The 233,530-nt window shown below is 47.5% G+C and overlaps 2 protein-coding genes, 1 long non-coding RNA gene and 1 pseudogene across 17 annotated transcripts; 1 reads left to right on the plus strand and 3 right to left on the minus strand.

Moving 5' to 3' along the window:
* Positions 1 to 20,544: 20,544 nt before the first annotated feature.
* SPTB (spectrin beta, erythrocytic) lies at positions 20,545 to 134,965 on the plus strand. Of its 3 annotated transcripts, none has more exons than XR_012507492.1 (36): positions 20,545 to 20,757; positions 72,533 to 72,731; positions 88,378 to 88,529; positions 89,830 to 90,003; positions 91,014 to 91,105; positions 91,512 to 91,592; positions 91,946 to 92,061; positions 92,492 to 92,604; positions 93,418 to 93,605; positions 95,242 to 95,359; positions 95,985 to 96,143; positions 97,166 to 97,468; positions 98,170 to 98,320; positions 98,910 to 99,780; positions 100,853 to 100,990; positions 102,431 to 103,187; positions 103,648 to 103,850; positions 103,943 to 104,033; positions 105,249 to 105,395; positions 106,631 to 106,894; positions 107,278 to 107,484; positions 107,904 to 107,993; positions 111,335 to 111,613; positions 112,053 to 112,183; positions 113,134 to 113,338; positions 113,606 to 113,980; positions 115,356 to 115,600; positions 116,868 to 117,006; positions 117,459 to 117,543; positions 118,356 to 118,555; positions 118,858 to 118,910; positions 119,433 to 119,511; positions 128,902 to 129,197; positions 131,241 to 131,414; positions 131,574 to 131,747; positions 131,894 to 131,999. XR_012507492.1 is itself a non-coding variant. In XM_074365380.1 (36 exons), the coding sequence occupies exons 2-36, from the start codon at positions 72,584 to 72,586 to the stop codon at positions 132,059 to 132,061; spliced, it is 7,035 nt and encodes a 2,344-aa protein (XP_074221481.1). In that variant the 5' UTR covers positions 20,546 to 20,757; positions 72,533 to 72,583; the 3' UTR covers positions 132,062 to 134,965. The 3 variants fall into 3 exon arrangements, 2 of the variants coding, with proteins under 2 accessions (XP_074221481.1, XP_074221482.1); XM_074365380.1 differs by having other exon boundaries at positions 20,546 to 20,757; positions 131,705 to 131,747; positions 131,894 to 134,965; XM_074365381.1 differs by having other exon boundaries at positions 20,546 to 20,757; positions 128,935 to 129,197; positions 131,705 to 131,747; positions 131,894 to 134,965.
* Positions 134,966 to 136,548: 1,583 nt separating this feature from the next.
* On the minus strand, positions 136,549 to 176,164 carry PLEKHG3 (pleckstrin homology and RhoGEF domain containing G3). Of its 10 annotated transcripts, XM_074365383.1 has the most exons (20): positions 170,407 to 170,425; positions 169,655 to 169,759; positions 150,846 to 151,214; positions 149,684 to 149,781; positions 148,424 to 148,493; positions 148,088 to 148,134; positions 147,829 to 147,979; positions 147,607 to 147,738; positions 147,176 to 147,358; positions 146,875 to 146,967; positions 146,509 to 146,595; positions 146,217 to 146,250; positions 145,780 to 145,872; positions 143,516 to 143,605; positions 143,070 to 143,108; positions 142,597 to 142,613; positions 141,767 to 142,135; positions 141,189 to 141,302; positions 138,340 to 139,723; positions 136,549 to 137,899 (listed from the first exon to the last, which is right to left on the minus strand). In XM_074365383.1, the coding sequence occupies exons 3-20, from the start codon at positions 151,173 to 151,175 to the stop codon at positions 137,169 to 137,171; spliced, it is 4,062 nt and encodes a 1,353-aa protein (XP_074221484.1). In that variant the 5' UTR covers positions 151,176 to 151,214; positions 169,655 to 169,759; positions 170,407 to 170,425; the 3' UTR covers positions 136,549 to 137,168. The 10 variants fall into 10 exon arrangements, with proteins under 10 accessions (XP_074221484.1, XP_074221486.1, XP_074221489.1 ...); XM_074365385.1 differs by lacking the exons at positions 169,655 to 169,759; positions 170,407 to 170,425 and adding an exon at positions 176,142 to 176,164; XM_074365388.1 differs by lacking the exons at positions 169,655 to 169,759; positions 170,407 to 170,425 and adding an exon at positions 175,857 to 176,113.
* A 24,302-nt stretch (positions 176,165 to 200,466) lies between these two features.
* On the minus strand, positions 200,467 to 233,281 carry LOC105074670 (uncharacterized). 4 transcript variants are annotated; one of them, XR_012507495.1, is made up of 4 exons: positions 232,621 to 233,281; positions 230,734 to 232,191; positions 230,409 to 230,461; positions 200,467 to 200,872 (listed from the first exon to the last, which is right to left on the minus strand). It is a non-coding gene; the product is annotated as an uncharacterized LOC105074670 (long non-coding RNA). The 4 variants fall into 4 exon arrangements; XR_012507494.1 differs by lacking the exon at positions 200,467 to 200,872 and adding an exon at positions 216,799 to 222,390; XR_012507493.1 differs by lacking the exon at positions 200,467 to 200,872 and having other exon boundaries at positions 216,799 to 230,461.
* LOC105074745 (nucleolar protein 56-like) lies at positions 213,284 to 216,538 on the minus strand (annotated as a pseudogene).
* Positions 233,282 to 233,530: the final 249 nt, after the last annotated feature.

The raw sequence follows: 233,530 nt of genomic DNA on the forward strand, positions 1-233,530 counted from the left end.
CTGGGTGAGGGCAGGTAGAATAGAGTTTCTGAATTTCATATCTGGCTTCTCTCCCTTCCCATTCCCCCCACCCAGTTCAGTGGCCAAGTTGGACTTTCTTCGTTTCCAGGTTCTCCTAGTTATTCAGATTATAAGCCCCAGCTTTCAAACACATGGTGCTGAAAAACAAGAGAATAGCTATTGTTTCCTTTGATTCTGTTTTCTCCAGCTCTCCTCGCTTTCTTTTCATATACAGATGGTGATTTCCATATGGAATTTTCATGATATATGTCAAAATCTCTGATGTAGTAGCCTCCGGCGAAATAGTCTCTCTCAAATCTTACATGGATTGGGATGAATTTAATAATCAAAATGTAACTGGGTTTTAGATATGCTTTTACTCTATTTCTAACGTGTGCCCCAAGGATATAGTAAGACTCAGAGCAGACTTTTGTTCTCTACTACCTGCATCATCTCTGCGAGGTGAAGGAGTTTGGAATTTTCAGAGAAGCTGAGGGAGTGAGGAGAGGGAAGAGGCTCCTGTTTTGTCGTGAAGAATGGCCAGCAGTGGGAGGGTTGACTTCAAGGAAGTTCAGGCCCCAAATCCATAGAAATCAAGAAGCTTGGGTCATTTGGAAAAGAGTCGTTTTTGACTTGGAATGGAGAAGAGGTACACAGAATACCTTACCTGCAAGGTAAGGTATATTTGGGAAATAACATGGTACACTTGGGAAATAACATGGTGATATAAAGTTAAAATTTTGGATTCTAGTCCTAATTGTGTCTTAATAATGGTAGGACCATAAGCAAATTGCTTATTGACTGGGGTTGTGTTCTCATCTGTAACATAATGTCAATAATGAATATAACTCCCTTACAGGGTTGCTTTATAAAATGACCAATGTTTTAGATACATGAGTACATTCATATGACTCAAGAGTGCTAAGCTAAATTATTCTGGCCATAGCATGAGGTGGTAGGAAGGAAGATAATAAATCAGAAAAGGGGATTGGTAATGACTAACAGCTCGCCCAATGTGAATCTGTGTCTAGCTGAATTGGGTAATATGAGAGTGTGTGCTTCAACTAATTTGTACAAGGTGGTTTGTGTGCACTTGAAAAGACTGAGTGAGCATGTTGTATTGGAGAGGACGCTGTGGTGGAGAATTGTACTAGGTAGGGAAAGCACAGGAGATATAGAAAGAGCAAAAAGGCTCTTCCAGGAAGCAGTCTTAGAAAGACACCTAAAGGCAGAAAGAGGCAGGAGCCTTCTGGGTAGGTGCTACTTTGGGCTCCTACCTAATCCTATTTTAGGTTCCTTATACTTTTTTCTCTTGACAAACTCTTCTTTGAGAATTAATGAGAAAGCATACATGGAGGTCTGGAGAGAATTGAGGCATATTATTAAACAATATATAAGACAGTGCCAAGAACGTAACAGTTATAATAAATCTCATTGTGTCACTTTAAAAGCTCCACAATTCCCTATTGCCTTCAGGATAAGGACCACTGTCCTTACTACAACAGTCAAAGCCTTTTAAAACCTGGCCCCAGTCTGCTTCTCTCACCTCATGTCCTGCTACTGCCACCTCTCCTTTTGCTGTCCTTTCCTTGTCAGCGCTCATTTCCTATCTGTAGTCCCATCAAACTTCTCATGGCCTCACCACACCAAATTCTTCCAAGTCTTCTTTCTGGCTTTTTGTGTGCTGCTCCCTTTGCCCAGAATGGCCTTTTCTCTGTCTATGGAAGTTATATTCAGTCTCTCAGATATGGTTCAAATATCACTTCTTCCATGAAGACCGGGTATTTGTTTCCTGTTCTGAGGAGGAACTTCTTGAGAATGATGCTTGTTTCCCAGCATTTGGCATTATGCCTGACCCCTAGTGGGTTCTCAGTAATGTTTGTTGATTGGTTGCAAAAGCTGAACACACAGTTTCACCCATCCTACCACCTTACCCCAAATTCCATGGCCAAAAGCAGCCACCATCCCACCTGTCTCATTTAGAGTTCACCCCATTCACTTCAGGCTATTTGCTTTCAAAGTTTTTAAAATTTGAGAAGGAAAACAGATTTTTTTTTTTAGGAGAAGGAGTTTTGTTTAAAAAATTGTTTTAAGCCCAATATCCTTTTCAGTTACTCACCAAGAATTTATTGCTAAGTCATGTCTTCATGCTGTGCCCACCAAAAGGAAAATCCTGCCTAAGGAACAGATGACTCAACAAGGAAAACAAAGTGCCCTAATATCATTCAATTTAACACCTCATTGCTCCCTAGGAAATGATCTGTAAACGTAGAGTTCAGTTTGTCACCTCATTCCTGGAAGTTTAGCAACACCTTCCTGACTTCAATTGATTCTATACACTACTTTATCTTTTTCTTTTATAAGTAATTTAGATCCATAGTGGTTTGTTGATCTGGGTTGAAGGGAGACTCTTCTACCAGTGTGGTTTCTTAGTTCTCTCTCACCATTTCAGTTAATATTTGAGATGCCTACATCAAAGATCCTTTTATCACAAAATCTAAAATGGCACTCAAAATGTAAATATACCTGGGAGAAGTAATATTATAACATTAAAGCTCAGGTATTCAACTTTATTCAATTTATATGATGTTTGGAGTACCTATTCCATGCCTGCTTTCAAGTAGCTTACAACCTTCAGGGGAAAGAAAAACCAATTATCACCATATGGTGTAATAATTGCTCTTAGGAATGCTACTGGGACCCAGATAAAGGGCAGACATCTCAGCCTGGGAGAGGTTGGAGAGAGAAGGGACACAGTGTCAGCGATTTTCCAGAAAGTGATATTTCATCAGACTTTAAGAATCAGTGGACATTAAGGGATGTTGGGCAGGGTGTTCTCTAGATGGGGGAACAACATGGACAAAGGTACACAAGTGTGGGAAAACAAGGCTCGTGTATAAAGTAGGTAGCATTCAAGTGAAGGATAAAGTTTTGACCCCTAAGTCAGGGGAGGCTGACTTCATAATTTTCCATAATGCAGCACTGGTGAAAATTTATCTGTAGTGAATTTTTAAATTGTCCAGCCTTCTTCCTAAGATATGTCAGCATCACATTTTCCACCAAATTGTTTGTGTGGAGACACACAGATGTGGATTCATACCAAGCTCTGGCACTTATTAGCTGTGACACATTGAGCAAGAAACTTTACTTTTTTGTGCCTTTTTCCTCATTCGCAAACTGGAAATACACCTACCTCATTGAGTTGCTGAGAGAATTAAGGGAAATAATCTACTTAGCAGAGGGTCTGAAATATGTACTAAGTATTCAATAAATGTTAGCTTCGTTAATGAAAATGAGTCCACAGCATCTAGTGAAGATACAAGAACAAGTGGATGGTAATCAAGGTATGGTAATTAACTGCAGCCGCAGAGAACCCCAGAGGTAGAAGGACTCTCAAGAAGTTATCTAATAGAGAACTTTGCATCTAAGAAGATCAGTGCTTAAATCAATAGTATGTGGCCCTGACTGCTATCAAAGGCCATAAATATATCTGAGGAAAGATGGGGTCAGGGAATAGAACAAAATAGAATCTCAAGCAGAAAGAATGTAATAAAAGATAAAGGGAAATGGAAGCAAAATGATGGGACCAAGAGGATAGGAAATACATTTCAGTGGCACATCTGCCATCAGTTGCCTATTTCTGGCTTCAATTTTCCAAAGCAGATGGTGACTTGATTTGAGATAATGAAATGAAAGGCTTGGGAACTTTAAGAGGTCATATATTCAATACTCCCAGAGAGGTCTAGGTATAAAAATATCCTGAGTAGAAGGAAGAATGGCGTCTCTGGGAATATTTGGAGTCCTCTTTTCCAAGGAGATCTCCTTAAACTCTGGAGAACATTTAGAGACTCCCTAGACAGATTATTGTGTTTATTGAGACGGCTGATGTCAGGAGAGGCTCAGAGACTGCTACTTAATAGAAGAAAAAATGTTAGGCCAAAGGTTTACAGAAATCTCTTTGAGAACCAATTTTAGAGAAGTAATCCAAGGCAAATTTCCTTGTGTTATTCCGTGTGAAAACAAATGAATGCTGCCTGATGGTCACCTACATGGCAGGAGGCATTTTATTAAGACCCAAACCATCAGTAGTTTGAAAAAAATTTTTCCAACACCACACACACACACATACACGCTCCCCATATGATTTTGACTTGATGCTCTTTGGTAACGTTGCTCCCCATTACGTCTTGACTCCAGAGAGATGATTCTGTCCTAATTATTTCTTTCCCATGTGTCTTTTATTTTCCAATTTGCATTCTAGTTTATTTTTGGAGTCTAAGCTGTCATTAATTCCTGCAGTCTTTTTCTGTTCTTAGGCCTTCTTCCTTTTCCTCTTTTGGTGACTGGTAGTTTAGCATGGGCAATGTTAAACTGGGGCCAGATGTTAATTAAGCAAAATAAGTCAAGCAAATCAAAACTTCCAAATATTTGGTTTCGGGTTAGTTAGCCACAGCAGCATTTTCTTAGATGTGGTTTTATTTTGATGTGAGTTACATAAGGCCTCTGGTTGGGGCTGTCAGCTTTCTTTTGTGTGTTGTCATAAAGGAGCACTGGAAAGGGGATCCTGTTGAGATATGGAACAAGGACATCCCTAAGTAACAAGGCAACAAGGCAGAACCCTGTGTCAGAAGCCACGACCCAGCCCTCACCAAAAACTTGAGGGAATTTTTTTGATGTTAGTATCTTTTTCTAGGGACCTAGAGAATTTTGTCTTCCTGCCAGAATAATAATTGGGTAAATTTACTGCTTTTGAAAGTTCACTCCCAGCCCAAGTTTCTCTCCTAAATAACAGTGAAGACATCATGATGCACAACAAACAATTTTTAGTGTATACTATGTGTAAGACACTGGCCAGGCACCAGCTGATAATAATACATGATTTGTACTCAGGGGATTTACTGTCTTGAGGAGATGAGACATGTACACTTAACTACATATATACATTTTAACAAACAAACAAGTAAAACCTGCCAGATAACACATGCTGAGTGCCAAATTAGTAATATACAAGTAACTGATCATATGCCTCAGCTTATCCTGGATAGTCCCAGTTTGTGCCTGTTGTTCCAGAATAATTGTGCCCCATGTTACTCTCAAGCATCACAGATTAGATGGTAAATTTTATGGTCATCCTATGTACAGATCAGTAGTCTGGAAATTAAAGGGAGGGAGTCCTTATCAATGGCTAAGGCAGTTGGTGAGCCATTCATGGAGCTGATAGAACTTAATCTGGGCCTTAAAGGAAGAGTTGGGACAGAGGCAAGAGGAGAACATTCTACAGGAGGGTATCAAGAGCAAAGGTACCAAAGTAGGAAAGACAGCAACGGCACAGCTCCAGGGTACACCATTCACGTAATGTTCTTTGTGAATGGTGCCCTCTGGGTTGTGCCAGAGGTGGCTCTAAGGGTGTATTCTATTTGGGGAGCAATTGGAAGATCACTGTAGCTGGAGAAGAGAATTTGTGTAGAGGAATTGTGTGAGTTAAGAATCAAAGCAAGAAAATAACAGATAGTGGAGGACATTAAATGCCAGGTGAAGAAATTCAAGTTGTATCCTATAGTGGGTTGGAATTTAACTAAACAGTTTTGAACAGTAAATGATACCTAAAGAGAATGGTTTTGGAAGATTAATATTCCCAACTAAAGTGTTCAATGTACTGAAATGAGAAGGAAGAGGAAGGAGAAGAACTCGTTTCAGGAGTATTGGAGATACTCGAGAGAGGTGGGAAGTGTCTACAGTAGCGGCAGGAGAAAGGGCTATGAGGAGACAGCCTTGAGAGAGTATGCAAAGACAGGATGCATAGACTGTTGGTATCTGGCTAACTGTGCAAGGAGAGGGAACAATTGAGAGTGACTCAAGATTTAGAGCTTGAGTACTGAGAAAATGATGGGATTATTGATGAATGTAGGGGTGTTGAGAGAAGTTAGCTTTTGTGGGGGATAGATGAGCTCTCCTCCAGACATGATAAGTTTGAGACATCTACTGGGAAGTGTCCAGCCGGAAGTATTAAACTGGAGCTGAGATAGGTAGTTATGTCTAGAGATAAGGATTAGGAATTCTGGGGACTGCTGAATAGTTGAATGAAAAAGTTTTCTCCTTCAAGATCATGAATAGTTGACAGCCCAAATTATCACCTGGGTCACAGTTATATTTTGTAGAGTAGGATGAAATACAGCTTGCCAAGACAGCAGAAGAGAGATCCCAGAGAGGATGGAAGGAAACAGGACAGTGTGCAATCAAGAGGACCAAAGGAAAAAAAGTTTCAAGCTTGAAAGGCTGATTTACAGAGCCAAATGTTGGTCAAGGAGGAGGTCAAGGAGGACTAAGACTGAGAAAATTCATTGTTTTTGGTGATGAGGATGACATGGTTCTTTGGAGTGAATGATTTTATTGGAGCTGTAGAAATGGGCTCCATGTTGTAAGGGTTAAGGGACGAGAGATGGTGATTCAAGGGACATAATAAATGAAGGCTGATCCTGTGAGAAATTTGGCAGTAAAGGGAGGAAAAAAATATGACGAAAGTTTAAGGATTAGCTGGGATTAAGGAAGGATTTTTAAAAGAATATGATAAGGAATTTGTGTCCTGTGTTAGACGGTAGATAGTACTTCATTCGCTTGGAATAAATTCTGTTTTTAAAATTGCTCCCAGTACCGTTCTTCCTCTGAATTCCAAACAAGAAGCTTATGAGAGCAAGGAAGAAAATACAGATAGGAAAAGAACTGATAAAGGATTCAACAGTTAGTCATCAACAAGTGATTAGAATGGACCTAAGCTTGTCCACATAGCCGGGGCCCCTTTCTGTTTAGGCACAAACTGTATGCATCTATAGCTGGGGCAGACATTCGAGTTCACAAAGGATACCTCTACAATACTAAGGAATTTTTTTTTCTTGACAGTTCTCTAAATCTGCCAATTGACCCCCAGTTAAGAACCTTCAGGGGCCTACAAATTTCACAGCCTGACATCCACCCTGCTTTCCGCTTCCTCGGCCACCATCCAAGCTCAGGCCCCAAGTGCTTCTCCCCTTGACCACTGTAATAGCCTGTCTCCTCTCTCTCCACTCCAGCTATCCTGCCAGATTAATTTCCTAAAGCACAGTTCTGATCCTATCTGTGCCTTGCTTAAAAGCCTTCAACAAATTCCTGTTGTCAACTGAATTAAGTACAGGCTCTTCACCCTGGCTTTTAAAGCCAGCCACAGTATGGCTTTGGTTGACCTTTTTTGTCTTAATTTCCACCATTTCCTTACATTCAAACTGATTTACAGTCATGAAAAAGTAGGAGTCACTTGGTCTTTCTATCTGGAGTGGCCATGTGAAATTTCTGTATGAAAACAGCAGGGGATTCCCACAGAAATGAAGGTGGAAGAAGGTCCGGGGGTCATTTCCCATGTCCTGTTAAATGTGATCTTGCTGTCTGTACCCTTCTCCAAAATATTTTGTTTGCAATTTGTATAGGGCATTTACCAAAGTCTGCATTATTCTAGAGTCATTTGTGTGCTTCTCCTATCTCCACCCTACTAAGGTGAAGGCAGTCTGAGACAAAGACCGTATGTCCTCATCTTTGATCCCCTCCAGAGTCTAGTACTATGTCTTGCACTAGGGGCATTCAATACATTAGAAAAAAATCTGACTATATTGAAAAGAAGTTGTGAACCCTTAAATAATTCTGCTTAGCCCACCACCTCTCAACATGTCTTTACCTGTTCCTATGAAGGTGCAAATGTTTTTATTTTTCAATATAGCAACTGCATGTCATTTACATGGCTATAATGGCATTAAATGTTGGATTATAAGGAGCTGAGGACAAGAACTTTTTATTATTTAACCTAATGTGTATGTAATGCTCATTTTAAAGATTTGTGTACATAGCTCTTAATAAATGTTTTATGATAGTAATTGTAATAATAAATCCATTTGCAGAAGGTCATTTTATAAACCAAGTATTGTTTTTTAAAAATTAAGGTATAATTGACATATAACAGTATGTTAGTTTCAGGTGTACAACGATTCAATATTTGTATGTCACATATACATATAAACAAATATATATATTTATACATAATGTATTGATATATATTTGTATAACAATATTTGTATATATTACAAAATGATCACTACAGTAAGTCTAGTTAGCATCTGTCATGATATATGGTTATAAAATTTTTTTCTTGTGATGAGAACTTTTAAGATCTACTCTCTTAGCAACTTTCAAATATGCAATACAGTACTATTAACTATAGTCATCATGCTGTACATTACATCCCTGTGACTTCTTTATTTTATAACTGGAAGTTTGTATCTTTTGATCCCCTCCATCCATTTGGCCCACCCCCCACCACTGCCTCTGACAGCCAATCTGTTCTTTGTATCTATGAGCTTGTTTTTTTTGTTGTTGTTGTTTCTTTGTTTTAAGATTCCACATATGAGATCATACAGTATTTTTCTTTCTCTGTCTTACTTCATTTAGCATAATGCCCTCAAGAGCTATCTATATCATCACAAATGGCAAGATTTCATTCTTTTTCATAAAAGGATAATATTCCATTATGTATATATTTATATACCACATTTCTTTATCCACGTATCCACTGATGGACCCTTACATTGTCTCCATACTGTGCTATTGTACATACAGCTATTGTATATGGGAGTGCATATATCTTTTTGAGTTAGTGTTTTCATTTTCTTTGGATAAATAGTCGGTGGTACTAAAAGTGAAATTGCTGGATCACATGGTGGTTCTATTTTTAATGTTTTGAGAAAACTCCATATTCTTTTCCATAGTGGCTACTTTTACATTCCCAATTTACATTCCTACCAACAGTGCATAAGTGTTCTCTTTTCTCTATACCCTCACCAACACTTGTTATTTCTTGTCTTTTTGCTAATAGTCATTTTAATGAGTGTGAGGTGATGTCTCATTGTGGTTTTGATTTACATTTGTCTCATGATTAGTTGAGCATCTTTTCATGTACCTGTTGGCCATCTGTATGTTTAGGGTTCTTAAACTAGTATGGAACTGTATGTAAAGTTATGTATAAAAATATCCATTTTTCTCTGGGGAGAGGTCCATAGCTTCCATCAGATACTCACAAATTTCTGTAACCAAGAAAAGAATAAGAACTAGCCTTATGAATTAATATATCTATGGAAATATTTAAATTTTGTCCCTATTCATTTTTTTGCAAAGGAATTTAAAAAAATATCAGTAGCTGTTGCACAGACAATAGAACCAGCAGAGATAGAACCATTTAGAATAATTCCTGATACTGCTTCCAAACCTCTACTCTGCCCTCACTTATGCTAAGTGTCTTGCCTTTGGCTGGACTGAAGTACTGAAGAATGCAGTCCCAGACATGGTGTATGAGGACCTCACCATCTGTCACATACATCTTTCTCTCCCCTCCTTTTAGTATTAGGGGGTCTCTGCTGTTTTCACAGGGGATTTTTACCCTGATACTCACTGTCAGAATTCCCAAGTGATCCCTTCTCTCTCATGCCTGCATGTCTGGCTGATCCCACAGTTTTGGTAAAAGTTTAAGAGGAATAAAACCTCTTCTAACAGGACTGGTCTCAACACTAGATCATTAGCTTTTCCTGGTGAATTTTAGAAAAAGGGAATGGGAGGTAAACTTTTGGCTTATTATTAAAAACCTGTTTCTTGTTTAATTTTCTGCAAAAGCTCTCTCTCTCCTGCTGATTATTGATGATTTTTCTATATCTTTCTCCTTTCTCCCTTATGCCCTTTGGGATTCACCCCCCACCTCCGTAACTTAATTTAGTTAATGCTCTCATTAGTGCAACTTCTACTTCAGCAGATTTTCCTGGGCTTTCACATCAGTGCATTTCCATATGATAAACTCCATTAACAAGTCTCTGAACATTCAGGAAAAAGGAAGCAGTCATTTAATGCAGTGAGCTCTATCTCATTTGCTCCCATCTTCTGATCCAACTTTCTTGGCTATCTTGGAGCTTCCTCAGCAGATAATTCCATAGGAGAAAATTAGGGCTGAGCTGTGTTATCAAAGCTGATGGCTGAACAGCCTCATTTCCTACTAGGTGCTGTCCATATATATCATCACTCTAACTAAAAAAAAAAATTTTTTTTAGACCCAAGGAAAATGCAATCCCTTAGAATGTTTTTTGTGCCACTTTTCAAGTAGTGATATAGATTTGTCCTGATACACTCATCTTTTTCTTCCAATCTCCAAGCCTTCTCCAGACATGATTAGGGTAATAGTATCATCTGGGCTATGGAATGAAAAAAACTAAGTGAACCACGGAAGACTATTTGATCTGACATTCTAAGCAAGTTTCTCAACCTTTACTGTACAATGGTAGCAACTGGGGAGCTTTAAAAAAATTGACACTTGGGTCTCATCCCCTAAGGTTCTGATTTAACTGGTTGGGGGTGGGGCATAGGCAGAGGGGATCTTTAAAAGCTAATATAGTGTCAGGCAAAGTTGAGGACCAGCCCTCTTAAGTAATTAACAGGGCTAACACAATCAGCTTCAAACAATGAAGCCAAATTAGCTCTATCTTCACGATGTCATAATACTGTCTTAGGACAGTAGAGGGCAGAGTTGACAAATTTATAAAGAGAAGCTGTTTTAGGAAATAGCAATTAGTTGGTAATGTAATCTTTACATAATCTAATGTAATCTAATGTAAACATTGTGCTCTGTGGTCATCTTTTATCATAAAGCTTTCATTTACTGCTAAAGCTAAATTATTTTTGTATGTTGGAATTTACTAGGAACCCCCTTAGTGATGCCTGATCAGTAATAGCATCATTATATAATTTGTACACTTTTGAGAGTGCAAAGGAACACTATTAATGATTCTACCGGGACAACAGGTGTAAACCACGATTGTCTTAGGTAAGCTGAGACAAACGGTTACCCTATGATCACCATGTCTTCTGTGGGATCCAGGAGAAGAGTTAAAATTTGTAACATGGCTTTATTAATTAAAGTAACCAGTAGTTAACTATGTTCTCATGCTGATTATTAAAGTCTTCAGTATTACTTTTATGTAGATCCATGTACCACTGTTTAGGCACCTTGGGCAATTGAAAAGAAACGGAAGATGTGCTTTTAAGTATCAGGCATTATACAATCTGGTTGAGAAGAGGTGATTAATACATGGAGCTGCTCTGGTACATAAAATGCAAGAACTTCCTCCAAAATTCTTTCAGGAAGCAGAACATGATGAATAAAATAATAAACACATTAATAAAAATGCTCTCCTTAATTATATATAGGCTGTCTTTGACTTAAAGCGATTCCACTTAACAGTTTCCTACCGTGGTCCTTACAGATCTCTAGAACTTCCAGCAGGCAAAGATCAGTTGACTTCCTGAACTGCTCTAGGTCCAAACTTTAGAAATCCTCTTCCTTGTGAGCATAGCTCCTCTCAGGTACCTTGTCTAGCTCCTGGACAGTTAAGCTATATAGTTATTGACCCCAAATTGAATCAAGGAATTTAATTCTAGCGTGGAAGGCATTATACAATTGGTGACAAGCAAATAATGTGGAACTAATAATGTAAGTTGGCAACAGACGGATCCCTCAAGTAGAGTGCCTCAGAGGATTAGCTCGCTGGGATTCACAGATCTCTTGTCCCACACTGAGATCCTCCTGCCAGGTGTGGCAGCCATGCCCCCGACTTTTTGAATGACAACTACAGTGTTGACCTGTGTTTAATTTATAATCTCCTCCAAGAATTTTTTTTTTGTTTTTACCGTTTTCAACTTGGGTCAAAACTGTCATTTACCATTTTGTCTTTAGGAAGCTTATTGTACCTCCTTTGCTGACTCAGCTTGTATGAATCCCTATTTGATTTAGTCTACTTTCTAATAATTAGTTCTGAATTTTTTTAAAGTAGAGTGATAAATGGTAATTGTCAAGATTGATTAGGCAACCTTAGGAAACTCAAATAATTAAAGCACGTTAGTACAGAACACAAAGTTATGGGATTAATCCTGTCATAAGATGGTTAGCCTTGAATCGAATCCAATGGCTGGTCTGATGATTGACAAATCTTCCCACTGTGCATGGGGTGGACTGGTGAGGGAGTGGGCATGGGTCAGGCAAACCCACCTCCCAATACTGGTGATGATTGGGATGACTGAGAAGAACAGATGAGCTGAGCTGAATCTGTGTAACAAGAACATTCGTTACCTTCATGGCACGTATGTATTTCAGTATCTGAGTTACTCATGAAAATATCCAGGCATTGTTTTCCTTTTGTTCACTGCTGTTTTGGTCTTGCTCTGGCCCTCTTCTCCATCAAAACTTGCTCACAGGAAAGGATCTAATATTCGCTATTTACCTTTTACTGGATTTTCCCCAAACTGAAAGTAACTTTGTTGTTTATAATGAAAATATTCTATACTTATAAAATACCCAAACATTATAGAAAAATAGAGATGTAAGAATTACTCTCACTCCTACCAACTAGAAATAACTTAAGATTTTTAGGAGTATCCTTCCTTATGTAAAATAACTTTATTTCTTAGTCAAATAGAAATTATTTGATGCCTACTTTAAAAAAAAAACAGTGTGTCTGACATCTTTCCCTATCAATAAATATAAAACCACATCATCACTTAAGTGGCTACATAGAGTGTGTGTGTGTGTGTGTGCGCGCGCGCCATGCTTGATTTAATCAATTCCATTTTGATGAATATTGGAGTAATTCCCAATTTTCTATTTTAATGAACATCTAGTCTGTTCTTATTATAAGCGTAAAATATAGAAAGCTACAGCTGAAAGAGTCCTTAGAAACTAGCTAGTTCAATGCCATCATTTTGCAGAAGGAAAATTGAAGCATAGAGAGGATAATGGGGAGTAGAATCTAGGTTTACATCTACTGATCTTTTCAGTTTACATGACTACCATCTTTAAAAAAATTGATTATTAAAGTGTAGTAAGTGGCACTGACTTTTTCTTGCTCTAGTAGCCAAAAGGCTGTACCTTAAAAGCTAACTCTTCCCAGAACCATTTGCATTTTAATGTTTGTTGTTAGTTATGAAATAAGTTAGCAGATTCATATGTATGTATATTTAAAATCTTTAGGATGATGGCAAGGAATACCTCAAGTACTTGAAATAGTATAGGGCAAATTCCTACTTCAATCTCTGGCAGTATTTGGTAGAGGTGAGGAGTGGGAGTTGAGAAATAGGTTTAGGTAGTGGTTGGGCTCAGTGATAGAATACTGATGCTCACTCACAGCTTCGAAGCCCTTCCAAAAGGGTCTAAAGCTTTCACTCATTTCAGTTTCTGCTATGGAAGGTCCAGAGCTAGATGTGTAATTACCTGTATTTTGATGATTAAGATAATGACAAATTAGAAAAAGCAGCACAGAGCTGTTAGTTGTACACATTCAGCATAACTGGGGGCTAAATTCTTGATCTAATAATCGACTTAAGATGCTAGTCTATAATAATAATATAGGTAATATAGATCACCTACATTAAATAACCTGGGAATCTGTTAATTTAAAAACCATGAGACACTGCTTCCTGGATAAATAACTCTTTTATAAGGAAGGGATTTGGAGTTCTATGTGATTTTTGGAAAACTACTTGAACTCTGAGTTTCTTGGTTTCTTTATCTAGCAATAAGGATAATGATAGCAATTTACTTCAAGAAATTGAATAAAAAGGATTATATGATATTTGGCAAAAAGAAAATGATAAATAATCTTTTAAAAATAGAATTTGCCATAAACAAAGGAAAATGAAGAAAAATGATGTTTTTGATAAGAACCAGTTATTCTACAAAATAAATCATGTCTGAGTTGTATCAGTTTCTTGCAGACCTTAAAGCATTCAGGAAATATTCAAACAGAAGTTGAGCAGCTGCAGAAATATCCCACAGAATAGAAGATGAAATGAATTTGCAGAGGCAATGGAATCTTTTATTGCAATATCTTTCCAAATTTTATTGAAATTTCCTAAAGGTTTTGGTTAATATTATGAAAAATTTTGTAAATTTGGAAACTGCTCACTAAGAAAAGCAATTAACAAGATCATTTATGCTGGCAATAATTATCACATAAACACAAAATTGTTTAATTGGTTGAAGTGTTAGCACTCTGGCTGTCATTCCTTATTAACAGACTCGAGTTTTAAATTATATTTTCTCTCCTTGATTTGAGTTCCTGGCTTGATAACTATTTGTAAAGGAAGAAAACGATGGTTTCAGTTTTAGGCACTCTTGATTATCCATTACAGATTACCCACTTTGTGGAGTACTCAAGATAGAGTGTTAATGTCAGAATAACATCAACTCACTGCTTATAATGCTTTTTGATCCACCTTCCTACGTTCTTAATCCTGTGTGCTCAAGGCTTTGGCATATTGGAGCGTGGGTACTGGAGTGGGGCCACTGCCCAAGGATGAAGTCTGAAAATAGCACTAAGAGGGTGGAGCAAACAGAGACAAAGTCCAGGTAGCTGAACCATTACTGTTGTATTTGCTATACCTTATTGTGAATGAAACATTGGAAGGAGGCAGACCCCTGCCTCCATAGATGAACTTGGTAGTGGGTGAGAACAGAAAAACCTACTAATTGACTCCATTTCTTACCCAGAGGCAGCGTGTTAGGTTTGAATGTGTCAAGGTGGCTGAGAAGCTGGGGAAATTCAGGCACAAATATTGCAAATTCTGTCTCAGGAAATGTGAATTTATTTAAATAACTTAAAACATAAATGGGGGGAGGGTATAGTTCTATGGTAGAGTGTGTGCTTAGCATGCATGAGGTCCTGGGTTCAATCCACAGTTTTTCCATTAAAAATAAAAAGAATAAACCTAATTACCCCTCCAAAAAAGAATTTAAAAATTATAAAATATATCCATAAATAGGAAAGTGATTCTCCTGGGAAAAAAAATCACAAAAATCACAAATATATGTTTTTAAGCCAAGTACGTATGACTTTGAATTACCTACTTCTTTGGCTGACTTCAGAATTACAGCTCTCTTTTAGTTTCCATGATTTGTTTGTTCATTAATTCATTTATTCACTCATTCACTCATCAGGCCTTTATTAAGTACATCTTGTGTGTCAGGAACGTGCTAAGTGCTGGGAAGCTTAAAACTATATCCCAAAAGCTATGGGGAGTCATTGGATGATTTATTGTGATCAGAGTTCTTTTTTAGAAAGTGTACTTTGGCTACTATAGAGAAGAAGAATTGAAGGAGAGTGAAACTGGAGAATGCGAAAGCAGTTAGGAGGCTACAGAAGCAGTTCATGTGAGAAAACATGATGCCTGGGTTATGGGCTGAAATGTGGCCTTCCCCAAAATTCATGTTTAAGCGCTAGCTCCCAGTACTTCAGAAAGTGACCAGATTTCGAGATAAAACCTTTCAAGAGGTAATTAAGGTAAATGAGGTCATATGACCAGCCCTAAACCAATATGACTAATGTGTTCTTATAGGAAGAGGAAATTAAGGCGCGTGCACGCACATACAGCAAAGACCATGTGAAGACAGGGGGAGGAGATGGCCATCTACAAGCCAAAGAGAGAAGCCTCAGAAGAAACAACCCTGCCAACACCTTGATCTCATCTCAGATTCTAGCCTCCAGAATTGTGAGAAAATAAAATTTTGTTGTTTAAGCCACCCAGCCTGTGGTATTTGTTATGGAAGCCTGAGCAAACTCATACAGCCTGAACAAAAACACAAGCACCTTCAGGCACCAGTTTATCAGTGCACCCCAGTATAAGCCTCCCATTACATCTGCACAAGCTCAGATCACTTAGGTAATAGAAAATCTAATCCTGAAAAGGGAGGAAAATCTCAGGCACAGCTATCGAAGGCAAGTTGCTCATTCATTCCCAAGCCTGCTTAGTGCTTCCATGGACTACTGGATGACAGGATGTCAGCCTTGCTCTTCTGCTCCTTCCCATTATCGGTAGAGGGAAATTTGACACTGGTGTCACTTGTTTCTTTAGAGGGTGGTTAGTTTATACATTTGCTGCAGACTTTCAGGTTCCTTCCAGGGACCAGTCTGTTTGAAGCATGGAAAGGGGGAAGTTTGTCCTCAGCACTTCTATAATGTAAATTGGCTTTTCCAATGGGTCCTGCTGCTGCTTTGTCTTTGGAAGTTGTGGTGAGTGTGTTTCCAGATATGGAATGGAAATTTCAGCTTAGTTTTATGAAACACATCTCTTGGTGACAAGGTAAAGATGAAGAGAACTAATGTTTTTTGAGGTCTAGGCAATATTTTGAAGTTTTCTGTTCATTACTATAAGTTGTTGATTTTTCTATTGTTGTTAGCAGGGATTTGAATAAGTGGAACATTAGGTAGGGTCAGGTTGATTTGGTTTGGTATTTCTGTTTTTAAGTAGCTTTCTGATACATGTTCATTTCTAAGTCAAAATAGTTTTAACTGTCAAACAAATAACTTTGGTTCTATGATTCAGGAAAAATAGGTTTTTAGGATTAATTTAATTCAAGGCACAGAAAGTTAGCCTAGTCTATATTTTTGGTTTATGATTTAATTTTGTTCAAGTTCTTGGGTTTTATAAAGAAAATCATGAACTTTAAACTTTACTTAAAATTGTAAACTATTTAAAAATTTTGTCCTGCTTTAAACTGCTTTTACTGAATCTGAAAATTCATATTTTTCTTCAACCCTGAGAAGTTTTATTCTACTTTCTCTTTATTATCATCTCATCTACTCCCTCTTTTCCCTCCTTTTGTAACTTCTATTAGACAGATATTGGACCTTAAGGATCTCACCTCCATGGCTTTCAACCATTCTCACAGACTTTCCATCTCTGTTTTTTGCCCTGTGTTTGGGAAGAATTTCTGCTTCCACTAGTCTGCTCTTCAACTCAGTCAGCTCTGCTTATCAGCTAATGAATTTTAAACTTCAGAAACTACTTGTTAGATTTCTATGTTTTCTCACTGATTACTTTTCATGGATGCAATATCCTTTCAAATCTTGCTGAATAAGATTTAAATTCATTTAAAATTTATCTTCTGTTTCCTTTATTAACTTAGTTTCGTGTGTGTGTGTGTGAGGTAATTAGGTTTCTTTCTTCCCTATTATTTTTTTATTGGAAGTACTGGGAATTGAACCCAGGACTTTGTGCATGCTAAGCACACACTCTACCATTGAGCTATACCCTCCCCCTTGATATTACTTCTTTGTTAGTTGAGTCTGGTGCTTCTCTTTCATGGTATTGGTCCCCCTTGCCTGACAAAATCTTTGGTGATTTTGATGGTCCAATCATCTTTTATTTGAGAACCCATTTAGCTGCCTGTTCTGTTTATCATAGCCTCTCTTCCAGGTCTGTGAAGGACAGGCACAACATGTTATCTGGAGAGAGTGAAAATTTTCTATCACTTCTAGGGGTCAGGAGATACTTGGGCTCTGCTTCTCTGGTCCTAGGATCCCACTAACTTCATCCCATAGGCAAACATCTGATACTTAATGCCAGCAGCAGCAGAGAGGAGGCTCCTCAATGAATTATTCTGTGCTAGGTTCCCCTCCTCCTCTTGTACCTTTTGACTCCTGCCTGGAATTTCCCTAAATGATTCCTCCTCCTGAACCTGTTTTGGTTTCCTCTCATTTTGCTTTTCTTTAGATCAGATCCTGCCTTTTTCTTCTATTCTTCAGGATTCCCTAAAAAGTCTTGGAAAGCTGATCACATTTTTCTTATTTCTCCATGCTGTTAGATTCCTGTTCTCTTTAAGATGGACCTTTTTATGAGATTTGGGATGAACGATAAGGTAAATGCATAGGCTCAATCCCTCATCTTGATCCAATCTCCACCTATTTTCTTTATTGTCTCTACTGATTATCAAATAATACAAGCATAATGTGAAAAATTCAGAGAATATAGAAATAAAGTGAAAGTTCTTTTTGGTGTCAGAATCCTCTAATGTCCTGATTTATTTCCTCTTGGCCTCACCTATTGATTTTTAGCTGGAGCTGGGTGGACAGTTCTGTGAAGGCTTGCCCTCACTTCCTGGCTAAGTAGAAGCCCCAGTTCCTGGCTGACAGCATCTAGTCTCAAATGCACACATACCCTCTGGCCCCAGAATTGCAGATTGCCTGTTAGGAGCTTGCTTGGAAGTGTGGGGTGTCAACATGGATGGGGGGGTCAAGACGGGAGCCCCTTCACCAACCAGGATGAGGACCAATCTTCCATCTTTCTGTTAGATAGTCCCAGGATGCTTTATGTACTCTTCTCAGGAAGTCCCTGCAGAATGAATCCCTGCTGCCCACAACAGTAACTTCACTTATGAAACTTTATATCAGCTTTTCCTTCCTATCTATTTCACTCTCCCCAATCTCTCATTCCCACTCCCTGGGATCTGCCATTCCCCATCCCCCTTCCTCATTTAACAATACCCTTTTCCTCTGTACTTCTAAACTTCCTCTCTCCCTCAGTCTTAATTTATCATTTCACTGTAACTCTATTAGCTGTAAAGCATTTGGGGATGCTGTCAGGATAACAGGCTCTGTAGCAAATGAGGTTGTATTGAATTATTTAGCTTTCAGCTAAAGTGAAGATAACTAAAGCTGCTGAGCTGGTTTGTAAAATCCTGGAGTAATCTGTCCACTGATTTGATGCTTTTATCATATTAATTTTTTTCTCATGGTTGAAATTATAAAATTTAAGGGTACAAAGAAATATATGTGTGGAACTTTTCAGTTCAGTGCCACAAACATAAAGCTAAAGAATTATCTCTTTCATGTTGTATATAATTACGTAGCTAGAGAGCTGCAATTCTAGGGAATCATGAATTTATTTACTAAGCTTATTCACACAAGTCTTTTTTAAAACACAAATACATAATTTATCTCCATTTTTTCTTTCAAAAATAGATCATTTCTACTTGAGATATATCATAGTCTTAGCCTTTGAAGTTGGCCTGTTTGTCTTGAGCTTTTTTTTGCCAGAATTTGGTTCTTAAATAATTTTTAAATAAAAAAGATCTCTTTGTTTCTAAGTCAACTTAAAAAAAATATTCTTAAATGTTATCAGAAAGGGGGCAGGGTGGAACACTGCTAATTAATGGATGACCACAAATATTCTTCTATTATCTTCCTTATATTGCTAGCATATCTTGAGAAAATGAGCTTAATTAGGGCCCAGGCAACAGGGTGGTGGGGTGGAGAGTTCTGTGGCTTTGTAACATCTGTGGAATTTGCCCCACTCAACACATCTCAGTATCTAAATGCCCACTCTCAAGAAGTGTGGCTGCAGTGGGAAGTGAAATATCTTTGCATATGTTCAGTATATAAACTAAGCATGCACATCTGGCACTTAAACACCCTTTTCCTGGTGAATCCTGGAAAACAGCATAATTATACTCCTAAACAAATAACTCAGGAGCAAGATTGTTCCCTTGTTAAGAACACCAGGCATTATCAAAGTTAAAACTCTTTTTCTGTATCTTTGTGCCTTTAATCTCCACTGCCATCTCCAAAACACCTAAAATTACCTGAGCTGATGACTGGTGAGAAATCGTCCCAGCACAGCTGGTGGAGAAAAGAGATGAAAGCTTAAGCAAGGCATACTACCAAACCTTACTGAACAATGAACTTGTATAGCAAGAAAGTCAAGAAAATGGGCAGCCTTGCAAGCTACCCATGTTCTTCTGTGAGTCTCTCCTGAGGTGACTCGAAGGTGTTTTGTCTTTCCTCTTTGGCACCATCGGTTCTAGTGTTTTCTCTGGCCTACAACATCCCACCTCATTCAGGCCCGCTCGCCTGGAAACCAGGGCTGCCCAGAAGGTGCCATTGGGTTGGGTGGCAGTTTGCCTGTTGATTCCAGTCCCTGCAACGTGCGAGCCGTGGGACTGCGGGCTGCGCCTAGCCAATATTGCCGGGTCTGCCTAGACCACACCACGTTCGCAGACGGAAAGAGACACGGAGCCCGCGGGTTGGGGGCAGGGGCCTCGGGCCCAGTGCCCACTCCTCCTCTTCCAGCGTCTGCTCTTACAGCCAGCCAGGAGAAGCCCGCCTCAGAGTGCGCTTTCTAACACACCAGCCCCCGACAACAATCTGTGCCTCCCAAACCCGCCGCAGCGGGGGCGCGCCGCCCGGGCGCCGGCTTCGCCTACCCTGCGGCCTAAGAGTGTCTTTTAATGTATTTTAAAAACCTGACTGTATACAGTGGAGAAGCAGGGCGGGAAAGGGTGGAGGGCTTTTCGTGGCTAGGCTTGCCGCTCCGGGCGCACTAATTAGGCCGGAGCTGCAAAGCCAAATCCTTTCCCCGCCGCAGGGTGCTCGGAGTAGCGCACGGTTAGGGGAAGTGAACGGCGATGGGGTGCTGCGGGAGGCTCGGGCTTCCGACTCCTGCTTCTAGCTCCTCGGTCTCTGGCGGCCCGCCGGGAGGCGGAGGCCGCCCCCGGGAGCCGGGCGCCGCCCCCGGGAGCCGGGCGGAGGCCGGGCAGGTGGCCCAGGACGCGGAGGCTGATTGGCAGGTGAGGGAGTGGGTGGGGAAGGAGGAGGCTGGGCCTGGCGCTGCGGGAGGCTGCGGCCCCGCCTCCCCGGCCCCGCCTCCCCGCCCCCGCCGCGGGACTATCTGGTCCCAGCAGCAGCGATGTCCCCCGGCAGGAATGTCCCTCCTCAGATAATGTTATTTATATCTCTGGGCGGGTCCGAGGCTCGGCAGCACCAGGCGCCCGGCGGCCACTGTGCCAGGAGCCCCGCGCTGCCCTCCTTCCCCTGCGCCGCCGCCGCTGCCGCCCCCGGGCTCGGGGTGGCCGTCGCTACAGCTCCAGCGCAGGTGAGTCCCGGGAGGGCCCGGCGGCCCGGGGAAGCAGGGTGCTAGTGCGGATGCGCGAAGCTGGGGCGCGCGGTGCGAGCGCAGAGGAGGCGCAGGGCCCAGGGGGCGCGTGACGCGCGGGTCCCAGGGGACCGGGTGGGGGCCCAGCCCTGGGTGCCGAGCGTAGAGCCCGCGGGAGGCCCTGGCGGCTGCGGCAGCGATTGCCCCGGGACGCGGGAATCCGCGTGGGCTTCGGAGGCGCTTGGCGAGCTCGGCGCTTGCTTTGGAGAGCCGAATCCTGGAGCGTCGCCCGGGGGCGCTGGAAGGGCGGTGAGGGGGTGCGTGTGCTGGTACCGAGCTGCCTCCTCCAGGACTCCAACACGGGGACGAAGAGGGTTCTGCCTCTAGCCTGTCCGACCTCCGCACTGCCCTCTCTGCCTCCTGCTCCTGGTTTCTCAGTCCTGGGGCCGCTGAGATTACCTTCTGGGGAACTTGTCTGCGCCCTCCCCGGGCAGCCCAGCGCCTAGGCAGGGAGGACAGGACAGCGGAGGGGCCCGGCCCCCGGGCATTGGGAACGACGCGGATAGTGGCCGGTTGCAAACCCAAGGAGGAAAAATCAGGGTGCCCAAAGCCATCCTCCAAGGACCCCCCACCTTTCCTCTCCCAAAGAGTTCCTCTCCTCCAGGCTTCTACGGTCCACTCTCCTCTCACCTGTCTCACCAGTTCCTCTTCAACAACTTGGCCCTGAGAAATAGCAGAAAGTGGGAGAAATAACAGGAGCTTTAAAACAATCCCCAACTCCCACCAACTCGCCCAGACTTCCAAGGGTGGGGAAGTAGTGGTGGGCTTGAGTATCGTTTCCGTGACAACGAGCCCCAGGTAGGGTCTGGATTTACAGCCTGTTAATGTCTAAACCACTGTTGTCAGCGAACAGTTAGAGGTGCCAGGAGTTAATAATAACACGCTTAACTGGCTGAAGGAAAATGAAAAGAAGGCACAGTTTTCTTTTTAATTTTAGATACATCAGTGGGAGAGGAGGGTATATAGTGACAGTATTTTTGTACCCAGTACTCCTGTGAGGAGAGGCTAGGCTGTCACTTCCAGGTAGGAGGCAGCCGTGTAAAATCCACAGCCTTGAGTTAGTCATGATCTATATACTTAAGTTCCTAAGGAAAGTGATTCAGGTGGCTCTTGAATGAGAAGAGTCTGCCAATCAAAAATTTAGGCACCTCTATAGTATCCACTAACCTATTCTTAACTTCACAGATGGTACCAAATTTTATTCCAGAATTCCCTCTTTGACCGTCCTCTGATCCTGCGACCCAGGGCAGGTCATTTCCTATTCCAACGTCAGACTAACTCTTTTGCTAGAAGCCCTGGGTTCCAGAATGTCTTTGGAGACTGTTTTTTTGTAAATGCAAAATAGTTAAGTGTACTGAATGCTCAGTACCCAATACAGCTAGGCTTGTACCTGCCTGGAGGCTGCTGGCTAGTTAGGAAAAGGAATATTAGGCTCACATTAAAGAGCCCACCAGACTTGAAACCAACTGACTCCTTAGAGGTGGGTCATTTGTACAGAACTTTATCACACTCTAAAGTACAGCTGAAAAACATAAGCTCTACATTAAGAAAACGTGGCCTTCAGACTGCCCCCTTAGCTGTTGCTCATAGCTTGATAAGTGGTCCAGTCAGAAAGGTTGGGGATGAGCCAGTCCTGTTAATCCCAAATTCTCGGAAGACTCAGTCCGCTCATGGAATTGAAAGCACCTCAAACCTCCCAGGCATCCAGGATGGGTCTTGTAGCACAGGCATATCAAGTTTTCCTGGGCGGCCTGCCCAGCTGAGAGCCAAGATACTACCTTTTGCGCTGCTGATTGCTTCTTCCAAGTGTTCTGAAGGGGTCTTCTAGCAGAACACCTGTTAGATGATTAGCTTTGGGGTAGGTAAAGTTATGGCAGGAGGCTCACTCCCACTGGGATCCTATATGACAAACAAAAAGTGACTTTTAGGCAAACTAGCTATGAATGAAAGTTTTGAACTAAAGTCAAAATTGGACAGTTCTATCACAGTTCTGGAAACAGGCCATTTTTTGGTAAATAAAAATAATAATAGCTTTCTTTTTTTTCCCTATCTTTTACATACCATTGCCTAGCTAGGTGCCTGGCTGGTGGTGGACACTTAATTAATCTTTGATGAATGAATGAAGGAATGAATAAATGAATGCTTAGAGTTTTCTTTATATTATCCTACTTAATTGCCACAATAACTCTGCAAGGTGGCTCATATTATCAGCATTTTACAAGTGAGAAAACAAATTCAAGGAGATTAAATAATTTGCCTCACGTCACACGTTGATGAGAGGTGGGGCCAGGATTCAAACTCAACGGTTCAGTTCCACCCTCTTTTTATGGTCTGACAGTTGGCAGGGGATATAGAAATACAAGTTGGGAAGATTGGGTTATAGGACTGTCTATTAGCTTCCAATCTTTCAGTCTCAAGTCCTGGGGTTATAATTCTGCAGACATCAGAGAAGCTTTAAAAATAGTACCTGAAGAAGGTATCGGACACTTACTTGCTCAGAGGTATTTAGCCTTGTCCATTATGTCCAGGTCATTGTTTCAAGGACAGAACTGTAATTTTGGCAGTAGTCAAAGCATGGATTTTTTGAAAACAGATTCTGCTTTCAGTCGTGGAAGAGGCCAGGAGGGCTTGATGATGCATGGGGACAGTGTGATCGGATGGAAGAGGACTATGAAAAATTCATGAGACAAATGCTATTGGATTGGGAAGGGACCTTAGAGGTCACTGAGTCTCGCCTTCTATTTGTGTAGCTACTTGCTTAAAGGTGAGACCTACCTGTAATTTACCTGGTTGTTTTGTGCAGCCAAGGTATGTGCCTCCCATGCTTCTTTCATTCTATCCATTTCTTTCCTGTCTTTCTCTCTCAAGGCCAGGGTTGAGTTTATTTCCTAAAGTCCTGCTTAATAGTAAACCACTGACGTTTTCTTTCCTTTGAGGGAGATTGTGAGAGGATATATTTTAGTGTCCAATACTTTAACCGTAGTGAAACCTTAAAAAAAAAAAAAGAAAGAAAGAAAGAAAAAGAAAAGGCAGGTATTGGAGACAGGAAAGAAGACATTGATGAGCATTCAGAGCATTCAACTCTTAACTCTTCCATCATCTTCCCATGCCTGTTAGGTGTACAAGTATATGCATTTTTGTGCAATAGATATCTTTAGACAGTGCAAATATTTTAAGGCAAATAATTATGTGGCATTTCTGGAGCAGTGGAGAAGGAAAAGACTTTAGGGAATTATTGGGACTATCAGATACCTGTTTTATTCTAAACCCAGTCACCAAATTGCTCTTGAAGTGTGTTATTCCAAATTTTAAAATCAAACGCAAAATTATACTCTCTGCCCAACACCTGAAATGATAGGAGGAGGTTTCAAGTGAAATAAGGTACCTTTCTTAATTTTTGAAATAAGCTTGACCTGCAGATTAACATTTATCAATTGACTTGGGAGGCTCAAGAATGAAAATAACTGCGCTGTGTGGGCTGATGAGAAATTTGATTTTGTAATGAGGACTGGCAGGGAAGTTCACGGCCACTGGGTTCTGAAGTCTTGTGGATATTACTAGTTGAAAACTACTGTGGAAAGAAGTATTTTAAGAGTCATTTGTATTGACACAGTTTTTTTACAGAGAGTTCTTTGGTTACTCCTCCACTTTAGATGAGAAATCTGGGGAGGAACAGTAAATGCAGTGGTCTATGTGCCAGAATCATCACGGAGCACCTGGGTTTATCACAGAGAGGGAGTTTTTCCTCCAATAACCCAGGAGGTGAAGGTCACCTGCTTTTAGAGATGGAGATGGTGATGGAAGGAAGGTGCAGGAGGCAGTCAGGAGAATACCCTGTCAGGTCTGGCTCCACTCGGTGAATTGTCACCTCCCCTTGGTAAATATTTAGAAAACGTCATAGCCTGTTTCCCTTTGTCGCTGTGCTTATTTCTTAATTCACAGCCAGGCAATCCTAGTTCTTCCATTTTCAGTCAGCCTTAGCAAAATATCAAACCACCAGGGGATTCCCTCCCTGCCTGACAGCTCACACAGTCTTGAAGGTGGTCATAGACAGAAAATGCCTTCCTTCATGGATTGCTGGCTACCTTATGACATTGCCAGCCTCCTCGGCATCTTTCTCTTCCCTTCTCCTGGTGGCTGGAGATATTACAAAGCCATCGCATTTTCCTACCTCAGCGAGGCCTTTTCAGGCTTTGCCATAATGTTTCATTTCTACATTATACCTGTGCAGACCTGGCCAAGGGTATAATTACAAGGGCAATTAAAATCCAGACATATATCATGTTAGCAGTGGGGGCAAAAGTGGGGCTTCCTTTCTTCCTTTGACTTGAATGCTATAAATTTAGCAACTGAAAAGATACAGAGCTAGAAAAAAAATAGACTTTGTACTAACTGGGCTCAGATCTTCCAGGATATTTATGAAAAGAATAACAGGGCACCTTGACAGCTCAAGAACAGTAATTGCTTTGAATTATAGTCAGTTCAGGAGTTTCCTCCACCATGAAAAGAAGAAACTTGGATCATCCTGAAAATGAATAAATTGAATATCATTTCCATTTTTACCAGACTTAAATAAGGGTGTGTCTCATTTGAGAATTCCTAGCACCTCAAATAAAACAAAGCACACTTCAAAGACTTAAGAGGACTGGAAAGAGTTCCCTAGCCTCATTCTGTCCCTCTGTTCAGTTCCTGCCTGTTTCCAGAAGCCCCATAGGAGTGTTCAATCAGCTTCACCTTCTAGAATATCTCCTCAGGGGTGGAAGAATAAGAAAAGGCCTTTCATAATACTGACCCCAAGCCGTAAGTCATAGAGAGTTAGAGCTGGAGAGGCCTGAGAGAGCCATTTGAGACATATTCAGGAAGAGCAAACATTCACTACCTACTGTATATATTACCCGATTATATGCTGAGGATACAAAAAGGGTTCTGATGGAGACCTGCTAGTCTGGTAGGGGAAGGGACTTGGAAACAAGCAGTGATTCCACAGGGTGCCTGAGATAAAGCCCACAGGAGGAAGCGTCTGATTCCAGGCTGGAGAGTGTCTAGGATTTCCCTAATGGAAGAAGGGTGTGGATGGGGGATGTGGCCCTAGGCACGTAGCGTAGCCTGGCATAGACGTGCAGTAGGACGTGATTCGATTAGGGGACGCGGCGCAGTTCTGTGTGGCTGGAGTATCGGCCACAGTCCAGGAACAGACTGGAGATGTGACCGTAAAGTGGTTTGGTTCAATTTGTGAAGAAGCTTGAATCATTGGAGGTTCAAGTTGAAATCAGTGAATGTTTTGAACAGGGAAGGGACCTGCTCAGATCCTTGTTTAGACAAAGCTCACCAGGGTCAGTGAAGGGAATGTGAACTAGAGATAAGCCAGTGCAAGACGATGATCACGCATGATACATAGTCTGCTTAGTTTTCAGGAAGCCTTTGTAAGTGCATCATCGCATTTTATTCTACGATGACCATGTGAAGAAACAGGGACGGTGTTGTCATTCCTGCTTTACAGTCAAGGAAACAGGATCAGAAACATACAATGATTTGCCCAAGGTTCCTGAATTTGTGGCAGAACTTGATGTTGACCCAGTCGCCTAGTTCCAAGGCTGGGGCTTTGTCCAGATTTCCCCAGTGGAATAATTGAATATTCTGAGCCTTCTGGTTGAGATGGTGATTGCTTTCTTTCTTCAGCAGGACTTTCGCAGTCTAAGTTCATTGATTCTGGAGGAAGCGAGGAGGAAAGTTATTATAGTATTTACTCTTTAGTCGCAAAACCTTAAGAATGGCCCTCCAGTGTGTACACAGGTGATGTCACAAAGTATGAATTAGTGTTGAGCATCCATGTGGATTCCCAGTATGCTGTAGATAAGCAGTGGATATGCCTGTCAGTCGATGCTTTGGCTTTTTCATTCTCTTACCCCAAATATGCTGGGCATTGTTATGCATATGCCTCATTTGGGGCTTCAGAAACCTCTTTTTGTCCAGGTACCTTGATTTGTACTTACCTCAGTCTTCAACAGATATTTTTTGGTCTCTCATTTATTTGCCAGACATATTCTAGGCCCAGGGGATATAGCTGTGAGGATGGCAAAAGAAGTCTGACATCACAGAGCACACATTCTAGCCAAGTGTGACAGGTACTAAACAACAACAGACAACCGATCAAATAGATCATAATTTCAGGTGATGTCAAGAGAAAAAAAAACTGTGAAGGGAAGGAGAGGGAGGTGGTTCTACTAGTTGAGGTGGGGAGGTCAGGAAAGGCCTCTCCGATGAGTTCGTTGGAGCAGAGACCCAAATGAAGCAAGGGAGGAGAATGGGGATGTTTGGGGAAAGAGATCTGAGTTGAGTGGGGAGGCCTGAAGGTGGGGTCACTGCTGTGTCCAGGGAGTGGGCAGGAAGTCAGCATGGCTGGAGTGGAGGGAGCCAGGGGAGAGCTCAGGACATGACACTGGGGAGGAACAGGGTAGATCTCACAGGCTTGGTAGCCAGGCAAGGTCTTTGGGTTTTAGCCACACAATAGGAAGTTGCAGGAAGTTGTGGACAGGGGAGTGACTTGTTCAGATTGGTGTTTTAGGAGATCTTTCTGGTTATCCTGTGGAAGATTTATTGTGGGGGACAAGAGCGGGAGCAGGGAATGGAATGAAAGCTACTGCAAGTGGTCCAGGTTAGAGATAATGGACCAGGGTGACGGTGGGGTGGTGGGTGGTGCGAGGCAGCTGACTTCTGGATAGATCTTTAAGGTAGAGTTGATGGAATTCGGATATCAAAGATGGGAGAAAAAGAGTAGGATGACTCAACTGGTTTTGGTCTGAGCTACTAGAAGAATGAAAAGGCCATTTACTGAGATGGAGATGTGCTTTGTTGGATGTACTGTGGCCTATTATTTTTTTTGTTGTTGTTTTATTGAGGAGTTGATCTGGAGTAGACTCAGGCAGACTTTTCATTAAAATACATCAAGAAGGAGGTGTTTCATTGTGGGTGACTCATCTGTTTGTTTTGAAGTAAAGCCTCAGATGTGCAGTTAGTTCTCTCTGCTTTGTACCGTTGCTTTTAGGTCATTCTCACAACTTCTCTGCTATGTGTGATAGAGATTAAGATACGGCACAAACAAGATTGAGATAACATCTCACTTCGTAATTAGAAATGGTTTGAATTTGCTGGTTAGAGCCCACTTTTTAACACTTACTGGTTGCCATATTAAAAATAATTTTTTAAATTATAAAGTAAATTCACGCACAGGGTTGGGAAGTGTACCCACCCTGTACAAGGGTATACAATGAAAAGTAAAAGTCTTTTTTCCCCTACCTCCAGTCCAATTCCTAAAAAAGTTACCAGTGTCAACAGCTTTGTGTGTATCCTTCAAGAAAAATTCAGTGCATTTATAACCCTAGGGCCTGACACATTTTAAAGTCATAACTTTAACCTAGCAAACGCATATGTTTGGTTTCATTTTTGGTGACTTAGTGGCCTTCAGGTAGAGACTTCAGTGGCCTGGAGTCCAGCTTTCTACCAGTTGAGAGTCTTCCTCTCCAAAGCCATCCCACTTGGGAACACTGTTCATACAGTGCCCCTTCTCAAAAACCACCAATGGTTTCTCTGTGGGTAGAGGTGGAAATCCAAACTCAGAAAGTTACTTTTTAAGAGCTATTGTAAACTGGCTCTGATCTCTTTCTACCCTTATCTCTTACTGCTTCCCATCACAACCCACTACTTGTACCAAGTTCGTCTGCTTCTACTTGCTGAGTCCTGAACATCTCTTCCAGAGTTTCCATCAGTCTTCCTGGAACACTCCAACCCCCAGTAATCTCTTCCTTCTCCAAGTTTGTTAAAGGGCTAGCTACATATACTACTAATTGAACATGATCACGGACTTCTTTCATTGTTATTTAACTTTTCTTGTGTCTATTATTTGCTCAACTGGATAACTCTTAAGGGCAAGAACTGATATATGAATTACATAAAGCCCTGCCTAATGCTTTTGCACATATAATTTCAGTTAGTAATTTTTGAAAGGTGCACTTTGACAAGTCATTCCCTAATGGAGTGATGCTGCTAACAGGGTTATAGTAATTAAAACTTCTCATGAGTGATTTGTATTCCATTACATATATATGCTGCATCTTCTTTATCCATTCATCATAAGTGCCTTGATGTACACTTAGGAGGCTTCCATATCTTGGCAATTATAAATAATGTTGCTGTTAATAGTGGGGTGTATGTATCTTTTTGAATTAACTCTTATTTTGCAGTTGGCTTTATTCCTTTGATAACTATATAAGTTTAACAAGCTAAAACTCAAAACATTCTTAGAAACAATGAACATGTACATATATGTAAATTAAAAATATGTGCAGTATATTGTATATATGTATTTACATGCAATATATTGTATATGTGCAGTCAAATTATAACAATTCTACCTAATAAAACTGAAAAATAAAAAAAAAAGCTTGTCAGATGATGGCTGCCAGCTCCATCTTAGTGGGTTACAAAGGTGTCCATTTCAGGGAATGACAATTGGACGCTGCTCCTTTGGATAAAGAACTTTCTAATGTGCTTGGTCTCACTCTCTCATCCCCTCTTCAGATGGCATTGCCTCTAAATGTTGAAAAGATGTTTTTAATTTGCCCCTAAATGACAAAGAACAGGTATTTAACAAGCATGGAAACCATTTGATTAAAAAAAATATTTTAAATTATGATAGGTATATATAACATAAAAGTTACCACTTTAACTATTTTAAGTGTTTGGTTCAGTGGCATAAGTACATGGACACTGTTGTGTAGCCGTCTTCACCATCCTTGTCCAGAACTTTCATCTTCCAAAACTCAAACTCTATACCTGTTAAACACTAACTTCCTACACACCCCACCCCCTGGTCACCACCGCTTTACTTTCTGTCTCTGTGTATGTGACCACTCTAGATACCTCCTATAAGTGGAATCATACCATATTTGTTCTTTTGTGACTGGCTTATTTCACTTAACATAATCTTTTCAGGGTTCATCCATGTTGTAGCACATGTCAGAATTTCCTTCCTTTTTAAGGCTGAATAATATTCCATTGTATGTATTTTTTTCACATTTTGTTTATCCATTCACCCATTAATGGACACTTGGGTTGCTTCCACTCTCAGCTATTTTGAATAAAGCTGCTATGAATGTGGATACATAAACATCTCTTTGACACCCTGCTTTCATGTCTTTTGGGTGTATACTCAGAAGTATACTTCAGTATATTGCTGGATCATCCTATTTTTAACTTTCTGAGAAACCAAACCATGCAGTTTTAATATTTCTCCCTGATATTTGTTGTTTCCAAAGGGAAGGACAAAATTTATTGACATCCTCACCTTGGAGACCAAGCTGAACTTGAAAATTGTTCATTTGAGAACACTGTCTTGAGGGGATAGTTTGTCATCAAAGTTCTTGAATTTGTCCATACATTAGTTACCTATTTTTAAACTGCAGACTTTTAGAGGACAGGCAGGAGATGTTTAATTTGCTTTGTAGAACATGTAGCTGGAACTCAGGTGGGAAAGGTGTAAATATTACGACATGATGATTATTTCAGCCAAAATATCTCCTTGAGCTGGATGACAAGAGTCTGGATTGCTTCCAGCTCCTTTTCTCTTGCTATTTGCCCTTGGCAAAGAACCTTCTTTTTCTGACATTTTTTTCAGGCGTTGTGTGTGTTTGTGTGCATGTTTAATGGCATCTTAATATTTATTATTATCCTTAAAATTTCTTTGCAGATGTCCTTGTAATGCCTGAGTGTTGCCTCATTCATAGCCTTGCCTGACAGCCCCTATCCTTCACCAGATCCTGGGGTAGCACCCAGTGCTTCCTCTTGCATAGTTTGAGCACTTCCTCATTCCTTTGTTACAGGAAGGATCATCTTGTTTTCTGATTGTCATCTTGCCTTCTGCACCTTTAGACCATGCTTCTTGTGATGGAGAATTGTCTTACTCTTTTTAAAAATTTTTAAATATTCCTAGCATCTAGAGCTGTGCTTGGTACTTGTAGAGGAACTGGCTCAAAATAGTTATTGATTAAAAAATTGAAGAGTAAATTAAAAAATTAAGGAGTAAATACTTTTAAATGAAGCATTATTATAATAATTGCATAGTTATAATAATGAGTTATCACAATAGTGTCAACATTTATTATGTGCCAGGCACTATGCTGAGAGCTTTTACATGTATGTGTTATCTCTATTATTATCCTAATTAGACAGGTGAGAAAAATGAGGCTTAGAGACGTTTAATTACCAAAGATTACAGACCTAGAAGATCAAAGCTAGATTTGACCCCTGGTGTATTTATTCTAGAGTGCTTGCTTGGAATCACTGTACACACCATATTTGTGTGGACATCAATACTCCATGGCTCTTAATTCTAAGAGTTTCGTTTTTTCTTTTATCCTGCATCTTTAATTGTCTGAAATTAGAGAGATAATTAGTTGTATACCTTTATATATTGCTTTGTATTTTCAATGGTTTAAACTAATAGGCTTAAATGTCCTGATTAGCTTTTAATAAATAATGTTCTGAATCCTACTTCCCGCATAGTTATTTGACATCTGAGGATGAAGATGCTAATTAGTACTGCACAATATACCCACTGTTATAATATACACTCTGTATTGCTGTATTAAACTGCTCTGGAAGGGGTCTGATACTGTCAAATGTGATGGCCTCCTTCTAGACCTAAGTCTCCACAATATTTGACTGTTAACCACTTTTGCTTTGAAACCATTCCCTCCCTTGGCTTTCTTTTTCTCCTCTCAGCTTGCTTACCATTTCCTCTTCTTTTTTTTTTTTTTTTAATTGAAGTATAGTTGTGTTGTGTTGTGTTTTGTTGGTTTCTGGTGTATAGCATAGTGATTCACTCATACGTATGTATGTCTTTTTTGTATTCTTTTTCATTATAGGTTATTACCAGATATTGAATATAGTTCCCTGTGCTGTACAGTAGGACCTTGCTGTTTATCTGTTCTTTCTTCTCTTTTGGCTCCTTCCCCTCTACCAGTTTTTAATTGCTGGGCTTGCCGATGCTTCTAAATCCTTATCTCTACCCTCAGTCTCTCCTCTCAGCTCCGGGTCTGCTTTACAGCTGTCTGCTAGCTGTCTTATTTGGTTGTAAGAAGAGGTCTCAAACTCACCGTGTAGCATAGGACATCTCAGCTCCTTGCTTCGCCCCTAAACCTGCTCTTCTGCCTGTTTTCATAGTTAGGTTCATGTTGTCACCATCTTCCCAAGTACAAACCTCAGCAACTTTTTTGGTTTGTCTTCTTTTTACACTTTCACAGCCTGTTGGCTGCCAACTCCTATTCATTTTCCCTCTAAGAATTTCACGTTAGTTCCTTTTATTTCAATTTCCACTGTCCCTATTCTTATCTTATGTTTGAATATTTGGCCTTCAGTCTCTATCTCTCTAACCCATCTCACACCCTGATCTCAGATTATTTTTAAAAACATGAATCTGACTGAGTCATTCAACTGCTTTAAAACCCTTCATGAGTCCCCACTGCCCCAAAATAAAAGTTTAAATAAAGCAGGCAGGGACCTTCACAGCCTGTTGCAACTTCCCTTCCAGACTTCATTCCCTTTCCACTTACCCCACATTGGATGCTTATGACTATTTAAACTTGGGTACGTTTTCATGCCTCCATGACTTTGTTTTCTAGGCCTGGCATGTCCTTCTCCTTCCTCAGCTGTGAGCTCACACATACATCCCTTAAGGCCCCGCTCAAACCTAACCCCTTTGATGCTTTCCCTTTTCCCTAACCCGAGAAGGCACCATGCTCTCCTCTGAGTTCTCGCACTGTCACTTTTCACCTTGTTCCCTGGTTGGTCGTGTATAGCTCTGACTCTCCTCTGGATTATGAGTTCCTTGAAGAAGGGACATTTGTCTGGTACCCATGGGGATGCTGGTGCCTGACTCAGCGACTGGCTCATGTGTGGTGCTCAAGAAATGCTGGTTGAATTGGGTGACGGGGAAAGTTTCAAGAATATTCAACACTGAAAATAATCCCCCCAGTTTTGACCTATAGAAAATTATGAAGAAGAGTTGATGGAAGACAGTCGCTGTTGGTGGGGTTGGGTAAGGAGTTAAGAGGAATGCTCTAGGCCTGAGTGGAGGCTGTCTTCCCACCTCTGTATTCCCCAGTTGCTTTCCATTTATCAGAGGGAAAAGTAACAGCTGATTTTTAACTGACATCATCAGAACATGTCAATTACTAGAAAAATTTAGTTATTCATCAAGATTACAGTCACTCCCACCTCATTTTTCAGTGAATGTTTGACGCTGACCCTCAGAATGCAGCTATGAAAGGCTCTTTGAGTGGGTGTTTCAGGCTGATATACACAAGATCTGTTTTTTAAAGCAAAGAGTTAAGAAAAACATTTCAGAAAAAGACCCCAAAATTCCCGTATAGAGTTTTTTTTTTCTGGGTGCGTTTAACTTGTTTGTTTGTCCTTAAGGCATATCAGAGTAGAAACTAGCTTGCAAAATAGTACAGCGCTTATTACTTGGTTTGCTCTGCCCTCCTTTCTGCCTTATGTGGACAAAAAATGAGTTTCACCAGTGGCTGGACTCCCCAGAACACTGCTTGCTCAGGCCTTTGAGAGTGTTTTGTTTCTTTCAACAAAACTCTCTGTCATGGACACACTCCCACTGCAATCCAACCGCTCTCTTCTTTCACTGCGTTCTGTGCCCAACAGTTGATAGGAGCTGGTTTTTAGCTTCCAAAGGCAGTGAGTGGAGGTGCTAGGCATTTATAAACATGTGGAGGGGTTTTGAGATGAACTGATAAATGGAAGGCATTCAAAACACCTTGCAAAGATGTGCCTGGGACAGAGAGGGGCAGAGGACAACGTTAGGCTTCGTGCAGAGGACCTGCGGGGAGAGAGAGAGGAAGGGACTCAGCCAAGACAACTGAAGGCCCCAGGGAGTCCTAAGGGGCATAATGAGGCCAGTGGTGAGCAGACAACAGTCTGCAAACTTGATCCACAGGTGACAGAGTGAGGTCGACTAATAGCAGCTTCTAGAAGGTCTAGATAGAATGCTGTGGATGCCAGTGGTCACGATCCCGTCTCAAGGATTACTAGACTCCGTAGCCAAGGTTACCAGCAACTTGGCTACAGGTTGGTGGCCTGGCTGCATGCTGTTTGAGTGAACAGTCCTTTTTACTTTATTTTCAGGGGTGGTTTACTTTGTAGTATTTTAGCTGTGCTCTGGTATCGGTTTCGTCATTTAAAATCTAGGCTGCTGCTGGTGAGGGCAGATGAACAGGCTTTTCCTTTCTCTGCAAGGTGGATATGCACATTCTACACCTGCTTTCTGTGACTGCTGGGAAATCTTAATAGCCAGACATTTAACTTAAAATCTGAAGCGGGAAGGTCTCTCACAGTGGAGAGTTATCAGAAGAATGGAGGTGCTTACAGGCAAAGAGAGTGAGATACTGTGGTAGAACCAAAGCAGACTGCTACAGGGTAGGAAGTCTGTACTCTTTGCAAGGCAGGGACCCACGCCCGTGAGGACAAATGAGGTCACTTGCATTCAAAGCTGTGTGAAGTCACTTTGCCCGGGAGACTGGAAAAATACTCAACCCGCAGGTCGTTGGGTGAGCTGGTGGGTATGTAGTAGAGCAGGTAACTCAGTACCATGCCCTCAATGTAGCAACTCCATCCGCAGCCTCGGTTTAGCTGCTCTCACTGCTTCTGACCCAGAAAACGATCAGGAAAATGACTGCAGTGAAACGCATCTTCAAGGTGAAGCTTTTAGTCCAGGTGGGGGAGGGATGTGGAGTTGATCCCAAGGGTTCAATACCTACTTCCTAAATGTGCTGGGAGTGAGCTCTGTTTATGCTCTGACCCAGGAGAAGTCACTTTACATCTTACCCTGTTTCCACAGCAAAGAGTGCCTTCTGCTTGTTTTGCATAAGCCTTCTGCCTCCTCTGCGGAAGAGGCACAGAATGAACTGGGAGCTATAAAACTCCCGGCATCATAATTCTTTGCAAACAGCAGTCTAGTGAGCAACGTATTTGGTTGGCCAGTGATGATCACAGTCTATACTTGGTTACTCTGTCTGTGAAGTGATGAAAATGCTCTCTCATTGAAATGTGAAGGAGGTCAAAATGAAAAAATAGTGTATGTATTTTCCTTTTTAAGAACCTAATGCTTAAAACAGCAAAACAACTCAGATATGTTCTAGGGATAAAAGGAACTCTCACAGTACCTTGCAGACTTCATCTAATAACCTAGAAATCTTCTCTGAAGCTTCAACATCTTCATCTGGTTCAACTCTCCAATTTTACCAATAAAATAGATAAAGAGGAGGGGAGATAACAAAGTTAGTTAGTTGCAGGACTCTACGTGGAACCCAGGTCTCATGATCCATGGCTTAGTCCTACCTCTCTCCGTATCTCTCCCCATCCTTTTCCTCCTCCCCGACAGCATTTTATTTTGCTTTCCTCCTTCCCCTACAGCTTTTAAAAACTGGTTTTAAAAAATTATAACATGAACACACAGCTGTGGTAAAAAATAATTCAAGCAGTACAGAACAGTGGAAGTGGCACTCCTAGACCTACTGCTGGAGGTAACCACTGTTAACAATTTCTCATATACCCCTCTAGAGATTTTCTAGCACATACAGACATATACACATAGATATAGGTATGTGTTTTTATAAGTGTATATATGTGCATCGGTATGTGTAGATAACGTATACACATACATGTAAGTATTGGTATATACGTATGTTTACATATGTATCATATATGCACACACATATATATGTGTGTGTTGTGGTTATTTTTCATACTGTACTGTAATTGCCCTTTTCACTTAATGATTAAAAACTTTGGATGTCTTTCTGTATCAGGAGATTATAAGATTGTCTTCTTTCATTCTTAACAGCTGCACTGTATCTTATACTTCTATTTCTCTCTGGTGACTTTAAGATGCGCAAGCAGCACCATGGAGTATGAGTCTGGAATTCAGAATGCCAGTATAAGAATCTCTATTTTATATGAGCATCCGGGGAGGGGAACATTCTGACAAGCTCAGATGGTTTGAGAAATCTGAGACCTTGCTTCTGTTTCCTGCTGCCGTTTACTAATGGGCCCCAGTTAGATGTCAGGTGCCATGCCTGGGACTTTTAATGCCTTAACTCATTTAATTCTCACAACAGTCTGTTGAGTTAGATATAATTCCCGTTTTACTGATGAGGAGGGTGAGGCTGGTCAAGCCAACTTTGCTTAAGGTCACATAGTCGACTGAGTGCCAGGCAACAGATTTGAACCCAGATCTGCTTGACTCCAAAGCCTTTTTCATTGTCTGAAATCTAGGACACTAGGAAAAATGGTTATGGTGGATTTGAAGCTTAATGTTTTTCATAGCTTCCAAGTTTTGCTGTTTAGACCTAGCTAAGGGTTCACTGCACGTGGCAGCAATGATGTGGAGGACCACATAGCAGTAGGGCAGAGAGAGGATGATGTGGGGAGGAGGGACAAGAGGTGGCTGCACTTCAGGGCACATTATTGTCTGTCACATGCTAGGCTGTGCGGGAAACGCAGAGGTGATTGTCTGAGACACAGCTTCCCGCTATTGAGAGGCTTATGGATTTTCAATGGGACAGACTCATGCGAGACTAAGTATGTCACAAACTGCTCCAGAATCTCTAGGAAGCTAGGAGTGGTTTGGGCCAGGAATCCTGGGAAGGCAGCCTTCACTGAAGAGCAGTCATCTGAAGTGATCTAGAGACAAGTGCAAGTTTTCCACTGACTGAGTAGAGGAGGGGTCATTCCATGGAGCAAGTGGGGGCACATGGGACATAGGAGTCTGGTGTGGCTGCAGCAGAGGATGAGTGGGAGGATGTAGTGACAGAGGGGCCTAAGAGGTAGGATGGGGCTAGATTGTAGCAGCCTTGAACACCATGGAAAGAGCTTTGTAGTTTACATTTCAGGTCCTGGGGGCACTATCAAAATTTTTGAACAGGGACTTGATACACCATCAGCTGTGTTTCAGGACCCTTCAGAAATATAACAGAGGGCTCAAGGCAGGGCAATGGGAGTGGAAAGGAGGAGTTGAATCCAAGAGATTCCCAGAAGTCAAAGTATCTGGACTTCCTGTGTAAGGTTGGACCCTTTGCTGATCTTTGTGGGTCCTGTGACATAAAGGACCAAAGGTATTAAAATTTACCAGTGTCCCATATTAAATGTTTTTGCTGTCACAAGTATTTGAAGGGATTTTGGAATTATTCTTAATTTTGATTTTAACAGTCTTAACTTCACACTTTGGCTCCAATCAATTTTTTTCAAGTCTTAGAGTATTTTTGAGGTCCTTAAATTCACTTGTAGGTGCATTGTGTCCAAGGACACTGAAGTGGGATGGAGGAAGGAGCTGTTGACTATGATTTAGACTTTTCTAGCTCAGGTATCTGGGTGGTTGGTGTTGCTAATTTGTGAGATTTAAGTGTTAAAAGAAGGAGCAGCTCTGAGGATGGGGAGGAGGTACAAAGAAAACGTTCAGTGGACCATGTTGAGTGGGAGGTATCAGCAGCATGTTTCGGTGGAGCTGCTGCAGTGAATCTGGAAACCAGGAGCTGCTGGGACTAGGGGTGTCGATCTGACAGCCCTCAGTCAGCACAGAAAGGGGATAGGATCACATGAGGGAAAAGAACAGACTTTAACTTTGGGTAATGCCCACATTTAAGGTATGGGCAGAGGAAGAGGATCTAGAGAACATGATTGTGATGTAACAACATACCAAGAACAAAGAACCAAGAGAATCCAAAGCCATGGAAATCCAGCTTCGAGAAAAGGATGGTTAATAGTGTCTAAAGCAGGAGAGGGATGAGAGGAAAGGATTGGAGATGGCCACTAATTAGCCTTGTAGGAAGCTCAAGTGACCTGTAAGAAAGTAGTTTTAGTGGAGGGTTGAACTTGATGATCAGGAATTGGAGTGAAGCCATGGTGAGGAGAAGGTAGTGAATGCAGACTGCTTCTCTGAGAATTTGATAGAAAAAGGAGGGTTTGAGACAGGTCAAGGGAAGTTTCGGGGAACATGATTTTTGGATTGAGAGGGAGAGGAGCACTTGGAAAGGAAGTTGGGGTGAGAAAGGATTGGTGGATGGTGGAAGTCTCTGGAAGGCTGGAAAGCACCGAGTGCTAGCGTATCTGACCAGCCCAGGCACACCTGTGCCCTGACACTGATGAAGTGTAAGCTCTGAATGGTTGTTGAGCCCCTTCTGCATACAAGGCACCAGGATGGGTGTCCCAGTAGCATCCCACACCTCTGTGGGGCTGTGAGGTGACACTCACTCCTCAAGAACAGACTTTACGTTGACTGTTTGCTCTCTGAGCCTTGAGTGGCACCTGGCACCGGATGATGCATCAAGTCGTCTTTATCAGCATGCTGGCAGACTTACTGCATCTGTCCCATGACATCCTGAGACAGGCTCCATCACTTCTCTTTTCTTTCAAACATTCTGTCTCTATAGTGGGACCGCTGATGTAGGTAATGCGCATGTAAATTTGGAAACGATGTTATATGGCAAACATTCTTGTGTTCATTCACACTTTTTTTTTTTAACTGAAGTATAGTCAGTTACAATGTGTCAACTTCTGGTGTACAGCATAATGTCCCAGTCATGCATTTATATACATATATTCATTTTCATATTCTTTTTCATTAAAAGTTACAAGATATTGAATATAGTTCCCTATGCTATACAGAAGAAATTTGGTTTTTTCAATCTGTTTTTATATATAGTGGTTAACACTTGGAGATTCACACTTTTGCATCTACCTGCATGCCCTTCCCCTTTTCTCAGTGCCCTGCTGTCTCTGGTCCTGTTTCTCTTGAAAATGTGGACAAGCAAGTTTATACTGGGACTCCTCCTGGGCCTCTCAGTTCCGAATTCTGGGGCACCTGGACTTTCTGTAGAAGCAGGGAAAGAATATATGGTGATCCTTTAGGGGAAACAAAGGGGCTCATTCAATGAGTTGGTGAAAGATGAGTCTCCTTGTTGATGGAGATAAGGGGGCATCTTGTTTCCTGAAAGCTCTCTGGGTGTGAATGCACTTTCTTTCCTTGTTTCATGTCACTGGAGGATTTCCTTGATGCCCAATGAACAAGAGGGCTCTTAACTAGGAAGTCCAGCTCCTGCCATCTCAAACTCTATTTTTGGGAAGGGTAGAAGCCCAAGAATGAGGCCATATTTGCTGTAATTCTCTTAGATGCTAGGAGTGTGAAGTATTTTATTCAGTGGGAAGTATCTGACTTATGTTTTGGCAGTTTTACCTTTCCTTGTTGAGATGAAATGGGAGACAACTTTATACTCGTAGTGGTCAGGGACACTCACATTTTTCTTTTTCTGTTTCTTTTTCCTTTCTACTTACAAATGTAATTCAGAGTTTTACTCATGTAAAATATTGCAGGAATCCAGATCATAGAAAATGAAAGTTCCTCATCATCCACCTTCCTTATCCCCTAGATGATCATTCACTACAATTTGATACGTATTCTTTGAACATTTTATACACATACTAATAAAATGTATAGTTGCCATTTATTTTTACAGAAAGTGATTTATATTATGCATACTATTTAACAGTTTACATTATTTTACTCATCAACACACAAGGTCATCCTTCCACATACGCATACCTGTAGATTTTTCTCATTCAAAATGGTTCCATTGTATGGGGAAACTATACTTATTTAACCAATTTTTAAATAATGGCAAATTAGGTTGTTTCTTTTCCCGTGTGTTTTTGTTTTGTCTCTAATAATATGGTGCCAGGGTTAAACTGCTAGAGGTGAATGATCTAGTCAAGCTAAGGGGGCTAGAAAAATGAGGCCAAGTTTGTTGGGGAATGGCAGGCTGTCTCCCTGATTCCCTGCAGTCTCTCCTGACAGACAGAGCAGGGAAAGCTCTCTCCTGCAGCCCAGGGGAGTCACCTGTCCCTTCTCCTAGGCAGGACCCAGGCACAGACCTTTTATTATAAAGCATACTTAATTACACTGCCGTTTTGTTTTGCTTTCCCCCTTTCCTTCCTTCATCTCTCCCTCCTTCCTTCCTCTTATTAACTCAGTGTCCAATTGCAGCTTCCCCTCGGTTCTCTTCTCTTCCAGTCACCCATGAGTGTCCGGGCTCTGCACGCCTTCCTCTCCCACAGCAGACTTCCCACCACTTCTGACTTTGATCTCATTTTATCCCCTGCTCGTGTTTCCAGTTTCTCTAGATGGTGCCCTTGTTAGTATCCCCTGGCTTCCCCTGTAAGTCTCATCTGCAGAATATTTTAAATCTACTGCTTCCCCAAGTCACTTGCCCTACCCTTTAAAGGATTTAGATACAGACCAAGCTTAACACAGCTGTTCCTTTGACCCGTGTGCCTCGTACTTATCCTCACCCTCTGCTCACTGTACTGTGAATAGTAAATTTCCATTCCTCGTGAGGCGACTTCATCTTGAGTGGAAACTCCTGCCCTGTGTTGTGGCAGAGAGGGTACATGCTTTGGCTATGGTCTGACCTGGCTTCGAGTCCAGGTTTCAGCACTTAACTAGCTGTGTGGCCTCAGCAGGTAACTTAACCTTTTTGATCTCCATTTTCCTCTTCAGTAGAATGGGGAATAATGATACCTTCCTTGCAAATAGGATTGTGCTAGGGACTGGATAAAAATGTGTGTCAGATGTCTGGCACATTGTAAGTGAGCAAAAGTGATAGCTATTGTCATTATAGCTTGGTTTCTCTGTAGCGAATTTGTTAATTTTTAGTAAATCTCATTGTGTGTTATAAGGGGTCAAAGAATTAATGCATCCAAAGTCCAATTAGAAATGGATCTTACAATAATGTAAAATTTTTATCGCAAATATTTTTGCCAACTACTAGTTCTCCTATTCCTGGCAATAGTAAATAAAAATAATAAGTAAAATAAAAATTTAGGACAAGAATTTAGGTGTTTTTTTGAAGTCTCTTATGCTAGAAATAATTTGTATTTTCCAAAGAACGGCTGTCCCCATTTGTTCCAAATGGTTCCCAGAATCTGAATTTTTCTTTCCTCTGAGATCTAACAACTGAGTTAAGGGATGCTCTTTGTGTTTTGATCATTGCCACAAATGTGCACAGTTTCTAAAAAAAAAAAAAAAGACTTTCTCAGTTCATTGGAGTTTCTCATAGATGAAAATGGCAGTGGTTTTCTGGCACCCTCATAAATCGGTGTCCTTTGGTTGCTTGCGAAAAGGTGTGCTGCATTTTTGGGTCTCATACTCAGCATTCTGGAGTCACTTGATTTGGAGCCCATTCTTCATCTACTGGTTTATGGTGCTAATCCCCCATGGTGATGCTCTGGACCATATGGGCAAATGATAAGGCAATTAAAACACAGACTCAAATTTTCTTTGAGTCCCGAAAGAAAACTCAGCACTCTGTTCCCTGCACACAGAGGTAGTGAACTTGTCCAAGGTCCCACAGCATATCAACAAAAGCTTGTGCCAGCATTCCAATGCCTCTTCCACACTTGGGGTGGTGGTTGTCCCTCCTTTGATGCCCACTAGGGAACAAATTCTTGAGGACTTCTGTTCTTTAGGCAGAGCCCATCTCTTCTGAGGTGTTTTGAATTCCTGTATGGACAGACATTCCATAAAGCCTGGGAACCTTTATTTCCCTGAATGGAGGGATTAGAAAACTCAAGCCAGTGTTCATTGCAGCACTATTTACAATAGCCAAGACATGGAAGCAGCCTAAATGTCCATCGACAGATTACTGGATAAGAAGATGTGGCATATATATATAAAATGGAAGACCACTCAGCCATAAAAAGAATAAAATAATGCCATTTGCAGCAACATGGATGGACCTGGAGATTGTCATACTAAGTAAAGTAAGTCAGAGAAAAAAAAATACCGTATGATATCACTTATGTATGGAATCTAAAAATTAAATGACACAAGTGAACTTACTTACAAAACAGAAACAGACTCATAGACATAGAAAACAAACTTGTGGTTACGAAGGGTGGGGAACAGGGGCAGAGGGCGGTGAAGGGGTAAATTGGGAGATGAGGATTTGCAGATACTAACTACTACATATAAAATAAACAGTGAGGTCCTGCTGGGTAGCATAGGAAACTATATTCAATATCTTGTAATAGCCTATATTGAAAAAGAATATGAAAAGGAATGTATATGTGTATGTATAAATGAACCGCTATGCTGTACACCAGAAACTAACAGAACCTTGTAAACTGACTATACTTCAATTTAAAAAAAAAGAAGAGAGAAGAAAAGAAAACTCAAGCCATTCTCTTTGTAAAGTTTGCTCCTGCTAATCCTTTTGGGACAGGCTAGGTAGTACGATCTCTTCCTTTTCAGGTGGAAGAAGGCTTTGTAACAGAATTGACTTGCCCATAGTTACTTCCCATAGTCACTAGAAGCAGGACTGAATTTTCTCATCAGAACCTTGCAGCTCTTGCTCCTTTGGGGAACTTGGCTACATCTTGAGGGGCGTCGCGCTGAGCTTGCTTAGCAGATGGCTCAGAGGCAGGTCTGTGGAGCTGAAGAAGCTGGACAGTCTGATGCTGAGGGAAAGATCTCAGCGGTGGGCTCCTCCCTCCTCCCTCCCTGCCTCCCACCGGGTCTTCCCTCCCAGGTGGCCATGGTGGAGTGTCCTGGGAGGAGGCTCAGGAAGGGCTCTGGCCTGACCTTGTAACTTGAGCTTCAGGAAGCTCCTCTGTCCAGAGGTGAGCGGTGAGCTGCCTCGTGAGAAAAGCAGCAGGCCTGTCTGCTCCTGAAGCTGGGTGCCTGGAGAGGCCGCCTCCTCAGCCTTACTGCCTCTTGCCTGCTTAACCCGGTGGAAGGAGTAGACCAGCATTAGCATGTTGCTTTCTTTTCTTCCCTCCCCTGAACCAGGCGAGGAGGCTCCGAGGCCAGCTGGGCTGTGTGTGTCCCTGCCATCTGCCAGGCCTCACTCCTCGGGCCAGAGCCTGGGCTTCGGCCAGTGCTTCTGCAGCTCTGCCCAGCGTCCAGCCCTGCAAGCCTCTCGGTGGCAGGGTGGCACTGCACAGGTGTCCTCCTGGGGTCCCTCTCCATCCCTGCAGGGCAGCATGGCTGAGAGAAGCCAGGAAGGAGTGGGGCAGTGGTGGGGAAGGAGGCGTCCCCAAGTTTACTCCCCTGCTAGTGTTCAGACACTCACCACAGTCCCCTGGCTTTTTGCTTTGTCATGTGTTTGGTTTTTTTGTTTTTTGTTTTTTGTTTTGGGTTTTGTGGTCCCAGTGGCTGCAAGACGAATTGTGTGGAAGGTCCAAGTTTGGAGGCCACTTACTAAAATAGCTTCCATTTCCCTTCAGCCAGTGACGTTGTGTCAGAGCGCAAGGGGCGATGGTGTCTTGTGATAGGCAAACTTCAACACAGTCTCTCTTTTTCACCTCCCTGAACTATAAAGAGCAACTTTTCACAGTGGTGTTGTCATATTTCATAAACACTAGCGTTGCCGTCTGGCGGTGGGTCAGGGTCTCTGTGTCAGGGCACCCTTATTAAACCACCCAGACTTTCCTTCTTCTCGTCGGCACCTCGCTGATGGTTGGTCGGTCTGTCTGTCTCACATGGTCTCTCCTCTTGCTGCTTTTCCCAAGCTGTTGCTGCTGCTGCTTTTTTGTCTTCTTCATTGCTCCTCAGAGTGTTCTGCTTAGTGGTGCATGGGGGCCACCCTTCTCTTCCATGGAGCCCACTGGTTCCAGGAGTCCCTGCTGTCACTTGACCAGAGTGGTGGTGAGCAGCGTCTGCTTTCTGGAGGGTTGCCGTCAATGAAGGGCAAGGGCCCCAGGATGATGTCATGCAGGCGCCGCTTCCTGAAAGGGGTGATCGCAGAGCCAGGCCCATCTAAGGGGCATCAGCAGCCCTTCTCAGCCAGCGTCTCTCCCTGTGCACAGAGAACTCATTTGTAGGAAAGTTTCTGGGGTGTGGTAGCACTATTATTTTGTTCACCAGGGAATAATACCACCTTTCTCAGTTTTCCCCTTGTTGAGGGGCAGGTCCTTGGCCTGGAACAGGGATGGAGTCTCCCGGCATCCCAGAGGATGGGATGAAGGGGGAGTGGGTAATTTGAGGAGCTTTCCTCTCACCCATGTGGCTTTTTTGGGTCCGGCCCCAGCTAGTGGGAGTTCTACAAGATCAGCTGAGGCCTAACTGATGTAGGGAGTCCAGAGTTGGACCCTGTGTTGGAGGGAGAAAGAGAAGTATCCAGTCAAGGGTCTGGAAAGTTTTGGCCCCGGTGGTAACTGCTAAATTTTGCACTGTGGGAGATCTGAAGTGCTTCTGAATCTTCAGTCCTTCCCTCTCTCTTGCTGTTTTCCTGGAGCCTCTAGAGACATCCAGGCTTCTCCCATTGGATAAAACTGTCCTTTGCCCACCCTCAAAGCTCCATACCCTCCCCCAGCCAACATTTGGAAGAAACTGGCTGTAATTATTAATTTGCTCTCATTTATTCCTCTCCCTACTTCCCTGGGCTTCCGTCTCCACAACTTTACAGAAATTATTCTCGCTGTGGTCACCGGTTACAGCTCACTGAAGCTGTCTGGGTATTCAATGCTGTTCTTTGCTCCCTGCTCCCCAAGGCTTCCAGCGGTGGTTATCTCCTGACTCTCCTTGTTCTTTGCTGACCCCTCTTTCTCAGTACACCCCAAGGAAGTAGTTCCCCAGGATCCATCCTCAGCTCCTATTCTGGATACCTATACCCTCTTTTGCGATAATCTTGCCCACTTTTGGTGTTTCTGCTGCTGCCTCTTTATGACTGGTGATTCTAAAATATCTCCAGTCCAGACTGTTTCCCTAGGACTTAAATATCCAGCCTCATTTCCACTGGCCGTCTTGCAGAATGTCTGATACTCCTACTGCTGGCCTTGCACAAGCTCTTTCCCCATTTGTTACCTAAGTCTTATTTGTCCCATAGATGTCACTTTAAAAGCCACTTCCTCAGGGAAGCCTTCCCATGACCCCCAGGCTAGGTAAGGCTTCCCCACTAACATCTGCCTAGTGCTCTGCGTCTTCCTCTGCAGTATTCTGTAATTTGTAGATTACAGATTAATTATTGCTAATAATTCATTGGCTCTTTGTCTCCTCCACTGGACTGAAAGCACCATGAGAGCAGAAAGCATCTCTATTTGTTTATTACATATCCAACACACTACACTATGGCCAGTGCAGAGTAAGGGCTTGAAATGTTTTGCTTGTTTGGTTTTTTTTTTTTTTTTTTTTTTGAGCCTGGAACAACACAGGCTTTATTCAATGGCCAAAGGATGGACATTCAGGACCCTAGTTTGAGAGCCAACTTCTCAACCAATTCGGGTGGAGACACCAAATATATAAGAGAATGGAGGTAAAAGGGAGGGAATTGGAAAGAGTGGGGGCATATTCATGAATTATCTGAGAACAGGGGTGTGGTTTGGACCTGGAGCTGCTGCAGCTCTCCTTTTCAGTCCTTCTGTGAGCTTTTCCAGTTGTTGTCGTGGCATCAGCTGTCATGGCTAGATATATATTTTTGACCCATTGCAATCTTCATTCCTTCCCCTAAACTTCATCCTTCTCTTGTAATCACTGTCCTGGTTGATACACCCACCATCCACTTAGTCACTCAAGGTGGAGAAATCATTCTTGACTCTTCCCTTCTAACTCGCCATTTCCACTCACCCATCAATATCCTAACTAGCTTTGTGACCTGATCTCTCCTCACCACCTTGACCACCAAAACATCCTAATCATTTTCCCTGCCTGTAATCTGGTCCCTCCCCCTTTAAATCGATCCCTCCATACACCTACCAGAGGGATCTTCCTAGAAGGCAAATCTAGCCACTTCATCCATTTAGAACCCTTCACTGACTCCCCTTTACTCAAGTTCCTTAGTGTGGCATACAAGGGCCGGTTGTGAAAGGGCCCTTATCTGTCTCTCCTCCTTCACCAGGCTCCTGGCACTTCCCCATCCACTCCAGGGTATTTCTTCCTTCCTCATGCCTGACATATGCTTTGCCCCTACTTGGAATGCCTTTACCTGCCTTGCCTACCTCCTCTTCTCCATCTCCCTCAACTGTACCTGGATAACTCCTGTTCCTCCTTAAAGACTCAACTCTTATCCCTGCCCACCCACCCTTGCAGAGGCCTTCTGTACACTTCTGCTATGCTTCCATAAAGCCTTGAGTATTTCTCTCCACATCAGATTACTCTCCACATTATATTAGGACGTAGCCTGTTTTTATGACTGTCTCACATACTCATCTGCCAGCTCCTAAGGCCGGTGACCAGGTCTTAATCATCTTTGTAACCCCCATGTCTAGCACATAGCATGCTTTTCCTTTTAAAGGAAAGAATGACTAAGCTCAACACAATGGAACAGAGGAACAGATGACTACTGCTACTACTGCTACTGACATTAATAGGTATTTTTTTGTACTTTCTAGGTGCCAAGCATTGTTCTAGGTATTTCACATATTTGAAATCTTTAATCTTTACAACCACCTCAAATAGTAAATAATATTAGTATCCTCATTTTACAGATGAAGAAACCAAGGCACAGAGACGTTAGGTTATTTTGTCCAAGGTTGCACAGCTCAATAAGTGGCAGGGTTGGAATTTGAATTCCAGCAGTCTGCTCCAGAGCCCTGGCTCTTAATCCTGTCATTGTACTGCCTTTCCACAAGCAGAGATAACTTATATGGACTTTTTAAAACTACATATCTACCTTGTTGTTAGGGGCTAACAGGGCAAGGAATGGGTCTCTGGGCATTTCTGTGAGAAGTGTGTTATTACCAGGGAAATTGCGTCAAGTTCATGAGGAATATGGCAGGTAGGTAGACAGAAATGAGACCAAATCAGGCCAGCTTGGCCCCATGTTTAACACTTCTATCTCTAGTGTCTCAAAAACCACCTTCCGCCCTCTGGCCCTGGGAGCACATTAAACTCTGGCATCGTTAGCGCCTCAGAGCAGAGTTTGACAGGAGGAACAGACAGGGGAGTGCGAGGAAGAATTATGGCATCACTGGGAAAGGAGGCCACGGAGAAGAAGGAAGGCTGAGATCCCCATGAAAATAACCCTGTGTACTTCACAGTTTTCACTCAGACGGGCAACCTAAAGAATGAGAAGAAAATACAAACTGCTGGTGTCTACCTGTCTGGCTTCTCCCTGCAGCTGGAACCTCCATTAAGGGGAGGGTGTGCGAGGGCCTCCGCCAGGGGACGGGGCAGGCCTGGGCTCTGAGCGTAGCTGTGTCTGTGAGTGGGCCCTGGGTGAGGGGCCTGAAACCTGAAGGTGTTTGCCAGTGTGAGTGTGTCTGTTTTGGTTTGGACAGAGAAACTACTGTAAGAAAAAAGTGGGCTGTTTTAAAAGTTTAAGGTTGAATCCATTAGTTCTAAAATTCTGCTGGGAAGTTCCTAGGTGGGATGGAGTCTAAAGAAACCATCCACAGGTACGTGTAGGCAGGCTCTGGGGAGGCCCTTATCTTGTCACCACGCCCTTTGCTCTGCCTTCTTCACAGGTGAGAAAGCGGGCATTGGCCAACTTTTTCCGTGAATGGAAAATTTTTTCTGTAAAATATTTTTTACTTTGTGGACCGCATTCAGTCTCTGTCACAGACTTTTGTTTGTTTTACAATCTCTTCAAAATGTACGATCTACTCTTAGGTCATGGGCTATACAAAGACAGGCTGGGGGCTGTTGTTTGATTTCTCCTGGTCTAGAGTAATAACACAACTGTAGCTTCAGGCTCTACCATGTGCACAGTGAGTGCCTCAAAGACCCCAGGTTATGCTGAACAAACTTTGTCTCTGAGTAACAGAGCCCGCATGGCATGAGAGGGGTTAATACTCTACACCAGGGGTCTTCAAACTACAGCACCATGGGTCAAATCTAGAACTCAGTTAGGGGTTTCTGGCTATTGCTGAAGGTCAGCAGGAGGTTATTGACCACATAGCCCCTCTCCTGGGCCTCCTGATTTCAAGGGCAACAAAGGTGAGTTTTGTTAAAGAAAAAAAGCACGTGTCTGACTCTACTCTGAGGAAGACTTCATACTAGGATTGGCCCTCATCTTAGTGACTAAGATGGGAACCCCTGACATGGGAACTGGAGAAGGACCTGAAATGAGGGCAGTTCCATTCAGTAGGCAAAAATGCAAAACATTCTGCTCTTTAAGAGGACATACACAAATATTGCCTTGTCTAGATTGAATTAGGTTCAAGTGTCCAAGTTTTAATAAAACGGGGCCAAAAATTCCAATTATATTGTTGCCATTGTTCCTACCTTTTTTCAAGAGACTAAGGTAATTTAAATATTGCTGTGACACTCATTTGTCACCTATAGAGTAGATCTTTAGAATTATTGAGAATGAAGAGAGTAATAGGGCTAACCCACCTTTTACCTAATCCCCCACTCAGTGGATGGGGTAATTTTGGCTTATATTGTTTCCTTTTTCATGTCAATTTCCAGGTCCATGGTCAATTTATTTGAAGCCAACAGGGGCTAGTGTTTGGAACTGAGAGTTTTTTAGATTTAGAAACCTACCATGTTTGGGGTGGTGTCCTATAATTGAGCATGTTATCTTGGCAGCAAAACTTATATTTACATGAAGGCAGATACATAAAGAATATAAATTAGCCTAACTTCAGTTTAGGGCAGATTTTGCCACCAAATGAATTACAAAATTCTTTCTGCTTTCAGAGCCTTTTGAATGTCAGAATTATTGCAGATAAGGGATTACGAGCCATAGTACGTCTCTCAAATAAGACTAGAAGCTCTGTGAGCGCAGGGGTGTATCCTGGCAAGTGCATGTACACAGTAGGTGCTCATGAAAAATCAATTGATTTTTTTTTATTAACATAAACATGATTATGTCATTCAACAGTGTTAGGCTGCTGTTCAACAACCAGCCCTTATTTATTTTTTCCATTTTTCTAATTTCAAAATGTATTTTCAAAAATGTTGGAATTCCCCTATGAGCTGTAACTAAGCTGAAAGCTGCCTTGATGGATCATAGATTGAAAAGTAGTAAATAAAGTAAAAGCAATTGTATTCTGTGCATGTTGGTGGATGAGTGGGTGATGGACTGGCTAATTTGTGGAAGTGTCAATTTATGCACAATAAGTGACTTAATAACAATGTTGATGAAAACTGAGTATCAGCGAAGCCTTATTGGGCTGTAGCCTTAACTACTTATCTAAACCATGAACTGAAGTTGACTAAGTGATGTACTAACAGTATTGAAAATGTTGTCATCAACAGGGGAGGGGTGATGAAGTCATACTCTCAGAGCCTCCGGCCGGCTCTTCACACAGGGCTGAGTATCATTGGGGAGCTCCTAGTTTGAGATGAGTGAGGGGAATTGGGAGTGAGTCTTAATGAGAGCAAAGAAAATGAATGTGATTTTTAAGGATCCACAATAAAAGCGGAAAGGATTTGGATCATGATATTAGAAAGGGAGCAGAGTGGGAGTGACTTTTAAGTATGTGCCTATCATCAGATTTCTATCTTTGTATTGAAGGTAAAACAGGAGGAACCATCATTTAAAAAAAACAAACAAACAAACAAATTTAAATGGCAGTAAAAGAATTAAGGCAAAACATGAAACTTGTAAGTATGGTGATTGTGAGTCATCAGAAGAAATCATCAAAAGTGTCATGAACACCTCTGTTCTCAGAATATGTTTCAGGGTGGCCTTAGCTGTCTCGATCAGTATCACTTTGAGGACACAGGTGAGAAGGATGAGAGCACTTTGAAGGGCAGGCTGTGTGGTCACCTGGTCAGAAACTGTAGAGGAGGTGGAGGTGTGAGTCGATGTGGAGCACCTCCCTCTGCCTCACCCACCAACAGGGTGGCATTGAGGGAAACAGGCAGCTTCTCTTCAAGAGCTGCTCTGTGCTGGCTGACACAACGGCAGAGGGTGGATGCCCTGTTAGGCATGAACTCCACAGTGAGTTTCAAGTGGTTAATTTAGAATCTGCCTGGAAAAGGAAGGGAGTGTAACAGGTCAGCGTTTCCCACCAGCTGGTGCGATGTGTGATGGTAGTAAGCACTCTCACTTCAGGCTCTGGAGTCCTGCTTGCTGTTTTGACTTAGTTTGGTGGTTGCTCTCAGCCCAGGATTTACACTTCTGAGTTGATGTTCTGATTCAAGGCCAGTGCGGCTTGAAGGAGCTGTAGCCTACCTGTCAGGGTGACTGCAGCCTAGATGAATAGGCTTTTCCCTACTCGTCCACCCATCCCCCAGTGCCCATGGGACCCAGCTTGGAAAAGTCTCCCTAGATGCCCACATGAGGGTCCTCTTAGCCTGAGACTCTGCTCACTTAGGGTCCTCTTAGCCTGAGCTCTGGTCTCTATTTAGAAGAGAGCTGTCTGCAGATGTGTTCTGCCCATCTGCTTCATGTGGATGGACTACGCTTTCTCATTTGGTCAGGATTTTGGTCCTTGATGTTTTTTTAGGAGAAGACTGGCAGCCAAGTTGGGTTCTTGTCACAGACCTGTTGGATCATTGTTTCCTAGTGAATTTCTTTTTTAAAATTTTTTAAAATTGAAGTATAGTCAGTTTACAATGTTGTGTCAATTTCTAGTGTGCAGCATAATGTTTTAGTCATACATACACATACATGTATTCTTTTTCATATTCTCTTTCATTATAGGTTACTACAGGATATTGAATCCTAGTTAGTGTCTATTTCAGTTTCCTGGGGCTCTGAGGACTAAGTGCCAATCCAAAAACTGGCTAAGCTTGATGCTGCAAAGCTTGTGGGAAACTGGGAAATCGCACCCTGAGGTGATTCTACACAGAGACAGGTGGCTTTTATGGCTGTGAAGACATATGAGAACGGGGGAGTTACTGGTGGATGATGGGTTCCTGATAGCTTAATGGGCTGGCTGCAGACTACCCTGAATCTTAATATCCATGCTTTCGGCAAGTACACGCACACACACACGTGCACGTGCGTGCAAACACACACACACACACAGCCCTTCTGTCCTGAGACTCTGGGCAGAGCTTCTAATGTCTTCTTTCACCTTATCAACACAACTAGAGCAGACTGGAATTTGATTGTTGAATTGACTTCTTTCTTGCTGTCAGCTTTCAAGAACGTGAAGGATCGGTGAGACAAAGGCCATTTCTGACAGATGTTTAGACCCAATATAAACAAGCCAGGCATGTATATGGTTCTCACAGTATCTGTGTATACTCAGTTATATCATCTCCTTGTCATCATCTTATTGTAACAAGATCATGAGTTCCTTGAAGGCAGGAGATACTGTCTTTCCCCACAATAAGCTGCTGTGAGCCCTGCAGGTGCTCAATAAATATTAATTGAATTAATCTGCCACCACAACACAGGTGCACACATTTATCTGCCTTGTGCTTTCATCCAGCTACAAATACAACCTGTGCATTCAGGTGCCCTAGGAACTAAGGGTTCCCCTCTGTCTGTCCTTGCACGGCCTTTCTGCAGCTGTGTGTTGTCTAGACCCCGAAGCTAAACACGTTCTGCAAAGCTTGAGGGCCCGCCAGTCCTCTCACACACAGTTTATGTAATACATACACCAGCTTCGAGGGGCTTTACAACCCATCCCCTTTTCTCTCCCACCCCCAATATTTCCTGACTCTTCAAAGGGTTTTAAGGAGGATGATGTCCACCCCCCACTCCACTTCTGGGGCAGGGTTTTTAATTACTGTGTAGGCTTTTGTTCTGTGGTTGAGATTAGGCTTCTCAGTGTAGGGAGAAGGGAATTCCAGTCATCCTGATGCATTATAATCAAGTTACTTACCACAAGTCAGGAGTAACAGTGCTCTGCTTTCATTCTGATCACAGCAGGTGATACAGGCACGTAGCATCTCACATTTCACTAGGTGCTTTAGGCTGTGGCTGCAACAGTGCTTTATGGTGGGGGTTTTCAATCTTTTAAGAACCATGCAGCCATTAAACATTTCATCTCGACTCCATGATCTACAAACATTATGCATGAAATGTAGTCTGATTTCTAAAAATATCAACATTGGCCCCAAATGCCTGGCTACAAAATGTATTTAACAAATAACAAGCATATGTTGAAAACCAAAACGATAAACTTTAAAAAGAGTCAAAGACAATTTAACTCAGAAATGAAGGGAGTAATGGAGGCTAGCTCTGAGCTCATTTCCTGATGTTGGAGACACACGTGGAAACCTCTGACCTCTGAAAAATGATAATTTCATGTTGTCAGCGGCTGCTCCATCTTCGCAAACCTGTTCATTGGATGGCCCTGCTGTCTCCTGAGACTAGTGGGATAAAAGGACTAGAGGACAACCTTATTCTCCTCACTTCTAGAATCCTACAGTTTGGTAAAACTTTAAGTTTGAGAGCACAGCACAATGCTCAGAAAATATTTGTGGAATGAATAAATGACTTACTCAGAGAGCAGCCAGTTTTGTTCTCCTCATTTTCTAGTTGATGAGGAAGAGGAGAATGGCAGGTGTTTTGTAAGCAGGTTGGCAGTTTCCAAAGACACAGCCGCTCGTGCCCTGCAGTCAGCGTCTGCTCTGTATTCGTGAGCTTTATTATGTATATGTTCACAGAGTAGGCACCAATAGACACACAGAGTTAGTGACATTTGGCGGGCCAAACAGCTACTTCTGTTCAAAGGCAAATGCTTGTTATGTGGATATTTTCTGATAAGGTTGTCCACATGCAGTGGGTGTAGCAAACTGTGTAGGCAGGAGGAGAGATAAGTGAGGGGAGCGGGCGCATTCTGCCAGGCCCAGATAACGGGCGGGGGCTTAGAGGAGTTTCTTTCAAATAGGCAGTCGCAGGCTGGTTTGGGTACAGACCACTTTGGATCTTTCACCTCCCTATACTTTGCATGTGTGTCTGTCCCTCTGTCTCTCTCTTGGACAAGGGATTATTATACAGAGAGAGGACAAGAGAGCAAGGACTCTGGACTTCTGGGTCTCATTTCTGGTTGGGTTAGTGACCTGAAGTGCTCATCTCTGAAGTGGCATTCTGTGGTCACAAAGGGAACAGGAGCCAGACAGATTTCTAAAGACCATGGGGCATTCCTAGAGCAGGTGGGATCCCGGGAATGTGGTTTGAATGTACTTTGGTAATGTTTGTGTATTTTTGGTGGACATGGAATGCGGCATTGGGGAGGAGAATAGTAAATCTGCTTTCATACGTACAAGGTGTTTATAGGGAACCCTAGCATCATCTTCGTACTTCTTTTCAGCTGAAGCCCTGCTAAATGTTAACATGGATTACTGGACTGATAACAAAGTTAAAATTCATCATTAGCAGCAGTGCATCTACAAGTTCTGTTGTTGGACGAGGGTCAGACCGTAGGGCGCACTTCACCCCTTGCTTCTCATGGTAGTGTGACCCGGGGCAGGTTCCTTAACTTCTGTAAGCTTCACTTTCTTCCTTTATAAAATGGAGAAAAGTGAAAATCACTCATAGCTCGTTTCACTGTCAGTACAATCCTATGTATGCCTTGCACTTAGCATAGTGCGTCCCCTGTACTAAGTCCTCGCTAAATATGATTGTTACTGGTTTGGTTATTATTATTGTTGTTGTTGTTCTCTGTTTGTACAAATGTTTCTGGCTGGAGATGCAAATTCCTATTGTGTGTTCAGACCTGATCCTTTTACATGAGTATCCAGAGGTCTGGCTGCTTGAAATGCAGGGAGAGGGTTTGAACAGGAATAGCTGTGGACAGTTCACAACTGAGGACATTCACTCACTGGTAATCAAGGGTGACTGTAAAAATAAAGGACAGTTGGGTTTTCTAGCCCATCATTTTTACTCGGGGACTCCTGCTAAGCAACTCTTGGCAAGCACAGCCATCACATATTCACATGAGGATTATCTACTCAGCTTAGGGGCGCCACTTTGAGGATGGCTGGACTGCTGTTGTTGGTTCTCCACTGCAGGCTTTTTTGTTGGACTTTTCTAAAGGTCTGGCATACAGCACTTTCATAATTAAAGACACTCTAGGGGAGGGTATAGCTCAGTGGTAGAGTGCCTGCCCAGCATGCATGAGGTCCTGGGTTCGATCCCCAGTACCTCTATTAAAAAAACAAATACATGAATAAACCTAATTACCCACCCCCCAAAACATAATTAAAGACAATCTAACAAAACCTATTAGGCTGACTAAAAGGAAATCCACCAATTAATAATGGTCCTGTCTAGGCTAACACATAGCTCGATTCTGGGATGGGAGGCTGGTGGTGGTGGTGGTGGGATAATTCAGGTCAAGGTACATGAGCTGATGCTAAGAGAAGAAGGTTAATGTCGATGTTCTCCAAGCCTACTGACTGACCCTGGGTGGGAAAGCTCCCCAGGTGAGCCAGCGTGCGCTTCTGTGCAAACCCACTCTTCTCTCAGAGCCCAGCTCCTCAGGTCGGTTTGACAGCTGATGGCCTTTATCCAGAGAAGACAGACACTTGAGCATGCCGAAACCTCTAACTCTCAACACAATGTCACTCCCATCCCTTTTTTCTAGCATGAGAAGTAGGGATTGTGATGGAATAAGGGCATTGTGATGGGGCTATGGCCAAGTAGGAACAAGAAAGTAAGGAAATTACTGCTGTGTTTGTTGTGAAGAATTGGGGCAGATATTCAAACACTGACTTTATTTTCCCCCAGTGGAATAAAGACATCTTTTCCCCTTAGTGGGAGGGAAAGAGGGGGTGACAGGTGACAGATCTTGACTGGCAACCGCATGGGTGCTGGGCATCCTTCCTCTGAGCATCTCTTCTGTGGACGAGTCTCAGACGTCATGGGGGATGATTGCCTCCTCATGTCTGCTCCTGGCACCATAAAAATCTTGAGAGTACGAAAGGATAACCTGCTTGTTTTAATCAGAGATCTGTCATCCAGCATTTAGAGGATCTGTACAGATCCCCGAAAAGGGCAAGATGGCCAGTACCTGAGTAGATGCCGTGTAAACACTTGATAACCTTTCTGATGATTAAAGAAACCCTCAATTTCTGCATGTCTCCAGCTTTTAAGTGCCATGAAGCGGGGTAGGGGCAAAGAATAGTTGCTGTTTTATTACTGGAAAAACTGAGGTACAAAGAGGAACAACAATTCATTCTTCTGCATTGTGGAAGTAGCAACAGACCTTGTGTGGTGTTTAGTGGTCCATGCATATTCAGGGCTGCACGCAGTGCCAGGCATTCTGTTAAGGACTCTTAGATACATTATCTCATTTGATCCAAACAGCGGTGCTGTAAGGTGATGACTGTTAACTCTGCTTTATATAGATGAAGAAATGAAGGCTTAAAGAGTTTAAATAAATGGCCTAAGGCCACACAGCTAGTAAGTGGCTAAGTCTAGATTCATCCCCCCAGTCTGTTGAATGCCAGATGCCTCTAACCACTGCACTGTGCTGCCTCGTTCACCTCCCCAGATAAAGTCCTCTTAGTCTACTATCTCTGGCACTAAATCCCCTGTGTGCTACCCTCTGGTCCTTTCTGGAAGCTGGTTCAAGCCCTTGCTGAATGATTGAGTATTGCTACCACGTACTAGAGGATGTCAAGGTGTGGCAAGCTTTCTGGAGTTGCTTACAGACTATTTTAGCAATGATCACTCATTTCTCTGCACCTTTCAGATGACCTCCCCTGGCTTATGTGTCCACCACCCTGGCCACTCACACACGTCTCTCTGGGAACAGCAGGCACTTGGCCCCTCTTGCTGCCTGGCCCCAGCCAAGCTCTTTGGAGTCAGGCCTCTTTGAGAGAGGAATGTGGCAGCCGTTACTTTGCAAGTAGCTCAGCCTGGTTACGGGGTGAGGCGCTGACGTGCCATCAGATGGGAGCTTCTGGGTAGCCCATTTACAGTGCTCAGAACCGGGGTGCCCTCACCTCGGGTGCTTTCAGGTGATAACATTTGCCGCGCTTTGTAACAGATAGGCAGAGAGTGTTATCAAACTGCAGCACCTTGGAAAACCTGCAGAAAGCCTCCTCTGTTTCCACACGTTGGGGTTTCCCTTTTTCTGGAAATAGATGGGTGTTGTGTTAAAGAGGGGCCCTAAAAATAGAATGGGGTTAAGAGAAGAGCTGGGGGATTAAACACAAACATTTCCCTCATGACACCACCAATTATTTGTCCTGGGAAAGTTACTCCACCTTGCTTTCCAGTCCTCTCTGTGTCTGTGATGATTTGGAGGGGAAAGTGCTCTGAGATCCTCAGAGGAAATGTGGGTCTGATGCCGGCCAGAGACCTGGTATGTTTGTGTTCTGCAATCTCAGGGTTGGATTAACTGTGACCCTAAAGGGCCTCCCGGCCTCTCAGTGTAGATCATCTTTCTTTCCTGTTGTCTTTCTTGATGTTCTTGTTGCCTGGTGTTGAGCTGGACATGGAAGAATCTGTCCCAGATGATTTAAAAACTGTTTATAGGTACTCTGCTCCTTTGATCTCATTCCTCCCTGTAGAGGGCTCGGGTCAGGCAGGGCTCTGAGCCTAACTGCCTGGGTCTGAATCCTGGCTGCATCACTTATACTGGCTGACAGATGGGGGCAACTCACTGAACCCTCTAAGCCTCAGTTTCCTCACCTATAAAGTGGGGATAATGAGAGTGGCTGCCTCACAGGATAGTTCTGAGGTTTCAACGTGGTGGTGTTTGTAAGGTGTAGTGCCTGCTGCCAGGTAAGCTCTCAATAAATATTTGATGACACTGCGTAAGTGCCGGAGAAACTCACTCCCTGTTATCCAGGTGAGAAAACCAGAACACAGAAAGGAGAAAAGAAAAGAGTTTCTTCAGTTGTATCATTGAGGGATGTTTAAATTTTATGCCTGACTACAAGCTCCTTGAGGACAGGGACCATCTCATTACGAGCATATATATAGTATCCATTCAGGAAATATTTAGTTAATTAAATCAATGCTCATAATGGTACTGTCTTTTTTTTTTTTTTTTTTTAAGTTAGTGATGAACAAAAAGGATTGCGGTAGCAGCAAAATGCAGAAGCCACATACATCTCCCTGATAGTGTTTCTTCCATAGAGAAAGGTGATCTCTAGCATAGTGGTTAGCACACAGACAGGCTCCAGAGCAAGGAGCTCAGTGTGTGCCAGATGAACTCCCACACGCATAAGCGATGATGGGTAAAAGGCTCTGCGGGTCACAGCTCGGCCAGATGTACAAACAGGTGTTCTCCTTCAGGTCACAAGGAGGCTTCTTGGAATAACTTCAGAGTTCTCTGGGGGAGCTGATCCCCACCAAGAGTGAGTTGCAGCTTTTAAGTTGCCCTATAAGGTCTAAGTTTGCATCTTAAACAATTTGAGGGTTACGTATATGACTGCATTTGAGGCAGTCTGTATTGTCTTTGTAACTTTCAAGACTTGTCTTTTTAGTGTTTATAAAAGATATTTTGAGACCTTTAAACCATAAGTTTAAACAAATGCCACAGAAAATCGCCCTTCTGCTGGCTTTCATTCCATGTGCAGGAAAGACTCAAATAAGCATGTTAGCCTTGTAGGGGATTCCCAGTGGCCAGAAAGGCTGGAATTAACCCACCCTGTTGGAGAGATGCTAAGGCAGAAATGCACCATTAGCAGTCTCTATCTTAAGAAAAGGGAACACTTTTCGTCTGGGTAGGTGTACCATCTGGGAGCAGAGCGTGAACTGAACTCTCAGAAGACCTGAGTTCAAGCCTTGGGCTTTGCCGCCCAAGTGTTGGGCAAGGAACTTTATCTCTAAGTCTTAGTTTGTTTAACTGAAACCGAGATTAATAGCACCTCCCGTACATATCTCCCAAGGTTGTTAGAAGGATCAATGAGAAGTTAGATGAGAAAACTTTCTGATACACATTGTTTACCTGGACAATAAAGTCACCACTTCCTGTCATCAGCACCCAACTCAAATGCCATCTCTTCCATGAAGATTTCTCTGGTTTCTCCAGCATTCAATATTCTCTCCTGCCCCTGAAATCATGTGGCATTTTACTTATGCCTCTCTTGACACTTACATAATTCAATCTTGCTGTATCATTGCTTATATCTATGCCTTAGGGAACCTGTGGGCAGAACCCATGCCTATACCATATTTATATCCTCCATTGTAGTACCTTGCTCAGAAAAACCCTCTCGTTATTTTAAAATACATTGTAATAATTGTTCTACATCATTACTATCACTGCAGTTCATAACAATGGTCTGCACATAGTAGGTAATAAATATTTGTTTTTAGTCTTTTCATTTATGTTTTTAGTTTCAGTATTTTGTTTTTAGGTCTATTGAGGTATAATTTACATACAGTAAAATTTACTCTTTTCATTGTACATTTCTATAGGTTTTGACAAATACATACAGTTGTACAACCACCACCACAATCACCCTCCAAAATTCCCTCAGGCCCCTTTGTTGTCAGCCGCTTTCCCCAGCCCTAACTCCTGGCAACCGTGAATTTGTTTTCTGTCCTTATAGTTTTGCCTTTTCCAAAATGTCATAAAAATTGAATCATAGCTAGAAATGATAGAAAGAGTCTAGCTTCTTTCACTTAGCACAATGCATTTGTGATTTATTCATGCTGTGTCTAGTTGATCAATTTTTTTTTATCACTGAGTGGTATTCCATTGTGTGGATGTACCACAGTTGGTTTATTCATTCACTAGTTAATGAACATTGAGCTTACTTCCAATTTTTGGTCATTATGAATAAAGCTGCTATAAACATTTGCATAGAGGTTTTTCTGCGAACCTAAGTTTTTATCTCTCTAGGGTAAAAATTCCTACGAGTAGGGATTGCTGAGTCATATGGTAAATGTATGTTTAATTTTGTAAGAAATTGCCAAACTCTTTTCCAAAGTGGCTGTCCTATTCTGCACTCCACCAGCAATATCTGAGGATTCTAGGTGCTCTGCATCCTGACAGCACTTGTTATTGTCAGGTTTTTTAAAAAAGCCATTCTACTAGACATGTAGTGGTATCTTACTGTAGTTTTAATTTGCATCTCCCTTATGATGAAGGAAATAGAGCATCTTCATGTGCTTATTTGCTGTCCACATAATCTTTTGATGAAACATCTATATAAACCTTTTGCCATTTTTAGTTGATTCTTTTTTAATTAATGAGTTTTGAGAATGTATTATATAGTCTAGATACAAATCCTTTATCAGACACAGGTTTTACAAGTATTTTCTCCCAGTACGTGGCTTGTATTTTCATACTCTTAACAATATCTTTCAAAGAGGAGATATTTTTATTTTTGGTGGTCCAATTAATCAGTTTTTTTCTTTTCTAATACCTTATCTTCTATGGATCATACTTTTGGTGTTGTATCTAATATATTTTGCTTAACCCAACATTATAAAGATTTCTCTCCTGTTATTTTTTTCTTTTCTTCTAGAAGAATCAGGTTTTACATTTAGGTCTGTAATCCACTTTGGGTTAATTTCTGAATGTGGTATGAGATGTGTTTTATTTTTCATTTTATGTCCAATTGTTCAGCACCATTTTTTGAAAAAGACTATCCTTTCTCCATTACATTGTTTTTGCACCTTTGTCAAAAATCATTTGACAATACATATGTCAGTCTATTTCTGGACTTTATTCTAGTCCATTGATCTACATGTCTATCCTTTTGCCATACTACGCTATCTTGATAGTTATAGCTTTATGGTCAGTCTTTAAATTAGGTAATGTGAGTCCTCCAGTTTTTTCTTTTTTCAAAATGGTTTTGCTATTCTATTTTCTTTGCCTTTCCATAGAAAATTAAAAATCAACTTTTTTATTCCTACAAAAAAAAAAAAAAGACCCTGTGGGGATTTTGATTGGCATTGCATTGAATTTGTAGATCAGCTTTGGGAAAATTGACATCTTGATAATATTAGATCTTCCAATCCCTGGGCATGGTATCTCTCTCCATTTATTAGACCTTCAATTTCTTTCATCGGTGTTTTATGGTTTTCAGCAAATTGATCCTGCACATATTTTGCTCTGTTTATACCTAAGTATTTCATGGGTTTTGTGGGGGGGTGCTTTTGTTCAACAAATATTTATTGAATTAATGAATAAAGAGTGCCAACCTACTTGTGAATGCTTTTCTTGATTCTGTAGTCAGATACAAGATGTTAGAATGGGGTTGGAAAATTCATCAAAGTCTTTCGTTATGGTCAGGCCAAAAGCGAGGCTCAGAGATCTGAGTATAACTCTAGAAGGCAGGAAATATGGGCTTCATTCTGACAGCCTTCTCACCACATTCTTTAACTTTGGACATCTCCTCCCTCCCAGGGACTTCCTCTTAGCGCAGGTTGTACACTGAGTTAAGGCTATACTTTTCAGGGGCTCTCTAGGCAAACCTGGCATATTGTAGGTGCAATACACAGTTGCCTCCCTTGCACAATTTGAACATGCTAAAGAGCCTGTCTAACTAACCGTTTCTCACCTATTGGCCTGGTTTGGCTCCTACACTGTCTCTTTCATATCCCTTCTTTGAATAAGGTTTTTCCATAAGGCGCTTATTAAGATGTGTTCCCTGGGAGAGATATTCTGCCCCTTGGGAAGGTAGATGCATCTGTTTCATCCAATTAACATATACTAATTGAGTCCCTACCAGGTGCAAAGGCCTTAAAGGTGAAAATGGCATCCTGCCCTTTGAGGAGTTTGCTGTGATAGGGAATTAGGTTGTCAAAGTCAAATTTGTTTTGAAGTAGGGATGGAAGTAGGTCTGAAGGAGGAGCTCCACTTAGGTCATTCAACTCAGTGGAGGAACCTGGCATCAAGGGAGGATGGGAGAGTTTGGATGCTTGAGGCAGAGGTGAAAGGAAAGAGGGTTGCAGAAGGGGCAGTGGGGTAATGACAGAGTAGATTTCACCAACAGTGTAATTCCTTTTTGCTGTGAGAGTGTGCATATTGAGTAAACCCACAAACTTGATACTTAGAGATACTGAATTTTCTTTGTAAATAACAATACTTTGGGGTTATATGGTTCTTATACCTCATTTTCATGTAACTTCATATAATCTGTACAACAGCTTTATGTGGTAACTGGTGGGTTTATTAATTAGGATATCCTAACCATTTTAATAAAGAACTATAAAAAATACATGAAATTTAATTTCTTGCTCACATCATAGATGAGTAAATGGGTATAAACTGAGGATGAGATTTTGTTCCCCACAGCCATCTAGGACACCAGGCTCCTTTCATCTTGGCCCTTTAGTCTAGGGTCTAGGAATTTAGAGGAAAGAATAAGGAATTATGGGGAAGAGTTTTGTGGCTAAGACCTTGAAGTGGTGCATGTCACTTCTTATCCAATCACACAGCCACAACTAACCACAGGGGCAACTGGAAGATGCCTCCAGGCTGTGTGTAGAAAGGATAGACTTTGGACATTGGTACGCCCAGTCCTGTGCCATGGAAGCACAGGGTATTTCCCTCATTTTACAGATGAGGAAACTGAGGTACAGAGTGGTTAAGTGACTTAGAGGAGAGCACCCAACTACTATGTACAGGAGTTAGGATTTCAACTCAGATCTGCTATTTTGATAGAACAGAAATAATAATAGACCAATAGCAATAATAACAATAATAGTATCTAACAGTTTGTGAGTGTGGGTTTGTGTTAAATGGGGCAATGTATGTAACGATCTTAGGAAATTCCAGGTTCCCTTCTTAGCCTTGGGCTTTGCTACCCAGTCCTACAAAGAGCCAAGTCTTTTTCTTGAGGACCATGGGCAGCAGAGGGGCTGTATGAGCTAGCAGCTGCTGCTTCTGCATCAGCAGAGCTCAGGGAAGAAGGCTGAATGGATTCTAGTGGCTGAGAGGTGCTCTCTCTGTAGGCCAGGAGATGTGCACAGGAGGAACTGACTCCACCAGCCTCCAAGAGGCTGCACTTGCCTTTGCTACAAGACTGGAGCCTTGCAAGCAACTTTCTGTCTGTCTCCAGAGCATCCTCTGGCCCCACTGTGCCAGACTTGTGCCCTGGCCGAGGATGGGAAAATCCTCCAGGCAGCACCCGTTCCATCAGGAGTCCTTCTGGCTTTGAGCAACTTTTAAAAGATTCATTTTAATTGAGTTATTTTAAAAGCTCTAACATGAATGAATACCAAATTGGCACCCATAACTTATATATTATTTATAGGTTCAGCTTTTAAAATAGCTCTCTTTGTTTGTGTAGCAGAGATGTATGGATAGAAACTGTTCTAAGACTGACATTTCTGTGACACAACAAAGAATATATAAAAGACTTCTCAGCTAAGTGGGGTAGGGCTCTCCTGCCTAGAAGAGTTCTGAGGGAGAAGCTGCTGCTTTCATCAGTGTTTCGGGTGAGGAAATGGAGGCGTGGGTTGAGTCAGAGCTGCTCTGAGAGGTTTCAAGGTTGGAAGCCATTCAAACGAGTTGCCACTGTCATTCCTTCTGCCACCGCCATCCAGCAAAAGAGGAAGGGACTGCAGGAATGTGTGGTTGAGGCTGCAGGGGCAACAGTGATACTGTCAAGGCGTCGATGCTCAGCCTGCATGCGCAGCACTGTGGCCACATGCCATGTTTCCAGACCCTTTACCACCTTGACCTCCAAATTGGCCTTCAAATAGTGTATCCTCTGCCGAAGCTACTTTTATCCTCTTAAAGAGCAGGGCTCTTCAGTTCTCAGTTCTCACCCATTTGTTCAACATTTTCTAGCTGCATTTCATGTACCTGGCATTATGCTGGGCAATTGGGACAAGAAGAATGACTAAGGATGTCCCTGGCTTCAAGCAGCCTATGGTCTATTGGGAAAGACAGAGGGAGAGATTATTCTCCTACACTGTGGCTAAGTGCTTTGATGAAAGTGATCGCTAGGTGTGATGGGAGCCTGGAAATAGTGCTTCCACCCCCACCACTACAGGGGATTGGTTGCAGGGGGTGAGGGGAGATAGGGAGTTTTCTTGAAGGGAGCGGAGGCTAACGTGAGTTCTGAAGGGTAAAAAAAATTATTCTGAAAAAGAGGGAGAATGTTCCAGGCTTTAGGAACAGCATGTGCAAAGAGCATCTCCAGAGAGAGCTGGGGACCTGAATAGAGTTCGTTATGGCTGGAAAGTAGGATTGGGGAGGTAGGAAGGTTTGGATAGAATAGTGTTCAGGTAGGGATAGATCACAAAGGGCTTTGACTAGGATTTATTACGAGTTTTCAACTTTCTTCTGAAACAGAGAGGAGCTATTAAAGTATGGAAGTGATATTACCATATTTATATTCTAAGTCAATCTTTCTGGCCACAGAATGAAGGATGGGTTGGAATGGTAGGCAAAAGAGTAAATATGGGTACAAGGAAATCAGCAGGAAACCACCAGACTTGAGACGATAGTGGTCAGAAGTGAGGGGGAGTGGTGGAGACAGAGAAGAACAGAGATTTGAGAGACATTGAGGGGACTGAGTGGATGAGATACTGGGTACTCTGACATATCAAGTTTTGGTTTGGACCACTGGTATATTGGTGGACTGGGAACATGACCGGAAGGAGTGGGACTCGCATGGTGATAGATGCAACTGGAGATAATGTGAAGTATGAGAGGCCTGTGGGCCTTCCAGGTGTATGTTCAGAAGGCAGTTGAATGGGATGGATGGGGGGTGAGGAGATAGACTTGGAAGTCATTAGCAGGAGGTGGTAATTCAAGTCATGGGAGTGCAGGACAGAAGATCACGTAGACAGAGGAAGAAGTGGAGTTGGCCCAGGATAGAACTCTGGGGAACACCACCATTCAAGGGACAGGTAGAGGAAGAGTAGCCCACAGAGCGGGCCAAGGAGGAAGGGCCAGAGAGTTAAGAGAGAACAAGGAGCATGTCCTGGAAGATAAAGGAAGTGATTTCAGGAATTTTGTTTTTATTGAAGTAGTAAATTTACAATGTTGTGTCAACTTCACACTTGCATATACATACATATATTTATTTTCATATTCTTTTTCATTATAGGTTACTACAAGATATTGAATATAGTTCCTTGTGCTAGACAGAAGAAACTTGTTTATCTATTTTATACAGAGTGATTTTAGGAAATTTTGGAATGGTCAACAGAGCTTAATGCTGCTGAGAAGTCAAGATAAGACCTGAAAAGCATCTGTTGTTTTAGGGAACAAGGAAGGAAAGTGTCAGTGAACTTTGACAAGAATAGCTTCATGAATTGATGGGGGAAGCCAGCTTTCAGTGCACTGAGGAGTGAGTTGGGTATGGGATGAGGAATTTCGCATGAATATAGATAAATAAACTGTATCTATTCTTACCTTAGGAGCAGAGACCTCATCATACTTCTCAATCCATCATCATTATTTTTAGGCAACTCTTCTGGTTGTTTGGTTAGTTGATTGGTTTCCTTTTTGGCTCCATTTTCCTTTTCCATTTCCCTCATTCCACCTAGAGGCAACCATTTTCATGTGCTTAAGAGTCTTCCATTTGTTTGTATATATTCTTATAATATGTATACTGTTTTATATGCATATGCTTTGCAGTTATGTTAATGGCGTGTTATAGATCTCATTCAGTTTCTTATTTACTTTATCCAGCGCTATGTTTTTAAGATCCCCCATTGTTGCCATGTGTCCTCCCTGTGTCCCTTCACCACATTTTATTGTCCATCCCCCAGTGAGGGACACACAGGTTATCTTCACCTCCCCACCACCACAGTCAGTGCTACAGTGAACATCATTGCCTGTGTTTCACTTTTGACCTGTATGAGGATTTCTTCAGTCTGTATGCCCAGGAACAGAGTTGTAGGTACATAACCTGCCTGAGAACTGGCAGACTGCCTTCCAGAATGGCTGGGCCACGCGCTCTGTCTATGGAATGTGTACCTACTTTTACTTTAATCTGAGCACCCAACCCCCACACCTCCTTCCTTGCCTTTCTTTTGCCTTACACTCTATGCACTATGTATCTCTCTAAATAAATCTACCTTTACTCAAAAACAAACAAACAAAAAAATACCAAACCAGAATGGCTGGGCCAGTCCACACTCCCACTGGCAATACACGAGGTTTCTGCTCTGCACGTCACCATCTACACCTCAAGTTACTCAGCCTGATAATCTTTGCCTGTGGTGTCTCCTTATTTTGATCAGTATTTCATGGTCAACTAATGAACTTAGCGTCTCTTCTCAGAGTCTTGGCCTTTTGGATTTCCTCTTCTGTAGATCACCTGTATGAACAACATCCGCATGGCAACTTTGTCAAGAAATCTGGCTTTGAAAGGGAAGAAAGAAAGGGTGGCAAGGAGTTTTATTTAAGATAATACAGACTTGAGCATGTTAAAATGAAGATGGAAGGGAGAAAAAGCTTAAGATTCATCTTCCTCCCAGGATTGGAAAGATGGCCTGAAGGAAGGAGAGTGAGAATTTGGCTTCATCTGGCAATAAAAATGAGACTAGGGGAGGGAGTGGGACTGAGGAGGGGGAGTCAGTGCACAGATTAGTAGCAGCTTTCCCTTAGCCCACTTGGTCATGGAGGCAGTGGAGGATCCATGAGGTTGAATAGGAGGGGAAAGGTGATCTCACTCACATTCTAGGAAAATGTTATATTGTGTTTCTAAGTGTTTGAAAATTACATTTGCTTTAAATTGCAGGGAGGAGAGATGCCTAAATTCCAGCATATGGGAAGTGGCACAAACAAAGTTGTAGAGGCAAATGATACAACAGTGGGAGGGGGACAGGTGGACCCTCTTGGTTGGAGCAGAGTTAGTGTAAGAGAGAGTCTGAGCTCAGCACCAGATGGTGCAGGACTTTGGATTAGGCTGCGTCAGAGTTGCTGAAAGCTTACAGAGTAGAGGCATGTCATTATGAGGAGGGCTGTCTGTGCAGGATACGTTGAAGAGGCCAAGCACAGCCAGAGGTGTCCGGACCATTACATAAGTCCAGGCAGGAAGCGGTAGAGCCATGGAGTGAAGTGGTGGAAGCTTTAGAACATAAAGGAATGACGGGTGGAAGACATTTTACAGAGGTTTAATGACTGGCCTTGGTGATTAATCAATATTGAGTAAGTGCTCAATACACTCAAGTGGACTATCTGAACGAGCACTGCGTGGATCAAGGAATAAGGCAGGCTAGCAACCCCAGAATTTGAGCTGAGGTCTTTAAGAGGAGAAGAATATTTACTTAGCACTTATATGTCCCAAGCATAGTGCTAGGCACTGGAATACAATAATGAACAAGACAGACTTGGCTGCTACCTGCTAGAAACCTATAGTTTAGGCAGGGAGAGGCAAAAACAAAGGTAAACCGAAAGATGGATGAGTAATCACAATTATGATGAGGGCTGTGAAGGGATCAAGTAAAGTGCCCAGGCTGAGGATGACAAAGGACTTAGCTTAGATGGGGTGCTTGGGGAGGATTTCCACAAGGGAGTGATACCTAAGAGGAGACCTAAGGAAGGAGGAGGAATCAGACATGCAGAGATGCTCCTGGAGGCGTCCTAGGCCGAGGGCACAGTATGCACAAGGGCCAGAGCTGGAGGACAAATGGCAATTTGGAAAAACTGAAAGGCTTACAAGTTGCATATAGCACGTGTCGGGACGACGAGCTTGGAGAGGGAAGCAGAATCCAGACCATGCCGGGTGTTAGGGCCAAGACAATGTAACCACAATGCCATGATCACACCTAACATAATTGACTATAATTCCTGGTTACTATCCACTATTGAGTCTATAATTCAGATATCCCTGATTGTCTAAAAAAAAAAAAGTGTTTTGATATTGTTTGATTCAAGTTCCAGACAAGGTATTACATTCGTTATTACATCTCCTGAGTCTCTCTTGATCTACAGCAGTCCCTATTCTCTGCCTCTTAGTTGTCTGTTTTCATGCCATTGACTTGTTGAAGAAGTGGGGTCAGTTGTCTGCAGAATGACCCACCTTCGGGATCTGTCTCTTTGCTTCCTCAGGTTGTCATTTAACTTGTCTGCCCATCTTCTGACGTTCCTGTAAATGGGAAATCAGCTCTACAGACTTGATCAAACTGAGGTTCAACTTTTTTGGCAAGAATGTCATAGGCCATGATGTCCTTCATACTGCATCATATCTGGAGACACACAGTATCTCATTGTCCTATTCTTAGTGATGCTAAAATTCATCAGTGAATTCACATATTGGGAACTTGAGCCCATTGTATAAGTTTCCATCAATTTGCTATCTAAAGGTTTTATTTGCTGATGATCTTTTTGAATCAATTGTTTTGTGAGAACTGTCTCAACTATTATTTCAAATCAATTACCTCAACCTATTCTTGACCATCTCCAATATTGAGACCACACAACCCCCCTGTGCAGTTTTCATCAGAGAAGAGAGAAGTAACTGTCTGTATTCTAGAAATGTCTTCATGGAAGACCAGAAATTGGGCATTCAGCTTTTCAATTATCTACCACAGAGTGTTCCTTGTTCTAGGAGAGGAGGCCGGTGGCTATCTGGAAAGAAAAGAGCTGAGAGAGCTAAGAAGTAGGAATGGGTTGTAATAGCTTTCTGTAAATATTGAGCCCAGGAATTCCAATAGGGAATAAGCTTTTGAAACTATGTATATTAAGAGTATCATCTCTCCTTTAATCACTCCCAGTGGACATTTGCCTCTGTGTTGGACGTGAGATGCTGATAGATGCTGTTAAGACAGAGGGTTGATGGGCCAATGCCTGTATCAGAGCTGAGCAGCACCTGTTACCCAGTCAAATCCTGTAAGAACTGTTGGGGCCGTGATCCCACCCCTCCTCCCCCATCCAAGCAGCTGCAGCATAACTGAAGCCAGTTCTTAGTAGGAGATTTTTCCATGATGAGGGTGGACAAGTTGTGACATGTAGGCCTGAGGTTCCTGCCTGGTGGCAAAGTTGGAGCAGAAGGGTCTGGGTAAGACCTTACCAAACAGCAGTGGACTAGAATGACCAGAATGCTGTAAATGCACTGGGAACCCTGATGCTGGCCACCATGGATACAAATCTGGTCTTTAAGAACCTCAAACCACACCCTGCTAATGATGGACTGGCAGCCAGGCTGGGTCGGGGTGGGAACTGTGGAATGTGGGAAAGCAGAGTGTGCTCTGAGGAGAGGAAGCAGCTTGGCTCAGGTACCGCTGGTGATGCCACCCACAGGTGGTATGCTCACCTGGACCTCGCTGTCACCCTGTCACCTAAAACTCCCTGTTTAGGATCACCTGTGATCCTAAAACTCCCTGTTCTGCTGTCCTGGGAGGTGTGTGCTCATTCTTAGCCATACTGAGCTGTAGTATACTGAGCTGTAATTTCTAGGTGGAGACGTCTGGTAGACAGATGGAGGTGCCAGACTAAAGCTTGGGGATGGGAAGGAAGTTGGAGATAGATTTAGAGTACTCTGCACTGGGTGTCTCATGGTTCTCGTGCTGTTTTAGTGAGTGTTTATGTATTTGACTGTTCTTTAAGGTGTCTGAATATGCAGTGAGATTACGATGCATGGGAGTAGAAGAATGTTCTGTTTTGGTCATTGCATTGGCAGAAAAGTTCCAGGGAAATTTTAGGATTTAATCTTCTGACCTGGGCTGCCATAGTACCAAAACATGTTAAAAGCAGGTCTGAAGTAGCGTAAAGGGGCAGGACAAAATAAGAAGCTGGCAAGGAGGTCAAACCTTACAGTTAAAGAGAAAATAAAGATAGAGAGGGTCTAACTTCTCAGTGTAAGAAAGACTGTATTTAAGCTATTGCAATAGCCTGCACCCTTGTTCCTGCTAAGAAAGGGTGGCATCAGTCCATAGTTCCCCCATTTCTCACTCCTGGGCTTTGTTGCTGCTCACATTTGTGTGGTCCAGGAAAGAGGAGATGGAGTAGGGAGGGGAAGAAAAGAGCATCCATCCTCTTCTGCTCAGCGCCACGGGGAGGGCTTAAGTGAGCACTAACTAGGGCCCCAGCAGCACCCTGCAGGCAGGGAGAGGAGCTGCCACCACAGCCACTTCTTGGATTCCTACCCACCCCATGGAGAAGTGGGGATAGCACGTGGGGTTGAAATTCCGAGGCCTAACACCTGATATCCGAAGCGGATGGGTCCCTGGGCACAGGAGCGAAGGGCGGAGCTGTGGATTGCATCAGTGATATTGTGAAATCCATTTTCCAGGGAGGTGCTCCTTCTGCAAGTGAGTGTGCGATCACATGAGCTTTTCAGGACCAAGCTGTGGGCAAGTCTTCTAGGGACCCGTCCTGCTCAAAATGTAACCTGGGGCCAGAGGCAGCCTAGGTCAGCCGGGTGAGGCTGAGCCTTGGACTGTGCATTTGGAGACAGGCCTACCCAGCTGCTAGACAGGCAGGCGGATGGACAGGGAAGGTGGGCTCTCCTAGGCACAGAGCCCCACGCATCAGAGAAGACCTACCTACACTCTGACGAGGGTCTGGTGGGTTATGAGAAAGACTTCCAGGGGCTTGAGGGTGAATTGGGGAGTGATTGGACAAGGAAGTACTTCTCACACCTTTGTTCCTGGCAAGGAAGTGAAGTGCAGTTTAGGACCTATTTTTAGCTCTATGACCGCTGCCATGCTCATGGGGGCCAGTCTTGCTGCATAGATAACTTATACCCTTAAAAACATGACTGAATCGCCTCAGCTCCAAGTTCCTCTCCAATACCAACTTCAGTGTCATTTCCACAACTGTCCATTTGGCTAGATGTCCCCACTGTGAGTCCCCGGCATACGCTATTCTTTTCAGTCATGGTGGTTTCTTTATTGCCAAACCTTTGGAGGGCCGTTGTATAAGTTACGGGTGATCCTGGGAAAGCACTGGGTTGAGTTTGGTTTTAGGGACTTTTTTTTGTTTGGTTTGGTCTTCCTGGAATAACCAGCTGTAGCTTTCCTGTTTTGTTAGTTTCTTCTCTTCTGCCTCTCACACCTGATTCTCCAAGATCCTCCCCTTGCCACCCAGCACACTGCCCGCCCCCCACCCCCTTGGCTCTGATGGGATGCCATCTGGGCAGGCTGCTGGGGTGGGCACAGCTGGGGGCCGGGAGGAAGAGGGCCTCTGTCATTTCTGAAGCTCTTTCCTTGGTGTTTGTCTTCAGGGATCTGACCCTTCTAAACACACACACACACACACACACACCCCTAGAGTTGTGTGTTTAGACACCACATGTGTTTTTTCCATGTTCCTGGCAGAGCCACTGCCTGGCTGCTGCCTTCTCCGAGCTGCGGTCGCGGGAGGCATGGCATTTTTAAGCAGGATGAATTGCTGTCGAGTGGCTGCTCTCCTGCACCCGGAGCCATCAATCTTGTCTTGAATGCTGCTGGGCCTGCCGGTCTGCCTGCTCGGGCTCCTCTTTCTGGGGCAGACTTATTTACGGAGCTGCGGCAAAGGTAATCTCACTCCCCCGGCCCTGTGGCCTGGGCCTCTCTCAGCCACTCTCAAAAATAGCCTAGATGAGAAGGAGAGCCAGGGTCCGGTTACCTCCCGCACGCAGGATCTGATCTCACCTCGCCTCCTGCGTCTGGCAGCACGGCCCCGCTCGGGGCTGCTGGACAGGCTGGCGGCCCCGCGGGAGCCCGTCAGCCTGTCCGTCCCTCTCCTGCTCACGCTTCGAGCTGGCAGTAGTTTCCCCTGAGGGAAGTGGGGAAAGGCATGGGGAGTCCTGCCTAGCCATCTCTGCCCAGCCCCCAGCCAGCTGAGTGGGACATCTCGGCCCTGGAAGTAGCGTGTCCTTTTGTGGAAGACGATGAGCTGTCAGAACGGACAAGGTGTTCTCAGACCCAGGGCTGGGATCTCAGGTGCACCTGTTTGGGATGATGGCTGTCGTCCCCACCTTGACCCTCCCTTCTCCTGAGTAGCAAACACCTTGGCCAAGCCCTGGAAGCTGGGCAATGCCCTCTGTCCCGTGTGCCATGTTTTCTCCCCTGCTGCTTCCTTAGGGAACCCACCCACTCAAGGGGGATAAAGTGGCCTCCTCCCAGCGTGGCCCCTTTTCAGCCACAGCAGTAACTCCCTAGGTGACCTTGGTGGGGGGGCCTCATCCTAGTCAGCCTTGGTTTCCTCCTTGGTTGCAATTAGGGTGGATAATGCTGGCTCCTGTCTTACCTCAAAGGGTAGTGGTGGGATCGATCGATCAGACTGGGGAAGAGAGTCTGAAGTGATTTTGTCTGAAAAATAAGAGCTGGAGCACTGCAGTTACACTTGGCTTGGTGAGCTTGCTTGATTTCTTCCTCCAGCCTGTGCCTGCTCGGGTAGATTGACTGCGCGCGTGTGTGTGAGCGTGTATGTGTGTGTGTAGTGTGTGCGCACACACTCCTGGAGGGAGAGGCTTACCTCCCAGCTCACTAATTGTCAACACTTGTCATTTGTCTGCCTCAGCCTCCCCTCCCCCACCCCCTTTTGTTCTCTTGGATGTGAAGGCTCTGGGCTCCCTGTTCTTTCAAGTCTTGATCTTGGAGTCCCTTAAGCTCCCTGGGGAGATGACTGAATGACAGGTACAGGTGAGGAAATTAAGACTGAAGGGAAGCTAGTCTGGTTCCAAAAGTCCAAGGCATTCAGGACCTTGCCTGGCCTCGCTAGCCCCGTGTTCCACTTTTCTCTCCGACCTCGCCCTCACCCTCCAGTTACGTCGTCGTGAGGTTCCTAAGTTTTACTGGATCCTTTCTTACCTTCAGAACTTTGCATCTGCTCTTTATTCCTTTTGTTTGGACTCATTCCTTTCCATCTGTCCCTTTACAGGGTGCCTCCAAGCTTCCTTTAGGAATCAGCTTAAACTTTCCTTCCCTCAACACCCAGCCCCACTATGAGTCCCTCACATTCCCTTGTCCTTTCCCAGCTGTGGCCCAGCATCCAGCATCACACCTTGTTGTAATGGCTTCTTTAATCATATCTCTTGCTGCCAGAGTATACACTCCATGAAGACAGGGCCCTTCCTGTCTTATTCATAATTGCCTAGCACAGTGCTTGCCACCTCACTGGGACTTGGTGCATATCTGAGCTAATCATGAATGAATGAATGAGGAAACATGATAAATGACAGGGGAGTGAGGACGCAGTGCTCCTGATGTTCACGGCATAGATGAACACATGGCTCCTTGTCGGGAGGGATCCCCTCGCCCCCCACCCCACCATCATGCTAACCGCTTTGATGCAACCGCAGACTCATCTGGGCTCCTTGGTCTGTCAGGGAAGAACAGGAGAACTTGTCTGAGCACCTGGTCGCACTTCAGAGAAGGCAAGACCAAGAGCTCAGCTTTCTGAATGTTTGCTGCAGGGAAAGAACTCAGAGGGAGCCTCTGGGAGGAGTTAACTTTGCCCAGTGCAGCTGCTGGGGCTGGTGGCACCAGTGGCAGCTTAAAGCTCATGCTCCTCTCTCTCCCCACTGATACATATTTGAGTCAGACTCAGCGAACTCCCAGCTTCTCCCCTCTGCTTCCTTGTCCCCACCCCCCGCAGGGTGGGTCCTGGCGCCACTCCCTGGGGTGCGACTGCTCTTCCCAGCTCGTTCCTATGAGCCTCCTGGCTCCCAGGAGAGCCAGCCCTCTCTGCGGTGGTGGCAGCGGGTTTGGAGGAAGCGGGCTTGCTGCGACTTACATCTCCACCTGCTGGTCGTCCTGACCCATGCTGCATGCAGCTCTCTGTTCCCACCGCCACCGCCGCCGTTACTGTTGCTGCTGCTGCTGCTGCAATATTTTATAACTGAAGACCCAGAGACCCTGGGTAGGAAGTATGACCAAGCAGAGGGCACTGTGTGCTGCTCCCGCGAAGATCTACTTCTGTTGGACGCTCCAAATAAGTTTCCCCTGAGACAAAGTCCATGCGGGTGGGAGCTAACCCTTTGACTGTGTTGCTGTCCCCTTCCCAGGGACCCTTCCATGAAGACTGAGGCAGGCATAGCTGCTGAGAGCCTGCTGACATGACATCGGCCACGGAGTTTGAAAACGTAGGCAACCAGCCATCGTACAGCCGGATCAATGCCCGCTGGGATGCCCCGGATGATGAGCTGGATAATGACAACAGCTCAGCCAGGCTCTTTGAGAGGTCCCGGATCAAGGCCTTGGCAGGTACTATTTGGGGCCGTGGGGGTTGGGGAGCCGCTCTCCCAATCCCGAGGTTCCCTGCCCTTCCCGCCTGTGATGCATCCTCTGTGTGCGTTGGTGTGAGCCCTGGCAGGACGGTGATGGAGACATGGTTGCGTGGCCCCCTCAGGAGCGGGCACAGATCAGGCAGCCTCTGCTCCCCCTGCATGCTCCACTTCCTCCGAGGAGGGAGGTGGAGCCAGATGGGCCCTGCCTTCTGCCTCCGTCCTGAATGACCTGTGGCCAAAGTCAGAAGTAAAAGAAAGTCTGGGCAAAGGAGTGTGTGAGGGGCGGCAGCCAGGCAGAGGTGTGTGGGGCTTCATTATGAACCTCCATCTCCTGCGTGCCTGATCCTGGGTAGAGGAATTGTCGTCATCTTCTATGTGGTCCCAGAAGGAGTGCTTTGATAGGAAATTGAGAACAGATAACATCCTCCCCACACTGCCTCAAAAGGAGGATTTTCTGGACTAAACCTCTTATCCTTAAACTGGAATTAGGTTTTTACTTAGCAGGTTCATAATAGATTCGTGTGTGTGTGTGTGTGTGTGTGTGTGAGAGAGAGAGAGAGAGAGAGAGAGAGAGAAATCTTTAATCTCCAGTAGAAATGGCCTCTCCTCCCCCTGCTGGCAGAGATCTGATTTTTGGATTTCTTTCCCCCTACCAACCCTGTAACCATTGCCGCCCTGGAGCCTGGCCCAGGGTAGCTATGTTCTAACCCTAAGTCCTTGGCCAATAAAGAAAGTTGGGGTTATATGGGGTGGGGTGTGGGTGTATACAGAGAAAGGGGTGGATTCCTTCACCTGCTCCACTAGTGATGGGCCCAAATCAGGCTTGCTTCCCCCATCATTGATTGTTCCCATCTTCCACCCTATAGGAAGGGCACAGCCTTTCGCATAAGACTTTCTGAGGTGATTCCCCCAACTGCTCCCTCGCTCACGGACCCATCTGAGGTTTCTGCTAGTATTCGGCCACCTTTCCTCCCTCTATTCTGCTCCCAGATGCCAGTTTCCAGCTGATCTCGAGGCATGAGCAGGACCCCCTCTGAGACCATGATGACCTTTCACCTCAGGAGTGTCTGGGCTTCCCCTCCCCATAAAAGGGATGAGGTTTCTCATTCCCTAGTCATGGTGGGAAATCCTTTCAGGTCTCAGCCATCACCTTTTGGTCCTTGCTCTTTGCAGGAAACTCCCTTTCTTCTTCCTCCAGCTCATCCTCACTATCCCCTACCCACCAAAATCCTTCTTTGATTTTCCTTGGGGACATATAATAGCACCAACTCCTTGCTTTTGCTTTTGTAATTTTAACATCTTTAACCAAACTCGGAACCTTGCCTTTGTCAGTCTGATTTGACCTTCTCTGTGTCTCATGCTGGCTGAGTCTGGCTGCAGGGACCCTGGGGATGCAACTGGAGAGAGAGGTACCATATTCCATAAAGTTTGCCCAAGGACAGCTTGAAGAGTGGGGCTGTCTTTTGTGCAGGGATCCTTTGATCTGTGTCATAGGTAACCTGTTTTTTAAGAAACCAAGGTAAATTTCATTTTAACAATTATCGATCATATTCCTACTACATGTAAAACTAATCCCCTTGCCAAACATGATCATGGAGGGGGAATCCTGAGTTGGATTCAACACAGTATCTGTCTCTGAGGAGTATATGATCTATTAGGGAAATGAACAATGTTCTTAATTAATTAGCACAAGAGTAGAATTAGAGAAGAACTGGGGGAAGGACACTTAATTAAATAGCAATGAAAGAACAAACGAGGAGAGGCAGGGATAATCAGAGACTCGTTTGTGCAAGAGGTGGCCTTGGGCTGGGGATTGAAGGGTGTGTGTGATTCTGATGGGCAGATGGGCTAAGAGGTGGTCCAGGTGGCTGATATGTATGGTAGCCTGGTCCGATGAGTAGCCGGGAAACTGATGGAAGTGGGTTGATCAGGAAAGGGCCTCTGCCAGCCTTGCTTCTCCCTCACTAGAGTGTGCATCTTATCGATCAAAGAATCTGAAAGCCCTCCCGGGGGAGAAGAATCACAGAATGTAGAGTTGCAAGCCTGAATCTTAGCCGTCAGAACATCTGGCTAAAAAGTAAACACAGAAGTTTGGGGTCCATTCAGGATTTTAAAAAAACAAACAAAAACCTCACAAGTTTGCTGACTTTACTCTCCTGAGAGTCCACTGTGAGTGACCAGTGGAAGAAGCTAAAGCTTTGAGAAGGTCCAAATTAGAGTGGGCCGGACGGACCATCCTGGTAGGCAGGCAGAGCAGAGAAAGGGAATGTCAGTCTCCCCAGGTTTTAACTTCTTGACATTTTTCTCTTTGGTGCTGCCTTTGGGGCTGCTTGGCAGTCTAGACAGGGTTCAGCCTTTCCAAAGAGGCTTAGGAAGCAGAAAGTGCCTTTGGCCCCATCATTTCAGCATGCTCCACAGCCATTCCCCTTCTCCTAAGAAGGCATGCAGCCCTGAATTTCTTATAAGGTGGTGGTGATCTGCTTTGTAGGACAGTGGGACAATGGGACGGATGGGCCTGACCTTTTCTTTCTGAAATCGGAGGTCCTGGAGTGAGGAGGAAAATGTCACAAGACCCAGAGTCAGATCCTTGTTCCACCACTAATGCTGCTGCTACGGAGGGCGGTTGAGTCAATCTCCTGTTTTACAAATTGCAGACAGTAGCACTTTCCCAAGGTTGCTGTAAAGATCAGGGAAGATTCAGCTTATGGAAGTTTTTATGAATAAAATACTACGTTAGTATTTAGTTATGTTTAATTTAGTTAATGTTACTATTTACAGGAGATCTTCTTAGGAGTATATCTTTCTGTCGCTTTTCTTCTCCAGACTTCAGAAATTCAAGATCATTAGCTCAATGTCCCGGGTACCTTGGCCTGTTCCAGGGCCAGTTTCTTCCTTTTAACCCTTACCCTTGCTTGGGTTGGAAGAAAGAGCCAGGGGCCAGTGAAATTAGGCTAATGTGCTTGGAGTGCTTGGCTTGGTCTCCAGGGACCCAGTGCCCCTGAGGGTGAAGCCCCCTGCTGTGCAGATCATTCTCCTCAGGCCGTCCAGCCAGGATCCCAGCTGTGTCTCATCATCAGCTGGGTGACTGGGAGGCCCAAGAAACCAAAGGATAATGAGACCTTGTTAGATTCTCTTCTTAGAGTGGCAGCTCCTCCCAGTCCTTCTCCACTTAGTGACCTATGGTCAGAAGACTTACATTTGTTTAACGGGACTCCATCTTTTCTGCCTCTTAAGTCCTCTCAGCTCCAAAGGAAATACTCCCTATTCTGCCTTTCAAACCATTCCCAGCTCTTCCTCCCTGGGCTGAAATAAACAAGCCATCTGGTTATTCTGCCTGGAAACTGCCACATTGGTATACAAATACCTGACCTCTCTCCGGAATGAATTACTCTGGATTTGGAACTGTGGATCAGGCTGACTAAAGCAAACGGGGGAGGTGGGTAAGAACACGTTGCAGGAGCTGCCTGCGTAGGGATGAATTTGACCTTGACAATGCCGAGGGGAGGGTTGGGGGCCCGGCAAGAATGTTTGCCCAGTAGGGCCCTGGGCAGGTGTTGCTCTCAGTGTCAGCCTCTACAGCTGGCAGCACTTCCTGGGGTTTGGTGGTAGGTGAGTCCTGAGGCTTCTTCCTGAACAGGGGGCCAACCTCTGCTTTGGTGACTGCCTCTAGCAGCTTCCTACTTTGGTGACCTGCTTTGAAAGATCAGAGGAAGGGGAGCAGCTGGAAAGCCCAAGTTCCTATCCCTCCAAGAGGTTCCAGCCTTTGTGTCTCGGTAAAAATGCTCCCAGTGTCCCCTGAGCCACCCTGATTGTCCCTCACCCATTTCCTGTCCTTCATCTGGAGAGCCATTAGGTAAACATTTACGAGTCTGGATGAGGGACGAAGTCCTGCAGGCTGCAAGGAATTTCCAGCTGGAATGCCTACCCTCTGTGCCCTCTCTCCTCATCCCAGAGGAGGCTCTGCCTGCCTGTACACCCCCTCATGCGTAGCTGTGGGCTCCTGGGATTTGGGTGAGGACGCTGCCTCCAGGCAGATGTGGTCCAGCTGGGAGAGGAAGGAGAGGAGCAATGCAATAGAAAGATGCCCTAAAAAGAGAAACCCTCTGCATTGGCATCTGAAAGGCTGCAGTGCAGAGAGCAATCCAGGGCCTCCTGAGAAGGCCTGTGAGAAGACGAGGACTTGACATGTCCTTCCTCCTGTTCTTTGATTCATCCAATTATTAGTAAGGGATAGAATACAGAGAGCTGCCCTTTTAAGGCAGAGTACACAAAATTGTGTAGCCCACTCTGGTTTTGGCTTTAAACCAGAAACCAAATGATGTTTCAGAATGGAGATATGCTTCCTTTCTGCATTCTGTCTTTGAAGCTTTCTTACTAGAAATGAGGTGAGGGGGAGTGGTGAGGTTGGTTGAGGACAATTCAGAGAAACAGGGCAGCAGGTGCACTGCAGGCGGTGTCCCTGTGCTCTGAAGCACATGGTTGCTGCCACTTTGAACCTTGAATGTCTTCCAGACCCACTGTGCCCAGGCCCTAAGGTGAAGTTCTGTGACAGGCAAGTATTCCATCAGAACCTTGACAGTGGCCCTCAAATTCTGACTGCCACCAGCCTCAACTCCCTGGAAACTCCCTGAAGAGGGTGGTATGGGCTCCTTCCTGACTTTGGTGGCGAAAAGTGATGCTTGGCCTCACCCCACCTGCCCCTTCTCCCATCTGCACTGGAATGACGCTGGGCCCAGGTGCCCCAGTTGCCTGAGAAGGGCTTTGTGTCTAGGAGGTGAAAGATTTCTTTCAGAGAGCAGGATTTCTCCATAGTTGTGCAGGAAGGGGTCAGCAGTTTCCTAGCAGCCTGTTGAGTGGACAGTTTTAGAAGCAGCTGCTGGAGACCAAGGCATCAGGTGTTAACGGTCCAAATGTCTCTCTTAAGCTACCTGTGAGAATGAAGATGGCATCATTAATGAGAAGTTTTTAAAATATTTTCTTCTCAGATTTCAAAACATAGAACAAAGTTCTATCTAGAGACTGTATATTGGGAAAATGTACTATTCATGGAAATCTCTATAATCAGCAGCAATCATTTCAATGTACTGTCAGAAGAAAAAAAATAATTGGCTCAGCATCTTTCTCTTTGAGGTCCGCCATTGTGAGTGCTCCTCCCGCCCCTGAAACAGGCCACTGTGCAGATAAACCTGTTAGTTACTTGTGCAGACCCACCTACGAGGAGGCTTGTGTGCCCCCTGCACTGTGTGGTCCAGGGCAGTTTCCCCTGGGCATAACACTTTCTCCCATCGTCCCCTCTCCCTTCTTGATCAAAGCTGGTCTTCCTCTTGGAGAAGGCTTTGCAGAACCACGACTGGTCCCCTTCTCTGGGTGACTGCTATCTTTCATTGTGAAGATGCTTTATCAAATATTAATACTCTGAGGTTAATAATAAGACTCTGTTCCCTCCCCATGCGGTGCAGTCTGAGTGAGCTGTGCGAATAGCCTCCTCCATCTCTGGGACATTCCGGCCAGCTGTCAGCTTCATTCCCAAGGGCAAGTTCTGGCTGTGCTTCTGGCTCCTGGGAGCAGCCAGCAACCCCCCCCCCCACCCCATCCCCACTGGGCCCCACTTCACTCTGCTTGACTGATGAGGCACCAGGAGTGCTGTTTTCAGAGCATCTGTAGCAACTGTTCATTTTCCCTTTTTATCACATCACTGAGAAAGAATGACAGGGAGGCTGGTAGCAGCTGAGTCTCTGGGAGCATTTTGCCTCCGAATCGTTTGGCCTTCAGACTCTGGAAACCGAATCAACTAGGGAATCTCTTTCTAAGTCTAGTGAGGGGGAAGTGACTCAAATAATCACACATGTGTCTATGTGCATGTAGACATGGGCACCATGACAAATTATGATAAAAGCTATGAAGATTTAGTGGGAACTGTGAGTTTATCGCATAACCTACAGCTTAGCTCTCATCCAGGGATGAGTAGGGGCTTGTCTGAATGAGAGTGAGGGGACTGGTGGCTGGAGATAGGAGGGGTGGGCAGGAGCCACATCACTAGGAGCCTTACAGGCCACAGACATCTTCAGGGTCCTGGCCGGAAGCAGCAAGAAACTTAAAAGGGGTGGCTGAGGAGTTTAATGAGGTGATATTTGGAAAGGAGTGGCAGAGTTGAAGGGTTAAAAGGTGGGAGCCTTTAGCAGGGAGAGCTGTGGGCTCAGGACAGGGGCTGTGGCCTTCAGTAGGGGGCCAGAGGGGTGGCACTGCTCCCCACCCATCAAAGTGCTTTTCACATGGAAGTGACATAGTTACATTTAGATTTGGAAGGTCACTCTGGCTTCAGAGGGGAGCACAGGTTGTGGGAGGCTGTACAAAAGTCCAGGACAGATAAGGTGGCTGTGTGGGTCAGCTTGGTGGCCAGAGGGAGGAGAACCTGGTCCATCCCAGCAGTGTGGTTCTTCTGCCATCATGGACTTCCCTGGTTAGGTGACCTTGGCCAATTTACTTTTCTTTCCTCCCAGCCTCGGTTTCCTCACCTGTAACACGAGGGGCTTGAACCAGATGGTGTGGGAGGCCTTTCCAGCTCATAGCCTGGGAGGAAACCCCCTTAAGGCAACGCTGACCGTGTGCCTCTACCCTGAGCTGTGGAGCTTTGGTTCCTGGATTGGGGAAAGGGAATCAATCCTTTTCGGTAAATCAGTGGGTTCTCCAGAAGTCCTCTGTTAATTAAAGGCTGGGCTGAGGCTGAGTCTGGACCATCCTGTCTTCTGTGACCTCGTGTTCTCAGCATGTGCCATCTCTCCCTGTGGCCCCCACCTGCATGCATGACAACAGTGCTGGGTATGTGTACGGCTGCTTAGTGTTCCAGGTGCCTTTTGTCCAGATGATCTCACTGACACAGCAACCACTCTGAAGTAGGCAGAGTATAGCTATTTCCACCCCCTTTAGAGATGAGGGAGGTCACACGGCAGAAAATGCCAGGACAAGACTAGAATCCCAGGGTTTTAAAATCATCCCTGTGCTGTTTGGGCTACAGCACTTGGCCTTTCTTGAATGTCCTTCATACCTGCTTTTATCTCCTCCACATCCCACCGGAGACATCTCTTCCCATTTTCATTTCACCACTAGCCTCCTGTGCCTCTTTGATCAAAGCCCTGAACTCATTTTAATTTCTGTCTTACAGCCTCCAAATGCTGTCCCCTGCCAGGCCGGGGGACCCTTGTTCTGTGATGTTGTCCATATCAGCTCCTGTCACTTCATTTCCTTAGTTCACATGTCAGTGGGGTCACAGCACCTAAAACAGAGACTTCTGCAGCCGCCTCTGAGCCAGTTTCCCAGGCTCCAGCCTCTCCCCTGTCCAATCCCATTTATGCAGGGCAGTTAGAATCTTTTCCCTCCTACAAATTTTTAATGAGATACCACTTTAATTAAGAACCTTCAGGCTCTTCTTTACATGGAGTATAAAGTTCAAATTCCCTAGATTGTCCTTCAACTTCTTTGCTCTGGTAAGTTAACTGCTTCTCACCCTTACCCACAAAACATACACCCACATGTACCTAACATGCATACATCCGCACACACATATGTGTTTGCCCCACCAGGGGCTTTGACCAAGATTACCCCTTCCTTCTCTGCCATTCTAAAACCATTATCATCCTCAAACGCTGGTTCAAAACTAGGCTTCTTTAAAAATTTTTTTAATTGAAACTGATCTATGATAACTTTTATTTTCCTACAATATGTAAAGATGCTATTTTATTTTTTAAAAAATAGGGTGATTACTTTTAGATCTTTAAATATTTTTATTAAACAAGAATATATATTTCATGTAGAAAAGATCAGAAAGGCAGATAAAAAAGAGAAAACTAGAAACATTGTTAATACTCCATATAGATATTGTAATGCCTATGGATATATGGCTGTATGTGTATGTGTAAATATTAACATTACCTATAATATTATAATCTTAGAACATTTTTCACTGAGCAATATACTATGAATATCTTTTCATGTGTGTAAACATACAGATTACCATTTTCATTTCTGTATAATCTTTTTTATTAATGTACTCAGATCTAGTTAACTAGCATCCTAGTGTTGAACTCTGAACACTTGAAGTCAGTCTTATGGGCTTTATCCTTGCACTTATAGGAGTATCTATATGTTCAAATGTGTTTTTGAGTATGTAGTAGGCATCTTAAAGTTCTCTCTTAGAGTCAGCCCCAGCCCCAGCTGGATCTTAAATCTGTATGGGCAGGGGACCTATGTTCTAACTGTTCACAATACCAGTGTGATGAAAGCTGGTTGGTTGAAAGAAAAATTCCTCTCCAAACTAAACAGAAAGAGTGGAATTTGTGCCAGTAGCATCATTTATGATGTGCCCCCAAACAGTCTGCCCCTATGGCAGGCTTTTTAATGGATTGGCATCTCTGTCATTGAAGTTTATCACAAGTTCATGGGAGTTAAGGTATCACTCACTCAGGTTCCCTAAACTCAGCTTCCTGGCATGAGAAGGAAAGAAATCCCAAGTTGTAAACCGGCAAAGGGCTCAACATTAAATGCTTGTTTTCAGGCCCTAGCTAGTGGTCCATGGCCTCCCGTGGTACCTTTTCTCCCACTTGCCTTTCTGACCACCTAGCTTTACCCGTAGCTTAAACCCATGTGCTGGTAAAAATGCAGGCTTCCTCAAGAAGGATACCTTTTTATAAGTCGTTTATTCCTCAGGTTTTGAATTTTATATCCTATTTTCCTTCATGACACCTGTTGTTTCTTATTATATAAGTAATACATGCTCATTGCAGACATTTTAGTAAACATAGATAAGCAAAAAATAGTCACCCACAATCTTAACACCCAACAGTAACAACACCCAGCATTAGCTTTCTTCTGTGAATCTATGCAGATAGTTCTACAAAATTGTGTTCATATTATGCATGCAGTTTTATAATCTGAATTTTCCCTTAAAATGCATTTCAATACCCTTTTTGCCATTGAAAGTTTTTATTTCACCTTATTCATATACTTATAACTATAACAAAATTATTAAATAATCCCCTATTGAATATTTAGGCTGCTAGTCTCTCCTTTTGAGAGCAGATTTTTAACAGAGAGAACAGGGAGAGGCATGAAGCAGTCAAGGAATTTTATAGGAAGCCATGGCAGGAAAAAAGAGATGGACCTAGAACTGGGTGATTAAGTTTCCGAAGATAAGACATTTCAACTTTACCATTTAGCTTAAGAACAGCCAATGGACAACAGGCTTTTATTTTTGTAACAGCCCCACTGGGGACTTGTAATGACAAACTTCTGGGATGCCTGTGACTTCAGGAGGTAAAGCAGGTACCAAAGTGGGTGGGGCCAGCAGCTATTGTGTGCTATTGCCAAGAGTGGTGGAGGGAAGTTGAAAGAAGAAGGGTCAAGAGGAAGTCTGGAGAAGTGTAACAAAAGAGAAGGAAAGAACCTGGACCCTAAGGGGAGAAATGCGTGCTTTGATGCCCCTGTAGGGGATAATCAGAGAGTAGCTGTGTGGCCTCGGGGAGGCAGAGGTCTACCTCTTCGCCATCAGACCTTGCTCCCAAGCTCCATCCCAGGAGGCATCAGGAATGCTCCCCCCGCATAAACCTCCTCCCTCTCCCCCTTCCATCTCTCTTGTGGGCCCAGGTGGTTAACTATGCTTATGAATTTTTCTGGTGAAAGCCCCTGAGGCAGGAGCCCACAAGGGAACTAAACTATCTTAGAGAAAGGAGGAGAGAAAAGTTTAATATTTTCTTTAGAAAAAGAAAAGTATATTTCTGTATTGAATAAGTAACATAGACACCCATTAGGTAAAACTCAACAGACATAAAAGGGCAAATAATAAGTTTTATTCTCATCTCAGTCCTCCAGACCCAGTTCTTTTCCCATAACCAGTGTTATCAGTTTTTCATGTATCTTTCCAGGAATGTCTTATGTATATATAAGCAAATGGTCTATATTGTTTTTCTCAGCATTTTTATCCCACTATACATTGTTCCATACTGTGATTTTTAGTCTCACTCAGTATATCTTGAAGGTTGTTTTATAGTAATACATCAACAGCCTCCTCAGTCTTTTTTACAGCTGTATAGTATTCCATTGTATGGACATACAACTTTAATTTAACTAGTCCTCTGTGGGTGGACATTTAGGTTGTTTCCAGTCTTCTACTATTTCCAAAAATGCAGTGAATAAACTTGTATGTAGATTATTTTGCAAATGTTTAAGTCTGTCTGTAGGATCAATTCCTAGAAGTGGAATTACTGGGTCCAAAAGTATGTACAGTTGTAGTTCTGATTCGTCTTGCCAAATTCCCTTTTATACCCTCTCCAGCAACATGAATATTTTTTCCCTACATCATTGCCAACATGGTATTTGTCACATTTTTGGATCTTAGCCCATCTGATAAGTGAAACATAGTGTCTTGGTGTACTTTCATTTTACTTCTGGGCTTTTAGTGTGAAAAATTTCAAACATACAAGAAGCAGAGGTAGAAGTATAATGAATCATCACCTTGGTTTAACAACTATTAATATTTGGCCATATTTGCTTGTCCATTTTGAGACTGAAGTAAACTGAAGATTATCATGACATTTTACCCCCAATACTTTAGTGTGTATACCAGAACAAGAGGATTTCCCACCTAGCTGTAGTACCATTATTACACCTAGTAAAATTAACAATAATTCCCTAATACAATCTGATATTCACTTAATACTCAAATTTTCCCAGTTGTCTCAAAAATGTCTTTTATGATTAACTTGTTCAAACTAATTAAGGACTATGTATTAGATTTGTGTGTGTGTGTGTATGTATACTTTTAATTTGTACTTCTAATATGAATAGTTTGGACAACTTTTTATACATTTTTTATAATTTTTTTCTGTTACCTCTTTGTTCACATTCTTATGTCCATTTTTTAATTGGATTATTGGTCTTTTTCCTCATTAATTTGTAGATATTCTTTACAGACTATGTAAGGTAGCCCTTTGTGATGTAAGGTTTTTTTAAAGCACAATTGAACTTTCAATCTTTTATTTCATGGCTTTTGGATTTTGTGTCAGAGTTAGAAGGCCCTTCTCTACACTTACATTATAAAAAACATCCTACCATAATTGACTCTGGTTTTTTATTGGTTTCATTTTTCACATTTCAAGTTTTGACTCAAATGAAATTTATCCTGGGGTATGAGATATGAATTTAACTTAATTTTTCCTGGGTGGTCATGTAGTTTTGTCAATACCCTGTACCCAGTTATCTATCTTTCCCCTTCATATTTGAAGTGTCACCTTTATCAGACAGTAAATGCCTATACGTACTTGGGACTATTTCTGTTCCATTGATGTATCTATTCATATGCTAGTACCACGCAATTTCATTATTCTAACTTTATACTGTACTTTAATACTTGTTAGAAAAACACCTAGGAATGTTGGTCCCCCTTTATTACTCTTCTTTTCTGAAATTTTCATAGCTATTTTTGTTTATTTTTACAATGAGTTTTCTAATTTTGTCTAGTTCTCCCCCAAATTTAAATTATAAAGTCTAAATATATTTTAGATAATATTAAATACAGAAATTCAGAGTAAATTGATATCTTTATGATACTGAGTTTTCCTATTCGAGAACTGAGTGTGCCTTTCCATTTGTTCAAATCTTTGGTGTGCCTTGGGAGCCTTTGAATAGATTTATACTGATTTTGCACAATTGTGTTTACATTTAGGCTGAAACATTTTGTCTTTTTGTTATCATTGGGTGCCTTCTAAATTCCTATTTCAGAAAATGATCCTGCCACACCTTCCGTGGTTCCTTTTGCCTCTAAGATTAAATTTAAACTTCTTAGCTTTTCATTCAAGGCTTTTCACATCCAATCTAAAACCTATTTTCCACACATCGTCTTCTTACCCGTAGCTACTCAGCGGCCCCTGAACAAGCTCCATCCTTCTGTGCCTCTCTGCCCGGTTGCCGTCTCCCCCGCTCCCCTCCTTCCTCCGCTGCCTGTGCAAAGTGGTTTCCTTCACAAGGTTCCCCTTGACTGCTGCAATTAGAAATGACCTCTCTCGTCTTTGACCTCTGACCATTTTACATGTGCCATTTATCTGGTAACTAATCTGATATTACCTTGCAACAGCTGTTGTATTGTTGAGATGAACTGCCCTTTATCTCATGTGGTTACAGAACTACTTGTGGGTCTGTGTCTTGTTTCCCCCAATAGATTGCGAGGCCCTCAGGGACAGTGAGCCTGCCTTGTGCTCCCTGCAGCCTCCAGGACAGGGCCCTGCTTGTAGTAACGATAGTAGTGGCACTGGTACCAATGACAGTTAACATTTACTGCAAGCTTTCTGTGTGCCACATCCTGTTTTAAGCCCTTCCCATGAATGAGCTCATTAGTGGATAAGTATTTGAGTTTTGTTGGGTTTATTTGACCTCAAACTAAACCTTTGAGGTAGGGGGTGGGGGCGCATAAGAGAAAGGTCACCCAGTCACCATACCCAGAGGGTAATTCTAGCCAGCTGGTCAGAGAGGAAGGTGAATTTTCTAAGGAAAGAGGAGAATGGCGACAGCCTAGGAAGGAAAGGGGAGAGAAGCAGACGGGAATGGAGGGGCCCTGAGCTTGATGGTTACTGAGACATGAGTATTTCCTGAGGTTCTGGTGGCTTTGAGTCGGGCTGTGCTGCTGGTCTTGCCCCCTTCCCTGCCTGGCAGGGTTAGGGCTCTGGAAATAAGGCCTGGCCCTGCCAGGGCTTTGCTGACTCCTCTTTTCCACAGTGGCTCCCTGCAGGATGGCCCAGGTCCCCGGGGACAGCAGGTCCAATGTACGGCCACCTTCCCAGTCTGTCTGCACCCCTGGGGTTCCCAGCCCAGCTGGCTCCCCTACCCTCTCCCTGATGAGGGGCAGCTGGGCTACTGAGCTGGTAGAAATTTATCCCCACCCCTGGGACTTCCTCTCCTATGACCATCGTTAACCTCTCAGAACTTTTCCCCTTTCTCACCACTGACTGCAAAGTGTTTCAGGGTGCTGGGGATTCTGGGCACTTCCACCCCAGCCTTCAAGTAAAAAGCAGCCAGAAAGCCACCTGCCTGAGCTCTCAACCTATAGCTCCAGCATTTTGGGGTCCAGGAAGCATTATTTGTGTGTTGAGGACTGGGGAGACCTTAGGGTGATTTACGTCTGCGTCAATATGTGTTCCAGTCCAGCAGCCTAGAATTAAATTCCATGTCCCAACCAGAAGCTCTTCCTTACACTTTGCTGAGCACAAATAAATGGGTCTCAGCACCCACATAATGAAATCTTTGGATTCTTAAAGACAAGAAAAGAAGAAAGGAAGAAAGGACTTTTGCTTTTTGAGACGCTCATCTCTAAAGGGGCAAAGATGGTGAGTCCCTTGGACAGAACTCCACATCTGATGGGAAGGATTAGCCTCGTACAGAACAGATCTGGTCTCTGGAGAAGGCACCGTGGGACTGAGGCTGGCTCTGTGGAATCTAAACACACTTCAGCATAAATGCAATCACTTTCTGGCCAAAATATCGTCAAGACTTCGGTTACGTTTTGCTGAAGCAGTCCTTGAAATCAGGGAAGTGTGCCAGTAAGTGAGGAGGCTTTTCCTCTTGAAACTTTGCCCGGGGGCCCAGAATGAACAAGTGCCATTTAAATTTTATATTGATTTTGGATGTGTATAGTCAATAGCATTTTTCCTCCTCTTGGAAATCGTTTGTTTGTTTGTTTTTTATTTATTTGGGGGGGAGGTAATTACATTTTTTATTTATTTTTAGAGGGGGTAGTGGGGATTGAACCCAGGACCTTGTGTATGCTAAGCATGTGCTCTACTCCTTGAGCTATACACTCCCCCTTGGAAATCTTGTTTAGACCACTTCCATAGAGCTTTTTGCATGTGACTTCAGTGCTCACCATATTTATAATAGAGTTTGTCTGCATCAAGCACCGGGGCTGCCTTTCCTATCCTTCAATGTCCGCCTCCACCCAGAGCCTGGCATCTGATGGCTGTACAGTGAATGTTTGCTGAATGAATGAATAAGCAAAAAAGGGTTCTGAGTTCCTAACACCAAAGTGGCCACAAAATAGGAAGAGATTTGACGCTGGGAGCCTCGGGAACTGCCAGGATTATACCCTCGAGGCCAGGCTGGCTGGGATCCTGTTTTTGTTGTTGTTAAATCAGACATTTAATAACTTAAGAAGCCAACCCTTCCAAGGTTTAGGCTCAGCTGAGCAGACAGTTAGGCTGCTCCCGCAGCGATGACGTTCCCTCCTGGCTGGGTCGCTCTGGTCTGCCGTGGCTATGACCAACCTGAACGCATCCTCCCCAGGGATCCTCCGTGGCCCTTCGCCCAGCCACACTGCCAGGTCAGCTCCCGCTGGGATTCCTCAACCAAAGTGCCCAGAAGCAGGTTGCCACAAACTGTTCACTAAAGCAGACTTCTCTCCCTGTTTCTGTCGTTTCTGCCTCCCTTCTCTCTCTCTTTCACCCTTCCCCCAGTCTTTCTGCTATCCCAGCCTTTTTTCTCTCTCCAGCATCTTGATCAAGCTGCCTAGTCCTAACCAGACAGGCACCAGCATTTATTTTACAGTACTGATTTTAATAGAGGTGCTAAGAGGTAGCCCATCCAAACTGGTACAGCCTCGGCCAGAAGCCTGGTTTGGGCTGAGGCTGACTTAGAGTAGGGTGTCATGTCAGCTTCCCAGGTCTGAAGATGGGGAACCGTGTGTGCCATTCTGGGGGTGGGAAAGAGGGCATAGGGCCATGCACAGCCCCCCACCCCAGCCCCCGCTGCCCCTCCCCCCATGTGGCTCGCACGTCCCACATAGGCTCACTATTCCCATGCTCACCCTTCTCCTCTGCCCACCGGGAGCTCCTTGAGGGCAGCAATTGTTTTATGTATCAGCGGGCTTTGTACAGGGTGGCCCCAATATGAGCTAAATAAACATCTGCTCAGTCAGCTCCAGTACAGCTCTGGAGACCTACTGTGCGCCAGGCTCCAGGCCTTGGAGATAGAGAGGTGAACTAGACAGACTTTGCTGGGTTCAAGGAACCTGCAGTCTTCCCGGAAGGACAGATTTGCAACTAATAGGAGGACGAGGAGAGACAGAAATGAGAAATGCAGATGTGGAGGCCAGGGCACACAAGGGGAGACCGAACCTCGGCGAGGGGTCCGAAGGAGCTTCCCAGAGAAGTGCTGTTTCCACGGACTCCTAAAGGATGACTTTTAGGAGTGGTTGGGGTGGGGTGGAGGGGCCGGGAGGCAGAGGAGATATTTGTTGGATGGGTGGACGGGTGAACCTGGTGTTGAAATCTGAGCTCACTGGCCCAGTGGTACAGAGCATTCTGACAGGCACCGGAAAACAGATGCCTGGATTAGGGTGTCTTGTTACCATGGTGGTGGAAGTTACCTCTTTGTTGCCAGTCATGGCATGTGGACCTGTGTCGCCAAAAGTCTATATGCTCTGGTCACAAATGCTCCTCAGAAGGAGATGAAATAGATACACCAACCTCCTCTGCCTGGGGTCGGGGGCCCCTGGGGTTGAGATGAAACGCTTTGACCCCAAGTCACATTGCAAATGGACCCTGCCAACCTCAGGCACCTCACCCAAGGCTCTTCTCCCCACCCAGATGAGCGGGAAGTTGTTCAGAAGAAGACCTTCACGAAATGGGTGAACTCACACCTGGCACGTGTGTCCTGCCGTATCACCGACCTCTACAAGGACCTGCGGGATGGGAGGATGCTCATCAAACTGCTGGAGGTGCTCTCAGGAGAGACGCTGGTAAAGCCCCTTTCTGTGCTGCAGCCCCTTTCCCTTGGCCCGTGGCTGGTGCTCTGTCCCTGCATCAGGAAAGACATGGTCTGGGGGTATCTCCAGTTCTCATGACCTTCCAGTGTTTCTCCCTATTCTTCTGAGAGGTTTCAGTACTAATAATGCACACAAGGTGTCCACGTGGCTGACTGGGCTCTCTGAACATGATCATCTAAACATGTCCTAGCATAAATGCAGCCACTTTCCATTCAATATATCATCAAAACCTTATTTACATTTTACCAGTGCATTTCCAAATTTCTAGCCACTCCTACTCCTTCGTGCTCCTCCCAGAGGCCATGCAGAGCTCCTGACTTTCTCCTCGTGGGGTCTGGGCATCTGTGGCTGGCCTGAGGTGGGCCCCCCTCAGCCTCCTCGCACAGGCTCAGATGGATCCCATTACTCAGCTGGAGAAATCTGCATCCTTCTCGGAACCAGGAGGAAAGCAGGAAAGATAATTTCCTGTGGTCCATCACTCTTACAAGTGGAGATTTGTAACCCACCCAGCAGTAATGCTGCCCCTGTGGGAGAACCAGGTCAAGGCTCATGTTTTGCTGAGTTACTGTCATTGTGACCTTGGGCCTGTCAGGCAGGACCTTCTTTGCTTCATTTCCTCCACGTGTAAAATGATGCCTGTACCTGATGAAGTAGTCTAAGATCCTCGAGGTTTCAATGAAAGATACCACATTCTCCTATTGCTTTTTCAACTCCAGACTGAAATTAAAGACTGTCTCTTACCCTGCACTGAAAGCCCACTAGAGAGAGTTACCATTAAGAACCCTTCAAATGGTGCAGTTACTCATCAGTCGTGGTCCCCTTGAGCTCTGGCTGTGGCCATTTGGGGATACGGACGGAGATGATCAGATGGTGGGAAGGACCCATTATCAATCACCAAACTAAAAGCCACTCTTATCACCAACCAGTAGCAAAAATTTCCCAGAACTGTGCCTGGCACATAGTAAGTGCTCAGTTAACTACCTGTTGTGTTAGTGTGTTTGAATGCCATTTATCACCCACTCGGAAGGCTTTGTTGAGACCTGGGAACAGCACTGATGCAGCCCAGTTGCAGAGCTCTAGGTGCTCAAGACGGGGAACCTCTAAACTTGGCTAAAAGGATGGGGTTGAAGTGTCAAGGAGTGAGCATGGGCACTAGAGTTTGACATGGAGGGTAGAGGGTGGATGCTAATGGCAGAAGCTGGTCCAGGCTGCAGCCACCTCTAGGGTGACCATAAGGTCCTTCCATGCCCACGGGGGCAATGCTGTCCCTCAGCCAAAGCCCACGAAAGGGAAGATGCGCATCCACTGCCTGGAGAATGTGGACAAGGCCCTGCAGTTCCTGAAGGAGCAGCGTGTGCACCTGGAGAACATGGGCTCCCACGACATTGTGGATGGCAACCACCGCCTGGTCCTGGGCCTCATCTGGACCATCATCCTCCGCTTCCAGGTGGGCTCCCAGGGGCGGGGGGGTGGAGGGAGCCTTGCTGGGCCAGGCAGGCTTGGGAATCTTACAAAATGGTGAACGAGTGTGAGCGTTTGTGCATGTTCTGGAAGGCCGGAAGCCTGTCCTGTGGGACAGTGCTTGTAGGAAGGAGAAACCATCCTCTACGTTGTCAAGTTGCTGAAGTCCAGGGCGAGATGTTCAGTCAATATTGTAGCCTTTTGAGAGAGAAGACAGAAACGAGTAGCTGGGCTGAGATCTGGCTGGAAGAGCTGCTTTTGTCCCCTTCCTCTCATAGATGGAACCTTTTGGTTTTTGTAATAGTTTTGTTCAGAAATTGCAAAAACGATACAGAAGATCAGCTTTTATGTTTTTCAGTCAGAAGCTTTTCTTGCCCCACCCTGAAATTCAAGGTCCATTATTTGTAAGGAAATTTGGAAGGTACAAGGGAGGGAAAGGAGGGCCTTCCACCTGCTGGTCTGGGGACAGAAAGAACCTAGTTGGAAGAGAGAAAGGTGGAGAGAAAGGTGGAGAAAAGGAAAACAGTGCACAGCTCCCAGCCTGAAGGTCTCACCCAGGTGGCCTTGGGTGTCCAATCTCACTGTCCGCGGGTGCATGTGACGAAACACTAATCACAGCAGAATTGGGAAAAATGAAAAGGCAAGAGGGGCTGCTAATCAAAGCACAACACCTTCCAACATTCGTGTTGTGCCTCAGCCTGCAGGGCCTCGTCACTCCTGAGGAGGAATGAGGGCTTCGTGCTGTTGTTTTCTGGGCCTCTCCTTAGAGTTTCAAGTTGGAGCTGTCTCCTCTGGCGTGGGGAAGTGGGCTGAGGCAGGGAGGCAGGCAGGCAGGCCCCCAGGCACCAGGGCTCGAGCTCTGTTGCGGCTGCAGGGCTGGTGACTAGATGGACGGCTGCAGAGGAGGAAAGACGGGAGGGGGCCTTCCAGGGAAAGCAGGAAGTCTCTGAGCCAGATACAGAAGTGAGTCCTCCCTCTCTTGTTCCTACGCCCCAGATTCAGGATATCGTTGTCCAGACTCAGGAAGGTCGTGAGACTCGCTCGGCCAAGGATGCGTTGCTGTTATGGTGTCAGATGAAGACGGCAGGGTATGCCCTGGGAACCAGCCACCACCACGCTCCCCTCCCCTGTGCTCCCCTCAAGCGCCGCCGTCCCCAGGGGCACAGACACCGTCGCCCATCACCAGGAGCTATAGCAGCTTCAGTGTCATCAGTGCAAAGTCTGTCCTGACCTGATTCTTTGAGGCCTGAAAGACGGGCTTCTTCCTCAGAGTTGCTTGGGTCAGACTGTGGGGTCTGTTGGGGTGAGAGTCCCTTGGGCCCACCTGATGGGGGAACCTCTTTGTGTGGCTTTTAGTAGCTGCTCCTCTCATTGAAGCGGCTCGAGGAGGGCCAGGTCCCTTCCTCTCCTGATGTATTGGCCCTCGGTTCACACACCTGTCAGGGACCCCAGAACAATCTGTTTCTTAGGTCTTAGTGTTTCTCTTGGATGCAGCTACCCCCACGTCAATGTCACCAACTTCACCTCCAGCTGGAAGGATGGCCTGGCCTTTAACGCCCTGATACACAAGCACCGGTAAGAGTGGGCAGAGGGCTGGGGGAGTGAGGGGGCCCTGGGGGAATTTCGGACACTTTGCTCCTAACACGTAGGTTACTGTTCAAGCTTCGCAGGAACGTACCCTCTGCTGTGCCTTCTCTCACCCTCAGCATCCTGCCTCCCTTAAATTCCATTCCCTGGGGCCGCTTCCCTTCCCCACATGCTGGTGCTCACAGCTGCCCTGCCTCTGCCCCGTGTCCTCATGCCTCTCCTGCTCAGCCACCTCCCTACATCTACCCAGGGTCTTTGCTTCATGCCAGGCCTGCCCTGTCGGTGGGGGATGCAAGGCATTGCCCCCTTCCCGCCCTTTAACACTCTGGCTTTGTCCTCAGGCCTGACCTGATCGACTTTCATAAGCTGAAGGACTCCAATGCCCGTCACAACCTGGAGCACGCATTTGACGTGGCTGAGCGTCAGCTGGGCATCATCCCGCTCCTCGACCCCGAAGGTGAGCCAGGGCCCCCTCCAGCCCTTCGCTGCAGCACAGCCATAGGAGACAGTGCCTGTGCTGGACAGAGCACCTGGAGGAGTGTGGGCCAGGTGCTGGGTGAGCAGTGGGCACAGCAAGGGCCTGGTGGCCCAGCCAGGGCTCTGCTCTGGTCTGCTCTTCAGATCCAAGCTGGTTCCAGACACTTCCCCTCTCCTCCCCTACTGGGGCCCACTGTAGTCTTTCCATCCTTTTTTCTTCTCTCATACCTTGTGGTCCTAACATGGATTTCATCCTCTCGCCAAATTGCAGCTCCATTCTTCTCCCACTCTTACCTGTCACATGGTGCCTGTAGTTGTACTTCATGCTGGAGAAACTGGGAGGTGAACCCCTCAAACCTGACATTTCTGGCTTCCAGTTTGGTCCTGAGGGTGCACCCTTTCCCTTGCAGATGTCTTCACAGAAAACCCTGATGAGAAATCCATCATTACCTACGTGGTGGCGTTTTACCATTACTTTTCCAAGATGAAGGTGCTGGCAGTAGAGGGCAAGCGTGTCGGCAAGGTACCGAGCTGCTCCGTGACCAGAAGGTCCCCATTTCCTTGCTTGCCACACACAGGCCTTGACTGAGATGCTCTCTTTCTGTCCAAAGAGCTTTGCGTCTGGGCCCCAGCTGCAGGGGAGGGTGCAGGTCACCCATCCTCCACCACCAACTTCCTCTAAAGCCAAGCTTTGCCATGTTAATGGCTCCCAAGCTGGTTGATGGTCTGTCTTGAATGCAGTCATAGCCCATAGCTCTGAGCTGATCTTCCAGCTGCAGACCCATGTCTTGTAAACATTCCCACAGGAACTAAACGGGCTCTTACTTGTTGGTTTAGTGTGGTTTCAGGCCTCTTAGGCTCCCGTGGCATATCAGGGAGCCACCCCACTGAACAGACCCTCATGCCAGACTCCTCTCCCCTGCTGGATCCTTAGCTCCTCCAGGGAGGGGACCGTTTCTCACTCATCTTCATGTACCTGCTGTTTAGCAAAGACAGTACCTGTAAGCCCTCGATCCCTAATACCTGTTTTTAAATAAACAGGGCCTTGGCTCCTCTGGTGGCTGGTGTCCTGGCACAGCAAGCTTACCAGTCTTTTATAGGGTTAGGGATAGGGGAGCTGGTCCTGAGTCCGAGCATGACCAGGTCCCTCCTGATGCTGCTGGTGCACTTCCAGCCCACTTTCTGTCTATCAGTGGTCTTGGGCTCAGGAATCAAACCCAAAATAAACATTCTAGGGCTTGCAAAGAGGAGGACCACCTCGATTGTGGTCTCCATTGGCATCCTCATTGGCGTCCTGACCATTCTGATGAAGATGAATCATACGGTGATTCCCTAGGTCATCGACCATGCCATTGAGACTGAGAAGATGATTGAGAAGTATAGTGGTCTGGCCTCAGACCTGCTCACCTGGATTGAGCAGACCATCACTGTCCTGAACAGCCGCAAGTTCATCAAATCCCTGTCCAGCGTCCAGCAGCAGCTACAGGCCTTCAGCACCTACCGCACTGTGGAGAAGCCGCCCAAGTAAGGGCCTGGGCACTTGGGAGGGTGGGCATCGCAGCTGAGAAACCACCTCTAAAAAGTTGGAGGGCCTGGAGAAGGGATCTGGGAGGCACATGCTAGTGGTTAGAGCGCTACCCATCTGCCACCTACTTCATCCTGTCTTGCCTTTCTGCTCCCAAGCCGTCAGCCTACAGGAAATGGGCATTGAGTAACCCCTGACTCATAACCAAAGAAAGTACTTTCCCAGATCCCTGAGGGGGAGCAGGAGTGAAATCGCAGACTTCAGTGTCTCTTCAAAGAGTGTATGCTGGAAAGTTCCTCTCTGTTTGCACACTGAGCTGTGGGTTTGTTCTCTGATAATGACCTTTGTATCCACAGCCCCAGAGCTCTCTGTATGGGACTTTGTAGATCGCCAAGCACATCCTTCTTCTCTCCCTTCTGTCAGTGCTCATCCATCAGTAGAGCACTTAGCCTGCCTCTCGGGACCTCTGCTCCACTGTAGTGTGTGCAGGGCCTGAGTGCACATATGCACACACAAACACAACCATGCATACACACGCACGCGCGCGCGTGCGCGCACACACACACACACAGGGCATTCCAGCTTATCTGCTCTTAGCTTGTCTGGCTCCCCTGAAACAGATTTCTAGCTCGGTGGTGGTACCTGCTGGCTTCTTCCTCCCGGGCTCATTCATTCATGACTCTTAAACAGGGAAAGATGAGATGCAGAGTCTAGAATGTGCTATAAACAAGTATCTGATTTCTGGCCTGACACTAACCCACTTTTAAAGTCCTAAATCCAATACAGATAACATCCACTGTGAGTCTACCAGGCACTGTGCACAGGAGTGATACCTCTTGGCTGTGTAGAGAGTGCCTGAGGCCTGTGAGCCATCAGATCTATTTGGCTGGCCTCAGGGCGGGGACCTTGCTTACCAGGTGAACTTCGACTGCTATGTGGAGGAGGCAGAAGTGGGTAGATACCTGGGGACATGCAGAAAAGGGGAAGTACTCAGTTACCTGGAGCTTGGACCCTGGGTTCCAGGCATCCACCCTGCTCCAGTCCTCATCTCCTACACCTACAGTCCTCCCGGAGCCCGGCCTTTCCTCCCAGCTCAGAAGCATCTGGCCTTTGGGACAGTTCTCAAGAGGGCCGACTCATTAGTACTCAGGTGAAAGTTGCTTTCAGTGCAATATATTCTCATATGCATAATGCTGCTTCAAAGGTTTTATTGACTCAAGCAGTAAAAAACTGACTAAAGAGCCAGACAGAGCCTTCAACACTTGCAGAACAGGAAAGAGTTTCCTTGTATCGACTGATAAAACTTGATATCTGCAGGAATTCCCAAAATACTCCAGTTAGCTATTCCCCTGTGGAAGCAAATGATAAGCAAACACTGTGGTAGTTGTGTTTTCTCTGATTCATGTTGTAAAGGCTCAACCCCTGTTAGATCTCAGCTGGTGAGTATCATAGACTGACAGATGTTGTTAACAGGTAAGTAAACCTATGTAGATCCTCCTCACTTTTTGTTTTTAAGAGAAATACGCATTGCTGTCCAAGCTCCAAGGTGCCAGGGTTCCAAGTTCACTTTAAAAAAAAACAAAATTGGCTGTGGGAATCTTGACACTCATCTCCCTACCTCTGCTTTCTCAACAGGTTTCAGGAGAAGGGGAATCTGGAAGTCCTACTTTTTACCATCCAGTCCCGAATGAGAGCCAACAATCAGAAAGTGTACACGCCCCATGATGGGAAATTAGTGTCTGACATCAACCGGGTATAGCCGTGTTTTCCGTTACACATTGCCAGTGGGTTGACTGAGTGCCTAATAAGGACACAGGGAACGGTAGCAGGACAGGGTTAAACCAAGCCACTCTCTGTGGTGTTATTAAGGACACCTCTAGCTATGGAGGGTGCTCTCTGAGCCTACCCTGAGGGGTCAGACTCCACCCACCATCCATCAGTTCAGCCCCCTGTTCAGAGGCCCAGACTCCACTTTTTGGAGCCAATTGTATAGTCTATTCTCCACAGAACCTTGGGGTTGTTTTAGAATATTAAGTACTTAGAAGAGAACTGCCTTAAGACATTTCAGAGGTTTGGAGGCCTAAAACCACCTAGAAGTTCTAGTAGGATGGAGGTAGCTGTTTAGTCATTGAGAGTTCACTGAGCGCCTGGAGAGGGCAGATGACGTTGCAGCAGGCCAGCAGACTGAGGCAGGTTAGAGGGAGAGGGAACCGGGAGTTCACAGCCAGTGCTGCCTGAATCTTTGGCCCAAACAGAGGAGCCAAAAGGCTGTCACTGAGCTTTAATCTAGGCTCTGCCTGTTTCCTAAGATCATTCAGTGTCGGGTAAAAGAGTGGGGACCCCCAGACCCCAAGAGCTCTCCCCTATCCCTCGAGCAGGCCTGGAAAAGCCTGGAGGAAGCTGAGTATCAGCGGGAGCTGGACCTGAGGAATGAGCTCATCCGGCAGGAGAAGCTGGAGCAGTTGGCCCGGCGCTTTGACCGAAAGGCTGCCATGAGAGAGACGTGGCTCAGTGAAAACCAGCGTCTTGTGGCCCAGGTAATTGGGGCCACACTTGGGGACGCAGGAGAAGAGGATACTGTCCAGAGCCCGTAGCAGTTATGGGGCTACAGCCCGACCTGGCCTCTCCACAGGCCTTGCAGACTTGCTCCCTGTGATTGGGTGAATTAAGATTCATATCTGTGCAGATACTAACTACTACATATATGTAATAGATAAACAGCAAGATCCTACTGTACTGCACAGGGAACTATATTCACTACCTTGTAATAGCCTATAATGAAAAAGATTATGGAAAGGAATATATATACGTACAACTGAATCACTATGCTATACACCAGAAATTAACACAACATTGTAAACTGACTACACTTCAATTTAAAAAAAAAAAGATTCACATCTGATAAAGTACTCTCCCAGATTTATTAAGTCTCATTTTTAGCAGAGCCTCACAATCCAGAAATGGCCCCTAAAGTTGTCTTATATGAGCCAGTAGCAACTGTTAGAGCTGGGGTTCAAGTTAACACTTCAGCGGTCCTCTGGGGTTGTGCTGAAAGCCTTGTGTGTCAGACATGACCCTTGGACTCTGGCCTCTGGGGCCATGTCATGTTTCACTAGCTAAAAATTGACCCCAGGGCTGATTCTCCATGAGAGCATCTGTTCCTTCCCACTTGGAGCTTGGAATCCAATTAAATTCTACCCAGAAAGGGGAAAGCAAGTATTCTGAGAGAACTGGAGAGTGTGCTCATGCACCCCAGATAGCGTGGAGGTAAGCCATCTGCGGCAGCTGTGTGGTTTCCAAGTGAGAAGCCCCTTCCTACCCAGAATCCAGCAGGTCCGCTCAAGGCAGGACGGTGGATGCCAGTCAAGGCTCTTGTGAGACACTTAGTCTTTGGAACTTGGCTCTGATAAGATAGGATGGAAAAGAAGGCAGAATTCACTTCCTGGGAAAGGGCTTTCCCACCCAGCAATTGTTCTGAAGGGACCCGCCGTTTCTCTGCATTTGAGGACCAACTTAAGGGAGCCTGACTGAGCTGCCTGTTTGCCTCCCTGTGGGACAGGATAACTTCGGGTACGACCTGGCAGCTGTGGAGGCCGCCAAGAAGAAGCATGAGGCCATTGAGACAGACACGGCTGCCTACGAGGAGCGGGTGAGGGCCCTGGAGGACCTGGCCCAGGAGCTGGAGAAGGAGGATTACCACGACCAGAAGCGCATCACAGCCCGCAAGGACAACATCCTGCACCTGTGGAACTACCTGCAGGAGCTGCTGCAGTCCCGGCGCCAGAGACTCGAGAAGACGCTGGCACTACAGAAGCTCTTCCAGGACATGCTGCACAGCATCGACTGGATGGATGAGATCAAGGTGAGCCCTGAGGACGCCCATCCCCTGCCCACCTTGGACTTTGGCGCCCACTCTTCAGTGGGCTGTGCTGCTGTAGGTGCCTCCCAGCCCCACGTCCCTGAGTCAGAGTGGAGAATCAGAGGCAGCACAGCATCTGGCTGCACCTGCCTCTCAATTGCTCAGCTCACTCTGCTCCAGCCCATGTCTGCTGTGTCCCTAATGATCAAGAAATCTGGGGTTCATAGCACAGGTGCCAACCTGCAGAGCCTAGAAGAGACAGACATCCATCAGGAGCCTGGAGAATCAGGCTCTCCATAATCATGATTTGACTGATTGGATTCCAGACCTCCCGACACGGGCCCACCAAGAAGTCTGAGTCTCCTCTCCCTCTGCTGCAGTCACTCTCAACTGAGAACACACATCACACTGACCATGGAGCTTTCTAAAAATACCCATGCATCGGCCCCAAACCTGGGACAGATGCAGGAGATCGAGTATAGGTCTTGAGCCCTGAGAGGTGCTCCCTGGGTGATTCTGATGGGCACCCCCAGCAGGAGCTCCTGCTCTATAGCTTCTTCCGCACTGAGCAGCAGCCTTTTCCCAGCTACATCTGACTCACCCTGTTCCCAGTGCCATGGACTCTCCCTTTGGAGGGGTCTGTTCTCTTAGCATTTAGGTCTCTTTACCTCCCCTCACTTCCTCTACCCTGTTTTCTTTGCCAGGCTCACCTCTTGTCTGCTGAGTTTGGGAAGCACTTATTGGAGGTTGAGGACTTGCTGCAGAAACACAAATTGATGGAGGCCGACATTGCCATCCAAGGGGACAAAGTGAAGGCCATCACTGCTTCTACTCTGCAATTCACTGAGGGGACAGGTGAGACCTCTGGCTCAGGGCTCCAGGACCCCAGCTTGGATAAATCTAGCTGGAGAATTCTGCCTCTTTCATCAACTCATGGTGCAAGAAAGAAGCTTGAGGGATGGCAAACTTCTCCAGAGAGCAGGTGTCTGCTTTGGTCGTCTATAGTCAGAAGGTGTTTATAAGCACCAGTAAGGCATCCTCCATCTTTCCTTCTCTCTGCTTGTTCAAGTCACAGCAGAGACGATTTAGATTTATAGTCTCGGGTCTAAAATGGGAAATACCCACTGCCTCTTTGAAGAGGATTGAAGAATCCTCTTGAAATTTGTGTCTATGTCTTTCAAAAAATTCATTTCACATTGTGCATTTCTATTGAGAGCTGATCCAACTTGTAACCTCCCTTATTCCTGAAGTTTTAGTGGAAACTGATCATAAAGAACTAATTAAAAGCCTATCCTCTGAGCAACTGGGGCCCCCTGCATCCAATCCCAGAGCCCCAGTGAGATCCCAGGCTCTAGATCGCATGGTTCTAGCCTGGCACCTGATCTGGCTTGCCCACAGATGAAGCCCTTCCCCTTTTTGTCCTCCCTTCTCCCATTCCTCCCAGGGTACCAGCCTTGTGACCCTCAGGTCATCCGGGACCGTGTCAGCCACCTGGAGCAGTGCTTCGAGGAGCTGAGCAACACGGCGGCCGGGCGGAAGGCCCAGCTAGAGCAGTCCAAGCGGCTCTGGAAGTTCTTCTGGGAGATGGATGAGGCCGAGAGCTGGATCAAGGAGAAGGAGCAGATTTACTCCTCCCTGGACTATGGCAAGGACCTGACCAGCGTGCTCATCTTGCAGCGCAAGCACAAGGCCTTTGAGGATGAGCTGCGTGGGCTGGACGCCCACCTGCAGCACATCTTCCAGGAGGCTGAGGGCATGATTGCACGCAAGCAGTTTGGACACCCGCAGATCAAGGCCCGAATTAAGGAGGTGTCTGCCCAGTGGGACCAGCTGAAGGAGCTGGCTGCCTTTCGCAAGAGGAACCTCCAGGGTGCTGAGAACTTCTTCCAGTTCCAGGGCGATGCAGACGACCTGAAGGCCTGGCTGCAGGATGCCCACCGGCTGCTCTCAGGAGATGACGTGGGGCAGGATGAAGGGGCCACACGGGCCCTGGAGAAAAAGCACAAGGACTTCCTGGATGAGTTGGAGGAGAGCCGCGGGGTGATGGAGCATCTGAAACAGCAGGCCCAGGCCTTCCCCCAAGAGTTTCGGGATTCCCCAGATGTGAACAATCGGCTGCAGACCCTCCAGGATCTCTACCAGCAGGTGGTGGCCCAGGCAGACCTGCGTCAGCACAGGCTGCAGGATGCCCTGGACCTGTACATGGTGTTTGGGGAGACTGATGCCTGTAAGCTGTGGATGAGCGAGAAGGAGAAGTGGCTGGCCCAGATGGATATCCCAGACACGCTGGAGGACCTGGAGGTCGTGCAGCACAGGTCTGAGGCTCCCCTTCCCTTCCTCACCTCCCCTCACACAGTCTGTGTTCTTAGTGTAGGGACAGCCTCTAGATCAGCAAGGGTCTCTTTGAGAGGCTGTAGGATGCCTTTTGTCATAGCAGCCAGGCACCAAGAGTCCAGAGTTCTGATCTGGCTCTGTGACTTCGGGTACTTCACCTCCTGGGGCCTTTCTCAAAATAAAGCAAAGGGTCTCTTTCTAGTCCAGGTGTTTGATTACTTTTCAAGTACAGCAGCCTTTGTTCAAATGAATTGTGTATAGAACTCCTGACATGTAATGCAGAGGAAAGTGGAGCTGATCTGGTTAAGGGGGAGGCAAGAGGCTGGACCCCACAAGCTCTAGCTTTCTGTGGCAGCCCCTAAGCCACAGAGCCGTGAGGAGCCACAGAGACCAGTTTGCAAACTGCCAGTCTGCAAGGCCACTGTCATTTCCAGGATTCCAGTTCCATTAGCACTCGAGCATGGGAAGACATGCCCCCAGCATGTGTGGCATCCCAGCATCTTGAGTACAGAATCCAGGGGATTGAGTGGAAGAGGTCACTCCCTGGAGCAGGCTGAGGTGGTCCCATGCTGATGCTGGAGGGACCTGGGCTCCTACCCAGAAGGGTCAGCTGTCAGAACCACACAACACTTCTCCCCTCAGCAGCTCTCCCTTCTCCTACCCAGAGTTGGAGGACCTGGCTGGGGAGGCATCCTTCAGGTCAAGGTGTCAAGGCAGTGAAATTAGGGTCCATGGGCAGCAGCTGGGGCAGTGGAGGCATGGCAAGTAGTCTCTCTGGTGACCAACCCCCACGCCTCATTTCCTCCTGCACCTCCCTGTTGAGTGGCCTGTGTACTAAGTAACCAGCTCACTCCTAGCCTGATCCAGAAATGCTAAACCATGAAACTGGACCCACGAACCAGAAAATAATGTGTCAGCACACCTTTCTCCTTTCCCCTCTCTCACCTGGTCAAATGTATTTAGGAGGTGAAAGGAGAAAGTAAGAGCTACATGTTCTGGAGACTGAGTGACCACTGCTGCCTTACCAATCCTCAGTTTCTCTGTCCGTATCAGGTTTGACATCCTGGACCAGGAGATGAAGACTCTGATGGCTCAGATTGATAGCGTGAACCTTGCTGCCAACAGCCTGGTAGAGAGTAACCACCCGCGCAGTGGGGAGGTGAAGCAGTACCAGGACCAGCTGAACACCAGGTGGGAGCGTGGGGAGGGCTTGGGGCTGGAGGCTTCTTTTCCTGGCACCTGACTCACCCCTGGGGGTGTGACCCAAAAGTCAGGATGCCTGCTATGTCCTGCCCAGTTTGGACCCTCAGAGTTCCTGCCTCACTCAGCCATACTCACCTTCTGTCACTAGAGCTGAAGCAGCGAGGAGGAGGGACCTGCGTGGTGACCAGCCTGGGGACAGGGAGAGATGTGTTCACACAGCTTCAAGTTCTGTGCCTGGGGCGGGTGTGTGCTGTGCAATGGAGGGGACACTCTGAGTGCATCCATAGTTAGAATCGGGCCATATGGTTCTCAGGCTACGTTTCCCCGGATGTTCTTAGGCAGGAAAATTGCTTTCTGAGAGCTCTTAAGTACTGTCCATAAAAGAAAGCTCCTGCTTGTGCCAAAATGCAGCTTTGTAATGAGACTGGCTTGAATGAAGAGGAGAATTAGCAGGAAGCCTTGAGCACGCTTTGTGGCCAGAACAAAAAACGGGCCCTGAGGAGCCTTTGAAGAGGGGCAGCTTTCAGTACAGGGTGTAATTGCCCCGAGTTCCTCGAGGATCTCTGAGGACAGAGCACACGCGTATATTACGTTTGTTGCCCTGAGCCCTATGCACAGCCAGTGCCACGCGCTCACCACCTCTGCACTGCCGCGCTCCCTTTCTCCACACTTGTGCCTGAGCCCTGCTCTGCCCGAGGCAGCTGGGAGGTGGCGTTAAGTAAGATTCAGCTGTTTAAAAAAAAAAGGGCAGGGGGCAGCACAATGGGGGCTTAAGGGTAGGCAAGGGGTGACCCCCCTCCCCACCCAGATACTTTGGAGCCATTGAGCAAGGCCAATTGGGAGCAGAGGGGTATAGCTCAGTGTAGAGCACATGCTTAGCATGCACAGTGTCCAGGGTTCAATCCCCAGTGTCTCCATTAAAATAAACAAACAAACAAATAAACCTAATTACCTCCCCCCACAAGAAAACAATTTTAAAAAATGAACAATGGGGGATCCATGTGCAAGTGCAGGACAGACAGAGGGACTTGTCAGCTAGCACATCTGTGACTTGAATGAGCTATAGTCAGAGAATGATTTTACAAGACCCCAAAGCCGTGCACCAAGATATGCTTGTATTTCGAAAAATCTGGGGAACTTGTATGTTTGCCTGAAATTCAACTACATGCAGAGCATCATGTTCCTTTACTGATGTTTGGAATAACATCACAGCTCACCTCCTGCTGATAGAAATCTCTGATTGGCAGTTATGTTGTCTGGGGTAAAATTGGATAAACAGATTTTACTCATCACAGCTTGTTGGATAGATTTTTTTTTTTCAACATGTAAGGTCTATCAGGAGAGAATCTAGTGAGAAATCTGGAAGGGACATCTTGTGAGAAGAGTTAAAGAAGAGGGTGTCTCTGTGTCCCCCATCCCCCTCGGCAGGTGGCAGGCATTCCAGACCATGGTGTTAGGCCGGCGGGAGGCAGTGGACTCGGCCCTTCGGGTGCACAACTACTGTGTGGACTGCGAGGAGACCAGCAAGTGGATCATGGACAAGACGAATGTAGTAGAGTCCACAAAGAACCTGGGTCGGGACCTGGCGGGCGTCATTGCCATTCAGCGCAAGTTGTCGGGGCTGGAGCGTGATGTGGCTGCCATCCAGGCCCGCGTGGGTACCCTTGAGCGGGAGTCACAGCGGCTGATGGAGTCACACCCTGAGCTGGAGAAGGACATTGGCCCGCGGCAGGCGTATGTGGAGGAGCTGTGGCAGGGCCTGCAGCAAGCCCTGAAGGGCCAGGAGGCCTCGCTGGGGGAAGCCAGCCAGCTGCAGGCCTTCCTGCAGGATCTAGATAAATTCCAGGCTTGGCTATCCACAGCCCAGAAGGACGTGGCCTCCAAAGACATGCCCGAGTCCCTCCTAGAGGCTGAGCAGCTCCTGCAGCAGCATGGGGCCATCAAGGATGACATTGACAGGCACCAGGAAAGCTACCAGCAGGTCATGGCGTCTGGGGAGAAAGTAATTAGTGGCCAGACGGACCCAGAGTACCAGCTCTTAGGCCAACGGCTGGGTGGCCTGGCTACTGGCTGGGACTCCCTGTGCCGGATGTGGGAAAGCCGCAGCCACACCCTCACCCAGTGCCTCGGCTTCCAGGAGTTCCAGAAAGATGCCAAGCAGGCTGAAACCATCCTCAGCAACCAGGTAGGGAAAGGCATTCAGGGCTTGAAGGCAGGGGATATCTCTCGGGGCAACAGGAATTCCTAAGCTGAAAGTCTGTGTAAGTGCTACAGGACTCGGGGACCAAATTATGCTTTTCTTGGCCTCTCTCTCACCACTATTTCGGGGGACGCTACTTCTCTTTGTTCTTTTCGTGTGCCTTTTCCAGCTCTGTGTCCCAGACTATGTTCTGTTCTTAGGTCAGTTAGAGAAGTGAATTTTCCCCTGGGCAGTTACCCTTCCATGTGGCTTTAGGCACCCTGTTCATCAAGTGCCCTGGGTGAGGGTGGGGAACAAGGCCCAGGGAGCTGCTTCTTTGCCCAACTCCAGGGGGTGCCATTCATGCTGTAACCTGTGTGGCTGCACATGGTGCCTCTGCCTGGCAGGTGCCCCCACCACCTCCTCAGCTTGTCTTCATGCCTTTTCTGGAAACTTGCTTCAACAGGAATACACTCTGGCTCACTTGGAGCCCCCAGACTCCCTAGAAGCTGCAGAGGCCGGGATCCGGAAGTTTGAGGATTTCTTGTTGTCTATGAAGAACAACCAGAATAAGGTCTTGAGCACCATAGACTCTGGAAACAAGCTGGTAGCTGAGGGAAACCTCTACTCAAACAAGATCAAGGAGAAGGTGCAGCTGATTGAGGACAGGTACTCTCAGCCTAGGGCCAGGGGCAGAGCCAGGGGGTGTGGTGGTGCTGCACTCAGCACCTTGTGACTGTGGCTCCTGGCTTCCCTTCCAGGCACAGGAAGAACAGCAAGAGGGCCCAGGAGGCCGGAGTCCTTCTGAGAGACAACCTGGAGCTCCAGAACTTCCTGCAGAACTGCCAGGAGGTGGGGCTGGCTACTTGGTGGGAGATTCCTCCTAGGAGCAGAGCGCCCTAGAGGCGGGAAGTCCTTTCTAGAGTCTGAATTCCATGAGTGGGGAGCTCTGCGCACTTAACAGCTCAAGTCTTTTATCCTCTAGAATCTTTGGTTCCACAGATTTTTTTTTTTCAAATCAGTAAAGATGTCTTTGAATTTGTCAAGTCTAGGGCAGTATCTCAAAGAGTGGCCTGAGGACTATCTGTAGTTGAGTCATCCAGGGCCCTGGTCAGGGTTGGCTTGAAGGGCGTGTGACCTGGGCATTCACAGGGGGCCCCTTGCTTAGAGGGGCCCCACACTTGGCTTTGTGCTCTGCTGTTGCCATCTTGAAATTCTTAATAATTTTGAATGTTTCCATTTTGCACCAGGCCCTGCAAATTATGGAGCTGGTCTTGGCTCTAATTAAATGCAGACTCCAGGGCCCTACTTGGGCCCAGGTGAATCAGAACTTAAGGGATGAGAGAGAGTAGCATTCTCAACAAGCCTCCCAGTTGGAGAACTGTTGAGTTAGAAGGTCCTTGTTCAGCCTAGGGCAAGCTGTACAAGGAAGGTCTTAAGCCTGCACTCCCAGGTCCCTCTGTGTACTTCCGTGTGGAACGGGGCTTTCTCTGACTTCTTTCTTGCCCCCATCCTCATACCCCTTTCCCCTCAACCCAAATGACTTTGCTTTTGTCTACCTCTGCCCTTGGCACAAACCAGGCTTGGTGTGGTGCCAGGACATCTGGGGAACATTGAAGGCTCATCAGAGTTCTCTCCTCATTGTTAATTATAGGATCTGCCCTTGGCTTCTTCCTCAGATAACATTTTCTCCGTGTTTGTTAATGATTTCTCACCCTACTGCCAAAGGGTGGATTTATCCATCCACCCAGTAAGCACTCACTGAGTTCCTGTAATAGACCAGGCCCTGTCCTTGGGCCTAGAAACATGGAGAGAAGCATAGATACACCTGGTGTCACACTAGTGGGGAAGACACACCAGTGCCTGTGTTTCAGCCCTATGACAATGCGGGTTAGGTTGCCTGTGCTGGAATTAGGGATCAGGATTGGAGGGCAGTACTCTACTGTGTTTATATTTCTCTCCTTGGCCTTCTCCTTCTGCAGCCAGAGCTGGGCAGCAGGTCCTTCCCTGAGCCCTGGCCAAAGAGGGGCACTTGGGGGCCATTGGACCTACTCTTTCTGCCCACAGCTCACTCTCTGGATCAATGACAAGCTGCTGACATCTCAGGATGTCTCCTATGATGAAGCGCGAAACCTTCACAACAAATGGCTGAAGCACCAGGCATTCATGGCGGAGCTGGCTTCCCACCAGGGCTGGCTGGAGAACATTGATGCAGTGAGTAAAGCTAGCAGTGGGGGGCTCTGGTGTGCTTCCTGGAACGGGGCTTCACGTGGGGCATGGACACAGTCCAGAAGCTGGCTAGACAGTACAGAACCTGGATGTGAAAAACTTCTCCAAAGAGTAGTTAAACCTGCAGAGCTCCTGGTATATCCAGCCTTCTTCAGCCTGGTCAGAATGCATGCCTCCTTTGGGTCATCTGAGTCTGGGGACCATCCAGGACACTGAGGACACCTGAGTTACAGCTTCAGCGTCCAGTGCCAGGACAGCAGTTATCTCTGCCTTCTGTTATCCTCACCCAGGTCCCAGCACTGTCCTGCCCAGGGGCAGGGGAATATGTGAGATGAGCAGAGTGGACCAGGGACCTGTTGACCCTCACCATTTGGGTGGCAGAACCACCTGTAGATGGGGAACCAGGGTCCCCTCTGTAACCAGCTTGCCCAGGGGCCCAAGTTAAAATGTGGCTGGAGTTAAATCTGGAAATAGAAAGGAAGGTGCTTTGCCTCTCCTTGTTGTGGCTGTCCAGGAGAAGCAGGTGAGGGGCCACACGAGGCTGTGTCCATAGTGGTTAAGGGTGCTGGCTCTGAGTCAGACTGTCTGACTCCTCAACCTTCCTGCACCTCAGTTTCTTCATCTGTGAAATGAGATAATAACAGTACCCACCCGAGGGAGTTGTGAGCACTAAAGCACTTAGAAAAATATTTGGCAATTATTAGGCCCTCAATAACTACTGACTCTTATTAGTGAATAATATTCCTAGGCCCGAGTCACCTCATACTGTAACCTTCCTAGAAAAATACATTTATGTAGGTGAAAACCAGGTAAGACAAATTCAGTAACTAAAAGATATCCCCGAAGATCAGTGCACAGTTTCTTGGAAGACGATTAAGAGGGTGGAACTCACAGGGAAGTTTCTTGCTGGTTGTACCTGGATGGGTCTTGAATCTTTTTCTTTAATTAAACATTTTTTTTTACTACTAACTGGTTCTTGTCTGCAGCTCCCCATACTGCAATCTCCCTGAGTCATTTGCCCCAAACTCACTCTCCCTGGCCCACCTTCTACAAATATATATCTCTGGGGGTGCACAGTCTTTCAGCTGAGCCTCACCTGAGTTCTGTGCAGATCCTTTGCCTCACTGACCTTCCCTTCATTAGCTCTTTGCAACCACCTGGACCAGGGCTCTCCAAGATCACCTGGCATCAGAGGGTGAGCTCTCCTCCTTTCCACACAGGAAGGAAAGCAGCTGATGGAGGAGAAGCCCCAGTATTTGGCCCTGGTGTCCCAGAGGCTAGAAGCCTTGCACCAGCTCTGGAATGAGCTTCAGGCCACCACACAGGAGACAGCCCAGCGCCTCTCAGCCGCCAGGAGCTCCGAGCTGCGCCTGCAGACCCACGCCGACCTCAACAAGTGGATCAGGGCCATGGAGGACCAGCTGCGGTCAGACGACCTGGGCAGGGATCTGACCAGCGTCAACAGGATGCTAGCTAAGCTGAAGGCATGCAAGTGGGTTGTAGACTGGGGCTGTTGGCGTGGAGGGGGTCTTGGGAGCAAATCTGCAACCTGAAAGTGAGTACTTGTCCTGTCCTCTTAGCTGGGCTGGTTTTAATCAGGCCTCCTGGTTCATAGCCCATCCCCTACCCCTTTGCAGCAGATAAGACAGGCAGGGATCCAGATGGAGTAATAAAAGCGTGCACGAGAAGTACAGGGCAGAAACTCAGAGGAGCGAAAGATGAGGTGCGGGTCAGTCCAAGGAGACTTCTTGGGGGAGGCTGAGGTCAAACCAAGCCTTTGAGGATGAGTGGGAGAGAGGATGATAAAGAGGACAAGGGGCTGCCCAGGTGCCAAGGCTGGTGCCAACACTATCCCCTTGTGGCCCAGCGCGTGGAGGACCAAGTGAACGTGCGGAAGGAGGAGCTGAGGGAGCTGTTTGCCCAGATGCCCTCGCTGGAAGAGGAGGTGGAAGGGGAAGACTTGAGCATTGAGAAGCGGTTCCTGGACCTTCTGGAGCCCTTGGGGAGGAGGAAGAAGCAGCTGGAATCATCCAGAGCCAAGCTGCAGCTCAGCCGGGACTTAGAGGATGAGACGGTGAGTGGGCCGCAGCTGTCCTCCCCTGACCCCCAGCAGCTGACCCGGCAGCTGCCATCAGGGTAGCTGGCCACTGCCCACGGCAGTTCTTGGCAGCTGATGTCTGGTCATCTCACCCCCTTGTCTCGTAGGCTCTTAGTGATGATTACATTAAGTATAAAAGTAAGCCAGTGCCTTCTGAGGTAGCTCACTCACAGACTTTGGGGCCAGACAGAGTTGGGCTCAAGATCCGGCTATGTTTCCCTCCCCCAAGGGACCAGGAGCAAGTTATTTGGAATCTCGATTCAAAATATCAAAATGCCCCCATTTGACAAAACCCTGGTGGGGTGTTGGGAAGAACCAGGGAGACACAGGAGGCAGAGCTCTGTCTGACCCACAGTGACTGTCATCAACTACCCTCTGCCTTCTGGTCTCTGCAGCTGTGGGTGGAGGAGAGGCTGCCTCTGGCCCAGTTGGCCGACTATGGCACTAACCTGCAAACTGTGCAGCTGTTCATGAAGAAGAACCAGGTGAGTCCTGTTTCCCCTCGTCAGTCCCACCCACCCCAACCCCGCCCCAGGGAGAAGGGCCCAGCCCTGACCTGCAGAAGGGCCCTGACAGCAGATTACAGATTGCTGTTCTCAGTGATAGCTATGGGGCCCCTGGTCTGTATCTGTATTCCCAAAGCAGAAGGAGCAGCTTTGGTGATGGCAGAGAGAACGTGGGGAGGACCATAGGGGTTGGGGCGGGGAGGGAATGAGGGGTTGGGGGCCATTTGGACCCATCAGGACAGAGATGAGTCCAAGACTCAGAGGCCTGGGCCTGGGGCTTAAAGTGCTTTACAGCTTCTGTATTCTGTGGCCTCCCTGAGAGTAGGCTCATAGCTCCTGGTGTCTCTCTCATCACCGCCTTGACCCTCTTCCAGGGCAAAGGTTGGCCTAATGGGTCTCCTCAGGGTAAGTAGCTCCCTGTCTTCTGGACACATGAGGATACTTGTGGGGCTCAAGCTCCATGAGGAAGCCACTAAACTTGGACTCTGAGCCATTGGAACAAACATCCATTGGCTGTTCTGCTTTCTTAGACTTGATTGCGAACTTCCGTGGCCCTGGTCAGAATCCTGGAAGCGAGTGGATGTACTTCCTCTGTATCCGGTTGCAGGGGAAGCCTGCATCCCTCGGGAAGGCCAGTTGCATGGGGTCATGGTCTGGCCTCCATGTCTGGCCAGGGGCTGGCCACATCTCTGCTCTTGGGCAGGGAGTCCCTCCTGCCTGGTCTGCTCTCTGACTCTGAAAGTGGGGGCAGCCACAGCCACAAGCACAGAGAGTCTGAGAACTTACCCCAGAGAAGAGCAGCATGTCTCAGAGTGCCAGTTGGTACTGCAGCTCCTTGGGGAAGGAAGGTCACATCAGACAGTACTTTCTTCTCCCAAAATATCAGCCAACATCTGCTCACAGAACCCAGCAACTGTGCAAGGGCTGGAGTGAATTCTATTCAAAGAGGTTTCTTCAAAGTGCCCTTGAGCTCTGTGCTTCCAGTTGGCATGGTCAAGTCACCAAGGCTCCAGCGGCAGCACATGGGGACCAGAGCGCGAAGGTGGTACAGGCAGGGATTCAGCTAAAGGGGGAGGCCGGTGGGAGACGGTATCCTCTGGGCCTCGGTTTCCTCAACTGCAAATGAGCCATCTCTAATCCTTCCAACACTGAAGACTTTAGCCTCAGTGAGGGTTATTGCCAAATGACTTTCAACTCCCCTGGCTGAGGGCTGCTATTTCAGGAGAAGGGCAAGACAAATATGGATGGGGTTCCCCTTAACGAGAAAGCAGACATAATCTCTTAGGAGGGTGTGGCTGCTGCAGTAAAGGCTATTTTAGGCTAGCCGCACTAGAGCTGAAATCCCACTTTATCATTTCTTCTATTGCAGTGGTCAGTGTGCATCAGAGTCAGCCAGAGGGCTTGTTAAAACGCAGTTGATCAGACTCCACCCCCCGATCTACCACATGAGACCTGAGGGCATAGCCTGCTAATTTGCATTTCTGTCAAGATCCTAGGTGATGCTGATGCTGCTGGCCTGGAACCCCACATTGAGAACCACTGCTCTAGTGGCTGTCATTGCGACTAGGATAGAACCTACAAGGTGCCACATGAAGGGTTCTCAGCTCTGGCTGCACCTTAGAATCACCTGGGGGGACCTCTAGACATACCATTGCCTAGATCCCACCTCAGGTCAATTAATTAGGATCTCTGGGGATGGGGCCCTGGCTACGTCTGTTTTCCCAGATGATTCAATGTGCAGCCAGGGTTAAGAACCACTTTCCTGCATGATCTGGCCCCTCCCCCCCGACCTTGAATCTCCTCATATCACTTTCGCCCTCCTTCACTGTATTCTAGCTCTTCTGGCCCTCCTTGTGGCCTTTGGACAGTCCAGGCTTGCTTCCACCTCAGGGACTCGGCACCTATTCATCCCTCCTGCCAGCAGCATCCATCCCCCAGATCTTTGTGAGGTTGTCTCCTTCCATCCTTCATGTCTCACTCAGATGTCATCTGCTCAGAAAGCCCTTCCTGATTCCCCCAGCTAATGTGGCCACCACCACACCTCGGGAGACCATCCTCATCTTTTTGGTGTCTGTTCCTCATCGTACCTGTTACCTACATCCATTCATTTATTTATATGCTTACCATCTGTTTCGTCTCCTAGAGTGTAAGCTCTATGAGGGCAGGGATTTTGCTTATCTTGTTCCCATATTGTTCTAGAACCTAGAACAGGGCCTGGTACATCAGAAATAAAAACTGTGTGTTGAATGAATGAAGTTAGAGAAGAAGACATCATAAGCACACACACTGCACAGGAGTCTAGAAAGAATTGCTCAAAAGGAGAAAAAGAGAGACCTTTTTAGGATACCTCAAGAGGTCATAAGATCTCAGGGAAAGGAAAGAGGCAAGTGGCACTGACACCTGGGGTTGTCTGAATACAATTGCAGAGACCACGGGAAATTGTCAGACTTAAGATTCTGAGCATAAAGTATAAAACTACATTTCAGCAAGTTAGGTATCTTATGGGTAATGCTAGTTCTATGTATGTAAATGGTGACAGTCACAGTGCTGCCTGTGTGTGCTGCTCTTGTCCCCGCCCTCCAGACCATTTTAAAGGCCATGGGAAATTGTAGAAAAGGAGATGGGGTGTTAGGAGCCAGCAGCCCACATGTAAGAAGCAGTCAGATTAGGGCTTCTGAGACCCAGAAAGCAAGTGATGTGTCACAGCCCCCTGAAGAAAAAGGTGACCCAGTCACCAGGGTGGGAGGAACATGCCATTTGGGTGACCGAAGGCTCAAGCAGGAAACAATACAAAGCTTGTGAAAGATTTGAGAAATAGAAACGGGGAACCAAAACAAAGTCTTGAACTCTGAACAAAGGGCAGCTGTCGACTTTTGATTTACATGGAGTAAAAGGTGCTAAAGTCAAATCTCAAGAGGCCATGTAAGAATCATTTTCCTCTCCTCCACCACGTAAAACTAAGAAACCAAGCTCTGCTGAAGCAGGAAGAGTAGAGGCCGGTTAAGAGCACAGGCTTTAGGACAGGAGAGCCGTGCACTCTGCCTGCCGCTCACTGCCCACAGGTACTTGACTGCCCTGTGTCAGTGTCCGAGCGCCTGTCTCAGGAGATTACAGGAGGGTAAGAGGAGAATGAGGTGGCGGGCCTTGCACGGTGCCTGGAACATGGTTACAGGCAGTTTTGATGGCCACACCTGCTCTGCTCAAGCTTCCCCGAGTGGTTCAGGGTGAGAGATGCCAGGGTGCGGCCCTGGGCTGCCCACTGCAGGCCTGCTGTGCCTGGTGCGACGGCCAGCTTCCGAGCCCTTCCCCTCTGGCCGCAGACGCTGCAGAATGAGATCCTGGGCCATGCACCGCGGGTGGAGGATGTGCTGCGGAGAGGGCAGCAGCTGGTGGAGGCGGCCGAGATCGACTGCCGGGACATCGAGGAGCGCCTGGGGCACCTGCAGGGCTCGTGGGGCACGCTGCAGGAGGCGGCGGCCGGGCGGCTGCAGCGCCTGCGGGAGGCCAGCGAGGCGCAGCAGTACTACCTGGACGCGGAGGAGGCCGAGGCCTGGATCAGCGAGCAGGAGCTCTATGTCATCTCCAAAGAGACCTCCGAGGTTGGCTCGGGCAGGGGGTACGAGGCTGGGTGCCAAGATCAACTGAGAGGGCAGCCGGTGGGGGGAAGCTGTGAGGCCAGGTGTGTGAGGAGTGAGGGCTTGGGGCAGGTATATGAGGATTCTGTGCAGATGAACTGCTGTGGGAGGGGATGAGAGGTTAGGTGGAGGGGTCTCTAAAAGCTGGGATGATTCTGGAAGTTTTCATGAGGACAGAGGTTGGGCCTGAGTCTGAAAGGATGGATGTCAGATAAGAATGAGGGTGTTGAGAGGAAGGTAGGGTGTGGGCGTTGCTGGGAAACGGGAGTAGCAGGAAGGGACGTGCACATTTCCCCGATGGGTGTTCCACGAGGCTGGCTCTCCCCCGTCTTGGGCACCTCCAGGAGCTGGGCTGTCCCCTGGGCCAGGTGAGCTCACACCCTGACAGTCTGCTGCCTCCTAGGATGAAGAGGGTGCTATCGTGATGCTGAAGCGGCACTTGCGGCAGCAGCGCGCGGTGGAGGAGTACGGGAGGAACATCAAGCAGCTGGCCGGCCGGGCCCAGGGCCTGCTGTCTGCCGGCCACCCTGAGGGGTGCGTGTGCTGCCTAGGGTGACTGGACCAGATCATGAGCACCAGGCCAGGGGCCCCACCAACTAGAATCCCTTCAGGTCCAAGTGGGAAAACAGGAGCAGTTTTCCCAAAACCATGGGTTTGAGAAAACTGCTTTCTGGACTGCTGACTGGCCCAATTTCTTTTTCTGTCATGGTTTTGTGTGAGTAACTTCAAACAGGGCTGACCGAGGCCTGATTTGCAAAAAGATCAGGAAGTGGAATAGCAAAACTATCCTCTTGGTGAACAGGGAATTCCAATCTTTTGAGGAGTTAGTCTTCAGTTTCTCTTAGCATAGTCTAATTTTGCTTTTCTTTCTGTGGTCTAGAAGGTACCTCAGGATCTCACACTGTCTGAGCAAAATCATTACATAGGAGCAAAGGTAGAGAACCTGTACTCATCTAAACTGTTCAGTTATGTGGGTTCTGCATAAATGCAAGCCCATTGGACCAGACACTGCAGGCTGCCCCCAGTCCTCAGTTGCCTTTAGGGCGTCCACAGCAGTCACCCCAGCATCTCCCAAGGAGCCTGAAGGAATGAGCCTCTGGTACTGCACATCCCTTCCTGAAGAGCTAGGCAGGGCCTGCTGCTGGTGGAGCCTGGCTCGGACAGCCCGCCTTCCTCCTTCGAAGAATAATGGAGAAGTTCTCCATTTTCACTTGTCTCTCTGAGCTTCCCAGAGTGAGAGGCAGGAGCAGAAGGCACCCCCTCCAGGAGAACACATTTTGTCATCCCCTGAAGCATCACAGTCTAAGAGATGGTTCCTTTTCTCTTCAACTCTTCCCCACAAAAAGTCACTACCATTTCTCCAAAGCTGCACTTCGCCACCCGTCCCTGCCAAGTGGCTGGGGGGGAGGAGGTTGGCTCCTCCAAGCTGGCCTCCCTGGGTTCTCTGTTACTGGCTCTGAGGGCTTTCTTGCTTTGAATTCCAGGGAACAGATCATCAGACTTCAGGGGCGAGTGGACAAGCAGTATGCAGGGCTGAAGGACATGGCAGAGGAGCGCAAGCGGGAGCTGGAGAACCAGTACCACCTCTTCCAGCTGAGGAGGGAGACAGATGACCTGGAGCAGTGGATCGCGGAGAAGGAGCGGGTGGCCTCTTCCCCAGAAATGGGGCAAGACTTTGACCACGTGACTGTGAGTACCCATGGCCACTGCTTGTTTGTCTTCCTCTAATGCAGCAGAGCCGTCATTACACGCGCGCACGCAGACACACACACACACCCCTGCCAGACACAAAGTGCCACAGAGATGTGGGCATCCCCAGTGTGAGCTCAGGCACCCTGGGGAAGGTGTGAGAGCCTGACAAGTGCCGCCTGGGTGAGTCGGCAGCTAGTGTGATGACACCACCACACCCCTGAGCCTCGATAACCAATTACCAGGTTTCTGTCTATCCCCATCCAGCTGCTCCGGGACAAGTTCCGGGACTTTGCTCGGGAGACTGGGGCGATTGGGCAGGAGCGGGTGGACAACGTGAATGCCATCATCGAGCGGCTCATCGATGCAGGCCACGCAGAGGCGGCCACCATCGCCGAGTGGAAGGACGGGCTGAACGAGATGTGGGCAGACCTGCTGGAGCTCATCGACACACGCATGCAGCTGCTGGCCGCCTCCTACGACCTGCACCGCTACTTCTACACTGGCGCCGAGATCCTGGGCCTCATCGAGGAAAAGCACCGCGAGCTGCCCGAGGATGTGGGGCTGGATGCCAGCACCGCCGAGTCCTTCCACCGCGTGCACACGGCCTTTGAGCGGGAGCTCCACCTGCTGGGCGTACAGGTGCCTTCTGTCCCTCCCTGGCTCTCCCTCCACATCTTCCCCCTGACCAGCTTCCTGGGGGCCCCTCCTGGCTTCTAGAGGGGAAACCTCTGAACAGGCACCTCCTTAGAGAGGCAACAGCTCAGGGCAGGAAGGCAAGGAGCAGAGGCTTTCAGACATTCTTTAGCTTCAGAACCAGTTCTTTGAATCTTTCCCAAAATCCAGTGCAAAAATACCTTAAAATGCAATTTCCTTGGTTATCAGAGCATTACAATATAATAAGCAAATACACATGGAGTGCTTTTCTAGCACCAGGTATTGTTCTAAACAATATATGTGGTCACTGAATCCTCAGCCACCCTCTGAGGAAGGGAATAATATGGTTTGCTTTTTGTAGATGAGGAAAGTAAGGCATGGAAGGGTAATTAAGTTGCCCAAGAACTTGCAGTTAGGCAGTGGTGCAGGATTCAGATCCTGACAGTCTGGCTGTAGATTCCACCAGGCTGTTTAGCCTTTGTATGTGGGAGCTGGAGGAGGCCCCAAGAACTGCCTAGTCTCCCTTTTCCCATCATGGGGTGCCCCCTGAGACACCCCCACAGGCCCCATAGGGTTCTGCAGAGTTTAGTGTGATAGAAAGAGTAAGGGCGAGGGGCTCAGCTGCTAGGGTCTCACCGGGCTTCCAGTGGAGCAGGGAGAGATGGGCAGGGCTGTGCGTCCTGCACTGACCCAGCAGGGTTTAGGAAAAGAACACCAAAGTAGACTGCGCCCCTGGTTCACCGAGGAGGGGACCGCCTAGGGATTTGTCCTCCAGCTGAAGGTGCCTTGGGGGTGCCAGAGCCCCTGAGACAGGTGCAGACCCAGCAAGGTCTCAGGAATGAGGCTTTGCTGCCCTGCAGCCGGCCTCAAACAGGAGGCAGCAGCATGCAGAGTGGTTATGAACAGGGAGTCAGGAGCACGCCTCCAGTCCCAGCTGCACCGTCTCAGAGTGTGAGTGACCTCGGGTCAGTCACTTAGCCTCACTGTGCCTCATTTTCCTCATTTCAGAAACAGGGATGAATATAGTACTTTTTCATGGGGTTGTTGTAAAGATGAAGAGAGTAATAAACATCAAGTGTTCAGAACAGTACCTGGTATATAGTTACCCTTATCATTGTACATCAAAGGGTACAGAGCCCCCCTCACTCCCAAATTCTCATCAGAGCCCAAGGAGTGCTATGGGTCGACAGAGGTGCCAAAGCAAGGAGTCTTCTCTCCGGCCCCCAGTGGATGGGAGCTGAGGATCCTGCTTCCAGCAGCACCCTAGGGAAGAAGGCCAGGAGGAGGCAGACACCTTTGCCTACCCTAGGCCCAAGACGTGTCTGCCTGGGGAGCAACATCCAGTTTTGCCCCTTCACAGGTACAGCAGTTCCAGGATGTGGCCACCCGCCTACAGATGGCGTACGCTGGGGAGAAGGCAGACACCATCCAGAACAAGGAGCAGGAGGTATCTGCTGCGTGGCAGGCGCTGCTCGATGCCTGTGCCGGGCGCCGCACCCAGCTGGTGGACACAGCGGACAAATTCCGCTTCTTCAGCATGGTCCGAGACCTCCTCTCCTGGATGGAGAGCATCATCCGGCAGATCGAGACCCAGGAGAGGCCCAGGTGAGGGGGGGACATCCTCAAGGCAGCCCCACTCCTGGCCCACTTTGTCCCAGAGGCTGGCAGACCAAGGCCTGGCACTGGGGGTCCTCCCTGGAGACATAGTCTTGGATGGTGGGTGCATTGGAATCCCCAAGGGGCTCCCGAGGCTGGGTCCAGGCAGAATCTGAATGGTTCAGCTGCTACTAAGAGGACCAACCATTTCAAACTAAAGAAGTGGGGAGGGTATAACTCAAGTGGTAGAGTGCATGAGGTCCTGGTTCAATCCCCAGTACCTCCTCTAAGAACAAATAAACCTAATTACCTCCCCTCCACCAAAAAAATTAAGAAAAAAAAGTAAAGGGAGTCCCGAAAGTGACATCTCTCTTTCAGGTTGATGAGAGGGGCAGTGGCCACAACTGGTAGTGAAAATAAGCAGTTTACACATCCAACACTGGTCAGGCCCGGAAGGGGTCACTCTTCCCCCAGCATGGGCACAAGGGGGCCATTCCCTAAAACTCAGGGAGGAGCTCAAGCTCATTGCCCATGAGAGGTGGAGGCAGGCACGTGGGCAGGGATCAGAGCCCACTTTGTGTCACAGTAGCAATTACTACTGGCCCATCCCTGTCCCTCTGCCTGTCATGGTGATCAGGCTTTGATATTTAACATCTTTATTGAGCTGTAATTTACATACCGTACAATCCAGCCATTTAAATATACCATTCAGTTGTTTTTTGCATAGTCACGGTTGTACAACCATCACTACAATGTAAGTTAGAAGATTTTCATCATTGCAAAAAGAAACTCTGTACCCCTTAGCAGTAATCATCCCCGACTCGCCTCTCTTCCCAGCCCCTGGCAACCAGTAATCTGCTCTCTGCCTCTAAATTTGCCTATTGTAGTCTTTTCACATGAGTGAAATCATAAAATATGTGGTCCTTTGTAACTGGCTTCTTTCACTTAGCACAATCTTTCCAAGATTCATCTACGCTGTAGTATATATCAGTACTTTGCTCCTTTTTGTTGCCAAATTTAACATCCTCAGACTTCTTTTGCGGTCCCTGCACCACCTGCCCGTGCCCTGGCCGCAGACCAAGGGAGGACACTGTGTTCTTGCTGAGGCCGGGCTACTGGCAGAGGACTGACTTCCTGGCTGGCCAGAGAGAGAGGAGGGAGTCGGGTCAGACTTCCAGGCAGGTGGGGGGCAGGAGGTTCTGACTGGGACTTGGTGTCAGATGGGCCAGAGTCACCCAAACTCTCTCCCCTGCCTCCCTGTCCCTCTGTCCTCCAGGGACGTCTCCTCAGTGGAACTACTCAAGAAGTATCACCAGGGTATCCGGGCAGAGATAGAAACCCGGAGCAAGAACTTCAGTGCCTGCCTGGAGCTTGGAGAGTCCCTGCAGCAGCGGCAGCACCAGGCCTCGGACGAGGTGGGAAGGACAGCGGGGCAGACATAGACCCTCTCCATGTCCTCGCCTTCACTTCTGCTTGTTGGGAACGAACCTGTGGGCCATGGCTTTTCCTAGGAGGCTCATCTTTCACCCATGAGGCCTCAGGGCAATGTGCAGGCCCAGGGATTATAGCCATGCTAAACCTATTCGAGGAGCTGGCCACTTTGTAGGGAGAGCAGGCTCATAACCCACCTAACCCCCACAGGTATGCATGCTTTGGGACTGGCAACACCTGCTTGCTGGGTAAGGCACATTTTAACCTCAGAGAGGTTAAGTAACTTGCCCAAGGCTGCACAGCGGTAAGTCACAGAGCTAAGATTTGAAGCCAGGTCTGTGTGACCAAGCCCAACAGGCTTTTCAGAGCCCCTCCAAGCATCATCTCAAACCGGGGGAAGGGTTACTAAACCCTGAGCCATCTTCTCTTCCTGCAGATCAGTGAGAAACTGCAGCAGGTTGTGTCCAGGAGGAAGGAGATGATGGAGAAATGGGAGGCCCGCTTTGAGCATCTCAATATGTGTGAGTGCAGCCCGGGAGCCAGGAAACCCTGGGTGGGGTTGGGGGGCAAGAAGGAGGGGTGATGTCACATCATGGTGGGCTTTCCCCACTGTTAGAGAAGAGTCCCCCACAGCACTACTCATCAGCAAAGATCGGGACCAAGGGCCTCGGGGCCCTACAGAGAAGACCCAGCAGACACACGGCTGGAAGCCCACCTCTGGCCAGCTAGCACCCCTCCCTGTCCACCCTCCACCTCACCTACCCCCTGCCTCCCACTAGGCTGGTGTCACTGTAGAGCTGGGCCTCCCAAGGGGTCAGGGTAAGGCTCTGGTGCATCTCAGATGTCTGATCTGAGGAGTGTGGGGCACAGAAGGAACTCTGTCCTCCGCAGCTGGAGACAGGAGCGGTGGAGAAATCCCACCACTCAGGTAGGAGCTACAAGCCATGAAGACCTGGATTGTCCCATGGCTGCTTGTGCATGTGATAGCCAAGGGCTGGGAAGAGGGCACTCTAGGCAGAACTATCCCTCAAATGGAGTTGTCTAAACTGCATTCATTTTCAAAGTAGAGTTTGTCCTGATGTGGTTTTAAACTATCACTGTCAATGGAGATGACGTAGGGGCTCAGTGTGGAGATGGGGTGGCCTCAGGTAGCAGGTCACCACTGAGCAGGGTGTCCATCCACGGTTCCGGGACACCGGTGAGAGCCTCCTGCCTGACCGCCAGCTCTGTGTCTGTCTGTGAGCGGCCCCGGGGTCTGGGCAGGAGCGGACTGCTGGGCGCTGACAGACCCCTGAGCCTTGCGGGTGGGTCTGTGGCTTGTTCTCCGTGGCAGTGCTGGAAGTGTGCCAGTTCTCTCGGGACGCCTCTGCGGCCGAAGCATGGCTGATCGCCCACGAGCCCTACCTGGCCAGCCAGGACTTTGGACACACAGTGGACACTGTAGAAAAGCTTATCAAGAAGCATGAGGATTTTGAGAAATTCACAGCGGCCAGCTGGGAAGAGCGCTTCGCTGCCCTGGAGAAGCCCACCACGGTGAGCTGGGAGGCTCGGGCGGCAGGCAGCCTCGCCTTGAGATTACATGAAGTCAAAACCTCTTAGGCAGTTATAAGGCACCTGCAGACAGGGTAAAAGGCTGGGCGATGGAGGAGAGTGGGAAGGAAGTGGAAGTGGGAGAAAGTACTGACTTTTGAACACAAAAGACAAAGGGGGATAATGCCAAAAGGAACAAACACCAGGTGTGTCAGGTACAGGGAGCCTCTTTCGAGAAAGGTTGAGAGCAGGTTCCCCTGTGGCTGCTCTGACCACCCCCACCCCTCCACCATTTCCTCCCCTAGCTTGAGCTCAAAGAACGCCAGGCCCCAGAGAGACCCAAGAAGGAGACTACTGGGTAAGTGCGGGGAGGACTTGGCCCGAGCCCTGTGCCGGGGGTTGAGGGGTGGGGAATGGGTGAGATGGAGGAGGAGGGTGCTTTTCATCAGAAGCAGGCCCCCTGATGTTTTAACAATCCACATGTGACCTCTCACACCTGGGCCACGAGTCAGAGAAATCCAGAATGTCTGGAAGGAGCTGAAAGGGAGAGAAGAGCTTTCATTTCCCCCATGTCCTGGTGGCAGGAAGACCTGGTGTGGGATGAAACGTGCGGAGGGCGGTGGCTTTTGCAGCTCCGCCCCCACCTCCCCGCTCCGGGAACCCACTGAACATGTGCCCTGGAGGCCATTCTGCACGGAACCGTGTCCATTCCTGAAGCATCTGCCTTAACTTTTCAGATGGAAGCAGACTGAGCAGCCCTTTATGCCAGGCTGCAGACTCGGCTTGTGTTCCCTGGGGAGGAGGTGGGAAGTCAGGCCTGGAGGTAGGCTCCAGCCTCTGAGAGGTGCTTGTTTCTAAAGCAGGGCTGTGTCTTCCGTAGGCCTCAAGAGGAGGAAAGCGAGACAGCAGGGGAGGGTCCCCGAGGTCCCCATCGACCAGCCACCAAGACACCGTCCCTGGTCAGTTTCCCCGTCTCATTTGTCTAGTTCCTGAGACACGGGGCTGCCAAAGCCCGCTACTCCCTAGTAGGCTCAGCAGGGGCAGAAGGCTGGGGCAGGCACATGCCGCCCCCACCCCCAGACTCCTTCCATCAGTCTTCCTTTTTTCACTTAGCTTTTCTTAATTCCTAGAATAATTCCCCTCCTCCCTCCAACCCAGAAGAAACTGACATGCCAGCACACTGACATGACTCTCTTAGTTTGGTTTTATCTGGTCTAATAAATTTTATTGTAAAAATACATCACCATCTACATTCAGGGGAACAGTTTATACAGGGAAGGATCCTTTTTATACACTTTCCCTCTAACACCATCCTTAACTCAGTACCCCCTACACACACACAGACAAATGCACCGTTTGGTCTCACCTGCCCCAGCCAAGCATTTAGGGCAATGAAGTGGGGACCTTCACCATCTAGTAGATTCCTCCCTCCTAAGCAGAGCCCCCTCCCCCTTTGCACCTTCCTGGCCTGATGCCTGTGGGTCAGTGAGTTGGAGATGGAGATGGAGCTGGTTCTGAGGTAAGAACAGACTTGAAGGAGCCCTTCAGGAGTGAGGGCGGGCTTCTGGGTCACCAGCCTCCAACTTGCAGAAAAGAAGGGTGTGCGGGGGAGGGGAGGGAGGAACCCAGACACTCCCACTGCCAGAGGCCTGGGCACATGGCTTCAGGACCTTGCCTAGATTAGATCCCTTAGCTAAAAGGACCCAGGGGGCCTGTGCAGGGAGCCTGGGAGGCTGTGACCCAGGTTTGGGGGACATGTCCTGGGAGCGGCTGAGAAGAAAGCAGTAATCCAGCATGTGCCTTGCATGGCTTGGCCACTGCCTGTGTACCACGTCTTCACGTGCCCAGGTGAGCTTGCCTGAACCTTTGAGGGTTCTAGGTGGAAATCTTTGGTACACAAACCACCCCAGAAAAATGGACAACACTGAGCAATTCCTGTGCAGAATCCTGTCACATCTAGATTTCAGCCCTTCCCATACTTCTGAGACACACACACACACACAGTCACACACTCGCTCACTCACTCACTCACACCCTGAGCTGCCTCCAGCCGTGCCAGAAACCTTCCTTTCTGAGCTGCACCAGCCCTTCATGTCCAGCAGAGGGCATTCCTGGGCTCCTGCTGGAGGGTCTCTCTCAAGAGTTCCCTCTGAAGTTCCCATCGTCGCATGCGGGGGTCTCTGGGGGACTTCCCCTTGGTCTGGTTTTCTCAGAGACAGCCCCCACTGGAAGGAGAGAACTCTGGGGGCTGGCACAGACTGTGGACACCAGGGCTGGAACTGTCCTTGCCACCTGCGCTTCGGCTGTGCATCCCTATGTGTCTGCGTGCAGTGGTGTCCCAGGTCCATGGGTTCCTTTGTGACCGCCTGAGTGATCCATCCAGTGTTTGTGTCATGTATGTCTGTGCAAATGTAATTACATGTGCATCAGAGCCGCCCGCATCCAACACCCGAATGTCACTGGGTTTGGGGGAATAAAACCTGCTTGGGCCTGAGTGTCTCTCTGGAAGGAGGGAGTGAGCCCACATTTGAGACACTTCCCAGAGAGCCAGCCACTGCGTCACATGGGGAAACTGGCCTGTGCCGGGTCCCAGGAAGAAAACAGATGGCGAATCAAATGAACACCAGGCCCGAGGCCTCATGGAAACTGACTTCCTGCTGCTCCTTTCCAAGCCCTCCGTTGAGTTGTCGTGAGGATCCACGAAACTCCGAGGGAGGGCGGGATACCTAATTGGTCTTTGATACGAGAAGAAAGGAGAATGGGACCCACGCAGGTTGGGAAACCTTTACAAAAAACACAGGCCTCTCTGAGGAAGGCCAGCCGTCTGCTGAGCCTTCTCCCTGGGCTAGGCCTGGGTCTGGTGGCTCTCCTGCTGTCCCGTGTGTGTGGTCTGGTGTTGGTGCTCTATAGAATAGATCTGTGCACTGTGGCTTCACGTGGAATCCATCACTAGTGCATGCCAGCTTCCTGCTTGGGGGAGCGGACAGAAGTGGACCAGATGCCTGAGCCCCTGTCTGGACCGCTGCACAGCACGGGGCTGCCACCCTGCCAGCCCTGCCTGGTCCTCCCCTTCCCAGGTCTGTGTGCACACTCAGGGACTGGAGTCCCAGTCCACGCATCTGGCTTTTCCTCAAGCACACCTTTGTATAATCCATTGCCTCCATCACCTCTTAATCTTTCTCTTACCTTTCCACATTAGAGCATGTTCTGGTTAAAAAAACCCAAAACATATATATATATATATATCTCCATTATACAGGTAAGTGGGTAAAAGTGCATGAGGCCAAGCAGAAGAAACAGGGATCACAAATGGCAAAACTCCTGGAGTGGAAGTCAGGACATTGGGTTCTTGTCCTTAATTCTGAAAAGTTCCTGCATGACTTTAGACAAACCACCTAATCCTCCTGGGTCTCTTTGCCCTTATAGCGCTCTCTCTGCCAGATTACAAAAAGTCCAGAACGTTCTGCATGTGAACAATGTACCTACATAAAGGAGGGAGGCTGGGAGAGGGGGGTCTCCCCACTTCCATCCCGTCCTCAGCTGTAAGGAACCTGGTTCCGGAGTCCAGTGCCAGCTGGTGTGAGGCTGGAGATGGGAAAGAGGTGGTAAAGGGCCGAGGTGTTTCCTTTGTGTCTGTCTGGGGAAGAGAGGACGGCAGGGTTAGACCTCTGCTCCTGCCACCGCCAGTGCCCTGAAGATGGCCCCAGGGTATGGGAGGGGGCCTGGCAGCAGGCTGGGCCCTTCCCCTCCCCTCACCCCTCAGCCTCCACCCTGCGTCTCCCCATCATCCTGGGTGTGGCTCTGGGGAGGGCTTGGAGGTCCTGCACAGCATCCTCATCTTCTAGGCTCTGGGAGCTCAGAATCCTCGGTGTAACACTTGTGTTGAGATCCTGATTGTTGAGATGCTGAGGCTGACTTCATGGAGAACAAATGGTGTTGCAGAGGATCCCCCCAGCCAATGGCCCCGGGACATCTGTGCACCGTGCCTGTTTCCTTGCCTCTAGTGGGAACTCTCCCAGGGGGGCTTCTGTGACGATGAGAGTGACGCTCCCGAAAGGGACTGGTGCTCCGAGGAGCTGTGACAACAAGAAAGAGTCTGTCTTCCGGGCTCACGTCTTCCTCCAAGCCTCAAGGCTAGATTTCCCTGTGAGGCAGGGACTCTGGGGTGAGACCAACTGCCTGAGTGCCGTTCATGGTCAGGCCTTCATCAGGTTGTCAGGGAGAACTTACCCAAGCACAGCTCACAGACGTCACTCTTCCCTCGACCTTTCAAGACTGCCAGGAGCTGGCTTCCCCAAGAGAGGACTGGGCATCTCATGATGGATGAACAGTGGGAGTCCAGACTCCTGGGTCCCTTGTCTCTCCCTTCCAGAGTCTTAGAGGTTGATGTGGCTTCAGGGAACTAACCAGCGCTTGTGAATGTGATGGATGGTGCCCCAGGGCTGAGAGCGCACTGGGCTATGGCCAGGTCACCTTTCAACCAGTGCCTGCTGGCTCCTGCTGCTGTCACCTCCTTGGCACCTGCCCCCAGCAGCAGTCTCCCCACCAGGCAGCCTGGAGCTTTCGTCGGCCACCAGAGGCTGGGCTCTGATGTCCTTGGGGGGAAGGGGTGTGGGTGTGGAGGCAGCAGCTGTGTTTCTTCTTGCCTGAGCAGGCTTTCCCAGTCCTTCCTCCCCTCCCCCTGTGAGGCCGAACCGAGCTGCTGGTTCAGGCATTTTGCAGTGAAGGCACATCATGTGTTTGTCCATAATGAGTAGATCTGGCCTGGAAAGAACGTCAGTTTTCCCCTGAACCTGGGCGTGTCTGTCTCCCCAGGATGCCTGAATCAGCGTGGCAGGGCTGTGTCTGCCTACAGTCTGGCGCCGCGCCCTGGTGCTCCAGGCTCCCTGGAGAAACTGGCTCTACGCTCTTTCTGGACATCTGTCCACCGCTGGGTGTGCCCAGTTCTCTGTGCTATGGTCCGACTGATCTTCCTGGCCCCGCTGCTCCAAAGGCTCCTTAGTTTGTCCTTGAAGTATTGTTTCAGAGCATCCTAGACACTGATAGACCCAGGATGGGACTCAGTTAACATCAGAGGCATCTCAGAAATGGGGTTTGAAGCTGCTAGCTTGACCGCTGGGTGTCAGATCTAGATGAGGGAGTCGGTGTCTTCTCTTTTTAGTCTAATTCTGAGTGGCTGGCTCAGAGTCACCAAGAGATCAAGCAGCCGCCAGCTCCTCCAGGGCAGGGACCCAAGGAGCACAAGCCGGTGGTGGGAATGGCGAAGAAGTTCCTGATGCTGTGGACCAGGTCTCCCCTCCCTGTCCCAGGGGACCCTGCACACTCCCCACTCCTTTACCCCTCACTTTACCTGGTGACTCTGCGCCTGCTCTTGTTGTCTCCCCTGGTTCCCCAGGGGTCATCTCAGCTGGGTCTCAGTTGGCCCCTGGGGCACAGTGCTGAGCCACTCTCCCCACCCCACCACCAACCCTGGGGGACCCTTCACTGCTCCAGCCTCAGCTCCTCCCTCACTCTTTCCTCTGTTCAGCAACAACTTCTGTTTTCTCTTTAGTCATCTGTCTCTGCTCACCCTAAGTTGCCATCTCTTCATCTCTTTGACTGCTCTCAACTCAGTGAACCATCTCTTTGTCTTCTCTTGCAAACAGCTATCTTCTGAGCAGCCTTCCCTACCTGTCTGCTGACAGCCCATCTCACCCAGAGGGTGAGAGCCCAGACATCAGATGCTGGATGGAAGGAAATAATTCTCAGCTGCAGAGACGGCCAGCTTCCCCCACCCCACAGTCTCACAGGGCTATTTGGTTGGCCATTCAGCAACAGTTTGGCCTCAAGCTCCTCTTCTGACCCCTTTCACAGGTGGCTCTGCCATGATGGTGCTGCCTCAGCCAATCAGCCACGTGTCTCACATAAGCCAGGCTCATCCCATTTAGACCGTGAACCCCATAGGATAGGCCCCTCTCTCTGGAGCAGTAGTACCACCCCTTCTCTTGCAGCAGGGTTTAGAGCAGAGTCTGGAACCAGACAGATTTGCATCTGCAACTCGCCACTCACTAACTGTGACTGGGGGCGAGTTACTTAATTCTCCCGGTCCCTCAGTTTCCCGTATCTGTAAAATAGGGATAGTGATACCTGCCTCGCAGAAAGGGCATGAGGATAGGAAAAAAAGAATGTAGGTGGAAGATCTGACGCCCAGTAATTGATAACGTCTTCATTTTTTCCTTCATTTTTTTCCCTTCATCCTTCACTGCAGTCTTTCATCTTAAAATAAACATTCTCCATATGAATTCTAATATCCATTGCCAAAACCCTCCCAAACCACTCTTCCTGGAGTGCCCCTCTCTGGAGGCCCCCTTTGCACACACTCTGGGCTCAGTCCTTGTTGCCAGGTAGGTGGACAAGATCATGGTATGTCTGTGCTCAGTCTCTGGGATGCGTCAACATGCCCTGGTTCTCATTTATCAGCATGTCCTTTAGAGAGAAGCTCATTTGTGTTTCCTTGTTTGTTAATGTATCTGAGTTCACTGAGCATCTTCTAGAACCTCCAAAAGACCCTTTGGTCACACACCAGGTTATTTTTCTCCTGGGAGCTGGAGAGATAGTTGTTTGTGAGCTGTCCCTCTGCGCCACCTGCTGGCTGGGCCTGGAAATACACCTTCAACACCTTTAGTCCAGGTAAGAAATGCATCCATCCTGCCCCTCTTCCCTTCATTTTCTTAAACCTCCTCTGGGGAGGTGACCTCTGCCTGTTTCCCCTACCCAAGCTAGTTTCCTAGCAAGGCAGGACTCTAAAAAGTCAAGCTTATGAGACTCTGCAAAGACTCTGAGGTGGCTATCCTCTGTCCGTTTAACTACAATCCTGTAAGGTCCTAAAAGGCTCTCTTGTCTGTCCTTCCCTCCCCTGATGCCACCCCCCACTCCCCGGCAGCCAATACTGCCTGTCCCCTGCCCTTCTCTGACATTGTGATCGAGGTAGTCTGCACACACACACACCCACGTGTCCCCCAAACCAGAGAACCTGGCTCTGTGCTTATTCCAGGCCCTGTCCCTGGGCCATTCTCTCTCCTGCTGTCACTCGAGCCACTTATGGTCAAGTCTCTCTAGCAGTCCCAGCCTGACACCCAGAATTTCCTCCAAGTATCTGGATCTTCCTTTATTCAGAGTGTCCCCCCTGCTCCTCTGGGTGATGGTTGTAGGCTGGGCACCCCTCGGCAGTGTAGGTGTAATCCATGCGTCTTCCTGATGGCCTGAGGGCAAAAGCAGCAAGGCATCTGCAGGACAGCAAAGAGGCAAGAAGGCAGTCTTAGCTCATCTCAGCTACTCAGGGCCTTTTGGCAGAACCTGCCTGTCCCTGCAGCCAGCATCCCCTTCTGGTGCTCTGCTGTCCACAGTTCCCTCCACCTGTCGGGCAGGGCAGGATCTGTATCAGAGCGTGGTATGGTTCCAGGGGCAGTAGAACTGCCCCTCCTTCCCCAGCCGTGACCCCTCCCAGCTCTCTTAGAAGATACCACAAAGCATATTTACCCCTGAGGCCTATACAACAGGGCTTTTTTCCCCAAACCATACCCCTGTCTTTCTCCTCTGTGTCCCCTCCCCCAGCCCAGGAGGGAGAAAAGCCCTGCCAGCCCTGGGCCTGGGAGGAGCAACTGCCACCAAACACCCCCACCTCCCACCCTCTTTCTTGGCTCCTTCTTCTCAGGCCTCGGCCCTCAGGGGAGAGGGGAGACGGTACATTGTAAATTGTCTCCACGTGAACAGTCAAGAGCACAGAAGAGATCTATGTATACATTGAAAACTCCCATTTTCCAGAGCCAAACCATGACCTGGCCATTTAACTTTTGATCACACTGGTCTTGGCCTCTGAATGTCCCAGCCAGGGAATGTGGGTCAGGTGTCCATGAGGAGGAGGCAGAAGAAAGGTGAGATTAAGTTGGGAGGCAGTCCTGGAAAACTCCACCTGTATTTTCAGGGGAGAGTTCCTGAAAGGAAGAAGCATGAAAATGGAAGTGAAGAAAGAAAATATGTTCACACAGTCCTCTAGGAAAACCATTCCCAGGAAGGTAGAGGCTGAGTGAGATGGTTGAACTTAGCTGCCCAGCATCTGCTGCAGCATCTTCCCAGAGGCCCCAGGGCGGGTGCCAGGAGGAGCAGCACAGCCAGAGAGGAGGGACATGAAAGGAGGCTTCACTTTCTGCCTTGACAGTCTACCTCCCCCACCTTTATGCCCCAGTCAGAGGGTTGGCCTGATCGGGCCCACAGAAGGACCCCAAAGCCAGGCTTCCAGACCCTCTCTGCCCTTTCTGCCCTTCCTCCCTGCTGGAGAATGATCTAGGCTGGGCTGTGGAGCCTCCAGCTCCTTGTGGTCAATTCTGGCTCATTGCTGACACTCAAAGATTTAAATACGGCAAGATGGATAAAGACAGATGTGGCCCAGCCACAACTCTCAAGGGGCTCTAAGACAGGAAAAGATGAGAACCCTAAAGATGGGCTAAAATCTCAGGACTATCCAATTCTGAAGTACATGCTCTTAATTGTCTCTGTTATCTATTGGCTGTGTGACCTTGGGTAAGTCTCTTAACCTCTCTGAGCATAGATTTTCTCATTGATTGAAGGTTTAGACTAGGGGTAATGGTTTTCAAACTTTCCCAGCCATATTATCCTTTCTTTCAGTGAGATCTTACGGGAACCCAACATAACTGTTTATTGAACAGTCCTAGTTTGATGGGATGCAAACATGACCAGCTTTACCTTTCTTCCAACCACTGCTTTCAAACGTCTCCACTGAGCTTCCCTTCCTATTTCTTAGTGCCACCTCAGGCAGCCCTTGGTCCTGTTAGCTGTTTGAAAGTCTAACCCATCTGTTTCAGTTTGAAACTTCACTCTTATGTCCAGTATGGAGCCCACATCCTCCCATTCTCCGTTTCTCTATTATCTTGGGTTTAAGGATCCGCAAGGTGGAGCACAGGGTCTGCGTTTTTCTGGCTCCTCCCCAACACTCTTCTGTGCCTCCATCTTCAGTTGGGGCAGGGGGTAGAAAAGGGGGCAGTCTCTTTACTGCCTTAGCAGCTTTGGTCCTCCTGGGCTGTCAGTGCCCTTGGTCCTTCAAGTGTCCAGACAACACCTGCTTGGGGGCCTCTAGGACCCTTCCCACCTGGTGCTGTAAGGTCTCCAGCAGTCAGGCCTTTGAGACAGAGTTCTGGGTCTCCAGTAGGCTGCCTTCCTTGGTGCTCATTTGGCCCATGGGAGACCCACCCATTCTTGCTCCAGCCAGCATTCTTGCCCTGCACCTGGAGGCTAGCTGACCCAATCTGTTGTGCCCTCTCTTCTGCTGCAGCAGGCAAGAGGGCGAATAAGCAAGAAGGTACCCAGTTGGGGAACGTTAGGTCTGCTTCTGCCTCTCATGGGCACCTGACAATACAGCACGTGGCTTCACTGGAGGCCCCTCACTTGGCTTGGGCAAGGGCCGGGAGCATCCCGCTCTCCACAGGGAAGTGCAAGGAGGTGAAAGTCGTAGGCCTTCCCTGTGGCAGTGACTCCTTAGGTGGTGGTTTGCCACCCCTGCAGCACATTAGAGTGCATGAAAAGCTTATTAAGAGATACCAATGTGCTGACACCACTCCAGGCCAGTTAACTCAGCATCTTGAGGATGGGTCTTGGGCATATAGTGTTAAAGCTCCTGAGATGATTGAAACAAGCAATGTCCTCCTTCAGCAAATCCCTGCCAGATGACGGGGCAGGAGCAGTTAGTCCTGCACCATGACCCAGGAGGGTCTGGGTCTCCCTTTAATTTCCATATTGTTATTTCTGCATTGTTTCTAACTTCTTTTGTGGAGGTACTGGGATTGAAGCCAGGACCTCATGCATGCTAAGCATGTGCTGTACCACTGAGCTATACCCATCCCCTGGGTCTCCCTTTAGAAGGTGGTAGGGGAGACTTAGGGCCTGGTGCCCTTAGCTTTGGGGTTTTAGACACAATTGGAAGGTACCAGAAGAGCTTCCATACCACATTGTAGTACAAATGTTTTCCAAACCTGTCTTAGAAGCAGAGCCCTTTCTTCGTTTGAAATCTGGCCAGAGCCCATGTGTACCACAGTTGGAGTTGGAGTATCTGGCTGAAGCAGGAGTGGGGGCCTAGAGCTGGGAAGTGAGCAGTACCAGAAAGCTGGAGATGGGGTACTGGGAATGGAGCCAGAGACCTGGGCAGGGTCTAAGGGAAGCAGGCAAGGTGGGTACCCACAGCAGGTGGAAAGAGGGCTGGGAGAGGCACAGGGCATAGGAGAAAGGAACCATACTCAGGTGGGGCCTGCTGACTTCCCAGTTCTGCAGAGTAGCCACCCCTGGGTCTGAACCCCCAGCCAGGTGTGCTCCTCCCATGTGCCCCTGAGCAGGGGGAAGAAGAGAGGCTGTGGCCTCAGGACCAGCAGCTGCCACCCCTGCCAGGGCTGCACGAGGAAGGGCAGGAGGAGAAATCCAGTGCAGATGAGAGGCCAGCCACAGAGCCCCTCTTCAAGGTCCTGGACACGCCTCTGAGTGAGGGCGACGAGCCTACAACACTACCAGCCCCGCGGGACCACGCGCACAGTGTGCAGATGGAGGGCTACCTGGGCCGCAAGCATGACCTGGAGGGGCCCAACAAGAAGGCATCCAACAGGTGTGCGGGGGAGGGGCCGCAGGGCACGAAGGGAGGGTGGGCAGCTCCCCGGGACTCCACCAACAGATCCTGGGCAGCATGAGTATGTTTGGGGGTGAGGGTGCCCCTGCCTCTGGTCTGAGAGCTCCGGGGCACCCTCTGGGCCGGCCCAGAGGCTACTTGGCTTGATGGGAAAAGCCTGTCTTTAGTTCCGGTCCTGAGTTCAAATCCTATAACCTCGTACAAGTGATTTACTCAGGCTCTCACTTGTAAAATGGGGCTGAAGATGGTAGCAGGCCTCTTCCGTGCAGATGCCTTGCCTGGTGCAGAGCAGGAACTCAGTGAACACTAGCTGCTTACTGAGGGCCGGGTAACAGGTAGGTCTTGGTACTAACAACACATCCTTGACCAAGTCCCACTTTTTACCCAATCTGGGCCTCAGTTTCCCCAGTGGTAAAACAGGAGAGGAGGAGTTGACTTAAATGCCTTTCTAGAGGTTCCTCCCAGTAACTAAATGACCCTGAGGAGTTGTCAGAGGCTCTGCCCCTTCCTGACCCTGCGGCAGTCATGCCCTTGGGTGTGGTCTATCCAGGGATGCCGCTACCCAAGGTCTCTGGGGGCCTCTGCCATCAGGCAGCAGTTCAGGGTCCCAGAGAAACAGGGCAGCATCAGGAGGTTGAAACCAGCTTCCTCCTCTTCCTTCTCCCTCCCTCGGTTCCAGGGCCAACTGGCAGCACACAGAGAGAGCGAGCCTAACTAGGGGACCCACCAAAGCTAATTCAAGTTCCAAAAATGAATTTGGGGGACAACCACCCTGAAGAGCTTTACTGCTTATGTGGAAAGTCTGCAGGAAAGGGGGAAACTAGCATTTACTAAGTACCTACTACGTGCCGGGCGTTATGTCAGGACTGATCAAATCTTCATAACCACCCTGTGATACTGAGGTTTCCATTTTCCAGATGTGGAAATGGTCTCAGAGAGGCTAAGTCACTTGTCCAAGGCAGGATTTTACTCCAAGACCAGCTCCTCCTTAGCAACTGCCTTACTTGGGCTACAAGCTCAAAGAAGGTGGTGAGGGCCAGAGGAAAGACCCCAGAGCTGGTGTCAGAATCTGGGCTTCGTGGAATGGCTCTGTAGCCAGCCTTGTATGGGTCAAGTAGTCTCTTCAACCTTCCTCCCTATGTGCCCTGCTGGTTCTCCATCTTTCTGCTCTCCAGAGGGAGGGAGAAGGGCAGAAGAGGAGGAAAAAGAGCTTAATGTTTCTCAGCGCTCATTACTGTGAAAGTGCAAAATGTTCTCCATTTGTCAGAAAAGGAGCTCAAGGACTTGCGCTTATGAGCTTACCATTCTCACCAAACATGACCAGTTGAGATGAGCCTTGATTTGCAAAAATACGTTTCTTTAAAAAGTGCTAGTATAATATCTTGGGCATGTATCATCAAAACAAAATATTACCACCACCCAAACAAAACCCTGCTCTGTTCACTTTACAGTTCTGTAGCGAGAATCAAACATGCTGGTGGCTATGGAAATGCTTTGTTTACATGGTTGGTCTTAGACTCAATAATTTTATGTCTAGAAATATATCTCAAGACAAGATCAGAGTTACAGGCAAAGATTTACGCATAAGAATGTTTATCATTTTGCTATTTAAACTGTGGATAAATTTTCTGGTATTAAAAGGTCCACGAATAAAGGAATTATTATATGATAGGATATCATATAGCTATTCAAAATTATTTTTAAGACATACTTGAGAATATGGGGAAATACTCTTGATAAAGTATTAAACTAAAAAGTAGGACATCAAATTGAATGTACAATATAATCCAATTTTAGCTGTGAATAAAAAAGACTAGAAGGAAATACATAAAATGTTAACAATAATTAGCTTTTAGTAGTGGAATTACATGCAAATGATATTTATTTCCAATTTTTTTAACAGTAAAATGTGTTACTATTTATCAGGGCAAAATTTGTGTAATAAAGAAAAAAGCTTAAGGAACTAATTACAGAGATGCTGTATCAGGACTGTAGGTGACCTGCCTCTCTGCATCTTTGCAGGTCTTGGAACAACCTGTACTGTGTGCTCAGGAACAGCGAGCTGACCTTCTATAAAGATGCCAAGAACCTGGCTCTGGGGGTGCCCTACCACGGGGAAGAGCCCCTGGCCCTGAGACACGCCATCTGTGAGATTGCTGCCAACTACAAGAAGAAGAAACACGTCTTCAAGCTGAGGTGAGGCCCCTCCTGACCACTGTCCCTTCCCTGCTGGCTCGATTTGGCAGTAAGTGAATGGACAGAGGCCCACTGTTTGTGACCAGCTCCAGGCCTGAGTTGCCCCTCAGGGATTTTTCAATCAAAGAGGCTGGTGGTCCTGACTTTTGCCTCTCTCAGAAGGTGCTGCGCTGCCTGACGGGGTTCTGGTCATGGGAAGGCTCAGGGGGCTGTGGGATCAGAGCCTACCCTCTGCCCAGGCAGAGGGCTCCAGAGGTGGCCACGTGGCAGGAAACCCTTTGTCCTCCTAGGCTGAGCAATGGGAGCGAGTGGCTCTTCCACGGCAAGGATGAGGTAAGTGCAGGGCCTCCTAGCCCAGACCCCCGCCCACAAAGGGGCAGGTGGAAGAGACCCAAGCCACCTGACCTCAAGGCTTCCTCAGAAGGGGTTGTCCTAGGGGCACCCCGTGCTTTGCAGGACCTAACCCTCCCACCCTGCAGGAGGAGATGCTGTCCTGGCTGCAGGGCGTGAGCACCGCCATCAATGAGTCCCAGAGCATCCGTGTCAAGGCACAGAGCCTGCCCCTGCCCTCCAGCACCGGCCCCGACGCCAGCCTGGGCAAGAAAGAGAAGGAGAAGAGATTCAGCTTCTTCCCCAAAAAGAAGTAGCCTCTTGGCCGCCCCGCGGATGAAGCCGGCTCATCGGTACATGGGGGCCGAGCGCCCCCCTCAGCCACCCTGGCCGGGCTGGGGCGCCGTCGGCCTTGAGCTCGGCCGGGTCCTCCTTCCGCCTGCGCCCGGCCGCCCGCTGCCTGCCGCCTGCCTGCTCCGAGCCGCCGGGCCGGGTCCGGGCCTCCGCTGCACTGCAATAGCTGCCTTCGTCCGCCCGGCCCGACGTCTGCCTCCGCGCCCTCCGCCGCCCCGCAGCCCCGGCGCCCAGCTGAGGGCGAGCGCGGGCTCCCGGGACAGGGCTCCCAGCTCCGCCCGCCCACGGGGCCTCCGGGCCTGGGAGCAGGAACGGTTTTCCAAGGCCCACGCCCTCCTCTCCCAGCCCCCTCCCCCTGCGCCGTTCCCGCACAAGCTGGAGAAGGCTGGCGGGGTTCCTTAGACTCTGCCCACTCCCAAAGCAAGTCTTGCTTGGGGTCACCTCCCACTTGGTCGCAGCCAGGGAAGGGGAAAGGGAAGAGGACGCTAGAAATGCCTGATGTTCCCCTTAGGGGCGTGAGGAAGGAGCTTTCATATAGCTCTGGGCCAGGGGCCGCTGGGGGCTGAGGGGACACAGCCTCCTCCCCACTGGGCTTCTCACCTCAGGGGCCACTGCAGCCCCTCCCCCCGCCTCCTCCCACCAAAAGTGGGACGGGGTTCCTCCAAGGTCAATGGGTTCTAAGGGCAAGGGGCCTCCCGCTGCCACCACAGCACTTGTAGGGAGGATCGGTAAGCTCTCAAGCCAGCCCCGTCTTTTTAAACTAGTTAGTTTAGGGCTCAGGCGGGAAGGAGGCAGACAGGTCTCCACACTACCTGAGGCTCTGCCTCTCCAATCTGGGACCCTCCCCTACTCCCAGTAGCTGCCAAACCAGCAATATCCCACTCAGACCCAGGGCCCCTTAGGGAGACAGTGCAGGTCCCAAGCTACGTGATGGACAAACACCTCAGCACCTGGCATAGAGCATCCCAAAGCCAAATACCCAATGTGTCCTATCTGCAGCTGGTACCATCTGAGGGTGCTGGCTGGACTGACAGCAAAGCTCATGACCTGTCATCCTGGGGTGGCAAATGTGGCCACATCTGGGTATTGCCACCCATGTAACCACCCCCAGACAGCTGGGACAAATGCTGAGGCCAGAGCCATGAAGGTATGGCACCCTTTGCTCAGCTCGCCCAAAGGTCCTGGCCTTGAGCCTTGGATGGGGGGTTACATGGGTACCTAACCCCCTACCCCAGGCACAGCCAAACGGGGCCCTGTAACCTCTATCCCCAGGGATAGCCTTCCCCGTGCTCTAAGGTCAGATTTCTGTAGGGAAGATTCCACTGGCTCCATAAGGATTTTCTCCACCACTCTCTGAAAGCAATACAGCTCCAGCCCAGCATCTTAACTGGGGCAAGATCCAAAAGAGGGGTCAAGTTGCGGGAGCAGGCACCTTCTCTGGGCAGACCACAAAGGTCCCTGGGCCTGCAGTTGCTGTTTCCATCACCTTCCCCATGGGAAAGAGCCTTAGCACACTGAGATGATCCCCCGGAAGTGGGTGAGGCTCAGGTAAAAGCCGCAGGCGTAGGCATCCAGAGTTACGAGGCCTCCTCAGGAGCGCTTAGCATTCGAGATCACCACCACCGTCTCAGGGGAAGGCCGTTTCAGCAGATGAGAACCACAGGAGGGAAGTTCTCTGATGGAGCCTGGCAGGTGGTCCCACCTCTGAAGCCAAGGGTCTTCATTTGGCCTCTCTGCATCTAACTACATGGCCCTCTGTGCATCCACAGGGAACCTAATCTATCCCACTCACCAGCCTCCTTCTACACCTAGGGAAACCAAGGCAAGAGGCGGTGAGGTGATGACACTCACCTGGCAGTAAAGGCCTCTGGTGATCCGAGGGCATGTCCTGCTCCAGGGCAGATAGCAAGTTCCTTGCTGAAGAGCAGATGGTGGCGAGTTTCCCTCAACTGTTTCCATGGGCCAGTCTTTAGGGAGCCAAAAGACTAGGGGCCACCCTCTCCCCTCCACATGTGCCAAAGCAGCACCTAAAGTGAGGAATTTCAGCAGGCAATTCCACAGCCCCAGTAATGAACGGGCCCCAAAGAAGAGCTAGGATTTCCCGGCCCCCAGACTGGGCAGCCAGTTGCATGTGACCCACATCAACTGCCAGTCCCTCCCACATCCCTCCCGTATCACATAGGCCCCAAGACAACCAACTGGACTGAAACTGCAGGCACCCAGCTCTGGGACTCCGTGCCGTGTTGGGGGCTAAGCTCCTGGTGCCCTGGCAAGATTTCTTTTTTTCCTGCTTACATTTTCTACTTTGCAGTCTTTTCTTTAACAGTATCCCAAAACTAAGTTGACACAGCTCCAGTCCACACCAGCATACCAGGCTTCCTCCCCAGGGCAGTTTAGAGGAAGCTCTTTCCGGGCATGGTCAGACGGTCCTCCTTCCCTCTCTCCTTCCCCTTTGTCCCCTGGCCTCAACTGACTGAGGGGGGGGAGGGGGCACCCTCGGGCTTCCCTCCCACTAGTAGCACTCATGACAGGAGGCCTGTCGGTGGCTCATCTTCCCCGCCACACCAGTCCTCCTTCCTGCCCATCGGAGAGCAGAGTCCCCAAGGCTGATCCTGGCTCTCACAGCTCCCTTCAGTGGGAGGGGGCAGAGATCCAGAGGACCCCGTGGCTCAGTTCCTTGGATAAGCAAGCTCAGGGAGGATGCAAGGGAGGAGGTGGCTGCAGAGGACTGCACCCCTGATGGGCAGACCATGCAAACTGGGGCTGGCCCTGGGGTCAGCTGGGCCTTGTCCTCCACCTGCTCAAACGTGCTTCCACCAGAGGAAACCCATTTACTAGTTTTTCTAATAAATCAATAATGCTCCTAATTTCTCTGTTTCTATTTGACTGCCTTACTTCTCTTTGAACTGGGCCAAAGGGGGCTGGCTGAGTGAGGCAGGAACTTGTGTCCACAGGACCACCATGGACACAGAGGGACAGCCGAATTCTCTGGCTTGTTCCTGGAGTCTCATGGGGAACAACTCTGCCAGCACCCAGGTCCTGTGCTTCACCTGAGACCCTGAGGAAAGCTCACTCGTTCATGCTATTCATCCATCTCAAGGGCCTGCTGTTTTCCCCATGGAGCTCAGGACAGAGGTCTCAGTCTTCAATGAACATCAGAATCCACATGCCTGGGGTTCATCTCCAGGGGGGCAGTTTCAATTGGCCTGGGTGGATGAAACCCAGGCATCAGCATTTTCCAAAAAGTCCCCTCCCCTGATGATTCTAACGGGCAGCTGGTAAGAACCACTGAGCTAGTCTGAGGGCCCCAGGCATACCTGGGGAAGGTGTTTGCTGCTACTTCCCAGGCCTCACACTTCGAAGAGTCTGAGAGTTTGAGAAGCAACAACTCATCCATCTCCTTCCATTTGTAGAGGAGGACAAAGCAAGCGTTTAGGTGACCCAGCTAGTTAAACACAGGGTTGGGTCTCCTGACTCCCACTCCAGTGTTTGTGGCTACTCATTCATACCAGAGATTTGCCTTGTAGGAGCCAGCTCTCTCCTCAGTGTCGGTACAAGTGGCCACAGACTATTCAGGGCAGCTGACAGAGCAGCTGGACTAGCCCTGCTCTGCCTGCTCTGCTCAGGAAAGGCCTCCATTTGCCTCTGATCTTCCCGTGGCCTCATGAGACTCAGCAGACCCACCTTCAGGCTAAGTCTGCCCTCCTAGATCAGAAGACTCACAGGGCCCTGGCCTGTAGGAACACCTGCAGGAGAGCTCTACCACCTGGCCCTGCAGCCCCACCCCTCCCAGGCCCCAGCCAGAAGAAGCAAGGCAAAGCAAGGCAAAACAAGGCTGGTCCACCGAGGAAAGGGGGCAAAAAACCCAGTTAGAAATAGGAAGGCATTCCTACCCCTTTTGAATCAAAGACATTTTTGAGGAAGGGATGAAGACTGAGCGTTCATCCCAGAAAAAATGCACTTGCCTTCCTCACCCAATACTGGAACCCATCAAAGACATCTCTAGGTTCCAAGTTTAGAATCCATGCCTCCTAGGAAATGTCTCCTGGAAACTAGAGAAGGAGAAAAAAATAAAAGGCACCAGACATGGAAACGTCTGCCTGTTAGAAAAATGTTCCTCCACCACCACCACCCCTTTCAATCCAACTTTGGCCCTTGGGGAAAAGAGCTAAAGGCTAGCATGGAGCCCCCGACCCCACCCCAGACAGGACGCCAGACTATGAGCAAACATAAGTCCATGGCAGTAGAAGTAGCAGAGAGCAAGTTCCCTCCCACACATCCTGCTGCCCCAGCTTCCCTGCACCAGCACCTGGTGCCATGTGCTTCATGAGCATGGATGCAAAGGAGTGAGTGTGGAAGCAACAAGCCCACGCCCCGCCCCCCTAAGACAGGCCCTGGGCACAATCTCACCTTAACCCAGCCAGACCCCAGGAAGGAGGCCACACACAGGTCGGTTGGTCAGCAGTGGTTATTACACCATTGGCAAATAATGAAATGTGTATACATTAGCGACAACCACAGGGGCCAGCGAGGCAACCCACAGAAGTACCTGAATGGAGTCCACGACATTCTTCCCAGGCAGGGACTCAACAACAGAACACACACACAGGCGAGCACACTAACACACCACAGGATGGAAAGCAATAAATTATGGGCCTCATTCCTGCCTGGATCCTAAGAAAAGGCACAGTTGAAGAGCAAAGCCTCCCCAGGCCACCTTCCCGTGTGTCCCATGGTCAGGCCCTCAGTCTGGCTGGCCTGAGCAGGGCTTGCTCTCCCTGGGAAGAAGTGAGCTGAAATATTTGGCTTCTTACCAGAGAAGAACTATATACAAGGGAAGTGGCTACACTGGCCTCAGAGGGAAAAAGGGCTTGTCTGGGCCTGTGGAAAGTCACCGGCATGTTCACAGCAGATGAAGACACTTGCTAGGTACACCAGGGCACTCTCCCAGGGGCGGCCTTTCTGAGGGCCCCGGGCAGGGCTCAGGTGAGCAGGGAGCCCTGGCTACGGGCAAGGATGCCAAAGTTCCTCATCCCCCAGCACGGCTGCTCCCTCCTCCAGGACTCAGAGTCAACCTACGGAGTTCAAGGCTTGGAATCTCTCTCTCAGGCTCCTCACTCTACCCTGCTGGCTTGGGTCCGCAGGGTCCCTGGGACCCTCTTCCTTAGGCCGATTCTCTGCAGATTCCTGGAACTTCTGACCCTGCCTCTGCCCCTCCACAGCTGCTGGTGAGCTTGGTCCCTGCCTGCTGGTTGCCTCCAGTCCCACAGCCGGGCTGGGCCGCGGCCCCTTCTCCATGACAATCACTCGCCGGTTGTCCTCCAGGGTGAGGTCTGCGGTGACATACAGGGCCTCCTCCCCATCCGACCCCCTTGAGGGTGGCCCCCCCAGAGGCTGGGGCTGAGCGGCCTCTGGGCCCACTGGGCCCCTCTTGGCTTTCAGGCTGCAGCAACGGCCCACTCTGCCTGACAGAGGCGGCTCCATCATGTTCTCCGGCAGCGAGCGGCTCCGGTTGACGGGCAGGCTGCGGGGCCGGCCGCCCTTGGCCTGGAGCGCCTCATCATGGGAGGTGTACTTGGAGCAGAGCTCCCGCACGTCGGGCCAATTGAAGGTCTCCATGTCAAAGGGGCTTCGGGGGGAGGGCCAGGACCCAGGCGCGGTGGTCTTCGGGCTAGCAGCTGAGGGGCTGAAGGAGAAATGTCGTGGCGACGTCTCCTGGGCAGAGCCGGACTTGGGCGGGCTGTGCTCCAGGGCCGTGGGCTGCTCATGGTTGAAGAGAGACAGCACCAGCTTCCTCTTACCTGTGAGGAGAGAGGGGCTGCCTGCATCACTGTGGGAAGCGAGGGGAGGATGGGAAGACTCTGAACTGGCTTCAACTGCCCTTCCGGGCAAGGCTGATTGTCGGGGTTTAGGGTGTAACAGAAGAAAAATCTCATTTACCACCCACGACCCCCTTATGAGAGAGAAATGGGAAGAATGAAAAAAGGCAGGGACGAAGGATGGGTGTCAAAGGAAGAGACGACAGCTTCTGCTGTCCTGAAAAAGAAAGGACCATAGCCCCATTTCCTACAAAGGTCTCTGCTCCACAGAAAGGTCTTGGAGCAGCTCTAAGGCTCACCCCAGCCCTCTTTTTTGGCAGAGGTTCTTTAAGGGTCACTTTCCCAGAAGCCACCTGGCTTCTAAAAGGCCCTCCAGTCCCAGACTTGCGGGAAGGGCCCCTGCCCCACCCGCATTATCATACCTTGGCCAGTTGCTGGTGCTTCAGCCTCCTCCTGCAGGTGGGGGATGGTGGGAGCCACCTTTTCCCACTGCAGCAATGGCCTGGCTGCCACTGACTTGCTCTTGATCCGGAGGCTGTACTGGCGGGCCAGCTGGTAGACTTTGTTCTTGACTCGCTCACTTACAGGGCCGTCCATCACATGGGAAAGCTGCAAGATGCGGGGGTGTAGTGGGGTCACCAGCTCCCCCTGGGCACTGCTGCTCAGCTCCTTCACCAGCTCCTTCAACTCCCGGGCCAGGTGGGCCGGGCTGGGGTGCTCAGTGGGGGAGGCACTGTCTGGCGAGGCAGCAGTCGACTCCTCAGTGATGGCCCCCAGCTCATGTTCCTCCAGGATGAAGAGGGGCTCATGCAGGTCAAAGCCATTGGCCTGGCCTTGGACTGGCCCCTTCGGAGGGTTCCCCTTGGGAGATTCCATTCCCTCCCAGATCTTCACAATTTCCGAAGACGGGCGGAACTCAGCATCTGTGATGGGAGCTGAGTCTCCAGCACCCGCCTGGCCTGGTCCTGGGAGGTCAAAGAGAGCCCACGAGGCTGCCCGGGAGCCCCCTTGTCTCTTATGCCCCAGCGGAGCCACGGGCACTGGGTCTGGCCTGGGAAGGCTGCTAATCCTGGAGACTGAGTTTCTCACCAGCCCTTTAGGGATGAAAGAGAGGCTCTCCCGGCGCCTGACGCTAAAGCCTGCGTCCTGGTGCTCTGCATTTTCGTAGTAGCTCTTGATTTTGTCTAGCAACAGCCGGTCTCGGGAAGAAAGCTTCGATTCCTTCTTACAGGAAGACCTGTCTGGCTCCGCTGGGTAGACTGGGCTTGGGGATTCTGCCCCATTGGCAGAAGGTTCACTCTCTGCAGCCACCCCCACACTGGTGTCCACTTCTACAGGGAGCTGAGAGCCAGGGTCTGTGGTGCTGCCATGTGGGGCCGGGCCTTTCTCGCTGTCCGCTAGGCTGAGCACACTGTTGCTCCGGCTGGTCAGCCTTGGGGTCCCGAATCCACTGGACCTGCCGTCCTCCTGTGCCAGGCTGCTCCGCCGAGAAAAGCTGCTGACAAACCGCTCGGCAATGACGCTGGCCTGGTCCAGCACGGAGGGCGGTAGGAGGCTCTCAGGCTCGTGGGAGACCTCTATCTCCTCTTCCTCATCTTCACTGCTCAGGGCCTTAGGGTCCTCTGTGCTCTCAGCCACCATGAAGTCCACCATGTCACCTGGGGGGTCCAGCCCCAGCAGCAGCTGGTGGGCATCAAGCTCCATTTCCAGGACTTCTGGAGCCTCTGTGTCTGTGTCCTCGGTGCTGGGACCTTCCACGGCAGCAAACACCTCCTGCTCCGTCCCAGACTCAGGGTCTGGCTCAACCTAGGACAGCACAAAGGCTCCTATGAGCCAAAAACCTCCCTCAAGGGACCCGAGGAGGGGTAGGGTGCAAGGCAAGCACGGCCTGCTCAAAGCCTACTGAGCAGGGGCTGCAGTTTACGACCAAAGGCAATCAAAACAAGCGCGACTCAAGAAGGGGCAGCAAGGAGGTCCCTAAGGAGAGGAACGTGATGATGTCCCTTAGTCACTCTGCAGTTGGGATGCTAGGCCCATGTCCTCAAACCCAAGGAAAATTCTAGGAACACAGATGGGATAGAGTGGTGGTACCTCTCCAACATGGGGTCAGAGGCACAGCACCAGGACACTTTCTGGTGGTAAGGCAGCTCCTTCCAGCCCTAGAGGCTCCCCACATGGGGTGGTCCTGGGTTGAGACCCAGGCCTGAGTAACATGAAAGGCCATTCCAACTTCCTGAGGGGCCGGGGCCTCCCGTGTGGGTCAGTGTTCAGAGGGCAAGAGGACCATGTGCTGGAATCCTGCCAGAGGGTAAAGGTGGGAATTTGCCTCCTACTAGCCAGCCTTCACCCATGCACGACCCGGCCTGAGCCCAGCAGATGGCGGGAACAGAAGCGAATTTGACAGCTCCCTCTTGACCACCTCGAAGGTCATTTGAATCATAAGGCTGGCCATGGCAGCTTTCCAGAAGGGTTTTCAGGGGAAAGATAAGACACCACTATAGTCTGAGGAATCAGACCTGATTCCAATCATTCTAGTCTAGGATGTGCAGAGTGGGACCCAGGAGCTGGGGCCTCTAGCCACACGTAGCTTCTGGGCACCTGAAACGCGGCTAGTCCAGGTTGCAAAAACTTCATACCACCGAAGTACAGAATACCTTCTTTATAGCCTTTAATACTGACTGCATGTTGAAATGAAGTGGGGGTGGTGGGAAGGAGAGTGCAGGCTTCCCAGTCACAGATCCAAGTCTAATATGAGCTCTGCCCCTCAGAAGCTGCCCAATGGTAGGCATGTCACTTAACCTCTTGGAACCCCTTTCTCCCTGGGAGAGCTGGTGCAGGGAATAGAAGAAATAAAACGCCAGACGTGTAGGAGGTGTCCACTAGATATCAATACCCTACTCCTCTGCCGGGTGGGGCAGGCATGACTTAAACGTCTGGCACGCGGGCAGGGTATTATGCTCTATGCAAGGAGACCTGGCCAAGGGGACCTAAGATCTGGTCATTTCCACTAACTGTGCCCCTTGGTAAGAGACTGCATCTGTCCAAAGGAAGAAACACCTTTTTCTAATTCATAGTAAGAGGCTGTCTGTCATCAAGCCATGCGCCCATAGGCCAGACAGGCTTCCTGAGGATGTGAAGTCCTGGGGAATGGGGACTCCCTGTCCCCATGGGCCCAACGAAAGAACCCAAGCCTGAAAGCCCCACCTGCAGACCTGGAGGTCTGGGCTCAGGCATTTGCGCACCATCCCCCTTCCGCCTGCTGCCCACTCACCTCCGGCAGGGAAGAGACTGACTCAAAGCTCATGCACTTCTCAGAGGTGGGTGGAGACCGGCTGCCGGGCCTTCTGCAGCTCTTGGGGCCTTCAGAATCCCTGCGCCCCTTCCCCTGCAGCAAGCAGAGGGCAGTCATTAGCTCCCAGACAATTGGGAGCTGGTCCCTTCTGCGTCCCAACCCTGGCAGCACCCCCTGAGCCCCAGGGGGGCTGGGCTGCATTGAGATCCAGCCTTTGACCTGAGTCATTCCAGAATCAGCCTGAACTACCAGGTCTGAAGACTCAGAAACCCCTGCCAGGCATGCAACCCTGCTGTGTGCCAGCTTCTCCCCTTCCCCACACTCCCACCCCATTAGTCATGCTCATAGAGTAGTATGCTGGTTAGCACCCAGTACTGGAACAGCGCATGCCAGGGGCTCACCAGGGCATGACAGCGAGCGAGGGGTTAAGAAGTGCTGATGACAGGAGTAAAGGAACAAGGACAGAGGGGTGGAAGGGTAGGGGAGGGGACTCTCGGATGGGCATGCACGTGCCAGGGGACATGCAAGGAGGAGGGGAGATCAAAGAGACACCTCACCATAGCGCCCCGGGAGAAAAGGAAAGCGTTGGCCCGATAGTGCCAGCAGTGGAGGGCGGCCAGCAGGGAGCTGGCAAAGTCGGCTACCTGCTCCGCCACTGCCAGGCTCTCCTCCTCCTCCTCCTCCTCCTCCTGCTCCTCCTCCTCCTCCTCCGAGCCTGGGGGCTCTGGCCCGGCCCCCTTCTCGCTGCCTTCATGCCCTTCCAGGTCCTCCAGAGAGACCTGAAAGGCCTGCTCTTCCTCCTCCTCCTCCTCCACCACCTCTTCCTCCTCCTGCTCCTGCCCAGCAGCCCCTTCAGCCTCCGACTGCAGGCCCCACGCGCAGGGGTGCTGCCCGAAGTCCAGGAGCGAGCCAGCAAGGCCCTCATGCTGTTCAGAGCACAAGTCCCCCTCATGACAGGCCTCTGGGCAGCCCCCCTCCTCCTGCAGCAGCTGGGGCCGGGAGGCTTCACAGAGAAAGCCACATCTAGACAGCCAAACCCTGGGCTCCACGGGGCTCCAAGGAGGAGTGAGGGGTTCTCAAGGTCAGAAGCTGGGACTGGGGCCAGGTCAGGAACTCAGGACGCAGACAGGCCTCCTTGCCCCAGAGAGAGGGCAAAATGAGAGGATCCAGGCAGGGCCAGCCACCACCAGGGAGCCACTCCAGGAAAAGGGTACAGAAGGGTCCCCAGAGCAAGGGCCACGGCTTATTCATCTCCACGACCCTCATGACAGAGCCTGGCGCACAGTAGGTGCTTGACAGGTTTGTTGAACAAATGAAGATGATAGGGGCTGACCCGGGCAGTGCCCCCACAACCCGTCCAGCCAGTCCCCTCTGCCCCTGGCCTTACCTTCATTCCTGCTCTGGCTGCTCCACCACCACCAGGTCCCCACACACGGCGAGCAGGAGGGAAGAGGGAGGGGAGATCAGCAGGCAGGAGGAGACCCCTTTACAGAGGCTCCAGGCCAGAGCTCCCTGGGAAAGGCCTCATGGGGGCTCCTGCTCCCAGAACCCTCACCCAGTCTCCAGGCTTTCAAAGGAATGACTGACAGAACAGGAGCCAAGGATGCAGACCAGCATGGTCACTCACTCCTGTCATCACCCAAGGACAAGGAGACGGGGTGCAAAGCGTTGGGGGGTGGGGAGCTCATGCCCCTTCCCCAGACAGCAAGGAGCGAGGCCCACATCCAGGGAGAGACAGAGGTAGAATCCCCTCTGAACTGTCCTCAACACCCTCACCCTGCTGGTCACCTACTTCACCTTCCTGCCCCCGCCCTAGAGCTCACCTTAAAGGGACCCACTGTCCACCCTTCACGCACTCACCTTTCTCGCTGAGTTGCCTGGGCAGGTGTCTGGACGGCTCTGAGGAGGAGAGCGAACAGGCAGAGTCAGCACAGGCCTGAAACAGCCGTGCCTGGCCCTGGTCCCGTGCTCGCAGCGCCACCAGCCCATCACCAGCTCAAAGTCCACGCCAGTAGGCCCCACATGGCCCTAAGGCCTAGGCCTCTCTCATCCAGCCCTGGGAAACTGTTGTGACCGCCAGCCCCCAGGTGCAGCACTGCCCATCACCCCTGCATTAGCACAGCCACCCAGGGCCCTCAGTTCTGGAGCCATAGCCCCATGCTGCCCTCTTCAAAACCACTAGCCTCTCTTGAAGGCCCTGGCTCCACCTCAAGCCCCACCTTCCCTGCACGGAGCACATCAGCGCCTTAGCTACACCCAATGCCAAGCCCCTTCACAGCACCCTGGCTGGAAAGCAGAGGTCACACCCGACTTCCTACGGCCCTTAGGGCCTGGCGCCTCGAAGCCTCGCTGCCGGATGGGCAGTGTTGCCCGGCTGTACGGGGGCTGACCAGGCTCTGAGGACAGAATACAAAACATATTCATTAGGCTGATGGTGTCACCACCTGGCACCACAGCCTTCCTGGGGACAGACCTGAGACAGAGAGGCAGGGATAAGAGGACATGTCTCAAGAAACTTCTCCCCAGAGCCTTGCCCTTAGCCTATCTGTTCTCGACCAACTGCAGTAAGTGGGAGGCCCGCTAGAAACCTGGAGCCAGAAAGAGAGTCTACAGAGGTCTCCCGGCTGTTCCTGGACAGGAGCGCATACTGAAGAACATTTCTTTTCCACTGAAATGTGCATGGGCACACACACTCTGTCTGCACTCATGCAAGTAGACAAATTGTTTCCATAGCGGAAAATACAAAATGTCTATTCTTTCATTTTAACGCTTGTAGTCAAGAATTTTTAATTAGTGACAAATGATGACAACAGCACCTTACTTATCCATATAGTGTACTTATCTGCCCGTTCCAGCCCACTGGAAGTGGGAAGCAGAAAAGGCCCAAAGGCGGTCAGAGCAGATGGCTGAGAGCAGGCACTAAAGATGCACAGTGGTCCGAGTCCTCCCTCTCAGCGACCTCCTGGCCTGCCTTACACACAGTTCTCACACATTTCAATCAGTTAATTTCTAACGGAAGAGGGAAGAAGAAAGGGCTACTACAGAAAAACACACTATGATTGATGAGAAGGAACACTCTTCAGTGGAAAGATGGACACAACACCTCAGTGCCGGCTGTCTCTCTGGCAACCCGCAGCCCCACCTCCCCCAGAGGCCCCGGGGAATCAGGCTGCTCACACACCACAAAGACACTGCTGCTGCACCGACTCCAGAAAGGGAAAAGTTCAACTGAGTCAGCCTCCTCTACTTTAAAAGGCTCAAGAGTATGAAGCACGTTTTAGAGAGACGTCTATTTCATAACGGTTAAAACTAAAATACGAAAACAAACAATATCCAACTGTTCAGTGTTTATTAAAATCTCAGCCTTGTGGAAACTTGCGCTCTGAAACTGTTTATGTCCTAAGTGCCCTGCTTGCCGCAGGGTGAATGCTGAAGCTGACCGGTGGTATCACCACCACCACCACCACCACCACCACCGTCACTTACTGAACACTTCCACGTGTCAGAAACTTCCAATTCGAAGCCATGGCAAGTTAAGGGGGAATGCTAGAGGGACGGGAGAATTACAGGAGAAAGAAAGGAAAGGGAAACAAGAGGGCCAGAGACTCAGGAAGTAACATCCCAAATTTGAGGTTTCTAACACATGGCACCGTAGAACTTTTGCAACCATGACAAGTTTGCTGAGGAGAAACACCAAACAAAACAAAAACACAAAAACCTTCCAGAGGCCGCCCAGCTCCGTCTTCCAGAAGACCAAAGCCTCCACGTCAACCCACACGGTTGTTCAGGGGACTCGTGGGTCATGCCAATCAAACCCAACTGTGGGCATCCCAGCCAGGACACAGCTCCCATCACTCCTGAATCTTCCTCTCTAGGGGTCTCTGGGACAGTTCTCACCCCAACTCCCACCTTGTGTGCATGTTTGGCAGGTGCCTAGCCAAAGCCAAATCCATCCCTGGGCCCTGGACTGAAGGGGAGGGTAAAAACCAACATAGAAAACACATACACTCATCACCACGAGAGCCGAGAATAAAAGCAAAGTTTTTGCTTTTCAATAGACGATTCATTCTAATATCTCCAAGTACATAGGAGCAAGCCTAGTCATGGAAGGAAACCCGGGAGAGGAAAACAGAACATTTTCCAGAGGCCCAAAGTAAATATTTCCTGTCTGCATTTGGTGCCACTTGAAGTCTAATTCGTTTTCCCAACGACCTGCCTCTGCTCTGTTCCAGAACTGAGCTGAGGACCATCCATGACGTCCAAATATTACTCTGGCTGACTCCCAGTGTTTCCAGTGGCAAAGGAGGGAGGTTTGGATCACAGGGGAGCTAAAAAGGGGTGGCTAGAACAAGTATTCCTTGGGCCTTGGAAAAGGCGGGCTGACCAGCCCTGGATGAGCAGGAAGGGCCCAGAGGTGCCTGGTGGAGGGCAGGATGCTCCTGACACATCCAGACCCTCCCTCCTGGGGAGGTGAGAGCCAGCCCCAAATGCTGCTAAAGGTTCCCCCCACCCCGGCCCCCGGTCACGGGTCCTGTGAAGAGGCCTCACTGCCCACGCAGCCCTGCCTTACCAGACTGCCGGCGCCCCTGGTTCACATGGGCGGACACTTCGTCCTGGGAGGCCTTCTTCAGGCGCTCTGGGCTGTGCCGGTACCGATTGGGGTCTGCACCCAAGAGAGACAATCAGGTTTTGGGGTTACCACTGGCCTTAGTGTGGTCTCTGCCCACTGCCAACAACACCTCTGCTGCTTTGCCCAGCTCCAGGGGCCAGAAGCTTCCAGAACTCCCTCCTCTTCTGTCCTCTTCCACCTGGAAGCACCAGGCAGAGTCCCACCCATCAGCAGCACTGAGCCCCTAATCTTGCAGCTGATCCCCAACCTTGACAAAAGGAGCCTCCCCATCCTCCCTGCTCCCTGGGATGTAGTATCAGGCAAAGCTTCCCCGGGATACAGTCTGACCTAGAGATGTGCACCATTCGGGACAAAGCAGGCAGAAAGGGTGCACTTACAATAGGAATCCATTTCCAAGATGGCTTCTTTGGCCTGGAAGGGAAGGAAACCCACCTAGTTACCACCGTGCTATGTGCTATTTCTCCCTCAGCCCACAAACTCACTCTTGCTACACCGGGACACCTCACGGTGCTGCACTGAGGCCCACGGCATCTGCTGGCCTGACCCCATTGTCCAGGAGAGCCAACATCGGGAAGGTGAGGCCCCATGTACCCCCGGAGCCGGCTCTGAGGGACACTCTCTCTCTATACACGGTTGGGAGTCAGGGGTGGGGACCCCCAGGGAACTCACCTTCTGGGGGATGGTGGTATGGTGATTCTCCAGGATGAGCCTCTTGATGTGGTGAGTCCAGCTCCGTTTCTCCTCCACTGTTCTGGCCTGCGAAGATGCAAGGGAGAGGGAGTCAGGGGTTATCGTGACAGGCCTGAAGCCATCCAGTGTGGGCTGGGGTCCCGCCGGGGAGGGTTAGGTGGGGAGATGGGCAGAAGTGGAAAGAGGGCCTGTGCTGAGGGTTCTGTGAGGTTACCTGGACTCCTCAGCACAAGCCTGAGAGGCACCCACAGTGACCTCTACCTTCCAGAGGGAGACTCTGAGGCTCGCGTGGCTGGGTGGAGGGGGCAGGCTCTGGCCCCGGCCCACGCCCCGGCCGCCCCTCACCTGGATGTTGTACTGCTGCTTGCTGTGCTTGTAGTGGGTGACGGTGAAGCACAGGGATTCTCTGGTGCTTTCGATCAGCATCAGGGAGGAGCACTGGGGCAGAGGGAGAGGGGAGTCAAGCGCCGGGGGAGGGGAGCTGACCTGGGGCCCCAACCCCTCAAGACCGTCTGGGAAGGAGTAATCTCAGAAGAGTGGAGATGCATCCACACCGACGCCAGGCCCAGTGAAGAGGGCACGGAGTGATGCCTGGCCCATTACGAAGGCGGGAAGGAGGCAGAGGAGACGGCAGTGGCCTGGTTACCGGGATGTGACCCTTGTAGACAAAGTGGTCGCCTCGCTTCTTGGTGATGAGCAGCGCTTTGTCAAAGAGGAAGAAGGTCTTCTCATTGCGCACACGGTGCACGCGGAACGTGCCCTCCAGGACGAGCTCCCCATAGGTGGTCAGGTCCGGCCCCTTCCAGTTGATGAGCAGAGACTGAATCTCCTGCAGCAGAGACGCCCCGACCCCCAGGGTCAGGCTGCTCGTGATCCTGCTGGGGACCACACAGGGCCCCAGGAGACACTGCCTATGTCCCCCAGAGACATGCTGCCACAAGGACTGCCCCCCCTCCACCCCGGAGAAGCCCACAGACACCACCCCTCAGCTCGCCCCAGCAGGGCGGTAGCAGCATCTCCCCTTCCCAGCCCCACCCCATCCCTGCCTGCCCCTCCACCTCCCCAGCCCCGGGGCACCTGGAGCCGGACCGCATGCTCGTGCCTCCTCTTCATGTCGTTGATGTACCAGGCCACGCAAGTCATGGTGTCAATGGCATCCTCCACCACCTCGAAGCCATCCTCTTCCTCGTCAAAATGTTTGGCGATCTCCTGTGAGGGAAACAGGGGCTTAGGCAGCCCAGACTCAAGGGCCCTGTCCCTCCCCCAGCCCCCATGTACTTGGGAGGACCCTTGGGTTACCTGGAGTAGCAGGTGGTACTTGAGGATGCGCTGGACCGGCTTCAGGAGGTAGGAGCCCAGGGGCAGCGAGTGCTGCAGCAGCTCCTGACGGTCCCGAAAGAACTTGGCCTGCTGCTTGTCCTGCATGCACTCGGTCAGGGCGGCCACTGAGCTGGGAGAGGGGGAAGGGGCCGTCACCATGGGAAGGCCTTGATGGGGAGGAGGGGTGCTCTGGACTCGCCAAATGGCTCTGCCTCCCCTCTCCACCCCAATTACTCACTTAGGGTAGTTGTTGCAATACTGGGTGTAGATATCAAACTCTTGGCTCTAAGGAAAGACCAAAAATAGTGTTTGTGAGGAGACTCACATTTAACTGTAAACCTGGGTATACTAAAGACATGCTCTTGGCCCCAGAGCACACTCTGCTCCCCTTTCCCCAGGCATCTACAGATCTATCTTTGTGCCGATCTGTGTCAGATATGCCATCCACCCAGCAGCCCCTGGCTCCACCTCACCCTTTCCATTCCAGGCAGGGCACTCGGCACTTCCCCTGGAGAGGGGCCCCCCAGCAAGACGGGATAGGGGCAGGATACCGTCAGCCCTTTCCCCTTCTTACCCTTTCCACAAAGCAGCTGGCCACAGCCACAGGGTCACTATTGCAGCTGTCTAAGTCTCTGAGGAGCTGGCTGGGTGAGAGGAGAGTGGTCATCAGACCGCAGACCACTAGCAGCCTCCACAGCCACCAACAAACCCCTTCCCCAACCTCCTGGTGCCTAGACACAGGGCAGCCCTAGTGTCAGCGAGCCCCACCTGGGGCAGCAACCACAGAAGGTATTCAGCACCACCATAAAGATGGAGGGCAAAGGAGAGCCACGTGCTCTGTAAGCAGGAGAGGGAGAAGGGACACCAGTACCCACCTCAGGAAAGGACACAGCTCCTCTGCAGGCAGAAGGAGTCAAACACACAAGAGCAGATTAAAGGGGGAAGGAGAGGGAACTTGCAAAGGGACCAAGATCCCTGGTCAGAAGGATGCAGGAGATGGGCAGAGACAGGGAGAATCCCAGCACTGCTTGTTCTTAGATGGGGCACTATAGGAAACCCTAGAAATGGTTCCCTCACTGCCTCCCCATCCTGTGCTCCTCTTTGCGCAGGCCCCCTACCCTCTGGCCTAAATCACACCTCTGTCTGCACTCCCAGACTTCTCCAGCTTGCCCAGCAGGAACTCCCTCTCCCCACCTTAAGGGGCCTGGGGTAAGGTTCCTCCTGTCCTATCAACACTGTCTCCTGAAGCTCTGCTTCTCCCAGTCCCTGGAGAGCTGGAGGCCCCTGCAGCACACTCATGTGTGATCTTTACGGAGCTCCTTTGCCCTGAAGCAGCCCCTCACTAGCCTTTCTCAGCCTCCCCCATCATATCTTGCCTGGTTTGCGTGTTCCCCTAATGGGTCAGATCACGTCCAGGGAGCCCCGATTTCCTGCTGAATCAGTGGGAAGGTGGAGAAAAAATGAAGAGATTTGCACATGGGGGACGAAAATGAGAGGGACAAGGGGTCACAAAAGGACAGAGGGAAGAGCATCACGTGCAAGGGTCCAGCAGTCCCCTAGGGGACCCAACACAGATGTGGCCTCAGATGATCTCCCCTGCCGGACAGGAAGCACATTGGCCCCAGGGCACATGGTCCCACAGGCCCTCTCTCCTGCAGGGAGCTAACTACAGCTCTGTACAGGGACAGAACACACTTCCCCACCCTCAGAGATAAGGCCCTGGGCCCCACGTGTCACAGCCCAGGAGACCAGGGACACCCAGGGCTCCTCCCGAGGCCCCGAGATGGGCCTCGCAGGTAGAACACAGTGAACGTGTGTCAGGCCCGCTCCGTACCTGTTCAGTGCGTAGATGTTTTCTATGTTTCCAAAGAGGGCACTGACTTGCTCCGGGTTCAGGAGCCCGGGTGTATCAATGATCTTCAAGAGGTAGTCCTGTGTGGAGAGAGGCATCAGAGCCCAGCCCACCAGGCACGAGCCTGTGTTCCCCTGCCCCCTGCCTCCCCTAGCCACACCTCGTTTCTGTGCTGTATTTTACAGCTGTGACACAATTGCACAGACATCACCTACTGTACTGGGTTGGACAGTTCCCTCCCAAAATTAATATCCAATTGCAACCGCAGAATGTAGATTTAGGGGTGGGCCCTAAATCCAATGACTGATGTCCTTATAAGAGGAAAAGATACAGAGAGACACAGAGACAGCTATGTGAAGGCAGAGGTCGAGATGGGGGTGATGTGTCTACAGGCCAAGGAACACCAAGGATGACTGCCAGCAGCCACCAGAAGCTAGGAGACAGCCCTGGAACGCAATCTCCCTCTGAGCTTCCAGAAGGAACCAACCCTGCCAACTTCTTGATTTTTGACTTTTGGCCTCCTAAACCAGGACAGGATAACTTCTGCATTTTAAGCCATGCAGTCTGTTGTTATTTGCTAGGCAGGCCCAGGAAATGAATACACCTCCCCCAAAGAGGGCAGACAGCTTCCACAGTGCCATCTCCTCCTGTGTGCCTCACAGGACAAAACATCTACGTGGCCTTGCAAAGCCCCACATCTTCGATTTACAGATGAGGAACTTGAGGCTCGGGGGTTAGACAGGTGCCCCAGGCCCCATATGTAGGAAACAACAGAGCAGGAATCTGAGCGCAGGCTGGGTGGGGTCCAGAGTGGTCCAGCCTCCGCTGAGCACAGCAGTACCCATCCCCTGGGCATCTGCGGGGAGTTCTGCTGCCCTGAGCCACTGACAGACCCTAAGTCATATGGCAGCATGAGCAGCCAGCACCTTCCTGAGGCGGGAGCAGTGAGGCCTCTCCACTACTTCAGGGAAGCAGGTCCTGGAGACAAACACATTAGGGAGAACTTTCCTTCCAGGGTGGAAGTAGGTTTATGCACAAGGGCTGGACCACCCAAAGCCAGAGGCCAGCCCCAGCCCCAGAGGAGACAGGCATCCCCCCCAACCTCAGCTCCAAAGTCCCTCAGAGGGCGAGGGGCGAGCCTCACCTCCACGATGCTGCGCAGGTCCTGCACGTATGTGCGCTCCGTCTCCACAATTTCCCGCACCACTCGGCCCAGGTAGCTGAGCTTGTGCACCGACGCCCGGCTGCTGAAGGGGGACAGGGACCCCCTCATGCTCCGCCAGCCACTAGAGGTGTTGCCGTTGGGGGGACACCGGCTACGTGGGGAGCCCCGCTCATTCTCGGCGGAAGCCTCGGAGCCGCTGGGCTCTTCCATGGCCCCGTGGCTGTCACGGGAGGAGCCTGACGAGGAGGTGGTGGAGGTCAGGCTCACTGGCCGCTCCTGGTCTTGGTGGAGGGAGGCAGAGACAGGCATCCTGGCATCGCTGCCTGGCAGGGGCGCTCCGGGAAGGTTCTGGGGGAGACAGATAAAGGGTCAAATCTGGAGAATCCTTGCAGAAACAAAGTAAACAGGTGGTTGCCAGGGGCTGGGGGAGGAGGGACTGGGAAGTTACCGTTAAATGGATACAGAGTTTCAGTTTTGCAAGAGGAAAGTTCTGTGGATAGATGGTGGCAATGGATGCACACAATGTGAATTACTTAATACCACTGCACGCTGAAAAATGATTAAAATGTAAATTTTATGTGTACTTTATCACAATTTTAAAAGCAACATCTCTGAATCTCAAGGAAGTCCCTTTCCTCAAGACTGTGAACATCTTCCAGGATGACCAAGTGACATTCCTGCCTGACTCCAACAGCTCCACCTCCATCCTTCCCAGGACGGAGGAAAGCTGGACCACATCCAGGAACAATAAAGGGCTCAGAAACCTGAGGCCCCGGAAAAGCGGAGTACATCCCTGCCAGAGCAGGAGTCAGGGTGCTTTCTGATGGAATCTGAAGCCCAGTCCCTCTGCACCCCAAAAGTACTGAGCCTCTCAGAGCCTCAGCTCCTCACCATCTACCTACCCCAGGGGTGTGCCCCTGCAGGATGCAGTGACCTGCTACATGTACAGCTCTGAGCATGGTGCCCGGCACAGGGCAACAGCCCCATGAACATTCAAAATAGTGATGATAATGGTAGTTGTCAAAAAGCACTTCCCATCTCTCAAGGGGCTTGCTTGCTCTTAAGGATCTAAGACAACACACATGCTAGAGGGTAAAATTCTCCTCAGGAATGCAGAATTTCTAGGGCACCAGTGGCTTCACCATGAACCTGAAACCTTCCAGATACTGATGAGGAAGGCCAAAGAGATGGTACAGCTAAGCCCACATTACCCCTGCCCCCAGGACCTGGTACAGGCCCCTGACTCACCTGGGCTCCAAAGGCACAGGAAATTCCCCAGGGCTGAGCCACAGGTGAGTCTCCCTGAGCTCCCCTCAGCACAGCTAGGTCAGGGCAGCACAGCAAACAGGAAACTGCCCCCAGGTAAGGCAAACACAGCCTCAGGTGGACTTTATTCCCTGATCAGATGGTGCAGCTCACAGGTAGGCCAGCCCGGAGCAGCAAGTCGGGGGTAGGCGGGTGGCTGTGGCCTTTGGGAAGGTCAGGGACACTATACCCCCACCTCAGAGGACCAGAGCTCACCAACACCATTTTCCAGAATGTTCATTTGATTGCTATTTCCACAGGAAAAATGTTCCAGAGCATCCCTCTGACCTCCACTGACCCAAAGCCTTCTGCCCCTAGTTCTAGGGCTCAGAAGCTGCTAGACCACAGGCCAGAGTTATGAGGAGAAGGATCTGGAAGGTGCCATCACTCTGGTAGCCTTGAATTTGCTCCCTGGTTTTCTGTGCCTCTGCCCCAACCTGGAAACAGTGTCCCTACCTGTGCCAGCATCCCTGAGGTCTGGCTTTTGCAAATTTTCTCTCTGCCATTACTTCCTCCCTATCCACCACCTGCCATATGGCCCCCCAACCTGTGTCACCTGTACCAACCCTCAGGTCTCAGAAACCAAACCTGGAGGTCCCTTCTATGTACTCGTACAGCACCCCAAGGTCACCCCCGCTGTCGCACTCACTGTGGAGACCCCCTGCCCTAGGCTGTAAATGACCTGAGGGCAGGGGCCTTAAAGGATATCTGGCAAATGGATAATGATGGTGGACACACCCATGCTACCAACGAGCTAAAGTCAGGAGCATGGAACCAGTTTGCCATCCACGCTAGCCCACAAGGACCCCCTCAAGCACAGCACTCTCTTACTGCGCATCTCAGCTGGGGGAGGGGGTCCCTTCCCAGGTGCTCCACATGAGCCTTTCATTTTGCATATGAGGACGCAGTGGCAGCAAGGAAGCCAGTCCTACGTTCTCCCTCCCTCCAGGTACAATGAAAGGATTAATTAACAGGATCATCTTGGTGAAACTGAGCATCTCAGAGGAGAGCCCCTTGGGAAATGCATCATTGCTGCTTTTTCCTCCATCCTCAAAAGAGCCCTTAAGATTAACCAGCTAGTCATTTCTACCCATTGGCGTATCATTTCAACACAAAGAAAGACAAAGACCCAAGCTCGGCCCCAGCCCTGTGGGACTCGTGTCCTTCAAAGCTTGTGCACAGTCAGGCACACACCACCCCCTCCACCCTCCAGCCCCCCATGCCTGTCAATCCCAGCCGGAACAATGGGGCAGGGACTTACTGCCCAAGACCTTTTCCAGATGAAACCTGGGGTCAGTCAGCCCCTATGGGGACGCTAAATGGAAAAGGTCCAAGTTCCTAATGGATTTCACAGCTGGCCAGGTCACAGCCTTAAAGTGAAGGATTAGTCACAGCCCCCTATCCCTACCCCCCACACACTCTCAGGGAGATTTATCGCTAAAGGGTACCTGCTCAGGGTCACTCTTTAGAGACCCCACTGCCATAGGGTGGCAACATAAGTTCACTTCGAGCTGAGGAACTAAAACATCTTTTCTACGTTTCTCTAGCTGCCCATAAACCACCTGCCTGCAGACCAAGCTCATATTTTCAAAGTAGTGCCCAGTCCCAAATCCTCCTGGGGTTAAAACAAAGCATAATAGCCAACAGCTAAAATGTTCTGTAGACATAACAACTCTATGATGTCAGTACTATTATCCCCATTTCACAGATGCAGAAACTGAGGCCACAGGAGTCTACATGTCACAACATGTAGAGCCTCGATGTGAACACAGGCACTCAGGCTTCGGCATTCATGCTCCCTGCCGGGTGCCTCCTTGATGCATTTCACACCAGCTAAAACCGTGGACAGAAGATTAGTCACAGCCCTGGATGCCATGGCTTTGCCTCAGCATAAGCCATGGGGGACATCTGAAGACTTGAAAGATCAGGTCTTCTGACATCTCACTTACCCCACAAAGGCCAATGGAGTTGCGTAAAAGGCTGAGAGTTAAGATTCCTTAGAGCTATTTCTTGATCTCCTACCATGTGACCTTTGGCCATTTACCCTTTCTTTGGAAAAACATAGTAAAATACAGATTCCACGTGAAAGGACTGCAGGTCACGGAGAAGGGAAGAAGCATGAGGCTGCCAGGATTAGACTAATTCTTCAGATGATGAGAGAAGCCCTGCAGTGACTAGGAGACCTAGGATCACAAGACTTTCTCTCCTCGGCAGGAGGACTCACTGGAAGAGAACACAGAGTCCCTGAAAGGGAAGAATAAAACAAATCGGGCAGTGAGAGCAGACAAGGCAGAGTCCAAGTGGGACTGGTAGCAGACACCATTAGACAGTGACAGAAAAAAAACACCACACTCAGTGTGAGTGCACTCTGGTCCTAAAAGCCCCATCCCAGCCACTGCTGTGTGTATAGTTCAGATTCCCCACAGAGACATCGGAAGCACCAGCCCACGTGCCCCTGGGCAGAGGCAACCTTTCCTTCCTCTCCACAGAGCATCATTTCATATTGTAAGATTCACTCCAAAGTGAAGATTAAAACTCAGGTCTTCAAACTCATCTTGGACAACATTGTGTGGGCAAAGTGGGAGCCTAGAGAAGGAGGAGACAGCAGCCAAACCCTCAAGCCAGGTGCTAAAGCCCACCCCATTCTGCCACACCCAGTTCCGGTTCCCTTAAGTATTCCTCTGCAGTGACCTCTTCCATCTTTCAAAGTGAATCAATCCAGTCAATCATCAATCAGTGAGTAAGTCAGTCTTCTAGAAAACTGTATCTCCCATACCTGGGAAGCCCTCTTTGATAGGGTCCCCTAAGACCTTTCCGATGAGCACAAGAAGCTGCTCAGACACACACCTTTATGAGTCCAGGGGGCAGGAGACGAAAGGAGATTGGTTTTCTTTTCTTTTCTTTTTTTCGTTTTAAGCTTTCTCTAAATTTAAACTTAATCCACACCCTTCCTCCAGTCTCACACCTCTCCAGGTTATGGGCCCCTCCTCCCGGGGACCTTCCTTGAACATCCTCCGGCAGGGAGGCAGGCTGCTGCAGGCCCCTCGGATGCCCAGCACAGCTGACTGGGGCCAAGTCTCACATCCTCTTCTCCTCACTACACCTCAGCACTATGTCCCCAACCTGACTGTACTCTTGCCTCTGACTGAAAAAAAAAACAAACTACCCAACACCCACCACAGCCTCCATGTTCTGTCCTCGGGGCTCTTGTCACCGAGAGAGTAGGACGCTGCTCCCACCCCACCCCCAAGTTCAGAAAAAACGGTCCACATGGGGCACCGACCTGGAGCCTTCTGGAGAACCTCTGCTTCTCTGGTCCTGAGGAATCCCCAGGACTCGGCCACGTTCCCTCCCAGCCTTCCCTCCAGGGTCAGTGGGCTGAGAAGGCAGGAGAGGGGCTGGAGGCACTTGCTGGTTAACCGCGTGCGGGCCAGCGCTCTGGAGACGCCCCGGAAAGCATTTAGGTTCCGAGAGGCTGGGACCGGGGCGGAGGCGGCTGACGTCATCCCTTCACCTGCCTCCCTCGCCCCACCCCCGAGAGGCGGAAAGACCCGCCACACCTGCCCTGGAGGCGGGCAGGAACGGCGCCTGAGGGCTCCCCAAAGGCAACCGCTCCAAAGTCCGGTGGCCCCAGGGAGGGAAGGGGAGGAATTCACCAGACCAAGTCTCCCCTCCAGGCGGTAGGCTGCCCGGCCCTCCTTCCCCGCCTTCTCTCACCACAGAACTACCAACATCTGCGACCAATTCCAAAGGCTCTCCTTTGACTTTCCCCAGAGCAGCCCCCCAGCTGCACCTATCTGCTCAGAGAGGGTACCAGGAGGAAGCAACAGAGAAAAAAGACACAGCTTTTCCAGACAAACAGGGAGAGAGCAACGGGAGCTTCCACAGGGATCTCAACCTGAGACCCTGAGCCCGCCCAGCTGTGCCCTCCAGCCCCCAGCCAGCCGCGGCCCAACGCTGTCCCCACAGAAGCCAGGCTCTGGCAGTCTGATCCTACTGCTCCCTTGGCCAGCAGAGGGTGGGCAGAGCTGGTGAGGTCAAACCAGCGGAGGACACCTCTCACCACACCCTAGAGGCTTTCCTGAGGACAGAGAGGATCCCTGAGAGGGTCTGGCTCTTTGCCCCTCTCCCTCTGACCCTCCGGGCCCTCCCTGGAGACTCAGGGGCCCTCAGCACCCTAAAAGAGGCCAAGGGAAGGCTCCCCAGGGAGTGACTGTGTTCAGTGTGAGCAACGTGACTGTCACAGAGGCTGTGCAAACAGTGTAACCAGGGTTTCTGGGCCACCCAGACCCAGGCCAGCTGGCTCAAATTCATTTTCCCTCATGAATTCATTTTCCTTTGTGAATTCGTGTTCCCACCACCCAAGAATAGCAGGGGGCCACCAAGTGTGGCTGAGTCAGCAGCCAAGAAGGAAAAATTATGGTTGCCAATGGAGCCCTTCTACCTAAATTCTAGAAGTCTGGGCCTACAGACGGAAGTCCAGAAAACTCCCTCAGCCTGGCCTGGGAAGGGAAGGAAAGCCCCTGGCTTCTCATTTCAAGGGGAGGGCAGCTCACCCACACCTCACTGTCCCGGCCACCCCACAACCCCAATATTTGCTCTTGTTGCTTCTCAAAGCTGGAATGTGTCCCAGACCGTCCCTCCCTATCCCTAAAAGAATTTGGTCAAATCATCTCCCTCAGAAAGGCCTCCTCAGCCACTTCCAACCCATCCTACACACACACACACACACACACACACACACACACACACACACACACACACACACACACACACACACACAAAGCTATAGCCTGAATAATGCCCCCACTCTCCCCCAAAACGTCCACATCCTAATCCCTGGATACAAGGAACCTATGCATGTTACCTTACATGGCAAAAGAGACTGCGGATGTGATCAAGTTAAGGATCTTGAGATGGGGAGATTATCCTAGATTGTGTGGGTGGGTCCCATGTAATCACAAGGGTCCTTATAAGAGGGAGGCAGCAGGAGTCAGGAGTTGATGTGACAGCAAAAGCAGAGGACAGAGTAAGAGATTGGCAGATGCTAGGCTGCTGGCTTTGCAGATGGAGGAAAGGGACCACAAGTCAAAGGATCTAGGCAGCCTCAGGAAGCTGGAAAGGACAAGAAAACAAATTTTCTTCTGGAGCCTCAAGAAAGAACACAGCCCTGCAGGCCCAGAATGGCGTCTGACCTCCAAAACTGTAAGATAATGAATGTATGTTGTTTTAAGCCACTAAGTTTGCCGAGTTTGTTACAGCAGCCTGACGTGGGACACTAACACACACACACACACACACACACACACACACACACACACACACACACACACACACACACTTCTTTGGGCCCTAATAACCCTGAGTATCGTTTAAAGCCCTGGTCCTTGGGGTTCATATGTGTAAACTTTTCTTCCAGACTAGATAGTAAAACCTGGTGGGTTGGGCCTTCTTTCCCATACCTTTCTTTTGCCCCTAGAAGGCAATGCATACACTAGGTGCTCAATAACTTCCTTCAGGATTGTGTCTAGAGCACCTCACCACTCCCACAGTCAGGCGAAAGATAAACAGTGTTCAAAATCAAGACCTGAGCCAGTTCCTCCTAGACTAGTGAGTTTCCACATTAGTCACTGCCAGCAAGTTTCCAGTCCACCAAGAGGCACCCAGGAGCAGTGCCTGCTCATTCACCCCAGCAGTCCCGTCCTACTTGGCCCCAGACAAGGGACTGAGGCATGGGCATAGCTGCCCTGTCATGCCACATATTAAGTGAGCAGCCACAAAATGGAAAGTAGCCAAGGGACCACTTTGTAGTTTGGAGAAGGGATCATAATAAGATCATCCTACAAATACCCCAGGAAAAGCACTCCACCAGGAGGTTTCACAGAAACACATACTGAAGGCAAATGAGAGCAATTACTGTTGATTAGAAATTGCTATTGCTCACAGCCTGGGTAGGTCAGCTTGCTCCAAGCACAAACTGTCACTAAGAAGGAAAATGGCACAATGTCCCCAGAAGATGGAGGAGCTAAAGACCGTGCTAGAAATCACAGATACATCCAATGCTCCCAGAGGCCCACATCCCTCATCTCTTGGTCAAAAAGGCTCACAGAACTACCCCTTGTTATCAGCAAAATTCAGGGACCCAGCCCTACAAATTAGCCATTATGTTGCCCCCTACACCCTACACCCGCTATAGGGGCTGCCAGTACAAGGCTTTGAGGCTGGAGTGGGGGTGGGGAGGAAACAGGAACCACACCTTCAAGAGTTGTAACACATACTATTGCATCAGGTTCAAAGGCATCAGAGAATCTCTGCGGAAAGCAAGTGGGAATAGACGGCCCATCAGGTCCCTCCGAGTTCGCAGCAGAGGAGAGAGCGAGCAAGCCTGTGTGTGCATAGGGGTCCACAGAGCAGAGGTTAAATGCACTAAATGGATTCCCAAGCTTCAGAGTAAGGTAGACATGGTTTGAACCCCAGCTCTTCCACTTTACTGACTGTGTGTGGCCTTGGGCAAGTCCCTTGAGCAGACCACACTTCAAGTTCCTCATCTGTAGAATGAGCACAGTGACAGTACCAACTTCACTGGTCTCCAAGATTGAGACGATACAAGTAGAGCAGTGTGCACAACATCTGGCACACAGTAGGCCCGCCATAAATGGCAGCAACGCTGAGGACGGACGAATAGAGTTTGTTCCACAAGCACCAGGGCAAGAGGTTCTTCCAATGTATGTCTAAAAAAATCTACCCACATCTCAAATTAATAATAAAGATACAGGCTAAACTTGGTGAATCAGCATGACCTAACCTTCCCGTTCCCCACTCTACCCCGACCCTGCCAATCAGCCATCATCTAGGATCCCAACATGGATTCGGACCAGGATCTCATTAGGGCAAATATAAAGCAATTCAGCTGGAAAGGGAAAACAGTCTGATATCCATGCCCCACAGAAGGTCAAACCAGAAGATTAAGAAGAAATGAGTCAGAGTCCTTTGCTGTAGCAGGCAGGGCACATTCCTCAGGGTTCCACAGGGAGAGACGGCATGTGCGGCTAGGAGCTGGAGAGGAACACAGACATGGGGACAACAGGCCTGAGCAGGAACAGAATTTAAGGCAACATGAGGTTGCAAAGCACAAAGAAGTGATCAGCATAAACCATCCTTGACACTAGTCCTTCGGTTTTAAAGAAAAAAACAAAATCCAGCTCCAGAGTGGACACGTGGAAGAGTCAGGACAGAAGACAAAGATGCAAGGTACTGCGAAAAGCCCTGGTGTTCACCCATTTTCTAAGTCACAGGGAATCTCAAAGAGGGGAAAGCAGCAGAATGTGTACGAACAGCCGCGGGATTCCAGCCAGCACAGTTCAAAAGCAGCACTAGTTCTGCTCCTAACCAGCTGGACGATAAGGAGCAGGGCAGTGAGCAATCGGCATCACAGGGTCTACCCTCTCATTTAGGGATAACACTCCCAAGTCATGAGCTGCAGAATTCACTGGACAAGTATATTCAAGCACCCACTTTGCACAAAGACCTTGTGGCAGCCTTGTGGGTGATACAAAGATGAATCACACAGAGTCCAATCACACAGAGCCCGCTCCCGAGAGCTGACATTCTAGCAGGAGAAACGAGCGCATCAGTAACAAAAGGAAATAGAGGGTGGTGCAGAGCAGTACAGGAGGTCAATGCTTCTGAGCATGATGCCAGGCCCTGGGGATACTGAAAGAAATAAGACATTGTCCCTGTCTTTGAGGAACCAAATTCTAGAAGGAAAAATAGCCATATCAACAGATTAGCCACAAAGCAGTGCCTTGAGAGCTGGTACAGAAGTACCATAAACACGTAAACTCTGCAGACAGAAGGAGTAGTAAGTGCCACCTGGGGGACTGGAGCAGATTTAAAGGAGGTGACATTTGAGCTGAGTCTTGCAGGAAGAGTCAGCTTCTGCCAGGTGAAGAAGAGCTCTCAGGGCATCTGGTGCAAAGGCAGCAGCATGGATGGAAAGTTGAATCCCAAAAGGACCTGGAAAGGGCTCCCTCACCAGGCATGGAGGAACCACCATCAGGACTCTGGGAGACAAGGTGCGAGAATGTTCCCTAAAAAGGTACAGACTGCCAGGTGGGGCTATGGCCGCAGGGGTCCACGTAGCCAGTGCTCAAGAAGAATCCAGCAGCCCAAGTAGGTGCGGACTGTTTACAGTGAGCTTCAAGGAGGAAAAAGAGAGAGACAGGGAGCATGTGTGAGAAAGAAGAATGACACCTATCCCAACCCCTGCGGAGGGGGAAGAAACGAGGCCCTGAATAAATGTGAACACGTAAAACTACAATAAATGAAATGCTCCCAAAAGCAGGAGGACTCCAAGTCTAGAAACTGAGATACCAGGGCTTAACCGAAGGGTATCTCCCACTGGGATTCCAGATCACCAGCTCCCAGCTGGGCTAGGGGAGTGGTCGGTGTATATCTTACCACCTGAGAATTTTTCCTTCCCAAATTCTCACTTTCCTTTCCCAAGAAAATTAGAATTAGGGGCAAGGCTGCCAGCAGGGCAGCTCCCCCAAACGCACCTTGGTCTCCAATTCCAAGTAAGAGCACCCAGACCCAGAAGTGTGTAGATGTGAGCAGTTCCCCTTGTATAAACTGCTGCCATCAGTCAAGCACCCTGGCCCTCCCTCAGTCATGACAGCAAGAAGTGCTCCAACCAACACCCACTCCTTGCCCTGGACACTGACCTTGGGCCTGGCACCTGACCCACAGAAGTTAGGAAACTGATTTTCCAAGGCAGAGCTTATAGACTCACGCAACGTCAATTCTCAAAGGCAGCCGGCCCTTCAGAGAGCAGGGCCTCCCACACTACCCTACCCTGCCCAGATCCCTATTTCACAGAGCCTATGAGGGCCCCTCTCCACCCTCCACCCCGTCCCTGCCTTCTCTTCTAAGCAGCCTCAACCAGGGAGGCCCAGAGAAACTCATCCAACCAGTTCCCAGGTGGGAGGAGAGCAGCTTTCTGCCTCAGCTGAGAAGTTACACAGACTAGACTTGGGGGGGGTTGTGCAGCTGTCACCAAACCCAAAATTCTGGGGGTGAGGGGCCACACATGGCATGGAATGGCATGGCCCAGGCAGCAGAGTCCTGCTCCTGGAAAAGCAAGGTCTTGGTTCAGGACTGAAGGTCAAGCCAAGGCAGGGCAGCAATCTGCCCCGTGGCCTCCCTGTAGCCCAGAGCTCTGGAGGTGGTGGCCACTGCCCCTGCCTGGTGATGTCCATCAAGGGTGAGACAGGGTTGGGGAGAGCTTCCTTTCACCTGTTCAACCTCCATGCCTTGATTTTATTCAAAATAACCACCCTCTGTGGATTCTGGGAAAAGGAAACTTCAGGAAGAAGGGGGAGATTAACCCTGCTTCTCCCAGTGTGTGAATGTGTGCTGGGTCCCTCTGGGAGCGACCTCCTCTAACCACCCAACTCCGAATCTCAGAGATCAGGAGACCCTCCGAAACCCCCTCACAGAACCACTGCAGTAGCTTCAAAGGGAACACAGGACTGATTATCTTGCTCTTACCCGGCCATGACGGACAAATCAACTGGAAGAAGCCAGGGCAAGTTAAAAAAAGGAAAGAAAAAAAGGACCAACTTGCCTACATCTGCACCTGTGAGGCTTTCAGTTTCTGAAGCCCCAAGGGAGAAATTCACCTTTTGCCCCAAAGCCTGTGGCTGGCCGGGTTTCACAGGAGAGTTTGGCAAGACTTGGGGCCCGGAGCTGGGATGTTCCTGGTTCCCTACTCACACCCCCTGGCCTGGCCCAGCTGGGTACCTACCACTTTCCTCAAAAGGGCTCCCATCCGAGCACCAAGAGGGAGGCCTGGGGCCGGGGAGCTGCATTCTCCCCAGCCAAGCACCGGCAGCTGAGCAGTTAACAGGCTCTGGGCAAGCACAGAGCTGCCACCAACAGCCTCGGGAATTAAAGCGCCCGCCGCCTCCTGCAAAACCTCTTCAATAAACGGTCCTATTCAGAATCAGTTCCGCGTGTGGGTCATACTTTCTGCATTTCTTTCATTCCTGATTCCTGGGGGGGCCCTAACAGAGGAAATGCAGCTTCCCACCCCAACTTGGCAGGTCCCCTCTGGGTGAGGACTGAGGCCACAGCCAGGCAGGTGAGGGCCACCAGCAGCTGAAGACATGCAAATATCCCCAGCAAGTAAAGTCAGGGGACACTAACTGCTGGGAAATCAAATACTGAAGACACTTGAACAAAGCCAGATCATTCACCAACACAACAATAACCCATTTATGCAGCTCCTCCCCCACCCCAGGCCCTCAAAGCCTAAGGATATTAACCCTTCCAACAGCCAGAGGCAGGGCAGGGGAGGGGGGCATCAGGTATGATTAGCCCCATTTTACAGATCAAGAAACTAAGGCACGAGTGGCTCCCCAAGATGCCAGGTTGGGATAATATCAACCAGCATTTTATTAGGGTATACCAGGCCTGTGCTCATAAAATCTCCCTACCACAATCGTATGAGGCAGAGCTGTTTACTCTCTCACCCAGGGCCGTGCAGCAAGGTAAGTGGGGAAGCCAGGGTTTGTTGGAATCCATGCTTCCGGTGCTCACCATCATTCCTCAAGCCCCAACCCTATCATCAAGGTGTTGAGATAGAGCCAAGACAGATGGAAAGGGGTTATCCGTAGCCCACCTCTTGGGAACACCTGCAGGCACTTTTTGCCCTTTTACTAGTAACGCTATGCTCAGAACAGGTTCCTAGAGCATGGCGCAACCTCAGAAGGAGGCCAAAATGGAGGCACCTGGGAACTCCTAACTCACCTGGAGACGCCTCCAGAACCTCCTTCTGTGATGGCAGATAACCCAGGGGCCAGCGCACAGGCTGCCTTCTCTACCACAAGCTCTCACAGTAGGGGCGCTAATCTACACAGCTGGCTCAGTGAGTGGGCAAGCATCCTAACCTGTTTTCTGTGAGTGCCATCTTAACTCATTGACAGCCTTCTAAAGGTAAGGACCAGACCTTCCGGGGGTTTGTGCCTTTTTCCCCACCAGGACTTCTGGCACTCAAATCCCTACTACTGATTTTGGCAGCTGTGGAACTCTGGCCAGAAGGCTGAAGCACACAGGATGGATGGCATTTTCTGGGCTCTTACAACGGGAGAAAAAGACATCTCCAGTGAAGGCCCAGAAAAAGGTTTCGGAATAGAGAGCCAAGTGTACACCTCGACTCTGCTGCCTGCTCAGACCCAGCCCAGCTGAAAGCTGAGACGATTTCCTGTCAGAAAACAGGACTACTCAGACTTACTCATTTATGGACAGCACAAACCATATGGCAGGTGCTGAGGACATGGCGTGAATATGACAAATCCTCGCTATCATGGAGCTTACACTCCAGTTCGAAAGAAGGTAACAAAAGGTGGACAAATAGTTAATATGTTTCTGGATAGCGATAAGTGTTATGAAGAAGACAAAGTAGAGGAAAGACAGCATGACTGGGAGGTTGAGACTGGTAGGTCGAGAGGCCTGGGAAGGCTCTGAAAAGGTGACTGACTCTTGGACAGAGAGACCTGTATGACAAGAAGCAGCCAAATGTGCAAAACTCCTCTGCCAATCTTTTCCTCTACCCGACCTCAGCCTCCCACCCACACATTTGCTGTCCTAGACTTCATCATCACAGTAAGTGCAGACTACCGAAATATCTTGCTTTTTAAGCATCCCACTCTTTACAACCAAAGAGGAGCTCAGTATAAAAATTACAAGCCACACAATACAACAAACAATGACAAGCAAGACAGAGGATGGAACAAATTGGTACTCCAAAAGCAAGAAACACAAGAAAAATCCGAAAAAGACTTTGAAAAAAGTACTCAACGGAAATAAAATACAGTCAATCTTTGAAAACCATGGGGGTTGGGGCACCGACCCCACACGCAGTAAACAATCCATATATAACTTCACAGTCACCCCTCTGTATTGGTGGTTCTGCATCCATGGATTCAGACTGTGTAGTACTACAGTACATATTTTATTGAAAAAAATCTGTGTATAAGTGGACTCACACAGTTGAAACCCAGATTTTTCAAAGGTTAACTGTATATAATATTGACATTTCGAATCCAATAGGTATGTTCAATAGGAAATTAAACACAGCTAAAGAATTAGTGAAATGGAAAAAAACTGAGGAAATCATCCTGAAGTCAGTATAAAGAGTAAGATAGAAAATATGAACATAGAGTTTCATAGGAAGAAAAAGGAAAGAATAAGGGAGAGGCAATTTTCAAAGACAGAATATATATGAATTTTCCAGAACTGAAGACAGACATTTGTCCTCAGATTGAAAGCACAACCAAGTTAAATTTAAAAAAAGTCCACATTTAGACATAGCATACATAGTACAAATGCAGAACACCAAAGACAAAAAAGAATATCTTCAAGGATTATAAAGAAATACTACCATGAACAACTACATGTCAACGAATTAGATAACTGAGATGAAATTCCTAGACAAATTTTTAGAATGACATAAACCAATGACTGACTCAGGAAGAAACAGAAAATCTGAAGAGATCTGTTAAGTAAAAAGACTAAATTAACAATTTTCAAACTTCCAATAAAGAAAAACTCCAGGACTAGATGACTTCACTGATGAACTTACCAAACATTTAAAGAATACCAATTCTCCACAAAATCCTCCAAAAGACAGAAGAGGAAGGGACACTTCCCAACTCATTCTGTGAGGCCTGATATCAGGAATAGACAAGATAGCATAAGAAAAGAAAGCTACAGTCCAATATCCCTTATAAATACAGCTGCAAAAACCTTCGACAAAATACTAACAACCTAAATCAAGCAACATATAAGGAGTATGCACTGTGACCATGTGAACGTGTCCCAGAAATACAAGACTGGGTTAATATCCAAAAATCAATTATTATAATTTTAGATATTAATAAAGTACAAAACCAATTGATTACATCAACAGACCCAGAAAAACTGTCTGACAAAAACCTAACACCCTTCCATGATAAAAACACCACACAAACTAAGAACAGAAGGGAACATCCTTGGTCTTATAAAGAAAATCCACAAAAAACCCACAGGTACTTCCTTTTAATGGAGAAAGAAGAAATGCTATCCCCCTAAGATTAGGAATAAGTCAAGGATGTCTTGTCATGACACTTCTATTCAACACTGTACTGGAGTTCTACCCAGGAAAATTAGGCAAGAAAAAGAAATAAAAGACATCCAGATTGAAAAGGAAGAAGAAAAACTATCTCCATTCATAGATAATGTGATCTTGTATACAGAAAATCCTAAGGGATCCACTAACAAAACTATTAGAACTAATGAAATGATTCAGTAAGGTGGCAGGATATAAGCTCAATATGCAAATCAGTTCCATTCCTGTACACTAGTAGTGCACAATCCAAAAATACAATTAAGAAACAAAACAATCCCATTTATAATAGCAGCAAAAAAGCATATAAAAAGAGTGCAAGACTTGTGTACTGGAACCTACAAAACACTGTTGAAAGAAACTAAAGGCCTGCATAAATGGAAGGATATCCCATGTTCATGGATCAAAACACTTAACATTCTTAAAGTTAGCAATACTCGCCAAATTGACCTATAGACGACTCAATCCAATCTCTTTCAAAATTCTAGCCGGCACTTTTTTTTTAGAAATTGACAAGCTGAGCCTAAAATTTGTATGGAAAAGCCAGGGAGCCAGAATAGCTAAAATGATCTTGAAAAAGAACACAGTTGGAAGACTCACAGTTCCCAATTTCAAAACTGACTGTAAAGTTATAGTTACCAAGACTGTATTGTATTGGCATAAAGATAGACATATAGATTAATGCAACAGAATTGAGAATACAGAAATAAAACCTTACATTTAGAGTCAATTGATTTTCATTAGGGTACCAAGACAATTCAACAGGAAAACAGTCTTTTCAACAAATGATGCTAGGACAACTGTATATTCACATGCAAAAGCATGAATTTGGACGTCTAGCTCATACAATACACAACAGTTAAGTCAAAATGGGATCATAGATCTAAATGTAAGAACTCAAACTATAAAAATGTAAGAACTAAAACTATAAAACTCTTAGAAGAAAACACAGGGGTAAATTTTTGGGAACTTGAGTGAGCAAAGGTTTCTTAGAATACCAAAAGCACAAGCAACAAAAGAAACAAACAACAGCAACAACAAAATTAAATTGGACTCTATCAAAATGCAAAATGTTTGTGTTGCAAAGAACACTATCAAGAAAGTAAAAGAAACTAGACTTATTGTGATCATTTCACAGTGTACACAATTGTGAATCATGTTGTACACCTGAAACTAACATGATATATGTCAATTATATCTCAATTTTTTTTAATTCAAAGTTTAAATTTTGAGGAAAAAGTGAAAAGACAAATCACAGAATGGAAGAAAGTATTTAAAAATCTGATAGCAGGCTTGTATCTAGAATATATAAAGAAAACTTAAAACTTAACAATAAAAAAACAAATAATCCAATTTAAACATGGGCAAAATTTTGAATAGATATTTCTCCAAAGAAGATATATAAATGGCCAAAAAGCACAAGAAAAGATGCCCGACATCATTAATCATTAAGGAAATGCAAATCAAAAGCACAATTAAGTCCACTTCAGACCCATTCTAGGACAGCTAAAATTAAAACCATGTCCAATAACAAGTGTTGGTAAGGATGTGGGGGAAATTAGAGCCCTTATACATTGGTGGTAAGAATGTAAAATAGTGTAGCCTATTTGAAAAACAATTTAGCAGTTCCTCAAAAAGTTACCTTATAAATAATCATCTCCCAGTAGGTCATATAGAAGCTAGGGCATCTATATGTTGTGTACAAAAAAATTGTACACAACTGTTCACAGCAGCACTACTGATAATAGCCAAAAAGTGAAAACAGCTCAAATGTCTATCAACTGCAGAATGGAAAAAGAAAATGTGGTATACCCATACAATGAAATATTATTTGGCGATAAAAAAAGAATGAAGAACTGATAACATGCCACAACATGGACAACTCTTAAAAACATTGTTAAATGAAAGAAGCTAGTCAACAGAACTACATATTGTATAAACTCATTTATGTGAAATGTCCAGAATAGACAAATCTACAGAGACAGAAAGTGGATAGTGGTTGCCTGGGACTAGGGGATATGGGAAATGGGAAACGATTGCTAATGGTGCAGGGTTTCTTTTAGAGGGTGATAAAAATGGTTTAAGATAGCAGGGATGGTTGCACAACTCTGAATATATACTAAAAACCACTTTACATGGGTAAATTTAAAGATATGTGAAATATATCTCATTAAAGTTATCCATCAATCAAATCTTATAAGTAATAAGTCAGCAGGAAAAGTACAGACTATTCAATAACTAGTGCTGGAAAAATTGGCTATTCCTCTGGAAAAAATAAAATCAGTTCCATCTTACAAGGTTGAGTAGTTCTCAACATTGGCTGGACATAAAAGTCACCTGGGGCATTTCATAACCATGCCTGGGCCGCACCCCAAGATATTTTTATTTTATTGGTCTGATCTGAAATGAGGCTCAGACATCAGTACTTTTTCTAAAGCTCCTCATGAGGTTTTAATGTGTAGCCAGGGTTGAACACCAGTCACACAAAGAAAATACATTCCAGGTGAATTTAAGATGTAAGTGTGGAAGCAAAACTTAAATTTAAAGGAAAATATGTTAAAATAGTCTTTTTAAAATCAGAGTAGGAATAGATTTCTTGAACAAAACAGAGAAAGTGCAAACAAAAGACTGGTAAATCTGACAACATTAAAATTAAAACTTCCCACACAACATTGTAAAATGACTATAACTCAATAAAAAGATGTTTTAAAAAAAATTAAAACTTCCCTATGAAAAATGACATTATTAATAAGGTTAAAATAATCCAGGGCTACATGTAATGAATACAACCTACGAAAGATTATCATTTATTTAACATATATAGATATTCTACATGTATGTTTTTAAACTCCTAAAAATCAACACGAAAAAGGCAATGGCAATTAAAAGTCTGAAAAAATATTCAAGAACCTCTAACTTGTCGCAAGCAAGGTGGGGAACTGGAGCAAGGGGACAGACATTGGACTTTTCACTGTGTTCTCTTTTGCAGTTTGAATTATGTGGATGCATTACCTGGTTAAAAAACAATCCTTTTAAATATAAAAGGTAACACCTCACAGGATAATAAACATAACTGACCAATAAACACGAAAAGTGCTCTTCCCTATGTACAGTCAAAAGTGCTAATTCTAAAAACCATTTTATAAAATAATTTTTAAATGCTTTTTTATATCTGCTAGATTAAAAGACACAATCCAAATGTTAGTGAAATAGGGGCTCTCATCTTTCTGGAAAGAACATAAGTTGGTTACAAATCATTTGGGGACATTATTTGGCAGCATCTTGAAAAGCACAACTTAACATGCAGTAATCCCAGTGCTGACATACATGACAGAAGATTGGCACATGGGTGTTCAATACAGCATTACTTATAGTGGTAAGAAAATGGAAACAAACTAAATGTCCATCAGTAAGGGAACTGTGATATAATCATACAATAGATACTATTTAACAGTTCAATAATAAACTAGATTTAAATGTGTCAACATGGATAAATCTCAACAGTTGGATAAAGAAATGCAAGTTCAAGAACAGCACATTCAACATGATGTTACACATGTCAAAATTAAAACAACCCGATACTATAAATTACTTACAGATAACAATAAAAAGTCTTAAAACAGGCATAGGAATGATAAACACTATATTCACGAGAATGTTACTTCTGGGGAGTGAGGGAAGAGAAGGGGATTGGGGAGGAAAAGGAAGCTTCACTTGTATCTGGAACATTCTATCTCTACAGTAAATGAGAAGTAAATAGGATAAAAATCACCATTTGCCAGACCTGGTTGGTGGGAACATGGGGGTGGGGGCTCCCACGCAGGGGCGGGCCCCACCGTCCAGGAGGCCAGCTGGAACAACCAGCATGGAGACTGCATAGCACAGCATCTTTCAGCAGCATCCAGAACCAAAACAAAGGAACAAAGCTCCTGATGGAAAGAGGCCTGGGATTTTTGAAATTGCAGCTCCTCCCTTTCATTTTCTGGCCTCAGAAAGTGCTGTGTGGCACCCAGGTAGGTGCTTAAAATGTAAATGTATTGAAGACATTCTTGTTTCCATGGAGGCAAGTGCCCTTTGGGATAACTGGCAGTCTGCTCTGGGTGGAGCTGAATTAAGTTTGGGCCCATCCTGGCTCTACTATAACACAGTAGCTGGAACCCCTGCAGAGAGAGCTGTCCAAAAAGCCACATTTTCAAGAGGGTGCCCAGTTTCCAAACAGTCAGGGGTAGAGCTCAGACCATGTGCTCCAGAGTCATTCAGAAGCACAGTCCTCGTTCCTGCCAAGTCTTAGCTGAGTGATCCCGGACAAGAGACCTACCTTGTGCGGACTCAGTTTCCTTATCTGTGGTGTGAGGCGGAGGCAGATCACCACTTACTTGGCCTTGTTGAGAGGACTGGTGATATTATCACCTAAGGAGCAACACTTTAAAAAAATTTTAGTCAATCTGTTTGGGACAGCTTTTAAAAACATGTTCCCCACCTCCCTAAACAGTCAAAGGAACATAATTTAACCTTTTCTTGATGACTCAGGGTCACAATTACCAGCAAAGCATCAATTATCAAAATGATGATCCCTCCAAGGGCCAAGGTGTGCCAAGCCATTTCTTCTACATAAATGACCCCAGGCTCTTACCCTAGTGCTTACTTTCCATAGTGTGTTTTTTTTAGTTAGTTAGTTAGTTAGTTAGTTAGTTAGTTAATGGAGGTATTGGGATCTTCATCTATTCTTAACTGTCAACTCTTAGCTGCACTGTGGTTATTTTCCCTCTCTACACCCATCTTTTTACACTCTTGCCTTTGCTGCTTCCTTTCAGTATGGGTTTGGAAATAGGATGCCACAACTCCCATTTCAAAGGTAAACAGGGTCTAAGGGGGCTGGTATGAAAGAAATGCAGAAACTTAAGCTCATCAGAAGTCTTCTTGGCTATCTGCAGATAATCAAGGCTGCTAGGTTGGCTCTGTCCTGAACAGGGTAAGAGAGGTGTTATGGGATATTATGGGACATATTATGGGATGAACTATATCCAAGACTACAAGCACACTCTACTGTCCACTTTGGACCCAACTTACGTGGGAGCAGACTCTAGCAGGCCTAGGAGGACTGGTCCCAATGACCCCAGGCACCTTCTCCCTTGTCCAGGTTGGAGGAATACAAGCTGCCTGGCCCTGTGAGAGAGCAGCTGACCACAGGTTCAATTTCTTAGAATCCTACACTGTATCCTACACAATTTCAGATAGGACTAGAATATTTGTGAAGAGCGTAAAAATCTAATTCCTAGAGTTTTATCACTCAGTAGGGTTGTACTTATTCAGCAAATATCGGAATCTTACTATGCAGCAAGCGCTGGGGATGTAGCAATGCACAGAGGAACAGAGGCTACAAGAATACTAGTTCCCTTTTCTTTTCAATAAACACTTGCCATCTGTTGCTCAAGAACCTCAGATTTCTGTACATGCACACACAGAGTCTTGCAGCCTGGAGAGTGGAGGATATGAGTTTTTAAGAGCTTCCAGTCCCTGCAGGACCCATCTTTCCCCCTGAGAGCCTGGAGTAAAATAGACTTCACTCCTCTTGCATCCCTCCCTCCATTCTCAGCCAGACTCCAGCAAAATCAGAGCAACCTCTAGGACCCTCAAACTGTATTTCCCAAAAGACTACACGCACAGTCACCACTGTGCCCATTGGAACCTCATTCAGGTTCTGTGGTCAGCCCCAGGCTGCTCAGCATGAAACAGTTCGAGGGTCTTTAAAATTCCATTTCTTGTGCTTAAACCAGCGCTCCCTCCCCAAAGGCCAGCAAAATAATTGCAAAAGCCCCATTCTTCCTTGGCTGGCATCCCCAGTGGCAACAGCCCACCCAGGGCTGAGCACGACCCCTACCACTGCCTTCTTCCCCCAGCCCCATGGAACAAAAGCTGGAGCAGGTGAGGTCACTGAGCCCAGACTGCTCTCACAATGGGACCCCAGCACAAGCTCACCACGCCCTGTTGATCACACTTTACGCTGTACTCCATGCTATGTGCCAAGAACGATGACTCAAGCAGTTCCTGCCTTCAGAGGGCTGTTCATCAAAATAAGGAAAACAAAACAGAGGCCCCATTAACAAGGCCAGCCTTATCCCAGACAGCCAACCCTGAGGGGCTGCCAGGTCTCTGGATGCACCTCCTTCTTATCTCACGTTAGCTGATCCTCTCAGTTTTCTTTCTCCTCAGACGTGAGGTCACCCAACATCACAAACACCCCTGGGGCTGTTCGGGGCCCTTCTTGCCACTTCCTCTGAAGCCAGATTATATCTAGCTTTACCCAGTCTCCAGGCACCAACCAGCAAGCCCGGAAAGTTCCTTTACCATAGGGCCTGCCTGGCTGGGTGTGCAACAGGGCTCTCAGAGGGAGTGGTCTGGCTGATGACCACTTCCCTGGGCCTTGCCCTCCACCACTCATCTCTGCTTCCTGAGCCAGGCCCCCAGGAAACCACCCACTGCAGATTCTGACAGCAGGCTTTGAGATCAGGCTCCTCCCTTTGAGGTCCTGGTTCCAGCTGAGAGGGGAAGAGACTCTTCACATCGGCTGGGTGGGAGCAGAGCTGAGCAGAGTCCAGCCAGACTCTGAGCACTCAGCGTGTGTCCATTCTTTTGCTCAAAATGCTGGTCCACGGTGGACCCTTTTTGAAACTTTTCCTGGGGCCGCTCTGAGCCTCCATCAGAATCCTCTTGCACCTCTGCAGGCTCTCCAATAGCAGCTCCACCCACCATCTGCCCAGCTTTCCCCTGCCCTTCCCTCATTTTCACCACCCCTTTCTCTCCAGCTCTGAGCATAATTAATCTACAGGACGCTGTGGGCGGGACAGATAGCCTTCCCAGCTGTGAGGCAGACTAGCAAGGCCAGGGATGAAGGTGTGATTCATCAGGCTGGTTGGAAGCAAGGGGAATTCCAGAGCAGGGGAGGCTCAGGGATGCCCCCAGCTCACCCGTCAGCAGAAGAAGCAGTGCGCACACCTGGGAGTCCCACATCCTCAACCGTCCGGAGTCTGGGATAGGGTACAAAAGTCTCATGACTAGAAAGTCTGCACTAACTAGAGTTTCCACTTTCACCTCCCTCTCATTCCCCACCTGCCTAATACCTGAAATGGAAAGCTTTTCATCTAGAGTCTTTAGCTATAGCATTAAATGTGTTGGTCCATCCCTGGAGAATTTGGTTGGGAAAATAATGAAATAAAAGACTGTCACTTATTGAACACCCCCATAGGCTCTGCTAAGCATTTAACACACGTTAGCTCATTGTTCTGTCTCACAAAACTGTAGGTATGATGACTAACTTCATTTTACGGGTGAGAAACACAGGCTCAAAAGAGTTTAGCAATGCAGGACTAGTCAGGGATCAAGCCCAGATCTGAACTCCCGGTGCGTGCAGTTCCAAATCCCTCCTCCTCAATGCCACGGCGAGTTGCTTGAACTGGGTTTCAAGAAAAGGAAATCAGAGATGAAGAGAAATTCCTCCTTCAGGCATCATCAAATATCCCTTCTTCAGGATGCTTCCCAGGTCACCCCATCTAAAACACCACCTCACCCCCTCCTTGACAATTCATATCCACCTTCCCCATCATATTTCTCTGCTTATCATTAACTTGCCTTCCATTTCAATTGTCTACTTCACTTATTGTCAGGTTCCCCTACTAAAAATCATTGTTCATGAGGACAATGATTGCCCTATATTTTGTTCACTGTTGAGTCCCCTGCATCCAGCCTTCCTATATAGTAGGTGCCCCCCACCAAAAAAAACCTGTTGAATAAATGAATGAATACTTTAAAACAGAACTAAGAGGTGGTGTGTAGTAAGAAAAGGAGGATGATCTCTCTGTTCAGGGAAGAAAAGAGAGATGAGAAAAGGTGGTGAGAGAATCTGGCCTGGGGCAAGTGAGAGGCCCCAGAGGGACCTACAAGAGGAAATGAAGGTCGGCCAGGTCCCCTGTGGACTCCAGGAAAGCCTTCCTGCTGGCAGAAGTGAATTCCAGCTGCCAGGGCCTCAGCCTGAGGGCTTCTGCTGGGGAGGGCGGGCTTGCAACCCTGAGACAAAGGCCTATGGACATGCAGCTGGCCAGAGAGGCTGGACTGAGCCATGGACTGGGCTAGAGGGGCAGCCTGGGGTGGGGAGGAAGGGGGCAAATGAGGAGCTGAAGACAGCCCTCAGTGCAGCTGCAAAGGCCACACCCTCCCCAGCACAGAGTCCCCTCAATCCCCAGCACAACAGGGAACAGCTAAGTGGCTTCACAATTAACCCTCCAGGGGCAGTGCTCAGCTGGGCTTGTAGCAACCCCCAGGCTTGGAACCAGAGTCTTCAGAAGGTTCCGAGAGGGGAGTGGAGGTGAAGGGGCAAGCCACACATCTGGAACACAGTTCTTCTTCCCTCCTGCCCCAGGTCATCCCTCAGGCCATGGCCTTTGGCCATCTCCAGTGTAAACACAGTGACCCTGGGATAGCTGTGGATTTGGTAAGGCAAATGTTTACCCTGGAGCTAAGATATTACAGGCCACGGGTGTAAATGTCCACCACTGGCTCCCAGTATCTACTATCTCCTTGTGGCACACATGGGACGTATCAAGCAAATTGCAAAGCTTGTGAGGGCCCCTCCCAGCCACAGTGAGCCCTTTATTTCCTATAGGAGTTTATGCAGAACTTTCCCACATACGGGGCTTCCTTTGATCCCTATCACCACCTCTATGAGGAAGGGCAGGCAAGTACTCAACCCTACTCAGGTGGAAACTGGGTCAGAAAAGATACATGATTTGCCCAGGTCATGTGGAGAAAAGCATGGATTAGAGTGAGGAAATCTGAGTTCGGGTCCCTGTTTGGCCAACAGGAACCAGGCTCAAAACCCCTCACATCTCTGGACCCTGCTGCCTTCGTGTATAAATGAAATAGGGCTCATCTGAGGTGCCTTCCAGCCCAAGCAACTCTACCAATCTTTGACGCCATTCAGTAGAGTCAGGACTAAAACTCAGGAAAAATCCTGTGCTGGACTCCCAGGCCAGTGCTCTTTCTACTCTCCTTCATATACCACTTCTAATAAAAGGTAGTAGAAAAGCCCTCAAGGCAGCTGTTAAGCAAACCACTCCCTCTGCTTCTAGGACTTGGTCTACCCCATGCCCACTCCCTGCCCCATCCCCAGAGCAAAGTACCCAGGAAGCCAAGGGGTTGCCCAGCCTTCTGGGAAGAAAGTGAGAGACAGTGGAGGCAGAAGGAGCATTAACAGCAGGAGATGAGATGAGGCATCCCAGGACCACAGAGAAGAGGATGAATAACACAGAGAAGGGGTACAACTTTTTTGGGTTCTTATGCCCTAAGTCTTCTGTTGGAAATGGCTGGGGTGAAGTCACTCTCAGCTAAGACACTCAGGATTCCACTCCCAGTCCAGCAAAGGAGAGGCTGGAAAGATACTTTCCTGAAGGGAGGCAGGCTCAGTGGGAAGCCCTCCCAGCTGTCATTACTCTCCCTGCTCATTATTTCTTGAGCAAAGTCTGTGTGACTGGGCTGTGTGCAGAGGCATGTCTGAGGAGACTCTGGGAACCCCCGGTCTAGCGTTCCAGGCTGCCGGTCCAGGGTTCCCTCTAGGGTGATGCAGTCTAGGTCTCCTCCTGGGAGCTCCAGAGCAGGAGAAGGCCCCTTCACCCGCCAAAAGCTTAGCGAGTGACCTCAAGGATGAAACTCTTACGGTGGCCTGTAACACCGCCCCACCCCAGGCCACACCCCTCCAGCCTCCCACCATTACATTTCCTACTCCGCTCTTCCTTTTGTTTTCAAAAGCAGCTCCAAAGAGTAAAAGTAGCTACCTAAAAACGTCTTGAAATTTTCAAGTTTGCACGCCTTCTCCTAGTTTCGCAAACCAAAGTACTGAGAATAGGGAGAAAGTTAACCAGAACGATTTCGGTATTGGGGGAGGTCGAGACGAACAGTGGCAGGTAGTGGCCTCTGTACTTGTCGGCTCACCGACACCTCCTATCTGGCACCCACTCTAATCCCTCCAGGACGCGAGCTGAGATTCCCAGAGCCAGTACCGTGTGGCACCAACCCGGAACAGGCTGCTGGCGCCTCTCGGGCTCCCAGGACCAGAGGCTCGGGCCCCTCCCCAGAAGAGGCCACCTTGCCCAGGCCAACAGTCCGAAGCAAGGACCAGCCCTCGGGCAACCGAGCGCGCAGTGGGCGCAGCCTCGCGGGCTTCCCGGGTTTCAAAATGACCCTCTGGGAGACACCGGGCGCGTTCGCTCTTGCGTTTCCGGGGTGGGGGCTAAAGGACAGAAAATGTCTCCTGCACAAGCCTCCCGCGCTCCAGCCCTCGGCCGGGAGGGTGGCCCTGTGAGGAGCCCTCGCGATCCCAGGCACCACTCTACCGCCCGGGGAGGTCCTCACTACGCTGGGAGTTGGGGCGGGTGACTGGGAGGGTGGGGGCTTAAAAACCACTCCGGGCACTGCCGTTTCGCCCGCTGCACTGGCAGAGGGCGTGGAGAGAACCGAGGGACACTCACCGTGCAGTGGCCGTCCCGCCCGGTCCGGAACGCACGGCGCGCGAAGCCGCCCAGGTGCCGCCGCAACGCGGGCGCGAGTTTGAAAGTCGCTCTGGGAAGGGGCCGAGGCTGCCGGCCGCTCCCGCCCACCGCCAGCCCCTTGGCGGAGGGGGCGCGGCCAGCTGCGAGCGCGGCCCCTGGGGACCCCAGCCCGCGCGCGCCTTCCCAGCGCCCGGCAGGAAGTCGGGGCCGAGCCAGCGGGAGCTGCCGCGGGAGGGGGCAGGGAGGGAGGGAGGGAGGACGCACCAGGAATTTTTCCAGTGGGTGGAGACTCGGGCCCGAGGCTGGAATCCCGCGATTGGAGGCTCGGCGGGGGCCGGGGGAAACTTCGCGGCGCTGCGAGCTGGAACCTGGGGTAAAGGCTGCAGCGACGGCGGTGGGGCTCGCGCACCGCTAATGATTAACTCCCGCAGGTGGGGTGAGCGCGCCGTCGCGGCAGTGTCCTCCCGGCGGAAAGCTAGCCGCCCCGGAGCAACCTAGATGCGCTAACACAAAGACGCACGTGGTGGGGGTCACCCTGGTGTCACATACCTGGTAGCACCGCCTCCGAAGAGGGCACCGGACGGCCAAAACTGCCACCATTGTACGGTCAGGAAAGGGGGCTTTCAAGTGAGTCACTAGTTGGGATCGGTTTGGGGAGTCCTAATCCTACCAGAGCAAGTCACCTCGGCTTTTCTGAGTCAGAAAGGCACGTCTTGAATTCCTCACTGAAATTCGGTCCCCGTGACCCTTTACAGTTGTAAATCCAGACCTCAAAAACTGACAAGGAAGATGAAGAAGCCGATAAGTTGGAGGGAGTCCACCAAGATACTGTTAGGTGGGAAAAAACAAGGGGCAGAAACCTGTGTAATAAAGGACCCATTTTTGTAAAACGAAGAGAACCTGACTCCTGTTTTTATGTCTGTATGTAATCATATGGGCATGGAAAGGTGCACACCTGGGATGCGAGGGGCTGAGGACGGCACAGGGACAGTCAATAAGCTTGGGTTTTGGGCACGAGTGTACATTTTAAAACCCGAAATAATTCATCCATAAAGTTGCTGAAAAAAAAAGATGCTGTCCCAGCATGACAGGATGGGACCCCCAGAAGAAGTCCCACTGGTTAGGCGTTACCACCAATTCCTAGGGAGGAGGGATGGTACACTGATATCAGACCCACTGGGTATATCTGACATCCAGTAGAGACAAGCGTGTATAGTAACGACAAACAGATCTCACGTTAAAAAACAAAACAAGCCAAAAAATTAAAATAAGCTACTACATGCAAACATAAGCCCCAGGTGATTTACAGGGCGGGGAGAGGCGTGCGAGGAAGGAAATGGCTTTCAGGTGACTTTGAAACTTGATCCTGACGGAGGGTGGGGAAAGCCAGCTGGGCTCCTGGCTACCGACTGCGGGGAGGAACGGGTGTAGAGGTAGGCGCTGGGCCTGGTCGGCCGTGGAAGCCAGACGCACATTCCTCAGAGAGGGAGGGTCGCACATTCCTCAGGGAGGGAGGGTCTGCTCCAGCCTAGCAGAGCCCTGCCCTCGCCGACTGGGAAGGTGAAAGCCGAGATTGCGGAAGGGGCGTCGGAGGTAAACAGTCGCTGCCGCTCTGCCAGATACAGCCGGCCGGTCTTCGAGCTGGTGGGGGAGTGAGAAGGCCCGGTCCCCTCCTGCCTCCCAGAGAGCAGTCGGTTCTGAGGCTTCCGCCTTTCTTAGATCCTGCTTTCTTCTCTGATCACCGGTATCCTATCAATCCCCTCCTGCCCACCTCAGATTCTAGCTTCCAAAGAAGGCCCCTGACTTAACTAAGCCATTAGTGAGAGCATCCTCACTCCTCAGCCAGGGCTGTTAGTTGGTTACTGACAGTAATAGTAGCTCATTTAGTGAAAGCTTACCTTTCAGTGAATGCCTACCATTTGTAGGGCTCCTGCAATACTATTTACAAACATTGTCTCCCTCCATCCTCATAGCTGCCTTGTGAGCTGCTACGTATCCTTATGCCCATTTTACAGATAGTATAATTGAGGATCAGTGATCTAGCCACTTACCCAAGTTTAAGTAGCCAGCAAAACAGAGCCTGACAAGATCCCCAACAGGTCCAACCTTTGGAGCTGACTATGTGCTAGCCATTATTCCAAGTTCTTTACACCAACAATTGCAGTCACAGAAGAAGAAACAGAGGCAAAGTCACACAGCTAGTGTGAAGTAGACCTAGGATTCATGAAATGGGGACTCTGCTCTTCACCATTAACTATTCTGCTCTCTTTTTGACACTTGTTATTTAGTTCAGGACTTGATTATAATGTCTTGCTCTGTTTTCAATTGTTTTAATGTATATCTTACTTCCTAAAAAAAAGTGCACTCTCTCCTTATGGCAGAAGTCATAGAGGACGTACCCAGTAGAGCAATGCTGAATTCAGATGAAATAATCCAGTTTGTGAGAAATTACACAATCTCACTTCTAAGAATAAAACTCTGTGTCTGGGCACAGGAGCTCTAGACAGAAACCACTCCACAGCTCAGAGCCTCTTTCTTGCCCCTTGCTTTAGTGGCCTCATCCTCTCTGCCAGTAAGTCATTTATTATTTTAATAACATCTTGCGCCTCAGTAATGCCTTTAATCTAAGATCCCAAAGTGTTCTAACTCATCTTCAAAGTACCCCCAACTGAGATGGGGAGATGGGGGTATTTTCCCCCATTTTATGGGTGAGAAAACCAAGACAACACAGAGTTGAAATGACTCACTATGGAAATCAATGGCAGGGTTTCTTCTCCCAGCCCTTCCCCTCCCCTTCCGAACTCTTGGCTGCCAACATTTGCATCAAAATTTCAAATCCCGGAGACAAAGGCCATTGAGTTTTCACAATAAAGGACATTTCCAGACTGTCATTTCAGCTGCTCTATTGTGGTAGACCTCAGGAGAGGGAGGGGATGTAAACACGGTGAAGGTCCCCATGGGCTCTGTGCTTCCAGCCCAGAGTAGGAGGAAGGACTGACCGGGGTGGGGAATGAAATCCCAAACTTGGAGGAAATCCCTGTCAAAGGCAATCTATAAAGCACCGCCAAACTTTGGGTCTCAAAGCTTCCAGTTTCAAGTTACATTTTAGCAATATTTCTCAAAGTGTGAGCCAGAAGCAATAACAAAAACAGATATATTGGATAGCATCAAAATTCAAAACTTTTATACCTCAAAGGACATCAAGAAAGTGAAAAAATGCAAAGAATGGGAGAAAGATTTTGCAATTCATATATCTGATCAGAGACTGTATCTAGAATATGTAAAGAACTCCTACAACTCAATAATAAAAAGGCAACCCAATTTAAAAATAGGCAAAGGATCTAAATAGACATTTCTCCAAAGAAGTCATGCAAATGACCAATAAGCACATAAAAAAGATACTCAATATCATTAGCCATCATGGAAATGCAAATCAAAAAAACAATGAAATATCACATCATACACTTTAGGATGGCTAAAATCAAAAACACGTAATAATAAGTGCTAAGGAAGATGTGGAGAAATTAGAACTCTCATACACTGTTAGTGAATGTAGAATGGTGCAGCCACTTTGGAAAATAGTCTGTCAATTCCTCAAAAGGTTAAACATATGACCCAGCAATTCTACTCCTAGGTATATACCCAAGAGGAATGAAAACATCTGTCCACACAAAACCTCATACACAGATGTTCGTAGCAGCATTATTTACAATAGCCAAAAGGTAGAAACAACCCAAATGGCCATCAGCTGGTGAATGGATAAACAAAATTATAAATAATCTATACAATGGAATATTACTCAGTCATAAAAAGAAAAATACTAATTCACACTATAATGTAGATGAACTTTGAAAAATTTATGCTAAGTGAAAGTAGTCAGTCACGAAGGACCACACGTGTGTAATTCCATTTATGTGAACTGTCCAGAATATGCAAATCTACACAGACAGAAAGTAGATAGTGGTTGCCTAGAGCTACAGGTGGGTAAAGGGAGGTTGGAGGAAATGGGGAGTGACTGCTAACAGGTTTGGGGTTTTTTTTTTAAGAATGATTCAAATATTTAAAATATTTAATATGCTAAAAATCATTGAATTCTATACTTTAAATGGACAAACTGTATGGTATGTGAAATATATCTTAATAAATCTTTTTTTTTTTAATATGTGCTACTACCACATGTTCCAGAGTTACAGGCTGCCTGTAATCAGAATCTGTCAGAATTCTATCAGAATCTTTGGTGGGCAGGACCCAGCTCTGCATTTTCCCAGAGCACACTGAATGAAGTTCACTGTGCCTCACAAAACAGTGATCCAGAGCCGTGTGGCCCCTAGGCTTCCTGAAATTACTAGAATGCAGGGTCTGTAATTCAGAAGGCAGTAGAGGCAGGGGTGGGGATGGGGTGGAGGATGATTCCTCAAGTTCTTTATCAGTAACTTCTTTCCCTCAGTCTGGACTCACTAAGTGTAAAAAAAAACAAAAACAAAAACAAAAACCTGACATCAGAAAGGGGAAGAGGATATGGGGCAAGGGAGGGGAAGACTTCTCCCCTCCTTACTGCATTCAGACTCGTAGCCACTGCTGTGGGGAGCTCTTGAAAGAAATGCGCTGTTTACTTGAGTCTGTGTCTGCAACAGAAACATTTGCCAATCACTTGCGGTTTTTCAAGAACCTGGGAGCACATGTGAACCATTTCTGGAGATCATTTATGTTCACCTTTGTTATCAGTAGATGAAGGAGTTGTAAGTCAGCATTTATGACACCTGAGACCAGGGAGTTGGAACAAAGACATCAGCCTTTGACGATCTAGGGGTAATTTATACACAAACATGCTGTTCCTTCTCTAACTTCTGGCCACTGGGCCAGAAGTTTTTCTGTTTGTATCACATCACTACCTGTAGGTGAGTGAAGTGTAAACATGGAACAATCAATCTTTACCCAGCCTAATGCTAAAGTGAAAGCTTTTCTGGGGTGGGTTAAGAAAATATTAACTGAGATGGTGTTTTGAGTTGTCTGTATACTTCATTTATCTATGTGGTTAGTATCTTAGAAGACTTTCCACTTCTACCTGAAGTTTTCAGATTTGGATGTTCATAAAAATCACCTGAAAAGTTTTTGACTCAGGACAGAAACAGACCCCAGGAATCTGCATTTTTAATGAACAAGTGAGTCAGAGGCAAGAGAGGTCTATAGATCACACTTTAAAAACCACTTTTTGTAATTCTGCTTTGTGTCTTTTCCCCTCCTGGCACTTCCTCTTTCTCCCCTGAAACACAGGACTCAAGATAAAAATCCTGTAATCCCTCCCAGAGCTCCAAATAGAAGAGGGCATGGCTTTAAAGACTTTAGGATGTTGGAATAAACCAGGCTATTATATTTAATCAGATGGAAGAGTTCCACCTTGATTGTGTGACATGCTTGATCTTTAACACCTTTGGTGACAAGCAGGGTGGGGTGCACCTACCAAACACTATACTGTAACTTTCAGAAAACAAATTAATGAGAGCTTAATTAGGAGGTAATTACCCAGTTACTTGCAGATGGAGGCAGTTCTTTCTGACTGTAATTTTGGTTGTCGATGTTTTCATCCTAGACCAGGGACTATGGGTTCTCCAGCTTCTCTTTCTTGTCCAAAAAGGACAGAGCAGCTCTACCACAGAAACAGCAGGGCCCTGATCTGCATACCTTTCCTTTGGTTCCTGTGCCAGACCATACAGGAATCACGGATTAGTTATAACCAGATTAGGGCGACTGGGACCAGGTCCACCTAGTTTCCTTAACCACCAGCATCTCTTCCAGGAGGAATGAAGAATCAACCCAAGGAGAAACTTTGTTTCTCCACCTGAGCAGTGACCAGGCTCACAGACTCCACTCGGTCCTGTCCTATTCTTGACTGCCAGGCACTCCCAGCAAGATCTCAGATCGCCTCACATGAGAGCAGTGTTTTGTGGAGGTCAGCCACACTTTCCTGCTGTACAGCTGTCTTCTTCTCAGTCTGAGGGGGTATCCAGGGTTTCTTCCAATCCTGAAAATCTCGGATTCTACCATCTTAAGGCGTCCTGAACTGGATATTTCAGCTACAAGCTCTCTTTTCCTTCACCTCCAAGCATATCTAGGGAGAGAAACCTGGCTTCATAACTCCTGATTCTCTGATTTGAATACCCTTATCCTAGGCCTGTGGTTGTCCTCAGCCTGCTAGGAAGTTTCTGGGGATACCATAGTGCCTGGAGCAGTCAACAATCCTTTGAGGATTGCCCAACAACACTGGGAGGCAGGTAGCAACTCTCTCCCACTTTACAGATGAGAAGGAACATCGAGGCTCAGAGAGGTCAAGTCACAGGACCCAGGTAGTGTGGTCCTTAATGGCAGACTCAGGACATGTGCCCAGGTCCCTCTGCACCCTAAACTCCTGCTCTTAACCACCATCATGCTACTGAAATACCCCAGCCCAGCTCCCAAGGAGCCTCTAGACCCAAGCGGAGGAGGTGGAAGCAACTTAAGCAAATTAAACCCAAAATAAGAAATGCCCCCACCCCGTTCTGCCCCACCAAACCGGTATGAATTGCCTTACAACTCACCAAAAAGCCTCGGGCTCACAAGTGAGTTTACAGACTTGTTCCAGGGGCTGGTAAATCAAATGATGGGAAGAAAAGGAAGAATGTGTTCAGGGTCATAAAGTAGAGGAGAGGGGAAAAAAAGCAAGTCTCTAAATACTTGTGACGTGACATCTCAAGCTAGCCGGCTATAAAAGGTGAGGCAGGGCCTTGGCCTGGCAACCACAGACTTTTAAGCCCTAATCACAGTTCTGCAGCCTATTCCCGAGGAATAGTCCCACTGCTTGAATTCCAGAACATCCTGTCCCGCCTGCCCCAGGGAGAGACAGAAAGCAAAGCTAAAGTTTACCAAGTGCTGCTGAAGGGAGTGGGGAGTTAGTCTCCTTCCTGCCGGGCTTAGAGACTCCTGCAGAATTGACTCCAGAACCGTCCTCAGCCCCAGCTATCCTGCATGGCACTTTGCCTCACCATAAACTCGCAGGTCCTAACAATAACGCTCTCCCTCCCCCAGCTTACCTGCATCCCTATGGCCCCACCTTCTCAGGCATCCAGACAGGATGGAGGACTTTGCAGTCCCTCTGGAAGCAAGGCAGTTAACAGACCTGAATGTTAGCTCTGCTTCTCAGGCAGACCTCTCTGTGCCTTAGTTTTCTCATCTGAAAATGGAGTGAGTAGTAGTACTTATCTCAGAGGGTGTTATTCAGAAATAAGTGAAAAATACCATATGATTATCACTTATATGTGGAATCTAAAAAAATGTCACAAATGAACTGGTTTACAAAACAGAGACAGACTCACAGACATAGAAAACAAATATGATTACCAGGGGGGAAGGGGGTGGGGAAAGATAAATTGGGAGTTTGGGATTTGCAGATACTAACTACCATATATAAAATAGATAAACAACAAGGTCCTACTGTACAGCACAGGGAGCTAACTTCAATATCTTATAATAGCCTATAATGAAAAAGAATATGAAAAGGAATATACATGTGTAAAATTGAATCACTATGATGTACATCAGAAATGTACACAACATTGTAAAATGATTATAAATCAATAAAAAAAAGTTAGTTTAAAAAAAACAAAAAACACAACATTGTAAATCAACTATACTTCGACTGAAAAAAAAAAGAAGTGAGAAAATATCTATAAGGTACTTAGAACAGTTCTCAGACCACAGAAAGAGGTAACTAATAATGTTATTTCATTTCTGCTTCTAAGTGTTGGGTTCCCAAGACCCACACCTCAGGATCCTAGTTTCCCTAATGCCACATCAAGTTCGTCCAAGAATCTTATAACTGGAAGAGACCCTAGAAGTCACCTAATATAAGTATCTTTTCCTCTATGAAATTCTGACACACATCTATCTCAAAGAATGAGATAATATCAGTAAAATACTTAGCACATGCCTGGGATATAGTAAATGCTTAGTAAATGTTAGGGTTTGTGACAGTTAATTTTATGTGTCAACTCCACTGGATCACAGGATGCCCAGACATCTGGCCAAATGTTGATTTTGGTTGTCTGTGAGGATGTTTCCAGAAGAGATTAGCATTAGACTGGTGGACTGAGTAAAGTGAGTTGCCCCCCACCCACCCCCGAATGTGGGTAGGCATCATTCCATCCTTTGAGGGTCTGCAGAGAACAAAAATGTGAAGGAAGCTTGAATTCACTCTCTGCCTGACGGATGAGCTGGGATACTGACCTCCTGTCCTCAGTGCTCCTGGTTCTCAGGCTTCAGACAACACCACCAACTTTCCTGGGTCTCCAGCTTACAGATGGCAGGTCGTGGGACTTCTCAGCCTCCATGATCGTATAAGCCATTACCTCATAATAAATCTTTTCATGGTTCTATTGGTTCTGTTTCTGTAGAGAACCTTGACTTATACAGGTTTTGTTGTTGTTTATTGGTTTGTGTAGGTAGGTATTTACTGAGTATTTATCTACCCATTTGTCCATCTATCCTATAGTCACTTACTGAGTGTCCTGGTTGCTGGGAGATGTACTCTTAGAATAAGACATGGCATTGCCCCAGGGGGGAAATGTGTAACCAGACCAAAAACAGAAGATCCAGAAAACAATGAGAGAACAGCTGAGAGCCTAGCTGTGCAGGATTTTCTATGCTCTCAGATGTGACTATTATCACACCTGAAGGGAGACAAGAAATTCCCTTCCTTTTTGTGAATGACTCAGAATGCATATGTTCGAAGAGTGTTGGCTTTAAGAATGAGGATATATGCTTATGTCAAAGATCTTCTTATCACTCAGGAGGCATTTAAACTACCATATTAGCCTCAACTTTGGAAAATCCTGGTCTTTAAAGGTTGGGGTAGGATGTTTGGGAAAGAGCCAAATGCCATTTGCACCCAGGTCTGGTGGAAAATGTAATTTTCCAGCTGCATTAAAATGGAAAATGTAATTTTCCAGCTGCATTAAAATGGATCCAGAATGAGAAGTGACCATGGAGTGGGGAACAAGTTTATCTCTTGTGGCTCTGAAGCCATTTCTGAAGACATTTCCAAAGAGGAGCTGATTCTGATCTGTACCTTTCCCCACCCCACATCCACCCTCCTGGTCTGCAGTCCTCCTCCCCAGGGGACCTAGGAGACCTTCCCTGGAAGGTCTCAGCTGTCTGCAAAGATGTGCAGTCTCAACTCTTTTCCATTCTCTTCCTCTGCTCCTCCTCCGTCATCCTCACTCCCTGATGTGAAAGAGTCCTTTTTCCCAAATATTTCGACCTGTTTCTGAATTAGTTTTTTGTTTGTTCATTTGTTTGCAAATGACAGAGAATCCACACAAGCTAATTCCAGTAGAAAATTGTCTTTTAATATCGTCTTCAGCTTTGTCTCTTATAGCTGGAAAGTCCAGCTACGGAGGCATGTTAGTTTGCAAAGTATTGAGGCACGGCTGGCTCTAAAAATATTGCAGGTCTCTGTTTTCTCTCCCTTTTTCTACTCTACTGAGATCCACTTTACAGGCTGGCTTTTTTCGTGAGACAGGGAAGCTGGCTGCTAACAACCCTAGACTCATATTCTATGAGCTTATGAACCCCGGTGGGAAGAGAGGAGTTATCCTCCTAGCCCTCTTCCTAGCCTGTCAGGATCCGACAAAGCAGGCAATAGGGGTTCACTGATGGAGTCCTAAAGTTGGCTGTCACGTGGGGAATACATGGTGCTGTGAGGTGGATCCAAAAGACAAAAGGACAGCCTCGGACTGATATGGGGAAGAAGACAAGGCTGTGCTGCATTATTCCGGAAAACCTCATCCCCTATTATAGACTTCACAGATAGACACTTGTCCCCACTTCCTCCCAACCCTAATGGCCAGACCCTTCACAGGGAAACAAATGGTTAATTGCCAGAGAGCTTGCCCACAGACCACAGCTATCTATTGCAGGACACTGCAGCAGAGTTAGTTGTCAGTATGTATGGTGTTTTAGGAAAGGGATCCAGAGCAGAAGACCAGGTTAGGCTGGAACACCCTTATACCCTGGAAAATTCATGAAATGGATTTGGTGGCGAGCAGAACAGAATCCCTGCTGCAGGCCAGAGTTCACTTAAAGAGAGTGGGTGTCAGTTTCAGGACTGTAGATGTTACACTCAGGAAGAGCAATATTTCAGAGCCTCAGGCTGCCCTGGGCTCAATATTGAGTGAGGACTGAAGACATTTCCATGTTACTTATTCTCTGTTTTTTTGTTTTGTTTTTTTAAATTTTTTATTGAAGTACAGTCAGTTTCAATGTGTTGATTTCTGGTGTACAGCACAATGTCTCAATCATGCATATGCAAACATATATTCATCTGGTTTTAAATTCTCAATAGGCAGCACTCTCTAGGGGCCCCAGACTAAGGGAGCAGCAGCTTCCCATCAGTCCAGAACAGAATTATAGAGGAGAAAAGAGAGGGAGGCTAGGGCAGCTTGTCCAACAGCGGTTTCTGAGACAATGGAAATGTTCCATGTCTGCAATGACTACTGCAAGTGGGTTTTGAGCACTTGTACTAGTGCAACTGAAGAACTGAATTTTTAATTTTATTTAATTGAAGTGAATTTAAATTTCAGTAGCTACATGTGGCTAGAGGCTATGTATTTAGACGCAAAGCCTTAAAGAACATCCTTCCTCCACCCACCTGCAGGGCTTGGAAGGGAAAAGGCAGGATAAATTGGAACGGAACATCCCAATCAACGATCTACGTCAGGAAAGGCAGATGGTGTAGGATGGGAAATGGGGAAGACCCCGGGTGTCAGCTTCCTTCCTAGACACAGACATCAGCTGCTGAACTCTGGCAACTGGTCATCCAGCCTCCCTCTCTGAGAGCCACTGCCTCTGAAAAGGACCTCACAGAAGGTCATCTGAGGCTGCCAGGTGGCCCCAAAGCCACAGTCCATTGAGGAAGGAAATAACTTCCAGCCTCCCAGTAGCCCTACAGGGAATTCCCTGCCCCTACCCTGTGATTTTGGAGACCCCATATCCCACATTCTTCCCCACTGTGGGAATTATCTCATGCTATGCCTGAGGACCCTGGCTCACATGTCCATTAATGACCAGGTCCCTGCAGGATTTCTGTTCCCCATGTGCTGACTGAGGGCCTCCCAGATCATCAGAGGAAAAGCTGAACTTAAATAATTTCCTGTCCCAGAACAATCTGTCACCTAGCACAATGGGAAAGCATCCAAGCTAGCCAGCACTAGTGACATGGCTCCACCCACAGCCTCCAGCCTAGAAAGAGGTCTGCTCTACCAGGACGGTCAGGGACTAGGTGAATGAGTCCTGATAACCTAGGGGAGACCTAAACCAGACCTGCAAGTTAACACCAAGGCACAGGCCTAAGACTAAAAGAAAAAAGTGAGTTTGTGGGAAAATAAGGTGATTAATCAAATGCCTTTGCACTGAACTCACATCACAGCTGCTCACAGGCACCAGAAGCCAGGGTAGGGCACTGGGTGGATCTGGGCAAGGCCAGGAGAACAATGACAGTGGGAAGTACTCTAAAGTCCGATAGATGGCACAGAGGAGTAGGCGCCAGGCTGATGACAACTTGGCTCCTTTCCATGCACCTTCTGTCTCAGCTTACAGACCACCTCAGGAAGTCGGGCTTTGACCAACTCCCCAGCTGTCAGGAGAGTGAAAGCAGGAGCTCAAGAGCGCATGCCCTGGTCTTGCTCTGGTCCAAGAGGGACTTAAGTTCTGAGCCTTCTCTGACCATAGTTTCTGCATCTATTTGGGGTATCCTTTTTTAGAAACAGGTTAAGCTTGCACATCCATGTTCATTGCAGCATTATTTGCAATAGCCAAAAGGTGGAAGCAACTCAAATGTCCATCCACAGATGAATGAATAAAGAAAATCTGATCTATGTACACAATGAAATATTATTCAGCCTTAAAAATGACGGAAATCCTGTCACATACTGAAAGATGGATGAAACTTGAGGACATTATGCTAAGTGAAATAAGCCAAATATTGTATGATTGCACTTACGTAAGGTGTCTGAAGTAGTCAAATTCATAGAGGCAGAAAATAGAATGGTGGTTGCGGGGGGGCCAGGGGGAGGGGAAAATGAGGAGTTGTTCAATGGGTATAGTTTCAGCTTGAGGAGAGGAAAAATTTCCGGAGATCTGTTGTACAACAGTGTGCATATAGTTAACACTATTGAACTGTAAATTTTATTTTTTTTTAACTGAAGTGTAGTTGATTTACTGAACTGTACATTTTAAAATGGTAACTGTAAATTTGAAAATCAAAAACTTACAAATAAATAAATAATAAATTATTAAGGTCTGTCTATATTCTCTTATCATTCATTATCATCATCTACCTGCCCATTACAGGAAGCCCAGAGAACTGAGAAAGAATTTCTTGTTAAGTTTTGCAAAAGTAAAACTTGCCCGTCGTTTAAACGTGATTTGTGGAGAACAGCGCAGCTCCCCGCCCCGCTCTGACCTGCCTTTCCAGAGACAACTGGTTTTACGCTTCTCTGCCTTTAGATGGTCATCACCCTACCACAACGTAATTTGCTGCTGAACTTTGATTTATCAACTTCAGATATCTATGACTCCTGCCTAAGAAAGATGAGGGTTTAGCCCACTAACCCGGCCCCCACCTTCTCCCTAATCCTCTTGTCCCAATCCTCTTGTTTTCGGTCGTTACAATTTTCAGATTTTTCTACAGGTTAACTTTGTAACTTTAAAAAATGTACTTAAAGCTCACTTGATTTCTAGTTGGGTCTATTTTCCTAACTACTTCCTAATAGTCTCCTAACTCTATAAAATCAGTTACAAAAAAATTGGGGACTTTTACCTATCTTTCCGCCACAATGTCCCCTTCCATCCCCAACTTCTGTCAGTTGTGATCCTACATTTATATCATTCTGGTGAATAACATTAATTCCATTTTTCTCTTTTACAATAGATTGATTCAGGGGTTGAGCACCAGTCCACTGTGCTAACTCCATTGCAACCTTGTCAGGGTGGCTCCCTCCATATGGCAGTGATGCATTTCCTGCTTTATGGGTCCAATGTCTCCACGGAGGAGACCTTGCAGAAGGTGAGTCTGGTGCAGATGACGGGCTCTGAACATGAGGGGCTCCCCTTCTTAATAAGCAAGTGTTTCATTTTTTACAGATTCCTCATGGTCAAAACAATAATAAAATAGATTATGGGAGATACCCTCCCAACTGAAGTCAACTGTTGTCAACATGGGAAGGTCCCCTGTGATCCACCCAAAGAAAATCTTCCCACAGGCCTGGGTGGCCTCTAATTAGCAATTCACTCCTTTGTGTTGTGTCATCAAATATGCAAATATTCCTAGGAGGGACACCATATTAAGTGGCTGACACCAGAGTACAACCCAGTTTTATCAGATGGCTGCCTTCCTGTGTGTCAGGAAGGGTGAGCTGCCCCGATAAGCCAAGCAAGCCCTTGCCGCCGGGAAGGGGAGTCGGTGGCTGCTTCCCTCACTTTATGGCTGCCACTCTCACCGGTGACCAAAGCAGCTCTCCAAGGCCAGGGGTAGGGGCCGGGGTTGGGCAAAGCAGCACCCATCTTCCCAGCACAGTCTGCAGGCACCTAGCTACCCAGAGCTTGTGAGAGAAAGGAGATGAGGAGGTAGAAAGAACAGGGAAGAAGGCTGAGCCTCTGTGGAGGCTCCAGGGGATACCTGACGGGGCGTCAGAAAAGAGTCAAAAGGTGCCCGGCCTGCCTCTAAGTTCAGGGGTTGACTTTTCTGCTCCCTGCTTTTTCTTTTTTCAAGTGTTTCTTAAAAAAAAAAAAAAAAAAAATATATATATATATATATATATATATACACACACACACACACATATACATATATATATATATATATATATATACACACACACATATACATATATATATACACACACACATATACATATATATATATAAAATTTCTCATGGGGGGGTAATTGAGTTCTTGTTTATTTGTATTTTTAAAGGAGGTACTGGGGATTGAACCCAGGACTACATGCATGCTAAGCATGCACTCTATCACTGAGCTATACCCACCCCAGTGCTTTTTTACCATCGTTCGTAGCATTTGTGAATTGCTTTCTCTGTGTCTGTCTCCACCATTTGTCTGCAGCCTCCATGAGGGCAGAGTCTGCCCTGTCTTGTCTCCACCGTCTCCTCATCCCCAGCACAGTGCACAGTGGGTTGTGTGTGTCTGGTGACTGGTAGGCAAAGGCTGGAACATTATGCTCTTTGGTTTGCAAATGCCCTTCTCCTCTGCAGATCTATAACTTAACTCATCACGGTGCTTCCACATCCAGGCCATGTTGGCTCATTACCCAATTGAAATGCTAAGAATCAAAAAGACAGGGTTGTCTCTTTAGCCAAAGCCCAGGTCTTGGGGGCTGGTTTATGATGCTGGGAAAACCCAGTGCTCTCCATTGTGTGAAGCATTGCCCAGCAGACCTCTCGGTTGTGGAAGTGAGAGCCTGTGAAAGAGCAGGAGTGAGCTATGTGCCAGGAAGAGCAGCTTTTGGTGTCTGTTTTACAATATTTGCTGTATTAACTTATATACTCACACTTGTGGGAAATGATGTCTGTACGAGAATTCTTTACTGCAGCTTTGTTTGAAATAGCAAAAGACCGGAAACAATTAAATGTCCCATCCAGTGAGAATTGGTTAAATAAATGATGGTGCCTCTGCATAATGGAATTTCAATGCAGCCATAAAACAATGAGGAAGCCCTCTATGTACTGATATGGAACATTCTTCAAGGCATATTGTTAAGTGAGAAAGGTGAGGCCCCGAACCTTGGTTCTCTGGTTGTGGGGATGGAGGCCAGGTAGTTTGGGAACAGGATGGGAGGGAGACTTCACTGCATACCTTTTTCTGCCTTTTGAATTTTGAATCGTGCAACTTATTTCTAAATGTAAATACAATTGAATTTTGAAATAAATAATAAGAAATGCTTCTTTTATGCCAGGCTACATCTTTTGAATCCATTTTCTAGTTTTAGCATGATTCCATGAAATGAGGAACATTATCCCCATTTTCCAAATAAGGAAATTGAGACTCGGAGAAATAAGGCAAGTACCTCGGTCCACACGGCCACAGGATGGTGGAGCTGGGATTCAACCCAAAGTCAAGCAGATCTGAGGGCTGAACCTCTCTTTCTGCCTCAGTTTTCTTTCTCCCAGTAAGACCAATGGGTGCTTTACCCCAGGGGACCCATTTGTAAGGAGCCAACTCAAGGAAGCCCCTGCTGAGGGCACAACAGAGCCCTAAGCTGGGAAGTTCTGGGAGCGTGTATGAGGCTCTGTGCCTGTGTGAGTGTATGTGAGAAAGTACAGGTGTGTGTGAGTGTGCGGGCATATGTGAATGTGTGCACATGTGTCAGTGTGCAAGCTTGTGTGAGAATGTGTGCACGTGTGCGGGTGTGCAGGTGTGTCTGGGTATGTGCGGATGTGTGTGAACTTGTGTGGGTGGGCATGACCGTGTGTGTGTGTGTAACTGTGTAAAGCGTGTGTGAGTGTGTGCACTGAGGCCAGGGAGGCCAGACAGGAGGAAACTAGTCACAGAGGTGGGTAAGACACTGAGGAGACAGAAAGTTGAACAGGAGCCTCATGGGGAGTGGAGGAGATGTGGGGGGTGGAGGCTGGGGTGACAGAGGCAAGGGCACCGGGAGCAGGATGGACCAGAGACAGCCAGCAGTGCAGACACTCAGCCCTCTGAGCACAGTAGTTTGCACTGAGGCCATACCAGATCTATTCTGAAAACATCCCCCATTTCCCCTCAACCCCCAACCCTCCCAGACTCATCACCCTTCGCCTCCATTCCCTTGACCTTGAGTATCCCTGTAACAGGGGAGCAGAGGAAAGGGGCCATCTCTGAGCTCTAGCACTTGGCGCAAGAACGATTTATTTATTTATTTATTTAGGCTGGGGTGGTAATCAGGTTTATTTTTTATTTATTTTTGGAGGAGGTACTGGGGATTGAACCCAGGACCTCCTGCATGCTAAGCATGCATTCTCCCACTTGGGCTATACCCTCCCCAAGAAACGATTATTCATGGAGCACCGAGGGCAGAGGGAGGCAGCTTGCCGGCTACGATGTGAATTCCCCCACCTGTACCTCCAGCTACGCCCAAGTTTTGTCACCTGGTTAGTTACTGCTCCTGCTGGGTTTCAGGTAACAAGCCCCCACTCAGCCAGGGTAGGTAGGGCCAGGGGCGGTCCCAGCTGGGGGTAAGAATGGTGCTTCCTGGGCCCCTGGCCTGAGGGGTACTGGCCCCTAGGACTTTTGGCCCCCAAGCCCCCAGGGGCTCCTCTAGCCCTCTGAGCCTTCTCCCCCAGCTCCACCCTGGCCTGTCCATCCTGCTGCAGCACCTGGTGCTCTCCATGCCATGCCTCGGCTGGACGTACCACTACCTCCACGGGCTCCAGATGTTAATGTGGCAGTCCAGCCTCTGGTATGAATATCGACTGAAAAAAAATGCAATTCTCAACTTTTAGGTTGTGCATTTCTTTTCAGTAGACACGACAGTTGTCATCTGTGTGTGTGTGTGTGTGTGTGTGTGTGTGTGTGTGTGTGTGTGTGTGTGTACATGGTGTGAGCAAGTGAAAGTGTCCTAGGAGGAGGCTCATCTTGCCCTTGGAGCTGAGGGAAGCATCACCCCCTCTTAATATTCCTCAGAAAGCCTGGGCCACCAGGGTACTGAGCAGAGAAAGACATTGTTATGAGTTAATTATATCCCCTCCAAAAAATGCTGAAGTCCTAATCCCCAGGTCCTATGAAGGTGACTTTATTTGGAAATAAGGTCTTTGTAGATGGTCAAATAAAAATGAGGTCATTAGGGTGGGCCCAAATCTGACAGAACTGGTGTCCAAACAATAAGAGAACATTTGGACGCAGAGAGGGACACGCACATGAGGAGGACACCAGGTGAAGATGAAGGCAGACGCTGGGGGTGACGCAGCCACGAGCCAAGGTGCACCAAAGATGGCCACCAAGCCGCCAGAAGCCAGGGGAGAGGTGTGGAACAGACTCCCCCACAGCCCTCAAAAAAGGCCAACCCTATCAGTGCCTCGATCTCGGACTTCCAGCCTCCACAGCTGTGAGACAACAGATGTCTGTTGTTCTAAGTCACCTAGTTTTTGGAGCCCGGGAAACTAATCCAGGTGCTGTAACAACGGTCAAGTGCTCTTGCTGGAACTCAGAGCCGAGTTCCACTCGCAGGGGCACCACTCACTAGCTTTGCCACCACGGACCAGTCACTCCATCCCCGGAGCCGCCTCTGCTCACACTTCACGTGAGACTAGAAGGAGCACAGCCCTCCCAGGGCTGCTGTGAGGATGTCGGTTTGGCCCCGGGGCTGGCACATGCTAGAAGTTTAGCAAACTGGCTGATGCTGCTATGAAGAACACACTTGTTTTCAGGGTCTCTGTCAAAACTCCTGATGACAAAATTATCTCCAACCTGCATAAAGTTCAAACATGAGAAGCCAGAAAAGGAAAATAGAAAACTCCCGTTTATGGGGCCTGTTGTACCAGGCACAGTGCTGTCTATATGCTTTCCCAGAAGGAATTTAAATTAGAGCATCAGAGACTTGGGAGTGAGAGCCTGGGGAGGGACCTGCAGGAGGGGACAGAGGCTGGGGGACAAGTCTGATCTGAGAAGCAAGGCAGGAGCCTCGAGAGGAAGGGACTCCCAGGCCCGAGTGCCCTGCGCCCCTCCCTCCAGCCTCCGGCCAGCCCGCTGGCGTGGGGAGGGGCCGTGCGGGGGATGTGCAGACCACAAACATCACCCCAGCGGAGCCGGAGTCACCCGACCACAATAATGCGCCTTTCTGCCCTGGTGGAGACAGAGGGCATTGTGTGTGCCGGCTGCAGCCTGAGACCCGAGGCCAGCTCACCCCTCAGAAAGGCAGGATTGTCTTGGGCAACCTCTGTGGCCCAGGGCCGCCCGCCTGCACGTCACAACAAACCCAGAGCAAGTGAAGGGACAGCCACTGTGTGAGGACAGGGAGTCTTTGAGATTCCAGGCTTTGAAACCCCAAAGAGCCAGGATGGAGAAGGGAAGCAGGAGCTTTAGGACAAGCTGGATAATTTAGAGCCAGGGGATCATTTCCAAGTCCCTGGGATAGAGCCTTACAAAACCCAGGTTCCATCCAGAACACCTGACAGGAAGATCGGTGGTTAAGAGCAGGGGCATGGGGTCAGTATCTGGGTTCAAATTCCGACTGGATCTTTCCTGGCTGAGCAACTTGGGGAAAATTATAGATGAGGCATAGTTTCCCACCCCCTATAGACAAGGGGTTTGTGAGGATTAAATGGATTGATGGCTGTTCGCTTGGTAGGTACTCAAGAAATACCAGCTATTAAGATTATTAACCCATATTGTTCCAAATGCGATCAGAAGTGCAAAACGCTTAGCACAGAGCCTGGTATCTAGTAGAGATGCTTCATAAATGTCCTCTGTGCTGTGCATCCCTGACTTCTCTGCATCCCCAGTTTGAGGTGTTAGCAAGGTGGCCTGTTTTCTTTAGAGACACCCTTCTCCACAGGAAAGTGTTCAGGAAACCTGCCTAGAATTGCTCTGGGCAAATGATCCTATTTGCTTCCTCCTGGGGGCTGGGCCCCAGCCAGCCTGCAGACAGCTTCTGTTCTGCAGGTGGGAGGCAGTGGCCAAGTGCAGACAGGGAGGCCCTCCTTCATCTGCCTCTCTTTTGCCTCCCGGTGAATCCATATCCTGTGTTCTGCCTGAGCCTCCACCCGGCCCAGTTCTCTGGAGATTTTCTTTCCTCTACCACATATCCAGGGATCCAGAAGAGCCAACAACCTCACCCCTGTCAGCAACCAAACCAGCTTCTAAAGGCTCGGGCCAGTCAGACCAGGCTGCCCTCCCCCACCCCCCAACCCCATCTCCCGGCTCAGGACCCTGCAGGACCTGGGAGGGAGTGTGCCTCCTGGGCTGGTGCCCAGTTCTGACTGAGGCTGAGCTGAGGGCCTCTCCTCGTCCCTCCCCCACAGACACACAGGGCTTTCTAGTCAGATTATGCCATGGAAACTATGCACACGGCCTGCCCCGTTCACATGGCCTTGGAAGAAAAAAATAACAGAGTCTTCTCTTTCTGCCAATACCCACAGTCCTAGCGGGCCTGAACTACCAAAGCAGGCCTCTCATGTGAAACAGGTCCCCGTAAAGATCTCAGGAGGACTTGTCTGGGGGTGCCCTGGAGTCACTCTCCTCCCCTCAGCCCACAGCCATCTGCCTCTCTCCTCAGAGATCTGGAAAGCCAGGAATTTGCAGCCTTATATGGCCATTTCCTTCTGAGAACAAATCTCATCTCCCTCTCCAGTATCTTCCTGAGAACCGACAGCCCTGTTCCGAGGCTTGTCCAGCCTGCCCCTCTCCAGGGGATGGAGGCGACAGAGCCCCCCTGCTACCACCACTTTCTAGATCTGTGTTGTCTCATGTGGTAGCCACAAGCCATGTGTGACAATTTAAATGTTACTTAATGAAACTTTTTAAATTAAAAAATTCCATTTCTCAGGTGCACTAGCTACATTTCAAGTGCTCAACTGCCACCCAAGGCTAAAGACTCCCACCTGGGACAGCACAGATGTAGAGCATTTCCAGCATCACAGAATGTTCCACGGTCTGGCATGCTCTGGACCACACTCTGGAATTCCCTGGTCAAAAGGCTGCCCGCCAACTTGAGCCTGTGTTGGTGTCTTCCCTGGGTCTGGCCTCCCAAGAGCAGACCCCACCACCAGCGTGCCCACCCCAGCTGTGAGAGTGGCCTACGGGCCACTGCGGATGGAGCTGGAATTTGTGAGTCTTCCTGCATGCTCACGAAGCCTCTCTAGGTGCAGGAAGAGCTGGGGTAGGAAGGGGGGTGGGGAGAGGTGTGAGGGCCACACTGGCTTTCCCTCTGCTGCCACATTCCTGCACAGAATCCAAGGACTCCAGGAACTTGTAACTTCAAACTTGGCCTTTGGGTCTGGTCAATATAAAGGAATATTTTTCAAGGTAGAAAAATAGAACATATTTTGTTTAACTGTCAAACTTTTAAAATATTGACCTTATTGAGATGTAATTCCCATACCATACAAATCATCCATTGAAAGTGCACAATTTAATACAAACAGCTCATACAACTCAATAACAACAACAACAAAAACCCACAAAAAACAAAACAGAACAACCCAATCAAAAAATGGGCAGAATACCTAAACAGATATTTCTCTAAAAAAGATATACACTGGGAGAGAAATAGCTCAGTGGAACAGCACATGCTTAGCATGCATGAGGTCCTGGGTTCAATTCCCAGTACTTTCATAAAAAATTTAAAAATAGAAAAAGAAGACATACAGATGGCCAACAGACACATGAAAAGATGCTCATTATCATTAATTATCAGAAAAATGCAAATCAAAACTATACTAAGGTATCACCTCACACCGGTCAGAATGACCAACATTAAAACTCCCCAAATGATAAATGCTGGAGAGGGTGTGGAGAAAAGGGAGCCCTCCTACATTGTTGGTGGGAATGTAATTTGGTGCAGCCACTATGGAGAATAGTATGGAGATTCCTTAAAAACCTAAAAATAGAGTTACCATGATCCAGCAATCCCACTCCTGGGCATATATCCAGAGAAAACTCTAATTCGAAAAGATATATGCACTCCCACAATGTTTACAGCAGCACTATTTAATAGCCAAGACATCGAAGCAACCTAAATGCTGATGATTGGGTAAAGAGGTTGTGGTATATTTGTACAATGGAATACTACTCAGCCATAAAAAAGAATGAAATAATACCAATTGCAGCAACATGGGTGGACCTAGAGATGATCATACTAAGTAAGTTAGAGAAAGACAAAAATCATATATCACTTACATGTGGAATCTGAAAAATAATGCAAATGAACTTATTTACAAAATAGAAACAGACTCAGACATAGAAAACAAACTTATAGTTACCAGGGGGGAAAGGAGTTTGGGTAGAAATAAATCAGGAGTTTGGGAGTAGAAGATACAAGCTAACATATATAAAATAGATAAACAACAAGGTCTTACTGCATAGTGCAGGGAACTATATTCAATATCTTATAATAGCCTATAATGAAAAAGAATATGTATATGTATAAGTGAATCACTATGCTTTATACCAGAAACACAACATTGCAAATCACCTATACTTCAATTAAACATTTTTAAAAATTAAAAATAAACAAAATGTACAACTCAGTGGTTTTTAGTATATTCACAGATGTGTATAACCTTCACTACAATCATTTTTAGTCATTTTCACTAACTCAAAAAGAAACTTCATATCTTTAAGTGATCACCTCCCCAACTGTTAAACCTTTAGCATGTAGGCATGCGGCAAGTGGCCTCCACTGGCCTGTAAACATGAGGGTAGGTTATCTCCCTCTCACCTCTATGCAGCCCCCTGAGGACAGAGACCAGGTGTGTTCCCTGTGTGCCCCCACCCCGCCACACCTGGTAAGCCAGCTACCACACAATAGGTCCCTAGAGCCATATTTGGTGGCTTCCTTGTTACGATTACGAGACTTTTCTGTGGGCATGAGAGAAGCCCAGGGATCCCAGGCAGAATGGGAAGGGGTCTGGAGTCATGTTGTGAGAGGCACCATGAGGGTGTTCAGCCTGGAGAATCTAGGGGGATGGAGTGAGCAGAATAACTGCTCAAACCAACCATCACACAGAAAAGGCACCGGGAGCACTGGGTCAAAGTTCCAGAAGCCATGGTTAGAGCCAGCGGAGGGGCTTAGCAGTGGTGTGTGTGGGTGGAAAGAGGGGTGCTCTCTGTTACAGAGCAGTCACTCAGGGCCTGGAGGACCACCTGCCTGGGGTGCCAGGGGACTTCTTGCTTCAGGTAGGTCAAGAGCAGGCCCAGAAGAGTTCTATGTCTCTTTCGTTTATGGGCTCCTAGGCCTAGAACTGTCACAGGGCAGAGGGTTTCTAGGAGACACAGAAGCTGGGCTGCAGACCTTTGCTGTCTTTGTTTTCAACTTCTCGCCAGCGGCAGGATTCTGGCTCCTTCTCTTCTGAATGCAGGTTCTGGCCCCTGCCCCACTTTGACTGGGGGCCGGGGCAGAGCTTCCCTCTCAGAGCCCCTGGGGCGTGTCCACAGGGAAAAGGGCCTGGGGTTAACAGGCAGAGCTGAGTCTAGCAAGTGAGCTGAGACTAATAAATCCAAGAGACAACAGGTCCAAACAGGCCTCGGGGAGGTTTCAGGCCACAGAGCTGAACAAAGCACCCTGTGTCATGCTGGGCAGGAGACCACACTGCCCTGACCTGGGAGCAGGGGCTGCGGCCCAAGAATGGGCTTGCACTTGTAGGGGTGGGGGTGGGGGTGGGGGAGAGCAGGTTCATGTATCTGGGCTGGGAGTCAACGTATGGTGAGGGCAGTGACCAAGAGAGCTACGTGTCATTGGCTCAGCAGGGAAAAGGGAGGGCTTGGTTCTGCCAGATTTCTCAAGAGGTGATACAGGGTGGGCTGAAGGCTTGGGCCCCCAGACAGATGCACAGACGGGGCTCCCTCTGGGTGCAGAAGGAAGAGGGAGCTCCCGTGTGTTAAGTGCCTGTCATCAGGCTCAGCATTTTCACTAGTTTCTGCCTACCTAGTGCTCATTACGTGCCGGGCACCCTAAAGTGCCACGCAGGTCCTAACAACCCACGAAGAGAGGAAACCGAGTCACAGAGAAGACAGTCACGTGCCTGAGGTCACCCGCCTTGCAAGGGTGGAGCCAGAATTCCAACCCAGGCTGTCTGGCTCCGGGGCTGGGCTTCTCCTACTCTGTCAGCTGCTGCCCTTGTGCCTTTTTTTATTCCCATGACAACCATGGGGAGAACTATCTTGACCTCTGTTTTTACAAACATGAAAGCTGAGGGGCAGAGCAGTTAAGTGGCTTGTCCTAAGTCATGCCCTAAATAAGCCCCAGATTCAAGCTTCAACCTGGGCTTGCAAAGCCTGCACTCTCACCCCTGCTGTCTCCAGGAGGAAACAAAGGGAGGGCTTAGTAAGTATGGCTGCTTTTTTAAAATCACAAGATCCAGACTCTGTTTTTAAAGAAATAAAGAAAAAAAAAAAAAAAAACCCTGTGATGACGGTAGTGTAATCAGGCTGGGTAGATTGTCTGGGCCTCAAACAAATCCGCTGTGAACAAGTGAAGCGTCTATTTAAATTTCTCCCACAGCATTGTCACTGTAACCTCAGGTGTCAGCTGCTCGTGCTCACACTGTGTCTCTCTAATCACACAGGTGAGAGTAACAAGGGTTTTAGAAAAAGCCTTTGTGGGATTGACCCCTTTTCCTGCTTGAGAATGTTATACCAGGCCCTGAGTTGAGTTTTTGCTTCTCTTGTCTTCCAGACAACCCCTACCCGCAGCCTAAGCCTCCACCACTCCTCTCTGCTGTGTCTATAGGCCCTGTAGAGTAGTTAGAAAGTGCTCTGTTCTCAGATTCAAAGGACCAGGTCTAGTTATGTTATCACTTAGCTGTGTGAGGTCAACCTAGTGACTTAACTTCTCTGAGACCCATCTGGAAAATGCCAAGGTTGAACCCAGTGACCTTCAAGCTCTCTTCCCATTCCAGGGCTGATGCTCATCATTATTCATTCATTTGACTAGTCTGGGCCAGACACTGTGCTACCTGCTAGAGAAATAAAGATGACTATAACCCACTATTGGCCCCAAGGAACTCACAGCCGAGCACTGTGGCAAGTCTCTGGCAAGTGTCCTAAGAGAGGCAAGCTGGTACCATGATGATTGAAAGCAAAGAGTTCTTGCTTGGGGCTTCAAGAAAGGGTTCAAGGAGAAGGAAATCTTTGAGCTGAATGTTGCACGATAAGAAAATGGGGAGGGCCGTTCCAGCCAGAGGGAACAGCATGTGCGAAGTCACACAGGTGATCAGCAGCGCATAGCAAGTCCCCTGCAAGTTGTTTGTGTGACTGAAATAGACGCTGTATACCTCGCAGAAGGAGATGAGTCTTGAGAGATGGGCAGGAGCCTTGTGATACAGGCATGAGTAACTACAGAAAGGTTTTAAGCAGAGGCATGATATAGTCTGATATGTATTTGGAAAGATCATGCCAATGGCAAGAAGGATGGGTAGACGAGAGCAAGTAAGCAAGTGAAGGGGTAGAAAGATCGATCGGAATCATTTCAACAATCCAGGTGAGAAACACAAGGGCTTGAGCGGAGGCAGTAGCAGTGGGGATGGGAAAGAGGACAGAGACCACCATTCTTCCAGTTTAAGGAGGAAGAATATAGAGTGATAGACTGGATGTGAAACAAGGGAACTAGGAGAAGTCTCAGTCTCAGACTTGGATGTCTGGGTAGATTAGAAACACAGAAGACGGAACAGGCTTGGGGGAGATGTAAGGTGACCCTGGGAAAGATAATGCTGTGTGTGCAGTTTATCTGAGTGGATGAAAATTCCACCATTTTTAGAAAACTTTAAATCATTTAAAACACCGTCCCTTAATATGCCAGCACAAACACTCCCTTGGAAATGACTACTTTATTCCTAAAATCCTACAGTAATGGAGGTACTGTTTTTGAAACCCTTTCTAAGGCGTTGTCATTACCGGTGAGCTACATTCTCCCGCTGTACCTCAGGGTTTATTGCCCCAGGGAAGGAGAAAGGTAAATACCATCTAGAACAAAATCCATGGGGCAGGCAAGAAGGAAGATAAGACCTAAAGGAAGTCTCTGAAAAACAGAAAGTAGAATTACAAACCCTTCCGGTGCTTGGAGGGAGAGCAGGAGAACAGGAGTCCAGTGCCCTCCCACCCGTGTCAAACCTTGATGCCAGCGTGGAGAGCAGGAGAAAACCTGCACGGAGGTTGACAGTCAGCCAGAAACACAAAGGATTGGTGCCCCGCTCCTCGACTGGAGCCTGGGGCAGTCACCCACGCAGTGTGTCCCTATGTCCACCTGGGGCAGCTGCAATAAAGCAGAGACAACGGCATGATGTTTAGTCCAGGAGAGGGACTTTCGATGTCCCCTCCCCCCCACCCTGCCCCACCCCAGTTCCCCTTGGCTTGATTGTGGCCTGGGAGAAACCTGGAAGTTCCTAAGACCACTGGGGAATTCAGAGGGCCTTCTAGTTGAGATCCTATCGACCTGCCTCAGGAAATAGAAAACATGCGGCAACATCAAACAGGTGCAGGTCTCTATATACAGAACCAGCAAGGCTGAGACACGATGGCTGAGCCAGGTAGGTAAACCAGCAGGCCCCACCAGACCTCAGCCATGGATGCCAGCAGTCCTGGTGGATGAAGGGCATCTCTGGAGAAGTCACTGAGGACCAGCAGAGAGCACAGGGTCCAGCACCCAGACCAGCCACTCTCTCCTTTGCTCCAGAGTGATACACAGGGATGGGCCAGAGTGCGGAGGGACAGGACGGGGCACACCTAGAGAGCAGGCAATGCAGTCCAGGCAGGGACTGGACTGAATATTTATCCAAAAGAGGGTGAACTAATCTAATAAGAGGATTTTAAAGTAGAAGAGATTCATTTTCCTTTCCTTGGCAAGTTTAAATTCTCCCACCTAATATTAATGGGAATAGGAATTTGTGAGGAAGCAAATATTGGTTCCAAGAAATAAACCTAGATTTCTCTCTCTCTCTCTTTTTTTTTAATGCAGCTGAGTTGCAGTCTGTAATTTTTGACACCTTCCCCAGCTTAGTTTAAAGTCAGGTTTATGAGGAATATTTTATACACAGCACAGTTCTGTCAGCAGGCCTGGAATGTTTAATGTCCTAATCCTGATGATTCTCTGGAACATTTGCTTTTCTTTCCAAGGTGCTCCTTTTTGCCTGCTGGGACACAGAAGCCCTCTCTTCAGACCCTTCCCCACTCACCACCCTTCTCTCCTCTGCACCTTCCGGCCCTGCCTGCCCCAGCAGCCTGGGCACCTGGGGAATCTACGCACACTGGCCTCACGCCGTTTAAGCTTCAAGCATCCCCCTCTCAAGCTTTCTCCTCTCCTCTTCACCCTCTTTCCTTTGCCACCTTGGTTTCTGTGCCCAGGCCATCTCATGATCTCATTTGCCACAGATGCAGCCCTGCTGCCCAGCAACCTCCCAGCATCATTTGTTTGATTGATTTGGAGTTTGTCAACAGTTGGGGTTTTCTCTCTCTGTGAGGAAGAAGAAAGAAACCTCAACACTGCAATTTCCTTCTTATCTCATAGCGATTGCGACAGATTCTGAGTCTCCAGGGCAGAGACGGTGTCTTTACATGCCCTGGTGAGTCTTGCCTTCACAATGGTGAAGAAGTAAGGAGGTGAAAAGGTAAGACAAGAGGGAACGGCATTTGTGTTTAGGGCCGCGCCTGGGTTCATCGGCCAAGGGAGGACCTCAGAGGTGTTTCTCTTCCTGCCTGTGTCTGGTATTTGCAAGCTGACCATGCCTCAAAGGAGCTACACATTTGCAAAGGGACATGCCCAGGAAACTGAATGTCTCCCTGGGCCTCAAGCAGGAGGGAACTTATTTGTCAGGGGTGGGGGTGGAGTCGGGGTGGGGAGAAGCATATAAGAAAGGGAATAAGTGCCAGGGGTGGGTAGAGCTCAGTGGTAGAGCACTTGCTTAGTATGTTTGAAGTCCTGGGTTCAATCCCCAGTACCTCCATTAAAATAAATAAATAAATACCTAATTACTTCCCCACTCCAAAAAAAAAAAAAAAAAAAGAAAGAAAGAAAGAAAGAAAAGAAAAAGAAAAAGAAAAAGAAAAAGAAAAAGAAAGAGAGGAAGTGCCAGAAGAGAGTGTGGCTGTGGGATGCTGGCTCTCTCCCTGCATGACAGCTTTTCCCTGATGTCACTAACACATTTACCTGACTCAGGAGCCAGCCAGAGGGAGCCCAGGCTGCAGTCAAACCTTCTGATGAAGCTAGTATCTTAAAGACCTTAGGCTTTATCAGAGCTCCAAAGGAAGGAGGGGTGGAGAGACACTGTCTGTGTTTATTCAATCCCCTTCCCTGACAGCTCTGCAGTCAGATAGTGGATTCTAGTCCCTGACTCCTCACTGATGACCCAAGAGGCTTTGAGGAAGTTACCTAACCTCCTAGTGCCTCCGTTTCTCTATCTGTCATAGGAACTAACCCACTGGGTTGTAGCAGAGATGGAATGAGAGAATCTATATGCACTTGGCACATGAGAAGGGCTCAAAAAATGGTAGTTGCTATGATTTTTTTTTTCCAACTAGGTACCAAGGATGCTGAAAAGGGTGAAGCTAAAAAGAAGAGAATCCCCAAGTCTCAGGGTAAAGAAACTTACTGACACCCTCAGTAAAATCAAACCCAGATCCACTAATGTGGGCAGTGAAGGTGAAATTCTCATGGGGCTGGGGAAGGGGTGCAGATTTCCCTGCCCGTGGTGGCACCAGTGAGATTAGGGAGACGTCTCGAGGGGAAGGTTAATCTTGGGAGACAGAGAGGAGATCCAGCCACCCTTCCCATGTGGACAGTCTCCCTGCAGCCGGGGCTGACCTTGGAGGAAGTGGGTTTGATTTTATTGAGGAAGCCAACACGTTTCCTTCTGTCCAATGTGGCCTCTGTGTTGTTCACATTATTGGTTTCCAGGATGTGAAGTGTCATCCTAGGACAGTCTGGGAAAGAATGGGCTGAATACCTCTTCAGAGAGCATTAGCCAACTATTGAAGAAAGTGGGGTTCACCTCCCCTTCAGACTTAATAATCACATGCTGCTTAAGGAGCAGCAGAAATAGTTGAGGTAATTGTGAAAGCAAACCTTTTTTTTTAGCAATTGTGATATAAGGCTCACAGCGATCCTGTTAGGCTAGTAGTATTCCTATCTTACAGAACAGGAAACTGAAGACTTGATGAATTTAAGTAGCCTCCTGTGGCCACAAAGAAAGTAGGTGACTGACTCTGGAAGTAAATTTGGGTTTGTTTTTGTTTTTGTTTTTCTTTCTTTTTTTGTTCTCTAATGAGATAAAGTTAATGAATAACACTGTAGAAATTTAAAGTGTACAATGAGTTGTTTGATATTCATATATATCATGAAATAATTACCACAATAAGGTTAATTAAGACATCCATCACCTCATATAGTTACTCTGTGTGTGTGTGTGTGTGTGTGTGTGTGTGTGTGTGTGTGTGTGTGTGTGTGTTGAGAACATTTAAAATCTACTCTTGGCAAATTTCAAATATACAATACAGTATTATGAACTATAGCCACTGTGCATTAGATCCATGAACTTGCATCTATTTGAATTCAGAGTCTGTGTTCCTACCAGTTTTCTGTCTCTTAGAGGATTTTGGATCGTATTTCAATCTAGTGAGAAAAGCATGTGTAAGATCTGCTTCCTTTCTAAACACTTCTGGACATTTACTTTCTCCTTAAAGTTCTGGGACATTTCAAGGCTCAAAGAACAAGTGTCTTGTTTCTGCCCCCTAGAGGCAGTGGTTAAAAAGTGTGCTCAAAACCTGGACAGGTCCAGACCCGCAGGAAACAAACCTAAAAAAACACCATTTAGTTCACGAAAAGTTGGTGATAATGGGTTGGGGACTTTTTGGATCAGGAGTGATAACAGTATATCGACAACAGGACCTTCAGTCAGACTGGAGTCATTTTTAATACATGCCCCCCGATAATTCTTATGCTCACAAAAATACATCTGATCGATCCATCCTAAGAGGGTTTGAAGACAGCCTCCCATCTATAGTCCACTGTTACTTTAACAGGTGGCAGATCCCAAGGAACTTGAGGCTGGGTTCCTGTCCATGGTCAATGACACCACCTCTCAGACCCTTGGCTTCCTAATTCAGAAAGTGGCCCATCTTCTAAAAGATGTGGAAGCCAGGAGAGCCAGGTTGTGCTCACAGACAGGGTGTGCTTTACTTAGTTCCCATCGGGAACATGACAGGGTGAATATTCACCAAGCTTCTTTCCTGCTTCAAGATTCCTGAGTCTCTTTCTGTCTCTGCTGGACCCCAGTCCCCTGTTGAGAGGCTGCAGGGAAACCTTGGCTGACCTGCTAAGGAGGCTGTCTCCACAAGGGCGCAGACATTTCCTCCTGCCTCCCTGCTCACAACTCTTCTGGGAGTGGTTTGTGATCTCCTTCCTCCCGAGGTTCTGAGCTTTGCATGTCCCTGTTGTTTACAATCACAGCCACGCTGCAGGATCCTTCTTTTCTCAGCCCTGTGGAGCATAAAGGCCCTGGGGAACGTAAGGTTGGTTTGGAAAGGCCAGTCCTCCAGAAACCCAGAAATAAAGCTTCTGAGATCCTGAACTCTGGAGTCAGATGGACCAGTCTTCAGATCCTAGCTCTGCTACTCCTTAGCTGTGTGATTTGGGGCAAGTTGCTTGGTCATTCTACCCTTGGTTTCCTCATCTGTGAAATGGGCATGAGAATAGTACCTATATCATTGGGTTGTGGAAAAGATGAAAGAAGATGATGCCATGACAAATGTTTGATTAATACTCAGTACATGACAGGTGTCCTGGAATGTTCCCTGACTGCCACAATTGGGGAATGGCCAGGTAGTTCACAACTGGTACCCCACACAGAGATTAGCATCCAAGAGCCTTCTTCAGGGAGCTTGCCCTCTACAGTGACCCAAAACACCTGTGTGTCCCCTCACTCTTGTTCAGAGGTGCTCTAACGAAGCCAAACCAACCTCCCTTGCCCACATTTCTCAAGATGAGTCCCTAATGGGTCCTGGGGCTCACAGTGCCATTCCAAGTCACTGGAGGGTGTGGCCATCTGGGTTCAAGGCTGCAGGAAAAGAGATGCATGGGGCCTCACAGACGCCCTTCACAGGAGCCAGTCCACCAAGTGAGACCTAGGAGGGCTGAAGGGTGGCCCTGCTCGGCACTCTGGTTGTTTGCAGTTGGAAAACGAATAACAACTGCCTTTACCCATGTAAGAAGCTACTGCTGTTGACTAAGATCATATCCCACTGAAACGCCCAGGCACTGCAGGGCAGCAGCAAATAAGCACGTGGAACTGGCCAGAAGGGGGACTAGGTCTCAAGAGCAAGTTGCTTTTTGGCTGAAGAGAAAGGTCTTAATAAGAACAAGAACTGGCTTACAAACAAACACAGCTTTCGCTGTTGTTGCTGTTTGGGGGGGGGGGTAATTAGGTTTATTTATTTTATTTATTCATTTTTTAACAGAGGTATTGGGGATTGAACCCAGGACCTCACACATGCAAAGCATGAGCTCTACCATTGAGCTGCACCCTCCCCTGCAAACACAGCTTTTGAGTCTGCATCATCTCCCTCCAACCCAAGAACTGCTATGGCTCCCAGGGCCTGCGGGGCCTGCTTCGGGGTCAGCGTGAGGTAGAGGGCCCTGGGCTCAGGTCTCACAGTTCACAAGGGGCCCCATCCTCTGGCTCTGGTTGTTATCTCTAGATGATGGATTGAAAGAAAGTGACCTTCAGGGTAGAACTCTAAATGTGAGTTCCATCACTGCCTGTAGACACTTCATGTAATATACTTATATTTAAAATATGCCCTGGCATCATCTTGCAAAAGCGTAATTACCTTTATTTTTCTGTGATAAAAGTATTAATCTGTCAAACGTAAATATTTAAAATAGACCACAGTTCTCAGTAAACTTTCTGGGGGAGGGAGCATTTCTTCCCATTTTAATATACTAGGAACCTTTCAAAATGCACACAAGTGCAGGTCAGTTTTGACCTCCCAGAGGCCTGGTGACAAGAGCAAATAATTAGTGTAGCCTTGTGTCTCTCTTGCAAAAACAGTTTCTCCCTTTATCACTTTGAATTTTCTCAGGATCTCTTTGAGATAGCCTTGTAAAGGATCAGCCCTCCCTTTTCATTCAGAGTCAATTCATCTGCAAGAACAAACCCTGAAAATTCCCTTTGTTCAGACTGAAGGGCCCCTGAATATTCTCACTTGGAATGTCTGTCCCCCACCCTACATCCATTCCACCAGAGTTTGTACTACAGACAGAGCACATTTCTCTGGATTCATGACAGCTCTAAACCATGACTCCACAGGGCCCCAACTGGTTTTCTTTTGCGTCTTATGTAAGCTTCCAAAGCCTGCAGTGAAATACATCCAAGTTCTAACTTGAGTATCTGCCACCTGCCCCGTCCCGCTTTGATTAAGCTGATGTACTTGGCCTCGATATCTAGGATGTTTTTGTTCACCTGGCACACACCAGAAATCAGTTTCAAGAAAAAAGTGGACAAGGCCTCCCTCTCCAACTTCCTCTCCTCAAGTTAGTAAAAATGTCAGTAATGGACCATATCCAGCCAGAGAGCTGGCAGCCAACACACAAACGCAGATAAATCGCTGCCACACCATTTTCTCACACAGAGTGCCAACATCTCACCCTTTAGGGACCAGGTTTCCTTGTGACCCGTGGCTAGCAGGAAAACCCAGCAGGCTTAGAGCTGATCCAGAGCCCCCTGAGTCTGTTTTGGGGTATGAATCGTTTGCTCAACAGATATGTACATTTTAAGATTATATTTTTAAAAATTGAGATGTGAGTCACATAACATAAAATCAGCACTTTAAAGTTTACAATTCAATGTTTTTAAATATAGTCCTGTGTTGTGCAACCATCACCACTCTCTAATTCCAAAGGATTTCCTTCATGACCAAAAGAAACCTCATGCAAAGTCATTTCCCATCACCTTCTTCCCCTACCCATTAGCAACCACTCATCTACCTTCTGTCTTTATGGATTTGCCTATTCTGGACATGTAATTTAAGTGAATTCAAACAATATGTGGCCTTCTGTGTCTGGCTTATTTCATTTAGCTTAATGTTTCCACAGTTCCCCCATTTGTAGCATGCAACAGGACCTCATTGCTTTCTATGTTGAATACTATTCCACTGTATAGCTGGATCAATTTTATTCATCCTTGCATGAGCTGACAGACATTTGGGTGTTTCCACTTTTGGGCTATTATGACTATTGCTGCTATGGACATTTGTGGACAAATTTCTGTGTAGACATATGTTTTCAATTCCCTTGGGTAGATACCTAGGAGTGGAATTGCAGCATCATATGGTGAGTCTACATTTAACTTTTTGAGGAACTGCCGAACTATTTTCCCACTCGGTGCACAGTAACCGAGCCGTGCTACACTCTGTGCCAAGAACCAACAGCACAGTGGTGGACCCAGCAGGCCTGGCCACTTGCCCTCATGGGGTATGCGGCTCAGCAGGAGAAGGAAGCGTTAAACAGATCATTAAAAAGTAGAGTTTTAAGCACACTTGTACAAATGCCAGGTAGGGGGTGTTCAGGCCACTATGAAACTGTGAGATACGGGGAGTCCTAACTTGAGGATTGAACAAGGTCATAAAGACAAGGACACAGACACTCTTGTGAAAGCAGATCCAGGGCCTGTGATTAAATTTAAAGCAACAAAAACAACAACAAAACCTCCCAATCAGCTAAAAACAAAAATGAAGAAGTTCTTGTAATTCAGTGGGTTTCTGAAAGTTCTCTCCTCTTGAGGGGCAGAGAAACTCCACACAGGGGCTCTGGGAGTCTCTGAAATGATTGATGGGAATATTTAGACATGAAAATGTGACAAGGGAACAGGTCATAACATTTGAGGAGGATAATTCTTGACGACTCCCTTCAGGTAGCTGAAGAAACTCTCACACTGCCCTCCTCCTCGAGAGGGAATCAGGGCTGTGCCTCTTTAAGGCCAAGGAGAATTTACTCCCTTCTTCACCTGCCCCTGACTTCCTGGCTCAGACCTCTGCAGCTTTCCCTCCCCTGCAGCTGTTCCCAACATTCACTCAAACAAAATCAATGCCCTATCATTTAAAGTAGCAAAGTTCAGCCCCCGACAGGAAGAACGGAGTTCTGAAAATTCAGCAATTAATTCCCAGTGATGCGAATGTTTAGTTTAGTTTGACCTCAAGAGGTTGAAGTCACGATATTTCAAGTGGCAGAATTGATAGTTTCATTCCTGTTGAGTTCATCTGAAATATTTGTCCTTTGATCAAGACACTGGACTAGGTGCTGGGGGAAGATGCACAGAAACATAGGCATCAGCATGAGTTGCTGCCCTTAAAAAAAAATCCAGTGAGAGAGAAGAGCCTAATGAAAGATACACGCAGCATGTTGAGAGTCCAATGAGTCCCGTGAGTCTGATGGGCCTACGAGAGACAGAGGTGTGTGGAGGAGGAAGAGCGTTCTCCTGGGCTGGGCTGGGCACACCAGACCTCATGAAGGAGGTAGGACTGAGGGTGAACAGGCTTTACACAGGCTTCCAGAGAAGATGAAATTCTAACAGGGCGGATGACAGATGCAAAGGCCCAGGGGTAGGAAATTAAAAGATATATTAGGTATGACATAGAGGTTCCTGAATGATGCTTTGTTTTTTTTAAAAAATGAGGACACCTTTAAGTTTCTAATTTTTGTCAATTAGTCCCAATAAGGCCTAAGATTTTTCTTTCATCGGTAACCAAGGAGAGGCCCAACTATTAGGGTGCAATGATCAAAAAGAAAACACTGTTGGCCATTCCATTCCTTTTTCCCTTGCTTCACTCCCAGTGTGGGAAACGTCCTACAAGCTTAGGGTCCCATGATGCAGACGACAGTGGACATGCAGGAAAGGCCTCTTTTGTGGCCAGTCTTGGCTGGTGCTGGATCCCTGGAGAAGCAGGTGGGGGTCTCTGGGATGGGTCAGAACATACCCTCCCCTCCGCCACACACAAACACAGGGTGGTCTCGCCTATCAGCTGTGGCATTGGGCTTTTTGTCTTCCGTTCTCCGTTTTGGCACTGGTTGGTTCATTTCTACACTCCCCAGACCTTCTCCAAGGGAATCTTTGGAATTTCTCTGTTCCTTTCCTTGACAGCACTGGTTCTCAATAGGGTGGCTGCTGCCCTCCAGGAGGAGTTTTAGAAAGGTGTGGGGGCTGGTTTTGGTGGTCTCAGTGCTGGAGAGGGCACTCTTGGCCTTTAGTAGGGGGAGATCAGGGATGCCAGAAGCCCTCCTGCAAAGGGCTGGGTACTTCTGCAGGAACTGTCCTGTACCCAACACGATGTTTGAGTGTTTCCCGAGACATTCTTATAGGTAAAACTATTTATAGTGCTTTGAGCCTTGAAACCTAACTCCACTTTACCCATGTTTATGGGTAAAGTCATTTTTGCATATTTTTATATGCCCCGATTCCCCACTCCTCCACCACCCCCAGGAATGCAACTACCCTGTAAACAGAGGAAAAATTGCTCTTTGTCTTGTGTAGGATTTTACAGCATTCATCGTTTTGGAATAATCACACTGCCCACAGCAGCTCCATTTGTGTTTTTTGGGTTTCCCAAGTGATATACCTGGAGCAGTCTGCAACTGCGGTGCCCACATGCAAAGTGATGCTGTGTACAGCTGCAGGACACTTGACTTCTCTACTACAACTTTGAGCACAGCCACACCCGAGAACTTGTATTTTGAAAGACATAATATTTTATTATAAATTGGTTGCCTTTTCCCTTATATTACAGATTGCATCTGTGATATGGTATTTTCCAAAGATGCCACACCAATATATATCCTCACGCCACATGCATATGCTTCTTACAGCAAGACACTGATATTCCTCCACTGAGTTGGCACCAGGGATCAGGGGTGGGTGGTGTTCTGTGTTCCCTTCTCTTGTATTTGGCTAGACCTTTGCAACTGCCTTGACCAACAGAATGTGGTAGAAGTAAGGCTGTGTGAATTCTGAAACCAGGTGCAATTACACACAAAATACAATTTTATGTGTCAACTTGGCTGGGCCACAGTGCCCAGATATTTGGGGTTTTGTTGTTGTTGTTGTTGTTGTTGTTTTGTTTTGTTTTGTTTTGTTTTGTTTTGTTTTTGTTTAGTGGAGGTACTAGGGATTGAATCCAGGACATCATGCACGCTAAGCACATGCTCTACCACTGAACTATACTCACCCCTCAACACCCAGATCTTTGGTAAAACATTATCTGGATGTTTCTGTGAGGGTCTGGGGGGATGAGACTAACATTTAAGTCTGTAGACTATGAGTAAAGCAGACTGCCCTTCATGATGTGGGTGAGCCTCATCCAATCAGTTGAAGACTCAAATAGAACAAAAGACTGACTTTCCACAAGCAAGGGGGAATTCTACAGCAGATGGCTTTTGGACTTGAACTGCAGCCTTGGCTCTTCTCTGGGTCTCCAGTCTACTGGCCTACTTTGCAGATTTTGGACTTGCAGCTTCCATAATTGCATGAACCAATTCCTAAAATTTAATCTCTTTATATATATTATATATTATATATTATATATTATATATATATATAGCTGACCCTTGAACAGCACAGGGATTAAGGATGCTGATCCTCTGCATAGTTGAAAATATGCATATAGTTTATAATCTGCCCTCCATATCCAAGGTTCCTCCGTATCCATGGTTCTGCATCCAAGGATTCAACCAATCAAGTATGGCATAGTAGTGTAGTATTTACTATTGAAAAAAATCCCTGTATAAGTGGAACTGTACAGTTCAAACCCATGTTGTTCAAGAGTCAACAGTCATGTATCTCCTCTTGGTTTTTTTTTTTTCTCTCAAGTACTCTGACTAATACACCAGGTCATAAAAGGCAATACAGCCTTCACCCTGCTCTCTTTGTCTCTGGACACTTGCCTTCTGGAAGAAGCCATCGTGTTGTGAGGAAGCCCAGGCCACATGTAGAAGCCACATGTGGATGTTCCCGCAGATGGCCCCCGCAAAGCTCCGGGCTGGCAGCCAGCGTCAATCACCAGACATGTGAGTGAAGCACCTTTGAATGACTCCGACCCCCAGCCTTCCTCAACACCTGCCATCTGAAGCCCTGGACATCACGGGGCAGAGGTGAGCCATCTCACTGTGTTCATCTGGATTCCCAACCAACAGAAATCTTCAGATAACAAATAACGAAATAATTTTGCTTCACAACTTAGTTGAACATTTCAGTCTAAATGATTCAATACTTGAAAGACCAAGATAGATAGCGTTTCTAAAGAGGGTGAAGAGTAAAATTAAGGAAGGCTTTGCTATCAAATTTGTGAAGAGCTGAGCTCGCCCTCCCTCTGTGACTTCCTGCACAGGTGCTTTAAGTGATGACGCCAAGTAGGGCCTAAACCACACCCTCCAATGTCCGGCTCAGAGAGATGCCACTTCCCTTCCCAGGAGCTACACGCCAGGCCCCCAGGGGTCTGGCCTGCCCACCTTTGAGGAAGACTGATGGCCAACTTTTGGGAAGAAGCCACTGTCCGGGAGTACCTGGCTGCTTTCCAGAACTTCTGAAATGAGGACATTTAGATGGGCCACCTCCAGATCCAGAGTCATGCCCTCTGGAGGCTGAGAGGAAATTCAACCAAGCCCCAGGCTGTTCAGGAAGAGATAGAAGCTGGCCCCAGGATGCTGACACCAGGGAAGGGAAGCCCAGATTGTGAAGCAAAGGCTCCGGGCCAAAGCTTTCCTTCAGACTACAACACTCTGACTTGGGAATCTGAATTCAGGCCAAAGAAAATAATTCTGACTAGTAGCTAGTAGCCAGGGCAACTGTGCCCACGATGACGCTGACGTGTTCTCAAAGCAGATCGGCCAGGTGGGAACCTGGGAGGGTCCCAGCCACAAAGCTGGGAAAAAAGTGTTCTGTACAGTTAAAGTTCTTCACCCCCTTGCAACATGTGCAGGCAGTAAAGATGGCCAGAGGTTATGAAGGGCGTGCCACACGCCAGGCACCAGGGTAACCTCTTTACCAACATCATCTCATTGAATTCTTAAAATACCCTCTGAAGCAGGTACAGTATTAGCTCCACTGAACAGATGAAGAGACTGAGGCTTGGCCTGCGATAGAAGTCAGGTAGGTGGTATTTCAAAGCCCATCCTCTCACCCACTTTGCTGTTATCCTGCTTTCAAAGGCAGGGCGAAGCTTCCTTACTTACTACTTGAGTGTGTGTTTCCCAAGTTCAAGGACATGCTCCAGCATAACCACAGTACAACCATGACAATTAGGAAATTGACACTGATTCAATAACACCGTCTAATCCACAGACCCCATTCAGATTTCACTGACTGTGCCAATTATCTTGGTTATAGGTCCAGCACCCAAACCAGGATCACAGCTGCATTCACTTGCCATATCCCTTTGGTCTCTTTCAATCTAGGACAGTTCCTCAGGCTTTCCTTATCTTTCACGACCTTGATGTTTTGGAAGAGCACAGGCCAGTCACATTATGGCATGCTCCTCAAATGGGGTTTGTCTGATGCTTCCTCATCATTTATGTATTTGGGGCAGGAATACTGCAAAGATGGTGCTGTGCTCTTTTCAGGGCATCATATTAGGAAGCTCATGACATAAGTGTGTGTCATTGCTGGTAAACACAGAGGGAGTTTTAAGCAAGGACTTGGAGTCCTATACGGAGAAGAAAGACTGCAAGAGCCTGGAATTCTGCCCCATGTAACAAACGCTTTAATACGCTTTGACCAGCGGGCCAGCCAGGCAGAAGCCAGCCCTGTTCTATAAAGGGGAACAACAGAATCGCTGGGAAGCTGTTAGGACAGAACAGGCTGTGTGGGCTGGGACTCCGGAGGGGAGAACCTGAGTGGTTGGAAGGAATTCTCCAACAAGCAATTTGGAGGGGAGTGTAGGGCCCCACAGGGGTATCCTCACACAGCTGGAAGAGCAAAGAGCTGGATACTGGTAAGAAGAAGAGTGAAGCTGATATGGGAAAGGGAAGGAAAACCGGAAGGAAGAAAAAATGGGTGGGAGGAGAATAACAGGAAAAAGCAGCAGCATCCAAAGGGCTCAAAATATTCGCTTCATACACCTTCATGGGAGTTTAAAAACTGTAGTGTTTAGTTGGCTGTGCTTCTTATTCACTGCACTTGGAGTCAGACCACCTGTGTTAATCCCAGATTGCTGGGTCAGTTACTCAGTCTTGCTGATTCTCAGTTTTCTCATCTGTAAGATGAGGAGAAAAATACCTCCCAGCATTGCCCGGAGACCACACCCCACCACATACCCCGCAATATTGACAGTGCGTCTGCTGTGTGGCACCCCTGCTCCCTGGGCTGGGAATGCTGCTGAGAGCAAAACAGAAAGGAATGCCTGCCTCCATGGACCTGACTTTCTAGGGGGGCAGCCTTCCAGAGTGTTCTCTAAACTGTGGAGCACGGTGCATAGTCGAGGAATTACTGCTCTCCAAGGTAACGGTGAGTGTGACCTGCGTACTACAGATGGGAACTAAGTCTCAGAGGCCATGGGAGCAATGGTAGCACTAAGCAGAAAAGGGGGGTCACCACCCTCTGTTCAGACTCTTATGGATGGAAGAAATGTGCCCATATGAAAACCCGACATAGCTGGTAAGAGCAGAAAAGCTCTGGAAGGACAGTCACTAAACTTCCCGGGGAGGAGGATAATGACAAGTTTTACCCAGCCACAGCCGCTGAGCAAACTGGGCGTCTGTGTGACTTCGGGAGTCTGGAGACAGCGATCCCGCTGGGGGAAAAGTTGCCCCCTGCGTTCGGCCGTTGGCTCCCTCTTGCCTTTCTGAACTTCTCTGCTCTTTCTTAAATCCATGTCCTCCTCACATCTCCCCAAAGCCACACAAGCGCCAGCACACACACCGTCAAACATTTCAGTCGTCATGATTTCCAGTTGGACTTCATCCCTAAGCACCTACCTCCCTTTCCATTTTCTCACCTTCCTCTTGACTTTACAGAGGGCTGATTTACATGCCAAAAAAAAAAAAAAGTTTTTAACAGAAGCATACAAAGCAACTCACTAAAAACCATTTCTTTTTGTCATGGTGAAATAGCCATAACACATTTATCTTTTTAAACATTTGTAAGTAAACAATTAAATGGCATTAAATATATTCCCAATGTTGTGTAACCATCATCACTCTCTTTATCTAAAATTCTTTTTCTCTCCCTGACTCTTGTGAATCTGCTTTTCCTGGAGTGTAGGGGATGGGCTGGGAGATTTCTCCATGGGTTACTCCCTCCGAGGGAGTTGTCCATTCCCATCTTCCTGGGGTAGGTTTTGGAACTTTTTCTTCTTCTTGGAGCTGCTGTCCTTGCTGCCAGCAGCCTCTTCAGGTCCACTGCTAAGCGGCTCCTCCTTGGAAGAGAATTTCCTCTTTTTCTTGGGGACACCCTTGTTTCCTGACTCTTCAGGGTCAGTCACTAACTGTTCCTCTTTAGGGAAGGATTTCTTCCTCTTGGGAAGATTTCACTGCCAACTGTCTGTTCAAGATCACTACTAACCAGTTCCTCCCTGGAAGAGGATTTCTTTTTCTTGGTTTTGGAGAAAGAGACGGATGCATATTCCATCCCATTCTCCTGAGGAGCCTCCTGGGGCTCTTGGTTTTTCTTTTTTATGGGTCTCTCACCTGTCCCCTCGCACTCCCCCAGAACACCACTGCGGTCTTCTGAAGATGTGAGGGCCATGGCAGAAGCTGTCTGTCTTCCTTCTTCAAGCATTTCTCCTATTTCTCCAGCTTCCTGGTCATCTCAGCAGCCATTTCCTCTGCCTGAAGCATTGCCTCCTTGATGGCATCCAGATTCTTTCGAAGAATCTCCCCAGTCTCACAGAAGAACAGCTGCTCCTCGGCTTGTTCCTGAAGCTTCTCTCTAAATACACCTGTGGGCACCTCAGAGAAGCAACCAGTTTCTGAGGCAATACTGCATTTGTCTGCCAGGTATCAGGAGATTCAGCCTTTGTTCTCGGCAGCTGCATGGCCAATGAAGGTAGAGGGGAAAGGAGTTCATATTTTGGGGTGTTTCCCCTTGTCTTTAGGGCTCCAGAAACTTGGTCCCTTTGCTGAGCCCAGGGAATCACTCAGATACCAGGACTGCCCATACTTAAAATTTTTTCATTACCTCCAACAAAAACTCTATACCTATTAACAGTGATTCTTCCTTCTGCCTTCCCCCCAGCGCCTGGTGACCTCTGTTCTATTTTCTGTCTCCATGAATTGGCCTGTTCTTGAAACGTCATATAAATGGAATCCTACAATATTTGCCTCTCTGTATCTGGCTTATTTTTTTCTGGCATAATGTTTTCCAGGCCCATCCAAGTTTTAGTGTATATCAAAAATCCCTTACTTTTTATGGCTGAATCAAACATTTTGTTTCTCTGTCCATCTGTTGATAGATGTTTGGGCGGCTTCCTCCTCTTGGCCGTTGTTAATAATGCTGCTATGAACATGGGTGTGTGAATATCATTAGCTCCAGCCTCTGCTTTCAGCGCCTCAGGATACATACCCAGAGTGGTGCACTGTGAGCACATTCAAAAGGCTGCCTCCTTTGCAGATGATTCCATGTCCATGAGTGTACAAGCTGCCTCTCCCAACAGAGCACTGCATGTGGGCTGCACCATGTGTACAAACCATGTGGAAGCTGGTACCGTAACCTTCACCGCACCACATTTCTCTTGGCTTCAGACTCCTGGCTGGGCAACCAATGATTAATCTAGGGCAACCCTCTCAACTTCCAGATGAGGAAAGTAAGACTCAGAGAAGTGAAGTGTCCTGTGAAAAGACACTGAGTGAATAGCAGAACTGAAATTCAAACCCACAGGTCCTGACGCCAGCATAGACTCTCTCTGGTGCTGCCCCGCCTTTCACTTCCATCACTCTGCTTCCCATGGCTCCAGCTCTGCAAACTCTTTAATTATTTGGGAAATCATTATTTTTCTCCTTTTTAAACTTCTCCAACAGTTATGCAGTTTCAAATTCCAAAGGCTAAAAGTACTGCTACGTGGTACCAAACAGGGTGGACATTAACTGTCTAATGTGGGAGAGATGCCACAAATCCCACTGCTGAAGCGTCAGCTGTGTTTCTTATTTTATAATACTTTCCATTAGTTGGTTCCCCAAATAGGAGCGTTGCTTCCTGGTTTCCGTGGTGATTTTTTAAATTTTGCTCAAACATTAATAACCGGATGCGACTGAACACGAATTCAACAAACCAGAACTTCATCATGACCAGAGCTGTCAGAACTGCATCAGCCAAATACTCGCCCAGCTCTTGGCCACCACCAGCTGGGGACACAGATCCAAAGACTACTGCACCTGGGGTTCCATTTTGATGTTAACATGAACACAGCTGCTTGGCTTTATTTGTGTTCACTGATTTTTTTTTCTGCTGATAATTAAAAAAAAAATTTTAGGGCCATTTTAGGCTCACAGCCAAACTAAAAAGAAGGTACAGAGATTTCCCATATACCTCTTGCCCCCACAGATACATAGCCTCCCCCATTATCCACATCCCCCATCAGAGTACTAAAGGATTCTCCCTACACTTTAGCGATCCAGACTTCACTAGTGGGCTGGGCAGCATGGCTACAGGCAGCTCTAGGCTGAGATCAGGCCAGTTTGGCAATGCTAAGGAAGAGAAGAACTTCCCAGGGAAGGCCTCTAACTGGCTGGCATGGGTCTCATGCCCACCTCTCCAGCTGTAACCAGAGAGCTGTGATGGGCAGCTGCTGTGGTCTGAATGTGTCTCCTCAAGATTCATATGTTGGGATCCTAACCCCCAAAGAGTTTAGTATTAGGAGGTGGGCCTTTGCTCTAGTCATGAATATGGAGCCTTCACGAATGCAATTAGTGCCTTATACAAGAGATCCCACAGAGACCCCTCGCCTGCTGCCTCCACGGGAGAACACAGCAAGAAGGCATCAGATATGAACCAGGAGGAGGGCTCTCACCCAAATACGACCATGTAGGCCCCCTGATCTTGGACTTCCTGCCTCCAGAACCATGAGAAATAACCTTCTGCTGATTATAATCCACCTAGTCTGCAGTATTTCATTATAAGATCCCAAATGGACTAAAAAAGCAGCTTCACTAAAGTAAGGAGGCATGTGCTAGCTAACCCTCAGAGCAGTAGGTCCACTGCTGGAGGTCAGACTGCGATGCCCGGGCAGGTCTGGAAACTGGAGGACAGCCCAAAGCTGACAGAGAAATGCACTGTGGTCATATCACATGATGCGGTGAGGTTGTAACCAGCCATATACAGAACGTGGGGATTTTATAGGACAAACAGTCTAATTTCTTCAACAAATAAACGTGTATAGAAGAAGGCAGGAGAGGGGTGTAAGGAAAAACTGACAATGGATTAAGAGATACTTAAAAGACGTATCAACCAAATGCAATGTGTGAATCTTATTTAGATCATGATATGAAAAAGTCAATAGTAAGAAGACATTTTTTTAAGATAACACGAATTTTCAACACAGATTGGGTACTAGAGGAAATTAAGGCATTATTAATTTTGTTAGATATGATAATTCTATTATGTATATGGCTTTAATAAATCTCTTACCTGTTAGAGATTCATACTGAAGCATTTAGAGAGGAAATGATATCCAGTCTAGTATTCACTTTAAAATACTTTACTGTAGGGTTGGCAAAAGTTTTCTGTGAGAGGCCAGATAGAAAATATTTTAGGCATTGTGGGTCACACGATTTCTGTCATGACTGCCCATCCTTGCTGGTATGATGCAAAAGCAGGTACAGACGATACACAAACGAATGGACATGGCTGTGTTCCAATAAAACTTTATTTACAAAAACAGGAGGCAAGTCGATTTGGCCCCTGGGGGTTGGAGTTGGCCAATCCCAGCTCTAGTGCAAAGAAAGGAGAGGAGCAGATAGGTGACAAATGTTGATAATTGTTGAAGTCGGAATGAGAGGTACCCAGTAGTTCATTACTCTGTTTTCTCTACTTTTGCATTTTTTGAACATTCCTATCATAAAAAAATTCAAGTGCCCAGAAGAGATCTTTTTGGAAGGAAAGAGAACTATTTGCCTTTGACCTCTCACCTAATCTCCACTTTCTTTGCTTTTGCCTGTCTTTTTCTTAGATCTGTTTCACACACGCACTCACACACACATCTCCACTGTGATATATTTTTTTAATCAGAATGAACTTCCTAGACAGCCCCATCCTGAGAAAGGCAGCAAAATTCTGTGGCACATCCTCGTCGTGGGGTCTCAAATTCTTTCCCAGGAGACTCACAGGCCCCTTTCCTTTTAGAGCTTTTATACCCTTGTGAACATTTTTCCTAAAATGGAGATTCCAGGCCTCAGGGCTGAAGCACACCACTCTTAGCAAAGCACTGTTGTTTTCTTATTTCTCCCCAGGAAATAGGAATGTCCCGGAGAGGATTAGAAAATTAGCAGACAGCTCTGGTGAAGGGCTGGGAACATGGGCTGGAAGTTGGAATCTGCTCAGAACATCTGGGAGTTCAAAGAAAGAAATGTTAAGCTATTCATCAGGCTCCATAAATTTTCCTGAAAGCAGATAATTATGAAACAGAGAGAACACAGTGGAACATGTTGTCAGAGGAAAGGAATTACATACATCTCACTTGAAACTGCCTTGAATGTGTAGGCTGAGCACATACGTCATTTCAAAGCAAGGGCTGAGGATCTGCTGAGGAGAGACGGGCTAGTGACCCTTCTGTTCCCAGATCCTGCACTGGGTGACAAGGGTACCTGCAAAGGCTGCTCCGCATCTGTCCTCCATCAGCATCAGGCCCCAGCCCCTGCCCCTACCTGGAAGGATTTCTCCTTTGACGGACCCAAGCCCCATCCTCCACTTGACTTCCAGCTCTTGCAGATGGGAAAAGACCTTTCCTGACAACACCAGCCCTGGTGGCTTCTCCTTCTAAGGAGCTTCTCGAGCACATTCTGATGGTACCACCTGTTATCACTTAATTGTATTGTCCTACATCCCACCGAGGAGAAGTAATGCTGACTGATGCAATAGATTAACTCCAAAGTCTCGGTGACTTAACATAAAAAGTTATTTTCATTCATAATGCAAAGTGGGTGTTCCTGGCCAGGTAAGCTTTCACATCATCATTCGGGGTTCCCCAAGCTTTATTGTGTGGCTCCATCCTCTTCTTGTCCTTGGAGTCCTTGTTATTCGGTGGACAGATGAGAAAAGAGAGCATAGGGAAGTTCCATCTACTTTTGCACAATATCATGTCTGTGAGATTCATTCATAATGTGGCTTCAAAGAGTAGTTAATTCTATTTCATTGCTGTATAATATTCCATTGCATGAATATTCCACAATTTATCCATTCTACTGCTGATGGGCATTTGGATTGCTTTTTTAGTTTTGGACTATTATCAGCAAGCTATTATGAATGTGTCTTCTCGTGTACATATCTGTCCATTTCTGTTGGGTATATACCTAGTGGTAGAATTGCTGGGTCATATAAAACTTTAGTAGAGGTTGCCAGTTTTCTAAAGTGGTTATACAAATTTATATGCCCACCAGCATTGCATGAGAGTTCAACTGTTGCTTCATATCCCTGCTAACTCTTGGTATTGTCTGTCTTTCTTATTTAGCCATTCTGGTGTGAATACAGTGGTATCTCACTGTGGTTTTAATTTGCATTTTCATATTGACTAATGATATTGAACATCTTTTTTAAAGGCTCATTGGCCACTTTGGTATTCTTTTTTGGGAATTTTCTGTTCAAGTCTTTGGTCAACTTTTCTTTTAGGTATTTTGTCTTTTTCTTATTCTGGATGTGAATTACTTGCCAGTCATATGGGATTACAATTATATTCTCACACTCTGTGGCTTGCCTTTTACTCCTTTCATGGCTTTTATATTTTAATGAACAAATGTTTTAAATTTTAATGAATTATGGAGCACCAATCTTTTCTATAATGGGTAGGACTTTTTATATCCTGTTAAAGAAATCTTTGCCTCTCCCAGGGTCACAAACATATTCTTTTCTGTTTCCTTAGTTATCTTTTGGAAACTTTATTTTTTACCTTTCACATTCAGGCCTGTAATTTAGCTGTAATTTATTTTTGTGTTTGGTATGATGCAGAAGTCAAGGTTTTTCCCGTGTCAATATCCAATGGGTCAGCATCATTTACTGAAAAGACCAACCTTCTCCTGCTATATTGCAGTGTACCTTTGTTGCAAATCAGGTGATTACATATGTGTGGATCGATTTGGGGACTCTTATTATTTTAGTCTCTTTGTCTATACTTTTGCCAATACCACACAGTTTTAATTATGGCAGCTTAAAAATCAGTGATTTACATCCTCTAACTTTGTTCTTACTCAAGATTGTCTTTGTCGTTCCTGGTACTTTGCATTTCAGAATTTGCTTGTCAGTTTTCACACACACAAAAACACACATATACATCTGAGGGGATTTTGCTTGGGATTGAACTGAATCTACAGATAAAATCAGAAAGAGTTAACAGCTTTATAATATTCTTTAAGTCCATGAACATGGTATATAACTCCTCTTTCTTCCTTCTTCAATTTTTCCTGGTAATGTTTTGTAGTTTTCTGTATAGAGGTCTTGCACATCTTTGGTTATATTATTCCTAGCTGATGCTTTTTGGTATTATTAATAATGGAACTACTTATTGAAATTTTACTTTCAAATTGTTTATTGCTAGTATCAAGAAATACTATTGATTTTTGTATACTGGCCTTGTTCCCAGTGACACTGACCAATTTCTTAACTATTTTGGTCTGTCCCAATCACAGTTCATTGCCCAGAACTCAGTCACATGGCCACACCTAAATGTAAGGAAGACCACAAAATTGAGTCTATCTGAAGGCCCAGGAAGAAAAGGAAAGGAATTTTTGGGAACACAGCAGATTCTTCCATACTCTGTACGAGATTTTGATGTCCGTGGGTTCACCCTGTCACTATGTTGCAAGGAACTCTAAAGCTCTCCAAGTCTAAAGACAGCGTTTAGCTAATTTATAACTTTTGGAGCTCTTCAGAATGCCTTAGTTGGCAAAAGACTGCCTTACTAGTTATATTCTGTTACTTTGGATAATTGTATGGCCCCAAGGTAATCATAAACCACATATGAAATACTGCTTTGAAATCACTTGGTGGGGTCCTGCTCCACACTAGACATAAGTACCATTCAAATTATGCATAGGTTTCTATGGTTCCAGACTGGCATAGAAATAAAGCACACGCCACACCTCCTAATGAACCTGCAGACCATACTCCCCACCCCACCGCTCCCTACTAAAGGTGGAAATCACACAGAAACAAGTTACTTTATCTTTTGAATGACCTAATTCAAAGTTTTTGCTCCCATAATGTTGTGATCTCATGTTATGTTTAATTGTTGTTACCAGATACAAATGATTTAGTTTCTCAATTAACCTAATTTGGTTATAAAATGCACAGCTGCCAAGCTCACGGCTCAGTCACTGAACTCTGATGGCCTGTGTCGGGCACTGCTGAGTCCTGATTGGTTGGATTTGAGGGTGGTCTTTAGTCTGTCAACAGCGCATACAAGATATGGTTAACAGCTTTTGTAGTTTAATATTTACGCAGAACATAATTTCATGTATTCTGAGAACACATCTGACAATGTTCAGGTCAGTCGATTCCAAAGCTGGGATGCTCCAAAACACAATTTTTCCCCCTAAACAGCAGGTGGGAACATGGGCACGGTTCAGCCACGTGTTTTGTGCAGATTGTACTGCTGTGAACAAAGGAGAAACCTGAATGTGAACGGAGCCTCACCCTTTCTCACAGAGGCAGGGAGGGTTTCTGATGAAGTCTATTGGGGTCTGAGGCTCAGGCACAATCCTACAAAGCTTTGGACCCCCAAGGAGCAGTCATGGGCCCTGAGTGTCCCTTCCAGAGGAGCCACATCCAGCTGTGCCTCAGGCCCCCACCCCACATCAAGCACAGAGAGAGAGGGTATGGGAGTGTTTGCGGAAGGAAGAATGGGCTCAGGAGGTCATTCTCCAGCCCTGCAGAACTTTATTCTCACTTTCTCTCCCCTTCCCTCTCTCTCCCCTCCTCTCTCCCACTGTCATAGAAGATGCTTAGCTAAGAAGCTCTTCTCAGCTCCCACAGCCCCTGTTCCACTCCCTACTCTCACCCCCAGCACAGAGGGCTTTTCCCTGTGATGGCCTTCCTACTCTTTGTTTGGATTTATTTTGCTTCAATATATTTCTAAGGTGTTTTCTCCCCATATGCTGCTGAATCATATCTGAGCTTTAGTCAGTGGCTTAAATTAAAGTTCTAAGATCAGAAATAGGGGGTGGACATGTCAAAGACAAAGTAGCCTCCAGGGACCCCTCTTCCCCAGTCCCCCCAAAAATCCTTGTAGTCTTCCTCCTCCTCCACTGGGTCAACTGTAGTTCTTCTGGGAACATTCTGGACAGAATTCTTCGTGTTCATGTGTGTCGGGGAGGGTTTGTTTTGTTTTGCTTTTTCAGGAAAACCAGGGTAGTGGAGCAGGGTAACCTTGGAATAATAGAGAGGGTCGGGCTGGGACAGAATATTCCCATGATGTGTGTCTCACTTGGGGCTGGACCCAATCCAAGGGAACAAAGGTGCTGTTCTAAAACACATTCTCTGACAAAATACTGGGTTACTATGGGTTAATATGTTACCATTTTTCTAGGTTTCATAGAATTTGGGAACCAAATTCAGAATAGAGTCACCATTCATTGAGCATTTACTACATATATGCCAGGATTTTTACATCCTTTTAACAACTCTATGGGGTTGATATTGAGCTGAGGCTCCCGCCATGTGCTACAGCTGGTAAGGGTGATGCTAGGAGAAAGAACAGGTTTGTTCATCTACTCCAGTGATATTTGGTTGTTTTCATGTCTATGGAGGTAAAACAATTACAGGGCAAATGAGATCATTTCAGGAGGCAAGTATTCGAATTTTAATTTGATACAGCCCTCATAAATGTTAAAATCAAGATCTAACTAATTATCTCTATATTCTGGCCAGTTGCATAATGCCTCCTTGGGGGCCACTGGAAAAAGCAGCCGCAGGTCGTGGGTCCTGTGCGCCCCTGCTCTGGCGGCTGAGATGCACCAGTAAAATTTGAGACTGGGTTTGAAGGGCAGGGCCTGCTGACATTCTCAAAATGTCCAGCAGGTGGCAGTGTTTCCCACACCGGCAGAGCCGACCTGGGTCTGCACTGAGAGCCCTGGAAGAGACATGAAAACAAATTTGTGGGGACCAATTATACCACCGGCCTGGATTAGACTTTTTTTTTTTTTTTTTTTTTTTGCCTTTTTCTACATTTTATTTTCAAAACATTTTAGTAAAAATAATCAAGGTACTTCCGTGAAGAAGTAAAACCGGGTGCTTCCCTTCTCCTGTCCCCGGATGCCCTTGACTGCCTGAACCCCTCACTGTGATGTTCCCAATGGGTCTGTCCTTCCACAAACACCCCCAGGAAGATTATTTCCAACCCTCACCTTCATCCACCTGTCCCACCACCCCACCACCTACTGCCACGTTGCTGCCCCACTTCCTTTAAAGCCAGCTCCTGCCATTCAGCTCTATCCTTCTGAGCTGTAATTCTCCTGGGAGAACCAAGCACATTTCCTGGAGGAGATTGTGAGGGAGGCCAAGCTGTCTCAGAAAAATCCTGGGACCCAAAGGAGTAACCAATGGCTGCGGCTGCTGACTGTAAGGAAGACCCGTCAGGACTGACGGAGGCTTTGCCAGGTCTGTGCCTGCATAGCCAACAGGCAGCTACTGCAAGTTCAACCACAAGCAACAGTGGGAAGTATCTCATCTCCCACTCACAGCCTCCATCTGTCACACAGCCTGACATCTTAGTACTGGAGATATACTTCTTTCAATTTTGAGAATGGTCAGATTTTCTAGCGCTCCCTATTAAAAATGTAAATGTAGCAGGGACAGCATCAAACTGGGGTATAAATGCTATGGAAGTGAAGAGGGGCTGCTTCATGGGAACTGGGAACTGACAAGTGTGTAGATAAATATGGTAAGACACTCTCTGGTAATTTTCCTAATGACAATGTAAAACATTTTTATATGCAAAAGCTGAATTATGTATAAAGTTAATTAGAAAGCTAAACAGTCTGAGAAATTTCATTTTTAAATAACAGTCCACTTTAATAATGACTCACAGGCCAAAGTTTAAAAAATAAATCATTGTATGAATTCTTATGTTAAATTAAACTACCTAAGCCTTGCTGTAATACTGTATTCTCCTCAATATGTGGTGGTGCAGGGAAGAGGCTAAACAGAAGGGTAGTATTGCAGAGGAGCATTTTATTTGGTTTTTTTTTTTTAGGGGAGTGCTGGTAATTAGGGTTTTATTTATTTAATGGAGGTACTGGGGATTGAACCCAGGAGCTCGTGCATGCTAAGCACACATTCTACCACTGAGCCATACCCTCCTCCCCTCAGAGGAGCATTTTAAATTGCAGAAGTAAAAAAATTACACAATTTGTAATTGTGATGAGTGTAAGTTTATTTTTATGGGAAAGATTTTTCTTCCCTAAAACCATTTCTGGAATGGTAAATTGTTTCCATTATTAAAAGTTGAAGTCGTTAGGAAAGAAAGAAAGAAAGCCGGCCAGCCAGCCTCTGAGTTTTGGTTAGAAGGACAGGCATCATCCAGGCAGGAGATGCTAGGAAATTTAGGAGAAAGGCTTTTTCGTTTGTTTGTTTGTTTTGAGAGGGGAGGTAATTAGGCTTATTTAGTTTTAGGGGAGGTACTGGGGATTGAACCCAGGACCTTGAGCTTGCTAGGCATGTGCTCTAGCACTTGAGCTACACCCTCCCCCTGGGAAAAGCTTTTAATAAGTCCAGTATCAGCTAACTTTTATCAAGATTATTAAATGCCTACCGAGTGCCATGTGATGTAATAGACACTTTGTATACATCATTTTGTTTAGTATTGGGCCATTTTATGGATAGGAAACTGAGGCTCCACAAAGTTAACTTGTCCAAGGTCACCAAACTTATAAGCACCAGCCAGGATTTAAACCAGAATTCAAGCTCGGGTTCAAGACCTTCCTGCCCTTTCCACTTGATCCCACTACAGTTACGCCAGAGTAAACCAGCATCACAAACCTTGGGGAAGTGACCAGAGACTGGAAATCTCCAAAAGTCCCCATAATACTTGTCTCAGGTTTTTACTGATATGCAAGGAGCTCATTCTTACAGTCCAATCCCCTGACTTCCTGGTTGTCAAATGCTTCCCTGTGGGAAACGCTGTACTTGGAAGGATTGTATGTTCCAGTCCTACAGTCAGGACGAGTATTCTGACTTGGAGACGTTCATGCAGTGCAGTACACTATTCAAAGGGGGATTTGGTCAGCCTCTGGGACACGAGTCTTTTTTTTTTTTCCAGGCAAATGAGTGTGTTTACTTAAATATTTATCCAAAAGTGGCCCTAAGAGCAGTGGATACAATTCCCAAATATGGTGGCTTCTTCTTTGATATAGCACGCTAGAGAATGTCTAAGTTTGTTAATTCTCAAAATTAGATATCAGTGCTATATTTTTTAAAGCTATATGACTTGTACTATGTCAACAGGGAACCTTATTAGAATCACAGTGTCATCCAACTTGCAGCAAGAGAAATCAATTGGTAAGAACGTCATTTTAAAAAGTTAAATAGAGCTCTAAACTTGAATCATTTACATCTTGACTTTTAAAAATATTTTTAATCCTTTCTAAATATTCAAAATATACAATTACGTACTTTCTACTTTAAACAAAATGAATAATGTTTTGAAAATTAAACAGTATATTTTCTACCTTGTAGACAGCCTCTTCCTCTAACACTGCCACTGAGTTAGCAACTTTTACTTGATGTAAAGCTCAGATTCAGATTCCACGCCCTTTTTTGTTCCCAGCACATGGAACTCAGCACTCCTGGCAGCTCCTGCCCCTGACATACATCTACAGGTTCGGTTGCCCACACGCTTCTCTGGTTGACAGGCACCCTGGCTGTCCAGTGGCTCCGGGGAGGGAAGGAGACAACAACACACCCCCATCCATCTTCCCGTGATGACAAAGGGAATGTTGTCGTGGGCGACAAAGAGGCAGCTTATTTTGCTCTCAGGCCTGGGTGATCAGGGCCGGCCCGTGGCATGGTTCCCTTGTCATGGGAATGACACTTCTGAATACACATTAAACTGCTATGTTTTTCTTTCCACTTAAATCATGATGTTCTGTGGTTCTCCGTCCATTTAATCAACAGGTTTCCATGCTTCAGGGACCGAGAGATGCCAGTGAGGACAACCAGGTCACTGCTCAGCTTCGGCTGCCAAATTCTTTGTTTGTTATTTTTTTTGATCCCTTGACAGACAACAGTAGTGATAGTTGCCTCCAAAGTGAGGTGTGGCCAGGGTGCAGAAAGAAAATATTAGCACTCACCACCATTTTCATGTTTATCTTATCTTTTAAAAAATTGAAGTATATAGTTGATTTACAGTATTGTGTTAGTGGCAGATGTACAACGGAGTGATTCAGTTATACATATGTATCTATATTCTTTTTCTTCCAATTCTTTTCCATTATAGTTTATTATGAGATATTGAATGTAGTTCCCTGTGCTGTACAGTAAGTCCTTATTTATCAATTTTATATATAGTGATGTGTATCTGTTAATCCCATACTCCTAATTTATCTCTTCTCCTTCTTCCCTTTGGTAACCATAGTTTGTTTTCTCTGAGTCTGCTTCTGCTTTGTAAATAACTTCATTTGTACTATTTTTTAGATTCCACATACAAGTGATATCATATATATTTGTCTTTGTCTGACTTAGTTCACTTAGTATGATAATCCCTAGGTCCATCCATTATCTTATCTTTTAAAGTGTCTATTTTTGGATGGATGTTTTATAAAGCATGCAGTATATTAATACACTAATAAATGTAAAGGCATACATATACGATGCACAGATATATCAAATATAATATATGTATATATTCAAATTATTTTACTGGAGGGTGGGGATGCATGATCAAAAACTTGTGACCACTGATTTTGAAAGCCAGACTTTTGTTTTAGTAGAACATTTTTTCCCCTAAATTCCAAAAGCTCCCTTTAACTAACAAAAGTATTGCTTAGAGCACTCCACGTTGACATTTACTACAAACTGTAGGAAAAGAAAACTTAAGTACCTTCTCGTCTAGGGGACAGTAGATAGTACCTCCCGTGTGGGAAAGCGGTGGGAAGAGGAGGAAGAGAGGCAGATCGCGTGTGTGGGAGGGGCACGTCCCACTCCCCGCTTGTGCTTGAAACCCTGGTGGGTTAGTCTAGACGGCTCCCAGAGCACTGGGGTTGTCCCTCTTCCCTCAGGCACCTGAGGGAAGGTCCACATTCAACACAGGCCTCCCAGGCTGAAGATGGTGGCGAGGTAGGCAGGCTGCAAGGTGGTCTCTCAGAGCCCTGACCCTCCAGTGGGAGTGCAGCAGCAGCCAAGGGTCTCAGTCCCCTGACAGGGTGCTGGAAGTACTCAGAACCATCAGATTACAGAAAGTTGAGGGACAATGAGAAGCCACAAAATTTAAGAACCAGAGAAACTATGGACACAGGAGCCAAAAGAACCAGGTGAGATCAGCTTCACCTGAATGAGTGCTTGGGAGGTACTGGAAGCTCAGACACCACACCAAACCAGCCACTCTGCAGTGAGGACCAAGGGGGACTCAGAGACCCATTCCTAGACCTTCCACCCCCACGAGGACATGGTCGTCTCCCCTTCCACTCAGATGCTTCTACAGCCAAACACTGTTTGTGATGGGCTGAATTGTGACCCCATCCCCACCCCCATTCATACATTGAGGTCCTAACCCCTCGTACCTCCGAATGTGACCTTATTTGGAAATTGGGTGGTAGCAGACACGGTTAGTTAAGATGAGGTCATACTGGGGTGGGGTGAGCCCCTAGTCCATCTGACTTGTATCCTTATAGAAGGGGGAAATTTGGAGACAGATGCTCTCAAGGAAAACACCATGGGAAGAGACACAGGAGGAAGGTGGTCTGTTCTACAAGCCAAGGAGAGACGCCTGGAACAGATCATTCCCTCCCAGCCCTTGGAAGGAACCAACCCTGCTGGCATGTGACCTCAGACTTCCAGCCTCCAGAACACTGAGACAATACATTTCTGTTGTTTAAGCCACTCAGTCTGTGGTCTCTTGTTACAGTAGCCCCAGCAAACTAATATGCCATCTTTGCTAAAGATGCAAGGTGGATGGGGAGAAATCCGGAAGACTAAATCTTTATTCAAGAGGGGCTGGGACAACCTGGAAGAGACGGTTCTAAACTAAAAGAATGTGAGTTTTCTTGAGATATCTCTCAGGGGAAGTTACCAGGGGAAGTCTTCTGCCCCCAGAAGAGGAAACAGAGGCCTTAGCGGAAGATAAGAATAGTCATGGACAATGAAGCCGGGACATTTTGCACATCTGAGTGTACTGAATAAGACCTCAGCCCAGCTAGTTTCAAATCTCTGACGCTGCAGCCTACCCTGGCCTCCCTCTCAGTGTGACCAGCGCCCGCCTCCCAGATAGTTTATGGTTTCCAGGCTGATCACCTATGGTATTATAGTCTTACAATAGACCCCAGCCTCCTCACTCCTTGCGTTGGTCCAGGTAGCAGGGTCCTAAGCTGAATAAGAAGCAGTGTCATGCTGGAGCTGGTTTGTACCAGCTCATGAGAGCTGGCTGGTCAGTTTTCAGGAATTTTGTGAGCCAGTCGTTAAACAAAGCCATTACTAAAAATTAAATTATAAAAACTTATGATCAAATCAATTATGTATTTTTTTAAAGTAATACATACTCAAAAATCCTCACTTCCTAATTATTTTACTATTATCTATGCTTCTGAGGTTCCTTGTCTTTACATCTGTACGGTGGAAATATTTTATAATGAATTGCTACTGTGCATGAACTCTTCCCAATTCCATATCCGATGACGTCCCATTGAAATCAACTATGGAACTGGTATTTACACCACAGAAACTGGCTGTGTATCCGCCCCCTCCCCACCCGCAGGAGGGCCAGCTGTTACGGGTTTTCCAGCATACACACCATTGTGTAGATGTGGACGTGGGTGTTGGGCTATTTGTTCTGATTAAGTAGTAGATCAACTGATAAAGCTGAAGCAACAACTGTTATCAGGTGTGCTCAGGTCAGCCTTGGTTCCTAAACCATGCAGGAGTGATGAGAACAAATCCAATCTTCCGCAGTGCCACGGAGGAGAGAGACACCCAATGAGGGTGACACCACTGAGACCACCCATGTGCTCCCAGATTTGGGGCCGGACGCTAGACAAGTAGCTACTGACCTCAATTCCGTTGTTCTCTTTTGCCACTGTTGAATAACGGTGCTGAATGGGGCACCTCGGAGCTGGCTTCTACCAAACCATCCCTATTCCTGTAAATTACCCTGGAACTAACTCTTCTAATCCTGCTTCCCTGCAGCAAGAGAACGAGGGAACTCAGAGGGCACCCGAGTACCAGGACTCAATCACGGGACTCTGCCGTCTTCTCTGTAAACACCCCTCCTCCACCCGCTAATACGGCATTTTAACGAGCCAGCGAGTCCTTCGGGATTCGACCCTCTTTGCATAGTAAGAGGTGTAAAAATAGCAGGTGACCCCACTTCAGTGACAGGTGCCAGGCAAAAGTGTTTTCTGGGACCACAGCACCATAGCCAGGCTTGGGGGCCGACCTGGGCTTGTACCCAGCTCCTCCACTTACCAACCATGTGGCTTTGGGCAAACGACCATCCTCCCAAGCATCCATTTTCTCATCTGTAAAGTAGCAAATCAAGGGAGATGTCAGAAGTTGAATGAGCAAGAGATAAAGATTTAAGCACATATATTTTCAAAGTTACAATGTCAGTCAGTGCAATAGAGGGGGAAATAGTAAGTTAACTATAAAGAAATGGGAGGGATGTCATAGAGGTGGTGACATAACCTGAATCCTTGCTATGACAGCAGGACATCAGACGTCAAGCATGTTATTTAGAGATCAGGAGTTTGCCCCCAGAAGCAGTAAAAACAGAACAGGTAGAAGGAGTTACCTTAAGGGTCTGGGACTCAAGATGGGGAGAGACGCAGTTGTTACTTTTCATTGCTGGATTTTTCCAAAGGTTTTTACTTTGAAATCCTGTTCAAGTGTTAGCTTGATTCAGTTTTTTAAGAAGAAAAGAGCTGTGCCTTCTATTAGCTAGATTTGTAACCTCTTGAAAAGTGAATTGATTTCATTTGTTCTTCTCTCTAGAGTTGACTTTATATGTCCTTTGGAAGTGGTTTATTTTTACAGTTTCTGAAACTCTGTTTCTGTGGCTCCTTTAAGTCTGTTTTGTATGTCTCTTGATTTATAATATGTTGGCAAATCATTCCAAATAAAGCCTCTTTTCTTGTGAAAATATGTAAAGAAATTGCACCGGATGACTCAGAGTTTGAAGTGGGAGCTCTCATCTCCGAAGCACTGAGCAGAGTGGCAGGCAGCTCAGCTGAGCCTGGTCCCGACCTCAGAACCAGAACCTTGGTCCCATTTAGCAAACCCACCTCCCACCCCCATCCCCATCTCCGGCCAAATTGGAAACCTTCGACCCATTAGCCTCAAGTTCACAGACCTAATGGGTCCATGGATAGGCTACAGGGGACCCACAAACCCCTAGAATTACATTTGCAACCGTGTATGTTTCTGGAAAGAGTGTCCAGACAGTTTTCAGATTTTCAGTCTCCAGGACCCTAGAATGGAAGAGGTTTTGCTGTCTGTAGATCTCTAATACTCCTGACAAAGCAAACTTCAGGGCATTTTACACCTTTATAAACAGTAAAGATTCTCTCCCCTTCTTATCTTTCTAATGTAGAGTGGTAGCTAAGAGCTCCAACTCTGGACCAGAATGCTTGGATTTGAAGCCTACCTTCACCATTTCCTAGCTGTGTGATCTCAGGCAAATTACTTAACCTCTCTGTGCTCTTATCTTCTCAATTATAAAACAGGGCAAATAATAGCACTGACCTCATTGGCTTGTTGTGTAATTAAACTCCAGTGGCATTTTTGGCCTTTATTTTGTTTAGTCTCCTGTGACCCTCTTAAAGACAGAGGTCATATCTGGTTCATTTCTGCATCTCAAACATCTGTTGTTGTGCCTGCCATATAGCAGTGCTCAAGAAATGAATGGATGGATCTCGAATTCAGGCTTTGCAAAATTTCTACCCCAGCTCTCCCCAATTACAACCTTTTAAAAAGGCTTCCAGCCTTGATCGGGTGATTTTTAGATGCCCAATTCACTCTTCACTCATCATTTATTCAGTAAACAAATATTTAGTGCCTCCTATGTGACAAGCACCGAGGATACCGTAGTAAACAAAACAGCAAAACCTCTTGTATTCATGGAGTTCATATTCTCTTTCCACTGACGAACCCGAAACCTTCGCGGGGACCTCCCCGGGCAGTGAAATCCTGATGCCTCTTGATGGGAAGATAACGGTCAAGCCCACAGACGTGCCCTCTTGGATTTACAGTCCTGTAATGGATTACAAATACACGGTGATCACACTCAGACCAAAATACTCCCAGCTTCCAGGTAATTGACAGCCCTAGGGCCCCTGTTTCAGGCACAGGAGCCCTCCTGGCATCCTCCTCTGGGTTCACTGTCCCCATGTGCTGGGCTGCTGCTTCTGCTTCCCCCTTCCCCTCCCCCTCTCCCTCCTCCTCCTCCCTGGGCCTGACCCAGGGGAAGAGCCTGGGCAGGCCTGGGACGCTCCTGTCTCGCCTGGGCTGTTGTCAGCCGAGATCAAGGAGAGAAAGTACCAGCGGGGAGTGCAGGGCAGGGCAGCGGGGGCCTGAAGGGAGCTGGCTCTGGGTTGGCAGTGATGGGACATGTCAGGTCAAGTGCAGGGAAATGCTGCAGAGGCTCTGAGACTGAGCAGGGTCCCAAGGTCACAGAACTCACCACACACGTCCTGCCTGGTATTTTCTCTCTGTGAGCAGATATTTGACTATAAAATCCTTTGCAGCCGTGGGAGGGAGGGAAGGCGTAGTCTGTCACTTCAAACAGAAATCTTTCTACTGGACTATGGAGGCTCCACACAGAACCCAGAGGCTGGGGCAAATCAGCCCTTGACTCCTTCCTTCCAGTTGCCTCCCTGCCCACACCTACAGGACAAACAGAGCTGTCCGGCCACCTGGCCTCCTCCCACCACACGTCAGGGCCTCAGCACTGGCACCGACCTTCAGCCTTCTTCAGCAGCCCTGGCTGGGGTCTGCCCCACTGTCCCGCCTTCCGCCCCAGCTGGCCTCGGGCTCCCAGTGCTGTCTCCCTCCCTCAGTCTCCGCCCACACTGCCTCAGCTGCTGTAACCAGCTATTTTTACTTCAGTGACTGAGTATGCCTGCTTTGGCTTCCTTGGGGCTGGCATGGGGGACTGGGATTGAGAGGCTGCTTCACCTTCAGGGGTCTGGGCCATCTCTTGATTTAGGGGTAGGTCTTCTCCCACTCAGTTAAAGCAACGGAAGGAAAGAGTCTGGAAGAGGTTCTAAGTAGAGGAGGGGCCACAACATGGGTCCCCCAGAGTGCTAGGTTCATCCTTCCTTTTACACAGCGTGGAGCACCCTGAATTTCTTCCCTCTCTTTCCTCCTAAATAACTCTTCCTTGGTTTTTAAGATTTAGTTCAAATAGCCCCTCTTCTAGGTCACCTTCTCAGAGCCCTCCAGTCCACAGCGACCTCCAGCTGCTCTGAGTTTGTCGAGCTCTCACCGTACAGGCGACACAGTCCCTGTTCCTGTGTGTCTTCTTCTGGGTTGAGAATCGGCCCTATTCATTATGGGCCACATGGGTCTGTGCGGAGAAGATGTTTGAATTC

This window comes from Camelus bactrianus, chromosome 6 (genome assembly GCF_048773025.1).
Source record: "Camelus bactrianus isolate YW-2024 breed Bactrian camel chromosome 6, ASM4877302v1, whole genome shotgun sequence".
Lineage (NCBI taxonomy): Eukaryota > Metazoa > Chordata > Mammalia > Artiodactyla > Camelidae > Camelus > Camelus bactrianus.

Excerpts from the sequence above, each read along its gene's own strand:
- PLEKHG3 (XM_074365382.1), bottom strand. The coding sequence starts at position 162,000 with ATGGGAGCCCTTTTGAGGAAAGTG. Across the intron at positions 148,135-148,423 it reads CCAGCTGCTTTGTGGAAAGG|AGCCAAGAGTTTGATATCTA; the intron begins GTAAGAAGGGGA and ends GTCTTTCCTTAG. Across the intron at positions 143,109-143,515 it reads TAAGGGCCGTAGGAAGTCGG|AGCCGTCCAGACACCTGCCC; the intron begins GTGTGACCTCTG and ends TCTCCTCCTCAG.
- SPTB (XM_074365380.1), top strand. The coding sequence starts at position 72,584 with ATGACATCGGCCACGGAGTTTGAAAACGTAGGCAACCAGCCATCGTAC. Across the intron at positions 92,062-92,491 it reads CCCGCTCCTCGACCCCGAAG|ATGTCTTCACAGAAAACCCT; the intron begins GTGAGCCAGGGC and ends TTTCCCTTGCAG. Across the intron at positions 118,911-119,432 it reads CCCAAGAAGGAGACTACTGG|GCCTCAAGAGGAGGAAAGCG; the intron begins GTAAGTGCGGGG and ends TGTCTTCCGTAG.